Source organism: Sarcophilus harrisii, chromosome X, assembly GCF_902635505.1.
Source record: "Sarcophilus harrisii chromosome X, mSarHar1.11, whole genome shotgun sequence".
NCBI lineage: Eukaryota > Metazoa > Chordata > Mammalia > Dasyuromorphia > Dasyuridae > Sarcophilus > Sarcophilus harrisii.
This window is the reverse complement of record NC_045432.1, coordinates 34,004,185-34,270,476: the sequence shown is the minus strand read 5'-3', so window position 1 is coordinate 34,270,476 and position 266,292 is coordinate 34,004,185. Positions and strand designations below refer to the sequence as shown.

The window sequence follows — 266,292 nt, the reverse complement described above, 5'->3', positions numbered from 1 at the left end:
CGGAACCTCCCTGGGTCACCGCAGACCCCGCACAGGCCACCTCGGGGGCCAGTCCGGGGCTCCGAGGAGGTGGGGGGACCGCAAGCAACGCCGCTGGCGGCCCGAGAGCTTTACGTGCGCCTCTCCCCCGTTTTCTCCGGGAACCTGGGGGGGGGGGGCGGAGAGGGACGCTTAGAAGGTGGTATTCGGCCTGGCGTTCGGGAGCTGGGGGGGAAGCCCCCAGCCGAACGCCCCGCCCCGCGCCCCCCCTCCGGGCTCCCCGCACACCCACCCGAGACGGCCTCCGTGCGTGGCTCCGGCGTTGGGCACCGAGGACGCCCGCGGGCGCAGCCCCAGCCCCTGCGCTTAAGTGGGACAGGTGCTGGGGAAGGGAAAATGCCGGGGCTCGCCTCGCCTCGCCTCGCCTCGCCTCGCCTCTCCTCTCCACGCCTCGGCCCGGCCCACCCCTCGTGGAAGGCTGGCCCGCCGCTGAGCCCCTGGCGGGCCCTCCAAGTCAGGCTCGGGTCTTGGAGGGGGGGGGGGAGGGGGGAGGGGGCGAGGAGGAGGCGAGGGATGAAAGGTTGGTCTGGAAAGAGCTCGCCTGCCCTGATCTGTGGGCGAGGACAGCCCGGCTCCCAGTCCTCGGGCCCCTCCAGGCAGCCTCCGAATGCGCCAGTCTCCAGCCCCTCGCCCTAACTCCCCACCTCGAGAAATCCATTACATATGTGTTTATTATACAAACGCATCCCAGGGATTTCTGGCTTGCCAAGCTTTCGGGCCACGTTCAAACTCGGATGACTTTACAACTCGGAGAAGGAGAGCTCGAGAAGCTGGGAGCTGCCTGCTCCTCTTGCAGCCTTCTCTGCAGCTCCAACCTGCAAGGAACATCGGGGACTTCAAAGGCATCACCTCGGCCGGCTCGAGGGTGCTGGGGGAGGCTGGGAGCGCTTCCTGGAGCCTTCGACGCTCCGGCCCATGAAGAGCCCCCCCACTGGCACGAATGCCAGCCATATATGTGGCCAGAGAGACCCTGATGCGAGCATGTATACCTCCCGCCGACATAAACAAATCCGAGGCACATTCCCACTGGAAGCGCCAACCTTCCCTCTCTCTTCCCCCCCCCCCCCCCCCTTTCCTCTCCTGGACCCAGAGGATCCAGTCCCTAGCTAAGCATCTCTTCTAGTGAATGACGTGCATCCTGGTGAGCCTTCTCACCTCAGCAAGGACCAGGAGTGGGGTTTTTTGTGGGGGGCAAAGAGGGGGATGGGTCTTGGGGCACTCCCACAGCTAGGCCATTGGAAATAGATTGTCTTCCATCACGAGCTCTCCTTTGCTCTGGCCCAAAGCCTTAAGTCCCATCTCCCCCCACTCCCCGCTGCTAACTTTGCTCTCCCACACTCTCCAGCATACACCCCTTTGTAGAGTCTACATAAGGCTTGTTCTGTCTCCCCATCTTGATTTTTCCCTCTGGGGCCTGACCCAGATGAAGGTCATCCTCACCTTTTCAGCTTGGCCTCCCAACTTGGTCTACAGGGCACAAAACTGAAGTGGGGATTTGCAAATAACTGCCTTGCTGTGGCTAATAGAGGCAGCCAAACTGGTTTTAGAAATCAAATTGAAAGAATGCTTTGGGATCTGGCAAATCAAGCCCCCCCCACCTCAAATCACCCCGATTTAGACTGGCTGTCTCCACAGATTCGAATTAACTAGGTAATGACTGGGTTTCTACTCTGGTTACCATATTGGGGTGACCTCCAAATAGCTGCGCACCTGCTCACGTCTGCCCTGTATGTTCTGGCCAGTTCAAATTAATTTAATTTGGCATTCACCAGAAGGTTAGAACCGAGAGGTAGCATCTGATCCGATCCCCTTGATTTACAAAGGTGGAAACTGAGGCCTAGAGAGATTCGGGGGCTGGTCGCTTAATCGCCCGGTGACTAAGTTGGGCTTCCAAATCCCGGCACCCCGATTTCCAACCCTAGCGCTCTTGCCACCTGATTCCCGATTTGCCAGGTACTCACCCTGGGCAAACAGAGTCCACAATCTTATTGTTTTACAGCAGCCACGTGCCGGAGAAATGAGAGTTCAGACTATTTCACGACTGATGCTCTCTGGTCATAAAGAACCCCTTGCTTGGGGGTCCAGAGCTTCCCGATCCACAGGTGAAGGCAGCAAATCGGGAGCTAGGACTAGCTGCGTGCTCCATTTTGACATAAGTAGACAGTGGCGATTCCTCCCTCTGCAGGAACCCCGAGATGCCAAATGACTCCCTTGCAGATTGTTTTCTTAATTCTCTCTCCCACCAAGAAAATCTGACCTAGTCCTGGACTGTAGTCGACATAAGGATCATCAGCCAGTCTGGCTGTATAGAGGCCTAAGGATAAGAGTGGCCCAGAACCTGCCATCTGACAGCTTAGCTGAGAAAGCCCGAAACCAGGCAGTCCACGCACAATTGAGGCCCCAGCCCAATCTCAGCCTGAATTCGAAGGATAATTGCCTTAGTCCTCTGCTTTGTTCTGCAATCACAGGCCTTGCTGCTCTGATAAAATATACCAAGCTCCCCGATAAAATCCAGGAGAGCAGGGGGGCCTAAAGCTAGCATATAAAGCCAGCTCCAATCTTCTTGGAATTTCCTCACTCTCTCTCCCCCCCCCCCCATCATTAATAACAACTCGAATGCTTTAATGTTTACCAAGTACTTTCCCTCCCAGCCCTGCCTCCCCACCATGAAGTAGCTAGAATGCACAGTTATTTCCATTTTACAGAGAAGGAAACTGAGGCTCTGAGGAGAACCTAAGAGGGAAAAGGGGGGAAAAGGCAGTCAACTTTGCTATGCAATCCCAACCCTGGCACCCTGGGGCTGGAGCTAGCCCAGGGGTTAGAGACTCAGGCTAGAGTTATACGGAATTGGTATGTTTGGGGGGGATGGTATTTGACCCCTGCACTAAAAAGTCCCCGCTGTTTATGTACTTAATAGCCCTACTGCATGCAGAGCACAGTACTCAGGGCTGAGGTTACAGAGAACACAGAAGACCTGGTCCCCTGCTCTGCAAGGGCTCCCAGCCTACATGGGGAGGCCATACATGTGAGTAATTTAACTCTGTAAACAGCCTGCAACCTTTCTAGATTTTACAGTCAAAGGGGGGAAAATGGAAAGAAGGCCAAGAATAATATCGGAGACCTTTCTTTTTGGGCTAGGCCCCTTACAGCTGTCCTTTTGCTCCCGGCCCCACCCCCATCCTAGGACTGCTGGGGGCTTTCAGAAAAAGGCTTTTTTTTTTAAAGCAGGAAGGTACCTTAGAGAGCGGGGGTGCCCCGGGGTCTGCCTGGGAGGAAGGGGAAAGGAAGGAGTTTGAAGGGACCCCAAGAGTTGAAGCCCAAGTGAGTGAGGAGGGAGCAAAGTGGGAAGGGGCCTGGCACGAGCGGGTCCTAGAAAGGTACTGTAGGCCCATATCAACTTCTGTCTCCCCTTTTGCTCCTTTACCCCCCTTTCTCCCCCCCCCCATTAACCATCTACTGAGTTCACAGCACAGTATTAACCTCCGGAGGAGACACCAGATATAAGTAGAGCCTTAACTCTGCTCCTATGGTGGTCCCGGCCTCAAGTGGGGATCGGTCACCCACACGGAGCTCTGGATTACACAGTATGGCCAATAGTGAACCATTTCCACTCCTTTCACGAACCTCCACTCCCCACCCATAGCTCTTCCTCCAAATTCCCTCATCTTCTCCAACATCCAGGCTTAGAACCTTGTAGTCATTCTCAACTCTTCCCTTTCCCTCACTCCCCATATCTAATCAGCCCTCCACATCTCTCCCATCCCTTCCCTTCCATTGCTTTCAGGTCTGTCCCATTCCTTCCCTTCCCATCGCTTCCAGGTCTCCCCCCTCCCTTTCCACTACTTACAGGTCTCCCCCCTCCCTTTCCACTACTTACAGGTCTCCCCCCTCCCTTTCCACTACTTACAGGTCTCTCCCCTCCCTTCCCATTGCTTCCAAGTCTCTCCCTTCCCTTCTCATTGCTTCCAGGTCTCTCCCTTCCCTTCCCATAGCTTCCAGGTCTCCCCCCTCCCTTCCCATTGCTTCCAGGTCTCTCCCTTCCCTTCCCATAGCTTCCAGGTCTCTCCCCTCCCTTTCCATTACTTACAGGTCTCTCCCTTCCCTTCCCTTTCCATTACTTACAGGTCTCTCCCTTCCCTTCCCTTCCCATTGCTTCCAGGTCTCTCCCTTCCCTTCTCATTGCTTCCAGGTCTCCCTTCCCTTCCCATAGCTTCCAGGTCTCCCCCCTCCCTTCCCATAGCTTCCAGGTCTCCCCCCTCCCTTCCCATTGCTTCCAGGTCTCCCCCCTCCCTTTCCATAGCTTCCAGGTCTCTCCCTTCCCTCCCCATAGCTTCCAGGTCTCTCCCCTCCCTTTCCATTACTTACAGGTCTCTCCCTTCCCTTCCCTTCCCATTGCTTCCAGGTCTCTCCCTTCCCTTCTCATTGCTTCCAGGTCTCTCCCTTCCCTTCCCATAGCTTCCAGGTCTCCCCCCTCCCTTCCCTGGCTTCCAGGTCTCCCCCTCCTTCCCATTGCTTCCAGGTCTCCCCCCTCCCTTTCCATAGCTTCCAGGTCTCTCCCTTCCCTCCCCATAGCTTCCAGGTCTCTCCCCTCCCTTTCCATTCCTTCCGGTCTCTCCCTTCCCTTCCCTTCCCATTGCTTCCAGGTCTCTCCCTTCCCTTCTCATTGCTTCCAGGTCTCTCCCTTCCCTTCCCATAGCTTCCAGGTCTCCCCCCTCCCTTCCCATAGCTTCCAGGTCTCCCCCCTCCCTTCCCATTGCTTCCAGGTCTCCCCCCTCCCTTTCCCATAGCTTCCAGGTCTCTCCCTTCCCTCCCCATAGCTTCCAGGTCTCTCCCCTCCCTTTCCATTACTTACAGGTCTCTCCCTTCCCTTCCCTTCCCATTGCTTCCAGGTCTCTCCCTTCCCTTCCCATAGCTTCCAGGTCTCCCCCCTCCCTTCCCATTGCTTCCAGGTCTCCCCCCTCCCTTTCCATCGCTTCCAGGTCTCTCCCTTCCCTTCCCATAGCTTCCAGGTCTCTCCTTTCCCTTCCCAGCGCTTCCAGGTCTCTCCCTTCCCTTCCTTTCCCATTGCTTCCAGGTCTCTCCTTTCCCTTCCCAGCGCTTCCAGGTCTCTCCCTTCCCTTCCTTTCCCTTCCCATCACTTACAGGTCCTCCGACTGTTGTTCCTGATCGGTCTCCGAGCTTCTGCTCTTTCCTCTCCCCAAACAGTGTGAAAATAAATTCTAAAACCCTGCTCTGACCACGGCACTCCCTTATTCAGGAAACTTTGGTGGATCAAATGCAAGTTTCTCCAATGAACAGGCTGGGTCTTAAAGGCCTGTTTTGCAGGGGGACTGGGAGGAGTCAGAGGAGGACAAATCAGGGAAAGGTTCCAGGATACTGAAACATTGTATATATCCCTGGATAGTTTTTCAAGGGGTTGGAGTATTTTTTTTTCTGTGTTCTGCAAGAAAGTTGGTGTAGTGTCTGGCCAAGGTTAAAAAATGTAAAGGGTAAAAGTAAGTCAGGAGGACCCGAGTTGGGGGCCAGTGGTCTATCTAGCCGCCCCACCCTCTGCTTCTTAAAAAAGTATTGTGTGGGATGGCTCTCTGAGATGGTGGGGGGGGGGGGAAGATAAGAAATACAGGAAGAAATCTAAGGAATATCAAAACCAAAGCTATCCATAAAAGCCTCTCTTAAAATACAAACTCCTCTGTTTGACATGGAAGGCCCTGCCCCCTCTGGCACAGCTCCCTTTCCCCGGCTGATTTCATATTCCTCCCCATCAATAACTATACATAGTTGCCCATGCTGAACTTTGGCCTGGTTCTTGAGCTCAGCACTCTGTGCCACAGCCTCTCGACCCGGCCCGGGGCGCCCTCAACGACGACTGCACCCAATTGCATCCCAGAGGCCTCTGGGCATCCCAAGCTTCCAGCTCCAAAGGAAGGGCTCTGAGGGCCAGGGTGTCAGAGGAACCAGAACTCGGGCCTTGGGGCCTAGTGCAGGACCTTTTATAGAAATATTTTCCATAAATTCTGCTGAAAGGATGGATGGATGGATGGCTTTTAAAAGGAGGGATAGGTCAGAGAAGTGCAAACAAAACACCTGGTGAACCCTAAGGGGGGAGGCCGCCTTACACAGCCAGAAGAGCCATGTTGGAGTTGAACTTTAGCAGCTGAGGTGGTCATTCAGCGGGGTTAAAACGGAAAGGAGGGCGTGCCAGACAGGAGCGATATTTAGAATAAAGGCACGGGGGAGGGAGGGGTTGAGGAACTAATAGAGTATAAGGCTGGAGAGGCAGGGTGACCCCAAGCATATACTTTCTTTCTTTTTTCTTGGCTGAGGCAGTGGGGGTTAAGTAACTCTGTGCAGCTGGCAAATGTTACATTTTAAGTATCTGAGGTCAAGGCTTGAATTCAGGTCTACCATGATTTCAGGGCTGGTGCTTTATCCACTGAGTCACCTAGCTGCCCTCCCTCCCCCCCAGCATATACTTAATTATTATTATTATTATAGCTTTTTATTGACAAAGCATATGCGCGAGTAATTTTTCACCACTGACCCTTGCAAAACCTTGTATTCCACATTATCCCCTCCTTCCCCCACCCCCTCCCCTAGCTGGTAGGTAATCCCATATATGTTAAACATGTTAAAGTCTATGTTAAATCCAACATACGTATACACATTTGTACAGTGTCTTCCAGCATATACTTTCAACGGCAAGGAGCAGAAGCAATAGCGAGCCATTAAAGATTTTAGCCGTGGAATTACATGATGAGATTTCCCCATTAGGAAGATCAATTGAAGCCATGTTAATAGACTCACAAAAATCCTGCAGGTACAAGAGAGTAGAGTGGCCTTATATGGAGAGCTCGTTCCTCCTACGTGGGAAAAACAGTTAGCACCATTAAGGTGAACACCCAGTGAACGCAGGTCCCTTGCCCAGGCTTGGTCTTCTTGGGGTTTTTAATGGCCTAAGCCAAGATAGATTCTGACCTTTACATCCCTTCCACCTTTCAGAAATTTCAAGACTTATTCTTTTTTTCTTCCCCAAGACAATGGGGGGTAAGTGACTTGCCCAGGGTCACACAGCTAGGAAGTATGTGTGAACTTGGGTCCTCTTGTCTCTAGCTCCAATGCTCTATCCACTGGGCCATCTAGCTGCCCCCAGACTTATGTTTAAGACTTATTCTTTATAAGTTTACAACATACATTATCTCATTTGATTCTCACAACCCTGTGAAAGTAGGGAGCACAGATGCCCCTTTTACAGATGAGGAAATTGACACTCAGGGAAAAGGACCCGTTCAAGTTTCCAAAGCTAAGAGTTGGGGGTCAGAACGGGTAGTAGAAACCTAGGTGTCTAATGCTCTGCCCACCGCTGTTCTTGAACAACCTGGCTGCCACCTACCTCCACAGTTTTCTTTGACACTGCCCGCTTTCTTGTCCCCTTTCTTCTCGCAGCCTTCTCCCTTCCACCTCCTGGCTCCAGGTCTTTGGGCAGGTGGTCTCCTGTGTCACCTCTGTCTCCCAGAGTCCCTCCATTGCTTCTGAGCCAAGCCACCCCGTATCATGGAGCGGGAATATCAAAACCTGACCCACTTCTCACAGATGTTAATGCTCTCTCCCTTCTGGAATCACTCTGCACAAGCCCTGATCAGACATTATATGTACTTATCTGTGTACATCTTCCCCTTGTCCCCCCTCCGCAAGGAGCACGTAAGTTCCTTGCGGACAGGGCCTGTTTTGGGAATCGGTCCATTTTTGTGGGGGATGTCAACCAGTGGTTTCACTCCATAGGGAAAATCTGAGAGAAAGACTGATGCTCGCTCCACTGATACTGATGAGAAAGCCATCTTCCCCTTAGTCTTACAGAGTTGACTGGGCCACGGTTTTGTGTGACGCGTGAAAGGCCTCACACATAGCTGCTAAATAAACAATGTAAACTGAATTGAATTGAATTGAATTTCACCAGCCAGGACTGAGTTGTATTGGACAGGCCGGGCAGCTGTGTCTCTGGTAGGAGATCAGACAGCAAGGAGCCCCACGTTCTCCATGAAACCTTCACCTTCTCTGCCTCAAATTCCACTTCTTAAGTTCTCAAAGACCCCCTTTAAAATGCTAACATGATATTGGTCAACCTGCCATCCGGGGGAGGGAGGGGGGGGGGGAGGGGGGGAAAAATTGGAACAAAAGGTTTGGCCATCGTCAATGCTGAAAAATTACCTACGCATATAACTTGTAAATAAAAAGCTATAATAAATAAAAAATAAATAAAATAAAATGCTAACATGAATAGGTTTGGGAGAATGGCACGTGTTTAACCTATGTTAGATTACTTGCTGTCTAGCAAGGGGAGAGGTGGGGAGGGAGGGAGAAAAATAGGGAGCACAAGGTTTTGCAAAAGTGAATGCTGAAAACTATCTTTGCCTGTATTCTAAAAAATAAAAAGCTGTTTTTATTTAAAAAAAAAAAAGCTAACATGACTTACACAGAAATAATCATAATAATAATCCTGTTTTTAATAGGATCAATAATAATAATGTGAATTTCTCTGGGTTTTATATTGTTTAGGAAACGCTTTCCTCCTAAGAGTATGCTGAGACTCTGGATGCAAACATTATTATCCCCATTTTACAGATGAGGAAGTGAGGTTCAGAGAAGGATGCTGATTTGCCCTATTGGATACGTCCCACATTGGGTTAGTAGCAGAGCTGGGATTCAGCTGGTTTCAGGTCAGACAGAAGTTCCCAAGCACTCTTAAGTCTAATTGTTCAAGTATGTATGTATTTTAGCGGCAACGGGGGTTTCTAGACTGGGAAGTGACCTAATCCTGACAATCAGTCTTGTTTTGTGTCTTCAGATTCTAAACAACAGTAACCACACTGGGTTCCTCTGGTTCTAAACTGGTACTTCTTTTTCTTTCCTTTTAAAAAAAGTTTAGTCGATTCCCCCCCCCCTTTTTTTTAAACATGTCATTTCCTGGTATGAATTCACCCCATTCTACCTCCCAAATGAACCTTTTTTTCCCCCTAAGAAGTGTTGTGTCTAAGGCCAAATTTTAACTCTGGTCCTCCTGACTTCAAGGCAGGTGCTCTATCCATTGTGTCATCTAGCTGCCCTGAGCCTTTTCTTGTTAAAAAACAAACAAACAAATAAAAAAAAAACAGTTAATGTATGGACACATATACATATATTGTATTTAACTTATACTTTAACATATTTAAAAGGTATTGGTCAACCTGCCATCTGGGGGATGGAGTGGGGGGAAGGAAGGGAAAAATTGGAACAAAATTTGCAATTGTCAATGCTGAAAAATTACCCATGCATAGATCTTGTAAATAAAAAGCTATAATAATTTTAAAAAAAGAAAAGAAAAGAAAAGAAAAAACAGTTAAGCCAAACCACTGACAAACTGACCTGAGAGCAAATCCACCGTTCTGCTCCCATAGTGCCCTACTCCTTTACACAGAGGAAGGAAGTTCTGAGACAAAAATCTGTTCTCTGGGACAAAGATTGGCATCCGCAAGCAATCTGATTTGGGCTGCTTTGGGGGCTTCTTCTAATTTATATTATTGTCATTGTGGAGAGTTCTACTATCCTAGTCCTATTTACTAAACTCTATCAGTTCCTATAAAAATCCCTATATCTCTCTGAATGTCTTATACCTGTCACTTCTTCCAGCAAAATTAGTTCATCACATTCCCACACTCGTTTTCTCTGACATCGACGGATCAGCGGGTATCTGTTTCCAGTTTGTTGTTTTGGCTACCACAAAAATGCTAGTATATATGGGACGGTCCCCTCCTTCTTTCTCTCTTTGACTCTGTGGAACTTCTGTCCAGTAGTGAGGGGGCTGGGTCAAAGGGCACGATAATTTGGGGACTTCTCCTACATGATTTCAATCCCGAGCTCATTCCAACAAAGCAGCAAATCACTCAAAGGACTGAGAGATTGAAAGTCTTGGATACCTTTGGAAGTCAGCTAGATCTCCTTTTTAAAATTAAAGCTTTTTTCTTTTCAAAACATATGCATAGATCATTTTCAACATTCACCCTTGCAAAACCTTGTGTTCCAAATTTTTGGTCCCTCCCTTCCCCCTCCCAGACAGCAAGCAATCCAATATATGTTAAACAGGTACAATTCTTCTATCCATATTTCCATAATCGTGCTGCATGAGAAAAATCAGATCAAAAAGGGGAAAAATAAGAAAAAAAATGCAAGCAAACAGCAACAAAAAGAGTGAAAATACTATGTTGTGTGCATTGCATTTTATACATGAGGAATCTATAGCTCGGGCTGCTAGGTAGTGGATAGAGCACCTCAGTTCAAATCTGGGCTCAGACAATTACTAGCCGTGTGATCCTGAGCGAGTCACTTCACCCTGCTTGCCTCAGTTTCCTCATCTGTAAAATGAGCTAGAAAAGGAAACGGCAAACCGCTGCCGTATCTTTGCCAAGAAAATCCCAATTCGTGTCACCAAGAGTCAGACAGTGAAAGGATTCAACAAGAATAATGGCTTAAGAGTGGGGAGGATCTCCCACCCGGCTAGTAAATGATCAAACCGAGATTCAGAGATCCCCACACTCCTCATGCAGAGTTCTTTCCACTACATCATGCTGCCTTTCATATCCGTCAAAAAGTGTGGAGTCAGCCTCTAGCTGTGCTTCCTTATATAGCTCTGTCCAAATTCTTGCTTCTTGTACACTTCTTTCCATGTGTCTGTGTCACACCTGTTTTTGTGCATGTTTCAGCTGCGTGTGCCTCTTCTCCTTACCAGACAGTAACGGCCTCAAGGCCAGGGATTATATCTCCTATAACTCTCTATAACGTAGACACACTCCTATAACTCTCTATAACATAGACACTCCGATAACCAGAGCTCAGTTGCCTGCAAACCTCAATTAACCAGGACTTTGTGACAGAAAAAAGAAATGCTCATGGAAGCCAGTGAGATTTCATCTTTAAAACCGGTCGGGGCCAGGGTCTGAGCTCAGTACACGTTCAGAACAATCCTCTATGCCTTCTACTCCTCCAAGCTCTAGAAAATGAGACTAGTAGTTTGAAATCGGTGGTCCTGGGCCCTGGCGGGACTTTTAATCGGTAGGGGTTTGGTGCTGCTCACCATATTCTCCCTGTTAAGAGAAGGCTTTTAACGCCTTAGTAAGACTACAAGGGTTGAGACAAAGAGAAATCTCAGGCTGATCCTTTGTTTTGTGGGGAGGTTCTAGAGGCATCCCAAATAACGGAGATTTCAGTAAATGTATTATTTATTAATTGACTGATTACAGGAGACCTTTGGGTCAGATACTTTGGCAGTGGAACAAATCCGACCCACAGAGTTTACACCCCGAGCCAGACATGTTGGTTGAGACAGACTCCAAAAGGTTCCCAGAAACTAAGGTAAGAGCTGGATGTTGTTTAATGATTGTTGTGTAAAAAGGGATAGGAAAACTCCCTCCCAGAAAGGATCATGTGCTTTTTATTGCCCTTCTTTCACTGATATACATAAAAGAGCAACAAACAAAAAACCAGGGTTAGTTTTAGACTTCCATGCTACGAATTCTCAGTTTAAGGGAACCTCAAACAGGTATGTGAGGTGCTGAGCCGTCTTCTCATAAAGTATCACTCTGCACCCCATCCAGACCCCCCAGAGGCCGGATCCAGCCCCTCATCAAGCCCAGTCTTTCAAATCCTCATGGCAAAGTTCTCAGAGCCTGCATATCTCCCTCCTAAGTCCCTCGGGAGGGTTCACAGCTGGCCTGATTGTGCTGAGTTCAAGGCAGGAGTATATGATAGGACTAATCGATGACTCAATTAGCAAGCATTGCTTAAGTCTCTATTACATACCCAACACTCTCCCAGACACTAGGAGGTAAAAAGACAAAAATCCCCTCCGCTGAGGGACTTACATTTTATGCAAGAGACGATCTATACACAGATAAGTAGATTCAAAATATAGGAACACATCTACATCTAGCTCTAATTCTCTCTCTATATACATACACATGGATATAGCTACTTGATTGCTAAAAGCCTGTCTCTAGGCCTCCTTTGTTCAGCTACAGCTAGTTACAATTTAGAGACTGATACACTAAAATTCTTTTAACACTACACATATATTCATATAATATATATATAGATACTGTATTGTATGTATGTATACATATATATATAGAGATGCTGCATATGTATGTGTACATATATACATATATGAATACTGTGTTATATGTATATGTATACATATATAGATACTGTATTGTATGTGTATATATATAGATGCTGTATGTGTATATATACATATGGATACTGTGTATATATACATATATAGATATAGATATAGATATAGATATATATATAGATATATATACATGGGTGTATATATGCCTGGATAATTTCAAGGTAAACTGCCAACTGGGGAAATGACCAAAAACCTCACAGAAAAGGAAGAACTTAGAGCACCAGCCCTGAAGTCAGGAGGACCTGAGTTCAAATCTGGCCTCAGACACTTAACACTTCCTAGCTGTGTGACCCTGGGTAAATCATTTAACCCCAAATCTCTCAGCAAGCAAGAAAGAAAGAAAGAGAGAGAGAGAGAAAGAAAGAAAAGAAAGAAGGAAGCACTTGAACTGATTTAGAAGGAAATGTGGATTTTTAAGAAGCGGAGCTGAATGGAGAAGACACTCCAGGTATGGGAACATCCATCACAAAGACTCGGGAGGTAAGAGGAAGAACACATGGCAGAAAGCAATGTGTAAGAAGGCTTGGAGACAGAGCTCCAAGAGGCTTTGGATGTCACTTAATCCAATTTTCTCATTCAAAACAATACGAACCCAAATACGACGCAACAAAAACATACAGATGCTAGTGAGTAAGGGACTTTGCTCCGGTCCTGTACTTCCTAAGTCTCCGAGCCAATATTCAAAGCTGGGTCTTTCAATTCCAAATCCAGGGGCTTTCCCCACTACATGGCGCTTCCCTTGCTTGTAGGAATCTAAAGGATTATGAAAGCATTTGAGAGCAGAAAGGTAAAGCATTATCATTAATTCACATTATTGCCTCTGAATAACTTGAATGAGTTTCTAAGCTTGGTCTGTGACTGCCCAGGAGTCTCTACAAGCGCAACTGAATACACTCAGGAAGCAAACTTCTATGTATCCACAGTCCAAACAGCAGGCAGGCTCACATGAGCAGAATACGGGGAACCAATGACTGAAGACGGTAAAATTATAATTATTCTACGCAAAGCTGGTCCAGAGGCCCAAGCGAAAGGCCTCCGGGATCAGAGGGTCAAGGGCTCTGAGAACTGGGGACCGGAGGGGTCGTCAGAAACCATCAAGTCCACTCTCTTCATTTTACAGAAGTGGAAACTAAGGCAAGTGATTAAAGTCCAGTTTAGATAGCATATGCGCACCTCTCTCTCCCTGTCTACCTAGCATAGCATAATTCCAAGTTAACCACAACCCCAGGCCGCCTCCCGTTGCTCACGCTCAAAGCCGCCCCCGGTCTCGCTATGGGCCTTCCATGGGTCTGTCCACATACTTGCATAGAAACCGAGTCCCTCGGAGCCTGAGCAAAAGTGCAGTCGGGCTTTGGGTTTGGGGCAGAGGCTACTCAGTGACTTCAAAAGCCAGCCAAGGTCAGCAGCTAAGTGTCTGAGTCTCATGGTCAGCCCGAAGCTGCTGCTCGGAGAGAATTCCCTCCTCCCCTTTCCTAGGCGGCAGCTGCTGCCTACCAGCCAGGCTTTGGCCCTGGCGCCCCAAACCGAGTGTGTGCATTCCCAGGGGCCTCCTAGGGGGAATGGGGGCTAGGCCTGGATCCCTCAAAGCATGGTTGAGGAACCTTTGGCTACTTCCCAGCCAGCCTCGGGGAGATGTGTGTGTGTTTGCATGTGTGTGCATGTGTGCACATATATACCTATATAACCATATACATATATAGATGGATATATATTATATATTTACACAGCTATATGTCTGTGTTTCTCTGTAGCTACATCTCTATCTCTACCTGTCTGTCTATTTCTCCATCTTTCGGTCTAATCTCCAGGCTTGAACCAAGCATTCTTTAGTTCATCATGAGGACCTTGTGAGAATAAACAGGATTTTCATAAAGTGAGGAAACGAGGATCTAGAAGCTTAACCAGACAGCAAATGGCTGGGGGGAGGAGGTTTAAATCCACGGAGACCAGGGGAATGGGGATATATGGAATAATGAGACTAGCGAGAGATAAGGCATTGCCAGGGAAACTGAGGCTCTCTAGCAGAAGATTCTAGGAAGTTAGCCAAAGAGGCTAAGGATCCACCTATATCTTCCCAAACCCAAGGAAAAATTATATTCCTGGGCCTCCAGGTGTTTCGCCCTGCCTCCGTGCCTCATCCCCACGGAGCCTCCATTTCTTCATGGAATAGCCCTTTTCTTTCATTGTGTCCTGGATCCCCTTTGGTGAGCCCCCATATCCCCTACTGAGCCTCTTATCCCTTCCACTAACCCCCTCAATACCTCATGGGACCTACGCTACTCACCACACCCATACCCCTTCACTGAGCCTCCATTTCCCAACGCAACCCAACCAGATGTGAAGCAAGCAGCATTTATCGAGGGCACCTGTGCCAAGCACCGTAGTAGGCCCCACGCAGCTTCCGTCCCCCCTCACGGTACAAGGGAAACCATCACTTAAATCGTTAAGGTCCCTCCATTAACTGTGGCGAGTCCTCTTCCCCCCAACCCGGCCGTCCCCTCGGTCGTTTTGCCCCGGAAGTTACCTTGGCCTGCAGGGATCTCAGATGGGAAAGCCGGAGACTCCGAAGCAGAGGGACGCTGGTGAGGGGGACAGCTCTGTTCTGTGGGGACGCCGGCAGGAGCCAGAGGAGACTGTCTGGGAACAGAAGGGCATGGAGGCTCGCTTGGGAAGGGCCCTTCCGTAGAGAACGGGTGAGATGCAAAGGGCCGAGGACTGGGGAAAGGCCACGTTGGGGGTTGGGAGACGGGAATCCCGAGCAGCTCAGCCTTTGCTTTTGCTGGACTCCCCGGACCGAGCTCAGCATTCAGTGACACCGGGATTGGGACCAGTAGAATGTCAAAGCTGGAAAGGAGTGGACGAGAGAAATGTCAGAGACCAGAGGGCCGGGAGAACGGTGAATGTCGGGGCAGGGAGGGGCCTCCGAACAGTTCATCCTAGCACCGAGGGACCTTAGAACAATTGGAGAACATAAATCATTCGATGGGAGAGCAACTGGAGAATATAGATGATCAGAACTGCAGGGGATCTCAGAAAAGGTCAGAGCCGGAGAGGGGTTTAGAAGATGGGTTTAGAGGGATCTTAGAACACAGAACTTCTGAGCCGGAAGGGACAAGAACACAGATCTGTCAGAATTGCCCGAGATCTTAGAACACAGAAGGGCTGACCTGGGAGGAAACTTAGATCAGAGAATGTCACAGCAAAAAGAAACTTTAGAACAATCCAACATATGTCAGAACTGGGAGGGACCTCCCAGAATAGAATGGCAGAGATAGGACGGTGGAGCACACACAGTGGCAGAGTGGGGGAAAGCCTTAGAACCCGGGGCGTTCAAGCTGGGAAGGGCCTTTTAATTCAATTATTCCCTCTGCCCCTCTCGACTTGATGGGGGCTCTTGGTGCTATGAAGAAAGGCCTGGATCTGAAAGTAAGAAGTCTAAGTTCAAATCAGCTAAGTTCAAATCTTGCCCACCCGAGCCCTTGCTTTTTGTGCCTCAGTTTTCTTTTTCGGTAAAATGCTATAATAGTCCCAGAGCCAGCAGTCTCATGAGGCTTTTTTTTCTTTTAAGAACTGGAGACCACGGGGGGGGGGGGGGGGGTGGAAATGTTAGGGACCTATTTAGTTTTTCCCAAAAGGGAGGGGAAGCTGCCATTCCCGATCCTACCGGGCCCGATAGGCGATTTGGGGAGTCTCCTCTAGGTTAAGTAGGGGCCACCCTGTGGCATGGCGAGCCGGGAAACGTGCAGCAGTAACCACTTCCTGCCCCGGTTAGTCAGGGCTGGCCCCGCCCCTGGGGCTAGGGTGGGGGTGGGAGTGGGCGTTGAGGTGGGAGGGGGACCTAGACCTGGCCAGGTAGAGACGAGAGGGAGGGAGGGAGGGGGGGGCTGCGGAAGCGCTCCTCGCTCTACCGGCCCGCGGAGGCACACCGTCTCCTCAGACAGTGACCCCCAAAGGGTGGGCAGCCCACGCGGGCCCAAATCTAGGGGTTCTTTGCTCGGCACACGCTAAAAAGCCCGAGTTCGAATCCACCCATTAGAACTACTCCCGCGGTTTTCCGTCTCCGGACCTCGCTTACTTCCATAAACAAGGAGGACCGGCGTTAGACCCTGTCTGAGGTCCCCCCCCCCCCCCCCCCCCCGCAACTCTTCTTCACGGGCTTTGGGCGTGGCCCTCCTTTGTCTCCGGCCTGCCCACCCCCTCCTCCTGCGGGGGCTCGGGAAGGTGGGGCGCGGTCTCAAACGATTCCCTCCATCTTTTGCACCGTTAGTTGGCAAGTGCCTCGCCCTTCCTGGAACTTTTAGGAAACAGGCCGGGCGCCCCCAATTCTCTGTCCGTCGGGGGCGGGGAGCCTCGGGACTTGCGATCCCAGCCCCGGGGCTCGCTACTGAATGCCTTGGGGCGGGACTCTCCCTGTTCTCGGGGCCTCCTTTCCCTAACTATAAAATGGGTTATACCCTGGGGGGGGGGGGGGGGAGGAGGCGGTGTGTGTTGCAAAGCTAAAGAAATACTTCCCCTTTCTAGGGCACTTTACGGTCTAAGAAACTCTCGTGTTATCGTTCCCATTTTCCCTACAGGGAAACTGAGGCCCGGAAAGGAGGAAGGGGACTGGCCCAGGAGGCCCAGGGCAGGCATAGGCGAGGAGGGATTTGCGTGGCCCGCGACACTGAGCGAGCCCGGGCCCTTTCTGCTCCGCGGCCCCCTCCCCACGCTGCCCGCGGGCGGTGTGGACAGCGCGGACGCTCCCCGCCTAAGGAGAGCCGCCGCCGCGGCCGGAGCAGCGCCGAGCTTTCTCCTCCTTTCCCTCCATCCATCGCTCGCTCGCTGGCTCACGCGCCCCGCACAAGCGGGAGCCGGAGCCAGACAGCCGCGGGCGGCCGGCCGCCGCTCCCTCCCCCGGTCACCTTCCGGGAGCAGAGAGACGAGCGGCCCAATCCCCGGCGAGCTCTGGGGAGGCCGGGGCGCCGGCCGGCCGCTCGGCCATTCTAGCCCGGAGCTGCTCCGGCCCTGACGGGGCTGGGAGGCGCTCCTCCGCGAGCCGCGGCAGCCGGCCTTTGCCTTCCTCCACGTGGGGCCGGGAGCCCGACTCCCTGGCCCTGCGTGCGTGCGCGGGTGTCAGCCCTGCACACGCGTGTGTGAGTGTGTATGTGTATGAGTGTGTGTGTGTGTGTGTGTGTGCCCCCCCCCCCCGGGGCCGTGCAGGTGTCCAGGAGCATGTATGTGCCTGTAGGTGCATCTATTGTGAACCGTGGGACCGGGGAGCGCGTGCAGCTCCTGCACGTGTGCTTCTGGGACTGCCCGGATCCCTCCAGGTGGCTCTTCTGCGTGTGCCGCTCCCTGCATCTGGCCGCCTCACACACGTGTCCCTCCGCGCTGGCCTGCCCGCTGCTCCTCCGGACAACCGGATTTGTGTCACGGCCCCGAGCTCCGAGGGGCCCGGGCAGCCCGGGGGAGCCTCTTTGGCTCCACCGAGGAAGGAGTACAAGGCCCAGGGGCTGGCCCCAGCCTCCTCGGAGGCTTTCCGGGCGGATCCCCACGCGCGGACACGTGCAGGTGGCCACGGCCAGGGAGCAGATCCGTGGATAAAAAGTTGCCGGGAAAACGAAATTAAACTAAATTAAAAATGGTAAAAAGTCTCTGTTGCCCAACACACATGCTTCTGACTTGCGCACATCCGTGTGCATCTTTGTCAGTGGCTCTTGTGCCCTGCATTTCTCTGGGTGGCTGTTTGTGAAAAGAATTAGTTCAATGAAATCAGATTATCCCTTCAGTTACAACAGTGAAATCAGAGGCAGTGAAAGTCTATTACCAGCAAGAGTGGAGGATTCTGGTTAGGAAGCCTTTTCTCAAACCCTTTCTAGCTTTGCCACCCTGGGCTAGCCAGTTACGTCCTCGGGGCCTCAGTTTCTCCATCTGTAAAAGAGGAGAGGGGATTTCCAAGGTGCCTTCCGGTTCTGACATTCTGAGCTCATCGAATGGGAAAGTGCTCCGGAGCTTTTGTGTCTGTGTATTTAGGAGATGTCACCATGGCATTATGAGTGAGTCCCTCCTCCCAGGTTCCAGGTGGAGTCACCAGCAGGCTGGATTGGGGAGTTTGGGGCAGAGGCCCCCGGGGCCTGGACTGGGGGGGGGGGGAGGAGAGCAGAAGGGAAGGGAGCCAGCTGGCTGCCCCTGTTAGGGTCTCCTGGAGCTGGTGTGTGTTGGAGGGAGGGGGAAAGCAGGGTGGGGGAGAGGAAGGGGAGAAAGGGGGAGGGGAACTTCAGGCCTCCTCCTAGGGGGCTCCATTGTGAAAGGGAGCTGACCCTGGGCTCTAGAAATTGATGCTAGTTAAATACAGAGTCTGGATGGTCCTTCAAGGCTTCCAATTTGGCAGCCTAGTTACTCCAGGGCTCGCTTGGTTGTGAGTGTGTGTGTGTGTGTGTGTGTGTGTGTGTGTGTGCAAAATTTGTCCCTCTCAGCAGCAATGGAAAACCAGCTACCAAGGCAAGGAAGCATCTCTGTGAGGGTGGGCTCATGCCATCATCCAGGAGCGGAGGGCTTCACCTGTCCGCAGGTGTCGCCTTCTATAGAGAGGCCACATGGACCAAAAGGAAGGGCCTTACGGGCAAGATATCCCAGGGCAAATGGGTGATCTCGGGCAGGTAAGGGCCCCTTCTCTGAGCCTCAGTTTACTTCTCTGTAAAATGGGGCTAAACGGTACACCATTTAGCTCACAGCTCCATTGACAGGAAAGTGTAAACCATAAAGAACCAGAGAATTGTTTATTAAGATTTTGATCTGGGGGCAGGAGGGTGAAGTCAGGGGAGAGACCGAGACTGGGGAAAGGCTGACCCTTTCATCAAGGTGGGTCCAAGACAAGGAGCATTTGGTGGGATGGGAACAAGAAGACCTCTGGCCTCCAGGGCTGGGATCCCGGACTGGCAGAGCTGGAAGAAACTGAGGGAGCTTCTAATCCAGTATTCAGACAGTGCCCCTGCAAATTCCAGAGAGTGGGGAAACGAAGCCCAAATATGGAAAGGGACTCGTCCAGGGTCACACAAAATCCCAGGACAGCAGAGCCAGAAAGGACCTTAGAACACACACCGTCAGGGCTGGGAGGAACCTTAGAACAAAGAACAGAGAATTGCAGAGCTGGGAGGGACCTTAGAACAAAGAACAGAGAATGTCAGAGCTGGGAGGGACTTTGGAGGAAAGAGAATTCCGAGCAGAAAGGGACCTTAGAACTCAGAATGGCAGCACTAAAAGATTATCTAGTGCAACTCGGTCCCCTATTTTATACAGGAGGAAATTGACTTGTCCAGGATCACACGGTAAAGTGATTAGTAGAGAAAACTATAGAATTCTAGGTTTTGAAGCTGAAAGGAGCGTTGGAAGCCATCTTCATTTTGGCACTTAGTGAGCCCCTATTATATATATACTTGGCCACTCTTGTGCCTGGCATATACAGCAGCAGCTTAATAAATGCTTGTTCAATCGAACTCCTTTGCAGGGTTCTGGAGAGGAGCTATCAGGCAAGCACTTAATAAGCACCTACTCCATACCTGGCCACTCTTGTGCCTGGCATATACGACAGCAGTTCAATAAGTGCTCGTTAATGCTTTGCAGGATTCTGGAGAGAATATGTCACTTGAGCACTTATTAAGCACCTATTTATACCAGTCAAGTCTTAAGCAGCACTCTAAGACTGGAACTAGAAGTTCCAGAGCAGGTTCCAACCTATATTTTGTTGCAAGCTTTTTTACCCCAGAGTTCCCCGCACTAATAAATCCCAGATCAGGTAGGGGATTCTATACATAGGGATATCAGTGAAAAACACTAAGTATGTGGCAAGCAGTGGGGCCAGTCTCTGCCCTCAAGGAGTTTATAGTCCATCACCGGGAGAGCTGGGCTGTTTTCCACATCCCTCTCACCCCCAGACTAGGTCACCTAGCTGAAGATCTCCTTGGCTTAACTGGGATTGTGCTGCTTGATTAAGTGTATGTTAAACTAGGACAGAGGAGCTGGAGTAGGATTCCACCTGCTAGAAACCGTGTATGTCTATCTGCTCTCTCCATCTCCCCCCCCCCTCCCCAGCCCCGGTAGGGATTATGTCAGCTATGGACTCAGAAGTCCTATTGGGTGTTACCCGAGGGATTTATGCTCTCCCATTCCCCACTTTTAACAAGGGACGTCCAATGCCGAGACCAAGGGACGTCCAATGCCGAGACCAAGGGACGTCCAATGCCGAGACCAAGGGGTCCTTCTGCTCGTTTAGTTTGGGCTTCTGGCTCTGTCGCACTTCGGGAGACTTTGGTCAATGACCTTCCCCTCATGGGATTCTAAAGCTAGAGCTGATAGGGTCTTGGAAAGCCATCTAGTCTCACCGCTTCATTTTACAGAGGAGGAAACTGAGGGCCAGAGAAATGAAATGCTCAAGGTCACAGAGTCAGAATGGGAACTCGAGTTTCCTGACTCCAAATTAACACTCTTACTCCTGATCCCTTTGTAAATGTAAAGCCCCTGCAGAAATGAGATATTCTTATCATATGAAGGGGAGCTCTTGTTGATATTATTAAGCAGTCAGTGTCTGGGGAAAGAATGAAGCCGGCTCCTGACTCCCAGCTTTCCCCGTGTGATCATGTCCCTTCTGGGTGGGCCTCAGTTTCCTCTTCTGTTAAACGAGAAGGTTTGACTCTAAGGCTCCCAAAGGCGCTGGATGGGGATGTCCGGTTGGAGTCACCAGCAGGCTGGACTGGGGAGCTCGGGGCAGAGGCCCCCCGGGGCCTGGGCTGGAGGGGAGGGAACAGAAGGGAAGGGAGGTGTGTGCGGGGAAGAGGCCAGTTGGCTGCCCCCGTAGGCTCTCCTGGAGCTAGTGTGTGTGGGAGGGAGGGGGAATGCAGGGCGGGGGAGAGGAAGAGGAGAAAGGGGGAGCGGAGACTTCAGGCCCCGGGCCCCCGGCCCCCAGGCCCTATTAGGGCGGCCCCAACTTCCTGTTTGTACCCGGCCGCCGCCGCCGGGGCCGCTGCTCGGAGGTGGCTCGGGGCCTGGCAGTGCATGCTGGGTGGCGGACGCCGGACCGCGGAGGCTGGGCTGGGACGGCCGGGTCGGGCCCCCGCACCCTGCCCGGCGGCGAGGGGGCGGGGGCGGGGCGGGGGGCGGCGCCCGGGGCCGCCGGGGCCGGGGGCGGAGGGGAGGAGGGAGGGCTTTCCACCTGCCCGCCCGGCCCCCCGGAGCCCGGCCCCGGCCCCGGCCCGGCTCCCGCTCTGCATGTGGGCTGGGCTCGGCGGGCAGGTGGCAGGGAGGCAGGCCCCCCGCGCTGCAGGTTCCGGGGGCTCGGGGCGGGAGGAGGGGCGAGGGGAGAGGGAGGGGGAAGGGGGGACGGGACAAAGGGGAAGGAGGAGGGGGGGTCGGAGGGGGACTGGCCGAGGCCCGCGGCGGGCCCGGCAGGAAGGGACGGGCGGCCGCCACTTGGACGTTGCGGCCCGTTAAAGCCCCGCTGACTTTGCTGGGAGCCGGCCGAGCACGAAAAGCAGCCCTGAAGGCGCAAAGGAGGAGCCAAAGCCTCGGGAGGCCCCCTCCTCCCCCCCCTTTTTTTTTTCCCTCCCCCACCTTTGCTAGCAGGGGCTCCTTGGTCCGGAGCCCACCTGGAGGCTCTTCACCCGGGGCTGAGGGGGGGGGAAGGGAGGCTCGGGGCCCCTGGGGGAGTGGAAGGCAGCACCCCCCTCTCTCTGCTACCCGCGTTTGTCCCACAGTGCTTAGCCCCATCTCCCCTCTGCCCGCGGCGTTGCTTCTTGGCCTCCCCCCTTTGGACTCCCCGAGGGCAGGCTCAGCCTGAGGAGTTTGGCGTCCCCTGGCAGCCCCGCGGACCGGGCCCACAAATAAACCTCCAGTAATAATATTTGTTTGGTGACCCATATTTGTGGAATTTAATTGTCCCTGGGGTAATCCCCCCCCAACACACACACACACACACACACACACATTCTCTCTCTCTCTCTCTCTCTGAGCTCAGTTCCCAACTGCATTCAGCTGTTCTGAGATCAGCAGTCTTGCCTAATGGCTACAACCCTGTCCTTGGAGTCAGGATGGCCAATCCCGACTGACTGGCCACACACAATAGGCTGTATGAAGTTGCTCCTCTCAGTGGTCCTCATCTTTGGACCTCGGTTTCTCACCAGCCACAGTCAGTCAGTGGGAACCTCTCAAAGCCTCAGTTTCCTCAACTTTAACACAGGAATAATAACACACCTGCCTCCCAGGGTTATGAGAATTGGAGGAGATGATGTTTGGGAAGTAGCTTGCAAACTTAAATTGCTATAGAAATACTAATAATTATCTCATTTGATTCTTATAACAACCCTGGGAGGTAGGTGCCCATTCTCCAGTGGAGATAACTGAGGCAGGGAGAAATTGTTCTTAGGCATGTGACACTGAGCAAAGCACTTGCCAGTCAGAGCCTCAATTGCTCCCCCGGTGACTACAATCCTGGTCTTTCCTGTTTCTCAGGATTATGAAGAACGTTCTTTGTAAAACTTTAAGGTCTTAAAACTATGAGGTCCCACTACACTCCTCTCATATCAGCTAAGATGGCGGGAAAAGATAATGACCAATGTTGGAGGGGATGTGGGGAAACTGGGACACTGATGCATTAGTGGTGGAATTGTGAATACATCCAGCCATTCTGGAGAGCAATTTGGAAGTATGCTCAAAGGGGCTATCGGACTGTGTATACCCTTTGATCCAGCAGTGTTTCTACTGGGCCTGTATCCCAAAAACATCTTAAAGAAGGGAAGGGACCCATTTTATGCAAAAATATCTGTAGCAGCCCTTTGTGTAGAGGCAAGAAACTGGACACTGAGTGGCTACCCATCAGCTGGGGGTCGGCTGAGTAAGTTATGGTATAGCAATGTAATGGGATATTATTGTTCTGTAAAAAATGACCAGCAGGAGGATTTTAGAAAAGCCTGGAGAGACTGACATGAACTGAAGCTGAGGGAAACGAGCAGAACCAGATCATTAAACGAGGCAACAGCAAGATTATGCGCTGATCACTTCTGATCAGTTTTCAATAATGAGGTGATTTAGGCCATTTCCAATGATCTTGTGATAAAGAAGGGCATCCGCACCCAGAGAGAAGCCCGTGGGCACCGAGTGTGGACCACAACATAGCATTTTCACATCTTTTGTTGTTGTTTGCTTGCATTTATTTTCTTTCCCCCTTTTTTTTCCCTTTTGGATCTGATTTTTCTTGTTGCAAGCAAGAGAATTGTGTAAATATGATGCATATATTGGATTTAACATATATTTTTACCATGTTTAACATATTTCGGATTACTTGCCATCTAGTGGAGGGGGGAGAGGGGGAATTGGAACACCAAGTTTTGCAAGGGTTAATGTTGAAAAATTATCCATGCATATGTTTTGAAAACAAAAACCTTTACTAAAATAACCCTTTAAGGTCTTAGAGAAGTATGAACTATTATTATTAAAAAGTGTTAGCGTTTAGGGAGAGCCCTCCATCTTAGTCAGGGAGTAGAGGAGCAGGAGGGAAGATTTGACTAATTCCCATTTAAGATCTGGATATATCAGAAGGAATTCCCCCTGTCTTGTGGCAGGGTGTCCTCCTCTGGGCCTTGGAGCCAGGCAAAGGGCAGAGGGACTGGATCGTCTGTATTTGTGGACACATGGTGGAGCATCTATAAAGACACAAGTTAACATCAAGTAAGGATTCGAGAAGGTTTCCCTATGAGGAAAGGAGTGGGCGTGGCACCGAAGGAAAACACAACAGCTCCCAGTCAGTTCAGACATGTAACTGGGACACCTGGTTAGTTTCCAGAGAGAAGAGAAAAGGTTTCCTCAGGAGGAAGTGGGTTTCCTCCCACTGGTAGGGGCTGGGTGCCATCTTGTTGGGGGCACGGCGACTCCCTGACAAAGGGGAATGGGGAGGTTGGGCCGAGATCCCTTTCTGAGGTAAGGTCCTGCGAAACGAGCAGTGGTCACTGCTGTCTCTCTGACTTACCCAAGCAGAAAGAGGATGCAAAGGGTTTCTTTTAAAAGGGAGCGGGCACTGGATCGATGTACTACACCCTCCTTCTGATACGGGTATTGCACACAGAGCACGCAGGTTTTTGTAAAATGGGATATAAATGAGCCATGAGCACCCAGAACGTTTGAATGTTTTTTTTTTAATTAACCCGACTGTCTCACCATTTGGATTGTGCCCAGGTCATGTATGCCTGCCCAAAGGGCCTTGGGGACTCCTGCCCAGTGCTCTGGGCCATTGAGGACAGCGAGAAGTAGTGTCTGCCCACCCTCCCCATTGTCCCTCCCCACCCAGGATTTCCAGTAGTCCAAACCACATGAAATCCATGGCCTTGGGGACTTTTTAGGGCAGGAGTCAACCAAGGGGTCCTTGGAAGGGGGGGTGGGCATCACACAGCCTTGAGTCATTACTCTAATGCCCTCTGGGAGGTTTTGGAATCAATGGGCCTATTTGTTCTCCCATGTTGAGGGGGGACTGGAGTGTAGAGCCAAGCTCTAACTTCTGATTCCCCCCCTCAGCATACCCCTTAGTGATTTGGAACCTTCCTCATGCCAGCTCCTTCTCCCTCTCTCCAAGGAGTCCAGGGACCCTGGAGTAAAGCCAGAAGCAGGAAATGAGGTGATTTCTTCTGGGAGGGGCAGGCAAAGCCCAGCCCCTGGATTTGAGCCTATGTATGATTTTAGCTTTCTATTCCAGGATCCCAGGATTCTAAGCTACGGTTCTCCTCTGTGATTCCAGCTTCCTATTCCAGGAATTCAGCTGAAGACTCCATGATTCTATTCTAGGGTGCTAGGCTATGATGGATCCCATGTAATCTGAGATTAAATGACAATGCACGTGGAAGGATTCTGCAGGATTATAGAGACAGAAATGGAGTTTTTTCTAGTCTATGATTCTACTCTATCAGCCTGCGTTCTAGTCAGTGATTCAGGGTTTGGTCACCTCCACCTTACCCGGTGTCTGGGTTTAGGTCATTGGTATTATCTACCACACAGATAAATGGTAAAATATACAACCAGCTTCTGCCTCCTCCCTGACCCCCCCCCAAAAAAAAAGAATGTCCAGTGGCACCCATCTTATTTCCCTCGGGCAGAATTCCAGGAGTACAGAACTGAGATGTCAGTTCATCTGGACCACGCCCACGATATCCCAGTTTACCTCTCTCTTTATTCCCAAGGACCCTGAAAATACTGGATTAAGCCCCAGTGTTAAGCCAAGTGAGTTTCGAACCGTCTCGCCAGTCATGGATGTACAGGAGGGTAGCAAACCGCTTTGCCGGGGTGCTAGAGTACAGCTGAAGGCATTTGATGGTATCCGGTTTAAAAATAGTTAGATGGTGGCCTGGAACTGGAACTAGAAGAGCAATTCAGGAAAACTGTCTGTCTCTGTTTCCATAGAACTCCCTGCAAATGAGTGCAGAGTGTTATAGGGGAAAGACTGCCCCGCTGGGAGCCAGGAGCCCTCGGTTCTAACCCCCGTCTGCTGCTATCTGGCCAAAAGACCCCATACAGTTATAATAATTAGCTCATCTTTAACCAAAAGGGTAATTGCCCCTACGGTCCACTAGGTTCCCTCCTCTTTGTCCTTAGTGAGTTTATTTTAGATGAAAATTTAGAATTTAGTCGCAATCACTCCAAGCTTCGGGTTAGGAAAATTCCTAACACCTCGGAGAGGTTGAATTCTCTGTCTCACCTTACGGTTATATTGATCTCTAGGTTCCTCCTGGCCTCTGGAGTTGAGGTAAAATTCCCAGTCACTGGACATGCTTGGGTAACGAAAGAGAAGGTTTAATGTGTCAATAGAAGGATAGCAGGAAGGGAAAGTTGGGAAAAGAGTTGATTTTTTCTTGGGACTTCCAAGCCTGGATCCTCCTCTATGAAATGCCTGTTCAAGCGACGACTCTCCTCACTCTCTCTCTGTAGTGTCATGACTTAGTCATCCTTTTGTTCTAGCCTCCCAGAATGCCTTTTTCCTCCATTCCAATTTAGCTTCTCTCTTGCTAAAGGCATGACTCTCACACAATGGTTTTGATTAATTCCAAGAGGTTTACGGGCCCTGTTCATACCCTGTATTGATTGTTGATTCTATTTTTAAAAAGTCTTCTTCTCTGGTCAGGGGACCAGAGCCAAAAGGGGCTCCGTCTATACAATTGAATTCTAGGCTAGGAGGCTATCTAGTCTGACCCTCTTATTTTACAGATAAGGAAACTGAGGCCCATGAGGGTCAAACCAAGCTCCCATAGGTAAGTAGCTGAGAAGGGACTTGAACTCAAGTCTTCTGACTCCAGAATCAATGATTTTTCTACTGTATTATTCTGCCTCTTCAACACAGGCACCTAAAGTCTCCAGTTTTCACTTCTGTATTGTAAAATCTGCACACGATCCTTCTAGGTCCCTTCTAGGGATTTTGCAGTCTATGCTCTATGATCCAGCTTCAAGTCTTGGTCCTTCCTCCAGTAACTTCCAGCTATTCTTGAAGATGGAGAACTATAAATTAAATAATAATCCAGGCAGACAGATTCAAAACTGGATGTAATGAGCTATCGGTCCCAAGTCAACTTGGTCTCTAGTGAAGTGCCCCAGGGCTCTGTGCTTGGCCCTGTGTTCTCTGACATTTTAATTAATGGCTGAGTCTAATAAAGCTAACTTTAATAGGGATAGATGTCAAGCCTTACCCTTGGGTTTCCAAAATCGATTTCCCAAGAACAAGTTGACAGAGACGTAACTGGGAAGGGGGTGATGTGAAAAGGATCTTTAGTGATACACACTCAATGACTCAATAGGGTAATATGGGCAGCGCACATTTTAAGCTATATTAAGAGAGGCCTACTGTCTCCAAGATTAGAGAGAGCATATTCCCACTGTATTTTGTCCTGGTCAGACCATATCTGAAGTATCCTGTTTGATTAGAATCTGCCATTTTACTTATTTAGATGAATGATTTTTCAAATCTTTTGTTTTCACATCACCCTCATTTTTAAATCAATCCCTGCACCCCAACACCCTCCTCTGAGAGCCATCTCTTGTAACAAGGAATTAAAGAGAGAGAGAGAGAGAGAGAGAGAGAGAGAGAGAGAGAGAGAGAGAGAGAGAAAAGAATCAGCTTTGCAAAACTGGCCAATTGATCGAATGAATCTGATAGTCCATGCAATATTCCACTGGGAAGTCCCTTTTAGAAAAGATAATTGATAAGCTGAACAGTGTCCAGAGGAGGAAGAGGGAGAATGGTGAAAGGCTCTGAGACGACTATATTCCAAGTATTTGGAGGGTTATCCCATGGAAGAGAATCTTCCTGTACTTGGCCCAGAAGCCAGAATGAGGAGTAAAAGTGCCTGATCTGCTTGATCTAAGTAAAACTTTCCTAACAAACAGTGAGAGTTCACTCAAAATTTAGTAAGCAGCCTTGAATTCCTCCTTAGTGGTGGTTTTCAAGAAAAGCTTACTTGACTACTGGTGTGGGATGATGCAGAGAGGATTCTGGGTAGGATACATTTTGCTGTTTGTGGCGTTGGAGTATCTTCTGACTGAATTCCTGTGATCTTAACTTGATGTTTTACCCTGGGCAATTCACTTCCATATTTCATATGAAGGGATTAATAGGGTTTGCACTATATACCTCACAGGGCTACTATGAGAAAATAATTTTGTAGCCTGCCAGAGAAATCATTTAAACAACTAGTTCTCTAAGAGAGAAAAAAAAGTACACGGGGCAAACTGAATTTTATTAACATTTATTATTAACATCTTTTAGCACTGTTAACATGTCCTTTATCCCTTTCTTAAATCCAAAGAACATAAACAATACATCGTGCCCTGATCTGTACCTCTGGTCATTTCAGAGGTGTAAATACTCACAGTGAAAATTTAACAATCTGTTTTAAGAAGGTTCCAGCTGATCTCTTCCTCCAGTTCACTTGGCTTCCTTCAAAACGCAGCTCAGATCCCACCTTCTGCAAGAAGTCGTTCCCGATTTTCCCAGTTGTCAATGTCTTCTCCTTCCAGATAAGCCTCCTGTACTCATGTACGCGTCTACTTATTTAGTTGGTGTCTCCTCAATTTGAACATCAGCTCCTTCAGGGCAGTGACTGAGTTTTACCTTTCTTTGTATCCCTAGTGCTCAGCACAATGCCCGACAGATAGTCGTGGCTTAATAGAACCGGGAATCGTTATCATCACTGTCAGGGCCACGCTCAGGATATGGTCCTATGATTGTGACGATGGGTTAATGTGATAGTGAGGGGCTAACTCTAAGACGGGGCTGGTGATGGGGAGCTTCGAAAAGATATGTGCAAAGAACTATGAATAACTATGTGAGAATATTCCTCCAAATCAGTAATATTAAGAGAAATTCAAAACAAAAACAATCCTGAGTTTTCACCTCACATCCAGAAAAATGGCAAAGAAGGGAATAATCAATGTGAGAGGAACTGTGGAAGGACAGGCATATTAATACACTCCACTAATTGTGGAGCCATCAATCTGTCCAGTCATTCCAGAAAGCAATTTGGAGTTATTTGAAGAAAATCATTCCCTTTGTTCCAGAGATCTCGGGGCTAGGTGTATAGCCCAAGGAGATTCAAAATAGAAAGAAATGTCCCATATATGTCAAAACTTTGATGGCAGCACTTTTAGTGGTACCAAACATTTGGAGACAAAATAGGCTTCCATCAGTTGAGGAAAATAAACAAGTTGTGGGGCACGAATGTAGTGAGAGGTCGGTTGGCCGGAAGAAACGATAAAACAAAGAAATCAGAGAAGCCCGGGAAGACATGTGAACTGATGCAGAATGAAGTAAGTAGAGCCAAGAAGCCAATGTATTTAATGAAAACCACAGTGTGAAGGGAAAGAACCAAAGAAGGAAAATGAATGCTGGGTGATTCTAATGATCAGGCTTGGCCCCAGACAAGATGAGAATAAACTTCCCTCCCTTCATTACAGAGGTGATGGACTATAGGCATGGAATGTAGCATATCCTGTTAAACGTGGTCAATATGTTTGCATTTGTTTAACTGTTTTCCCCCTTTTAAATCTTTGTTACAAGGGAGGGTTCTTTGGATGGAAGAGGAGGGTGAGAGAGGAACCGATCAGGAATTGTCTCCACTCCAAAATACCTCGGATGGGTGTAGTGCAGTAGTGTCAAACTCAAATAGAGACCGGGAATATAAAACCTTATATGGATCCCTGTGGGCTACATATTGACTTAGAAAACCACATATTAATATCATCTACATACTATGATATGTATTTCCCAATTACATTATAAATCTGGGAGGGGGGGGGGTGACGCACAAGCTGAGTGTTTAATACTTCTGGGAGTGGATCCAGACCTAAACCAGGAAGATCCAAGTTCAAATCCTGCCTTTGACACAGATTGACTGTGCAAGTCATTTAACCCCCTCAACTCCAGAAGGAATAGAACTGGTGTGGATTTTAGTCAGTAGGGAGAATTTCCTTATTCTGGAGTTCTCCAGACCAAAGCTTCTTAAACTGTGGGTCCTAACTTCATATGGAGTCTGGTAACTGGGAGTTGAGAAATTATGATTTATTATCAGTAAATGTTTGATTTGTATACCTATATACCTGCGGTCACATGATTTCTTGGGCGAAAAGGGGTCTCAAAGGGAAAAAGTTTAAAAAGCCTGGCTCTAGACCAGAAATGTCAAAACCCAGCAGTATGGGGGCCCCCTAAAACACTCAAAAGTGTCCAGAACCAGATTAAAAATGTAATTAGGAAATATTTAACCAAATAAATAAAATGTATAATACTACATTTTAAAAACTAAGTCAATATATAATAATGTGGCCTACATGGATGCTTAATTAGTGCACCCCCTCTGAGTCTGACATCACATCAATGAAATCACAGATAATCCTATGTATTTATTTTGTGTATACTTAAGTGTTTTTGTATCCCTTGGCACAAAGCCCGTCTCCCACACAGCGGGTGCTAAATTAATGCTTACCCACTTCTCAATCCCCAATCTTGGCCCCTTAGCGAATCCATTTGGCTCTGTGTTATCTTCTATGATGGAACTTTGCCCTCTCATCGCTACACTTTGCCCACCTAAAATCCCGGATTGTTCCCACTATCCAGCACATTGGTTGTTTCAAATTTTCTCTTTTCTTCTCTGACTTCTCAAGGACCCCTCTCCCCATCCTTCTTCTTCCATCCCCTTTAGTACAGGATTTTGTCATATAAATATAAATATATATATATATATATATATATATACATACACACATCATATAACATATATCTATATATATTTTGCTAAGGCAATTGGGGTTAAGTGACTTGCCCAGGGTCACCCAGCTAGGAAGTGTTAAGTGTCTGAGGTCACATTTGAACTCGGGTCCTCCTGACTTCAGGGCTGGTGCTCTAGCCACTGAGCTTTTGTCTCATATTTTAATGAGAAAACCGAAACCATTTGCCTCAAGCTCCCACTTTTCCCATTCTCCTTATCTCACATCTTCCTGACACCATCCCCAACCAATTTCCTCCCCAACCCTCGGATCCAGAGGTGGCCTGGTTTTTTTTTTTTTTGTTTGTTTTTGTTTTTGGCAAGTAACATTCTTTTTTTTTTTTTTTTTTAAGTTTATTCCGAACTTAACAAACACCAAGTAAAGGGAGCACTTGCATGTACACAGTAGAACAGAGAGGATTGTACATGAAACCGAATCTCTCTTATGACGTGGCCCTTTCTTTGTTAAGCATATTGTAAATTCAACATGTAACTTTCAAAGCTGTCCTACTTGCTGGTGATTTCCTCCGGCCCTGCTTCTGTTCCCTTTTGTGCATGTAAAGAACTGTCTCAGTGATCCTCTTTTCTTTCTGGAAGTGGCCCTTCTCAGTAAGGCCGAGCCCGGACCTGTATCCTGGATCCCATTCCCCTCCCATCTTCTCCAGCAGATTGTCCCCCCTCCCCAGTCATCCCCACCCCCTACTCTTTAATCTCTATCTCCTGACTCCTTCCCTGCTGCCTCCAAACACAGTCCAATCTTCCCCAGGCTCCCTAGTTCCTTCCCTGATAGCCTGCTGGCTATCATCTTACATATCTCCTCCCCTTCTCAGCTAATCTCCTTGAAAAAGTCATCTACCCTTGGTGCTCTACTTCCTTCCCTCCCATTCTCTTCTAAACCCTCTGCAGGCTGGTTTCCGACTTCACCATTCAACTGAAACTACTCTCTCCCAAATTCCCAGGGAGCTCTTAATCCACAAACCCAACAGCCTCTTCTCAGTCTTCTTGCCACTTGACTGTTGACCATCTTCTCCTCCTGGATCTTCTCTCTCTCCCCTCTCAATGTTCGGGGCACTGCTCCCCCTGGTTTTCTTCCTCCCCGTTTGACCACTTTTTCTCGCTTGCCTTTGCTAGATCTTCTTCCAGATCACACCCACTGCCCGTGGGTGCCACCAAGGCTCCGTCTTGGGCCCTGTGCTCCTAGTGATCTCATCAGCTCTCTATGTGGATTATTCCCTGCTCTCACCATCCAGCCCCTTGCACGATTTGTTGGAAGTGTACATTCGCCGTCCCGAAGCCATCTTCATAGCAAGTCGTCCAAAGCCGAACTGGTGTTCCCTGGCCCTTCCGAATGCCCTTATTATTGTAGGGGGTGCCCTCCGAATCCTCCCAATCCCCCTGCCTTGCAACTTCCACCTCCTTACTGATTTCTGGGTCCCCCTCAGCGTTTGTCACCAAATCTTCTCTCTCCCTTCCCGGCTTCTCTCTGATCTGTGCCCTTCTCCCCATTTCCCCAGTAAGCACCTTAGTTCTGGCTTCCCTCACCTCTTGCCTCGATTATCCTCATGGCTCTCTAATTGGTGTCCCTGGCTCAGGCCTTTCCCCACTCACTCCATGTGCCACTTAGCTTCCAAAGGGATTTTCTCCGAGCCCGGCTCTGCCCATGTCACCTCCTGCTTACTGAACTCCCCTGCCTCCCTATTATCTCTGGGATCAAACCGAAATTCCTCTGTTTGACTCTTCAGAAGCCGGGCCCTGGGTCCCACTCTTCCCATCTGCTACATTCCTCCTCTGCACACACTCCCTGGGCCAGACGTGGAGCCGCCGTTCCCACATGACCCTCTTCTCCACCTGTGGGCCTCGGAAGCCGGCCCTCCTCGTTTCTACCTCAGTTTCTGTGCCTCCTCCAAAGCAGGGTTTTTAAATCCCTCCCTTCTGCTGGAGGGATCTCCTTCTAAGAGTACTTTGTATCTCGTCCCTATATATCTCTTATGTACCTATTTATATACATGTTATCTCCCCATTAAAATGTAAATTCCTCGGGGCAGGGACTGTTTTGTGTTTTTTTTTTTTTTAACTATTTTTTTTTTTTTATCCCTAGCACAGTACATAGCACATGGTGTCATTTGTAAATGCTTTCAGCTGATGGATTTAAAAAAAAAAAAAAGACGCCAATAAAAAGATCAATTTTAAGAATTAAATGCTCAGATATGTCTGATCTTAGATTCAGGGTCGGAAGCCATTTTAAGGCCCATCTAGACTAACCTCCAAATTTTACAGCTGAGGAAACCGGAGGCCAGACAGAGAGAGGTACGTGGCCAAGGTCACCGAGATAGTTATCGGAGCCAGAATGCCAGGGTTTGGAGGGCCCTTAGAATATAGAACAGATACTGTCAGAGGGAGGGATCTTGTTTCTTTTTTTAGTTCAGTTATGTGATTCGATCTTTGTAGGGAACTCCAACTAAGGAAATTCTCGGTACCAATGAGCTGGAACTTACCGGCCTGGGGAAGACGTGGGTTAAGTGACTTGCCCAAAGTCACGGTTCACGCAGACGCCTTCCCCATGAGGGGGCCGGCTCCTATTCCCTCTCTGCGTCATAGGCCCCTTAGGAAGGGAGCTTAGAACTGAGGATGGCAGAGGTGGAAGGGTCTTCATGTGGACTCCCAGAGCTGGTGGAGAGGCCCACAAGAACAGCTGACGTGTATGTGGATACAGCATCTTACGGAGATGGTTTCATGTGCTTTTCGGAACCATCCTATGGGTTATGGGCTCAGATCGGGGCCGTTTTTTTAACAAAGGAGGAAACATTTCAAGAGAGGCAGTGGTAGAAGTGGGAATGAGAACCCCGTGGTCGCGGCCCTGCCTTTGTTTAACTGTCGCTGCCCCGGGTCCTACCTCTCCGGCCTTGGGAAGAAGGGCACACTGTGGGGGGGGGAGAGGGGGGAGAGGGACGGGAGGCACCTGAGCCCAGTCGGAGCTCCTTTCCAAACCGGACCTTATTTGTGCGATCGGAACAAGTCCCTTCCCCTCTCCGGGCCTCAGTTTCCTTATCTAGAAACTAAGGCGCCTCCGAGCTTCCGATCTGGGCTCTCGGGTGGAACTTTGGACGAGTGACGAAGCACCAGAGTGGGACCTCGGGTTCCTGAGCTCCGGAGGTTCTGGCGGGGCCGCGGCTCCCAGTCCCCGAAGCAAGCTGGGAGCGCGGGAGGAAGGAGACAGCTGCAGCCCTCCGAAGGCCAGGACGGAGTCACCAAAAACCTCCGCGGGGGGGGAGGGGGGAGGGGAGAGCAGGGCAGGCCAGGGGAAGGAAGGGGGGGGGCTCCCCCCCCCCTCCGTGTTCCCATCGGCGAGGGGCTCCTGTTACCAACTGAAGGTGCCGCCTCAGGAAGAGGTGAACGAACCGAACGGAGCCGTTGAGGGCTGGCGATCACGTGGACCGGGGAGAGCAGGCGAGAGAGAGGACAGGCTGGAGGGCGAACGAGACGGAGACGGAGCGGGGCGGGGGAGAGAGGAGGGGCGGCAGGGGAGGGGAGGGGAGGCCTGGCTCCGCCCCCTCCCCACCCCCCACCTCGCTTCCTCTCTCCGCGTTCCCGGCTTTCGCGGCGCAGGTGCCCGCGGGATCGCGGTCCGGCGGAGCCGGGAGAGGACTCCGACCCGAGCCGGCCCGGTCGCTCCATTCATCGAATGGCTGCAGGGGCACGCCGGGGCCCCGGAGGGAAAGGGACCCGGCCAAGGTCACCCGGCTGGCGGAGCCGGCACGGGAAGCCCCTCCGACTCCAGAGCCGGTGCTCTTTGGACTTCCTAGGCCGGAGCTCGGGCTATGGAGGGGGCGGGGGCGGCTCCCAAAGCTTCCCCGCCAGAAGCCGGGAGCCCTGACCCACGCCATTCACGTGCTCTACCCTAGATTGGAGCCCACGCGGATGCCAGGACCCAGCCCGAAGTAACCCCCGCCCCCAGCCAGAAACTGTCAAAGCCTGGCAGTCCAGGAGGGGCAGGAGCCGAGCCGCTGATTGGCTGGCCGGGGCCCTTTGAGCCTTCCACGGGCCACTAGGACTCACTACTTCTCTCTCGTTTGCTTCTCGAAACGGGCGCTCCGCTTTTGCCCACTTTGTAAATGAGAAAAGCGAGCCGCAGAGAGAGAGCTGCCCGGGGAGAGCTCAAAGGCACCTTCGAGGCCATTTTACAGATGAGGAAAGCGAGGCAAACAGGCGAAGCGACTAGACTGGAGCTAGGAAATGTCCAGTGGGAGATTTGAACCAGCTTCCTGGCTCCGGGTCTGGACGCTGTCCCCTGTGCCATCCCGACTTGCCAAGATGGCCAACCCGCACCCTTTGCTCCATACGATCCTTCCCTCCCGGAACCCGCTCCCCGGCCTTTGGGCCCCCGACTTTTCCCTCCCGGCTTATTTTCTTTGTCTCGTCTCTCGCCAACTAAATGGCAAGCTCCCTGAGGGCGGGGGTGCTCCTTCTCCCGGCTGGGAACGCACTGAGAACCCCAGTTGCCATTTCTTTGGCCCTTTGGTATTTGCCACATATTTTCCCTCACGACTCCATAAAGGAGACTGAAAATAGCATCATCTCCCAGCTAGACAAGAAGGAAGAAACGGTTAGAGAGAAAAGTGACCCGTCCAAGGTCTCACGACTCGGGATCAGTGGCAGAGCACAGTCCACCCCAGTGCTCCAGTCCAATCCCAGTGCATTCTCGGTAGCAGGCTGGTTGAAAGAATAGAATGACTAATCTTTCCTGGTTCTGGCTCATCCGAGAATGTCAGAGCGAGCAGAGCGCTCGAAGGCCACAAAGCCCAGCTCATGCCTGAACAAGAGTCTCCTCAACAACATCCCCAACAGGCGGTCGATCAGCTTTTGCGAGACTCGTGATGTGGAACCAGTCCCACTTTTGGACAGTGCTCACAGACCAAGCCCTAGTTCTATTCTCTTGGGGCCAAGCAGAACAAAGCTGATCCCTCTTTTTCACGACAGCCTTTCTTTAAGACAATTATCATGTACCCCTGAATCTCCTCTTCAGGCTAAATGTTCCTAGTTTCTCTAACCGATCTCTTATGTATGAACTCAAATATCCTTCCTAAAATATGGTGCCTAGAATGGAAGTTATTGTTATATGTATGGCCACCCCGGGACACAGTGCATGGGAACGATCGCCTTGCTGGGCCTCTAGACCCAGATACTTGAATCTGTGATCAAATCTGATGGTTTAACAACAGCATTCACAAGCCTACCTCGTATGGCTCGAGCCGATGATCTCTCCCCCGCCCCAGTTCCTCCACTGTAGGATGTCCACTATAAGGTGTCCTGGTGTCCTTCCCCTCTTTCTCCCGACATCTCAAGGATCCCACGGAGCCTGCAGGCTGTCCACCTGGGCCCCCTAGACACCAGGCCTCTCTCAGAGCATAGGAACTTGATTTGGCTGCTTGCTGTACTCAGATGGAGTTTATAGTCCACTAAGAATAGCCTAGTGACTTGACCTAGTGATACTAGAGCATAAGATTTCCCCCTTCTGAGTCAGAGCAAAAGTCACAAGATTGCTGTGAAGGGGGTATGCCATATCTTCTTGGAGGGCTCACTTCCCTTCATTAGGCCCCATTCCCCACTCCTGTGCCCTCTGCAATCTCTGACTGGGCTCCCTTTTCCCACTGACTGAAACCCCATTCCTCTCACTGAAATCCTCACCCAGCATCTGCCCCCAAACTTCTCTCACTGAGGCCTTTTCATTGAACTCCCATCTCCTTGCTAAGTCTCCATGCCTTTCCTGAGCCCTCATCCACTCAGTGTCCTCTCACTGAGCCTTCATCTTTTCATTGAGACTTTTATCCCTCTCGCTGTACCCCCATCCCCCTTATGGAGCCCATGCCTGGTCAGGGAAACCATGCCCTTGGTCCATCTTCTTTCCTGAATTCCAGACTAGGTACCCTTTTCTTTTTATTATTATTATTATTTATTAAAGCTTTTTATTTACCAAACATATGCATGGATAATTTTTCAACATTGACCCTTGCAAAACCTTCTTTTCCACATTACCCCTCCTTCCCCCCACCCCCTCCCCTAGGTGGCAGGTACTCCCATGCATCTTAAATATGTTAAAGTATATGTTAAATCCAGTATGTGTATACATATTTATACAATTATCCTGCTGCACAAGAAAATCAGATCAAGAAAGGAAAAAAACTGGGAAAGAAAACAAAATGAGAGCAAACAACAACAGAGAGTGCAAATGCTATGTTGTAGTCCATACTCTGTTCCCACAGTTCTCACTCTAGGTGCAGATGGTTCTTTTCATCACTGAACAATTGGAACTGGTTTGAATTATCTCATTGTTGAAGAGAGCCACGTCTAGGTACATTTTCAACTGTCTTCTAGTGTATGTTGGAGAATATAGAAACAATTTCCTCCTATTCTTTAAAAAATTCCATTTAATTTTTTGTGCATTTTTAATTCCAAACGGTCTCCCTCCCTTCCCACTTCTATACTAAAGAAGACCACCATCTCACACACGTATCCATACATACACATATTATATATATATATACATATATGTAAAACCATCCTATGCATACTTCATTTGTCAGTTCTTTTGCTGCAGGTGGACGGCATCTTCCTTCCTACATCCTTTGTAGTTGATTTGAGTTGATTGTAATACTCAGAATAACTTAGTGATTCACAGTTCCTCTTTGAACAATATTGCTGTTACTTTGCACAACGATCTCTTGGTTTTGCTCATTTTACTCTTCATTATTTCATGCAGCTCTTTCCATGGTTTTTCTAAAATCAACCTGCTCATGATTTCTTGCAGCACAGTAGTATTCCACCAGGATCAGATACCCTAACTTGTTTGGCCATTTCCCAATCGATGGCATCCCAACTTCCCCTTACTCCTTAACAATTCCAGATGTGACCTCATCAGGGCGGAGTTCATGGGACCTCCTTAGTCCCTCAAGGAAATATTCAAGTGGATTTGTGATCATCTTCATTTGGGTGATTCTTCCAAGTCAAATCAAAATCATTTATGACTTCCTGAGAACAGCCCATTTTCCTCCTTTCCACCTTTTTTTTTTTGTACTTAGCCCATAGCCAAAGACACCCTACCTTTCAGAAGAGCCTTGCTGCAGACACCACTCACAAAACTAATCTTCCATTGCTTCCATATGCTCTACCAGCTATCTTGTCCTGCCCCTCCCATCCCCAGTAGATCACATGGTTAACCAAGTCTCTAACGCTTCTTCAGACCCTGTGCTATGAGGAAATGCCAGCAGGATATGTCAGCAAATGGGTGGGATTAACGCAAGAGAGCTGGGTTCAAATCCCGGCTTTCCCATTTGCTAGCTGTATGACCTGGGACAATTTACAATTCATTTTAGAACTTCAAGTTCTTTGTGTGCAAAATGTACCTTATAACATTTAACTTCAAAAGGGCGCTGTCGGGAAAGGAGCATCTAGCCTTTAACCTAAGCGTCATTGACGGGAGCATCCAGTCCCATTAGAATTTAGCACTGTGGTAGTGGCAAGAAACTGGAATCTGAGTGGCTGCCCATCAGGTGGGGAATAGCTGAACAAGCTGTGGCATGTGGATGTGATGGAATATTATTGTTCTATAGAAACAACCAGCAGGAGGATTTCAGAGAGGCCTGGAGAGACTTATAGGAACTGATGCTGAGGGAAATGAGCAGAACCAGGACATCATTATATACGGCAACAACAAGATTATACAATGATCAATTCTGATGAACCTGGCTCTTTCCAACATTGAAGTCAGTTCCAATGATCTTGTGATGAAGAGAGCCATCTATACCCAGAGAGGACTGTGGGAACTGAGTTTGGATCACAATACGGCGTTTTCACTCTTTTTGTTATTGTTTGCTTGCATTTTTTCCCTCATTTTTCTTCCCTTTTCGTCTGACTTTTCTTGTACAGCAAGATAATTGTAGGAATATGTATAGAAGAATGGAACGTGCTTAACGTATATTGGATTACTTGCTATTTAGGGTAAATAAATGTGGGGGAAGGGGGGAAATTTGGAGCACAATGTTTTGCAAGGGTCAATATTGAAAAATTATCCCTACACATGTTTCGAAAAATAAAAAGCTTTAATTAAAAAAAAAAAAAAAGAATTTAGCACTTGTATTAGACGATTATTCCCTGCCTGAACTCTTCTACTGGGGCAGCTCAGCACTGATTTCGCTCTATCCCCCTCAGCCCACCTTCAGGCTGAGTCCAGGACCTGGATCTCCAAGGATCCTGGAGCTAAAAGTGAAAGGGATCTTTGAAGTCATTGAAGTCAACCCATTTATTATAATGAAGGGAAATAAGGTGTAGTGAAGGACTGGACCAGAGTCATGCAGTTCCTAACCCTGAGCCTTCCCCCTCCAAGTCCCTGTAAATACTCCTTTGCCAAGCTTTCTAGCAATCGTAGCCGCTCCGACGTCGCCATTCTCCTCGAGCATATCCTGTTAGTGGCCGGCCGGGCGATCCGGGACCCGTCCTTTCCCTCTCTGAGCAGGTTGGGCTCGGGATCTCGAAGGACTGTTCCGAGTCCCGGAAGTCCGTTGTCTCTTTCTCCCCAACTCGTCCCGGCTCCCGGGATGTGGGCACGGGCCCCGCGCCTCCCCGGGGGGTCGCGTCGGGGTCCCTCCCAGCCGGAGACAGGGCCTCTTCCACTCTGCAAACCCAGTTTCGCCGTGGCCAGGAAAGTAGGCCAGGAAGCAGCCAGTTGCCGGCCCCAGGAGGGCTGCCTGCGCCCGTATGTCTGGAGGAAGGCGGGTGCATTAATAGAACTTCTTCTCTCTGGAGTATTGCCACATGTGAGCCGAGAATTACATAACCGGAGAGCCGGGCTGGCGGCCGGGGGCAGGAGTCCGCTGGCCTGGGGCGATTTTGCCCGAGCGGACGGGGGACGGCGACTCCCGAGAGCGGATCCGCCTGGCAGAATGGGCTTCCGTCCTGCCAAGGGAGGGATCTCGGAAGCCCCCCCCCCTCCGCCCCCCGCCCCTCAGGAGGAAAGCCAAGCGTCATCCGGCGTGGGCTCGGGGGCGAGATGGAGGCTCGGAGAGCGGGGAGCGGAAGGAGAGCTCGGAGCGAGCGGGACGCTCGGCCCAGCGGCCGGGACTCGGGCGGCGCAGGATTCCCGGAGAGCAAAGCGGGACGCGCGCTGCTGCAGCCACAATCATGGCAGCGCGGCTGGGGGCTGCCCTTCCCCTGACAAACGGGCTGAGCCCGAGCCCGCAGGCGAGGCGCCGGACATCCCCCCCCCCCCCCCCCCCCCCCCCGCCAGGCGGTTTGACATAAGCCGAGAGAGCGAGGGCTTTAGGAACCCAGGCACCTGTACTCCAGTCCCGCGTCCGGGGCGTTTGAGCTCCCGCCTTTCCCCTTTGGAAGTTGGGGACGCCGGGTCAACCCGGCACTTGCAGACCTCACGGGCCAGGCGAGGTCCCGAGCGTGTCTCTGTGGTGCCAACTTATTGAGAAGAAGGCGCTCGATAAATGCTTTCTGCGCTCTGGGTTTTGAGGCAGTCTTTTGTTTCTTCCGACTACGTTAGGCTAGTTGGTGACATTCCCTTTCCCTTTCTTTTCAAAACACAGTCGGAGAGAGTTTGCAACATTCACCCTTGCAAAACCTTGCGTTCCAAATTGTTTTTTCTCCCTCCCTTCCCCTTCCCCCTCCCCTAGAAGGCAAGTAATCACATTTTTGTTAAACATGTGCAATTCTTCTAGACAGTTATCTCGCCGCACAAGAAAAATCAGATCAAAAAAGAGGGGGAAAGACAAAGAAAACAAACAACAACAAAAAATGAAAATGCTATGTTGTGTTCCACAGTCATTCCCCACAATCCTCTGGGCGCAGATGGCTCGCTCCACCACAAGATCATTGGAACCGGCCCGAATCATCTCGCTGTTGAAAAGAGCCAAGGCCATGGTATAATCTTCTTGTTGCCGTGTACAATGATCTCCTGGTCCTGCTCATTTCCCTCAGCATCAGTTCGTGTCAGTCTCTCCAGGCCTTTCTGAAATCCTCCTGTTGGTCATTTCTTACAGAACAATCATATTCCCTAACATTCATAGACCACAATTTATTCAGCCATTCCCCAACTGCTGGCAGCCACTCAGTTTCCAGTTTCTGGCCACTACAAACAGGGCTGCCACAAACATGTTTGCCCACGTGGGTGCCTTTCCCTTTTTTAAGATCTCTTTGGGACACAGGCCCAGGAGAGACACTGCTGCCGATATAGGTTATACATGTGCAATCATGTATTGAATTTGACAGTCCTAGGAAGTAGGGGCTCTTATTATCATCCCATTTTGCAGATGCACAAAGTGAGGCTCAGGGTTCCAAGGCGGGATTTGAATAGTTCTTATTCTAGCAGGATATCCATTTCGCTATCTTCCCTCTCCACCTTAAACCTTAGAGGAACATGAGTCATTATCATAGCCACGGACAAGTGGACCGGGAAGGACCTAAGCAATCATTTTCCCCCCTGATCCCATTGTTTTGGAGAAGAGAATGATGAAGTTCAAAGAAGCAGAAACTCTTGTTCAATGTCCCACAGCGAGGTGAGGGACAGAGCAGGTATCCCCCCTTTTGCTTTAACATTCAAACAGATTTGAATCGGGTCCATGTGGACACTTTAATAGTATCCCCTGGCTGCGCTTTCTCATCCTGTGTATGCTGTATGCTCTTCCTTTCACCAGTCCTGCACTGGAGGCCTTCTGGATGGCATCTTTTCCACCATTTCTTGTATGTGTCCCATGTAGCTGAAACTTCCTTCTGTCTTCTGGTTTCATTTAGAGTGAATCTCTCTCTCTCTCTCTCTCTCTCTCTCTCTCTCTCTCTCTGTGTGTGTGTGTGTGTGTGTGTGTGTGTGTGTGTGTAACCAGGGTCACACAGCTAAGAAGTGTTAAGTGTCTGAGGTCACATTTGAACTCAGGTCCTCCTGACTTCAGTACTGCTGCTCTATCCACTCCACCACCTAGCTGCCCCTATAATGAAAATCTCAACTTGGATGCAACTCAGTTCTTTCAACATATAGTGCATCAAATAGTCGGTCATCGGTCAAGGATCTCCCATGGATTGTGGTGGCCAAGAGTTCATTGCTGAGAAGCTGGCTGACTGGTGCTGAGCTTTTCCGGCCTTCAGAGCTCTGGCTGAATCTATTGCTGGGTTGGTTCTCAAAGTCTTCACATCATGGAAAGACCTGCTAGAGCTTGGACTCCACATGGACTCCCTTAAGAGCCCAAAGTCACCCCCAAGCCATTTCCAAGGGATTTTTTTGGCTTGAACTCCATTGTGCAGATGGGGAAACCAAGTTCCAAACCTCCTTATTGTATAGGGGAAAAGACCTTCGGCCCACAGCTGGAAAGTCCCTTGGAGCCCATCTAGTTAAATTACTTTCATTCGTTTGGTTTAGTTCACTTAGTTAAATTACTTGCAGAGTAACAGCAAAACCAGAACCTCCAACTCCCGACATTCAATTCAATTCACTTCAATTCACCAGCCGTTTTTCAGGTTCCTTCCACGTTCAAGGCACTGTGCTAAATGCTAGGAATTATTTTTTGAGGGCGGAGGCAGAAATCCAGACCCGTAATTTAGTTGGTGCAGGCCCTGAGTATACAAAAATAAACACTATATTCTACATATGCTCTTTCTTTTTTTTTCTTTTTTAATTTTTAAAAATAATTATAACTTTTTTATTGCCAGAACCCATGCCGGGGTAATTTTTTACAACGTTATCCCTTGCCCTCACTTCTGTTCCGACTTTTCTCCTCCCTCCCTCCACCCCCTCCCCCAGATGGCAAGCAGTCCTATATATGTTGAATATGTCGCAGTATATCCTAGATACAATCTATGTGTGCAGAACCGACCAGTTCTCTTGTTGCACAGGGAGAATTGGATTCAGAAGGTAAATATGCTCTTTCAAATAAGCCAGAGTATTAAAAATATTTTATAGTTTTTTTTTCCTTTTCACATCAACGTGGCTCCCTCTGTCCCCCAACAGAGCCCTCCGTTGTAACAATAAAGTACAATTAAGCAAAAGAAAAAATTAACACGTTGGCCATGTCTGAAAATGTACGCCCTATTCTCCATCTACACGCAGTTCCCCACTTCTCCATGGAGAGACAAAAACATAGAACCGTATTCTCATAGATCTAGAGCTAGAAGCAATCTCAGAGGCCATCTAGTCCAACTTCCTTATTTCACAGAGGAGGAAACAGAGGTCCAGGGAGGGAAAATAGCTTGCTTCATTGTCAGTTTCCTGAAGTCATGATCCATCGGAGACCTCTTTCAATACTGCTTTCCTTTATGTTATTAGTCATCAATTAGCAGATTGTTCTGGTTCTGCTCATTGGGATGGGATACTTCCTTTTTTAATTTTTTGGGAGGCAATGGCTCCATATGACTTGCCCGTGTTCACACAGCTAGTAAGTGTCTGAGTCTGGATTAGAACTCAAATCCCTCAGGGATCATTGCTCCATCCACTGTGCCACCTGGCCGCCTCCAAGCTACTTTTTTTTTTTTTAAAGGAGGGATCCCTGTCAAAGCTGTGGTAGAGCAGAGAGATCTCTGGCTTTTTACTCCTTCTCCAGATCCGGAAGGATTCTCTTCCTTGGTTCAGCCAAAGTCTTTCCTGATGGCGAATCAAGTCCGGTTCCGGGACTCGGGTCCCGATGCCTTCCGGCTGACAAGAAGAGGAACTGACTTCTAACTGTCCCTCCTCCCCAACCCAAATTGAGCCCTAACCCTGAGCAGACACATCTCACAAGTTCACGCCATGGTTCACAAGGAATTCAGGTGAGAGAGTGTGGATGACTCAGTGCAAACCCATTCCCACCATGTAGCACCTTGGTGTATTCCAAGATCATAGGCTCTGTGCTCTTGAGCTGAAGGTGCTTCAGAAGCCATCCAGTTCAATCTTCTCATTGTTTAGAGGGGAAACTGAGGCCCCTGGGAGGGAAGTGAATTGTCCAAGATCACAGGGGAGTAGGTGGGATTTGAACCCAGGCTCTCTGATTCCAGAGACTTGACTTTTTCTATTGTCCCAAGCTGATCAAATCAGATTAGGGATGCAAAGCACTTTACAACCCTTAAAGTGATTATAATGATTTTTTTCCCCGTTATTCTCATATAAAGACAAGTTTATTATTTTTATTTTTATTATTATTATTATTATCCACCATTATGCTCACTAGAGAGAGTACCTTCCATTTATCCCAGGGAAGGACTTGGGAATGGAGAAGACCAGAATTCTAGTTTTTAGGCAGAGGCCGGCAGCTAGATGAGAGAGGATTGGAAGAGGTGAGAAGGCCCTGAAGGGTCATGGAGCCCAACCCCCTTGTTTGACAAAAAAGGCAAATGAGCCCTAGAGGAGTGAAGTCTCTGGGATACTGAGGAGCTGGGCTAGAATTCCAGCCCAGGTCTCCTTACTGGGAATCCAAGGAGCACGCCACCAGAGCACAGCTGGGACTCCAGTTGTCATCCGGTCCCAACAACTTCCAGCAGGGCTCCCAGATCGGTGCCATGAGCCAAAGGGTGGCCAGGCAGCTGGTTCGGAGGCAGCCCGAGCATTTGAGAGGCTGGAATTTCAGGGCCCCAGGCTTGGAACTGAAGGACTATGGGAGAGAGCAGGGAAGAGGGGAGAGGGAGCTACTTGTGGAGTTCCATTTATTTTGATTTTATTTTAGTTTTGCTTTGTTTTAATATTTAAATCTTTATTTATTTACTTTTTGTGGAGTTCCATTTAAAGGAAGGGGAGGGAGATGGTCAATCCATCCAAACGATGTGTCCCTTGGCTCTGCCTCTTTGTGAGCAGGAGATCTCAATGAGCTGCTCAATATTAACCCCTCGGCAGACCAGAGGCTTCTCCCCTCAAACCCAAGATTCCCTGAAGATCGGGGCCCATGTCTCTCCCCTGACACAAAGGATCTTCTTCCGTCATTCTGGGCTTCCTAAAGGACAGGGACCGAGTCTGCCCTTGATCTTCTGACAATTAAAAAAAAAAGCACTGAAGTTCTTGTGTGAAATGTGGATCAGTGCTATCAGTTCTTTGTTTCTCGGTTTCCTTGTCTGTGAGAAAGGGAAGCAATAACCTTTCATGACTCTCTCTCCCTAGGAGAGTATGCCAGTGCATCAGGTAGAATGCTATTGTGAAGGGCTTAAAGCTGCCCGTACCAGGAGTCTCTAGTTCCTGCCCCACTAAAAAGAAAGGCCTCAGGAGGACCTGCATTCAAATCTGGCCTCAGACACCTAACACCTCTTAGCTGTGTGATCCTGGGCAAGTCATTTAACCCCAATTCCCTCAGCAAAAAAAAAAAAAAAAAAAAGAAAGAAAGAAAGAAAGAAAGGCCTGTAGGCCTCCAATAATAATCATAACTATAATAAAGGCAATGATCTCCACTGCCATCTCTGTATCACTTTAAGGCTCACTACTGTAACTATCCAGGAGACTGGGTAGGGCAAGGCTTGTTATTCCCATTTTCCAGGTGAGGCAACTGAGATCCATGGAGGCTTAAACAACTTGCTTGATGTCATAGGCAGTAAAGTATCTGATTTCAGCGATGTAGACCCCAGCTCCAAGCCCATGGAATCATTCTAGCCTCCCCATTGCTTCAGAGAATAATCACAATTTCTCACAGAGCAAATAATGAAACTGGGCGCATTTCCTTCTCTGCTTGGGAGCAGTGGATCATGGAAAGCAGAATGCTGCATATTGTGTCAGCTCTGGTCATTGTATTCAGAGGCTTTGTTTCAAGAGAGAGTCTGGTTTCAAGGTAGGGTAGACAGGGGCGATTTCCAAAAATGAATGTAGCCTGGCTGCTATGCTTGGCTCCATGTGCCTGTTGTCATTCCCCCAAGATGTAAGCTCCCTGAGGGCAAGAAGTCTTGTTCTTGGATTTTTAGGACCCCCTACCTCCAGAGCATGGAAAGGTGGTACAGCGGATAGGGTGCCTGGCTCGAAGTCAGGAAGACCTGGAGTCAGGAAGAGTTCGAATCCAGCTTCATGTACTTCCTAGCTGTGTGACCCTAAGCAAGTCACTTTTCCCCGTCTGCCTCCGTTTCCTCATCTGTCAAATGAGCTGGAGAAAGGAAATGGCAAACCACTCCTATATCTTTGCCAAGAAAACCCCAAGTGGGGACAAGAAGAGTCAGGAACAACTTAACAAGAAGAAGCGTGTCATAATCGATTTTTCATCCATCCGTTTGGTAAGGTTAAAACAAATGTGTCGATCTTGTTGGGTTACACTTTAAAGATAGAAACTCACATTTATATATTGCCCTGTGAGGGGAGAGACATTGTTGGAGAGTCTGGTACCCAGTTATCCAGGAAAGCTTGGATGCAGATTCTTCTCTGGACACAAACAGGCTGAGTAGGCAACTGATTATTTGCACTGGTAAAGGGAGATTCCCCATAGGCCCCAAATGTAGGTCCAGTCCTTAATGTTCTAAGTCAGGAGTTCTTAACTTTGGCTCTCCCCTGGACCCCTTTGACAATCTGGCTGCTGAAGCCTCTGGTTCTTTTCTCAGAATAAAGTTTTTAAATGCATAAAACAATGCAAAAAGCTACAAAAGGAATCAATTATATAGAAATATAGCACTCAAATATTTTTTCAAAGTCCACGGACTCTAAGTTAAGAATCCCTGTTTCAAGGCTTTTCAAGGGTCAATGTTGAAAAATTATCCTTGCATATGTTTTGAAAATAATAATAATAAAAAAAAAACTTCAAGAAATGAAGAAAAAGAAATAAAAAAGAAGGAAAAAAAAATAGCCCCTCTTTAAGGTTTACAAAGTGCTTTCCCTCGAGGCAACCCCATGAGGTAAAAAGTGCAAGTATTAGGTGAAGAAGGTGTCCAGGCTCAGAAAAGGGAGCAAACTTGTTACACAGCTAGTCCATGACAGAGCAGGGCCAAACCCAGCTCTAGGCCACTCTTTCCCCAACCCATACTCCCTGAGCCAAACTCTTTAGCGCCTTCTTAACTGGCAATTCCATTGTTGACAGGACCACGGAGTGATCCCTTAGAAATCATTTAATCCAACCCCTTTGTTTTAAGGATGGGAAAACCGAGGCCCACTGAGGGGAAGGAGCTGGCCTAGAGATGAGGGCTCTGCCTTTGATACTGATTCTATAGCCAGATCCCCTCCCCCTCCCGATGTTCCCCAAATTAGGGTGGTTCTCCAAGGCTCAGCCTTTTTTTGACAAATAGGAAGAATTCTTTTGGTGGCTCAAGGTGGCTGATCCCATTTTAGATTGGGAGGAAGGAACATTAGCTTCCTGGCTCCTCCCCAAAGGAGCCTGTTTCCTTCTTCTTTAATGGGGCAGGGGGCTAGATAAGAAGGTCAGGAAGGACTAGGAGGCTGTCCGACAGGGCCTAGATGTGTCTGTCCAATGGGTTTCTTTTCCTTCCATGACCTTCCATGAGCAGCAGAGAAAGCCACGGGGCCAAAGAGAAATTGCTTAGAGATTAGCTGCTGTTTGGGTTAATCCAAGGCTCTAACAGCTTGGCTAAATAATTGGGGCAGTTCCCATTTTGATAGAATGGTACAGTTTACAGAGCACTTTTCTCCTAAACCTGAGGTGGGTGCAGAGTGTGTGTGTGTGCATGTGTGTGTGTGTGTGTGTGTGTGTGTGTGTGAGAGAGAGAGAGAGAGAGAGAGAGAGAATAGTAGAAACAAACACAGACACAGAGAGAAACAGAGACAGAGACAGAGAAACATAGACACAGGGGGAGACAAAGAAATAGAAATAGAGAGACAGAGATAGCCAGACAGAAAGACACATACACAGGGAGAGACAGAAACACAGAGAGAGAGACACACACACACAGAGAAAGAGACAAATAAATAGAAACAGAGAGACAAAGAGAGAGTGCACTAGTCTTTTTACAGAGTAGAAAGCAGATCTCTGAGGACTTTGGGAGACCCAGTGGATTATTGCTCAAGTCAGAATGAGAGCCGGGGTCCCCTGCCTCCCAGTTCAATGCTCCTTTCACTCCCTCTTCCTCACCACCTCAATTTCAGAGCCCAAAGGGACCTCAGAGATTCTCCATTCTAATGTCCTATTATAAATGAGGAAACAAGGCCCTGTGGGATCCATGAGCTACCCTACTGCACCCAGTAGCAGAGCCTTGTTTCAACTCTTCAATAACCATTTTTACACAGTGTCTCTGTAAGATCCTAGGCCTAGAGCCAGAAAAACCTCAGAGGTGTTGCTTGTTCACTTTACAGATGAGGAAACTGAGGCCCAGGGAGGTTAAGTATTTTGTCCAAGATCATCCATAGGATCACAGATTTGGAGCTAGAAGAAACTTCAGAAGCCAGCTAGTCTAACCTTCTCGTTTTTTATTGCTTGCTTAATTTTTCTGGTTATACATATACATTAATTTTTTAAATAGACATTTCTTTGTGAATTACATTGGGACAGAAAAATCAGAACAAAAGGGAAAAACCATGAGAGGAAAGAAAAAACCAGAAGAAAAAGAAAAAAAAGTGGACCTAGCATGTGTAGATTTACATTTATTCTTCATAGTTTTCTCGCTGGATGTAGATGGCATTTTTTATCCCAAGTCTATTGGGATTGCCTCAGATCACTGAACCACTGAGAAGAACCCAGGCTTTCATAGTTGGTCATTGAAACATTCTTACTGTTTTTGTGTACAATGTATTCCTGGTTCTGCTCGTTTCGCTCAGCATCAGTTCATATAAATCTTTCCAGGCCTTTTAAAATCAGTTTGTTCATCATTTTTATTTATTTATTAAATTTTTGTAGCTTTTTTATTTACAAGTTATATGCATGGATAATTTTACAGCATCGACAGATGTCAAACCTTTTGTTCCAATTTTTCCCCTCCTTCCCCCCATCCCCTTCCCTAGATGGCAGGATGACCAATACATGTTAAATATATTAGAGTATAAATTAAATACAAAATAAGTATACATGACCAAACCGTTATTTTGCTGTACAAAAAGAATCAGACTCTCAAATAGTGTACAATTAGCCTGTGAAGTTGTTCATCATTTTTTATAGAACAATAATATTCGATTGCCCTCATGTACCACGACTTGTTCAGCCTTTCCCCAATTTTAATAAATTACTTAATTAAATTAATTAATTAATAAAACTGAGGTCCAGAGGGAAGCACTTGGCTTGCCTAAGTGGGCATCTATTCACTTTCCAATTGTTTGTTACCACAAAAAGAGCTGCTACAAATATTTTTGCACATGTGGGTGCTTTTCCCTCCTTGAATCATCAATTGGGCTATAAATGAGTCAAAGGGTAAGTACAGTTTTTTAGCTCTTCGGGCATAGTTCCAAGTTGCTCTCCAAAATGGTTGGATCATTTCACAACTCGGCCAACAAAGCATCAGTGTCCCAGTTTTCCCACATCCCCTCCAACAATTATCATTATTTTTTCCTGTCATCTTAGCCAATCTGAGAGGTGTGTAGTGGTACCTCAGAGTTGTCTTAATTTGCATTTCTCTACTTGATAGTGATTTAGAGCATCTTTTCATATGAACATAGTTGGCTTTAATTTCATCATCTGAAAATTGCCTATTTATATCCTTTGATCATTTATCAATTGGAGGATGGCTTGAATTTTTATAAATTTGAGTCAGTTCTTTCTATATTTTAGAAATGGGACCTTTATCAGAAACACTGGCTGTAAAGATGTTTTTCCAACTTTGTAGTTGCCTTTTAATCCTGTTTGTGTTGGTTTTGTTTGTACAGAAAGTTTTAAATTTAATGTAATCAAAGTTGTCCATTTTGCCTTTCATGGTGTTCTCTAGTTCTTCTGTGGTCATAAATTCCTCCCTTCTCCAAAGATCTGATAGGTAAACTATCCCTTGCTCTCCTAGGTTGCTTGTGGTATCCCTCTTTACAGCCAAATCATGTACCCGCTTTGACCTCATTTTGGTATGGGGTGTGAGATGTAGGTCTATGTTGAGTTTCTGACATATTATTTTCCAGTTTCCCCAGCAATTTTTGTGAAATAGTGACTTCTTATCCCAGAAGCTGGAGTTTGGGGGTTTATCAAATACTAGATTATCATTGAACTTCTCATTTTAAAAGAATCCATATTTATTTCCAGTTCCTAATTTTCTCCCTCTCACCGAGAAAAACAAAAGCAGTTACAATCATTGCAAATTTCCATATTGACCATGTCCCCTTCATCCCTTTCCCCCCAAACCCTAATCTTTTCCCTGAGTCCATCAGTGCTCTATCATGAGGTGGATTGCACGTTTCATCACGAGTCCTCTAGAATTGTCCAAACCCCAATTTTTTAAATAGGGCTTTATTTTTTCCAATTACATCTAAAGACAATTTTTAATATTCATTTAAAATTTTTGAGTTCTAATTTTTCTTCCTCCTTCTCGTTCCTCCCCTTCTTAAAACAGCAAACAATTTGCTATATCAACCCCCAATTTTAATAAATTAGTTAATTAAGTCAATTAATAAAACTGAGGTCCAGAGGGAAGCCCTTGGCTTGCCTAAAGTCCTGGAAGTATGAGCAAATCTAAAAGGATTTGTGCTTGAAGATACTTGTCTCTGTCCTATTGACAGGATTTACAATTCTGCAAAGTAGGTAATACAAAGATTATCTCCATAGTACAGAAGATAAAATTCAGACTCAGAGACAAGTGACTTGTCTATGGTCACACAGTTAGGAAAAGGCAGAATCAGAATTTGAACCCTGGGTTCCTGCCATCAAGATCAGTCCATCTTCTGCTCTACAGTGCTGCCTTAGAAAGAAAGAGAATTGCACAATGTTTTAGGGTAACCAAACAAAAGCGGGGAGGTGGCGGGTTGGGGAACGATGGAAAGAAACTAAAGGCACCGACAAAACCTTTCAAAAAATGATGACGATGACAACAGCCACCACTACCACCACCTCTTCCTCCTCCTCCTTCTCCTCCTCCTCCTTCTCTTCCATCTCCTTCCACTTCTAGAGCTCTGTAAAATTCATAGGTTATGAGATCTAGAGTTGGAGGGGACTTCAGACCATTTAGTCCAACCCTTTCATTTTATAGATGAAGATACTGAGGTCCAGAATTGTCCAGTGTCCATGATCATAGGATTGGAGATTTCAAGGTAGAGAGGTCCCCAATAGTCATCTAGTCCAATTACCTCATTTTACAGAAAGAAAAACAAGTCCCTGGTTAAGTGACTCATTCCATGTCAGACAGGTACTTCGCAAAGCACTTTGTATACATTATCTCATTTGAACCTCAAAATAACCCTATGAGGCAATTGTTACAGATATTAGTATCTTCACTTTTACAGATGAAGAAACTGAGTCTCAGAGAGGTGACATGATTTATCTATAGTTATATAGCCTTCTCAGAGATGAGATTTGAATAACCGCAGGCAATCAGAAAAGGAGCCACTCCAGTCCATCAGTCCATAGATCTCCCTGAGCCTCCCACTGGGGACAGCGGGGCCCCAATCCTAGGATGCTTGCTTAATGGCTAACTTCATGTGTCCAGGTCCATCTGGATCGTGAGGGGAGAGAGAACAGACCTGTTCTGCTTGGCCCCGGAGAGCAGAATGAGGAACAAGGAGTGGAAAGTGCTGAAAGACAGATTTAGGATTGAGGTCAGGAGAAAAAACTAAACAAAAGGACAACTTTCTACCAATGAGAACTCTCCCAAACTGGATTGGGCTGACTCTGAATGAGTCCCCTTACTGGAGGCCTTCCAAGAAAGGTGTGTTCTGTTGAGAAGATTCTTGGTCAGGAATGGTTTGAGTTAAATGGCCCCTGAGGTCCTGTCCAACTTGGACATTCTGTGATCCTGTGAACGATACGAAAAAGACAGGGATCTTCAAAGAATTTGCCATCTCTGGGGGGGGAGGAGAATGATTCCCAAGATTTAGAGATGGAAGGGCCCTTAGGGAAGACCTACTCCAACTGTCTCACTTTGCCAAGGAAGATACTGAAGGCCAGAGAGGGAAAGAGAGATACTTGTCTAAAGTCACATGGACGGCGTCACCCTACATCTCCCAGTACGTTCTGTGTCCTTGTCCCAAGACATGCAAATATGAAAGATACCATATAAAAACTGCATGGAATCAAGTGGGAGATTATGAGGGACAGACTGTTCAGGCCAGGGGTGGTCAGAGAAGACTTGAGAGAAGTTTCTTATGGGAGATAAGACTTATCTAAAAATGGGAAGGAACAGTTAGAGCTCCAAATTGGAGATCAGAAAGGAAAAGATTTGCCCAAGATGACAAGAGTTAATAATAAGATAAAGTTTCTTTCTTCCTTTTTTAAAGGGTCAATGGGGAAAAAATCTTTGTGTCAGATTTCTGTGACAAGATTTTGCTAAGCAAAAGAGACAGACGACAAAAACAAATAGTGCGAAAAGTCACTCTCGATAGATAAATCAAAGTATATGAACATATAGTTCTCAAAAGAATTACAAACTATTAATAACCATCTGAAAGAATGCTCTAAATAACTGATAATAAGATAAACGAAAACTAAAACAACTTTGAGTTTTCACCTTACACCCAGCAAATTATAAAAATACCACAAGAAAGGAATAGTCAGTGTTGGAGGAGCTGTGAAAAGATAGATACACTATTATATTGTTGGTGGAGATAGATACACTATTATATTGTTGGACTTAAAACCACTGTGCAAAGCAAATTGAAGCTATTGTAGGTAAAATGGCTAGAATGTCCATACCCTTTGATCCAGAGATTCTCCTGCTAGGTATATACTTCCAAGGAAGTATAGGAAAGCTTTCATCGATGGCCACCTAGGTATATACTTCCAAAGTGGCCATCGATGAAAGCCTTCCTATACCCCAAAGCTTCTCAAATTGTGGGTTGTGTAATTGAATGGGGGGGGTTCAGACAAAATTTGGCAACAAACAAAGGTTTCTGAACGTGCAATGGCTAAAAATAAATTAAAAATCAAACGTGACGGATCCGAGGTGTTTATGGGAGTGCTCGTCTGCGTTGCTTTGAGCACCTTCACTGGAGTTTTGGTTCTGAAAACACAGCATGTGCACTTTGCACTGGATAAGTATGAACATGGCCAGAATTACCTCAGCTCAGATTGGAGACAGAATCACATACAAATTTCTCAGGCAAAAAGGGATCACAAGTGGAAAAAGTTTCAGAAGTCCAAATATTTTTAGTTGCATGTATGGGACTACCTGCCATCTAGGGGAGGGGGTGGGGGGAAGGAGGGGAAAAGTTGGAACAGAAGGTTTTGCAAGGGTCAATGTTGAAAAATTACCCGTGCATATGTTCTGTCAATCAAAAGCTATAATAAAAAAAGAAAAATATCAAGTGCTCATGGGTAGGCTGAGTGAATATAATAAAAATGACAATACTATCTAAATATATATATATATATATATATATATATATATATAAGTAGTATTGCCATTAATTTGGCAATGATTGAACAAGGTACAATTAAAAAAAGACAAATATGAATGCAGAAAAGCATAGAGAGAATTACACGAAGTCATGCAAAGTGAAGTAAGCAGAGCCAATAAAAGAATGTACACAATGACCGTAACAGTGTAAATGGAAAGATAAGTTACAAAATAACCAAAAAAAGAATGTAAAATGGCCCCAAACCAGCATGGCCGTCTATGTGAGATCTGAGAGAAGACACCTCTCTTTACTCCTTTACGGAAGTGGAAGATTCATGGGTATGGAACATGTATTGGTATATTTCATTGTCAGATTTTTTTGCATATATTAATAGATTTTGATGCTTTTTTTTCCTTTTTCTTCTTTTCTCAAAGAAATTCTTTGTTATATAACATGGTTTTCTGGTAGGGGAGGGAAATGGAGAGATTTAGCCAATATAAAACCAAAAATGATCACTTTATCCCCAAAAGTTCATTTTTAGAAAAAGAAAATGAATATTGCAGTTAGAATAAGTTTAGTCTCAAAGACTAAACTAAACCTAAAACTAAATCTCAAGATTCAAAGACTGAACTCAAAAGAAATCTCAAAGAAGAGATATGAGAAAATATTTCCAACCAACTCCTTTGGAGAAGTGGGAAGTCCATGGGTGGGAAATACTGTATAGTGTCAGATTCTTCTTCTTCTTCTTCTTCTTTTTTTTTTTTTTTTTTTGATATATTATTGATTGGATTTAGTGCTTTTTCCTCTTACTTTTCTCTTAAAAGTGTTTTTTATAATAAGAAATGGCTCTATGGGAGAGAGAAGAAGAAGGAAATAAGAGAAAATTTAGGTGATATTCAAATTCATTAATTAAAAATTAAATGCTTAACAATTTTACTGTCATTTCCCAATGGCATGCCCTTCCTTTCCCAGTCTTCAAGAACACTCCCTTGGAACAAAGAAGGATAGTTTAGAAAAATAAATCAACATTTGTCCATGTCTGCCACAGGATGCCTCATTCCAATACCTTTTGTCCCCCATTTTTTTTGCCAAGAGCTAGGAGATCTTTGCTTCACTACCACTGAAGTCAGGACTACTCAATCCAATACTGTATGAACCACCCCCCTCTCCTTTTATCTTTTCTTTTTTCTTTTCCTTCTTTCCTTTTTCTGTCTCTTTTGTTTCTTTTCTGCCCATTTCTCTTTTCCTTCATTCCTTTATCCTTATTTTGTCCTTGTTCTTTGTCTCTGTCTTTTGTCTGATTCTTCTGTCTTTCTTTCACTTGTTCTTTCTTTCTTCTCTCTGTTTTTCTCTGTGTTCATGTCTGTTTCTATGTCCCTCCCTCCCTCCCTCCCTTCCTTCCTTCCTTCCTTCCTTCCTTCCTTCCTTCCTTCTTCCTGGCTTTGTTCTCACCACCCCTGTCTTACTTTCTGTGTTTACCTTCTCTGTTTTTCTCTCTGTCTCTGTATCTCTCTCTCTCTCTCTCTCTCTCTCTCTCTCTCTCTCTCTCTCTCTCTCTCGTTTCTTTTTAAGGCAATTGGAGTTAAGTGACTTGCCCAGATCCCACAGCTAGTCAGTGTTAAGTGTCTTGAGTCTACATTTGAACTCAGGGCCTCCTGACGTCAGAGCCGGTGCTCTATCCACTGTAGTGCCAGCTGCTCCCCTTCTTTCTTCCAAAAAGAGGAGGGAAAAATTTCCCCTGGGTTATTAGGTTTTATTGGTTTCTAATTCTATATCAGGGTCCTTCCTGGATTTGCTCCTTACCTCTCCCACAATTCTCTAAACGTGAACTTGAAACTTCCCATGTTACAAAGAAAAAGAACACATCCAAGTACTTTATCTGACACCAAATGCATCATTTTGCCCTTGTAGTCCCTTGCCCCCCCCCCCCCAGTGTCTCTCTGTCTTTGTCTCTGTGTGTCTCTGTCTCTCTCCCTCCCTCCTTCCCTCCTCCCTCTCTATGTGTCTCTCTGTCTCTCTCTTCCTCTCTCTAACACACACACACACTCTCTCTTTTTCCTCTCTGTACACACACACTCTCTCTCTGTTTCTCTGTGTCTCTCTTTCTCTCTGTCTCTCTCTCTCTTTTTCTCTCTGTCTCTGTCTCTCTCAGAGTGCCTGTCTCCTCTCCCGGACCTCCTCCACACACCCCTGGAATGTCCTTCCCTTAGGCCCTCCCTAAGGGAGAGGTAAGGAGCCAAGGCAGTCTGGGTAGGAAGAAGAGTCCTAAGGGTGGCTGGGGAGGGCCAGGGCCAGGCCTGCTTCCTTGTGAAGAGCCCCTGCTCCCTCCCCCTCACATGACGTCTTCTACTTGGTCTCTCCTCAGAAAAAGGGCTTTCCGGTTTGGAGGGGCCTTCATTCTGCAGCAGGTTGCCTGAGCTCCAGACAAACCCTTTTCTCCACCCACCCACTCACCCACTCGGTGCCTTGCCCTTTGCTGGAAGTTTCCATACTAGCTACTTCATGCCAGAAACTTCCAGACTTCATTCCTGGCGGTCAGAGGCCTTGCTAGTTAACTTGCCAGCACCTCCCCGCCTGCTTCATCACAGGAGGGAAACTGATCACAAGATCAGAGACCGTGAGAGCTAGAAGGGACTCAGAGGGGTAGGGGTGGGCCTCTCCTATTTCAATTTGCAGATTAGGGCAGCAAAAATTACCCTTTCCCCCAGGTACTCTCTCCTCGCTTTGCCCCCATTGCTCTCTCCTACCTGTCTGACCACTCCTCAGTTTTTTTTGCTGGATCTTTACCCAGAACACCCACTAATTCTGGCTGTCTCCCAAGGCTCTGCCCTGGGCTTTCTACTTTTCTCCTACAATCTGTCTCGAAAATCTCCTTAGCAATCTCCATGAGAGCATGGATTTCATGATCATCTCTTTGTCGATAATTCTCAGATATATTTATCCAGCCCTGACCTCTCTCTTGGCTGCTAACCAACTGCTTGTTGGACTGGAAGCTCTGCTGACATTTTTTTTAATTTTAAAAATTTTTTTCTGCTGAGGCAGTTGGGGTTAAGTGACTTGCCCGGAGTCACACAGCTAGGAAGTGTTAAGTGTCTGAGATCAGATTTGAACTCAGGTCCTCCTAACTTCAAGGCTGGCACTCTACCCACTGGGCCACCTAGCTGCTCCTCTCTGTTGACATTTTAAAACTGACTATATGCCAAACTGAACTTATTTTCTTTTCTCTAAAACCCTCCCCTCTTCTTACTTTCCTTATTAATATTGAGGCTCCCTCCATCTTCTCCGCGTCACCCTGAGCTCCTTCCTCCCTCCCACTCCACCCCATCTCAAATTTGTTTTCCCCTTCCTGACAGCTTGTAGCATTTGAGATTGCTTCCCATTTACATCATCTATCTCTTACACTGTACGTAACCATACACGAGCCGTGTCATTGCCTATGGCACGTATGACCGTGGCACATAATCAGGCCCTTAATAAATGCTTCTTGAGGGACTGCCCGCCTGAGAGCCACTGAGGTAACGTGGTCTGCTTAAGGCCGCAGGAAGTGGCCAAGCTGGGGTTTGAACCTAGGGCCTGTGACCCAGCCTTCCATCGGAGACCAGCCTCCGACTGGCCTGCCACTCACAGCCTTCCCCCTTCTCGAAGACCCCTTTTCAGGTGGTCTTACAGCCTGTGGTGGTGGTGGTAGTGGGGGGCTCCCAGGATGTCTCAGGTGAGAACTTAGGTCTCATCTTGTGTATTAACATGTACCAGAAAAATGCGCTCGTTAGTTCAGCCAGTCGTCAGTCTGTTCTTGGGGAGACTCCTTAGGTCTCCAAAGGACTAGAACAGCCTAAGGTAACCCCCAGTCACAATGCCCCCAGCATCAAAGCCTCCATATAGTCTGGGTGGAGACAGCACATGAAATCCTTGTCAGCTAACACATGGAGGGTGGGGCTGGCCTGTCAGACTGTGGGAGATTTCCAACCCAGGAAAACTAGCAAAGCAGCAATGGCCTCACCTGTTCAAATGGGGCCCTTGGAGAGAAACTCTGAGGTCAGTACCAAAAGAGAGCACTAAAAGTGGAGGGGGCAGGGCCCCTGGCAATCTGACCCGTAACCTCCGTCCGACCCACAAGCACCTTCCGAGTCCTCCTGCCACCATGTCACCCCCTCTCGTTTTTGCTTTTATCCTTCAAAGACAAAGTGGGAGAGTCGAGCTGGGAGAGTGGGGAAAGTGGTTTGGGAGTCAGAGGAGATGAATTCAAATCTCAACTCTGCTGAGCATGTAACTTTCCCCTGCGAGCCTTTGTTCCCTCAAATATAAAATGAGGACCTATATGATTTATACATAATTTATAAATAAATAGAAATAAATTTGTAAATAATTTATAACTCTATAAATACTTTATAAATATAGATTTATAAATAAAATAAACCTATATGATTTATAAACTAAATTTATATATTTTATAAGTAGATTTATAAATAAATCTATATGATTTATAAACTAAAGTTATATGTTTTATACATTATTTATATATTTCATATATAGATTTATAAATAAAATAAACCCATGTGATTTATAAAATTATTTCAAGCTCTAAATCTAGGATCCTATGATCCTACCTCCAGGCAGGTCATGTTGCTATCAAGATCATGTAGATGCGTGTTAGTAAATGTTTAACCAGCTCCGTGCGTGTGTGTGTCCCCAGATGCAATTTTCAGTTTAATTTGCATCTTTTTTGTGGCTCTTTTTTTATTTTATTTTTTGTAAGTCCGGGTCACAGCTAGTAAGTGTCAAGTATCTGAGGCTGCATTTGAGCTCAGATCCTTCTGACTGCTCTGGAGTCAGGGGCCTTTAGCCTTAATTTGCATTTTTCAACATTTTCTCTATCACTTTCTTAAGTCTAGACACTCAACAAAACAATCATTTGCCAATTCCTAGGGTGTAAACTCTCACATCCAATATTCACCTATCAGCTTTCCAGCTGGCTTTCCTGGACCCCTGGGATCATGCAACTTTTAGCTAATGAAGTTAGAAAGTTTTCCTTTGCTGTCCACAACAAATTTGCTTCTTTGCAGTTATCATTGCTGCTAGTTTTACCAGCTGGGGTCAAGTGCAAAAAGTCAAAACCTTATTCCCTTGAAAATCCCCTCGCTCTTGAAACACTTGAAGACAGTTATTATTTTGCACCCCCCCCCCCCAATGCTCCTGGATCTTTTTTTTAGGTGCAAATAATTTCTAGTTCGTCTCGGTGATTGCCATTTCACATGATTCAAGAGGGCCTTCCAAAGCATCCTCATTGGCTTCCTCTGGGTGTTTCACAGTTTGTTAATGTCCTCGTTGGAACATGGCACCTAGAACGAACACAGTAGTCCAAATGGAGTCTGGCCAGGGCAAAGGACAGCGGGCCTGGCGCCTTCCTAGTTCCCCAAATGGTACTTCTCTTATTGTAGTTGAAGGTTGCACCCTTTGGATTTCTACTGAACTTATCATCCACTCAAGCTGCAGAGCCCTTTCCTAGCTCCAGTTCCTCGCTCTTATACTATAGAAGCTGATTCTTTGAACCCAAGTGTAAAGATGGATCTCTCTCTTTCTCTGTCTCTTTCTATTCCTTATCTCTCTTTCCTTCTCCCCCATGTACATCCTTGCACACGATTGGTTGGTTGTTGTCCTTTGTTCTGGAAGAAGACCGAAAGGATATCACTATGGTAAAGTTAGTTATATGTTCACACACACACACACACACACACACACACACACTATTCTTTATACTTCAAGCTTTTTGGTCTCAAGGCTCCTTTGTATTCCATTTTTAAAAGTACGTTTTTATTGATGTCTTTTGTTTTTTTACATCAGCAGAGTTTTCCCCAATATCCCTCCCCTTCTCTTTCCCCAAGAGCCATCCCACAAAATAAATAGAATTTTTAAAAAGAAAGTAAAAAGAAAAAGAGGGAAAAAAATCAGCACAACTGAACAATACATTGAAAAAGTCGGAAAATATGTGCAACATGTATCCCCTTTTACACTCTTGAAAATTACCAAGGCCCCCTCTAAAGACCTTTTGTTTCCATGGGTTATATCGCTATTGACATTTGCTAAATTCGAAATTAAAACAACTTTGTGCGATTATGAAAAAAAAAAGTACTGACCTCTGAGACCCACTAAAAGGATCTCAGGGCCTTCCAGGAGTCCCCTGGAGAGCCACTTGTCTAGCCTATCAGGATCTTTCTGTGCCCCGGTTCTGGCTCAATGGGTCAGCTCTCCCTCCCAGCTCTTGTCCTCTGCAGATTTGGGGAGTGGGCCATCTGCTATTTCATCAGAATAATTGATAGAAATGGGAAGGAGACATCCAAGTTGCTGTTGAGTTTTTAAGTCCAGTGATTAAATTAGTCCCAAATTCACTTAACCGTATCATGATTTAGCTTATATCTCTCCGTCGCGTCTGTAAGAATACCAAGACCATGGAAAGTCTTCACGTTGAGTTTTATAGGGAGGGAGATTCTACTGCAGAACCGAGTTCAGTTGAGATCACTTCCAATCCTGATGGTCTGTGAACAAAGGAATACATCAGTGGTTCTCAATGTATGGTCTAGAGAATCCTGGGGATCTCTGAAATCCTTTGAGAGGGTCTACAAATTCAAAAGTAGTTTTTATTTCCAATATGGTAAATGTCTATAAATATAATCAAGATAAACAAAACCGCTTTGGAGAGATCCTCAATCATTTTTAATGGGATAAAGATACTGAAAACAAAAGTTTGAGAACCACTGGAATACATGATAATGGACTTTTGGTCTGGACCAGGAGGATGCGTGATTGACCTAAATGTTGTTGGAATATCTCTCAAATTTTGTGATATCGAGTCAACTCAGAAGCGTAAAAGAGAACATAAGATTCAATATTCAGTTCCCAGTAAATGGAGCCATCACAAGACTTATTTGATAAGTGTGAGGAGCTATCACAATAGGGATCAAGCTAGAAAGTCTTACTTTGTCACTAGAATGTGCAGCCAACAGTTCTGTTTCAGAAAAGCTTCCAAGGCAATGAAAGACTATTGTGTTTCTCACCACTTCGAAAGAAATCACATTTTTTCCCCCAGGTAACTCTAGAGCAAGAAAGGTGTTTGATTCTGAAGGGAAGATCTCAAATAAATAAAATCGACACATTCGAAAGGAAAAAAAGAATAAAGAGATTTTGTCAAATGCTTTGCTGAAATCTAGGGATAGTAAGCATTAACCTAAACAGGCTAGAAAACTTGTCAAAAAGAGAATGTTAGGTCAGTGTGGAAAGGGTTTTGGTGAAATCTTGCCATCTTTCCTTGATCACTGCATCGGTAACCATTGTTTTAATCATACATTTTATGTTTTTTCCAGAAATCCAAGTCAAGCTAACTGAGTCACAGTTTCAAGGTTTTAATTCTCTTCCCTTTAAAAATCTGGAACAATATTTGTCCTCCTCCAGCCCGATGGTTCTTCACCAAGTCTCCTCAGGTTGTCGAAGATCTCTGGCACAATGACTCAGACTCCCACTGACAGTGGCCTCATCTGCCACTTCTTTCCGAGTGGATATTTGCATGTGCCTGGTGACTTGGACTCAAGAATAGTTAAGTACTCTCTTACCTTCCCTCTATTTGTCTTCGTTTTCAACTACCCAGTAGGTATTTTTGTCCTCTCCTTTCCTTTCCAAGGATCATTATCCTTTACAGAGACAAGAAAAACCAAGTAAGAGGGACAGGAGCTTTCTTTCCATATTTTTTCATCCTTCCATCCATTCCATGAAGGGATCTTAACGCTTTCTATGACCTTCCTTTCCCCCCCAACAGAACGAAATCCTTTGAGGAGCCCTTAACATTCCCAGACAACTTTAGTCCATTCTGACCCTATTCTTACAGAACCACTTTTAGTTTCATCTCTTGACATGCATTTATAATCTTCCCTCCCAGCGGTCCCCTTGACTTTGAATAAAACAAAACAAAACCAAAAAAAAAAAAAAAGAGAAAGTCCTCATCATCAACAACAAAACCCAGCAAAACAAATCCCTACACTGACCATGTTGGAAAATAAATCTCTCTCTCTTTGCATTTAAGTTCCCTGGCAGGAGGTGAGTTGTTGAGGTTTATTTTCTGTCTTTTGGATTTGTGGTTTAGCATTGCCTTGATTAGAGTTTGAAAGACTTTCCGAATTGTTGTTTTTTTCCCTCTAATGTAGTTGCCATTATATAAAATTATTCTACTTTTGCTCACTTGGCTCTGCATTAGTTCAAAAAGGTCAACACAATTTTCCCTGGAAGTGTCCACTTCATCATTTCTTACGGTACACAAATATTCCATTACAGTCATATGCTATCATTTGTTTAGCCATTCTCTAATAGGAGGACCGCTTCTCAATTTTCAATTTTTGGCTACGATGAAAAGAGGTGATGTAAAAACTGTATTTTGTACCTGTAGTTCCTTTCTCCCTCTCCTTGGTCTCTGGGCTATAGGCATATCAGTGGCTACGTGACTTTGGGGGCATGGCTGCAGATTGCTTTGCAGAACGGCTAGACCAATTCATAGTTCCACAATCAAGTGCACCAGTGTGCCAATTTCCCCGTAGTGCCCCCAGCATCTGTCCCTTTTGTCCTCACCTCCTCCAACATTTCCGCCTTTTGTCATCTTTGCCATTTCAATAGGTGTGAGGGAGGACGTCAAAGTGCTTTAATATGCATTTAGCTAATTAGTAATGATTTAGAACTCTTTTTTCACATGGCTGCTGAGAGCTTCTATTTCTTTCTTTGAAAACTGTTTGGCTGTGCATTTTCTTTGACCCAGCAGTGTTTCTACTGGGCTTGTACCCCCAAAAGATCTTAAAGGAGGAAAAGGGACCCACATGGGCAAAAATGTTTGTGGCAGCCCTCTTTGGAGTGGCCAGAAACTGGAAACTGAGTGGCTGCCCAGCAGTTGGAGAATGGCTGAATAAGTTATTATGGTATATGAATGTTATGGAATATTATTGTTCTGTAAGAAATGATCAGCAGGATGAATACAGAGAGGCCTGGAGAGACTGACATGAACTGATGCTGAGTGAAGTGAATGGAACCGGGAGATCATTGTACACGGTAACCGCAAGATTAGGTGATGATCAATTCTGATGGATGCGACTCTCTTCAACAATGAGATGATTGAGGCTAGCTCCAATTGTTCAGTGATGAAGAGACCATCTACACAGAGAGAGGCCTGTGGGAGCTGAGTGTGGATCACAACACAGCATTCTCACTCTTTTTGTTGTTGCTTGCTTGCATTTTCTTCTTTTTTTAAAAATTGGTTTGATTAGATTTTTCTTTTACAACAAGATAATTGTATAAATATGCATGCATATATTGGATTTAACATATAATTCTACCATGTTTAACATATATTGGAATACTTGCCATATAGGGGAGGGCGTGGGGGAAGGGGGGAATTGGAACACAAGGTTTTGCAAGGGCTAATGTTGAAGAACTGTCCATGCATATGTTTTGAAAAATAAAAAACCTTAAGTTAAAAAAAAAAGAAAGCTAGTTATATCCTTTGATCATTTATCTACTGGGAAATTCTTAGTTCTATACATCTCAATTAGTTCCTTATATATCTTGGTTATTGTTGTTTAATCATTTCAGTTGATCCAGCTCTTTGTTACCCCATTCAGGATTCTCTTGGCAAAGATAGTGAAGTGATTTGCTGTTTCCTTCTCTGGCTTATTTTACAGATGAGGAAACTGAGGCAAAAAGAGTAAAGGGGCTCGCCCAGGATCACAAATCCAGTCAGGGTCATATTTGAATTCAGGAAGCTGAGTCTTCCTGACTCCGGGACCAGCACTCTATCCACGGTACCACCTAACTGGATACGAGTTCTTTATCTCGGAAATTTGCTGCAACCTACATTAGATTTGTTTGCATCAAAAAAAATTCATTTCATATAATTAAAAGTGCCGATTTTAGCTTGTATGATCCTCTCTAGCTCCTTTAGTCATGAAACCCTTCCCTTATCCCTAGATTTGAAAAGAGATTTCTTCCTTGTTCCTCTAATTTGTTTATGATGTGACCTTTTATAACTAGGTCATGTATTCATTTGGAGCTTATCTTGGTACACGGTATGAGGTTTTAGTCTGTACCTAATTTCTGCCAGACCACTTAGTGCTCTCCAGAAGGTTTTAGTCACATAGTTCTGCCTCTAGTAACTAGGGTATTTGATTTTATTGAACACCATGCTACTGTGTTAGTTTGCTTCACTGATGCTCTGTTTCACGTTTTAATCAGTACTAAGTCATTTTAACGATTATTGCTTTGGAATAGAGTTTGAGATCGGGTTCTGATAGAACTCTTTCTTTTCTGCTCTCTTTCATTCCTTACTGTTGAGAGTCTTGACTTTTTGTTCCTACATATAAATTTGGTTATCACTTTTTCTAGTTCTATAAAACATTCCTTGGGTAGCTCCATTGGTACACCAATTAATTTACATAGCACTGTTCTTTTTATTCTACCCACAAGCAATTAATGTGTCTCCATTTATTTAGGTCTGTCTTTATTTCTGCAGAGTGCTTTATAGTTAGTTTCACACAGTTTCTAGATGCATCTTGGTAGATATATCCCCAATATTTTATAGCTTCTGTAATTATTTTGCATGAAACTTCTCCTTCTAGCTCTTCCTCTTGGGTTTTGTGGGTGACACGAGTGCTGCTGATTTATGGGGAGTTCCTGCAAATTTGCCGAACTTATTAATTGTTTAATTAATTTCTTGGCCGACGGGGTTTTTCTAAGCAAATCATCATGTCCTCTGGAGAAAGTGATCATTTTGCTTCCTCTTTGCTTAAACCTATTCCCTCAGTTTCTCTTTCTCATCTTATTGCTACAGCTAGTATTTCTAGCACTTTGTTTAATCCTGGTAATGGTAGTGATAATAATGGGCATCCTTTCTTTACTCCGATCTTATTAAGAAAGCCTTTAGCTTTTATCTATTACATAGAGTGTCTGTTCTTGGATTTAGATGGGTATTATTTATTATATTAAGGTGAGGTCCATTTACTTCTTTGCTTTCTAGAACTTTTAGTGGAAATGGATCCTGCATTTTGTCAAAAGTCTTTTCGGGATCTATTGATGTAGTTTTATTATTTATATTATTAACACAATTTATTACATTTATAGTCTTCCTTAGGTCGAAACAACTCTTCAGTCCTTGTCTAAGTCCAACATAATGTATGCTATTTCTTTTTGTTGTTGTGAAAATTTTATATATTTTTTTTCAAATTACATGTAAAAACAATGTTAACTTTTATTATTTAAAATTTTGATTTTCAAATTCTCTCCCTTTCTGCTGCCCTACCCCCTCTCTTAGACAACAAGAAATTTGATAAAAAAAATTAGCATTTAATCTTTTTAACGTTGTTGTAACCCACATGGTCATATTTTATAGAAACTTTTTGTATTAATGTTCATTAGGGAACTTGGTCTGTAGTTTTCTTTCTCTGCTCTGTTCCTATCTGGTTTAGACAGAAATACCATAATTGCATCATAGAAAGAAATCGGAAGGCTGCTTTCTTTTTTTATTGTTGCAAATAGTTTGTTTTATTGGTATCCATGGCTTTTTGAAATCAAAATCAGTTGATAAATTCTTTGTGCATCTACACAAGTCTCTTTCCATCTTGTCTGAATTGTTTCTCTTGCACAAAGAAAATTTCACTGAGAATTTCATGATTTTATGAGAGCTTACAAGGTTTCTTGGGCTGACTTCCACCACAGAATTTTAGGCCTGTGAGATCATACTTTGCATGATCCTGGCTCTGCCAGCAATTATTATTTTGAGGTTGCCAGAGGGGAACTGACTTGCCTAAGGTCACACCGCTAGTAAATATCAGATTGGGGAATTCAAATTTAGATCTTCTAATTTTAGGGTGTTGTTCAAGTTCCATGTTTGCTTTTGTACCCTTTCCGAGTTTTACTTTTGCCATTTTATTATTCTGAGTCTTCTATAGATCTGGACTCTCTCTGATGTGGCTACTCCCTGTAAAACTGCAAGTCAAAAGCCTTCTACTCCTTTTCATCCTATGTACCTCTTGACAACATTCTGAAAATCTTTCACAGAGGATACATCCGATGTCAGCTGGGCAGGCTTCCTCTGCCATGAATTTTTTTTTTTTGGGGGGGGGGTTAAGTGACTTGCCCAGGGTCACACAGCTAGGAAGTGTTAAGTGTCTGAGGCCAGATTTGAACTCAAGTTCTCCTGACTTCAGGGCTGGTGCTCCACCACCTAGCTGCCCCTCTGTCAAGAATTCTTAACCTATTGTTGGAGGGGATGTGGGAAAACTGGGACATTGATGCATTGTTGGTGGAGTTGTGAACGAATCCCACCATTTTGGAGAGTAGTTTGGAACTATGCTCAAAAAGTTATCAAACTGTGCATACCCTTTGATCCAGCAGTGTTACTACTGGGCTTATATCCCAAAGAGATTATAAAGAAGGGAAAGGGACCTGTATGTGCACGAATGTTTGTGGCAGCCCTTTTTGTAGTGGCTAGAAACTGGAAACTGAATGGATGCCCATCAGTTGGAGAATGGCTGAATTAATTGTGGTATATGAATATTATGGAATATTACTGTTCTGTAAGAAATGACCAACAGGATGATTTCAGAAAGGCCTGGAGAGACTTACACGAACTGATGCTGAGTGAAATGAGCAGGACCAGGAGATCATTATATACTTCAACAACAATATTATATGATGACCAGTTCTGATGGACCTGGCCATCCTCAGCAACGAGATCAACCAAATCATTTCTAATGGAGCAGTAATGAACTGAACTAGCTATACAGAGAAAGAACTCTGGGAGATGACTAAAAACCATTACATTGAATTCCCAATCCCTATATTTATGCCCACCTGCATTTTTGATTTCCTTCACAGGCTAATTGTACAATATTTCAAAGTCTGATTCTTTTTGTACAACAAAATAACGGTTTGGTCATGTATACTTATTGTGTATCTAATTTATATTTTAATGTATTTAACATCTACTGGTCATCCTGCCATCTAGGGGAAGGGGTGTGGGGGGGGGTAAGAGGTGAAAAATTGGAACAAGAGGTTTGGCAATTATCAATGCTGTAAAGTTACCCATGCATAGAACCTGTAAATAAAAGGCTATTAAATTAAAAAAAAAAAAAAAAGAATTCTTAACCTAGAGTTTGTGAACTTTTTTGGAAAACACTTAAATGGTTTTCTTCTTAATCGTATGTATTTTATGTATGTTACAATATTATTCTGAGAAGCAGTCTTTTGTTCTTCCTTCATTTCTGAAGAGGACCAGTGACATCCTGGAGAAATGTCATGACTTGTCCATGAATCGGATTTAAATGAGGTACAGTTGCACAAAGTTGAAAGCCTCTCTCTTCCACAGTTATCTAAGACTAGCGGCAAGACAAAAGTCGGGATGACTGGCAATGACCCCAGGATACCATGGCACCTTCCATGACCGACCAAGCCCTGAGTGCTCCATGGCACCTGCTGCAGCCACTCTCGTGGCCATCGGGACAAATTATCCTCGTCCACCCGTGCTGCTGGGGGACCATCTTCTCATGCTTGTGCTAGACGTCCCCCTAACTCCCAGATGGCTTTGAGGCCTGTTGGTTACCCCCAACCTGGTTTAGCCTGTCTGCCAAGACGGTCTTACTGGGGCGTGGCTGTTGCACACGTTACAGCTTCTTGGCGCCAGAGTAGGGTGACTGGTTGGACACTAAAGGTGGATGAGCTTCCCTGAAAAGGGCTTGGCAAGAGCTCACACCAGAGGTGCTGTCAAAGGGGTCCGTCACACACACACACATACACACACACACACATACACACACACACACACACACACACACACACAAATATCTCTATCGCCGTGTGCTGGTCATATATATTTCCACCCACACATATATACAATATATGCTCTGGCCCTCCTGATGGCATATGGATACCAATATGAGCTTCTAATGAATCGTTTTTATTATAAATTTAATAAATCTCCATTACGAAAAAATAACTGAATAAACATAGGAAATAGGGAGTGAGATCTTCCATACAGAATTATAAGTGGGAATCCTTGGAATTGGGGCAAATTCAGAAGAGGAAGATAAATTCCAGGGTGATGACACAGATGACAGCTTGTCCTGAGCACAGTATTAGCGGGAAAGGAGTTGCCTCTTGCTCTAGAGAATGTGCTTAAAAGAAAGGATGACTGACATCCATTGACTCTTTTTTGGGGGGGGCAGTTGGGATTAAGTGGCTTGCCCTGGAGTCACATAGCTAGGAAGTGTTAATTGTCTGAGGTCATATTTGAACTTGGGTCCTCCTTACTTCAGGGCTGTCTACGGCAGCACCCATCCATGCACTCTTAATCCCTAGGAGGAGAGAGAGGAGGTGTCATCTCTATGGGCCTCAGTTTTTAGAAAAATGATAGGATTGCACTAATAGACCTCGGAGGTCCCTTCCAGCTTGAAAGTATAACTGTTGGAAGTTGCAAATACTGGCAAGAACATGAAGTCTTCTGGTACCTCTACGACTGGGTAGTAGACCTGGTGGTGGCTAAAGGGGTCCCATGGATACTAATGCATTGTTGGTGGAGTTGTGAAGCAACCCAGCCATTCTGGAGAGCAATTTGAAACTATGCTCAAAGGGCTATCACACTGTATATATACCCTTTGATCCAGCAGTGTCACTACTGGGCCTGTATCCCAAAGAAATCATAAAGGTGGGAAAAGGACCCCCTTGTGCAAAAATGTTTGTAGCAGCCCTTTTTTGTGAGAGCAAAGAATTGGAAAAGGAGTGGATGCTCCTCAGTTGGGGAATGGCCGAACAAGTTGTGATACATGAAGGTGAGGGAATATTATTGTTCTGTAAAAATGGTGAAAAAACTGATTTACATGAACTGATCCTGAGCGAAACAAGCAGAACCAGGAATACATTGTACATAGCGACAGCAGGATTGTGCGATGATCAACTATGAAAGATTTGGTTCTTCTCGGTGATCCAGTGATCCAAAGCAATCCTAATAGATTTAGGACAGAAAATACCATCAGCATTCAGAAAAAGAACTATGGAGATTGAATGTAAATCAGCACATGCTCTGTTCACTTCTTTTTTCTGTTTTTTTTTTCTCTCCCATGGTTTTTCCCTTTTGTTCTGATTTTTCTCTCCCAACATGATTCATAAAGCAATGGGTATTAAAAATAAATAAATAACATTAAAAAAAAATAACAAAGGGGTCCTATGGAAATGGGAATAAGAAGGGCCGGTGAGGTGACCTTTGCAGGGAGGAAGTGTTTGTGACACATCTCTACGCTCCCTGGGACAAAGACCCAGTTGCCTCATATCAGTTATGCTTCTGCTTACATAAACCCTTAGCATTTAGCAAAGCAAAACCATAGAATTAACAAAATAGTAAACAAATGATATGTTTGCTCTGTGTCCCTTTTTGACTCTGAAGTTTTGATACCTTTGGCTTAGTTTTTAAAAATATGTACTCCCACTCAATGTGTATACAAGCCTAGTTTTGCTGACCTCTCTTTGTATCAATTCATATAAGATCAATGCCCTCTTCCCTGTGTCACGTGATCACTTACTAGCTATGGGACATTAATTCAATCATTTCTCCTCTCTGGGTTTTGGTGTGCTCTCCTGTAAAATGCATGGGTTCAACCGGTTGGTCTCCAAATTTTCTTGTACAATTGTAAGGTCACTTATCTCCACTATTCTACCCTGCTTGTCACACTGGCTTAAGGAACGGGAATATTTCTGGAGTGAACTGTCATGTTTTCAAGATTAATGACTCTCGAGCATAAACCAAATCGCAGGTCCTTTTGCTGACCTTTCTAGACCTTTTTATTTAACTGATGGTGGCTGTCTTTTCATTAGGGAGAGGTCACCTGTTCCTTGAATTGTCAAAGTACGTATTGCGCTTCTTCCATCCTGAATATTAATCGTTGGGGTTAAAGTCCTCCCGTGACAATAAGAGTTGACATTCACGTTCCTTTGCTTTACATCTATGATTTCATTTGAGTCTCATTTATAACAACTGGGCCAAGAAAGCATTAAAGGGATTATTATCCCTATTTTACAGATAAGGAAACTGAGGTGCAGAGCTGGTGAGTGCCAGAGGGGAGATCTGGACCCAACTCTTCCTAGTTCCAGGTCCTGTCTTCTTGTTGGCCATACCAAGTTGTCTCTCTGCTCCTATATCTTAGCCTGGAGGTGGCCTTGGGTTCTGCAAATGCTATGTTAAGAGAACACAAGCCCTGGCAGGTTCCTACCAAGCTAAAGTGGCTGGTGACAGACGTCACGTCTGTCATCCTGACAACCCAGCCTAAGTCAGTCTGGAGAGAGGTTCCCACACCGTTGGCCCCAGCAGGTGGAACGCTTCAGCCAAGGAGACTCAACAAGAGCGAATCCTCATTTTCCATTGCCTTTGGTGGAGGGAACATCTATCTTTAGGAATTTGAATCTAAGGTTTCTAGACGATAAACTTGTTTCTCCTTTACAGACTCCTCCTTAGCCTCTTGACTCTACTCTCTGGGCCTCCATTTTCAGAAAAATGATAGGATTGAACTAAAAGACTTCCGAGGTTCCTTCCAGCTTGAAACCTACGATTGTTGGAAGTTGTAAATATTAGCAAGAACGCTGGCACTCAGAGCTGTGTGATCTTGGCATGCCACTGCATTTAATCCCATTAGATTGTAAATTCCCTTGAGGACAGGCCATTTGGGGCCTCTTTTTGTACCCTAAGAACTTAATAGCACAGTACCTGGTGCACAGTAGGTGCTTAATAAAACGTTTATTGATTGACCTCTTTGAGCTTCCGCTTTCTCCTGTGTAAAATGAGGACAGGGGTGTTTACACTAGACATTACTAGGTCATTCTAACGAAGGATTTTTAAAGCTTCTAGCCCCATGGACATGTGAGCAATTTAATTTAATTTCAATTTATTTATTTGTTCTGAAGCTCTGATGGTATCAGTCTCGGGACCTGCACTCTGTAGTAGGTCTTACTGTGTTTATTGTTTGTGGATAAAGCAAAAAGTAACTCTCGTGGATTCTACCCGATTTCTCCAAAAGTTTAATAGCAACAGAGATAACCTCTTTTGATTAATAGGGATTGTTAATATTAAGTAAGAATTAAAACAGAGTTCGTTGTATGCTTAACACTATCAATGGAGAACATCTAGTACAGAGTTGAAAAGCCTCCTAAATATAATCTGGGAGTACTCACAATACTTTGACTTAACTGTCCATATGGGAAAAACAGAGTGGTTGAGAGGAGTTTGGGGTCAGGTTATGAGATATACTTGGATGGACAATCTCAACAGTTTATCCATCAGGGTGTATATGTATATCTATAGAGGTTTAGATACTTTCGGAGTTGATCCAAGATACTTCCTGCATGTATGCATTTATGTGTGTCTATGTAATAGGGATGAGGAGGTCAGAGTAGGAAGTCCCTTGGAAGGGATCCGGGTATATGTCCAGCTCCTTTATCCTCGTTACAAACACACACACAGACACACCTATATGTACGTGTAAGTATTTCAGGCAAAATTCTGCAAATGGACAATGATCTGGGCCCAGAATCAATACACAGAAAAAAGGGGACTGCACCACCTTGGGGTCATGGCAAAATTCTCTCATCTATTCTAAGCTTCTCCTTGAAAAATGGGCCATCTTTCTATCCCCAGTTTCTTCTAGATTTCTGATATTCTATGGCTGTGAATCATGGAACACTACAGCCTCTGAAGAATTGAAGTCGAGGATTACCCAAAAGGCAAAAGAGAGGCAAAGGGTGACCATGAGCAGATTGCAACACATCACAAATCGAGACTAACGCAAGAGAAGTGTTGGAAAGGGTCATTAAAGAAACATATGAACAAAAGTAATGCAGCTAGGATAAGAAAGAAAACCTTTGGTTGGGAAAATGACCCAATCAAATAGCTCTGAGAAGGGTTGTATCCAAGATACACGCATGTAACACATACACACACACACAATCCTTGTGTATATGTATATTTGTATTTGCATAATATAGACATAGACATACATATGGAATCCACAGATACTTAGAACCAGAAGCCATTTCCCATTAGGCAAGGGGTCAAAAGACATCTACAAACATTTCTCAAAAGAAGACTCGCAAACTAGTAACAACAATGATTACTCCAAATCACGAATAATGGGAGAAGTGCAAATTAAATCAACTCTGAGATTTCACCTCACACCCAGCAAATTTTAGAAGACAAAAGTAATTATTGGAGGGGCAGACTCATCCACTTGGTGGAATTGCAAAATTCCCGGTCCAACTATTATGGAAAACAATTTGGAATTCTGTTTTTAAAAACGGACTAAAGTGTCCATATCCTTTGAGCTAGAGAGCCCACTGCCAGACACGTATACTGAAGGGGTTAATGTGAGAAAGAAAGACCCTACAGACACCAAAATGATCTCTGCAGCACTTTGGGAGCTGGCAAAGAATGAGCAATAAAGCAAATTGCCGACAGTTGAGAGGTGGCTAAAGCAATTCTGGTAAATGAATGCAATGGAACAGGAGAGCTTCCTAAGAAACAATGAAGATCGAGAGAAGCATGGGAAGACATAGGAAATGATGCAAAGTGAAGGAAGTGGCTAGAACTAGAGAAACAACGCAAACCACAACAATGTAACCAGAACGACCAATAAAATGAAAAACAACAGGCCAGAGAAGAGTTAAGAATTCCTTTTCCTGCCTTCATCGCAGAGATGGGAGAATATGGGTGTGAGACACTATCCGTGTTTCTAGCCGGAGTTAACATACTGGTTAGTTTTGTTTAGTTTTCTTAAACTGTTTTGTTTCTCCTTTTCAATTTTTTGATAGAAGGGATAAAGCTCTGGGGAGGAGAAGGGATACATTTTAGAAAGGAGTGTGATGAAAAACATAAATGAGGCCATGGCAATTCTATTTGCAAAATTTAAAACAAACAACCTATCAGCATGTGTACGGCAACTGAGTCTTAGGGAGTTAACCGAAACACAGAGTTATTAAATGACTTATCCATGGGAAAATATTATATGCATCCAAAGCAGGTCTTGCCTCCAGATTTTCCTAACTCCAAGACTATCCTGACGTCTAAGAAATCACATTGTTGCTCTCACCGAATGAACTGTTACCATAGAATGCCAGAGATGGAAAGGGTCATCAAAGCCATGTTAACTCCCTAGATTTACAGATGGGAAAACTGAGGCCCAGAGCCATCCTGAGCACTAAAGCCATTTTGTAAGCTCTGTATCTGCCGGATAGAGATTTTTGTGGCACGATGATACTCATCTCGACTTCTTCTATTACCACAGTTCTGACAATTTTATTCCATTCTAAGCCTAGGGAGCTGAAGGAAGAATCCACGGCAATTGGTGGCTGGTGGGAGAATTCCATTTCTAAAGTCAACTTCACACAGGCCAGCCGAAATCCGGAAATAATTTTAGAGGCCAAGAAACGCAGCTCGAATAATTTCACAACATACGGGGGTTGGAGGCTTACAGAAAAATCAAAAATTAAAAAAAAAATGAAAGACCTTAGCTTCAAAAAGCCAAGACCTCCCACTGCATCCAGGGCCATCTCCAGTTGTCTTGACCTATCTCTTGCACTAGACCCAGATGGTTCTGGAAGGGAAAGTGAGGCTGGTGACTTTATAAGGCCCACTCTCACTTCAATCCAATTCATTTGCACGCCACAGCATCCCCTTCCCATGTCATGGCCTTCTTTGAGGCCGAAGGACACGTTAGAACCACCACCAGCAAAGTTCTACAGGTAGTAAGAAGTGGAACTGGGATTCAAACTCACGTCCCCTGGTTCTGACTTCCTTATCTGTAAAATGGGCAGAATCCTATTTTTGCTCCTTACTTGACAATGCTGCCTGAAGGAAGACGTTGTATAAATCTGACTTATTCTCTAAATGTTTCCCTTTTGGATATGCTAACAGTCCCTAAGGGAGGGCTAAGCATCCCATTGGTGTTTTCAAAGAGCCAAAGTCTGGAAGGGTTTTCTGAAGACTCCCATTTGAGAAGATTCATTTTTTGAATAGGATATATTCGGAAATGACAGGTGTAAAAAACAAATGGTTTCAATAAAACTTAAAAAATAAAAATAAGACCTCCTCCCTTTGATATGCTAAGTCCCTAAATGGGGACTCTAGACATACAGTATCATCAAAGGAAAGGACTTCTCAAAAAAGGAGGATTTCCCAGTCCTGGATTTGAAACAGGCACGTTTAGGGTCCTGGTCACATGTCCTAACTGTGTGATGATCTTGGCCAAGTCATTTGCCGTTTCAGGCCGCTACCAGTTAGACAATATCTATACATATTAGAGGGGTGTGTGTGTGTGTGTGTGTGTGTGTGTGTGTGTGTAATTTGTTTTAGTCATGAGGGAAAAAAGACAGAGAGAGGCAGGAGGAAAAGAAGGTGGAAGGAAGAAAATAAGATAAGGACTCCAGAGAGAGAGATCAGGGGGTGCAGGGGTACAGTATGCCATTTCATAGGTGGCGAGGTTCCCAAGATCCCTCTTCTCTCTACCTCCCCAGCCTCACCCCTTCTTCCTCTCCTCGGTCCCTGAGGGAATCTGGCACGTCTTTCCAGGACAAAGAGAAAATCTGTGCCAGAGGCAGAGGAGGCTGGGACCCGGGGGCATCTTTGCCCCAGCAAGTCCCTGACACTGCCTAATTGTTACCTTTTCACTTTGACTTTTTGGGATTGTTGAACGTGCTCAGCTGGAGCAAAAAGGCTAGGGGGGGGGATCCAGGGGCCCTGTCCCCTTTCTAGCCTTCCCAGTTGGCATCCCACTGAAATTCAAGTCCATTTGAGGAGGGACCTAAGGGAGAGAGTACACAGTGGCAAAGAGAGAAAGGCCACGGGCACGAGTTCTCCCCAAGGGCTAAAAAGCTGGAGGAGCTCCGTTCCCTGCCTCCAACCGAGTCCTCCCTCACAGCCAGTTCTCTCAACGAACACCTGTCCTGGATCACAAAGGGGGTCAAAAGAGAGAACGTGGACAGCTCAGTGTTCAATCTTCTCTCCTCCTGGTAGCACAAGTTGGAGTAAGCGTCCTGGGTGGGGTGGACAATATGAAGAGTACCTTGCCTGTCTTTGTACCGGAAGGTATGACCTGTTTGGTCAAAACGATGACCTGTTTGGGGGCATTTTAGATTGGAGACAAAGCAAGACAATCCATAGAGCATCCTTAATCTACCCCCCGGTAAGCCCTAGAAGTGGGAGGGGGCTCCCAGCGTAAGAAGGCAGGGTGGGTGCATTGACCTCCTAAGAACGAGGTAACTGTGGTGCAGTGGTTAGAAAGATAGACTTTTCAGGAAGGGAGTTTGAAACTTGCTCCTGACCCTTACTCCATGTATGATCCTGGGAAAATGACTCACCTCTTGGCCACTGTTTCTCCCTCACCTATGAGGGTCTTTAATTCTAGTAAAAAACAAAAAAAAAACTTTAATAAAAAAAATGGAGGGGGACCAGTTACAGGTGCAGGATTGACACATCCATCAATTAAGAAGCATTTATTGAACTAGCTTCGGGACATTAGTGAAAGTTCCTGCCCTCGGGGACTTTGTGTTCTTATTTTCACATTTGGTCATTCCCCACCCTTCAGGTTCCTCCTCCCCCCTCAGGAGACCCTTGAGAAGGAATAACCCCACCCGGGACACTAGCTCTCGCTGTAATGGCACCCTGCAGTGATGGGGGGGGGGGCTGCAGGCAGGCCTTCGTTGGGTGCCCGATCTCCAGGCCCTCACCGGGGTCTCATTCTCCTCCAACCCCCCCGGACTGGGAAGCTGCGGAGCCCCCTTTGCAGCCCTCATACAGCTTTTGCCCATATCCAGTAATTACTGGATAAGATTGCTGCTGGGTCTTGGGGCAGGGGAACAGCAGCAGCAGCAGCATTTGTGTCCATTCGCAGAGGGCCGAGTGCTGGACGGAGGTTAGTTAGCCCAGGGAAGGCTGGGTAGCAGGAGTTAGGGATTTGGAGGAAAGCTGGGACTGAGCCCTGCTTCCTCCGTCCCCGCCTCCCCCTTTCCCCCTGCTGATCAGATGCTCTTGAATAAGTCACCTAATTTCTCAATCTGTTATCTTTTCAGAGCGATTTCGCTCTGCTAAAAAATCATTCCCTCCCTCCCTTCCTGTCTGGTCTGGAGGGAAGAAACTACTTGGGCGATCTTTTAGGTAGTAACCAGAGAAACGTTCACTCCAGGGGCTTTTAATCTTTGAATGACAATGCCAATTATGTCACCGAGAGAGACCTGGAGAAAGTTGGTCCTTGTAGGCGGACCGGGCTGGGCTATGGTTTGGGGTCCCGCGAGCGCTCCGAAAACACGGAGCCGGGCTCTACCATTTCCTGGCGGGGTTATCTCGGCCAAGTTATCGTTCCCTCAGTTTCCTCCTCTGTAAAACGAGGAACAGGACGTCAGAGCTGGAAGGGACCATCCGTAGTGTTCAGAGTCCAAACCTCTCATGGCAGAGGGGGAAACTGAGGCTGGAGCCGGTGATCGGCGAGGCTGCTTCCAGCTTTTCGCTGTGACCTCCGTTACCGGGCTGCTGATGGACCGGCCTTCCCCGAATTCCCGTAGGCGCGATGGGGACGCGCCGAACGTCCGGGGCTAACCCTCCCCATCTCGAGAGAAAGCCTCAAGCCGCTTAAGACATCGGACGCTTTGCCGATGCCCGGTCTGGGTCGGGGGTGGGGGAGCGGGGATGCCGAGGGCAACGGGAGGTTGCCCCCCAAGACACTTCCGACGGGCTTCGGGGGTCTCCCGAGCTCCGGCTTTAGGGCGGAGGGCCGGGCTTTGCACGTTTCCTGATGGGGGCCGCAGGGAGAGAGAGGGGGAGGGAAGCCGAGAGAAGTCGGGAGCGCCGAGGGAGGGAACAGGGGAGAGAGGCCGGCCGGGTGGCCGGAGGAGGAGGGGCCCCGGGAGGGAGGGGGACGGTGGGGTGCGGCTGGAGGAGGGGCAGGGCCGCGGAGATCCGAGCGAGACCAGAAGGGAAGGGAGGACTTGGAGACCGAGGAAGAGACAAAAGGACGGGATGGGGGGGGGGGGGGCCTGGAGCCTCACCGGGGTACACCGGGAGGCGGGGCCTGGAGGACACTAGGGTGACCCCTGGGGGGAGGGGCGTGGATGGGGAGGCGGCCCCGGAGTGTTAACAGACTGAGGCTTTAGGGAATGGAGACGCCCGAAGTGGGGACCCCACGTGGATATGGACTGTCCGCAAGGAGCGAGGCCTGCGGCGCCGGGGTGCGCCAGGGGTCAGGCTTAGAGCACCGAGCAGGGTCCCGGCCCGAGGGGCCGGAGAGGCTGCAGGAGATCAGATGGACTCGCGGGGAGGGACTTGGAGCTGCGCGTGGGTGGGGAATCCAAAGGCCACGGAAGGGAGACTCTGATGGGGCAGCCCGCGACGGGGCGGGCCGGGCCGGGCCCGGCTGGGTGACAGCGAGGGCAGGAAGCGAGCAGTTCACGGGTGGAGGGGCGCCGGGACCCTCGGAGGAAGAGGAGGGCCGGCTGGGGCGGCCCCAGCTCGGCAGGAAGGCGCCACCACCGTCGCCCTCCCCTAGTCCCTAGCGCGCCCCGCCCCGCCCCGTCCGGGGGCCCTAAGGGCAGCGGTCTGGGCCGTAGGGGAGCCGAGCTCGGACGGTACCATTCAGCGCAAAGGTGGGGGGGGGCCGGAGAGAGAGCGAGCGAAAGAAGGGAGGAGTCAGGGGTCAGAGCCCTGTTGGGGGCGGGTGGGGGGGAGCCACACCCTGGGAAAAGGGCTTGGGCACATCCAGAACGGACCAATCAGCGAGCAAGGCCAGGGTGGCGTCAAGGGGCAGCTGCGGCCAATGGGAAGGAAGAACACTTCGGAGGTTCGGAGGAAGAAAAGGAAAAAAAAAAAAAAAGCCATACATCGGGGGGAAAAAAAAAAAAAAAAGACAACAAAAAAATCCCACCCAATTCCCCCCAAACCCATGAAAGACTCCGATCCGGAGCTGGGAAGTGTGGGCGTCCGTGTCTCGAATAACGAGGCTCGCTCGCTCATTTAGAGCGCGGGGCCATCGGCATCCCTCCTTGACCGCAGGGAGTCCCGGGAGCCGAGGAGGGTCCCGGGAAAGTCGATGGGATTGGCCACTCGCTGGGGGCTCTGGATCGGGCGCGTCGATAGGGTATGGGGCGGGAGGGGGCCAGGCCGGGTCGGTCCGGGGCCGGAGGAGTCAGGCGGCCGCAGCCCGCGTCCCTGTGCCGAAGGGCACCGGACGGAAGGAAGCCGCGGCGACCCCGCCCCAAACGCTCGAGTCCCCTTTCAGTGATCTGCCACGGCCAAGCCCGGGGCGGCGGCTCCACGGGGTGAGGGGAAGAATTTAAAAAAAAAAAAATCCCTAAGCATTTTGGCCCGCAGCACCGTACCCTCACCCACTCCCGTCCCCGCCCCTTCTTTCGGGCCTGGACCCCAACCCTTTCCCTTTGCCCATCCTAGCTCGTTTCCAGGCTGAGCTGCCAAGCCTGGTGAAGTAGGTCCCCATATTATTTTCTGATATTACATGGCTCTTTCGGATATAAAATCTAATCCCCCCTCCCAAGTGACTCCCTGTCTGCGTGTCCCCCCAGGCTCCCCCTGAGGGCGTCCACCCAAGGTGCTGAGGGCTTTCCTCCAACTAGCTTGACCTTGTGTCACGGCAAGGTGAAAAGGGTGTCTGTGCATTATCTCTCTCTCCTTCTCTTGGCCATCACCAGCCCACTTCACTTTGTGGTCGTGCGTCTTTCTGATAACTTTTCCGTAGCTGTTCCTTTCCCATTTCTTGGGGAGCGAGTTGCTCAGGTCCCCACCGGGTGGCTCCCCGTTATTATCTAGGGGATCCCCAAACAAGCAGAGGGAAAATGCCTCTTGTTTAGGCTACGATAGGCAATTGAGTGAAGCAAGTCCACACTACCCATGGACAGGATGAGTCAGGAACTAAAGACAAGAACAGGCCGAATTTGGTTGGGGGAAACTGCAGGGTGTTTAGCTGCCCTCCACATCCTTGCCCACCCACTCTGCTATCCTGAAGTAACTCAGCATCGATCATAAGATGTGAGAATTGGAAGGGACCTTAGAATGGGGAAGACTGTCAAGAACTGGGGAAATCCTTAGTGCAGAAAAAGTCAGAGCTGGAAGAAAATCTTCAAGCACAGTTAAAAAAAAAAACACAAAAAAACCCAGAGCAGAAAAGCACCTTAAAGGATCATTTATTCCAATCCCTCCGTTATACAAATCACAAAACTGAGATGTGGACTAGGAAAGTGACTCGCCCAGGATCACACAAGTAGTAAATACCAGAAATGGGATTCGAATGTGAGATCCCGACTTCATAACCACTTTCCTTGCCACTGTCCTGGGACATACTTCGTTAAGGGACAAACGAGGGCGGCATCACACAGCACTTGGAACAGACCGTGAAGTCACAAATGGATAAATGGAGATGCAGCAATCCTTATCGGAGGAGGGCTTTGAAAATCAGGAAGACGTGGGGTGAAGTCCTGGCTTTGATTATGTTGCGCCGTCATCTACTTCAGTGACCTAAGCCACTTTCAGATCAGGATTTGTAGAAGAGTTGTAATCGGCATCAGAGAAGTGGGTTTTCCTCGTGCTGATGGAATCGCAGATGTGGATCAAAGGAAAATGTAGACATCAACACCCACTGGACTAATGTAGGAGTCGTCTCTTTTGGGGGGAGGAGGCCAGATTGGTGGAAGAGACCAGAGAAAGTGGAGTTAGAGTGGCACAGACCAGTGGCTGAATACAAAGTTTGGAGCTGAATTTGCTGTTTTTTTCCGATGGATTCCCAGTGCTGGCACACAGTAAGTGCTTAATTAAGGTTGCTGGAGGGGAGGTAGGTACACTCAGTAGAAAGAGCCTTTTGGAGTAGACTATATGCAGCAATAATCTGTCCCACATCCTCTGGAGACAAGGTAGATTTTGCTGTTTAAAGTTGGCACCAGAAACTGTTTCCTCTGGTTTGGAACAGGTTTCACCTAGCAGACATTGTGAAACATTGTGCGACGTAGGAACTGTCCCCACCTCCCTTACTCGTATACCAGGGCTCCTCAACTATGAGGGACTCTTCATTTGCAGGAGACATAGCAAAAGGCCTGTGTGTACCCTTCAAGGCCATCCCTCAGTGGTCATTCATAAAAGAATTTATAGTAAGACACAAGTCTGCCCAGCTTCTCAGAAGCTCTGGTCCTCAACATAATTGTCAATCCCAAACCCAAGTATGGAAAGCAAGCATTCGTGTTAAGAAAGAGAGCTGCCTCGTTGAGAGTGGGGGACACCCCACTCTCAATAATGCCCCAGGGATAGAAAATATCATAAAATTCAGAGCGCTCCTCCGACAGGAAAGAGATCTGCAGAGGGTTGTTTCCTTTTGGAAGATCTAGAGAGAAGTGCTTCAGCGTCACAAGGTTCTAGGACTAGCCTCAGCCCTTGGGGGCATCCACTTCACACACCTCCAAGAGTTTAGACGAACCGGACGATAAAACCTGGAGTTCCTCTAAAACCGCACTGGAGAACTGAAGTGGAAACGGGAGGAACCGGTGCCAAGTTCGGGGCCGAGGTTTAGCCCTGACCGTGCCGCTTGGGGCAATTACCTTCCCCTGGGTCTGTTTCCGATTCCTAGAACATTAGGGTTCAGAGTCCTTAGGGCTCAGCTACTACCGGGGTGGACTTTTTGAGGTGTCATGAGCCCCATTAGCATTCCAATAAAGCCCGTGGATCCCTTCTCAGAACGTTTCCAGATGTACACAGGGAAACTGTCATATTGACATGCATTTCCCACCACATTCACGTACACCCCAGGTTAGGAACCCCTTCATTTTCCAATGCGGTACATGAAATTTAGAGAGAGGAAGGGAATTGCCCAAAGTTAGCCATGGCGTGAATAAGCTGTCTAGACTACGGGGGTGCTTTTACTGAAACCTCTCCCCCTCCTCTACTGAGTCAGAGAATGGCTATAAAAATGCTGTCAACAGTTCAATGCCGTCCAGATGGATGGAAGATATTATTAAATCTGCTTTGCGTTCTTGATTTTTCTTGCCCCACTTGGTCCCTATTCGGCCACCTGATGAGCTCCCGGTAGAGAGCAGGAGTTGGAAGACCTTGAGCAGATCTGTCTGATGGTAAAGGTAGAAGGGAGTTGACTGGAGAATGACGGGACACACTGAGCTCCAGTGAGTTGCAGGGTTTGTTTTATTTCCAGAAGGAGCTATCGTCACTATCCAGGGTACTGTTTCCAGAGTCCCAGGGAATGAGTACCAAGTTCTCCTGGGCTTGGGTCGAGCAGTAGGATTTAAGCATCTTTCACCGGCTCTCTCTTCAAATGGTTAAGGTACTGATGTCCTTTCTTCTGCAGATTTGGAAGATTGGAGTGGGAAGGAGAGGACTCAACATTACTCTCCTTAATGGGTTCGATGATGTGGCCCGGCTTGGTCACCACCTGGGGAGCAGTCAGCTTCTGGAAGGCCCTCTGTGTGTTCCATGTGGTTCCCACTGGCGTCTTGATGGTATGTTCAAACTCATTTGGGTGGGTGAACGGGAATGGAAGCACATTAACCTGCAGAAGAGGGGAAAGGAGGGAGCTCAGGCCCGGAGCTCTGCATGGCTCCACGTTGTGTCGGCAGGGTGTGAAACCAGAGAGGGAACAGTGGACATGTGGCCTTTTGGCAGCATCGTGGGTCGTGGAAGGTGTGTCCCAGAGGGGACGGCCTCACATGGGGATTCTATAGGAAGGAGGGAGTGTGGTGTAATGGAAAGAGCCTAGGCTTTAGAGACAAAGGACCTGGTTGAAATCCTAGCCTTATCGGCCTGCATGGTACGGACAGGCCTCTCTTTGGGTCTCAGTTCCTTCACCTATAAAAGGGAGGGGTTGGATTTTCAATCTATGATCTCTGGAGTGCCTGGTAAGCAGAACGCTACATTCAAAGTCAGAAACCCCGAATTCTGATCGTGGCTCTGACACTAGTTGTGGGTCTAACTCCAATGCAACTTTTTTTTTTTGGCTAAGGCAATTGGGGTTAAGCGACTTGCCTAGGGTCACACAGCCAGGAAGTATCTCAGTTTAGATTCGAACTCAGGTCCTCATGACTTTAGGGTTGGTAATCTCTCTACCCACTGCGCCACCTAGCTGCCCCCCAAAGCAATCTCTTTTAAGAAGCCTTCTCGGGGCCTTTCCTCTCTTAACCCTGTCACTGCACTGTTTAGCCATCTCTGAAGTGCTGCTAAAGGAAGACCAAACTAAGGGCGAGGCGGGAGAGAGGGAGGTGGGGAGAGAAGCCCGATCTATACTTTTTATGCAGGTCAAGATGTAAGACCCAATCCCAAAGTACACATGTACTTTCATACTCGAGGAGCCAGCAGGGACTTTTCACCTTGAAAAATAATTGATTGCTTTGAGAGGTTGCCTCTCAGGCTTATGAAAAAAAAGAAAATGATTTTCTTATTCTACTGATTAGTTAGAATCCTTAGGCTCGGGATGAGTCCCGCCAGAACGCAAGGTTTGTAAAGATTATTCTTCTGTGGATTCTCTCCATTCAGTCCGCGAACAGCTCCCATAATTTACAGAGCTAGAAGGGCCTTCCTGTGACCCTGCCATCCCCCACCCCACTCAATCCTCAGTATGGCCATCACAGCCTCTGGGCTTTTTCCAGGTCTCTTTTGCCCAGCCCCGTCGACTCTCCCTTTCTACCCGGCCACTCCATCTGCCCGAGGATTTGCCCTGTCTATGGCCCCTTCCCAGAATGCTCTCTTTCCTCATCTCACCTCCTGGTTTCCTTCGAGTCCTAGCTACAATTCCACCTTCTCTGTCCCCTTTAATCCTTGGGGCCTTCCCTCAGAGATTATCTGCACTCTCTCTTGTCCGTGCCTACCCACATGCAGCTGCTGGCATGCCATGAACTCCATTAGACTTTGAGCTCCACGCTTGAGGACAGGGACGACCGTCCTTGGTGTTTCTTTTTGAACCCCGGAACTAAGCATGGCTCCCGACCCACACACCCAGATACTCCACTCACAATCGCTAAAGCAAAATGCCAAGTATCAGAGAACTGAAGCGATCTGTGACAAGTCACACAGCTCCGATATGCCAGAAGCAGGGTCTGAACCCAGCTCTCTGCTCACTCCCGGTCCTACGTTCTTCTGACCAGCTGCTACTGGCTAAGCGGGCCCTCTATAACTTGCCCAGGAGCCTCAGACCCCGAGCCTGTCCCAAAGCCACCTCCCTACCTGGTGGGCTGCAGCATGGACGTTCCGCTTCTCGGTGATGACTACATTTGGCAAGGACTTGTCTTTTCTTGGAGAAGCTTTAGGGGCTTTGATGAGAAACCTGAGCGACAAAGAACAAGATAGCTGGTGTAAGCGACTGAGTCAGCACTGTTCAGGTAGGGCTCAGAGGCTCCTGAGAGGCAAGAAAGGGTTTGCATCCTTTTGGCTGGGAACCCTCTCCCCTCTGGGTCTCGGTATTCCTGCCTGGGAAATGGGCAGAAGAACAAGAAACTGTATTTCCTCTTTCCCTCCCTCCTGCAGTTACTGGGAGGAAGGCACTATATAGACTTCAAAGGGCTCTAGAAATGTAATCACGTGGGGCTTACCGGCGTCTCTTCCTGGCACTGATCGCCAGGCCCGCACCACCCCACTGTCCCCAGCCTGGCAGGCACAGGTCGATATCTTTTGGTTCGCTTGCTTTCTCGGCTTCTCGTTTCTCCCTCTGAAAGTCGGCGATGACATCGTCCCCAGCAAAGGCCTCCTTTATGAGCTGCTTTTGGATTATGTCCTCGTCACAGTCCTGGGAGGAGACAAGAGCAAGAAGCAGATGGGAGTGCAGGTTGCCAACAGCTAAGCAGCATGGGCTGCCTGGGGTGCCAGGCTGTGACACTTCAGCGCCCCCTGGGGGAAGCTGTGTGCAAACTGGGCGGAGGGAGGGCCTGGTTTACCAGCTCTGACCCTCCTAAAGGCTACCTCTTCTCCCAACTTTTTTTTTTTTTTTTTTTGCCTCAGGGAGGTTAAGTAGGGGCCAAGTGCAATGCCCTACATTCCAGGGGAGTCCTCCTGGTAGGACTCCACCCTGGCCTCCTGGTCCCGAGAAGAATCACAAGCTTGGAGCCGGCCTTGGGCTTCTAGGCCCATCCTCCAATGCACTCTGCATTGGAATCACTCTATTGTCTAAAGGAAGCTTTTGCAATCCGTTAACTCGGCCCAGAAATCGGAGGAATCCCAGCTTTCTAAGGATCCCACCGCCCATCGTCTCAAGCCTCCAACAATACTCAAACTTATCGATAAGTGGGCTTTGTAGGCGACGGCAGCATCCGGGCCAAACTCTTCCTTGGACACCCTGGCAAATCCTGAGGTCACACTGCAGGTACTAGAGCGAAGATACAAAGCTGGGAGGGTTTATTTAGCTAATGCTGGACCATGGTCGGGATTCCCAAAGATCTGGCCGGGCTAGACGGCTCAATGTGGCCCCAGCCTCCCTCCGCAGACTTACAAGCCAACCAAGTGGGCCCCATCTGCTATTTTCTGAATCCAGCGGTCCCGTTTCCCACCTCCGGGCCTTGGTGGTGGCGGGCCCCTAAGCCTGGAATGCTTCCTAGTCCTGGCCCCCCTCCCATCTTTCCTGCAGGGGGAACCTCACTTCCTCTTCCTCCAAAGACAGTACACACTTAGCTATTTGTATGTTCTATTCCCCTAGGGCAGGGGTCCTCAAACTTTTTAACTAGGGGGCCAGTTTACTGTCCCTCAGACTGTTGGAGAGCAGGACTATAGTAAAAACAAAAACTTTGTTTTGTGGGCCTTTAAATAAACTTCCTAGCCCTGGGTGAGGGGGATAATCGTCCTCAGCTGCTGCATTTGACCCTGCAGGCCGTAGTTTGAGGACCCCTGTGAGGTTCTAAGCCTTTTCTTTTGTTACAGACCTCTTGGGCAGTTTCATCAAGCCCAGGGATGGGCCTACCCAGAATGGTTTTTGCATTGCATAAAATAAGACAGATGGCAAAGGAAACCAATGACATCGAACCGATTATCAATATATTAGAAAAATAAAGAAGTCCAGCCTAAGAGCTCTTGGCTCTAGTAGAATGTAAGCCGCTCGAGGGTAGAGAGCCCGGTTTCTATATTGTCTTTAGATTCTTGGCACTTACAGGACAGGGAGCCTAGCATGGTGAAGCTTGCATCAGAACCCAGGTTTTGGAATCCGAGGGAACCCCCAGCGGACACCGTAGTGCTCAGCCCTCTGGTCTCCAATCACTGCTGCTGCTGCTCTGATTGATGAGGGGACCTGGGGATCAACCAGGCCTCTCTGAATGCCCCCCACGCCCAGTCCCCCAACAGCCGGGACAGGCCTAGAGCAACGCTAGGGGTGCAGTACTAAGGTCAGAGCACCTAGAGTGGAACCGGAGCTGTCACCTACAGCGCGGTTCCTCTGAAAAAGGACATTATACTTAGTTTAGACTCTGGGGGCCCTTCCAATTCCAAATTTCTGATTCAGTAATCGGCTTGGGTGACAGGCAATCAAGCCGTGGACCCCCTGTATTCGAACGAAGGGTTTGGGTCTCCAAACGTGGCTCCCCCGTGGCCAACCCCGAGCCTTAGGTAAGGCCGGGCGGCCAACAGGGCTTCTTCCAGCCACAAGGCCCGAGGCCCAGCCCCACTCACCTCCTGTTCTACAATGGTAGGGATTGATAAAAAGGAGTTTGCAATGTGAGGCTTCACACTGATGATGGTGTGCAGGTCAGTCACGGGCTCATTTGTCTTCTGAGGATTCTTTTGGTTAGAGTGCCTTTCCAGCACCGGCTTCCGGAGCTCGGGTTCTTGGCCAACTTCTTCAGCGTCCAAAGCCTCCAGGTCCTCCTCCACCATCCTGGCCGGCCTCTCGTTTAGCAAGGCCCGCTCTTCCCTCTGGACGCTTGGCTTACTGCGGGTGGCTGAAGGCGGGCTCTCAGGCTGTTCTCCATTTTGCCTTATCTTCTTGGCCTTCTGCTTTAGTTGCTTAGAGAGATCCCTCAGATGAACTAACAGCTCCTCATCTTCCTTTGTCTTCTCAGGCACTAGAAAAAGAAACAGCCATTAGGGAAGGGACAGAAAGGCGCCTCAACACTGAACTATTGCTATTCCCCTCCCTCACCCCCCCAGTGGGCGACAGACTTCAAAGACACTTCAGGGATACTGGGGGAGTTCCCAGGCGCTGGAGTTCTGGGACGGTGTGCTAACTACTGCCTGTCAAGTAGGAGGTAGAAGGCTTTAGTGCTAAAGGCCCGTAGCTTCCCCTGGATTCTATTCTCAGCATCACCAATGACTCACTGGATAATTAGGCTGGGAAATCTGCTGGCGTGGAGGAGCCAGGGGTCAAAAAAAAAAAAAAATAGGTGATCTCCAAAGAGCAGGTCATTTTCATTTATGCGCCATTGTTTACAAAGGCCAACAGAACAAATAGTGTTCACTTTGAAGTTGGAATCATTCCATATCATCAAGTGGCTCTTTATCATCCACTGGCTCATTCACGGAACCAGAGGCAAAAGTTTCTACAATGCATGCACACAGTTTACTCTGTCTAGTTACTAGTGACATCCAAGTTTCAGCAGTTTTAGAGCAGGAAGGGACCCCAGAGGGCCATCGAGTCCAACACCTCATGTTAGGGAAGATGGAAAGTGAGGGAGAGGGATTTGCCCAAAGTCCCCCAGGAGGGATGCAGACGGAGAGTTGGAAGGGACCATCTAGTCCAACTTTTGATTTTTGCTGATGACAAAACTGGGAGCTTCAGGCCTTGTTTTTTGAACATCCATGCATCTATCCATCCTTCTGTCCTTCCTTCCATCCATCTGTCCACCCACCCATCCATCTATCCATCCTTCCTTCCACCCATTCAGCCATTTATCCATCCATCTATCCATCCATCCTTCCATCCTTCCTTTTTTTCTTTTCTTTCATCCATCCATTGTTCAAACTGGTCACAAAGAACAATTAACTTTTCTTTATAATAATAAACATATAATATAATATAAATGTAATAATAACAGTGAGCATTTATCTGGCATTTTGAGGTTTGCAAAATAAGTGCTTAATATGTTATCTCATCTGATCTTTCCAACAACAACCTTGAGAAGTGGGTGCTATCATGATCTCCATTTTACAGATAAGGAAACTGAGATTGGGAAAGGTGAGTGACTTGCCCAAAGTCACAAAGCTGGGACATTTCAGAAGCAGTATTTCCTGCCCCCAAGTCGCTGCCTCAGAGGTAGAAGGAGCTCAGAGCCCATGTAGTGCACAAATGAGCATTCCTTCTACATCTGGACAAGCGGTTCCTCAGCCATTGCTGTCAGACCACTGGTAAAGTGTGACACCTCCTCAGGTCATCAGTCCCTTCCGCTCCACAGAGCTCCGTCTGTCTGTCAGGAAGCGAGCAGGTGCCCACTTTCTGAAGACCTGATCGTTAGTTTTTTGTCAGACACAATTCAAGTCCACAGCCCAAGTCTTTATCTCAGAACCTAAGACTCGACGTTCAGTTAGAGGAGAATGTTTTTTTAAATCAAGTTTTACAGATGCTTTTTAGCATCATAATCTTTTCTGATTAAATACGATCTAGCACCTCCACCAGAGCCTCTCCTTGCAACAAGAAAAAACAGAAAAGTGAAATCAACTGCCCGAGCACGGCTGTCTCACAGCAAAGCCAACATTCTGGGCCCACGATCCCCAGCCTGTTTCTTCCCCTCTGGGGCCAAGACCAATCAGTGCAGGAATGTCTTGTTCTGGGAGTGCAGTTTTTAAGAAGCCTCGGGAGAGGTGCCTGGGGTCACACATCAGGTTCCCTGTCATGCCAAACCTATAGCATCAATGCCTTCATTTTCCCTTAAAATCGTGTGGTTCGGCACAAGCCACCAGTCCCAGAAACCACAGAAGCAGATGACTGTGGCCGAGGGCCTTATGCCCAATGAAGGTCCTGCCACGCATCCCGAATGAGAGCTGATGCTTCTTCATTCATCAAATGGGTGGATGGACAACGCAACGTGACAGATCTGGGCTCTCCAAAGTCACAGTTGTCCCAACTGGAAGGGACTGGCTACCTCAGGATGCGGCAGGTTTCTCCTCCTGGGAAGGCTATTGGAGGGGCTGCTTCTGTTATATGACCCGTTTCATAAAGTCAGCACAGCACCCATTTTTAAAGGGCAAGCTTTACTGCTTCATTTTACAGAGGGGGATACCGAGAATTCCCAGGACAGCTTACCTGTCATCGTGGTCATGGTGTGGTTTTGCAACCCCTGTTCGACCTTTGAGCTCTTCCAAAAGGCCCGCCTCTCTTCCACTTCTCGCAGGAGCAGCTCGTCTTCTGCCGTGGCCTCTTCTTCCTCCTCGGACTCGGCTGCTTCGTTGGCAACAGGCTTCTTCTGGGTGGGAGAGTTCTTGACGTGATTCAGACGCTGCTTTTGCATCCAGGGGTTTGGTCCGTCGATGCTCAGCTGCACTTCGTTCACGATGGCGGGGATGAGCCCGGCGTCTTCCTCCTCGTCTTCATCGTGCTCACTCTCAGAAGGCACCTCGAGTTTCTGGGTCAGTTCTTTGTTCTTGGTCAACTGCTCCTGCATTGCCTTACGGGCCTGAAGGAGACACAGCAAGAGAAAGGACCTCAGTCCTAGGGTTCTCGGGCCCTTATGGATCCCTACTCAACTCCCCAGCCTCAGAAACCCAATTGTGCAAAGATATCATGGACCTGGGGGCAGGAAGCTCTGGGTTCAATTTCTGCCCCAGACTACAAGTTGTGGGACCGGGCAAATATCCCTTTGCCTCTGTCTGCCTCCGTTTCCTCACCCATAAACTGGAGATAAAAAGCCTGAGCGCCTGCCTCCTGGGAAAGCTCAGCTGAATGAGTTTAAGTAGGTAAAGCACTCTGCAAACTCTAAAGAGCTTACAGAAGGACCAGTTGTTAGGAGAGCTCCAAAAGGAGCAGCAGAAATAGTCTCTGCCTCTAACACAGTCACAGCTCCAGGGTAGGGAGGGACTTCAGAGGGCAGCTGATCTAGGCTGGGACAGACTTCAAGATGGCACCAGCTCTGGGATCAGAAGTTCACATCTGGGCTCAGAAACCACTTATTACTAGCTGTGTGACTCCAAACAAGTCACTTACTCCCAACTTTCTCTCCAAAAAAAGAAAAAAAAAAAGATGGTGAAGGATAGAAGGGCTACAGTCCACTGAGTCACATAGACAACTGAGTCACATAGACAATTGGGAGGGGAAGTGATTAGAATGCTAGAACTCTAGCATTCTAGCATTAGAACTCTAGAGCTGATGCGGCCTTCAGAGGCCAGCTAGTGCCAACCTCGTCCTCAGTTTCCAAGAAGTGAAATTAGGCGCCTCCTCTACTCCAACCTAAGATCCTTAGCGGCCACCCTACCTGCCACTCCTGATTCTGCTCTTGTCAGCCCCCTTGTACTCTGAGTCATCTTTCCTCATGACCATCACCCGTGGCACCCACACCGTCTTCCTGGGCCCTCCCCCCCAAATGCCTGCTTACCTCCAGGTCGTATTTGGCCATAATAGCCTTTGACTTGGCCCATTTGCCGCTGTTCTGGTGCTTGAGGGTCATTCGTTCCTGAGAGAAAGGACAGAGAGTGATGATGACATGGTTTGGGAAGTGTGCCAGGTCATGGGAGCAGGAGGCAAAGGAGGAGAAGAGGAGGAAAACGAACAGCAGGAGAGGAGACTACCTGTATTCTGGCGTTTTCGATTTTTTGCAGCTGTTCCAAGGCTGCAGTGGGATTGATCTTACGCAGTTCTTCAAACTGTTTCAGAACTTCTTTGTTTTTTTTTTTCTTTAGCATTTTGTGAAACCTGTGGGAGGACGGCCATAGAAGGGAAGAAACACATGACAGCAAAGCGGCGCCACATCCCAAGACTCAAATTTGGGGACTTTGGAAGAGGGCCCACCGCCAGCAGCCCTCAAAGCTCCAAGGATTGTCCTGGGGGAGAGATAGAACACAGGGGTGCCCAGAAACCAAGAAAGAGCTAACTCCTGGGGAGAAACCCTATTAGCCTAAAAAAAGGCTTTCTGACACAGGGCCAGCCCCTCCCTGGGGTTTTGGTAAGAGGAAGTCCCCAGGGCAAGGCTCCTGACATTTGACAAAGTAAAGAAGTCGCTATCCAGATGACACCCGAGAAGGTGCCTTTTAAACAGACCAAAGGATAATGATATTTGGTGTGGGCAGTTCAAGGGGAGTGTCTCTCCATGGCCCCTTCTACCACAGGACTCATACATAAAAGGACTTAAGAACTGGAGCTTCTAGGAGAAAAAACACTAGGCTCTGGACCCTAGGAGAATCTTAGGGTCATCTCTAGCTCGATTCCTAAGTGCCGCCCAATGGCACGCAGGTAGAAGGTGGCGGAAGCGAGGACCCCAAGGCAGGTCCCTTGCCTCCAAAACCAGTGCTGCTGCTGCTGCCACATGGTACTGCCTGTGTGTGGCCAGCTGTTCTGCTTTCCCTTAGGGATTTATAGCAAAGCATAAACCAGTTTTCCCCCAAACCCCGCAAACAGCCTGAGCTGCCGGGGACTTGTTACCTTTTGCTTTTGACTTTCTTCTCTCTTCGAGCCCTGGCCTCATAGTAGGATTGTAGGGCGCGGGCTTTTTGGAGCTCTGCTCGGCGCTGTTTGGCCTGTAATAAATGACAAGAATGGTGAGACCGGGGCCGTTGGGCAGCTCGGGGAAGAACGGGCACGCCGGAGATGGCTGCCAAGGAGAGGGGAAGGGAGGCGGGGCTGCGGCAGCCTGATACTCACCTCCTCCAGACTCATGGCTTTCAAGGAGGCCTTTTCCTCCGGTGTCAAGACAGTGTTGGTCACAGGCTGCTTGTTCTTGTGGAGGAGGCTAAAAATTTCCTTTTCCAGAGGAGTTGAAACCTTCACAATACAACAGAACACAGCAAAAACTGAGCAAGGTGCTCCCACCTTTCCTTCAATCCCCTACCTGTTCCGTGCCCCTAGAGATGAGCTAGGCTGGCTGCTCTGAGTCACACTGGAGCGGCAACATGGCAGCCTTATTCTTCAATGCCCTGGGGGCTTCATGTCAGCCTCGGGAGCCAGGGCAACTCAGGCCCACCATGAAACCACAGAGCCACCATCAAGGGGTGAATCTGGTCAACCGCCCCCAAAATCACACAACGCCTTGTAGTTCTAGAAAGCTTTAAGGTTTAGCCAAATGCTTTCCTTATAGCACAGAAGAGGGAAAAGGGTACTAAATTCAGCATTAAGAACATCTGGTTTCAAATCCAGATTCTGGACAAGTCACTGTTCTTTTGGCTTCCTTTGCCTTTCTGCTCTATTATAAAACAAGTGGGCTGCACTAGCTGCTCTCAAAGGGTCCTTTCCCAACTCTGAAACAGATGCCATAGGGAAATCTGCCCAAGAAGACTGAGGTTCAGATAGGTTGCTGGCTAGTTAGGTGTCAGAGGTGAAATCGAAGCTCCCCACTGCCACAGGTTCTATCAGATGGTTCCAGTCCACACTCCGGATGATCGTAAGCCTACTGGAAAGAGCTCTCTGTGGCTCAGAGCGAGACCTCCCCCCAACCTCCAAACTATTCTCTATGCTTCCAATCAGCTCTTCCCCTTTAAATTTACTTTCTAGAGGGATGGTAAGGTTAGATTTTAAGATCAGCAATCTTTACAGCTGATGGTAAAGCGGGGGGGGGGGGGGGGGGGGGGTAAATCTGGCTAACAGCTTCGAGGCAAAACCCATTAACAAAACTTCAGAAGAGCCAGCTGCTACCAATCATGTGGACGTATGTGCCGTGATGGGCTATTGTCACTTCTCAGCTCTGTATTGTTCACTTGTGATGGGATCAAACAGAAAAACAAGTCATTTTTAGGCACGCTCTCCTACTGCTGCGTTCTAGTGGGCTGTTTTTTTCTTTTTAAATTTCCTGAGCACAAAAGGACGCTGCCTGAACAAAAATATGACCTTCGTGTAATTAGCCCGTTTCCTGACAGTTCAAATTTAACCCTAGTCATTTCCTCACTTTGCCTGCCATTCCCTTAAACTCCATGGCCTATTTCCCACCACGACTCGATTCTGTATGTAGGAAACATATGGGCTGCAGTACCAGGAGACGGACGGGAATATCTCAAAGGTCTCTTCCAGCTCAAACTCCTCGGACTATCAGAAGCAATCCATCTGTTTTCTCTTGCAGCAGCAGCCAGAAAAGGTGGCCACCGTTTCACCGGACTTAAATCGGCCGGCCGGTCTCCAATCCTCAGATATATACACCCTCCTACCCCTTTTAATCACACTGCTTTCTTTAGCCACAAGAATAAAAACAAATTTGCAAACAAGGCTTGTTCATCATCTACCTAGGAAATGTAATTTTCTCAAGAGTAAAGGTGACCGCGATCACAATAAAAACAAATCTGCAAACAAGGCTTGCTCATCATCTACCTAGAAAATGTAATTTTCTCAAGAGTAAAGGAGCACCGATGTCAGGGCCCAATCTTCAATGTCAAAGCTCTCCAAACACGGCTCACCACCTGCTACCTCCGCCTACCTAGAAATGGCCTTTGTGAGTTACTGGGACCCAAAGAATCCCTCCCCCGTGGGCTAATCTTAGCAAGGCTGCCTCATTTCATGACACAGTTCATCTACTCGTCTCTGTGTGAGAGAATCTGTCAGGCCCTGTTTTGGGCCGGCGTGGCCAACAACAAATTTCTCAGACACCTCAGTGTGGTAGGGAGGGAAAAAGGCCAGATGTCAAGTGAGCCAACTTGGTCTCCCATCCCAGCTATCACTTACTATGTGTGACCTCAGTCAACCCACTTCACCTCCCTTGCCTCAGATCCTTTTCAGCTCTGAGGTGAAGGCTATAAGGATAAGGGTAAATACTTCTTGGGACTCAGTTTCTTCCTTGCAAAATATTAGAATGGATGGTCTCACATCCTTCCCAGCTTTATGAGTTACTCAAGGTCCCCTCCGTACCACTCGGGCTGTCGGAAAGCCATGAAGTCATAATTAAATTAAAAAGCTGCAAAAATGGTTTCTACCTATTATCTCCCTATCTTTTCAGCTCAAAAAGAAACAAGTAACTAAAACTCTAAGAACCAGGACTAAAGCCACAGCATATCATTTAAAAGATTCCCAGCTCTCTTGAGAACTGTTCTGTCAGCCTTGTGCCTTTTCCCTGACCAGCTCCAACAAAGGGATCAAGAAGTGTTCAAGTGTCTAAGAAAGGAAGCTCAGAGGCCATCCTATTTGGCCTAAACCAGTGAGGATAAACTCACTAAAGAACCAGGCGCCACTAACTTGCCCGTAGAGTTCCCCATGGGCCACGTATCGACTTAGTTTTAAGATGTCATGTTATTTATATCTGACTGGATTTTGATTTCATTTGTGGAGTATTTCCCCATTGCATTTTAATATAGTTTGACAGCCCTGGCACATATGCACTTGATACCTCTGGCTTAAACCATCCTGTGGCAAGTGTTTTAAGTTAAACAAAACAAAACAGATAAAAAGAAACACAAAACCAAACCAAACCCCAAACCTCCAAGCCCTATATGAATACCTATCATTCCCTTTTCTCTAAGGTCACAATTCCCCCTCCTAAAGACAAATTTTAAGGCATTAATGCTCTCATGTCCAGTACTCGGGCATCAGCTAAGTTTCTGGAGCCCACGTTGTAAGCATAGCAGCTTGTATGTGTTCCACAGACAGCCACCTTTAACTAATGTGTGAAATCTTCAGCCTCTTATTCAGAGCCTCCCTTCAGCCAAAGGAGGATCACAAACTGGCTTCGACACCAGCCGCCAAGGTTACTGTGATGAGCTGCTGTTCTATGTTTTCCTCTCTACGCCAAGCATCCAATGTACACTTCCGGATGCTCTAGGCCTAGTCCCCCCCTCAATCCCATGCCTCTGGTTGACTAAGAGTTGACTGCTGCAGTTCATCCCAGAACACAGTCTTAAAGAGCTACCTTGTCAGTTTTGGTCACTTTGGGGGTGGGGGCATTTCCATTCTTTCTTTCATTAGGGGCAGTATATTGCTTCTAACTCTCTCTAGCTGACGACATTCAACCTGTCTGAGCCTTAATAAGATGGGAACAGCAATGTCTCCAGTGCCTGCTTCTTGGGGTTGTTGGGAGACTCAAGAGACGATACCCACGAGGGGTTCTGCACACTAAAACCCTCTAGAAATGTTCGTTACTACAGTTACTTCGTGGCTGTTTTGCGAGCAAACTTTGGGCTGTTACAGACACGTCCCAGAGGCAGAATTCTGAATAAGGAATCCCTGCTTCCTGAGATTACTCCGGCTGGGACTGAATTTCTCTGAAAATCCTATCCCCGGTGACCAGAGGTGTCAAATCTGAGATCCAGACTACTGGGACCAGATTGAAATATCACAAAGTAGATAAAATACAACGCAATGGAGGTAATGTTAATTTGTGGTTCATGAAGATAATCTGCGGAGAAGAGCCTGGAAAAATGATGGGACGTGTATAGTAGGAATGGAAAGGCCAGCACTAGATCTTTCCCTGGTCTGGTCCAGACTCTATCTAACACAAAGAGGACTGCTCTAGACTCTTGCAGCTCTTAAAATCTCTCAAAACTGTCTTCAGTGGCTGTTGCACTAGAGACAGAACCCCACCTTCCTCACAGACATGATTGCATACACTAGAGCAGTGAGCTGACTGTGAGAGTGTGGGAAGGACCAGTTGAGGTAATGAACACAAAGCACTCTGCACATACTGGAAGAGTTTGAAAAACGGCAGTTGTTATTGTTACTTCTCCACAATTGGGCTTTGACCATGAGCACCTCCCGTTCCCATCTGGAGCCCCGGAACCTCCCTTCCTTATGGAAGCTTGGCTGCCCCTTGTGCCAAACGTACCTTCCAGCCTTCAATCACCTCCTCGATAGGAACATCTAGCACTCGCTCCTGCTCCAGAGGAAAGACTAGCTGTGCTGCTCCTCGGTTCTTCATGACTATTGGCTCCCACTTGTCCATGTCTTGGGAAATTTTGTTGTAGGCAGCTTCCCTGAGGACCTGAAAGAGGCAAAGCAGCCAAGTGCCCAGAGGTCAGTGTCAAAAGACCTTCTGCATCTCACCCAGAGACTCAAGGATATCATGTCACCAGGACTCCAACTTCCCCTGGGCTCCTGAATGTTCAGCATGTTGCCCATAAGCCAGAGGGATGCCTGAGCTCTAGAACACTTTTTTTTTTAAACCTAAATAGCTAGACTTTCCATGTAATGCACTGATGGTGCATAATGCTCTAATTAAGGATTCTGGGAATCCTAGGTGGATCCTTCATGAAAGATTTAGGGCAATCGCAAGAGAAGATGTGTATAGAATGAGGGGCCACAGATGAGCCGAGATCGGAACTGGCAGAATGTCCATACCAGCAAGCTCACCAAGCTACCGAATTACTATTGGCTCACTGAAATTCCAGGCTGGGTGAGCCACGTTTTCTGGGGGACGTGTCATTCTGGCTGGCTCTATGCAAGTATCTTCTTCCTCACGAAACCGCTGAAATGGCGGCCGAGAGCCACCACTCTCGGTTGTAGAAATAGAAATGGAGCTGGAATTGGGCTGTACCCAGTCTCCCCCACTAGGTGAGAGGCACCCAGCCTGTTTGGTAAAAGAATGCCCGATGATTCCTGTCAAAACTGATTCACCTTTATCAGGAGCCCCCTAACTGTGCACTTTGGTAAGGATCAAGTTGCCGAAACTGGCTTCTCTGAATGGCTTTTGTTTTTATTGGCCAACCCACCTATTTTTCAGTGGTTAAACTCTACTTCACCCTTTTAGTAATATAAAATCTAGGCAAATCTAGGCAAGCCTGCAAAGATTTCTGCTCACAGGCCCATTCAAGATGGAAAACAATAGGATGCCTCCGGCTTGGATTATGCTTGCCATTTTTTACTGCAAGGGGATTCTAAAAGGTTTGGCCATTTCTATTTCTCGGAGATCAGCTCAGCTTACTCTCCTGATTCTTTTCTTTCTCTTAGTGGGCTACTTTCCAGATCACTCACCCGTTCATTTTCCTCTTTGCTAAGGGGTAACTCCACAGTCTTCTTGTTTTTGACGTTCTTCAGCCGCTTCTTCACGCTGCCCAGTGAGGAGGAAACCTTGATGGGTGCCAGCAGTTCTGAGAGTTCCAGCTTCTCCCCTGTCCCTGTACAAGCACCAAATTTCTTAGTAGGATCAGAAGGGAAGGAGGGAGGAAGCAGGGGGTGAGGGAGACTGCTCCTGAGGCAGTGCATTCAGGGAGGCTGGGATGAATCCGCTTACTAGAAACTGGTGATCAGTTTCTAGTAAGTAAGATGGGGGATGCGTGTGTAAAGTGTTTAGTGCCTGACTCAATGACTTGAAAATCGAGAGATAATACACGTGAAAGGTTCTGCCAAGTAAAACCCTCTAGAAATGTCAGTTATTATTGTGACTTCTTGGCTGTTTTGTGAACCTGACATATACAATGACTTGAGACTCGAGATAATACACGTGAAGGGTTCTGCAAACTAAAACCCTCGTAAAAGGTATTCTTTACACCATAAATCCTAGCCAGACTTAAAGCACTGCTGTTCCAAATGCATGAAACAAACTGATACAAACACACTCGTATTTTAGCACCTAAGGTGTCCCGAGGCATTAGGCTTAACCTAATGAGGAAACAAAAAGCAAGATTGGCTATTACTCCCCTGGCTCAAATTGTTATTTCCTTTGGGTAAATAAATAGAAAGCTAGTAGAGAGGCAGGTCCAGCCACAAAGTGGGAGAAATATGGCGAAGAGGAGACTTCAACAAGTACCCCCCAATTCATTTTAAACTTGGAAACCAGACTTAGACTGCTGGGTAGCTGTCCAAGGTGGGAAAATCTCAGAGGGGATGAGTACAGATCTGAGACAGCTAGGTTGAGCAGTGCAGAGGGGCCTGGGCCGTGAGTCAGGAAGACTTGAGTTCAATCCTGCTCATAGACACTTACTAGCTGTGATCCTGAGCAAATCACTTCACCCATCTGTCTCAGTTTCCTCAACTCTAAGTGTGGATAATAACAACCCTTACTTCCAGGGTTGTTTTTGTGAGGATCAAATGAGGTAACACATTTGCAAGGTGCTCTGCAAACCTTACAATGTTGTAGAAATGCTGCAGATTATTATTATTCCCTGAAGCTATCTAATCTCTCTACACTAGTTCTGTCCCTCAATTTCCAGGCCTTCTCATCTTGCTGTCTGTCCTGTCCTTGTCCTCTCAAACCTTTGAAGGAAACTCTTGTCTTTAGCACAAGGTAGCCAGGGAAAAAGCAAGAATGTGAAAAAGCTTGTTGCCCACCTACACACTCTCGTATAAGGTTAACAGTGAATCAAAAATCGGATTTTCAAGCCCGAGGCTTGGCAGCCTGTGATTCTCTTTCTCCATGACTGCAGAGGCAGACGCACCTCCGGCTGTCCCGCTGACTTACCTTCAGTGCTGACGCTGAACTCCGACACCTGCAGACTGGCCTCTGACCGCTCGGCCAACTTCAGCCTGAAATCATATATAAGAACAGGAATGTGGAAATGAGTTCACAAACCCAACTAGGGCTCCCTTAGTTATAGAGCAGTTGAGCATTTACTAATCTTGACTTTTAGACCTGCCATCCTTGAAAGCTTTGCATAATGACCCAATATCCTAGGAAGGACTGGAGGAAACATCAAGCCTGTGAACACTGTTACATCCAAGGAAGGACTGGAAGAGCCTTAAGGAAGTGAGGTAAAGTGAAGAGTACGGAATTCATAGCTGAAGGCCCTGGCTCCAAATCCTGGCACCCATGACTTGCTTAAGCATAAGGACCTCCTCAGGTAAGTCCCTGACCCTGTCTGGCCTTCAGATTGTGCCTCCATAAACTGACAGGTTCAATCTGATGACTCCTAAGGTAGTCCTTCTAGCTCTAGGCTTAGGACTTTGTCAAGCTAGCAAAAATCCATCTAGTCTCAGCTGCACATTACCTCTTCCTTCCACCAAGGCCACAAATAACATTCAGGAGCTTTTGATGTTTCCTCTCATCATTGTTGTGGTCACCTTCGTCGTCAACTCCGTCCATTTCGCCGTCCATTTCGCCGTCCACTTCTCCATTAACTTCTCCGTCAATTTCGCCGTCCATTTCTCTGCCAATTTCACCGTTGTATTTGTTGCAGTTTTTGTTACCCTTTAATCAGAAAAGGACATAAAGAGTTAGACCCAGTCTAGTGACGCTTGAGCCAGTGTGGGGAAAGGGTATGTATGAGTGGGCCCTCAATCCGTGTCATGATTGGAAAGTTTGGGTGAGCAGACTGGAAAGTTTGGGTGAGCAGATGGGGAATGATGCGAAGGATCTCAACAAAAACAAAAAGATTCGCTTTTGAAACTGGGCAGAGAGAGAGCAATCGAGTAAGGTTGGTAGCAATTACTGACAAGCTATGATCCCAAAATAAGGAGAATGAATCCTCTGAGATCAGCTGGGATACTCCATGTCTCTGTTAGCTCGGCGTTGGGAGGAAAGGTGATATGTGGCTGTAAGGCACTATTATGTAAGAACACGTACTGGCACCCTGCCGAGTACTGTGAGTCACATAATTACTGCGGGTTAAACTTCCAGCCATCCTACTTACTGATGGTGACTTTGGACAAGTCCTCTCCCCTCTCGGACCCCCAGATTCCTCATCTGTCAAATCAGGATGATTTAAACTTAGAAACATGACCTCTAAGGTCCCCTCCAACTCTAAATCCTATGGTCTAAAATGGCCTGTCCTAGGAAAAGAAAACTATATCACCAATACAGCTGTTCTGTGACATTTCATTTTTTCCTGGCGGAAATGATTATGTCAATCATTTGCTTCAAAGTTAAGCACGGTAAGGGATTTTCAAAGAACAGTATCTGTTAGGGGTCCAGTAAGCACCCTCCTAGCCAGACGATCATGGCAATCTCTGCAGAAACTGAAGTTGAGGGAAAGGGCAAATTACGTCACGAGCAGGAATACTCATCTTGTTACATTCCCCGCAACGCGGCTCAACTTAACGTTCCTGAAGGCAAGGGGTTGGTCTTATCCTTCTTTATATTCTATATAGTGCCCAGTGTATATTAGGTCCTCCATAAACATTTCCTAATTTGATTCGATTAGACCAGGAACACAGGTTCTTTGCTTGACCATTTCTGGAATTTATTATTCAGCTTTAGGGAAGAATACAGAACCCCCTTTGGGGATTGGACAGGGTGGGTGGGCAACTATCAGTGCTATGGCTTCTGTGAGGAAAACTTGGCTTCCCATGAACAGAAAGAATAAGATCCCCTTTGGGGGACCTTTGGGAATTATGGGTAAGATTATCTCTCTATGGCCCCTTTGCATTGGGTTTTTCTTGAGTCTGGATTCAGTAGCAGTCACTTACCTCATCTTTCCTAGTACTCAGCTCGCAGTCTGTAAGTAAACCCAGCACTTCGTCCTCATGGTTCACTACCCGAAGTCTGCTAGAAGGCAACAGAGAAATGTCACTATCTGTAAGATCTCCTTCCTCAAACAAAGTCCCACCCAGCAAAACTGTGTCCTCATGTGAGCCCGGAAGACCGAACAAGCCTTCAGAGATCCATAAAACCAAACACCACCTCTAAGAGAGACCATCAAGCAGACGTATCACAGAATTGTACTTTTAGTTCCTTCCCACTGTCCTATATGCTTCCTAGTCCTCCTGGATCATCATCTCAGATTGCAGGCAAAAAGACAGAAAATGGGGGCTCAGTTTCATTAGTTATATGTGTGGTAAAGCTTAAGTATAGCAACAGACAGCAACTCTGCAGGGTTGGAAAGCTCTTTTCCCTCTGAATCTTTAAACAGTATACTCTAGGAATAGAGGTCGAGCAAAATATTGTCAAGTAACTAAGATTTCACGGGCTACTTCTGGGCAAAATAAGCAACAACGATGAACGGTGGTGATAAACCCTAATCTACAGCGTTTGGAAGAAGTAAAATAATAAGATCTTAATCCTCGAGGCGCATGCTGTAATAAAATGTCACTGGGATATATGGAGTATCCCAGCTGATCTCAGAGGATTCATTCTCCTAATTTTGGGATCATAGCTTGTCAGTAATTGCTACCAACCTTACTCCATAAAATGTCAATAGACTCGAGGTCTATTATGGCTGGTAGAAAAAGGAAATGGATCTGGAAATCGAAAGACCCGGGTTCAGTTGATACTTCTGCCACTTACAAGCTATTCCTCTCTCTCTGTGAGCCTCAGTTTCCTCATTTGTAAAATGAGGGGGTTGAACTGAAAGATCTCGAAGGTCCCTCCCGGTTCTAAGTCCCAGAACCTCACGAAAAAAGAACCACAAAGAGAAAACACGTGAACAAGGGCAAAATACTACTTTTCACAGAGTAAGGTGAGTAAGAGTTGTGGAGAGCCCGTGGGAATAAAGGACTGAGCAGGATCACGGAGCGCCAGCCTAGTGCCTGGCACAAGACAAAAATAAATGCTGCCGGACGTGGTCCCGGCGATCCGCGGGGCACTGTTGGGTTTACACCGCCAGAGGAGGGAGGGGAGAGCTGCGAAATTTAAATAAGCCAGAAGCGCGGCTCTCCCGGCACTCCCAGAAAAGCACGAGGTCAAGGCGAGAGCCGAACAAGGGAAATCCACAACTTTTGAAAGTGCCCCAGGCGAGTGAAGGCAAAGTGTTTCCCTGGGCGGAGGGAAGGGCCAGTCCTCGAGAAAGAAGCGATCCAAGAAGGCGGGCCGGAGGAGGGGGATGACGGGGCGGTGAGAAGAGCACGAGAGAAAGGAGTAGAGAGAAGAGTCCCAAAGCGATCGGTCTGGAGGGAAGGGGGCAAACCGGGCAAGGGAAAGCGAGCCGCGGCTACTGAAGTCCAGGGGGGGAACTAGAGAACGGAGCGCGTTCCGAACAAGTCGCGCCAAGTGGGGGGAGGAACGCCAGCGGAGTTTCACATCGCAGCGCCCGGCCGCCGGCGGCTCCCGCTCCCTGCCCACATGGGAAGTCCGCGCCCTCGTGGGGCGCAGAGCCGGACCCCTCGGTCCCTGCCGCCGCAGACTAAGCCCGAAGTCGACCTCACCTCTTTTCAGAAACCTTCATAATGGAAAGCAGGGGGTATCCTCACGTGGGCCCAGGATCGGAAGACAGAACTGCACGATTTCCGGACAAGGTTGCGAGCGCTTCCGCTTCCTGTCCCGCCCTTAGCTAACGTCACATCCACCGTGGGAGTTGGCGAAAGTGTGGCGGAGCTAGGCCCTCCCGGGAAGTGATGGAGTTCGGAGACTTTGGGATGTCCCGATCATTCCCTCCGACTCCCTCCGCCGACTCCTCTTCTTCCTCTGCTAATGTAGCTTGGAGCTCCTCCCGGTTCCTGGTTGCCGGGAGGGCGGGGCCAAGCGAGCTACTTACGTACTCGCTGATGACAGGGCATCCCCTTTGAGCTACATTTACGTGTCACGTCGACGTAGGGATCTGTCACGACTGAGAACTTGGGGGAAACCCGGAGACAACTTTCAGTCCGCCTAGGGATGCGAGGCACTCGGCGGCAGGGCGGCATCCGCGTTGGTGCGAGCCTCTGAAGTCCCTTCCGACTCCAGATCTCGTCCCTTCCCGACGCTGGCCCTCAGTTTCCTCCTCCTCTAAAATGAAGGAGTTGCACTAGATGAGTTCCCAGATCCCTTTGAACTCTAGATCTTTTTGATACCGTGTGTGATCCTACATAAGCCACTTCACATACAGGACTTCAGTTTCCTGATCTGTAACATGTTATGTTTGGGAATAGATAAGATCTGAAGTTCCAGGTCAAAACCTATAATCCTGTGTGTAAACCCTGAGCTAGTGAGTACACTTTGGACCTCAGTTTCCTTATCTTTACAAAGGAATTGAGCTAGAAAAGTGGGATTTCCTAGAAGCATTTATTAAGTGGCATAGTTTCATGTTGCTTAATAAATGCATAAATTACTAAGTTATCAATAATAAGAACTAATTGATGATGAATTAATCATTAATAAGTTAATAAATAAATAAGTGTCCATTAATGTGCTCATTGACACAGCTGTCTGTGTCCCTCTACTAGGACTATACATATATACACCCAAAGATCAAAGACAGAAGGGAAAAACCCATATACGCAAAAATATTACTAGTAGCTCTTTTTGTAATGGCAAAGATCTAGAAAGTCAAGGTGCTGCCGGTCCACTGGAGAATGAATGTGACAGAATACTATGGTGCCACAAAAAATAACTAACACGATGAATTCAGAGAACGTGTATGAACTGATACAGAGTGAAGTGAGCAGAACCAGGAGGTAAATTTCTACAATTCTGTAAAGACAATTTTGAGAGACTTATAACTTCTGACCAGGGTAACAACCTGTCATGATTTCAAGGGCTCACGATGAACTATGCTATGCTGTCTGACTTGACAGAGAGGTGATGGATTTGGAGTGCAGAATCAGGTGTAAATTTTTAGACATGGGAATTTATTTTGCCTGATTATGTATCTTTATTGCAAGGGTTTTATTTTTCTTTAATGTATGTTGGAGGATGGGAGGTTGGGAAAAAATATGTGTTAATTTAAAAATAAAATAAAAAAGAACTTACCGAGCTCCTTTGGTATGAAGAGCCCTAAACTGGGCATCGGATAATAAAAAGTTTAAGTAATAATTACAATTCTTGTCTTCCTATTGTTTATACCAGTGGGGTCGAACAAATAGAAATGGATCCCTGAAGGCCTCGTGTTGACTTAGAAACCACCAATTAACATTTGTGTTTTATTGTAATTTTTCTTTATTATTGCTTTTCCTAATTACATGTTCAGGAAATAGTGGGGAGGATCTGAGGTCTTCATGTTTGACCACTATGGGCTACACTCTAATAAGGAGATGCTAACACATTTAGCTGTGATACATTCCAAAATAAGTGCATTATAGACAGTTCTAAATGAAGAGAAAATATTGGGGCATATGGGAAATAGGAAAGGCTTCTAATTTAGAGAAGAAGGGACAAGATATATTTTTTTAATTAAAGTTTTTTGTTTTCAAAGCATTTAAATGGATAATTTTCAACATTCACCCCTGAAAAACCTTGTGTTCCAAATTTTTCCCTCCCTTCTCCCCCACCCCCCACTTCTCTCTGTGGCAAAAAAATCCAATCTATGTTAAACATGTGCAGTTCTTCTATACATATTTCCATAATTATCATGCTGCATAAAAAAGATGAGATCAAAAAGGAAAAAAAAAAAAGAAAACAAAATGCAACTAACAACAAAAAGAGTGAAAATACTACTATACTGTGATCCCTACTCAGTTCCCATGGTCCTCTCTCTGGGCATAGATGGCTCTCTCCATCACAAGACCATTGGAACTGGTCTCAAGCATCTCATTTTTTTTTTATTTGTAATGGCTGCTTTTATTTAGAAAGAAAGCACCCTAACTAAATATTGTTCTGCTGTGGTGATTTTTCTTTCTTTCTTTCTTTCTTTTCTTTTCTTTTTTTTTTAATAGCTTTTTATTTACAAGTTATATGTATGGGTAACTTTACAGCATTGACAACTGCCAAACCTTTTGTTCCAATTTTTCCCCTCCTTCCCCCCACGCCCTCCCCCAGATGGCAGGATGACCAGTAGATGTTAAATATATTAAAGTATAAATTAGATACACGATAAGTATACATGACCAAACCATTATTTTGCTGTACAAAAAGAGTCAGACTCTGCAATATTGTACAATTAGTCTGTGAAGGAAATCCAAAATGCAGGTGGGCATAAATATAGGGATTGGGAATTCAATGTAATGGTTCTTAGTCATCTCCCAGAGTTCTTTCACTGGGCGTAGCTGATTCAGTTCATTACTGCTCCATTGGAACTGATATGGTTCATCTCATTGTCAAAGAGAACCACGTCCATCAGAATTGATCATCATATAGTATTGTTGTTGAAGTATATAATGATCTCCTGGCTCTGCTCGTTTCACTCCGCATCAGTTCGTGTAAGTCTCTCCAGGCCTTTCTGAAATCATCCTGTTGGTCATTTCTTACCGAATAATAATATTCCATAATATTCATATGCCACAATTTATTCAGTCATTCTCCAATCTATGGGCATCTACTCAGTTTCTAGTTTCTAGCCACTACAAAGAGGGTTGCCACAAACATTCGTGCACATACAGGTCCCTTTCCCTTCTTTATGATCTCTTTGGGATATAAGCCCAGTATTAACACTGCTGGATCAAAGAGTGTGCACAGTTTGTCAATCATCTCATTGTTGAAAAAACCACATCCATCAGAATTGATCATCATAATGTTGCTGTTGTCATGTACAATGTTCTGGTTCTGCTTACTTCACTTAACATCAGTTCATGTATTGTGAACAGATCCAGCCATTCTGGAGAGCAATTTGGAAGTATGCCCAGAGTTATGAAACTGTGCATACCCTTTGACCCAGCAGTGTTTCTATTGAGCCTATATCCCAAAGAAGGTGTGCAAAAATGCTTGTGGCAGCCCTTTTCATAGTGGCACGAAACTGGAAACTGAGGGGAATGCTCATCAGTTGGAGGACAGCTGAATAAGTTATGGTATATGAATGTTATGGAATATCATGAATGCTTCTCAGTCTTATGAATTTTAATAAGTTCCTTATATGCCTTGGATAGGACACCTTTATCATTACTGCAAAGGCTTTTTCCTTATTTACTTGTTTCTCTTGTAATTTAAGCTATATTAGATGTGGAAGAAGTTTTTGATTTTATATGATCAAAATTGTCCACTTTATTTTGTGTGGTCCTTTCCATTACTTGTTTAGTCCAATATAATCTTTCTCAGGCACAGGTCTAACTGTCTTTCCTCTATTCAACAATCTTCAATAGCTTCATATTATTTCTGCGATAAAACAGACCTCAGTTTGGCATTTAAAACCCTTTACAATCCAATAAATTTTAAGATTTATTTCATATTACTTTTTTATGTTGTCTGTTTTCCATATCACTTGACCTACAAATGTCCCCAAACTCAATTTTCTTTCTTTCTTTTTTTTTTTTATAACAAAAGGTAATCTTACTTTATTTATCACTTAATCTGTCCTTGTATTTTGCCACTGACACCATTAAAACATGGTATGCAGCCCAAACTCAATTTTCCGTTTCCTACTTCTATGTGTACCTTTGCACAGGCTGTCGTCCTATAGCTTCAAGGCACTTCCTCCAAATTTGTGCTTCAGACCTGTTGTTATCCAGTTGTTTCAGTCAGGTCCAACTCTTTGTGCCTCCATTTGGGGTTTTCTTAGCAAAGATATTGGAGTGACTTGTCATTTCTTTCTACAGTTCTTTTTACAGATGAGGCAACTGAGGCAAACAGTAATAAGGGACTTGCCCAGGTTCACACAGCTTGTAAGTTTCTGAGGCCATCTTTAAACTCAGGGTGAGGAGTCTTGAAGACTCCTGCTCCTGTGCTCTATCCATTACAGTGGCACATAAGTGCCCTTAGACTCCTTAGCATTTACTTATGTGTGTCCTACAATAGAAAGTAAACTCATTGAGGATAGAGACTGGTTTTTCTTTTGTCTCTGGATCCTCATTCTCCATCCTTGTATAATAGGTGCTTAATAAATACTTGTTGATTTGACTACTATCCGGATCTAGATAGGTGACAATCCAGGGCTGCCCTCTGCCCTGGTCAGACCATATCGGGAATATTGGGTTTTGTTTTGGACACATCTTTGAGAATATGCCATAAGAAGGTCTATTGAAGGAGCATGGGATGTTTAGCCTGGAGAAGAGAAGACATGAAGGGAACGTGATAGCTGTCTCTGAGACTTTGGAGGACTCTCTCATGGGAATGATATCAGACTTGTTTTCCTTGGTCTGACTGTGCAGAACCAGAAACCAAAGAGGGAAACTTAGGCTTAATGTGAGGAAGCTAAGTGGAACCAAAGAGGAGATAGCCAATAAGGGGAAAACTTTCTAAATAGCCCTTAGTCATTGCATGGGTGTTGTCTGTGACAAACTGAGACTAGGAAGGACCTCAGTTTAAAAAGGCCAAGGTCACCCATTGCATCCTGGGCCATTGCCAGTCATCTTGATTTTTGTCTTGCCATTTGACTCTAATGACTCTGGCTGAGAGATTGAGGCTGATGACTTTGCACAGCTGTGCCTCACTTAAATCCAATTCACACACAAGTCAAGACAACACCCCATGATACCATTGATCCTCTTCAAGAATAAAGGCTGAACAACAACCTGGGGAATATAGCAAGATTCATCAGGCCCTCTTCATATTTCTTTGCATAGGGATATCTAAAGCCTGCCTAATTTTCATATAACAGAGATAGTACAATGTGACCTTCAAGGAATTCGTGTAAATATCAAGCTGTTTTTTATTTTACAATATTTACAATTTACAATAATTACAATTATTAAAATTATTCCTTAGGATTCTGTCTTTTCATCTGCTATCAAGACCAAACGTGTCAGCAACCTCAGAATGCTGCCTGAAACAATTAAAAATGTAAATGGAAAATATATAACAAAATAAAATAAAACAAACTTTTTTTTACTCTTTTTTGTGTTTTTCAAATTATGTTTTTACTTTATATTATAGTTTTTTATGTACAAAACATATGCATGGGTAATTTTTCAACACTGACCCTTGCAAAACCTTCTGTTCCAACTTTTCTCCTCCTTACCCCATCCCCTCCCCTAGATGGCAGGCAGTCCCATACATGTTAAATAAACATAAACATTTTAAATCTATTTGTATCCTGCAGGAATGCTCGTATGTGAATTAGTGGCCCATGTCTATTTAAATTTGATCCTACTGGTCAAACATTCAAGGAGTTTTTTTGAGTTCCAAATTCTCTCCCTCTCTTCCTCCTCTCCAAGAGGGTAAGCAATTTGATATCGCTTATACGTGTGCAATCATGCAAAACATCTTTCCATATTAGTCATGTTGTAAAAGAAAACAGACCCCAAAAAACCATTTAAAAAGTACAAAAAAAGCGTATACTTTGATTTGCACTCAGACTCTCTCAATTCTTTCTCTTGAGATGGATAGCATTTTTCCTTGTGAGTTCTTTGGAATTGTCTTAGGTCACTAAATAGCTAAGTCATATATATTGCATATAATTACAGTCATTCATCATACAGTATTGCTATGACTTTTTAAAATATTCTCCTGGTTCGATTCTACTTTGTATCAGTTCATGTAAATCTTTCCAGCTCTTCCCAGTTTTTTTTCAGAAACCATTTTGCTACATCCCCCAGGTTGTTGTTCAGCCTTCGTTCTCAAAGAGGATAAATAGTATCGTGGGATGTTATCTTGACTTGTGTGTGAATTGGATTTAAGTGAGGCAGAGCTGTGTAAAGTCATCAGCCTCAATCTTTTCGCCAGAGTCATTAGAATCAGATGGCAAGACAAAAGTCAAGATGACTGGCAGTGGCCTAGGATGCAATGGGTGACTTTGGCCTTTTAATTTCTTTATTTTATACATATATTTTATTAAAGCTTTTTATTTTTCAAAACATATGCATGGACAATTCTTCAACATTAGCCCTTGCAAAACCTTGTGTTCCAATTTTTCCTCCTTCCCCCCACACCTTCCCCTAGATGGCAAGTAGTCTAATATATGCTAAACATGGAAGAAATATATGTTAAATCCAATAGATGCATACATTTTAATACAATTATTGTGCCGCACAAGAAAAAAAAGAGAAGCAAAATAAAATGCAAGCACACAACAACAAAAAGAGTGAAAAATGCTACATTGTGATCCACACTCTGTTCCCACTGTTCTCTCTCTGGGGTAGATGGCTCTCTTCATCACTGAACAATTGGAACTGCTTTGAATCATCTCATTGTTAAAGAGAACCACGTCTATCAGAATTGTTCATTGTTTGATCTTGTTGTTGGACTTTGACTTTTTTAAATCGAGGTCCTTCCTAGTCTCAGTTTGTCTGAGACAACACCCATTCAATGAGTAAGGGCTATTTAGGAAAGAAAGGGACCCACATGTGCAAAAGTACTTGTGGCAGCCCTTTTTGTAGTGACTAGAAATTGGAAACTGGATGGATGCCCATCAGTTAGAGAATGGGTGAATAAGTTATGGTATATGAATGCTATGGAATATTATTGTTCTATAAGAAATGATCAGCAGGATGATTTCAGAAAATCCTAGAAAAACTTACATGAGTGAAAACTTACTAAGTGAAGTGAGTATAATGAAGTGAACATTGTACACAGGAAGAACAAGATGATGTGATGATCAATTGTGATGGACTTGGCTCTTTTTAACAATGAATTGATTCAAGGCAGTTCAAATAGACTTGTGATGGAGGGAGCCATCTGCATCCAGAGAGAGAGCTATGGAGACCAATATGGATCAAAGCATAGTATTTTCACCTTTTGTTGTTACTGTTGTTTGTTTTTCTTTCTTTCTCTTGTTTTTTCCCACTTTGGTCGGATTTTTCTTGCACCGCATGATAAATATGGAAATATGTTTAGAAGAAATGCATATTTAACTTATGTTGGATTGCTTGTTGTCAATGGGAGGGGAAAAAAACTTGGAACACAAAGCTTTGCAAAAGTGAATGTTGAAAGCTATCTTTGCATGTATTTGAAAAATTAAAAAGCTATTTTAAAAAAGAGTTATAAGTATCATCTTTCATCTTAGTTATATAAATATTTTAACCTTATTGAATCCTTTATGTTTTCTTTATTCTGTTTACCTTTTTAATACTTCTCTTGAATTTTGCATTTGAAAAAAAGATTTTCTGTTCATTTCTGATCTTTTCATCAGGAATGTTTGAAAGTCTTCTATTTCATTAAATATCCATTTCCTCCTGAAGGATTATATTGAGTTTTGCTGAGCAAAACGAGCAAAACCAGGAAAACATTGTACACAATAACAGCAAAAATGGGCGATGCTCAACTGTGAAAGATTTGGTTCTTCTCAGTGGTTCAGTGATCCGAAGCAAGCCCAATAGACTTTGGACAGAAAATGCCATCTTTATCAAAAAAAAAAAAAAAAAAAACTAAGGAGACTGAATGTAAATCCACACATGCTCTGTTCACTTCTTTTTTTGTTTTTGTTTTTTTAAAATCTCTCCTATGATTTTCCCCTTTTGTTCTGATTTTTTTCTCCCAACATGATTCATAAAGTAATGTGTATTAAAAATAAATAAATTTCCTGGAAAAAAAGATTAATAGGCAATACAGATAGGAGACTTATTATAACCAGAATTTTCTGGTATCTGATTATTCTTGATGTATAAATGAAGGATAAATGAAAAAAATTTCTTGAAATATGATGTCTAGGCTCTTTTTTATCATGGCTTTAAGGCATTCTAATAATTCTTGATTTATCTTTTCTTGATCTGTTTTCCAAGTGAGTTCCTTTTCCAATGAGATATTTCACATTTTCTTCTATTTTTTCTTTCTTCTGATTTTGTTTTATTGCTTCTCGATGTCTCATGGAGATGTCAGCTGCCATTTGCCTAATTCTAGTTTTTATGTAACTGTTTTTTTAAATTTTTAAAAATTTCGATAGTATTTTATTTTTCCAATTACATGTAAAGATAGGTTTCAACATTCATTTTTTGTAAGATTTTGAGTTCCAGATTTTTTTCAGTAATATCTTATTTTTCCAAATACATGCAGAGATAGTTTTCAACATTCACCTTTGCAAAACCTTGTGTTCTAAAATTTTCTCTATCCTTCCCTTATTTCCCTGTTCCCCAAGACAGCAAGCAATCTGATATTACCTTTCATTCTTTTTTTTTATTTTTATTGTAGCTTTTTATTTACAAGATATATGCATGGGCAAATTTTCAGCATTGACAATTGCCAAACCTTTTGTTCCAATTTTTTCCCTCCTTCCCCCCACCCCTCCCCAGATGGCAGGATGACCAATACATGTTAAATATGTTAAAGTATACATTAAATATTATGTATATATCCATACAGTTATTTTGTTGCCCAAGAAGAATCGGACTTTGAAATAGTGTACAATTAACCTGTGAAGGAAATAAAAAATGCAGGCGGATAAAAATAGAGGGATTGGGAATTCTATGTAGTGATTCACACTCATTTCCCTGAGTTCTTTTGCTGGGCGTAGCTGGTTCTCTTCATTATTGAACAAATGGAACTGATATGGTTCATCTCATTGCTGGAGAGGGCCACGTCCATCAGAATTGATCATCATGTAGTATTGTTGTTGAAGTATATAATGACCTCCTGGTCCTGCTCATTTCACTCAGCATCAGTTCCTATAAGTCTCTCCAGGTCTCTCTGAAACCATCCTGCTGGTCATTTCTTACAGAACAATAATATTCCATAACATTCATATACCACAACTTATTCAGCCATTCTCCAACTGATGGGCATCCATTCAGTTTCCAGTTTCTGGCCACTACAAAGAGGGCTGCCACAAACATTTTGGCACATATGAGACCCTTTCCCTTGGGATATAAGCCCAGTAGTAGTACTGCTGGATCAAAGGGTATGCACAGTTTGATAACTTTTTAAGCAAAGTTCTATATTACTCTCCAGAATGGCTGGATGTATTCACAATTCCACCAACAATGTTATCAGTGTCCCAATTTTCCCGCATTCCCTCCAACATTCCACATTATCTTTCCCTATCATTCTAGCCAATCTGACAGGTGTGTAGTGCTATCTCAGAGTTGTCTTAATTTGCATTTCTCTAATTAATAATGACTTGGAGCATCTTTTCACATGACTAGAAATAGTTTCAATTTCTTCATCTAAGAATTGTCTGTTTATATCCTTTGACCGTTTATCAATTGGAGAATGGCTTGATTTCTTATAAATTAGCGTCAATTCTCTATATATTTTGGAAATGAGGCCTTTATCAGAATCTTTGACTATAAAAATGTTTTCCCAGTTTTTTTTAGCTTTCATTCTTTAACAAATAATCAGAAAGCACATAAAGCTGTTTAGTGTAAGCCTCAAATCTAAGATGGTATAGTTTGTATAGTAGAAAAGACCCCAGGGCTTAACATCCAGACAACCAGGTTTGAGTGCTGACTTTGATACTTACTAGTTACGTGGCCTCACACCAGTGACTTGCCTTTGTGTGAACTTCTTTTTTTTTTAATCTATAAGAGGAAAAATTCACAGTCATAAATGATGTGAAAAAGGCACTTTGTCAATGTTAGAATGTTACAGAAGCAGAGATTTTTAAGGTGTAACAGTGCTCTAGGTGTTTATGTTTGTAACATCAATTATTTTATTTTATTAAGTTTTATTAAGTCAACAGCTTTATTTGGAAAAGGTAGAGTGTAATATTCAGGCTAGCTTTTTCAAAGATCTCTCTGGAGTCTGGAGTCTGGGATGGAGCCTGAGCACACTCTCACTCGAGTCTCTCTCTAGTCTAGAGAGATCCTTGAGAAAGCTAACCCGGACATTACAGTAGAAGATGCAACAGGGAAGCCAGAGAAACTCAGTTTTCATGCATCGCTAGAGTTGCTGCCTTCTGAAAACATAAATTCAAAGATAGCATTGATGCAGGCTGAAATAGGGATACGGTAAATGTGTGAATCAGGAAGCACTAACCAGTGGCAGCTAGGTGCATAGGGGCTAGAGCGTTGGGCTTCAATTCCAGAAGAACTGAGTCCAAGATCAGCCTCAGACATTTACTAGCTGTGGACAAATTACTTAGCCTCTATCTGCCTCAGTTTCCTCAACTGAAAAATGGGGATAATAATATCTGTCTCACAAGATTATTGTGAATATCAAATGAGATAAGACATTACAAATTATGCTAATATGTCATGCAAATGAAAACTCTGATGAAAAGAAGAGTTTCAGAGAAACATAGGAAGACTGGTATGAAGTGATGTAAAGTGAAGAGCAGAACCAGAAGAACAATTCATACGTTGTCAAAAATATAATAAAGACAAACAATTGTGAATGACTGAAGAGCTCTGATCAATTCAGTTACCAGCCATGATTGCAAAGTCCTGATGATGAACTATGCTACCAATCTCCTGATGTAGAGGTGTCCCAGCACTGATAAAGTTAGGCTCCAGAATGAAACATACATTTTTGAGACATGCATAATGTGGGAACTTGTTTTGTTTGACTATGAATATTTGTTGCAAAGTTTCATGTTTCTTCTTAAATTGGGGAGCGGTGGAAGAAGAAGATAATAGATTCTTTGTTAATTGAAAAAATAAGTTTAATTTAAAAAAGATTAAATTGTAAACAGCATTTTGTTTTTGTTTTATTTGCTGAGGCAATTGAGGTTAAATGACTTGGCCATTGTTAAGCGTAGGAGGCCATATTTGAACTCAGGTCCTTCTGACTTCGGGGTTGGTGTTCTATCAACTGCGCCACCTAGCTGCCCCCTGTAACAGCGTATGTTAAACTCACTATGCTATCCCATGGTAAATATTCTTAAAACTTTAAAAAATTTAACCTTAGTAACGTCAAGAAAAATCAATCAAATGACCATAGAAAATAAGGACTAAAATCTTATATAAAACCCTTAGCATTTAAAAAGCTAGAAACAAATGAACCAACAAACAAACCAACCAACAAGCAGAAAAAAATGTCTTTGTTCCTTCCAGATCTCAGATCTATCTAAAGTTATGCTATTTCTGACTTCCTTCCTTCCTTTCATCTCTTCTTCTTCTTCTCCTTCTCCTCCTCCTCCTTCTTCTCCTCCTTTTTCTTCTCTCTCTCTCTCTCTTTCTCTTTCTCTCTCTCCTTCTGCTGATCTTATTCCATAACATTTCAACTTCCTTTTCTTTATATGCTTTCAATTTATCCATTTTTGTGTTAATAGTATTCCATTATGGGGCGACTAGATAGTACATAGAGGACCATCCCTGGAGTCAAGAGGACCTGACTTCAAATCCCACCTCAGATATTTAACACTAGCTGTGTGACCCTGGGCAAGTCACTTAACACTAACTGCCTCATCAACCTCCCCCCCCCCAGTATTCTATTGCATATTTATGCATAATTTATTTAACTATTCTCTGATTGTTGTGTATAGAGGTTGTTTCTATTTTTTTTGCTATTATCAGTAGAATTATTATGAATAATTTGATACAGATATGTCCTTTTCCTCTTTTTTATGATGTTTTGTGGTCAGATGGCTGACAATGACCTCGGGTCAAAGGGATGATTGGTATTGTGGATTTTATTGCATATAGCCATATTGCTATCCAAAATATTTATGTCAGATTGTAGATCCACTAACAGTGTATTAGAGAGCTTGTTTCCCCATAGTCAACATTTTTAACATTGAATTTTGTCTTTATTTTTGGTTTTTAAAAAAATCCCATTCCAGTGAGTATAAAGTTAAGGTTGTTTGTTGTATATTTCTTTGATCGCTGGAGAATTTGAGCATCTTTTAATGTGGTTGATTACACTTTGTATTTCATCTTTCCAAAATTGTCCATTAGTATCTTCTGACTATTGCTCCCTAGGATAGTATGCGATATTGGTCTTCTAGAGATCCATCAGTTCTATATAGATTTGGAATGTCAGATTTTTACCTGAAATATTTATTACAGATATTTTTCCAATTTATTTTTGGTTTTTAATTTTTAGAGGTATTGCTTTTTATAGTGAAAAATCTTTAGCTGTAGTCATCAGAGAAATCCAAATCAAAATAGCCTTAAGATAGGACTCTCTGGTAAGGATAGACAAAAAAGTAAAAGTCTAAAATCCGACAGAATTTGCGATAAACAAGCTCTCTGAAATATCGTTAATGATACAGTAGTCTAGTGAAAACATTTTTTGACAGCAACATGGCAATAACGGTTAAAAAAATCATCATACTTTCTGATCCAGTGATTCTGTTTCTGGGACTTTTGTGCAGAAACATCATTTAAGAAAAGGAAAGAGGGCTTTTTTTCAACGATTCCCTCTGTGTTTGCATCCTCTTTTTTCTCTCCATAACGGAGATAAATCTTGTATTCCTTTTCCTTCTATGGTTTTTATTTTTTATATCTAGATCAATGATCTAGCTAGTTTATCGTGAAATATGATACGAGGTATGAATCCGAAAAATATTTTCGAACGTCTAGTTTGTAGTAATGCAGAGGAATTTTTTGGCAGGGGGCTGGTTTCTGTTCACTTTATCTCACAGATGGAGGTAATTTAGTTTAATTTAATTTTATAGGTATAGAATTTCTTTTCAGACACTAAAACAAAATTATCGATAGGTTTTATTCAGACACAAGAGACACTTCCCAACAAATACCAGAACAAAGCTTCCCACAAAGTAGATTCCTAAAACCAGTGAGTTTATTGATTGTTAACATAAAGAAAGGTTATTGATGGAGGGCATTTGAACAGATGTTCTGCTTGTGAAAAAACCAAATTCGCAGTACTCCTCTCTAACAGAAAGAATAAAACCCAGAGGCACTCTCCTGTTGCCAAGTAGCCTCAGCATTCGGGGATCCTCCCTGAACTTTTATTTTTTCCTTAAGTGCCCACGATATAAACATATGGCACCATTAAAAACCAAGCGATATTTTAGAACTCACATGAAAATTGAGAGAAAAAAGCTCTGTTTCAGTAGAAATGGAGAGCGAGCATTGTGTGAATTAAGCAGCCTTAGTAGGTCTGGACAGTTATCGATTTCCTTTTTGCAATCTTCAATGTGTTTTCGCTGCATTTGAGGACCAGTAAAGGACTCTTCTCTCTTCCTTTCGAACTACAAATTGCCCAAGGATAATAAACTAACCCAGTCCGTCACTTAGTGGTTAAAATGATTACAATCCATCCTTAAGCAAAAGACTAGGGGTAGGGGGCAAACCTCTGATTATTCTGGGGGGGGGGGGAATGAATGGAGGAGTCAGACAATGTGAAAGAATGACAGGATCCCAGAGGGCATTGGGTCCATTCCCCGTTCCCAATTTACAGATGAGCAAAATGAGGCTTTCTGTGATGAAGGGACTCCACCAGAGTCACTTAGCCATTCAGGTAGTGAGACGCCATTCCGATCAGGGTCTTCCCATTGCAAATTCAGGGCTCCGTGTCCCGCCCATGCCGGCCTCTCCCTGGCAAAGTGTGGCTATTAGAAGAGAAGTGGAAGGTGTGATTACCCTGTAACTAATGTCTCCATTTTGATAGATGGGGCTATTATCCCCTTTGGCTGTAAGGGGGCCCCTAGCCCAGCCCCCTCCGTCTCGCTCTCCAGATCTACCCACAACCCCCTACCAGCAGCCTCCCTCTCCGAGTGAATCGGCTTTATTCTCTCCCCAGCTTGTGAATGGTGATATGTTCAAACTATAGTATAGCGATGTTTCCATAGTAACTAATGCACATCCACAGGAGAAGGAGGAAAGCTTGAGAGAGAATAACATTCCCATAAAATAAGTGAGGGTGAAGGTGCTTTAGCGACGTTATTACCTCTTGTTTAGGAATATGAAGATATGAATCTCCTTAATAACAGGGCTGCAAAAAAGTTGCAACAATAAAACTTGCTGGTGGCCATTTCTGTTATATCTTTCTATATAATCATCACTGTCCAAAGGCTTTTAGTGCTTGTCTGCCCAGGGCTATTGCACGGAGTGAATGAAATGGCCGTGGACATGGCTGTTCTCCTGTGAGCCTGTGATCAGGGCTGGAGGCTGGTGGCAGCCCGCTGTTTATCCGGCCTGATTGCTGGGCATTTGGAGGAGGTTGGACCTTGAAGGTGGTCTGTTTTGCCAGAGGAAATCGAGATCTGCTTTGCACCACATGACTTATAGTACTTAGACTTTAAGGCCGTGCCTGTGTGTGTGTGTGTGTGTGTGTGTGTGTGTGTGTCTTGAGCCAATGAGTGACTGCGATTGGGAGGGGACTTCTCTTTGTCTTCCTTCTTTCCCTTCCCTTTCTACTCTTCCCTTTCAGAGGATTCAGTCTTGGAAGGAATCTTCCAGATCCTATTTCCAACCATTTAATTTTCCCGAGGAAGGAGCTAAGTCTCTGAGGGCTTAACGTTTTATGGCTAGTAATATCGCAGGATCGGGATTTGAACCCAGGTTTGGGGAGGGTCCAAATCCAGATGACTTTCCTTTATTTCATGCTGCCCATTCTCATTTTCCCTCTCTTTCCTCCTTCCCCAAATACATCCTTTCTTTCCTCCAACTACTTATTCTTCCCAGTCCAAATTACAGTATCATAGAAATGCCTGTTGAATAATTATCAGAATTGGGAAGACCTTAGAAGGGATCTGGTCCACCTTCTTCATTTTACAGAGCAAGACATCGGGCCCCCAGAATGAATCAACAGTCCATCAGCGGACATCTATTAAGCACCTACTATGTGTCAAGCATTGCAGATGAAGGAAATGCGAGGCAGTGTCTTCAAGAAACTGACAATTCTACTGTTGAGATATACCCTGTGCACAGATAAGAGAATACAAAAATGCATACAAGATAAATGCACGAGGATGAAGGGGGGCACTAATAACTGGGGGGGGTGTCCAAAAAAAGGCCTCTTGAAGCATTTGAACAGAACCTTGAAGAGTGATGGAGTTCCCAGAGGCAGAGATGAGTGAGGGGAAAGAACATGCTGGAAACAGGGGGCAGCTTGTGAAAAGGCATGAACATGAAGTAAGAGATGGAATAGCACACTTAGGAAGCATCATGTGGACCGATTTGGCTCGAATCTATAATGATTGCTGTGTCTATTGGGCTTCTCAGACCCCATGCAACTTCCTTCCATATGGGTTGCTTTTAACTGTCTGAGGCTGAATAGATCTTGATAGAAGGTAGAGGAAACTGCTCACTTCTACCTCTGCTTAACAAAGTAATTGTTTACCTGAGTCTTCAGCCTCCAAGGCAGCCATTGTGTCAGATAAAGAAACCCCCCTCCTGGGACAGTGAGTAATGTGTAATAAACCTGGAAAGATAACCTGGAACCAAACTGTGCAGGGCTTAAAGTGCCAAACAGCAGATTTTGTATTATAGACTGGAGTCAGCAGGGAACCACTGCAGCTTCTTGAGCAGAGGAGTGACATGGAGCTATATTTGAGGACTATCAATTGGCAGCTGTGTAAAGGATGAATTGGACAGGGAAGAAACCATTAAAAACACTACTGCCATAGTCAATAAAGAATGGTGGAGGCCTGAGCAAGGGAGTGGATGTGTGATTGGAGAGAAAGGGGCGGTTGTGAGAGAAGGTACGGACGAGACTTGGTGATTAATTGGACTGGGGGTGAGACAGAATGATGGAGCACAAGGCGCTAAGGGGTGTTGCAGGGGATAGAGCACCAGCTTTGGAGTCAGGAAGACCTGAGCTCAAATTGGGCCTCAAAATATTTATTAATTGTGTGACCCTGGACAAGTCACTTAACCCAGATTGCCTCAAAAAAAATGATGTGGCAGTTGGGAGGAGAGGTGGATTTAATGGGTAAGGTAACTTTGTTTTTACCTTGAGTTTGAAATCTTTCATCTTTCCCTCTCCCTCATTTCCTTAGTAACATCCAGTGCACCATCATGCTTCCACTTGTCCAGGCTCGGGGTCATCCCTGACTCCTTATTCTCTCTCACTATCCCATCCAATAAATTGACAAGTCTCATATTTTCTTCCTTCATAACGTCTCCTCTCTACCCCCTTCTCTTCCTGCTCAATCTTTCTACTGCATTCTGACTCTATCAAGTACAAGCCCTCTTCACCCCATAGCTGGGCTATTGGTAGCTTACTGGTTGGTATCTGCCTCAAGTCTCTCTTTTATTCCAATCTATAGAAATCATCTTCCGAGAAGGAAGGTCTGACCATGTCACTCTCCAATCAATAAAGTCCAGTGGCTCCCTGGAGCCTCCAGGATCAAATAGAATAGTCTCTGTTCGGCTTTCACAGTCCTTTATAATCTGTTCCCTTCCTATTTTCCAATCTTCTTGCACCTTATTCCCCTGACATATTTTTCAATCCATTGATTCTAAACTTCTTGCTGCTCCTCACTCAGGACATTCAATCTCCCTACTCCATTTCCCTTCCTTTCTCTCTCAATCTCTCTCTCTCTCTTTCTTTTTTTCTTCCTCCCCTTCTTCCTTCCTTCCCTCCCTCCCTCTCTCTTTCCTTCCTTCCTTCCTTCCTTCCTTCCTTCCTTCCTTCCTTCCTTCCTTCCTTCCTTCCTTCCTTCCTTCCTTCTTTCCTTGCCCAGGGTCACAGAGCTAGTCAGGTCCTCCTGGCTCCAGGACTGGTGCTCTATCCACTTCAATACTTCCTAGCTCCTTACTCCACTCATTTTCACCAATCGAGAATCTCTCTCTTTGATGCCCCCGGCTTACTTCAAGTCTCAGTTAAAGTCATGCCTTGTGCCAGAAGTCTTTCCCAGTTGCTACCTAGTCTTAATCACTGAATGAGTTTTGCCTCAGTTACCCTGAAATCTGTGGAAGATCTTAGCTTAAAAAGGCCAAGCTCTCCCATTTCATCCAGGGCCATTTCCAGTTGTCCTGCTCTGTATCTTGACACTGGACCCAGCTGGCTCTGGAGGGGAAAGTGAGACAAGTGACCACGCCCAGCCCTCCCATACAATTCCCTTGTAAGTCATGGCATCACCTTCTTGACATGATGGCCTTCTCCTAGAATGAATAACAAACAACAATCCAGTGCTCCTTGACGTTCCTGTTTTCCCTCTAAAATTCTCTCCAATTTATCCTGTATGTGTCTTATTTGTACATAGGCATTTGAATGTTGCTCCCCCATTGCACTGTGAGCTCTTTGGAAGCCAGGACTGTTTTGCTTTCCCATCTCCAGCACTTAGTTCAGTGTTGGGCAAATAGTAGGTATTTACTAAGTGTTGATGATTTAATTTGCAAATCCAGTTGGAGATGGCTAAAAGTCAGTTGGAGATGCAGACCTGAAGCTTAGGATAGCACTCAGGGATGATAATTGAATCCATGAGAATTCCCGAGGTCATCAAGAGAGACTGGAGAGAGACAGTCCAGGCAAGAAACTCTGTGGTGATCCAGACTCAAGGGACTGAACCCAGAGGATGATCCTGCAATGGAAGCCAAGAGAATTAAGAGGCAGCAATGTCAAGCAAGCCCAGGAAAGAGAGAGTGTGCAAGAGGAGAAAGTAGTCAGCAGCGGGAAAAGCCACAGAGAGCTTGGGATCACAGAAGCATCTTGGCCAAGTTAGGTGATGGGCAAGCAAGGGCTACAGTTAGGTTGGCTTCCTAGCCTTTTGTGCTTTTTATAACCTGCTCGCCTCTCCTTCTGGTCCATTGTGAAAAAGTATGTGTGTGTGTGTGTGTGTGTGTGTGTACATCCACTGTGTATACATAGATAGATGTGGGCATACATGCTAATTTATTAAAATAGAAAAAGGGCTATTTTTAGTGTTAAACCAACACATGCTCACCCAACTAGCTAATCTGCTGCCAAAGACGAATAGATTTTATGTTGGTTACTTGTGAGTCTAGAGGAGCTGAGATTTTTCTTGGGAATTAAGCTCATGCTGTCTCTCCAAAAGAAGGTAACTTGTCCCCCCAGAAGCAGAAATTAAGTGTGGAGGTGTGTGTTGTGCGCTGGGATCAAAGGGACATGAATAATTTCAGGTAGTATTGGCCGGGATCCGGTCTGGCCCGATGGCCTCACCGGACAGAGAAGGAAAGGAAGCCATACTCCTTATTTCGATGTGGCCACATCACCTTTGGGAAATTTGGCTTGGCTTTAACTTCACTATTAATGAATTCAGAAAGCAGCAATGAGATGTGGAGGCAGAGACAGAGACAGAGAAGAGACAGAGTCCTGAAGATGGAGGTTCAGTGATAGAAATGAAAGACTTCCTAGAGGGTCAAGGATCATACAGCTAGAGAAACATCTTACTTTTGGCTATGAGGGGCAAAGGGGTCTCGAACTGCAAGAATCCCCCAAATCAAGATGGTCCTCAAGAACAGATGTAAAAAGGGTATATCTTCAGACTAGAGGATCTGCTTGGAGAAAGACATTGTATTTTTCTTCATATACATATTGTTTAGCATGGAAGCAGCAGTGGATTTGGAGTCAGATGATCCCTGGAGTCAATTCCTGACTCTGATACTAGCCCTGGACTAACTCTGGAGAAATCACTTAATTTTTCTGAGACTCAATTTCCTAATCTGTAAAATGGGGAATTACTCGCACTCCTATATCTCAGGATTGTTAGGAAGAAAGGGCTTTGTAAATGATAAAGTACTAAGAAAGGGAGCCATTCTTATGACACCCTGGGGGTTAGGTAATATTTGTAGGACAGTTTTACTCAGTCTAGCATTCTTTGACCCCACGCTAGCTCAAGGGAATTGAGTCTATTGAATCTGACACAGAAATATAAGGTAGAAAAGTTCTGGAGTGGAGAAGTCTTCTGTCACCCTACCGTCAACCCCTCCTCTGAATCTTTAAATCTCCTGTTCAGTCAATAACTTCTACTATGACTTCCTGTCACCCAGGCTCACAACCTAGGGATCATCCTTGAAGTCTCACTCTTTTCATCCCTCATAGCCATTCTTCACCAAGTCTTGTCTCTTCTACCTTCATAGCATCTCTCATATACACTCCCTGTCGGTGAGAAGCAACCACCTCGGTACTGGCCTTTATCACCTCATCACCAATAGGCTGAACTGCTGAAATAGTCTTCTGCTCGGCTTCCCTCATTCAAGGCTCTTTCTACTTTAGTCCATCTTCAAGTCAGCTGCCAAAGTTATCTTCCTAAAGCTCATCTGGCCAAATCACACCCCCATCTCCACCCCAATTTAATAAACTCCAGTGGCTCTCTAGTATCTCCATGACCAAACAGGAAATTCTTGGTTTGGAATTTAAAGTCCTTTATAAATTGTTTCCTTGCCTTTCCAGGTTCTTACATTTTATTCCCTTCCACAATTGTTGGAGTTGGAAAAGACTACTATTTTTTCTTTCTTTTTCTTCCTGTCTTTTTCTTCTTCTCCTCTTCCTCCTCCTTCTTCCCTAGCTACTTCTCTCTACTTAGGATGTCATACTTTACAAGGGAGTGCTCTGTCACTTATATTTTGTAAAATATTTGGGGGCTTGGGACCTAGAATATTAAAAAAAATTCTGTTTATTTTTCTCAAAAAGCTGGGAGAATTTACTCTTCTTCTACACTGTTTTCATTTGTGAATTCTTGAAACATAGCTCTGAAAAATCAGGCTTAAAAAAAACTTGATTTATATTGGATTAGCTGCCATCTCGGGGAGGGAATGAGGGGGGAAGGGAGGGAAATTGGAACCCAAGGTTTTGTAAGGGTCAATGTTGAAAAATTATCCTTGCATGTGTTGTGAAAATTTGAAAATTTAATAATAATAATAAAAAAGCTTGATTAAGTCTTTAAACCCAAATCACCCCAGCTTTCATTGAATGGCCAACAATAGACCTCAGCCTAAGTCTCTATAGCCCATTGTTTAGTTTTAGAGTGAGTGCAAAATAGCAATTGTTTTCTGTTCTTGCCAGAAACTCTGAGGGTCTTCCCCACCCTGATTGATGCTTTTTGTGATGCTAAAGTAGGCCATCTTTTGTCTCAATTCCTACCTAGTCCTTAGTCATTGAATGGGTGTTGCCTCAGACAAACTGAGACCAGGGAAAGATCTTAATTTAGAAAGGCCAAGCTCACCCACTGCATGCTGGGTGATGCCAGTCATCTTGATTTTTGTCTCGACACTGGACTCTGATGACTCTGGCGACTTTGCACGGCTCTGCCTCATTTAAATCCAATTAACTTGCAGGTCATCACCGCCATGATATCATTGGTTCTCTTCAAAAATGAAGGCCAACTCATTTCTAAAATATATGGAAAACTGACTCAAATTTATAAGAATTCAAGACAATCTTCAATTAATAAATGATCAAAGGATATGAACAATTTTCAGATCAAATTGAAACCATTTTTAGTCATATGAAAAGGTGTTTCAAATCACCATTGATCAGAGAAATGCAAATTAAGACAACTCTGAGGTACCACTACACATCTCTCAGATTGGCTAAGATGACAGAAAAAAATAATGATGAATGTTGGGGGGATGTGGGAAAACTGGGACACTGATACATTGTTGGTGGAATTGTGAAGGGATCCAACTATTCTGGAGAGCAATTTGGAACTATGCCCAAAGGGTTATAAAACTGTGTATACCCTTTGACCCAGCAGTGTCACTACTGGACTTGTATCCCAAAGAGATCTTAAAGGAGGGAAAGGGACCCACATGTGCACGAATGTTTGTGGCAGCCCTCTTTGTAGTGGCCAGAAACCGGAACCTGAGTGGACGCTCCTCAGTTGGGGAATGGCTGAATAAATTGTGGTCTATGAATGTTATGCAATATTATTGTTCTGTAAGAAATGACCAGCAGGAGGATTTCAGAGAGGCCTGGAGAGACTTACATGAGTTGATGGTAAATGAAAGGAGCAGAACCAGGAGATCATTGTACAACAACAAGATTATTTGATGATCAATTCTAATGGATGTGACTCTCTTCAACAATGAGATGATTCAAATCAGTTCCAATGGTCTTGTGATAAAGAAAGCCATCCGCATCCAGAGAGAGTGATGGGTGTGCGTGTGTATGTGTGTGTGCCAGAAACTGTGTCCCCTTTAATCTGTAAAATAATCACTCTGCCCCTTTGATTCTTGGCCTCCCAGACTCCACAGAGTCTATGAGAGAGCATATTTCCCAGGCTGGGCTTTTCTAAGGCAAATCACCCCTCCCCCCCGTAATATTCTCTTCTCTAAAATATAATGTTCTCTGGGAACAGGTTTCTTGGGGGGCTTCTGGGAGCAGCCTTTGTTTCAGTTCAGTGTAATAATTACCTCAAATTCAGCCAGGGATTAAAGTCCAAATCCTTTATTGTTTCCTTTTAAGTCTTGTCTCCTTCCTTGGGCCCTGTTAGCTTTCTTAGAGGCCTATCTCTCTCCTTGGTTCCAAGAGCTCTTGCCGCCAATTCTTTGCCTCTGCCAGCTTCAGCCTCCAGCCAGCACAAAGGTGGAAAATGGAATGAATCTGACTCTGCCTCCGAGAGTGGGCTTGTGGGCTTCTGACTTGTGAATCTCCTGGACTGAATTCTGGTTGAGGCTCCTAGCTTATATACGCTCTCTTAAAGATGTGAATCTTGTGGAACTGTTGTAAATACTAAGTACATCTAGAGAACTGTGAAGCACCCTGCTAAACAACCATTGTCTCTATCAATTCCACCTTGTAAGAATCCTAACACCCCCCCCCATTGATCTTTTGGAAAGCGGGAGCCCCATTCGAAGCCTTCAAAGTAATTTTCATTCAATTGGGAGATCTGGATCTTATGTTGAGTGGCTTGAAACTCCAAGTATCTAGGCCTGGGGGCATTGGCTTTCTTTTCAACTGGGAGCTTTAGCCTTGGACTTCTACAAAGGGCCATTCTAAACTCCACATTTTTGCAGCAGTCCTAAGTAGTACACTTTGCTCCTTGGCATAGGTGCCTGCCAGGACTCCTGCCCACTGTGAAGAGACCCTCTTCTCAGTGCCAATAAATTTCCTTTTTTGCCATTAATATTTCAGGTTTGTGAATTCTTTCACATTGAACCTGCAGCGACTAGAAGGGGAATCCCACCTCAACTCTCTGCACTGCCACTGGAATAGCATCAAGAGGACTGTGGGAACTGAGTATGGTTTACAACATAGCATTTTCACTCTTAGTGTCGTTTGCTTGCATTTTATTTTATTTCTCATGTTTTTCCTTTTTGACCTGATTTTTCTTGTGCAGCAAGAGAATTGTATAAATCTGTATGCATATATTGGATTTCACACATATTTTTACCATGTTTAACATGGATTACTTGCCATCTAGGGGAGGGGATGGGGGGAAGGGGAGGAAAATTGGGACACAAGGTTTTGCAAGGGTCAATGTTGAAAAATCATCCATGCATATGTTCTGAAAATAGAAAGCTTTAATAAAGAAAAAGAAAAACAAAACAAAAAAAAAGAAAAGCTTGAAAAAAATGAAGGTCAAATAAGAACAACAGTACACATGCCCTTTAACCCTTTAATACACTGACCTCCTGACTCTTGCTTAATATTACATACTATCTCCCAGACTTTAGCATTTTCCCCATACCTGGAGTGCTCTCCCTCTTCACCTCTTCCTCCTGGCTTCCTTCAAGATTCAGCTTAAACCTTACCTTCTGCAGGAGGCTTGTATATTTTCCTCCACTTCAAGTGTCTTGCCTCTGAGATTGCCTTCTATCTATTCTATATGTATTAATGTATGTACTTAAATTTTTTTTTCCCACAAGGGTGGCTAGGTGATGCTGCAGTGGATGGAGTGCCTTGTCTGGAGTCAGGAAGGCTCCTCTTCCTAAATTCAAATCTGACCTCATACACTTACTAGCTGAGTGACCCGGGGCAAGTCACTTCACCCCATTTGCCTCAGTTTCCTCATCTGTAAAATGAGCTGGAAAAGAAAATGGCAAATCACGCCAGCATCTTAATAAAAAAAAAAACTAACTCAAATGGGGTCACAAAGAGTCAGACATAAAATGACTGAAGATTATTTTATATGTTATTTCTCCTTTCTCATTGGAAAGTGCACTCCTTGAAGTCAGGGACCCTGTTTTGCTTTTCTTTGTATCCCTAGCACTTAACTTAGTTCCTGGCACAAAGAAATCCCTTAACAAATGCTTCTTGACTGAATCCATTTATTTCTGTGTGTGCCCAACTCCTAAATATCTTCCTTCCCCTTTGTGTTTTTTGAGGTCAGTTGTGATAATCTATTCTACCATAAACCAAAGCGAATTAGGATTATATATTTCCTTGGTGTTGGGACCCCTAGTGAGAAAATTCTCTTCCAATACAGACAAGCAGCTACTCCGTAACTTGTCATGTTAGAGTTGCCCCTGACCCTAAGAAATGTAAATGACTTACTTGCCCAGGGTCATACAATCCATGTATCACAGACCAGACTCGATCCCTAAATCTGATGCTAGCTTTCCAGCCTCTTGTCATAAAGTTATTGTTCACGCCACCTTTTTTCCTTTTGAGGTAATAGGGGCTAAGTGATTTGGTCAGGATCACACAGCTAGTATCTGAAGTCGAGTTTGAATTCCTGACTCCAAGGGCCAGTGGTCTAGCCACTACACCATCTAGCTGCCCCCATATTTTGCGGGAATGAACTCCCGCACTCCATACATTAAAGAACAAGTCCCCCTCTGGATTGCAATTTCCTCTGCTGGAAAATGAAGGTTAGATTAGGTGAGTTCTGAGGTCCCTTTCATATCTAGCATCCTCTGTGTTTGATGTTCTCCTGAAAATGGATACTTTGATGAGACATGTAGGGATTGTGGGTTAAAACAATTTTTCCTCCTTTATTTCAATGCAATTTAGAATAAATCACATCAGTTGAGAGCGATATCACTAGAGAAATGGATTTCCCCTTACTTGAATATCTGGTTCATATTTGGAGTCCAACAAATTGCTAGTGTATCCTTCACACTTAATTTTGGAAACACATAAGCTACATTAAAACTGGGCCTATTTAGAGCTCGGTACAGGGTTGCTTTGAGAGACAGATGCTGTAATTCTATGCGGTACATGGTGTTCCAGCAGATTTGCCCCACTCTCAAGCAAATTGACCTTAGGTGGTAGCTATTGGCTTAATTAATTCATTCATTTGGTTGGCCTTCTACAGCTATGATTGCCTTTCTGGACAGGGCCGTTGGGAGATGATTGCTAGTGCTATCTTTGCTTTCCCCAAACTCCATTACCCCGGTAGGCAGGGCATCAGGTATTTGTCCAAAGCCTGATGGGTAGACTAATCCATTTATAACCGAAGAAAAGACAGCAGTAACACTGGCAGGGTGAGAAAGGCCATTCAGAAAACTAAGCAAACAGTGAACAGGCACAGTGATTGAATAAGTAAGTATTTACTCTGCTGCCAAGTGAAGAGGGAGGTGCAGTTTGGTGAAGACCACGGCCTGTTTACATAGGGTGGGATCAGTGGGCGTTTGTTCACTCTCCCAATTTAGGAAATGCTTCATGGAGGATGGAGCTTCCCAAGACTCTGCCCTGCGTGATTGATGGAAGGGAGACCCTTCCCTAATCCCATAAAGGCTGGCTAACGGGAAGTCTTGTTTTCAAGAAGTGCTGGAGTTGAAGCAGGATGAATAGAAAAGGGGTATTGAATGGGATTGTTGAGAAAGAGGGGAAGGGCTTGTGGGAGGGAACCAGAAGGGTGGAGTCGGACCCTCTGGGGACCTGGAGTTGCAAGGAACCTTAGAGACCTTAAAGTGCCATGAGATTTTTAACTGAGATCATTTGAAAAAATAATTAGATAGCTGTATTTCAAAATAATTATAATTCCCTGTGTTTTACTTTATATATTGAAAGACATCATTCCGAGAAGAGATCCTCAGTCTTCGGATTGCCAAGGAGGTACACGACACATAAAAGTGGAAAGAACCTCTGATTTTACTCCCCCCATAAAGCAGGGCTTCTTAAACTTTTTCTACTCGTGACTCATTTCACCCAAGAACCTTTTACGTGACCCCGAGTCTATAAAATAGGTTTACAAATCAAACATTTACCGATAAGAAATCGCAATTTCACAGCCTCCACATTTGTTCCCTGGCCCCACGTGGGGTCGCTACCCACAGTTTAAGAAGATCAGCCAGAAAGAACCCCCGATCTTACCCCACTGTAAACAACCCCTCATTTTAGGTAACAGACCCAGAGAAATGACTTGTCCAAGATCACACAGGGAGTAATTAACAGAGCCCAAATTCAAACCTGGGTCTTCTCCAATTAAGTCAATAAGCATTAAGTGCCTAATATATGCCAGGCATTAAACCCCACACTGGGAATACAAAGAAAGGCAAAAGCAGACGCACAAACAACTAGGTAAGAACAAGCTATATATAGAATACATTGTAAATCATCTCAAGGGGAAGGCAGCAGAATTCATGGGGATCCAAGAAGATGGGATTTTTGCTGAGACACCGAGGAAGCCGGGAAATGGATGGAGGTGGGAAGGGAGAGAACTCCAAGTGGGGGAGAAAGCCGGTGAAAATGTGAAACAACTGGTATAGCACCCAAGTAGTGCACCATCAGTACAGGGCAAGGCCGGGAAGGAACAATCAAGTGGAAATCCCAAGCATTTCTCTTTCAAAGTTCCCCCATGTCTGTTTGTAGAAGTTATCCCACAATTTTGCAGTGTTCTTTCCCCCTCTCACTCCTATCTCCAAAGTTGTAGCAAGCCCCCCAGGCCTCTCTAGTTTGGAGACTTGGCTTTTTTGTTGCTGGCGATCCTTGAGGCCGACCCTTCTCCCTTCTTTTTTCATTTGTGTTTGTTTTTGCCAGGCAATTGGGGTTAAGTGACTTGCCCAGGGTCACACAGCTAGTAAGTTTTAAGCATCCGAGTTCAGATTTGAACTCGGGTCCTCCTGACTCTGTGGCCGGTACTCTATCCATTGCACCATCTAGTGCCCACTTATTTTTTAAATTTATTTTATTCTGAACTTAAGAAACAAGCATTTTCATAATGTAGTAGAATAGAAAAAAACGATTGCATATGAAACTGCAAATCTCTTGTTTATAACTTGCTATCCTTTTTAAATCAATATTAAAGTTATCATGTAACTTTTTTCTTTCCCCCGTCCACCCGTGCAGATGCCCCCTTCTTCCTGTTTCCGACTCTTACCCTGCTCTCCTCCAGAGACAGCTGGTATCTTGTATACCTACAATACAATACCTACAACTGATTGGTTTCCCATCTCTGTTTTTATGAGCAGTCTGACAAGCACAGAGAAAGGAAACCGATCAACCCTCCCCTTCCCAGCAAGCCCCCGGCCCATTTTATTGCACAACCCACTTTTGGAGACGCTTTGACCCCAATTGGACACCATTTTGACCATGAGGAGTGTTGGAGAGCTGCCCGGCCTGACCTCTGATCTGAAGGCAGGGCCATTATCAATCCAATCCTTCTATCAACTATGGCTTAGAGGCCATTGTACTTGAGATCTGGTGGCCCTGCTCATGACTTGCCCTTTCGCACCTGTCTTTCTACCCCCAGATGTCCCCTCTTAGCTTAAACCTCCCTTTGAGGAAGGTTTTTACCTGTATGGTAAAAACAGGCCTTTCCCTGTAGGGAGGCATTAGGGTTGCCGAGATGCCTTATAGCCCTCAAATTCTGGGATTCTGTGATACTCTGCAAGTTCTGCTGACTGAGTAACCTCCTTTCCTAGGCCAGGGGTCACTCCTGCCCATTGTTCTGGCTCTTCTTCCTCTTTTTTGGGAGGCAATGAGAATTGTGACTTGCCCAGGGTCACAGAGCTAGTAAGGCTGGATTTGAACTCAGTCTTCTTGACTCCAGGATCAGCGCTGCCATCCCCTTCTCAAGCCCTATCTCCATTTAGGCCAGTTCTGTGCCTCTTCGACCCTGTATGCCCTCCTGAACCTTGTTCTCTTCCCACCAAATCCCCTCATGCCCTCTCTCACCTCCTTCACTCTAAAGGGACCTGGATTTCTACTAAGGGCACCACACCTGTCACGCCACGGAAAACCATTCTTCCCATTCCCTGTGACAACCCAAAAGGAAGAAGTGAGCCCCTGATCTCGTGGCGCCACTTCTAGCCCTTCGCCTCCATAACAGCCTCGTCCTTAGTTAAGAAACGCTCTTTTGATTTGAACTGAATTATTGAACGATGGAGAATGGGAGAAAACATCTTCCGACACAGCATAGCAACCCATGTCTCAGAGAAAACCAGATATTGGAGAGGGGAGGGAAACATGTGCTGAAGAGTGCCTGCTGGCTGGCTGTGAGAAAGGGGAGCCAGCCAGAGAGAGAGAAAGGAGAGAGACACACAGAGACAGAGACAGGAGGGAGAGAGAAAGGAGAAAGAGAGACAGACAGAGAAGAGACACAGAGACAGAGACAGGAGGGAGAGGGACAGAGACACAGAGACACACAAAGGCAGAGAGAGACAGAGAAGAGAAACAGACACAGAGACAGAGAGAGACAGAAAGGAGAGGGAGTCAGGGAGAGAGACAGAGACACTGACAGAAAAGAGAGAAGAAGAGACAGGGAGAGACAGAGGAGAGACACAGAGACAGAGAGAAACACACACAAACAGAAAGGAGAGAGGGGTGAGGAAAGAGACAGACAGGCAGAAAATAGAGACAAAGACAGAGAGAGGAAGAGACACAGAGACAGAAAGAGGAGAGAGACTAGAGGCAGAGACAAAGAGAAAGGAAAGACAGAGACACAGAGATAGAGACAGAGATAGACAGAAAGGAGAGACAGAGACACAGGGAAAACACACACACACAGACAGAAAGGTAAGACAGAGACACACAAAGAGAGACAGAAAGAGATATAGAGAGAAAGAAGAGAAGAGAAAAGGAGAGAGACAAAGTAAAGACAATCCCTTGTTCTTATGTAGCATTTTACATATTGTTAAAAGTTTCCTTTTTTAAAAAGAGATATTTTTGTTTTTTGTTTCCACATCATCTAGTTTTCTTCTCTAGCCTTTCTCCTCCCCCTCCCAGAGGCAACCCTTATAACGACAAATTTTTAAAAATAGAAAAAGAGGGAGAAAACATTCAGCAAAATTGATCCCCGTGCTGAACCTCCCCCCCATTATCTGCAAGGTTCCATACTCCTGGACCTCTGTAAAGAAATGGGAGGAGGGGCCAGCTATCTTTTCACATTTCTCGTTACCAAATTTGTCTTTTATAATTTGGCAACATTCAGTTGTGATTGTAGGGATGTTTGTTCTTTCCATTTATGGTGTAGTCATCATTAAGTTTATTGTTTTCCTGGCTTTGCTCGATTCATTTTTTTGAAAGCGTTTTCAATCAAGAGTTCAGAGGGAAATCTAGCCCAACCTGCTTATTTTAGAGATTAGGGGCTGGGGCCCCAACAGATGCATGACTTGCTGAAGATCACAACTGAACTTGAAGAGCTAGGAATCAAGAGGGGGGGGGGTTCTTTGAATCCCCACAGGTCACGGATCTATATTTGTGTGCGGCTAAGGGGTGTGCCTACCGTCGAGTTTGTGTCCGGTGGGCTATGGCGTAGGGGACACAGTCCGGGGAAGGCCCCCTGGATGAAGGGAGCCCAGCTATGACCTGCATGTCAGCGTCTCTTAGACTCTTGGTTCCTACCAACTGATCCTTAGAGGTAGTGAGTAACTCGTTGAATGATTCTGGCCAGAAGTGAGGAGACGGAACGGAGGCGATAAGATAAACGTCAACTAGTGAGGCGTAGGGCGACGAGAAATGGGCTCCAGATTCGTCCTCTATTGCTTGGATTCCCGTGACGCCGCCAGAGGCCGGGCTGTGGCGGATTGCTTTTAGAAGAAATGATTCCCTTCGTTTGACATCATAGTATAATTTCTGGCGATATTTTGTTACTTCCCTTCTTCCTGGTCACAGCATCAAGGTCTTTCTCAGTTATTTTTACAGTTGTTAAAAACAACAACAACAACAACAAAGAAACCCAAGCCCAGCTCACTTTGAGGAAAAAATACCAGGCCGGTGATCACGCGGGTGAGCTGGCACTACTTGAGTGTGGTAGTTTCCTTCTCTGTAAGGCCTCCTCTTGGGCACTGCCCTCAGAGCCCCGAAGAAAACCAGTCTTGTGTGACATTCCAGTCGCACCTCATTTTTCAGCTGGGCTCTTTCCAAAACTCCAATCAGCTCCCTGAGGGTGAATATTTCTGGAGATGAAGGGGATGAAAGTGTGCCAAAGACTCTGAAATATATGTGTGTGCGCACACATATAATATAGAAATAATTTTATGATTGTGTCAAAGGATGTGATTATGAAGAAGGAAGTGCCGCTCCATGCTTGCCAATTTAAATTTTATGTCATTTGAGTTGAGTGCTGGGCACAAATACTGAATGATGGGAATATACTAAGCCCCGTGCCCTGCATACAGAAATTTCAGAAGGGAACGTGGTCCAGAGACAAGCAGGTACCAAAAGAAGAGGAACCTCGCCCTTTTAGTCCCGGACCCCCTGGGTTCTCATATGGACAGATCTCTTCTTTAATAGCATGTCTAAAGATGAGAGACTTTTCCGGAACACTAGGGGAGAGGGGCGAGCATTTTTCCTTTTTCCTTGCTTCTCTATGATCTTAGTGTCATGCCACAGTTCTCTTTTGTTGTCCTGACTCAGTTTCCCAAATTATCCTGACCCAGTCCTGCCTCGGTTTCCCTAAGTGTTCCGTCTCAGTTTATAATTGTCGGCTCAGTCCTGCAAAACCTCCCCTTCCTCTTTATCAGAATATTTGATAAGGATAAAAGATCTTATGTTTTAGAATATCAGAATGGCTCTCCCCATCTCCACTGCCTCCCCTGATTATGTCATCTCATCTCTGGAGGCTCACCCCACTGTGGGGTGAGTCCAGTTCCCGCTCTCAGCACCCTGCCTCCGCCTCCGCCCCTGCCTCAGTCTACCCCCTGAGTCTGAGCTATGTGTAGATAGATCATCGAGAACTCACATTGTTTGCCGGATTCTTGGAGACCATAGTCTCATTCAGTCCTGGGACCAAACCATGGATCCATTTGGTCCCAGTAAATCTCTCCCTTTTAAATAAGTTATTAAATACTCTCTAATCTCTACCTTACCTCGGTTTCTCCAGCGTTACACCAGGAGCTGAATTTTGTAAACACTTATCAAGTGCCTCCCCTTTGCGGAGGATCCAATCCGATTGCTCATGAGACATGTAGAAAATTTCCTGGGGTAGGGTGAGGGAGCGCAGCTTACTTGTAGCCATCATTCTTGTTGTAGTGGCTGGTGGTCCTTCATTATCGAAGAGGAGCCATGTGGACAGGAGGGTGATGTCTTGATTTGCAAGTGAATTGGATTTCAGGGAGGCAGGGCTGGGCAAAGTCATCAGCCTCCCTCTCTCTCTCTCCTCCAGTTATCGGAGTCCAACGGCAAGACCCAGGTCAAGATGCCTGGCAATGGTCCAGGATGCAGGGGGAGACCTTGGCCTTTGAAATTAAGGTCTTTCCCAGGTCTCAATTCGCCCAAGGCAACCATTCAGTAATTAAACGCTAGGTTAGAACTGAGACAAAAGATGGCCTAGTTTGCCTGGAAACAATCTGGGAGGGGAAGACCCTTGGAGTTTCAGGCCAGAACAGAAAACAATTGCTATTTTGCACTTACTCAGAGCCATCAAAACCCAAACAATGGGCAACAGTGGCTTGGGCTGGGACCTATTATTGGCCAATCTGTGAAAGCCAGAGTGATTTGGGTTTAAAGGCATAGTCAAGTAGCTCTATTTGAATCACAATGGGCTTTTTCAAAGCCTATTTTTTTCCCCAGCTATATTTCAAGAAGTAATCAATGAAATATCAGGAGACAAAAGAGTTAATTGTCCCGGGTTTTTGGAAAAAAAAGTAATGATAGGAAAAATAAACAGGGAAAAAAACGATCTAGCCCTCAAATCCCAAAATGCCTTGCAAAGTATAAGGGAATCACAAATTAGATTCCTTGGCCAGAGCGCCCACATGGAAGGGTATGGCTGCATATGTGGACAGAACAACAGAAAGGGCAGGAGGAGGAAAAAGAAGGAAAAGGAGAAAGAAGAAGAGGAAGGAAGAGGAGGAGAAGGGGAAATAAGAATAATTATTATAGCAGCACCGGTCAATTCAAAGTGGGCAGTTGGGTCCCCGGGGGGCAGCTACTCCTCCTCACAGATCGTTGTTCATCCTTGGTTCGGTGAATTAGATTTGAGGCAAGGGTTATGCAAAGTCATCAGCTTCACTCTCTCCTCCGAGTCATCAGAGTCCAGTGGCAAGCTATAAATCTTGATGACTGGCAATGGCCTCGTATCTTAGCCACACAGAAATATAGATCCGTGACCTGGTGATGTGGTTTAGATTATAGGGACCATCTGAAGGGACTCCTTCATTTCACAGAGATCCAGAGAAGGTGTGGAGTGTCCAAGGGGTCATCCAGGTAGGAAATGGAAGAGCTCGAATTTTCACCAAGATCGTTGGACTTCCAGTTGAGTGTTTCTCCCCCACCTCCCCCACACCATTCCATTCCCCAACTACAATTTGTTCAACTTGTCTCCAGTTAATGGGTAGCCTTCTTGTTTTCAGAGTTTTTGCTACCACAAAACAAATTCTACCGTGAATATTTCGGTATATGGGAGACCTGTCTGCTCAAAAGATTTCTTTGATCTCCTTGGGGATTCATGTTCAGTAGCAGAACCAAAAGATCAAAGGCTATCAACTTTTTTCAAAGCCCAAATTATTTTCCCCAAGAGTAAGCCCAATTATATGGTTCCATCAGTAGTGTAGTGGTGCTTTTGTCTTCCTGCAGTCCCTCCGACACTGATTACTTTAGTCATTTTGCCAATTTGATTTGTAGGAGACGAAACCTCCAAATGGTTTTATTTCATATATCTTGTTATTAGAGATTTGAAGCATTTTTAACATGGTTGTTGATAGCATGTCTTTCTTCCTTTGAAAAATTGTCATATTTTTTGATCTCTTATCTATCCACAGGCCAGGGAGTTTCGGGAAGGCTTCTTAAAGGATGAGACTTTTCAGGTGGGCTCTAGAAATTTGGAAGAAATTCCTGGTGGGGGGGAATGGGGAGAGAAAGGCATTCCAACTGTTGGGAAGGACCTGGGCTGAGGCGTGTAATAAGGGAAGTAGGGCTTTTACCTGAGACTTCTGGGTAGAACTGCCCTGAAGAATAGTAGGGTGGGGCCTGAGGGAAATCTATTCTCCCATTCAGCAAAGGGTTGTTGTATCTTCCACTAGAAAGTGAGATCTGTACCCTTAAATAATACTGATCACAGAGAGAATAAACAGATAATTATAATCTGTAGGAGTTCCAAGAGGCATCAGACGTCAGTCGTCTAGCATGTATTCCACACTTACTATGTGCTGGGCACTGAGCTAAGGGCTGGAGAGAACAAAGAAAGGCAAAAAGCAGCTCCTGGTCTCTCGGAGTTTTGTGAAGTCTAATGGAGGAGACAATACACAGACAACTGCCTAGGCTATGGGCAGGACGAATTGGGGGTCATCTCAGCGGAAAGGCACCCAGCTTCGAGAGGGCTGGGAAAGGCTTCTCGCAGAAGGGGGGACTTTGGCCACCAGGAAGCCATCGAGTCCGGGAAGCAGGGATGAAGATGGAAAGCTTTCCAGGCTTGGGGGACAGCCCAGGAAACTCTTGCTTCCTAAATGCCGAACTTCTCCTTCTATAAAATAGGTCAGACCATCTTTTCACAGGAGACAGAGCTATCTAATAAGTCCTTTGTCTTTTGGAAATTCTTGAATGAAAGCTGTCACCAAGGAAGCAGATATAATTATCCTTATATGGCTCTTTGTCATCCCAGCTGAGATGAAAATACTATAAAGAAGAAAAAGGCAGCGTGGTTCAGCAGTAAGGGCCTTGGGCTTGGAGTCAGAAGCCGGAGAGACCCGAGTTCAAGTAATGGCCCTGCCTGGTCTGACTGACCTTAGCCAAGACACATCTCTCTTTCAGCCTCAGTTTCCTCTAGAGTGAAACTGGGGAATGGGACTAGTCGGTTTCTAAGTTTTCCTCAAACTCTATCGGTGAAATAATTCTCCAACTTGTCTAGAGTCCCCAGAGCAGCATGGGAGACTTCCTCAACTTGACCATTTATGAAGTGCCCAGATCTGCTCCCCTTGCTTGGGGGGAGGGGGGGGGCTACAATCTAATGGGGGAGGAAAAGAAAAAGAGGTAACTGATACATACTATTTCATGGTCCGTAGGTTAGACATCTGCCAGCCTGTATCACAGGAACATAAGGGCATTCATTCTAAGCCCTCTCCAATCTGGGGGATTCTTTTCATGGTTCCTCACCCCCCTTGCCCCCCAAGAGTTAGGAGCACAGGTATTCTTAGTCTCCTCATAGTGGGGGTGGGGCCGGGGTGGAAGAGCTGGATTTCAGACTGTCTCATCCCTTCTCCTTTGGCGATTTCTTGATGTTCAGTGCTTTATACAAGTGGCAGAAGGTGGGGTGCCTTTGAGCATCGTGCTGAAGAATCTTTCCGGCTAAACTTTGATTTTGATTACCTGCCCTTAAGCTTCTACCCTCTGAAAAACTTAGCTGGGAGCCTTGGCTTCGGCGGTGGTGATCATACACGTACTATACCGGGGACTCTTCCCTCCGGTGTCTTTCGGCAAGCTTTAGCTATAGAGAGGGGGAGGGCAGGTTGGAGAATGGGAAGTGGAGCCCAAGTCCCTTCTACACATAGGATCGAAGAAGTAGAACTGGGAAGGACTTTTGAGGTCGTTTAGTCTGGTATATGTTAAAGATGAGGAAACGGGGCAAATGACTGGGTCAAGGTCACACCGGCAGTGTTGGGAAGAACTGGGATGGATCCGGGTCCTCTTTGCTCTTTCCACCGCACACGGTGCTTTCCCGGTCCCTCCATTTTTCAGATACCGAAATTGGCGGACGAGGAGTGACTCGTTTAATGTCGTGCAGCCAGGGCGAAGGAGCAGGGACGTTGGGGCTGGGACCTCTCACTTCAGATTCGGGGCTGTTTTCTGCTGTTCTCTGGGGCTCCTCAAGGTTGAGGGAGCCTCGCTTGAGAAAGGGCTCGAGATGATTTCCTTATGTTTTGGAAAGTGAAATTCCTGGGGATCATTTTCCAAACAAGGAGGAGGCCTAGAAGTAGGGAGCAGGGAGGGGTAGAGGCCCGATGGGGGGGGGGGGGGGCTGGTCTTCAATGCTCCATTCACTGCTGACCCAGGGGCTTCCGCGCCCTTGGTGGTCCCGGTCCCGGCTTGCCCATCACCAGCACTTCCCCCCCACCGCGTGGGTTCCGTGACAAAGTGGCACTTCACGCCCATTGGCACTAGGACCCGAAGGGCAAACTGGCACTGGGATGGGGAAGGGGGCGGGGGGAGCGAGGAGGGGAGGAGGAGGCGCCGTCGAGTGGCATGCCTATTAACTAATAGGAATCCGGGGCAGGGGGGCGGGGGCGTAGGCGCCCGGAGGGGCCCGGCCAATGGCAGGCGGGCAGCCGCTGGAGCAGCCGGCTGACGTGCGGAGCTTTCCATTCCTCCAGCGGTGGACTGCTGCCGCAGCTGGCCGTGGCTCCCGACGGCAAAGGTCCATCCCCCCCCTCCCCCCCGGCCCCCTCCCGGAGGAGGAGGAGGCGGAGGCGGAGGCGGCGGCAGCCCGGGGCTCGGGGCGGGGCGGAGGAGCCACCACCTATCCCTCTGCCTGCTGCCGAGATCGTTCGCTCCCTTCCGGAGGAGGACGCCACCTTTCCCACCGCAGTCCCGGTCGCCAGGTAAGCAGGGGGTCGCGCCCGCCGTGGCAGCTCCCCGCGGCGCGGCTGCTTCCCGCTCCCCCCCGCCCCCCACCCCCGGAGGAGCGGCCGGTCGGCCGGCCGGCTTGGGACCCGACCCGCCTGTCCCGGATGCTCGGCGGCGGCTCCGCGGAGTCCGGGAGCCGGACTCGATGGGGGGGCTGTGGCGGTGGCGGTGGCCGTGACCGTGACCGTGGCTGTGGCGGCACGTGGCGGTGCGTCCCGGGGCGCGCGGCTGTGTGTGTGTGTGTGTGTGTGTGTGTGTGTTGTGTGTGCGTGCGTGCGCGCGTGTGTATATATATGTACGGATGTATATGCGAGTGCGTGTGGCCGCACGGCAGCCGGCTGGCAGGGGGGAGCGGGTGGGGGGTCGGGGGGCCGGGGGAGGGCTGCGCGGGCTCCGTGGTGCGCGCGCGCGCGCGCAGTTCGGGGGGCGTCCCCTCCTCGCCTCGCCTCGCACTCGAGGGGGCGCTCCGGCGGGTGGGGGTGCTGGGTGCGGGCGGAGGGCGGAGGGCGCTCGCGCCCGAGGCTGCTGGGCCTCGGGGGGCGGTCGGCCGCCGTCCGCTGTCCATTTCTTATCCGGCTTCGGAGCTTTGTTCTGCTCGACGCCACTGGGCGGCCGCCTGCTTGTCCGTGGTGCCCGGGGCCCCGGGGCCTCCGCCCGGCGGGGCCCGGGACCGCGTAGCCCGCGCGCCCCTCCTGCTCCCCCGGCCCCTCGGGCAGCGTCCCTTCGACCATGGCCTGGAGCTGTGAGCGCCTGCTGGAGCGGGGCCAGCCCCGCGGCGGCAGCGGAGGAGGAGGAGGAGGACGAGGAGGAGGAGGAGGAGGAGGACGAGGAGGAGGACGAGGAGGAGGAGGAGGAGGCCGCCTCCTGTGGGTTGTTTCTCCTCGGCAGCCCTCGCGCCCGCCCTCCTTCCCTGGCTCCTTCTTTGGCTCCTTCCCTGGTTCCCTCCCCGGCTCCCTCCCTCTCTTCCCAGCATGTGGCGGGGGTGGCGGCGGCGGCTGCGATGCTCCGTACCTCGGAGGAGCGGGGCTGGGGAGGGAGAGGGTGGTGAATGGGGGAGGGGGAGGTTCACATCGGGAGCGCGCTTAGGGCCCAGGGAATGGAGATGGGCCACTCCCGACTGTCCCACATAGCACCTTGCCCATTTCGTGGCTGCTGCTGCTGCTGCTGCTACTGCTGCTGCTACTGCTGCTGCTGCTGCTGCTGCTGCTGCTGCTGCTACTGCTACTGCTGCTGCTGCTGCCATCTTTGCTCCTTCCTACCTCCAAGCCCTCCCCCACCCTCTCCCTCTCCCACCTTAGTGAGTCAGTGCCCTCTACCTAGTGGTCCCCCATCTTCAGGAATGTGGTTTCATTCAGCTGCCGTAAAGGCTGGACGAGCTAGCAAGACTCTCGTAGTTTCCGGGACCCGGAGAGAGCTCAGACAGTGTTTGGTTAGGGCAAATCTGGTTTGTGCAAATACATTGTGTGTGCATCATGTGGCCGTGGCCAGAAATTCCTATCCATGCCAGAGGGTGACTTATCCCCTCAAGTGAGTCATGTTTGGTAGTAAATAGAAAGAAGGTGAAAGAACGGGGACTTGGGCCCTTGAAGGACAAACTCTAGGGTTATTTTCCCCGGGCTTTGGGTAGATGGTTATAAAACCGGATAGTCGGCTGCAAAGAAGCACCTGGGAGGCAGAAAACCCATGACTTTACAACTCAGTTCTTCCGTGAGTGGGCCAGGTCATTGAACCTCTAGGTCTCCCAGTTTCTTGTCTGAAATAAAGCTCCCTGTTTTCTAGTCTAACTGGGGCGCAGAGGGAGGAGGCAGAAGAATAATTCCTTCCGAGAGAGAATTCTCCAAAGTGTTTTCACATGGGATGTCAATTGAGCCAAACTGCTGTGGGGTGGGGTGGGGAACACAAGTATCATCCTCATCTTTATTTTGAAGAGCAGGAAAATAATCCTCAGAGAAGTTGCTGTGAAATTTGGACTTGGGGCCCTTTGACTCCAAAGCTAGCTTTCTACCAATTCCATGCTTGTAAGGCACTTCCCTCCCTCCCCCCTCTCCCCTCCCCCAAATGAACTAAAACCCTTCTGCTATCTTAGCAGATACAGATTGGGGATAAAACACTCCGGCTCTCCCCCTCACTTGGAAGCACCGCCTCCCGGAAAAGGATACTCTTAGCTCATTTTATGTTTTCTTTGTTTCTCTTTTTTTCCTAGGGTTGAAAGTCAGATTTTTGATGATGTCTGGCTGGACAGAAGCAGCAGCCACCGATGCCACCAGAGCTGTGGTTCTGAGCCTGGACTTGACCCAAATCCCATTTCTCCTGTGACTGAAGGCAAGCTTAGGAGGTGTATTGCAGCCATGTCTGTGATGGTGGTGAGGAAGAAGGTGACTCGAAAATGGGAGAAGCTCCCAGGCAGGAACACCTTCTGCTGCGATGGACGCGTTATGATGGCCCGGCAGAAGGGAATCTTCTACTTGACCCTCTTCCTCATTCTGGGGACCTGCACGCTGTTCTTTGCTTTTGAGTGAGTTCCCCTTAGGGCAGACTTGCCTGATTCTAACTCATATTACAGCATGGAGGTGTGGAGGGGTTTTCTGCTTTCTGGGGGCTTCACCATAGAGAATTACAATAGATGATTCCCTTGGTTTTTGGCCCTTGGAGGAGCCATGGCAATGGGGGGAGGGAAAGGAGGGGAGGATCTTGTTTTCTACTGCCTTTTTTGGTTAAAAAAAATACTAAGATACCAACTCCCATAGTGCCAGATCTGGGTTCGCCCTAGCACCTAAGTGATATGTAGCTTTTGACTTGGGCAACTGTTTTTGTTAAGCAATTCATTCCTTGTCTTTTGGTCCCTTTCCCAGATAGCTCTTGGCCTCCTGGTGGCATTTCTACCTCCCCACCCCAAGTTCTAGATTTTTCCTGCTTGCTCCTTTTTTTCTGGCCCTCTACAAAACACCAACCCTTTTCTCCCCCCCCCCATACCCTTTCTTTATCCTTACCTTTAAGTTCCAACTTAACTCCCAATCCTCTTCTAGATCCCCCCTAAAAATACCCTTTCCTTATCCTTGGCTTTAAGTAAGTTCCAACCCTCCTCTTCTCCCCCCCAAAATATTCTTTCTCTATCCTTTTAAGTCCCATACCTTTAAGTTCCAACTTAAATCCCAATCCTCCTCTTGTTCCCCCCAAAAATACCCTTTCCCTATCCTTCACTTTAAGTCCCAACTTGAGTCCCAATCCTTTTCTTCTTACCCCCCAAAATGCCCTTTCCCTATTCTTGGCTTTAAGTCCCAATCCTCCTCCCCCCCAAAATACCCTTTCCCTATCCTTGGCTTTAAGTAAGTCCCAATCCTCCTCTCCCACAAAATACCCTTTCCCTATCCTTGGCTTTAAGTCCCAATCCTCCTCTTCTCCCCCCCAGAATACCCTTCCCCTATCCTTACCTTTAAGTCCCATATCTTTTAAGTCTCACTTTGCTGTCAAGTTTGAAAAGCTTGCAAGTAGTGTGAACTAAAATGCAGAAAGTCCTTAATGGGTGACAGTGGATTAATGTTATCAGGATGTTTGCACTGGAATAGAATAAGCCTTTATTAAGCACCTACTAAGTACCAGGCATTGTGCTAAGTGTTTTAATCCTCATAGCAATCTTGGTTGTCACTTTTCATTTTAACAGTGTAAAAATCCTTAACAGAAGTAATCCATAAGGACCCTTGGCAGTCAGGAAGGGAAGATGTTTTGGGGAAAGGGAATTTTACTAGTTCCTTTCTCCAGAAGCACCCACCTCTTTCATCTATATCTGAGACCATACTGAGTAGATTCCCCCCCTCATTTAGGCAATAGTGGGTACTGGACTCCTTCAGGATGGTAGCTTATGTGATATAGCTGGGGCATCATGGACCTATCTTACTCTTGCTATGACTGCCGAGGCATTTGCGGGCCCACGAGAGCCTTTGGCTGTAGGCATGATGTCCAGGATGGGAGCCAGTTATGGCCACAGTGATGTTTTGGACTCATTTTTGCAGATAATTAAAACTGGTGTTCTCTTGGGTTCATTTTCTGGGTCTCCATCTTCCAAAACTCAGCACAGTTTCCCTCGGCACATTTGCGGGGACATTCAATGTCTGAGTCTGAGGCTTGTTTTTGTCAGTGACGAACATGAGCCCGAGGAACAGTATTGGATGAATCGGAGCTCCTTTCTAACTGAACTGGATGGGTGAAATCTTTGAGCCCTTTGTTAAAGGTTCCTTTGCTGCTGCTCGTAGAAACTGTTTAAAGTACTTGGGAAAGTAGCCTCTCAGGTAATGAGATTGCAGCCAGCTCCAACTGAATTTGGTGATTACTGAGCAGAAATATATACACTCACATTTTCTCTTCCCTCATCCCTTGTTATTGCTCTTTCTGTCTCTGGTTCTATTTATTCTGTCTCTACCTTGTCTCACTGTGTTACAACAGAGTAGAACTCTTCTGGATCCTGTCGAATTACCAGCTGGTGTGTGTGTGTGTGTGTGTGTGTGTGTGTGTGTACATTTCCTGTATTAAATGTTATGGTTAGAGCCATTTATGGAGGCTGTTTTCAGCCCCTGAATAAGCCGATAGTCCTTAGCCTCCTGAATCTCTGGTTTGATTGGTCAAGAGAACTAGTAACCCAGAATTCCAGCCCGAGCTTCTCAGCTTGACAGACTTTGGCCTATGTTGCAGAGCACCTTCCTACTTTGGTTCCCAAAGGCCTTTGGGCAGGGCTACAGCATATAATTAGCAAAGTTATTCTTTGACTGAGGCGGGTTGAGTGGAGTCCTTTGGTTCATGGAGATGACATTCTTTCCCCACCCCTTATCTCTTGGGATTAGGGCCCAGGTATGAAGATTAGGTTGTGCAGAAACCCTTCTGAGTTCCAGCTGGCTATGTCAATATTTTTCTTTTGGAGAGGAGGTTAGTACCTGAGGAGAAGGAAGTAAACACAGCAGCTGAGAAGGAGGATGGGGAAGTTAGGGCTCCAACAGGCAGAAGTCAAGCCTAGAGCCCTTCCTTAGGCTTTTTGTAGTCTGGGAGGGCAGTGGGGAGAGAAGTGAGGTCTCTGCTCCCCTTGCATGTTGGCCACGCTTGTAACCCGTGAGTGGTTTCTGCAGGACAGCTTCCATAGTCGTTTATAAAACTCTTTCTTCACAACAGTCCTGAGAAGTAGGCAGAATAGAACTTCTCATTTTGGGTAATTTTGGGTATTGGAAAAACAGTCTGAGGAGGGAAATATCGGATCTCCGTTGACATCTTTACTCTCTTACTAGCTGTGTGATTTTGGACTTTGGGCAAGGTAATTCTAAGTCTCAGTTCCCTCCCATATAGAATTCAGAGACGGTGATCTGAGATCCCTCCCAGCTCTATAAACTCGTCTCCGGGCACAGTGGTAAGGAACAGAACCAGGACTTGAATCCAAGATTTCTCACTCCGACTCCTTGTGAACCTCTTTCTGTGGTACCGTTTAATCCCCAATCTTTCATTTTCTGTGTTCTCTATAGAGTTCCTCTCCTTCCCCTGCCCCTTCAGATTCTGGTGGCGATGGGGTTTAGAGAACAGACTCTGTTGCTTCCTTAGCATGATAGAATTCTAGAACCGGACTGTGATAGCCTGGTTTTTCCACCTTCAGGGAGGTGAACATGTTTAAACTATATCAGATAATTGCCAGTTCTTATCTTCAGATTGTCTGGAAACAGGGACTCGGCATTCTGTGGGATATTCCATTTTTACCTCTTGGTTTTATGGAGTTTAACAATAGTCCTCTGTCTTTGGTGGCTGTTGAAGGGTGACTGTAAATGGCTTGAGTGACACTATCCTAGCTGTGTGTCAGTCCAAATGGACAAGACCACCCCGCGTGGCTCCTTGGCTTTACCGTTCACTGCCATGAAAAGGGGCAGCTTCCAAAGCGGTTCTGGAGTTCTCTGAGAACAGATCCTGAAGTTTCTGATGGACAGCTTGGATATGTCCTCTGTTCTTTCTGCCTCGAGAACTTCCAGGGTGTGTGCAAGAAAGTCTCCCCAACGGTCTTTTAAATTTAGAGGTGAAAAGCTTAGTAATGTTAAAAGAAGGGCATTTCCAAGTCTATTTGGGGGATGAACTGCTTGTGAATGTGTATATGTGTATACAATTCTAGTTTTGAATCCATAAGAACCTTTTCTTGTTGCTCTCTGCCCAGATTAGACTTTGGTGTTAATGTGCTATCAAGAACACGTGACCCCAGCCCAGATCTCAAAATCTGAGTTGGAAGGGACTTTACTATCCTAATCTATGTCTGAAAAAGAATCTCCCCATGATATCTTTAATAAGTAATTCAGCCTTCATTGAAAGACCCCAATAAGAGGGAATATATACTACTTCAGCCCTGTCCTTTTTCTCTTTGGGGGTGTGTGTGGGAGGTGGAGGTGGGGCAATCAGTGTTAAGTGACTTGCCCAGGGTCACACAGCTAGTAAGTGTCAAGTGTCTGAAGCTGTATTTGAACTCAGATTCTCCAGGGTAGTGCTCTGTCCATTGGGCTGCCTCAATATCCCACCCTGTCATTTTTCAATAGCACTGATCGATCAGTAGGGAGTTTTTCTCTATGTGGATAAGAAATTTGCCCTTTGCAACATCTTCTCGTTGCTTTTACTTCTGTGTTTTGAATAGAACAAGGCTAACTAACCCCTTTCAGGGTTCAGGTCAACTGGTTGCCTGTGAGCTGTCCAGCTCCTGAGTCATCATACTTGGGTACATTCAACCTTGAGCTGGCCTTGAAGATTGTCTGGTGAGCTCCCTTCTTTTGGAAATGGGCCCATAGAGGGAAAGGGAGTCTCCCTTCAAGGTCATCTAATGAGTCAGGACACAAAAAACCCGAGTTTTGAACTCGGGTCTTCTAACTCCAAATTCAATGTTCTTCTTACTCCCTAATTCCCTTCTCTTAGGAGATCATGGGATGTTAGATCATGAAATGTTAGAGGACTTGGCCAAGATCACGCTGCTGGCATAACTGAGAATAGAACCCAAATCTGATGCCAGTTTCTACTACATGAATATCTAGTCCTTGGGAAAAGAACTGTCATCTTGTTGACTTTGAGATTAGACTGTGGGGGAAAAAAAACCAAAAAAATTAAAAAATTGGGAACCTGAAGACTCCACAAATTTATTAAGAGGCATTAGAGGCGCGAATTGTCCTCCCTCAAACTGAAGCATTTGGCTGCTGTCAAGCATGGCTTTGCCCATGTGGTGGCAGAACCACACAGCAGCTGACATTGGGCTGGATGAAGCACCCTGACCGGCAATATCATGGGAGGACCTTTGAGCGCCACTAAGCATGGCGCTTGGGAACTTGGTGAGCTGTAGTCTTAGAAAGCTCTCGGTGATCATCTCAGTGTTGACTTGTGCCTCACTGAGGTAGAGTGAGACACTCCCTTTTTCCAAATCATGGTCCAGCTCCCATCCCTTCAGGAGCTCATCCTCTCTGTGTGAGAACACCTTCCTCTGAGCTTATTTAACTTACATTGCTGAGGCTTGTTTTGTCAAGGCCATCTTTTAAAGTGAAGGGGATATGTCTACTGGCATTGGTAGTCTCCTACCAAGGAAATCTGGGTCTCTTGAAGCATTTCTTTTCTTCTTTTTCCTCTTCCTCCTTCATTTCAACCCCTTCCCCCGCACTGAGAAGGCAAGTAATATATCAATTATCCATATGAAATCATGCAGAACATTTTCACATTAGTTATATTACAAATACAAAAAGAAAGTGAGAAAATTAGATTTCAATTTGCAATCACAGTTTATCAGTTCTCTTTCTCGAAGTGGGTAGCATTTTTTCATCACAGCCTTTGGAATTGTCTTTGGTCGGGATACTAATGAGAATAGCCAAATCATTCACAGTTAATCATCATTGCCACATTGCCGTTCTTGTGTACAATGATCTTCGGCTTCTCCTCCATTCACTTTGTATCAGTTCATATGGGTCTTGGCATGTTTTTTTTTTTTCAGAACCCCCCCTACTTATTTCTTTTATCACAATAGTCTTCCATCACAATCACGGCAACTTGTTCAGCCATTCCTCAGTCAATGACCATCTCTTGGATTTCCAATTTTTTGCCACCACAAAAAGAGCAGCTGTAAATATTTTTCCTTTTCCTTGGATCTAGTACAGACCTAATAGTGATATTGCTGGGTCAAAAAGCAGGTGCAGTTTTAGAGCCCTTTGGGTATAGTTCCAAATTATTCTACAAATGGTTAGACCAGTTCACTGCTCCACCAACAGGTCATTAGTGTCCCTCTTTTTCCCTCATCGCCTTAAGCATTTATCATTTCTGATAGGTGTGAGGTGAGTTTAAATTTTCCTTTCTCTAGGCAATAGTGATTTAGAGCTGTGATTTTTCCTGCCCTCCCCCTCCCCCCTTGAAAACAGCTTGTTTAGATCTTTTGTAAATTTGATTCAGTTTTATATTCAGTATATATTTTAGAAATGAGGCCTTCATCAGAGAAACTTCGCTGTAAAAAAGTTTTGATATTATTTCATTGTTTATGGTACCTTTTTAGTATAATGCAGTTTTTCTGGTTATCCCTTTTAATTAGTTTTCTTTTTACTTTTGCTTTGTTTGAGATGATTAATGCTACCCTTGCTTTTTTTGAAACTTTAGCTAAATCCAGCTCTTCATTTTAACACTGTGTGTCCTTCGGTTTCAAGTTTGTCTCTTATAAACAACATATTGCTGGATTTTTGTTTCTAATCCATTTTGCTATCTGCTTCTTTTATGAGTGAGCTCATCTCATTCACGTTGACAGTTATGATTATTAATTGTATTTTTCCATATCCCATTTTCTTCTGTTTCTTCTTTCTCAAAAGATTTTATACTTTCCATCCTCAAAAGTCTATTTTTCTTCTATCCACCTTAATCTGTCCTTCCTTTTATCATTTCCCTACCCCCTTGTCTTTTTTCTTATCCTTTCCCTTTCTATTTTCCAACTGGGTAATTATATTTCTATACACAACTGAGTGTGTGTGTGTGTGTGTGTGTGTGTGTTCTTCCTCTTTGAACCAGTTCTTTTGAGCATGAGGTTTAAGCATTGCTTGACACCCTCATTTCTCTCCATTGTAAAAGTTCTTCCTTACACACCTCTTTTATATGAGAACCTCTTTTATATGAGAAAAATTTCTCCTTTTTACCTCTTCCCCTTTTCCACCCCTTCATTTTTTGGCCACCATTCCAACATAATCAACTCACATCCATATTCTCTATGTAGACTTTTTCTAACTATCCTAATAGTGATATAAAGTTCTTTGGAGTTACATGTATCATCTTCTCATAGGAATGGAAACATCTTAACTTTCTTGAGACCCTTGTGATTACTCTTTCATGTTTCCTTTCTGTGCTTCTTTTGAGTCTTATATTTGTCCCTTTTTCTCTTCAATTATGGTCTTTTTATCAGGAATGCTTGAAAGTTCTTTATTTCATTAAATATCCATTTCCCCCCTGAAAGATTATATTCAGCTTTGCTAGATAGGTTATTCTTGGTTTGTAATCTTAGCTCCTTTACCTTCTAGGAATATCATATTCCGAGCTTCTTGCTCCTTTTAACATGGAAAAGCTGCTCAATCTTGTGTGATCTGGCTGTGGCGCTCTATAATATTTGAATTGGGTTTTTTTTGGCTGCTAAGAAATATTTTCTCTTTGACGTGGGAGATCTAGAATTTGGCCGTAATATTCTTGGGAGTTTTCATTTTGGGATCTCTTTCTGGAGGTGATTGGTGAATTCTTTCAATTTCTGTTTTACCCTCTGGATCTAAGCTATTGAGGCAGCTTTCCTTAATAATTTAATAGACTATTGAGGCTCTTTTTTTGATCATGACTTTCATTCTTAAATTACCTCCTTGATCTATTTTCCAAGTCTGCTGGTTTTCCAATGAGATATTTTACATTTTCTTGTTATATTTTCATTCTTTTGGCTTTGTTTTATTGTTTCTTGATGTCTCGTAGTGTCATTAGCTTTTACTTGCCCGATTATAATTTTTAAGGAGTTCATTTCTTCAGTGAGCTTTTGTGCTTCTTTGTCTATTTTGTCAATTTTTAAGGAGTTGCTTTATTCAATGAACTTCTGTACTATTATTACCATTAGGTCAATTCTGTTTTTAAGGTGTTTTCTTATTATAGCTTTTTATTTACAAGATATATGCATGGGTAATTTTTCAGCATTGACAGTTGCAAAACCTTTTGTTCCCAATTTTTTCCCCTCCTTACCCCCCCTCCCCAAGATGGCAGGTTGACCAATATGATGTTGAATATGTTAAAGTATAAGTTAAATACAATATATGTATACATGTCCACACAGTTATTTTGCTGTACAAAAAGAATGGGATTTTGAAATAGTGTACAATTAGCCTGTGAAGGAAATCAAAAATGCAGGTGGACAAACATAGAGGGATTGGGAATTCTATGTAGTGGTTCATAGTCATCTCCCAGAGTTCTTTCACTGGGTGTAGCTGGTTCAGTTCATTCCTGCTCGATTGGAACTGATTTGGTTCATCTCGCTGTTGAAGAGGGCCATGTCCATCAGAATTGATCATCATATAGTATTGTTGTTGAAATATATAATGATCTCCTGGTCCTGCTCATTTCACTCAGTATCAGTTCCTGTGAGTCTCTCCAGGCCTTTCTGAAATCATTTAAGGTATTTTCTTCAGTAATTTTTGTGCTTCTTAGCAAGTCAATTTTCTTTTCATAATTTGCTTATATCACTTTCATTTGTTTGCTCAAGTTTTCCTCTATTATTCTTATCCCTCTCTTTTAAGTCTCCTAGGAGTTCTTATTGGGTTTGAAAACTATTTGGTTTCAAAACTTTATTTGTAGCTATTTATCTGTTGTTGTCTTTTTCTGAATTTGTCATGGTCTTCTGCCACTCCAGTAGCTTTTTATGGTCAAATTCTTTTTGCTGTTGTTGTTTGCTCATTTTTCTAGCGTATTTTTTGAGTTTAAACTTTATCCTAAAGCTGGGTTCTGCTCTCTTGGGGGTGGGAGGGACTGTGCTTTCCTGCCACTGCTTTCAGAGCTAGTTCTAAGGGTCTGCAAGTTTTGGGTGGGGCTTCCAAGATGTGATCCTCAGAGAAGTATGGTCACTGCTTTCCTGTTCTGAGCTCTGGAATTTATCCAGGAAGTTCCCTGGTGCCCTGCAGCCATAGGTGATAGTGCTTCCCTTTGCCCCGAAACTACCACCAGTGCCATTAATCTCCTGTGACAGATCCCCAGCATTCCTCTCTGCTCTGCAAGTATGAGCCAGAACTGTGTATGGGAAATAGGATTGTCAGTGCCAGCTGTATCCAGTGCCATCAGAAGGTCCCCTGTGATCTCCTTCTGATCGTTTGTCTGACCACCTTTACCACCTCTGGGCTGAGAGCTCCTGAAGCTGTTGCTGTGGCCGCTGTTCCCCCTGCGTGTGTGGGCTCTGGACAGGCCTCCATTCCTGTCACAAATAAATTTTCCCTCATTCCTACCTCCTAAAATTTTCTTAGATTGAAAAAATATTTCACCCTGACCTTTTGTTGCCTCCGTTACTCCAAAATTTGACTTCAGAGATTATATTCAAGCTGTTTGGAAGGGAATGTTCAGCTGGGTTGCCTCTAATCTGTCATCTTGGCTCCACCCCCTCATCTATTCATTTAGGCAGTGGGGAGATAGCTGGCCTTTGGAATCTATCTGGAAATATTGTTAGTGAAGGGATAATCATGGGGCTAGCAGGCAGCTGGCACCCCCATGGGCACTGCTAGCTGGCACCCCCATGGGCACTGCTAGCTGGCACCCCCATGGGCACTGCTAGTTCTCCCCGGTAGGATTGGTTTGATGAGGATGACTTGGAGTAGTCAAGCAGTAATTCATTATTCCTCTGATTAACCCTGACTAACAGTGGTAGTCCATCATGACAGATGGACACATGCTTATTCGACCAAGCTCAGGTTGCCGAGTCCGAGGAGACACAACTGAGCTCTGATAATATTTCAAGGAGTTGTGCTTCCTCTGTATGAGAATTCCGTCACGTACCTCCGATCAGAACCCTTCTCTCTCTGAGTAAATGATCTTCGGAATTTGTTGGGGCCCAAACTGTCCATCAGTCCAGTCCTCTGGGAATGACTCTCTCTCTCTCTCTCTCTCTGCACCTGGGTAGGCCCGTCTCCAGGCAGCAGACACAGCCAGCCTATCCTTTGTCAGTGTAGACTCTGAGCTTGTTTTTTTTAAAGTACCATCTTGAAGAGCTCACAGTGAAGGAGCAGGGTGGTAGGGGGGAGAATACATCAGTGGAGGGGACCTTGAAATAGCTGAACTAAGAAGAAGAGAAACCTGAGGTCTCCGAAGGCCACTTGTTCTCAACGAATGCAAGTGGTGACGTGGAAGAGGACTGAATGGTTTTAGTAGTGATAAAAATAAGTTACTCCAAGATCTCAAAACTTGTGGTCTGTTCAAATTTAGGCTTTAGCCGGTCTAAGATTGTGTAATAGAGATATACTAAGGGACAACCTGAAGCCTTACACACATTAGGACCAACTGTCCTCCCCCCAATAGTTAATAGTTACCTGTTAATAGGACTGTCATCTGGATTTTTAAACTATTTTTAGCTTGTACTACCTGAGGGGCACATCAACTCCTAATTCCTATAGGCCCTGCCTTGTGTAAAATGCATTTTCCATAATGTGGAGACAGTTTCTAACAAGATGAGTAAGATGTTGTTTCTAGTCTCCAAAATAAGAAGGAGCTTTCTAACAGTTAAGCTGTACAACAGCTGAGTGGGCTGCCTGAGGAAGGTCTGTGTTCCACCTCCTTCCCGGGAAATACCTCCAGTGTCTAGCTTTTTTACCTTGCTTATAGTAGAAACTTAATAGATTTCAGGGATGCTAAAACATCTCCATGATGAGCAAAGCTTCTTAAATTGTGGGTTGTGAACCCCCTCTGGGGGTCTTGTAGCTGAACATGGGGGGCTTGAAATGATGATTTATTTGGTCATATTAAATGGTCTATTTGTAGATCTATTTTATATATCCATATACCTGGGGTATCAAGTATACATTTCTCTGGTGACAAGGGTTCTCAAGTGGAAAAAGTTGAAGGTCTGCTTTAGAGGAAGACCTTCCTCAATTGGATGGTGCCTTCTAAGGTTCTTTCTGACTCTTCTAAGTGCAGAGAGACTCGATTTTTGTGTAAGCCGGTCACAATGAAGAGAAACGCTGCGCTCCCCACCCCGTCCCTTCCCATCCTGCTAAGATGTTTAATCAGTGCACAGTAGTAGTGGCTGCTTGCATTTCTCACGTGAGGTACTGGGATGATAGTCTAGGGATTTCAAAGATACGACATTCCTAACCGAGAGTGAAGGGAGCCTCTCGTGCCTTTCTGTCCTTGGCAGGGGCCCAGTCAAAGCATTTGGGGCAGAGGGCTGCTTGACTTAGTCAATAGAGAGTTCCTGGAATCTAGAACGTGGCTTGAGGCTACAGTGTGGATCGCCAAGTATGAACTCAGCTTTTTGGTGGATCCAGATGTGCAGGAAGTGACTTAAAAACCTCCATATGCACTGTATTTGTTGGGCCTTATGAAACACTGGTCAGCAAGTATTGAAACGGTCTGAAATAGTATCGAACCAACTGCCGGATTCTGCAATTTAGACAGAAATAGAGGACTATGGATATTAACAGTCAAAAGGACTGATACCGACTGTATGAAAAAGCTCTTTGAAACTTCCGTTTTTTCCTCCCCATAGTTTTATTTCCAGGGATTTTCTTTTTAAAGCCATACTTTAGTTTGGGCGGGAACAATATATATAAATGGAAAAAATAAAGGTCATAGAAGGGAGAGGTAATGGTGGGTCAGAGAATACAGAATCTCAGAGCTGCTAACTGAACAGTAATCCCTTCTACATCACCGAGGAGTGGATGACCAACCTCCATTTAAAGATCTGTCAGGGAAGGGAGACTTTGTGCTGTACTGAGGTGGCCTTTGGAGAGGAAGATTGCTGCCCATATAAATCTAGCAAAGCTGGGGGGGGGGAGAGAATTCATTCTTTGGGGTTCCTCAGTGCTTCGTTTCTTCCTCCTCAGTCTCTGATGACTTGGCAGTGCGGAGGACGGGTCAGTCCCAGATTTCCCGGAGGGCCACCAGCACAGTAGGAAGGAATACTGGGCCTCGGGATTAGGAGGGCTGTTTTGCTCCAAGCTAGTACTAGCTCCTGCACTAATCTGGGACTGAATTTTCTCATCTGTGAAAGGGACCTAATAGTACTTGTAGTGCTGACCTCAAACAGGTGTTCTGAGGAAAGTACTTAGTGTTTAAACCTTCAGGGGCCACTGAAATGAGAGATAATGCTTTTAGTAATACAGCTGGAGGGCACCAGCTGATTCCCAGTGTTGGCAAGCCATGGAGGATTTATAAAAACAGCACACTGAGGCAGGCCTTTTAATGCAAAACAGAAAAAGATTGACTTCAGGCAGAAGGGGCTGCAGAACACGGGGAGTGCAGTGACATCTAACAGCACGTGTCGGCTGGGGACGCAAAGCCGCCGGGGGACGGGGTCGCTGTCTGTGTGATCATAACGGGGTTCGAGTGAGGAACTGAACTTGCTAGGATGGGGAGTGCCTTTGGCCTGCCTCGCCTGTGTGCCTGGGATTTTCTCCCCACCTTGTCCCTGGAGGATTTTTCACTTCCTTTTAAGGCTCAGTCTAGGTGCTACCTCCTTCTTACAGAAAACTATTCCTGATCCCCCTGGTTTGGGGTGCTTTTCTCCTTTCTGCTGAGAGACAGCTTGGCCTAGTCAGTCAGTCAGTCAACAGGCATCTATTAAGTAAGCACCTACTGTGTGTCATTCACTCTGGGGAATATAAAGAAAGGAAAAGATAATCCCTGCTCTCACAGTTTACTGGGAGGAGGTGGGGGAGATAACATGCAGATAACCATGTACAAGCAAGAAATAAACAGAATAATTGGAGATAATCAACAGAGGGAAGGCACTCCCATTCAAAGATTTGTAGCAGAAGGAGGGATTTTAGCTAGGACCTGCTACCTTGGTGGAAGGAAGTGGAGATGAGGAGGGAGAGTGGTTTAGGCAGGGACAGGTGGTGAAAAATACATAAAGAGATGGAATGACTTGTCAGAGGACCAGGCAGGGGGCCAGCTTTGTGGATCCCAGAGTACTTGTGGGGGAGAGTAAAGTATAAGAAAACCGGAAAGGTAGGAGGGGGAAGGTAGGAAGGCTTGGGTTACCAAATCCAGCATTCTGTGTGGTTATAGGGAGCCATTGGGGGACACGATCAGATCTGTTGGAGCAAGATGGCCGATAGCTGAGCGGAGATTGCGTTGGGCTGGACCCACTTGAGGCAGAGACCAACTAGCAGGTTGTCGGAACAGTTCGAGCCTGAGGTGATGAGGGTCTGTACCAGGCTGGGAGCAGAGAGGGAAACGGGGCGCATGAGTGAGATATTACACAGGTAGAATCTACAGACATGGCTGGGTCCAGATTGGGTCTGGGGGCAAGGATTGTTCCTGCATCGTGAGCCCCACTGCTTAGGAGGATGGGAGTACTATTGACAGTAATGGGGAAGTTAGGAAGCGGGGAGAGTTTGAGGGGAAATATGGCGAGGTAAGTTTTGGACATGTTGGACATGGACATGTTTGGACATGTTGAGTTAAGATGTGTATAAGGCTAGCTAGTCTGAGATGTACAGAAGGCAGATCTGGAGGTTAGAGAAGTTAGAGCCGATTAATTAATGAAGAGAATCTAAAAAATAGAGATGCTCAATTGAATCCATGGGAGCAGAAACACTACCGAGGGAGAGGAAGACCCAGGATAGAGTCCTGGGAAATACCATCAAGGCTGTTGGACATGACCTGAATGAAGAGCCAGCAACAAAGACTTAAAGGAGGAGAGGTCAGCCAGGTATAAGAGCAGTGTCATGTGATTGACAGCGGCAGGGCTGCAGAGAGGTCAAGAAGAACGGAAAGGCTTTAAGTTTGGCAATGGAGAGATTACTCTCAACTCAGGAGAGAGATGGCAGGTCTAAGTGGATAGACCCCGAGGTTCTGCTTCTGACCCCTACTGATCATGTGACCCCTCTCGTTCAAGCTCTAGTAGAAATGGAGACCTCTAAAGCATATAGAGAGATACCTGCAGGCCACACATTGACTTAATTTTCAAATGTGACATTGTTTCTGTTTGATTCTATTCTTTTTTTGTTAAATACTTCCCGATTACATTTTAATCTGGTTCCGGAGCACTCATGTCTGACGCTTGTGCTCTGGGCAATTCTCTGAGACCATAAATTGAAAAGAAGGTGCTGACCTGCCCTGGTCCAGGGACTTTTCTTCATCTGGGAGTCGCCTCTCCACAAGGGCTCAGATTTACTGCAAATGCGCTTGCTCCCCAATACCGGACAATCTCCCCTTGAGGCGAGCACTGCCGCCATTTTTTCTTTGTGTTTCTATTGCCCAGCCTAGTGTCTTGCAACTTCAGGACTCGAATATTTGAATGGAGCTGGGGAGTTGCACCCCAGCTCTGCTGCTTTCCAAGCTAGGTGACCTTGAATGGGTCCCTCCCAGGGAGGGCTGGAGTGGCTTCAAACTGCTCACAAGCCCATTGTTAAATGGTCTGGGTGAGCATTCAGTTCCTTGGAAATCAGCTACAATCAGATCAGAGTCATTGTTCTGTTGGTGGGCCAGACTTAAGAAAGTGATCGGAAAATGATAATCCATACTAAGCTTAAAAGGGTGTTCTCAGCAGGGTCCCCTCTTCCCCTCCCACCCACCCAGCCTGTGGTTAAAAATTGACTAGCCTCATTGTCCCTTCCCCTCTGCGCGCCTCAGTTTTCATTTACACAGCTGATAATAATTGAATTACCCAAGAAGTATTGAGAGGAAAAAGGCTTTAAATATACAGAAATGGGAACTATCGTTTTGATTAAATCGAGGCTGACGGATCCAGAATAGATTTTTCAGTTCAGTTTAACAAATGTTAAACACCTACTGTTTGCAGAACAATGTGCAAGGTTGAGAAGTCCATAGTTCAGCTCAAACCCCACTCCCTGCTAGATTATTTAGTCCAAAGCCTACTCCTTGCTACACTTTATTCAAACCCTATTCCCTTGCTACAATTTAGCTCAAATCCTACTTCCTGCTCTTCAACAAGGTTATTCTCTAGTTTGGGGGGGGGGAGGAGGTAAACTAACTTTTACAAAGTATTTTGTGGTTTACAAAGTAATAAAGATGAAGGCCAGCCCATGTAAAATGATACAAATGAAGTGCCCTGTGAAGTCTGAGGGAGAACATCATTTGTTGATGGTGGGTGGAGGGAAGAGCAGGGAAAGTTCCCTGGAGGAAGTGACATTTGATCTGGGTTTTTAAATCTTGGAAGGTTTTCAATAGGGGTGTGTGTGTGTGTATGTGTGTGTGAGATTTGCATGCATTGGGTGGGGGGCTGGGAGGAAAGTCATTCCTGTCATATTGACCGGTATGAACAACATTTTTTTTTTTTATTTTAGTTTTTTATTTCCGAAACGTCATATGCAAGGATGACTTTTCAACACTAACCCACTAACCCTTGCAGAGCCTTGTGTTCCAATTTTCCCTCCCTTCCTCCCACCCCTCCTCTAGATGGCAAATAATCCAATATATGTTAAACATGGTAAAATAGATGTTAAATCTTTTGTTTTATTATAGCTTTTTATTTACAAGACATAGGCATGGGTAATTTTTTAGCATTGACCCTTGAAAAACTTTCCATTCTAACTCCCTCTCCCCTAGATGGCAGGTAGCCCAATACATGTTAAATATGTTAAAGTATATGTTGAATGCAATAATATGCATGTATATTTATATATTTCTCTTGCTGAAAGAAAAATCAGATCAAAAGGGGAAAAATGAGAAGGAAAACAAAAAGCAAACGTAAAACAACAAAAAGATGAAAATATGCTGTGCTCCACGCTCAGTTCCCACAGTCCTGTCTCTGGGTGCAGATGGCTCTCTTCATCACAAGGCCATTGGAACTGGTCTGAATCATCTGCGAGCAAAAGTTTGAAGGGGCTATGAGTAATCTAGTAATAATCTAGTTGGAGTGCCCAGAAGGAAAGAGTCTGAGCTCTGAAGGATAACAAATGGTGGAGGGCTTTGAATGCCAAACACCTGCTCAGACACTGCCGTGGCATGAACTTGAGCTGGTGTGACCAGCTCTCTGGACAAGCTGTAAACCAGGCTTTTCAGGAAGGGTTAGCTTGGAGTTTAGTGTAATCCAACTACCTTTTTGCAGAGTTGGAAATTTAATATCAGAGCAGGAAAATGACTGTTCAGGTGACACAGAACCAGGTACTAGAGCTGAGATTTGAATTTTGACCTTCTGGTTTCAGGTTCAGTGCTTTTTCCTTTGTGTGGCCATTGTTTTTTTGGTTTTGATTTTTTTTAAACAGAGGCCTTAGGCCCTTCAGGAGGTCATGACCAGTTCCTTTGACCAGCTGTCAGGAATGTGGTTGTCTGGATTCCCGTTCAAGTGTGGACAAGACTAAATGGCTTCCAGGGTTCCCTTCTAGCTCGGGGGTTCTGTGATTCTCTGACAGAAGGGCTCCATCCGAAGTAGGGCTCAAGAGCCTTAGGAGGGGCCACATCTGTGTTTCTCAACCACACCCAATCATTGGCAAAACAACTGCCCGGCCAGCGGCCTCATCCCCCAAGACAATGGGCCTGTTGTGTGGCTGTTGCTACACGGAATGGATTGTTTTAGCAGGTGCAGGCGATGGCTTGAGCTGAAAGTAGGGTGAACCTCACTCACGTTCTTGCTGCCTCAGCACAAGCCAGAGCCAAGCTAGCTTTTTGTCTGGTCTGTGGGCAGGTGTTGGAATTGGATTTATTGGAATTCTGGTCCTCGTAGGCATAGGGGTAGCATCTGTTTCAGTTTTGTTCCTTTGTTGGCCTGTTGTGCTTTCTCTTTTCCTTTTTAATTGAAGTATAGGCTCCCTCCAGTGGCTAATCACATAGCTCTTATCCCAAGGGCCACTCTTCGGAGAAGACCTTGAGTTCAGAGGTACCCTAACAAGGCTGGGCATTTCTTGGGTGTTGCCCTTCTTGCTTACATCTGTAGCCCTTCTGACCTTTCCAAAGCAGAAGGAAATTATGGCAATATATTTTTAGGTACATATTATTTGGTTCAGTCACGGGCCAGAAGATGGTTTGTTTATTGGGTAGAATCTGTACCGAAGAACCGTGGCTGGAAGGGAAACCTGCCCAAGGTGGGGGCATGAGGGCAGACTGGGAGGGCAGGGCAGAATCAAGATCTGGCACTCAGAGGATGAAGCTTGGGGGAAGGGGACCCTGCCAATCTTACCTGCCCGGTGTCTTCTTGGGACTCCAGTTTCCCCCCATTGCTCTATCTCCTCCTCTTCCCTTTTCCTATTGCCTTTAGTGTCGTATCGTTAAAAAAAAAATACAGCGCAGGAGTCGGATCTGAATTTGAATCTTGATTTAGCCTTTGACTTGTGTGACTCTGAGCAAATTACCCTCCCTGAGCCCGAGCTTCCTTGTCTCTAAAATGAGGGCATTGAACTAATTGACGTTGAAGGGATCTTCCCAGCTCCTGGGCTTCGGTGACTAGGGTAGCACTCTGGCTTTTTTTAATTGATAAATTTTGTTTCAACACTGCTAAATATACTTTTGCAAAACAATCGCAAAACATGAGAGGGTTTTAAAACGATGGCTTTTGTCATTGAGCATTTGTAGAAAGGAAGGAAAGCTCTGAGCTTTTAAGCAGCTATTACCAGTGTTGAATTAGTGTCATTATTCTGGGGTTTGTCTTTTCACATCGTCTCCATTGATAGGGTTGTAGTCACCGTATGTGCTTTTGCCTTTGCTTTCCTTCCCACTCCGCACGTCTTCATAGTCCTCATTCCTCGGGTCCCAGGAATGCTTGCGCCACACCCCTGCATCACTTTGTTCAGCCACTTACTCATCGATCGACACATAGTTGGTTTCCAGTTTTTTCTCTGACGAATGGTGTTGCTATGGATGTTTTTTCTATGGTGGCCTTTTGTTACCGACCTCCTTGCGGCGCACGTCCAATAGTGGGTTAAAGGACGTGTACGATTTGATCTGTTCATTTATAACTTTTCTCCCGCATTTCCAAACTGTTGTCTCAAACAGTTGGGCTAATTAACAGCTTGATCAGAGGTAAATTAGCATATCTGTCTTCCCCAAATCCCTGCAACACTGCTAATTTGATGGGTGTGATGTGATACCTCAGTGTTGTTTTAATGTGCATTTCTCCATTAGTGATCTTGAACAGTTTTGCAGATAGCTGTTGATCATTTTTCTTTTGATAGATGATGAGGCTTCTTTGGGGATGGTGGTGGGTGGCGAAGCTCATTTGTGAAACTGGTTAACACGTTTCCTCATTCCCTTGAGTATCTGATAATCAAGAGGTGGTCACAGAAGAAAAATCGGCTTCTATTTGTCTGCCCTTGTGGCAGGTAGCACCAGTGAAGGGAAAAGGAGCTAATCTTCAGCTCGGTTACAGTAACGCATCTGGAGAACTAGACATTTGGAAAGCATTTTAGATACAATCTCACAATAGGCCTGTGAAGACCAGGCGAGTGCCGCTATTCCTGTTTTACAGATTGGTAAACTAAGACTCAAAGGGAGTGGTCGTGGGAGGGGAGGTCAGAGCTGGAACTTTCCCATCTCCTTGGAGTCTTACGGCTGCTTTATGAGGGTTGCCAAGGATTGTTTTTACAGGGACCAAGAGTCGGCAGAGGTTGAAGGAAAATCGTTGTAAACCCTCCATTTATTATTTGGTTTGGTTTTTGAGGCATTTGGGGTTAAGTGACTTGCCCAGGCTAGTAAGTCTGAGACTGGGTTTGAACTCAGATCCTCCTGACTCCAGACCCAGTACTGTGTATGCCACCTGGCTGCCTTCTTGGATTTACTTCTGGTTATATTTTTTTGGACTCATCTTTCAAGAGAAGGAAATAAAGTGGCCTGAAACCAACCTCTTTAAGAATGGAAAGAGCTCCAGATGTGAAGCAAAAGACTATTGTCGTTACCAATAGGGGAGATCTTGGAAGACTTCTCAGAGAAGGCGGCATTTGAGTCGGGCTTTTTAAGGGATCGGTGACAAATGATGAAGAAGGGGGGGAAAGATGTTGCAAGTACAGGAAACAGCCGAGCAGAGATTGAGAAAGGAGAGCATCTTGTGTGTTGGAGGCTGGGCGGAGGCTGCTTTGGCTCGAAGCATAGAGCGTGTGGCCCAGAGTAATATGAGCTGAGGTGGAAAGGGCCCTAACTCCAGGCAGGGGGAGGAGTTGCTCCACAGACAATAGGAATCACTGAATATTTTTTTATCGAAGTTTATTTTCAAAACATAGGCAAGGATCATTTTTTCAACCTTGACCCTTGAAAACTTCGTGTTCCATTTTTTTCCCCTTCCCCCCACCCTCTCCCCTAGATGGCATGTAATGCAATTTTTTAAAAACAGACCCATAAGCTGCCCATGTGCCCGCTTCGGCTTTTTTAGGTAGCATAACTCAATCTTTTGTTGACGACTCCGGGTCAGCGTTCTGAGCATCAACAATTATCATACTTGGCTCGATCACAATGTTGCCCTGGGAGGCTCTTGAGGTATGTAGGGCTCCACTTGCCCCCCGGACTGCATCGTCTCGGCCTGCTGGGCTATAACTGGCATTTCCCTCTGCTTTGTCAGGGCAATCTCTGTCCCCCGATGTTACTACTTTAGAGAAAATGCCTCCCCCACCCCCCGCCATTGAACCTTCCCTTGTAACAAAGAAAAGCAGTTCAAACAAATCCACCCAACCATGTCTGACAGCATATGCACATAACAACCAAGTCTGACGGTGTGTGCATGGCTCTGCATCCAGAGTCCTCTGCCTCCCTCCCGGGAGGAGGGACGCTTCTTTCATTATATCTCGGAGGGGGGATTCTCCTACATGTCCCACTTAAACTGGATGGCCTCCCAGTACCCGGATTCTCCAGTGGCGGTGTGAGCCGGGAGGAAGGGACAGATGACAGAGGCTGCAGAGGTACAATGGACAGCGCGTGGCTGTTTTGGATGATGGCGAGGGAAGGGCTAAAGCTAAACTGCCTAGTAATCTGCGCAGGCTGACCGTTGCTGATAGGCCCTGTGGGGGGGGGGGTAGGGGGTGACTCGAGGGCATAGAGCGGGGGCCATGGCTCGTATCAGAGTGGGAGAGGTACCGAAATCAAGAGAGGAGCGTGATGAGGAGCCGGGGATTCAGCTCCAGACTCTTTTTGTTGTGGATGGCCTACAGGATGCATTTGGCTGCCGTGAGGATTATGGAGAAATTAGCCTGTTTCCCCTATCTTGAGGATTATTCTCCGTAAGCCTTTCATCCTGATTCTTGCCTTTTCTGCTTTTCTTTTTCCTCTCTACATTTTTTGCATTAAGAACTATAGAATGATGGCTTTGTACCTGAAGGGATCTCGGAAGTCCTCATTTTACAGATAAGAAAACTGGGACTCGGAGAAAGCGATCTGCCCAGAATCATCCCCCATGTAGTAACTGGCCGAGATGGGATCTAAAAACCAGGCCTTGGGACTCTGAATCCAAGAGAGTCTCTGTTTTCATGTCACTGCTTTTCAGTCAACATTTTTTTATTTTATAGACAAGTGTATAAAGATGGTATTTTTTAAATATATCACCTTGTAAAGACTTTCCCTACTCCCCTTTGTAATGAGAATTAAAAAAAGAGGAAACAAAGGAAGTGGACAAAACCAACCTTCATGATGATGTTTTTTAAATGTTAAGCAGCTTGTTTGGGTAGCACACAAGGTACTAGAGAACAGAGCTCCAGAACCTCGGTGGAGCCTGGAGAAGCTCAGTGGCATTAGGGATAAGATTAGCGGCAGCACTGAGGCCGTTTTAGAGGAGTTTGCTTAGTGGGGTAGGTCCATCTGCTGCGTGGGATCTGCTGCATTTTCTAGCAGTAGGACCCTGGGCCAGGTATTTGACTGTTCATTCATGCCTTTGTCTGGAAAGCCAAGACAGTCCTGAGAGCACCTAGCTCCTGGCAGGGCTGGTGGGGGCGGAGTTGGGAGAGCTTCTGGGAAATCCAGTGCTCTTGTTAGGAACTGAAGCCAAGTCTTTAGAGTGCTGGTCTCCGAATCAGCAGGGTTAGGGGTCAGTTTCTATCTCAGACCCATCTGGGGAAGTCACTTTAACTCTGTGCCCTGAAACATCCCTCCATGAAATCCCAGGACTGGCCCAAGGTAATGATAACAATGGTGATGATGGTGATGATGATGATGTAGAAGGAAGTCTTTGCCCTTGAGCTTGAACTGTAGTTAGGGAGACAGGGCTAAATTCAATGAATCAACTTGCTCAAAGTCCCCTAAGTAGCAGAACTGAAATTTGAATTCAGAGCATCTTTCTCTTCTCCCACTATTTTTATTACTATCAGTTGCTTTAGAAACTTCTGGCTCCTTGTACTAAACTGACTCTTTGTGTGTGTGTGTGTGTGTGTGTGTGTGTGTGTGTGTGTGTATGTATGTTGTGTTTTCTTCAGCTCTGGCCTCCTCTTCCATTAGACTAGTTTCCATTGATTTGTGTTTGTGACCAACCATCAATTTCCCGCTAGCTGGGGCTAATTCCAGGGGAGAAGAGGCCTGGCTAAAGCGAAAGCGATGGGTAGCCCCAAATGTTTTTATTGGCTTTGAAATTCCTGAGTTAGCTCTGATTCTGACACTCCCATACGCTGGCTCATCCCTAGCACTGACCTCCACCCAGTTCAACTTCAGTGTTGTACTACCGGGGCCCAGCCCACCCAGGGAAACCGTGGGGTATTGAGTGGAAAGAATAGCGGATGGGAGGTTCCCAAGTTCAGATGTCTGTACTTCCTTATTGTCTGCGTGGCTTTGGACCAAAATTGCTGCTTTCTCCTCTCTGGACCTCAGTTTTCTCCTCTGTAAAATTGGATCGATAATCCCTGGATGGCCTAGCACCCAGAGCTGTAATCGAGAAAGCAGTCTTGGGAGACCTTTGCCCTGTTCTGGAAGAGGGTGTTGTCATGAGTTGAGGAGGGATGATGTCCCAGGTAAACTGCTCCCAGATAATGTAGTGTTAATTGTGTGGCCAGAGCCTAGCCATCCTTGAGAGTCCATGAAATGAATGCTTATGTGGGGTTAGAAACAGTACCCGACTCCCAGATGTTGTGCCCAGTTAAGTGGCCCAAGTGGTTCCATGTCTTTATCTCTTCCCGGTTTCTGAGGTGAAGAGACATGGTCTTCCCACAGCTTTATGGGTAGCTGGCCTCCGGGCCATCTTGAGGCACTTGTGAGAGGCGTCACTTGTGGTATCCCCACTTGCGGTGTCCCCAGTCCGCCACAGCCCCATTCTCTTGGAGCTTCCGGTCCGGCCGGGACATTGGGACCAGGGGAGGCAGATAAGCGAACGGAGGTGAAACGGCTTTGATTTTTTTTTTCTCCAGGTGCCGCTACTTGGCTGTTCAGCTGTCTCCTGCCATCCCCGTCTTTGCAGCCGTCCTTTTCCTCTTTTCCATGGCTACGCTGCTGCGGACGAGCTTCAGTGACCCCGGTGTGATTCCCCGGGCCCTGCCAGATGAAGCAGCTTTCATTGAAATGGAGATAGGTGAGCTGGGCTGGCCAAGAAGCCCCTGAGGGGGCGTAAGCTGCCAGCAGGACACTTGTCACCGTGCCCTGAATGATTGTGCAAGGATCATAACGGCTAGCATCATCCCTGGCCTTCTCTGTAGTCCATTTTCCTCCCGAGCCATTTCATGCCTATGTACTCATCCCATCTCTGCGCTATTCCCAGAAGGTGGATGTGGGCGGCTGTAGTAAAGCCTCAATCTTCCCCAGATTTGGTGGAACTCGAAATAGGAAAAGAGCATGGGGGTTGGAGCCGGGAGGCTTGGCTTTCCATCAGCATAGCCACTCATTAGCTCTAACGGCTTCCTCTTTCTGGGTCTCAGTTTCCTCCTCTGTAAAATGAGATGTAACAACACTAGCACTTCCAGCTTCACGGATGTCCTCTGGGAGGGCACCAAAGGAGACAGTGGATGGCGAGTATTTTGTCCACCCTAAAGCATCGTGTGGGTTGTTCCTGTCCCTGTCATGGCGTGTTCTGCCATTCTACTGGTGATGACAGTCACTCACATCTCAGTGAAAATGCACACTGCACTTTCCAAGAAGCTTTCCTCACATCCGCTGGGCATGGCACCGGGTGCCAGGGTTAATGTTGCCATCTTACAACTGAGGAAGGTTGTGTTATTTGCGGATGCTGGCAGAGCTGATGAGTGGCAAAGCTAGACCCCGAACCACATTGATGGCTCTGAGACCAGAGCTTTTTCCACTGTGCTGTACCATGTCCTACTAACTCTCATTCAACTTAGTGAATCATTTTTATTTTTCAACTCCCTGGCCTCAATCTTGTAGTGACTCTCTAGGATTGTCCTTTTCCATCCATTTTGCAGATGAAAAAACCGAGTAGGGTGGCAACAAGACTTGTTCCCTGGTCATAGTGGAATCTGTATCACAGTGACCTTTGAATTTAAATCCCAAGCTCTTATCTGACTTCACTCTGCTTTCCTTATAAAGTATAAGTACAGACGGTTCTCCCTTTATGGAGGTTTTTATTATGCAAATTTGACCTGTCTGCTGGCTCTTGCCCAGGTACTGGCAGCAGTACCACGCGGCCCCGTGCCAGGGGTCCTGCACTCCAGGTATTATAGTCGCTCCAGCTGGGGGTGGTGGTGGAGAGACCACAGAGCTGCAGCTGGAACAGGGTCGTGAGGAGCCCCACCAGGGAAGAGACAGAACAGGCCATATACTTTATGTATACGTCCTTATGTATAAGTCCTCTTAGGTTTCTCTGAACCCTTCCTTTAAATATAGTCCTCCATCACATTGATGGAACTAATTCAGTCATTTCCCCAGTTGATGAATACCCCCTTACTTTCAGGGTTTTTTTTTGCTATCACCGAAAGAGTTGCCATAAATGTTTATGTACGGAGAGGACTTTTTCCTTTTTATTTGCTCTCTGGGATGTAAGCTAGGCGTGGTATCACAGGGTGGCAATTATTTCTTAAATCATAGTAGATTAGCATGAATTGTTTCTGAGAATGTTTCAAGGATGTCCCCTGAGATCACTTGGCACAAATTCAAGGTGTTGAAAACCCAGGTTGAGAAATGCTGATTTTGGGGTTGGGGGACCGTGCCAGAGAAACTCCTCTCTCTTTTGAACAAACTTGGTAATTCCCGTCAGAAGGGTGTCGAGGACCACCGGGCCTCGTGAGTGTCGGCGACCTACAGTCTGGATCGGATCTTGTCTTTCAGAGGCGACCAACGGCACGGTGCCACAGGGTCAGCGTCCACCCCCTCGAATCAAGAATTTCCAGATCAACAACCAGATCGTGAAACTAAAGTATTGTTATACATGCAAGATCTTCAGGCCCCCCCGGGCCTCCCACTGCAGCATCTGTGACAATTGTGTGGGTAAGCGGCACATTTTGAGGGGTTACCCCGGCCAGCTTGATCCTAGGCGTGGGCGGGAGTGTTTGGGTGCCGAGAAGCAGCTCTTGGGAGGATCCATCAGCCTCACTTTACATAACAAGGGTGACAATTTTAGAGTCTAGAGAGATTTTAGAGACTGTCTAGTCCGGGAGTTCTTAACCTCTCTGTGTTTGGCATTCTGGTGAAGCCTCTGGACTCCTCAGAATGTTTTCAAAAATTCATAATTGAAAGAAATGCTCCATTTCAATTAGAGGTTAATAAAGAAGGGTCAGATTTTCCTCATCCAATTTCACAGAGTCCTTGGGAACTGGTGAGTCTCAGATTATTAATGCCCGGTCTAGTCTAACCTCATTTTAAGGAAACTGAGAAAGCCCAGATTGGGCAAGGGGCTTGGCCAAGGTCCCACGGCTAGCTTGTTGTGGAGCCAGAGATGAAACCCATATCTCTGGACTCCAAAGCCAGCCTCCTTGCACGCCACAGATATCCTGGTGAATGACGCTCCTGTGGGGTTTTTGGCTCCCCTAGCTGTGGCTGAGAAGAGGTATTGGGTTATGGGAATTCTTATGGAGAGGGGAGACTCTTCCCGATTTCCCAATTGTGTCAATCTGTACTTTTCCTTGAACTGAATTTGTTCAGAGAAGCAAGGGGGAAAAGAAAGCAGAAAATCCAAGGGATCAAAAAGGAAAAACGTGCTTACCACCAATGAAGAGGAAATTAAATCGATAATTAGGAGCTCTTTTGCCCAACTGGATGCCAGTAATTCTGATAATCTAAGTGAGATGGGTGAATATTCACAAAAATGGAGGTTGCCCAGATTAACAGAAGAGGAAATAAATGACTTAAAAGCAGTCCCGTTTTAGAAAAAGAAATTGAACAAGTTATCAGGGAACTCCCCAAAGAAGCCAGGGGGTATGAAAGCCTCTGTCCACTGGAGGGCAGTAATACCAGGCTTTACCAGACTGGTAACCGTGCATTGTATGTCTGCACCTGAGAAGTCCTTTGCCCACTGTGCCACGGCCGGCCCTGCAGCAGGTAGTGGCGGCAGTTCCAGGCCTCCCAGTTGGGTCATTGTCTAGAGGCACTTCCGTCGAGTCCCTTTTATGGCCCTGTGGCATCCCTGGGCATATGTCCTCTTCCTCCCAGGTGTGCACACTAAAGTTAGCTGGGCCAGAGGATCTTATTTGTTGTAGTACATGGGAAAAGTTGCATGGATACGGAATCCTAATTCAAAAGTTCTAGGAGGGACATCATTTAACAGAGGCCTATGTGGAATCCTTTTGGTAAAAGAGCCTTCCCCTGATCTATTTTTTGTATTCACCTAAACTTTCTGTACAGCGGGTTTACGTCAAGTTCAGAGTACACCTGTGATCCTTGTAGTATGGCAGAGTGCAAAGGCCAAAGGAATGTTGGGCAGCTCTGACACTTCCAGCTCTGTAACCTGGCTTGCTCAAGTCCCTTGTGTTTTCTGAGCCTTAGTTTGCTCATCTATAAAATGGAGATAACATTTGCATCATCTACTTTCTGATGAGGGGGCAAGGAGGGTCAGATAAGATAATGGATATGAGGCACTTGGTGAAGTGCTGGAAATGTAAACTGTTTTAATATTATAGGGTAGAGCCTGTTCCCTGTGCTGATGATACCCACCCTTCCTTGCCCTAACACAACAGCCTTATGAGAGAGTGAATAACTATTTTGGGGATTCAGACAAGGGAAGTGATTGGCCTGTGCAGCTCTTCAGTAGCAGAGGCAGGGTTAGGATGCAAGTGTTCTGGGTCTAAGACCCACGTTCCTTCCCCTGCAGCAAATGCTTTCCAAATTGCTTGATGTGATTTCTCCTGGACCCCCAAGATCAGAGGAAACTTGGGCAAGCCTCTTGCTCCTCTCTGTAAAATGAGTGTGGGAGTAGGTGATGTTGAAGGCCCCGTCCAGCTCCAAATCCCCTGGGCTTTAAGGCAGTTGTGCATGTGTGTTTTGCATGCTCATGTGCACATACATGGAGTATGGTATATTGGAGCACTATAGAAATGGGAGCTGCTTTTGTTACAAATTGTTGGTTGTGAGGTCATCCTCATTTCCCACTACACACACACACACTTTCTCGCTCTTATACAATGAGCTCTATTGTGGCCATTTGGTCAGATGAATGATCATTCTCATGACTACATTTTTAAGAGAATCATTTGAGATCTGCATAACTTGTAGATGCTATTTGGACTCTCCTCCCTTGAGTTTTTTCCTTGTAAGGAGGGATGAGATTATTCACCTTGCTTACCACCTTGAGCTGTTGTGAGGGTCAATTGACATGACAGTTTTTATAAAAATACAAAAGGGTTGTTTTTTGTTTGTTTGTGACTTGCCCAGAGTCCCACAGTTCAGGAAGTGTTAAATGTCTGAGGCCAGGTTTGAATTCAGATTCCAAGGCTGGTGCTCCATCCACTACACCTAGTCACTCTTGAAAGGTTTTATAAAATTATAAAGAACTTGCATGATTGACTGAAATTTTATTAAGTGATGACTTAGACAATGGAGTTTATTCTGTGAAAAGTGAACTCAAATAATGAGACTCTGCTAAGTTTGAGATAAATGTCAAGAAGGGGGGGGGGGCGGGAGAAGATAGTACCCTGAACTCCCTTTCCTTCTGCTCTTCCCAGAACGCTTTGACCATCATTGTCCCTGGGTCGGAAATTGCGTCGGCAAGAGGAACTACCGCTACTTCTACCTCTTCATCCTTTCTCTCTCCCTACTCACCATCTATGTCTTCACCTTCAACATAGTCTACGTGGCCCTCAGTGAGTAAAGAATGAGATGAACGTTTGGAATTTTGGGGGAGATGGTGCCAGCCCTGGGAATCTGGGACGGAGCGTCACCATGACTGGCTCTCTGAATTTGGTGGAGATGGGAATTGCTGGGAATGCTATGGGCCTTCTCACTTTATTTGCTTTAAGTCTTTGTCGAGGCTGACGATGGGGTCAGCCCAGTGTGGGGAAGGCTACGGGAGTAGCTTGGTGTATTAGAAAGAATCTGAGCGTGGAGTTAGAATATCAGGATGGCCTCTTCTGTTCCTTCTCACTTTAGACCTTATGATCAAGTTCAGATTTTTTCACTCTGCGGCCTATTGTTTTTACTCCCTGCATTAGTCTTACTGGCCGTCTGCAGGGAACATTTCTGAGGCCTGTTACGGTTCGGTTTCCATATGTCCCAAGTCTAGTCCTTTACACGTACGTATTACAGCAGTGGGGGTTCAACCTGGGGAGAGAAAAGGAAGATGGAGTGGAGGGTAGATTCCGATTCCGTGGCTGGGCCCAGTGGAAAGCCAAAAAAGCTACAGGAAGAGAAGGGAAACATTGACCCGTCGAGAGGCCGGAATAAAGGGGCCTCCACTCGTCAGAGCTGTGTCACCCAAGAAAGAAAAGGGTCCCCAGAAGACAGAGTAGGCTGCTTTTCTTAACCAAAGCACTAACTTTTCTCTACTTCTTTCTCATAGAATCCTTGAAAATCGGCTTCCTGGAGACATTGAAAGAAACTCCTGGCACATATCCTTGCTTTGACGAGACTTTTGCTTTGCGTTCCTTCCCACTTGGTTCCCCCTAATGCCTTATCTCTAAATTCCTCAGTCTCGGTCCCTTTTGGGAATTTCCAAGGCCAAATTACACGCCAAGGGTAGAAGTGATTAAAGCCACGAATGTCGGGACCGGGGGAAGTTTTAAGGTCTACATCAACCCCTCTGATTTTCTAGATGGTCAAAATGAGGCTTAGAGAAGGGGAGTGACTGGGTCCAAGTTGCGTAGCTAAGACCCATCAAAGCCAGAATTTGACCTTCTGGCTTCTGATCCCAAATTTAATGGCCTTTTCACCGCACTACTGCCTTGGTCTAAAAATGGATTCCGATGGGGACCAGCGACGCTGATCCATCCAGAGTGTAGGAAAGGAACAGGAAGGTCCCTGTAGGGAGAGGTGTTTGTTTTGTGCCCACTGGGGAGCCTTGGGGCTTTACCTTATTTCCGATTTTCTTTCTGATATCTTTTTGAAAATGTAGAGATGAAAGGTAGCAAGATATGATGGAAAGAGCTTTGGATTTGGAGTAAGAAATCTGGGATTGGTTCTTGGTTTCTTTTATCTACAATTTATTAAGAAATCATTTTGGGAGCAGGTCTCTAACCTTTTTGTCACTAGGCCTTTCTTAATCTACTCCATCCCCTGGCACGGTATCTAAGAAGGCCCGTGTTCAAATCCTGACTGTGCTGCTTCCTTTGTGACTTCTGACAGATCATTTTCGGTCTTTTGTGCCTTACATCCGCACGTTTAAAATGAGGGGGAGCTGGGCCGGCTCGGAGGGCCTTTTGAGCTCTACGGGCTTGGAACGAGATAACCTTTCGTGTCTCCTCCAGCTCGATTCAGTGAACTGCTGTGTTCCTTAACTTGGGCGCACTGTCCTGGAAGTGCTCATCTGCTTCTTCACTCTCTGGTCTGTGGTGGGCCTGACAGGATTCCATACTTTCCTAGTGGCCCTCAACCAGACAACGAATGAAGATGTGAGTTAAGGCGTCTCGGCTTCATCACGTACTTTTCCCTCTGCCTCACGGACTCTTTTCACTCAGTCCAACAGAAAAGTGGGACTTTCGAGCCCTCCGTATACATAGGTGGGCTCTAGAGAAACCCCAGCCATGGAGACAGGGAGACCCAGAAACCCTGAACCCTGCCGTACATGGCATTGTTGACTGTATTTGAAAGTATAGGCAGGTTCAAATCGGGGTGACGAGTAACGGTGGGGACCTGTTTTTGACCTGCAGAGTTGACCACAGGGAGACAGAAAAACGGTTCCCCATTAGAGATGATTTGGGCTTGAAAGATCATGGCTGGGGCTGACCTGGGCCCGCCGTTCAGATGACCTTATTCAATCCAGCAAACATTTGCTTAAGCCTCTTGTGTGCACAGGGCAATTAAGTCCTTCGGGCTGTCAGCACCAGAAACGGAGAGACCTCAGCAGTTGTAGGCAGTGGGAGGCACAGGCCCAAAAGCAATATGAGGGAGGAAGGGCCTTTCCTTCAAGGAGCTGATAATTCCGATTTGAAGAGAGCACCCCCACGGGAAAAGCCGTGTCTATATACAGAGAAACATGAAGCCGCATAACTGGAGGGAATTCCCGAAAGGGCAAAGCTAAAGGGCTGCGGCTAAACTGAGAGAAAGCTGAGTTCCGGAGAAGGGGGATGGGTGTGAATCGGTGGCCACCGGGAAGGAGGAGGGTGTTCCAGCTGCCTTAGGGAGTGTGTGAGACAGCATACAGCATATATATATATATATATGCTATATATAGTTATAATATAGTTAGGTATCATGTCCCCTCCAAAAACATGAGCTGCTCCATATAGCTGGGGATGTTGGGTAATCTGATCATCAAACACACATGCACAAGTACACATGACACACAGATGCACACGTGTTTGCATGAACACATGCACAGACACACATACAGACATGTACACATGTCTGTATATATCCCCAGCACCACGTTTAGTACTCCTGCACATAGTAGGTGTTTTAATTAACAGATTTCCAAAAAATTATCTAAACTTTTCTAGGTTTTAGGGCACAGAAAATGTTTGGTTATCCAGTTCAGTGAACATTTAGGCACCTACTATGTGCACCACAGTGCTCACTGTCGAGGGAAAAACGGTGCAAGAAATAAGTGTTTAAATAGATTTGTCGGATTTATTGCCAAAGCACATCAGGGTGGGTTCGAATCTACTGAAAGGGAGTGGGCAAAGGGTCGAGGGGAAATGAAGATGGAGAGAGTTTAAAAGATGGGACTTTGGGGAGGAGCTCAGCGAGACAGAAAGTCCTCCAGAGGCCGGTCTGGGTGTCTAGATTTAGCAGAATAAGCCTGTGCCCTTGTCTTGCAGATTAAAGGTTCCTGGACGGGGAAGAACCGAGTGCAGAACCCGTACAGTCATGGCAACATCCTAAAGAACTGCTGCGAGGTGCTGTGTGGCCCCTTGCCTCCCAGGTACGAGTGGGGCCGGTGGGAATGGACTCTATTTTCTTCTGGCCTCTTCTGAGGGTGGTGTCCGTCCTAAACCTCGGTCACGTTCTCACTGTGTGAGCCATGCTAGGTTGAGCGTAGATCGGCTCCCATTTCTGTAGCACTTTGAGGTTTTCCAAATCACTCTTCTTGAAATGAGGCTGGGAGGGAGGGAGAGCAGGTATTATTATCCCAGTGTACAGCTGGAGAAAGTGAAAATCAGGTGATTGACTTGTCTCAGGTTATACAGCCAAGTTGAAGTTTATAAGCACTGGAGTTTGCAGGCTGGGCAGCGCTGGCCCCCTTTGGCAGGCTGAGGCACTTGGGGTGAAGTGTCTTGCCCCGGGTCACCCAACCAGAAAGTGTTAAGTGTCTGAGGTCACATTTGAACTTGGGTCGTCCTGACTTCGGGGCTGGTGCTCTAGCCACTGCACTAATTAACTGTCCTGGCAAGCAGTCTTTTGAAAGCTGTGGGTGAGCTTTTTCAGAATCATGTTTGTAAATTGGAGAAAAATGCAGAAGATGCCAGAGGGAAAGTAGTTCTATTGAAGTGGAGTTATCCAGATGTACATTTTGGGGCAAGTTCAGCGATTGACCTTGTTTTGGTTGGGGAGAGACGGGGCCGCCGCTACCGGTGACTCGGTTTCAAATCCAGATTGGTCTGAACTAGATCCTCTGGGTGGAAAGGTTCAAAAGATAGAGGCTGAAATCAGGCCTCTCAGGGAGCTAAAAGCCGGGTGCCACAGACCCATGATGGATATTAGCGAAAAAAGGGATGCCCCAATTGGTGACTCTCCTGCTCTGAGCTTGCTGGCAGACGGCAGCCTGAGAGGCATTCGTGGCACAGCAGGTGCTGTAGGTGGACCTGGCTCTGTTGCTTCCCATATTGCTGTGGGGACTTGGGTAGATTTTTCCTTTCTTGGAGTTTTTCACCCTTTGTAAAGGGAGAATGTTGGAGTGGATGATCTCTGAGGTCAGTGTAAAGGTCTATGATCTTCGGAGCCCTGGCTACCTCTGAACCGATCCCTGGTGCTTGTGTCTAAGACTGGTTCGTGGGCGTTAAGGACCGTGACGCCGACTGGGTGGGAGGGAGGCTTTTGTTTTGGGGAGCCCCAGATTCAGTCAGAAAAATTAGGCTTGACTCCCAATGGTTATGTTACCTTAATTTTGCATAAAAAGAAGGGATGGCATAACTGAACAAAGAGGTCATGAAATTACGATTTCTTAGCATTAAATGCTTAATTTGGATACCTATTTCATATACTTAGATACCTGGAGTAAGGTTTCTTGGGCGAAAAGGGGTCTCAAAGGGAAAAAGTTGAAGAAGCCTTGACCTAGGTGACCCCTTCACCCGCCAGCGAATGCTTCATCCCCTCCTTACCCTACCAGGGTGCTGATGAAAGTGGAAAATATTTCAGAGCTTGCCTCAGGAGAGATTTCCAATCATGGGGAAAGAGGGGTCTTAAGGCAAGCTAGGACCTGTTTTGTTAGCCAAAGGCGGGGGAGGGGAGAGGAGAAGAGTTTCACCCTTGCCTCTCCTCCGCAGTGTGCTGGATCGACGGGGCATATTGCCACTGGAAGAAAGTGGAACTCGACCCTCAAGCACTCAAGAGCCCGGAAGCAGCCCATTTCCACAGAGCCCAGTAAGTGTTCTTCTGTCTTCCCCCTCACATAAAATAGCAGCTCCCATTTCCCAAGCACTTTGAAGGCTTGATGTGATATCGCAACCCAAGGAGGTGGTTAGTATGAGTTTATTTTTCCTTCAGAAAAAGATGGATCTTTATGTCAATGGGAGGGAAGAATGAATATTGGAGGTGACGATTCCTTTTGGGTCATCTCCTTTATGGCTTTAGGTTTTGACACCTGTAGCATCAACATTTATAATCACATAATTGCCTGAAAACCCAAGTATTATTTTCATTATACAAATGAGGAAACTGAGGTCCAAAGAGAGAGAAAGGAGTTCCAAAGGAGTTCACAAGTCACAACATCAGAGCTGGAAACTGAACTGAGTCCTGCTGCTTTTTAAGACTTGTTCTCCTTACACTTTTTTACTCTTTTTTATTGCCTTCTGTGGTACTGCCTCGTAGCTACCTCGGTGATGGCAGCTCTGGTAGAGATGAAATGGGTAGAGGGCAGACCTGGATTGATTTCTCCCCTTCTGATCTGAAGATCAGAAGTTGTCATTGGTACCCTCCCGAGTTCCTGTCCTGTATGCTGCCTGTTAACTGCTTTTGATTCGATGTCAAATTTTTACCATGTCAAAACAACTCATCTTTTTTCCCCAACCCCCCTCCCTTGCAAACTTCCCAATTTTTCTTGAGGACAGGCACCCAGATTTGAAACCTCGGGGTCATATCCCACTTAGCCAATAAGTTGCCAAGTCTTGTTGGTTCAACTTCCACATCATCCCTACCACTGCTGTTCCCACTTGGCTTCTCAGCAGGACTCTTGGCAATGGCTTCCCCATTGCTCTCCTTGCCCCCATTCTCTCTTCTCTAGTAGGTGTGCCAGACCCTCGCCCCGAGGGCCTGTCTGGGGCTCAGTTTCCTCCTCTGTAAAACGAGAGGCTTTGGTTTTGCTATAAAGGTTACAGTTACAGTAATAACGAAAGAAAATAAAGACACTGGACGCGGATGGTCTCTAAGGTGCCATGACCGTTAGGAAGTCAAGTGCGGTGGATCTAGAGTCAATCCCGATTCTGACTGTGGAGGAAACTTGTCTTTCAGCCTGTTATCTTTTCTCCCTCAGGTGGTCCCCACAGAGCCATTGAGCTCGAATGAGCTGCCCCTGAAAGCCCGTGTTCCCGAGGAGATGCAGTCCAGTGTTCTGACCCAGCAGGGTCCCGAGTCCCCGGAGACTCCCCAGGAGGCCTCTGAAGCCGACAAGTAGCTTCTCTGCGCAGCAGAGAGAGAGAGACCTGTGTTTTTCTTTAATGAGAGCGGAGAGTAATTGAGAGGGAGAAGACAACCTTGAGACAGAGGGCAAGTGAGCCATCCCTTTTGCCATTTTAATTTGGTCTCTGTTCACCCAATTCTGGATTGGAATATTCTCTATACGAGCTATTTTTTTCCTGGACTTCAGGAAGCAGCAGAGTGACGTCCATTACATATAGTAGTTTGAAACCTGGGTTTCGAGGCCCAGGGCCTCGGCGTTCCCTTCGGGTCACTTCTCTGGCTCCGCTGAGGGGACGGGAGGGAGAGTTGTTGACGTCCCGTTATTTGTCCCTGGACCAGAGGCATCCTCATGGGTTTCTGTCCATTGAATCCCTGAAGGGCCCAACCGGAAGCGATTTGAGCCCGATTTCCGCCCCAAGGAGGAGGAGAGGGATGGATGGGGACGGGGGCCGAGCTGTGACTGGCAGGCTTTTGGTGTCATCGGTGCCGTGCCAGTTCCTGCCTGTGGGGTGGGATCCTTCTATCCCGACACTTGTATTTATTAACGTAGTTTCCTTCTTCAGTCTCCCTCCCCATTCTCTACCTCTCTAACCCCCTTCTTTTGCAATTAGCTAGAAGTCAGTAGGAATAGTTAGTGAGTTAACAATTTGCAGTTTTCATAGCCCAACTCCCGACTTTGTAATGTCTGTGCCACCCTCAGTAAGAAATTGTGTGATGATGCCAATAGCTCCAGCCCCACCGTTCTCTCTGTCTCTCTCTCGAGCTCTGTCTCGCTCTTGATCTCTTTCTCTCTGACTCTTTCTTCTCCCTTTTCTAATCTCCTTTTCAGACTTTGCTCCGTTTGGGAGCAATAACAGTTAAAAAGTCTGCACTTTGGTGCCTCCTTTTCTGCAAGGGGTTTGCAAGTGTTCAGAAATGCTACCCCTTTTACCCCCCTCCCCAACTTCAAGTTCAGTCCATGAGGCCTCCGGTGGTCTCGAGTGCACAAATGAAAAAATTGAGGCACAAAGGAATGGCTTCAGAGCCGACGAGAAGGGGGAACCGGTTAACTCACCGGCCGTGGCCAGTGTTTCCTTCCTTCTCCCTCTTCCCTTAGGGCTAACTCTCATAGCACTTCTGCCGGTCTCTGTAAATGCAGAGGCCCAGGATGATCCCCCAGCCCTACCCCTCCTACCCCCCAGTGGTGGGCTGGGTCCCCCGTCCAGCATTTGGGGGACCGGTTTTCTCCAGCCCTCAGCTGCGCTTCAGGGATAAGGATTTGTGTATCAAATGCAGCTGTGTTTCTGAGAGAGTCTATGTTCTCCCCTCCCCTTCTAAATGGGGTCCTGTGGAGATGACTTTAATGGGGAGAGGGTTAACCAGGGCTTTTTATCTGTTTGAAGGTGATTAAACTGTGTTGATGCAAACTGCCTGCTTCCTTCCATTTTGAAACTACTTGGGGGTCGTGTGTGGTGGGCACAGGTGTTGGGGTGGGACCCAGGAGCTGCTTTCCCTCCACTCGCCTCAGGGTGCCATCACATGGGGGAAGAAAAACGGCCCACGTGCCGCAATTTAGGTAACCCACGGTCACAATGATGGTGGGCTGCTGGCAGAGTTGGGAGCGAGTTTCCCTTAACCGGGGCCTGAGAAGAAAGGACTTTAGACCTGGCCTGTTATGAGCACGAGCTGGCGGGGCCGCTGTTGAATGTCTAGGAGTAGAAATTGCTTCATTTCTGAGACTCTGGGGGAAAAATGGGGTGGGATTGGACTAGACTCTTGCAGCTCTCAGATGCTGTGGCTACATCTCCCAACACATGATCAAGGCTTCTGTGTGCAAGTGGAGGCTCCCAATGACAAGTGCTCTTAAAGACCTACTAAAATAGGTCTATCCGGGCTTTCCTTTGGGAACTGTAAGCAGTTCTCAAGAAGTAGAAACCTGCATTATCTCTATTTGAGACTTTGGAGCGTTCCCCCTCTCTCTCCAGCTGGGGAAAGTTAAGACCCAGGTCTTCCCAAGAGCTTGCCTCCAAGTTCTCCAAACCCAGTCTCTTTTTGTACATTACCGGAAGGCACGGCCTACTGGACTTTAGCCTGTTGCTCATGTTATTCCCTGCTCTGGACTCCGTTCACCAACTCCCATTCCCTTCCTGCTGTGAATAAGTGCTTTGGTCATCTCACAAATTGTGAGAGGAAGGGGAAGAGTGGGGAGTTACCTCGATCTAATGAAAAGAAAGAACCTCTTCCCCTATTTGGTTTCTGTTCTTCCATATTGGGCTGTTTCCACCCCAACCTCCAGCCTCCCCATCGGCCTTTCTCTTCCTTCTCGATTCTTTCATCTGTTTTTGAGCTAGCTCGTGCAGACTGCCCACTGGCTGGGATCTCAGGGGACATTGAAAGATTGATCTTTCCCACGGGAATAGGCCTAGAATTGTTTGGGTTTTTCAATAGCCGAGCCCTCTCTTCGGCTCCCTTCTACACACTCCCCCTCTCTACCTCATCCCCACCCCCTCACCCCCCGGGCAAGGCAACTCCCAAGTGTCCCACTTCCCTGTACTGGTTGGCAACGGTCCTAAAATCCCACAATATGGAGAGCTGCGGCTATTCTTGACTATTCTCTTCATGTCCAAATGGCCTTGGGATCCTTGATTCTGATCAAGATCACCACTTCTTTTGTTCTCCCGAGCTCTCCCCCCTCCAGCCGGGGCTTGCTGCGTCTGGACTGAATCCCACGCCTCTTAATCCCCACCTTCCTATTCCGACCAGATTTCTACTTGTTGCTAAATAAATTTGAAAAGTATTTTTCTTTTAAACATATGTGCCGATTTAATGTGGATTCTGCACTTTGGCGTGAATTAAGATATGTGTATTGATTCCTGTTCTACCTCTTGGCAATTCTTACTGAGGCAGGCTTGTTTTGGAAACCAATTAATGAGGCTTGAATTGGTCCGAGAAATTCATCGGGGTGTGTGTGTGTGTGTGTGTTTGTGCTTCTGCCTCATTTCTCTTCTTGTGTGTGGTTTGAGTGACCTCCCCCACCATCTGGGGGCATGGCCCCCTTCCTTTTGGGGTGAAGGGCTCTTTATGGGATTCCCCTTTGTGTCCCCTTGGATTGACTAAAGTGGTAACCTAGCAACTCTCCCACTTTTCCAGGCCTCGAACCTTTGTGAGTCAGTTTGTTCTAGTTTTAAGTGGTTTTGCTCTGCTCAGACCAGGACAATTAATTTCAGGATGATGCTTTTGAAAACCTGGGCCGGAGTCTGCAACGTTGACATTGCTTTACCGTACAAAGGGCTTACACATTTAGCTCTAACAACTCCGGGAAGGAGATGGGTACAGATGAGGAAACTGAGGCTCAGTGAGACACTGATTGAACCAGACTCGCAGCTAGTAAGTGACAGAGCTGCAATTCGAACTCCAGAGCACCCAGATTTTGAGAAGTTCTAAACTAGGAAGAGTACTTGAAGCTGGGATATGTGGGCCAGGAAGGAAAGGACTTTGGTAATCCTGACAGATGGATCTCGAGACTTTAGTACCCTGCATCAAGGGCCGGGGAGAATCACAGGTGTCAGTGGGGGAGCCAAGAGCCCCTGTGCATGGTCTAGAATGCAGAAACGGGGATTCTTCTGAGTTCCCTCTGCCCCCCAGAGCCTTGCTGCTGGGATGGACGGGACTCACTTTAAAGAAGGGGAAACTGAAATTTGTCCAAAATCACAGATGCTGAGTGGCAGACTCAGGGTTCAAACTTGGGCCTCTGCTTTCCAATTCAGGACTTTTTCTAGCACTGTAGACCCTTCTTCCTCCCTCCATCCTTCCCGAGTTGGGAAATCTCATTCTGAGTTTCTGGACTGGCATTTTCTTAGTCCCAAAGGATCCCAGATGGTTAGGAATGAAAGGACCCTTAGATATATCATTCAGCCCAACCTTCTCATGAGGAGGAGAGTGAAACTGAGGCTCAGAGAGATGGACGCTTTCCCCAGACCTATGCTTCCCCCACTTGCCCAACAAAGTGTGGCAGAAGGAGTCCCAGTTTGGCAGTCAGAGAGCTTGGGTTCAGAGCCAAATCCCACCATTCTCTGGGCTATCCTGGATCAGTCCTGTGCTATATGTATGTCTCCTTCATTTTGCTTCCTTCAGGGTTACATATCCCAACCCCATCTAGTTCTGCAGGTCTTCCAGCCAACTTGGTGACAAAGCAACCTCTACTTGCCTAAGTAGATTGGTTTATCTTCACTGGTAGAGCTTTCAAGAACCCGGTGGTCATCTCTACTGCTTCAGCCGAGGAAGCCAGTGCAAGGTCCTTGTTTTACAGAAGGGGAAACTGAGGCCTTTATTGAGGGCAATTCACCTTTGAGCTCTTGATAGCAGAGTGAAGTAGGACTTTCTAGACCCACATTGACCAGCTCCAGTGCATCGTTTTGAAAGCCTGCCATGAGCTGGGAATTCAGTGTCTGAGCCAAGAGAATCTCAACTGGAGATGCATTGGATAGAACCCTGGGCCTGGAATCGGGAAGGTCTATTTGCCTCATCTGTAAAATGGAAAAAATAACAGCAACTATCTCCCAACATTGCTGTGAGGATCAAATAAGATTTATAAAAATGTTTAGCCCAATACCTGACACTACATAAATGCTTATTCTCTTCCCTTCCCACCCCTACTCTCCAAGGGAGCTTGCAGCTCTTGAGAAGCTGTCTTCATCTTTAAGAGGTGTATCCCCTTGACTTTAGTGATAATAGTATGGTTGTATGGTTAATTATGTACCTAGAACATGGGTGTGTGTAGGTTCTGTTTTTAATAAATCTAGGCATAATATTGGCTCGACCCGTGTTTTTTTACAACAAAGTCACTAAGGTCAAATCGATCTTAGTATCATGAGATCCGGGAGTATCTTGGCTGAGGGAGAATCAATCTCAGAAAACAAGAGGCCTAAAGAGGAGAAAATACTTGTTGAAGGTTACACAGGTATTATGTGGAGGCAAGATTTGAACTCAAGATCTCTCTTTCCCCTTCTTTAAAAACGAGCTGGCTGTCTGGTGCCCCTCCCAGCTCTAAATTCTCTTCATTATATCGCTGCAAAAAAATCTTTCTAAATTCCCGACCTTAGGCCTGGAGTGACGGCTGCAGCTTTGCCTACACATAGAAAATCAGGAAGTTATCGGGTTCCCACAGATTGACCAGCCCCTTTGTGTGGGTCCATTGTCCTGGGGTCCAGATACTATATCTGGTGTGCTCCATCAACTGTGGCCATTGCCGTCCAGGGCAAGGTGAAATCCGCTCATGGAGTGGTCTAGAGTCTGTATTTAGGACTTTCCTGGAGGAGGAGACTTGATCTTGGTGTGTGTGTGTGTGTGTGTGTGTGTGTGTGTACGTACGTGTGGGTGGGTGGTGGGGGCAGTTCCTTCCCATTTGATTGTGTTATGGCCTGAATAGCCGTCACCATTGCCCACTGTTGTGTAACTGGGTAAGGTCTTTATCTCCTCCCAGCTGGGAAACCTCATTCTGAATTTCCTGAGTCCGGAATTTTCTTAGTCCCAGAGGACCATAGATTGTTAGCAATGGAAGGACCCTTAGATAGCTTCCAGTCCAAGCTTTTTATGAGGGAGGAGGAGGAGGAGGAGGAGGAAACTGAGACCCAGAGAGGCCAGAGCCAAGATTCAAACGCATGTCCTTTCCACTACGTTTCCATTGCTGTAGAACTAAGAATAGCTAATGCAGTTCCCTCTTTGAAAGAGCTAGGGCCCTACTATAAGGCAATCTAAACTCGGCCAGAGTCACAGGGCTAAGAACTGTTGGAGGTGGGATTCAAACCTGATCTGAGACGAGGTTCCTAGTCTGGTATAGGGGTACAGGCCTAGGGTGACGGCAGCAACCATTTGGTCATTGTAGCCTCTCTCTAAGGGGGGCTGCAGCCCCACAGAAGATTAGGCCGAGAGGATGAATAGTCACCGAGGAACAGAAGACTTTGGTAAAATGGGGGGCTGCTTCTCCACAGGGCCCCAGAGGAGCTGCCTCAACTTACCAGCTCAGTAATGACTGCTATGGACTCTTTGTTAGAACATTCTATGAGGCTGTGCAATTTGACCTTTTTTTTGGACCACTGTTAGAATAGTGAAAAGTCTCTAAAACTCCCCTCTGTCCTGGGTGGATCTTGGAGTGGGGGAAGAATGAGGCTAACAAGTGTAAATCCTCGAGCTGGGGATCCTTGGAGATCCCCCAGTCTAAATCTGTTGTTTTATGGAGACCAGAGAGACGAAAGAAAGGCTACACAGGTGGCAACTAGCAGATTTAGAATCGGGATCTGGGTCCTGGCATGTCCTTTCTTCTGTCACTTCACCACGATGGCTTCAGGCCCTAGTAACTTGAATTTATATAGTATTTTAAAGTTTACATCCCCCCAGGGTAGGGCCTAGTGGGTAAGAAGTGAGTACGGTAGCCAGCCTCCAAGAACCATAGGCAGAAGGCTAGCGTTCCCGAGATCACTTTCACAGGAATCCATCTAGGAGAATGTACGAGCTGGAAGGGACCTTTGAGACCATTTAATCCAACTTCTCCCCACCCTTTTCCACAGAAGGAACCTCAAGGCCCAGGGAGGGGAAGAGACTTGGCAGAAGTCATACAATTAGTCAGTGGGATAGGGCTGGGCCTTGAATGCAGCTCCCCTAGGCTTTGAGCACAGAGCTCTCTCCGCCACAACACATTGCCTCAGCCACCTGAGCAGATTCTAGAATACCTTTACATTAGTCTCCCAGGACCCACCGAGAGCTGCTTTCCTTTTTTCTTCTTATTTTGCTAATTTTTGAAAAGCTTTGTTTTTAAAATTAATTTTTAGTTCCAAATTCTCTCCCTCTTTCCACTCCCCCTGCTGTCCATTCAAAAGGCAAGAAATACGATACCCATTGTACATATGAAGTCATGCAAAATATATTTCCACATTAGCCATGTTATGGGGGAAAAAAAAAACCGAAGAAAAATAAAGTGGAAAAAAATACTCTTCGGTCTTCACCCATCAGTTCTCTGGAGGGGAATAGCATTTTTCATCATGAGTCTTTTTGAATTATCTTGAATCATTGTATTGATCAGAGAAGCGAAGTCTTTCACAGCTGATTATCTTTACAATATTGCTCTTCCTCTGCATGGGATTCTCGTTCTGCTCGCCTCTCTTGGTATAAGTCTTCCCAGGAAACCATTCCCTTCAATTGATTGCTGCCTTCTCGGTTTCCAATTCCAATTCCAATGCTGTAAGTATTTTGGTACATATGGGCTCTTTTCCTTTTTTTGATCTTCTTGAGAGAGAAATCTAGTAGTGACATTGCTGGGTCAAAGGGTATGTATGGCTTTATAGCCCTTTAGACTTCATTCCAAATTGTTCTCCAGAATGGTTGGACTAATTGACAGCTCCACCAACAGTGCATTAGTGGTGTTTATTTTTCCATGTCCCCTCCAACATTTGTCATTTTCCTTTCCTGTCGCCATCTTAGCCGATCTGATGGGTATAAGGTATCACCTCGAAGTTGTTTTAATTTGCATTTCTCTCATCATTCAAAGCATTTTTTCCTGACTATTGATAGCTTTGATTTCTTCTGAAAACTGCTTGTTCATGTCCCTTGACCATTAGCTCTAGCGAGTTCTTGCTCCATTTGCTCGGATCTTTGGGCTTATCCAACCCTAAGTTACTATGGTCATTTAGTTCTGTATACTGTGTATCTAATCGATTTCATTGATCAATCACTCTTTTTCTTACCCAGTACCAGATTGTTTTGATGTACTATTTCTTTGTAGTAGTTGGAGATCTGGCAGTGGAAGCTGCTTTCAAAGAGCTGTTGCATCAGGTCGCTACCCCTAGGGTCTTAGGCTGCTAGTCCTCATGGATTTACATAATAGGGGCTGCGGGCAGACATAGCTCTCAAGCAATTCTCTCTCATTCTTTGTGGACAAAGGCTCTGCTTTCCTAAGGTCCATGTTAAAATGTATTGTTACCTGGGAAGTGTAAAGCGAGCCCATTAATTTCGTTTTAATGCTTTTTTATGTCGCTCATTTCCAGACATACATTTCTTCTTCCCCCAGTCGAGCTCTTCTTTATTCTAGGTGAGTAAAACCGACCACTCTGGTCTTCCCATCTAATGGTATCGCAACATTCTATATTTGTAGGCCCGCATTACCCCACCAAGAGGAGTGGACATTTTTTTCTGAATTTTTGCACTGTCTTGCCTCATGTTCTTCAACCCTGGAATGGAAGTCACCATCCCCGGTGTATAAAGTACTTCTTTTCCTTCAAGTCCCATTTAATTCTGAGTGAGGGAAGCCGGGAAGAGCTCAGGTAAAGTCCTGTCTACCCTCTGCCATCTTGGCTCCCTCAAGTCCCTTTTCAGACACCACCTTTCTCATTAGTTCATTCCTGATCCATCTTACCCCAAGTGAAAGTCATCATCACTCCCTAAGACTTTTTACAGCCTTTTTCCTGGGCCTTTTTTATTGTCCTTAGCTGACTCTCCTGTCATAGTCTTGTGTTACCACTGGATTCTAATGTCTTCATTATGTCTTCAGTTACCATTGGATTACAAACTTGACAGCAGGGATGTGTGTGATTTTTGTTTCTGTATCCCCAGTACTGCGTACAAGGCAGATCTCGAATGTCCTCAGTACTTAAATGTCGAAGGAAATGGGCCCAGACAAAGGGAAGGGGAATATTCAGGGTCACATGAAGCAAGGATTCCCGATTTGCCTTTCCTTGGCATCTTTGATGGGCTGACTCTTATTCTCCCTTTTCTAGCCATTTTGTGGCGTAGCCTGGTCATTTGAATAATTTGAGCTGGCCACCCTGGGAGAAGGGAGGGGGGATTCCCAGGCCATTAGAAAGAATAGAACACTGTCACCATCCTCTGCACCCAGTGGGAGGCATCAACAAGGGTCAATGTTAACAGAGCTGGTCCCCTGTGAAGGCAACAAGTGCCATCTGCTGGAGGATGAGGAGAATAGCAGAACTTTTGAAGTCATTAGTGGGGCCAGAAAAAATGGGGGATCACCTGCTGGGAGAAGAGAAGGCCTTTGTGGAAGAAGGACCGCAGGAAGCTGGACTTTGAAAGAGCAATTAATTCAACAGAAAGAGTACTGGTTCTGGGATCAGAGGACTTAGGTTCAAATCTCCCTCTCCCCCTTTCCCCTCAATAATTACTGCTTGTGCAACCTTAAGCAAGTCATGGCAAGTCACTTCCTCTCCCTGGGCCTCAATTTCCTCTTCTGTAAGCTGAGGGGGTTGGGATTAGATGGACTTTCAGTTCTCTTCAGTTCTAGGGCTATGAACCTATTAGTAAGGGACAGTGGTGTAGTGATCACTGCCTGCTAGAAACTAAGGATTAGCTCAGAAAGGAAAGCTATAGGGGACAATGAAAAATGGCAACTGAGAGGCCTTTTCTGTTTTTCATGAACTCATAGGTAAAATTATAGGACCATAGCTTTGGAGCTGTAAGGGTCTTTAGAGTATTGAGTACAACCCTCCTCAATTTGTTTTGCAGACAATGAAACCGAGGCAGAGACCCAAGGGTCCCAGCTAGTAAGTCTCTAAGGTAGAACTTGAGGTTTTAACTGATTCCAGTGCTTCCTGTTATGAAGCTTGTGACTTCTGTGCTTTTAAGGGGAGCTGGGTGGCAACCTTTGGCAGGGGAGGAATATGTTAGATGCTGAAACTCCCAGGTTACCCAAAAACAAGATGGAGAGATCTGAAGTATACTGGACATTTGGGATGGGGAAGGAACACGGATTTTTTGTAGCTTTTTACTTCAGCTGGGGCTGGTCAGTGTGCTGCAGTACCATTTTGATGGGTAGGCACGGGACATCTCTAGATGAGGGGGAAGTGGAAAAGGCTTTCAGAGGCAACGTGGAAGACTTTGTAGTTAAGCCCGCAGCCTATACGAATGAAGCTTAGCCACCAACTTGAGAACAGACACTGGAAACAGTCAATAGGAAGTTTCTATTCACATACTTTATTGCAATCTAAACCTGCCCCATCCCTCCCCGCTCCCCAAGCCAGCTTTCACTAAAATCCCCAGGATTAGGTTGAGGGGTGGATCCAGTTTGGCCAAATCCGGGTGTCGCTGGGAACCCAGGGAGCAGGCTGATGCTGCGGACGGGCTCCTCTGGAGGCCTCTGTTTGCCTTGAGTGGAGTGCTGCTGGTCTGGAAGCTTTTCCCAGTCGGAAGCAGGATGGATTCCTTCCCCCGCCTTCCAGCAAGCAAGTTCCGTGCCCCACTTGCTTGGAGCGTCCCCTGTGGCTTTCTGAATGGGAAACCCCTAGGCTTGCTCTCTATCCTGAGAGAGTTGCCTTTTCCTCCCCTTAACTCCCAGGTGAGAGAGGAGGAGGGCGTTGTCTGGAAGCTCACGTTCTTGTAGGGCAAAGAAAGAAAGGGACAGCAAATTTCTAAGCCTTACAGAAGGGGACGTCGCAGGGGTGGGGGGAAGGAGCCTCGGCCTTCGGAGGTGGCCAAGAAAGCAGAAAAGAATGGAGGCAGGAGCAACTTGGTGGGCCTTTTCAGCAAGCCAGAGCGCCCGAAACGGCGTTTACAGGTAACAGGGAGAAATCCGGGGGGCCTCTTGGGCGGGAAGGGGCCTCCGAGAGCAGAGGTCGCCTGAGCCGGGGCCTTCTTTGACAGAGCAAACCGGGAAGGCCTTGCCCCGGGGCGGTGAAGGTTGGTGGCAGAGCCGGCCTCGATACCCCGCGCGGCTCCCCGAAGGCACTGCGACTGGGGGGGGGGGGGGCAGCTCCCCGCAGAGCGGGCGTCTGCCGTCAGCCGCCGGCCAGCTCCAGGCCGTTCGGGCCGCGCCGGTGTCGTCCTGCCTTCCAGGGGGCCGGTACAAAGGCTCAGAGTCCCTTTCGCACGAGAGTCCCGGGAAGCTAGTCCCAGAGGAGGTGCTCGGGGCCGCGCAGGCGCAGAGGGAGCCCGCGTGCCCCGGGAGGCGTGGGCGGGGCCCCCGGGCGGGCCCTCAAGGCTCCGGCTCCGCCCCTGGCCCCGCCCCCGCCTCCAGAGACAGTGCGCGCAGCTGCTCCTCGGCGCTGGCCAGCTCCCCCTCGTCTCGCCCGCTTTCCGAACCCTCGAAGCAGCCCGAGTCTCGGGGAATATCAGCCTTGGAGGTCGTCGTGTGCTCCTGCGCCGGCTCCACGTTCGTCTGTGGGCCTTCTTCCGCCTCGCTGCCGGCTGCCGGGGCGGAGGGGGGGGAGTTGTGAGGTCCTGCCCTTCCCCCTCCCCCCCCGCCCCCCCGCCCCCCGCCCCAGATCTCTCAGAACAGAGAACCCGAGGGGTGCGACCACAGCCGTCAGAGCTCAGAGGGACTGCTTTCCCTCCGAGAACACTGAGTGGCTGAGCTGGAAGAGATCTAGGGACTGAAGCAGTCAGAGCTGAAAGGGAGCTTAGAACTCAACCCAGAAGGCCAGCTCCTAGTGGGGGCCCGTGTGTACAAGCCCCGCCCTGGTCCCTCCGACAGGAAGCCAGCCTGGGTCCCCAACTCACTGTCGTAGTCTAAGAGCAGCTCTGCTGCCGTGAGCAGCTTGGCTCGGTGCTGGGGATCCACGATATTCAGCTCATTGAGATGGGTTTCCCGAAGCTCTTTGAAGTCTTCCAGGGTCTGGTAACCATTGAGTAACAAGGTAGACGCGTGCTCCTAGCAGGGACAGATCACAGGCTTGCTTTCAGTTTTTCCCCAGTCTGAAACTGGCTCCCTCCCCGCATTAGCCCCGTGTGGCCTTCAACAAGCCACGTCCCTTCCTCTTGGCCTCCGTTTTCTAGAAGATGCTAAGGGTGGACTAGAACAGTGGCTCTCCGACTGTTGTTCCCCATATCTTTATGCTATTAAAATTTATGGAGGATCTGTCCAAAGAGGATTTATGTGGGTTGTATTTATAGCTGCCATATTAGAAATCAAAACTGAGGCAGCTAAATGGTCCAGTAGATAGAGCACTGGCCTTGGAGTCAGGAGGATCTGAGTTGCTGTGTGACCTTCTGCAAGTCACTTAAACCCAACTGCCTCTCAAAAGAAAAACAAAAAGAAATAAAAACGAATTTAGAACCACTGGACTAGAAAATCTTTGAGCCTCCACTTCTCAATCTAAGACCCTCCCCCATCCAATTGTCCCTTTTCTCTCTTGGCCCAGAGGTTGGTCACCCAGTTCCAAGAAATGGCCACTTTATACAGTCGTCGTGTTTCTGAAAACATGTATTCATTGAATTTTGGTCAAATTGGACTGACGGTGTCGGTGTCCAATATGACGGGCAATTTGTCATGTGAAGGAACCTTGTGGTGAATCCTTTGGTGAGTGAAGAGTCAAACTTCCTTAACAGACTTGTGTAGGAGTGGCCCAGGCTGGTGACAGCCCTGGAGACCACGTCATGGGGTGGATCATATGAAGGAAATGAGAATGTTGAACCTGGACAATAGCTGACTCAGGGAGGGACAGCAGAGCTGTCATCAAAGGTTTGAAGTGCTGGGCAAAGGGGATTAGGTGTCTTCTACGAAAGGACAGGGTTAAGAGTAATGGGGAGAAATGGCTAACACTCAGATTTAGGAGCGATGGAAGGAAAAACTCCCTGACCTCTAGCGCTGTCCCAAAATAGCCTGGCTACCTTGGGTGGGAGGGAATTTTTCCCTTCCCTTGAAGCCATTTGTTAGGTATGTTGTTTAGATACTGGTTGGAGGACGTGGCCCTTGAGGTCCCTTCCAGTTCTGCTTTCCTTGAGGCTTTTTAAGGAGCAGGTTAAGCTTGTTCCCAGCATCCTTTCCCCCCCAACTCTTCAATTACTGACCTCCAGGCCAATTCGCTCCAGCAGCTCGTGTAGGGTCTTGGGTTTCGGCCTCTTGCCCTTGCTCGGACGTTGGCGGCCTCTCCGGGCAGGCCCCACGGCCTCCTCGGGCAGCACGTCCACATAGATGAACTTGAAGGAGCCCAGCTTGCCATTAAGCAGCCCAAGCCACGTGCCCACTGGTGGCTTCTCCACAATCTGGATCACATCTCCCTTCTGGGAGGTTGGGGGGGAGGGGTGTGTGAAAAGGGACCTGAACTTGGTCGGTCCACCTGGGGGACAAGATCTCCCATCCAGGTCCCTCCAAGCTGCAGTTCACAGAATGAAGGATGATGCCCATTTTGGTTCCCCTTCATCGTCCCATCTTGTCCCTCACTGGCCTCAGGAGTCGTAAGATATGGGTTCTCAACTTGATTCCACTACATATGACTTTGGAAAAGCCCCTCTCCCCTCTGGGCGCTTCTGTTTCTTCAGCTGTCCTATCTAGGACTATTCACTTCTGCCCTCCTCCCCCACCCAGACCTCTTTCCCAAGGCTCCCCAGGAGGGTCCATGGGGGTACCCTCACCTGGAGTTTCAGCGAGTCCCTGTCGTAGGGACTGGGAGTGAAGTCGGTGTGGACCCGGGCCCTGCCACAGAAGGGGCCTGTGTACATCGGGGCCATCAGCTCCTCCACCCTCAGGCTGGTCTGCCCGCAGCCCACGGTGCCAGGGCCTGGGCTGCCCAGCTCACTGCCTGCGGGGGGATGGACAACGTGGGGAGAGGGCTTTACCTTTGTCCCTGCCTCGGCCTGGCTCCTAATACAGACTTTGTTAGGATTGGGAGGGGAGAAGGGCCCTAGAGTGGTTAAATGGAAAATCCCCTTTGGGGAGAGGCAAGACCCCCACTTTAAAAGGGGAGATCCACATTCGTCAAATGCCTTCTTTCTGCCTGATGGGGAGGAAGATGCCAGGGAACTGTACGGAGTCTCCTCCTTCCTGGACGAAGATAGTAGGGAGTAGAAGTGTGATCCCACTTCTTTGTGAACCCTCCTTCCCTTATAGGAATGACCGTCCTACTTCTCCCACTCGGGGGGAGGAGGGACACATAACACAAAAGAAAGGCCCCCTGCCCCTTCCTGGCTTTTCCCCTACCCCCATCCCCCTGCCCACTCCCTCCATCCCGTTACTCACTAGTGGACGTTTGGCGACTGAGGACCAGGTGTCCATCATCATCCTGGTCAGTAAAGGCCAGAGGTATATTATCTGAAGCCAAGCCCTCCAGGAGGCAGTCTGGGGAGGTTGGGGAGGCCGAGCCTTCTTCCAGAGTATCTCCCTGAGGGTGAATCGGGAGATAGCTTTAGAATGGGGAGACTCCAATCTTAGCTCACTTAGCAGGTTAGGAGTTGGGTGACTCTGGGCCAATCACTCCCCTTCTCTGGGGAGACCGAGAGCCGACATCTCCGTCACGCTTTAAGATCGACACGGCACCCGCCTTTCCAAGACCAGGGCGGCAGCTGCACGGGTGCTATTGGAGTCTTAGGCTGCTGCCTTTTCATGGTGTGAAGGTGTAATGCTGCTTAGATAATCATAGAAAAGGACCTCAGAAGTCATGGGGACTCAAGCCCTCATTCCACAGACAGGGAGACAGAAGCCTTAAGAAGCTAAAAGATGTGCCCAAGGCTACATAGAGAGTAGTAAGTAGCAGTCAGGATCGGCCCCCAGATCCTTGGCCTTCAGATCCCGGGCCCTTTCCATTGTGTGGCATTGCCTCCCATTTCATCAGAACAGACATTTGGAACAAGGAAAGGATCTTCCAAGGTCATCCAGTCTGACCCTCTTATTCTACACATGGAGAACTTAGTTTAAGTGTCTCACCCAGGGTCACACAGCTAGTAAAGTGCCAAACTTAGGTTTCCCTGCCTCCAAAGTCAGTGCTTTGTCCACAATAACATGTTTCTCTATTAGTTTAGAGGCAGTATGCCTTTTTTATTATTTATCTATTTTTTATATTTTAATTTAAATTTATTAATAATCTAGATTTAAATTAAATTAAATTAAATTAAATTAATTATTTATATCAATAAAGGGCTATTCTCGGAGTCCAAATTATCTGGATTCAAGTAGTACTTCTCACATAAACTAGCTATATGACTCTGGACAAGTCACTTAATTTCTCAGTGTCCCAGGCTACTTCTCTGGTAAAGGAAGGAGTAAGAGATCAAAAAGGAAAAAATGAGAAAAAACAAAAAACACTGAAAATAAAAAGCTATTATTAGAAAAAAAAATCACAGATCAAGATTCTTCTCCCTTCTTTCCTCCCCTCCCTTCCCCAAACCCTCCCCTAATACCTTGAGTGTAATGAAAGCCTTTTCTCACTTAAGGCAGGTAGTACAAAGGTTACCATTCCCATTTCAGAGAGGCAAAAAGGAAGATTACCTGTTAGTGAGTCTTTCCAGTCCTTTGTAGCTCTAAGCTTTGAGGAATCTTTGTAATTATTAGAGAGGAGGGGGGTCACATCATTAAAGTGACTCCCCTGGCTCACCAGCCCTTGGTCCTCATCCACATGCTTCCTGCCCTGGCTCCCAGCAAGACCAGCTCCAGAAAGAAGTTTGCCATTGACTTGGCTGGCCCTCCATCCCCAAGCTCAGGGTTTAGAGCTGGAAGGGAGCCAGTCCAAGTCCACCGTCTTACAGAGGAGGAAACAGACCCGAACGAAGGCAGATGGCTTGTCCAGGTCACACGGGTTATAAAAGACAGAGTGGACCTGGCATCCAGTGCTCTTTTCTCCGTGTGCCTTTGGGCAGGCTGGCACTTCATTTGCCTAGGGTGTAGGCCCTCTGCCTGTGCCATGAGCTGGCCCTGCTCTCCCTTTCAGCTCTAAATCTCTTGTCCTCCACCCTCCCTTTTTGGTCTCGGGTCTCACCATCCCCTCTGACAGGGCCTTCACCATCGTCTTGCCCATCTTCCTGTTCATGGTACGGGAAATCACCGATCTCCATTTCTTTCCTAGCTTCTTTGCACTCTTCCCAGGATCCTCTGTGGTGGGGCCTCCTGTGTCATCCTCTGGGATCTAGGAGAAGAAAAGAGAAAGCTTTACAGCCCGGGACCTCCAGAGTCCTTTTGAGCCATCTTCCATGGCCAGCTCTGAGTTCCAAATGTGCCCTTTGTTCCCCTCCCCATCTCTGCCATGTGACATTCTATTCCTCCTTTAAGGCTGAGCCCAAGTTCCATCTTGGGAAGGTGAGCCCCCTGGTCAGAAGGGATATTTTCCCTTTCCAGAACCCCCCCCCCCAACCCTTGATTTTTTCTTCCCATTGTATTTCCCTGTAGTGCATGTCCTCCAGTGCCATGGGTCTTGTCCTTTTACTATATCCGAAGGTCCCAGAGAGCATGGCCAGTGTCGGGATTTTTTTTAATCTCTCCCACAGCAAATCCCAGAACATAATGATACTCCCCATGTGTGTGTGTGTGTGTGTGTGTGTGTGTGTGTGTGTGTAAGGAACACTAAGTCATTTTTCTGTCCCCTTGAACCTGCTCCTCCTTCTGACATCACCATTTACCCTGTCTCTCCTTCTCAACCTTGGAGGTGTCTTTGCCCCTTCCCTCTCTCTGAATTTCCCAGCAGCACTGCATGCTGTCTCCAGTGTCTCTCCAATCTGCTCCCTCTTGATTATTTCCAAGGCTACCTCCCTCACGCTAGCTCACCCACCTGGGACAGTTCCCTAACACCTTTCCTTTCTCCCTCCTCAAATCAGTTCTTCATAGCCATGACAAATTTATTTTCCCTCCTCGTATTGGTCCTGCAGTCATGTTATTCCTCTGTGTAGAAATCTTCAGGGCTCCCTATTACCCGAGACTTTCCCCAATCAGACACCACCCTGTTTTTCCAGACTTTTGACATTATCCACCTCTTTGTACCCTATTCTCTGATTGAACTAGAAGACTCGCTCTCTCCCACCCAAACCTTGTCTCCAGCCCCACTCCCAACTTCCATCATCCCATGTTCTTGTTTTGACTCAGCTGTTCCTAAAGCCTGGAATATCCCTCCTTTCCCTCTTCTTCTGGTGAATTCCAGTTCCCAAAGCCTAGCTCCCAGGTCAATGGCAATCTCCCCAGTGAGACTTAAAACAGCTGGCTTGTGGTGGTGTCTCATCTCCTATTGGATTGTGGGTTCCATGAAGGCAGGAACCCTGTCTTATTTAAGCTTCACATCCCTCCTACTACCCAGTGCCATTAGGCCCTACATACGTCAGGTGCCTAGTAAATATCGGTTGAAACATGGGGATGGGAAGAAGGGAGAGAGGAGGCTGGTGGGAAGGACTTGGGGAAAGATCAGGTGAGCAAGATTGGCAGGAAGTAGGGGGGCCATAGGCTTATGGGAGCAGAGATGCAGAGCTGGGTGGGATCTCAGAGACCGTCTAGACATGGGACATGCCGTGCTCTCTGGAAGGAGTTGGGTCGATTTTGTAAACAAAAAAGACTAGACGGCATCCAGGATTGAAACTTCTGTTGCTCGTTTACGAATAGTGCAAGGAGTAAGGCAAAGGCTATTAAAAATAGAATGTATTGAGGGAAGGGATTGTTTGATTTTTTCCTTTGCATTCTGGTGACTGGCACATAAGGAGGTTTTGGCCCTGGGATGCCACTGGTAGAGGTAATTTCCAGATGACGACATTTTCTCCGCCATTGTGGGTTGGTGCTTTCCCTTCAACTTAGTCTTAGATAATTATATAAAACACTGAGAAGTTAAGTGACTTGCTCAGTCGTCCAGTGAAGAGTCTAAGGCAGAACTGGAACCCAACTTTTCTCGGTTCCCAGGTCAGCTCTGACCTACTCCAGAAACAGAACAAGTGCTTTTGATAAATGCTCGTTGATTATTTGTGCCATGAAATTAGTAGTAGTGGAAAGGACCACATGCGTGTTAGATTCGGACGGCAATCCTGGGGTCTTGCTCCCTCATTGAGGCCCTTCAGCTCCGTACTCACATTGTCCTCTAGATTAAATTCCTTCTCGCTCACTACGGGAGAGCTGGGCTTCGACTTGGCAAAGTCCTTGAAACTGCTGGATCGCTGTAGCGAGAGCTGGAAGAAACAAGACAAAGTCAGCACAGTTCCATGGGCCATAAGAAGGTCACCAGGTCATCTTTGCAGCCCCACCGCTCAGTGTGGCGAGCTGAGCCCTAATGAAGCCCCAGGTCTAATAATCCTGCAGGCCAGAGGATCCCTCTTTGTCCCCTATTCTGAGGTTATTCCGAGCTCTTAGGCTCAGACTTGAGTTCCCTGACTCAGGCCCCAAACCCAGCACTGCCCTGGCCACAGACTAAGATGAAGAACTGGCTGACCTCAACATTTGGGAAGTCATAAGTGTTGATCAGCTTTAAGGTTTGCAAAATGTTTTATATATATTATCTCACTGGATCCTCATGACAATCCTGGGAGATAAGGTGTTGCCTTTGACACATGTTGGTTGTGTGTCCCTAGTCAAATCACTTAACCTCTCAGAAGTCTAAGCAACTCTCCGGCTGACAGAGAAGGAGCTGTCCCTGCCTTGGTAGAAGGGGTTTTGTCCCGTGGGAGTGCCCTGAACCTCATATCCAACTCATTTGCATGTCGCAGTCATCTAATCCCTATTGCTGTCCCTTAAACTTCCTAATCTGTCTCCAAAGAGTATTTCCAGGTCTTCCTCATTAAAATCTAAGCTTCTTGTGGGCAGAGATTGTGATTCTGCCTTTTTTTGTATCCCCAGTACTTAGCACACGACTGGGCACAAATAAATGTTTGTTGACTGAATATACCTCTCTCTCCCTCATATACTCTATATTCCCAACCAAACTGACTCAGTTGCTGTTCTCTATATATACTATTGATCCTGTTTCCCGTTTCCCAGCCGTAGCCTAGGCTTGGAATCTTTTCCCTCCTAACCTCTGCTTCCTGGAACCCTTAAAATCTCAAGACTCAAGCGCTGACTCGTACCCCTCCCCTTCCAAGTACTTTGTGTTTCTCCGTATTCTGTACTTCCTCATCTGCTTACATGTTCTTTCCCGCAAGAGAAAAAATAAGCTCCTGGAGGGCAGGGCCCGTCCGATCATCAGCTTTGTGCCCTTGGCTCATAAACTCTCTTGCAGAAAATGTTGGTCGGCTGAAGAACACCGATTATGTTACCGGGAAATTGTCACTCTGGCTGCCGTCAACACCAGCGAGGTAACTCTAACTACGGTCAGCGTTAGCCGAGTAACTCTACCTACGGTCAGCTCGACTACTGTCGGCATTAGCTGGGTAATCGTAGCTCTGGCCAGCTAAGTCAGGTTGTGAAAATGTGCTCATTATCCTTCCTAAAGAACAACTGTAGGTTTGTGATAGATGTGGAACTCACAGGTTTGAAATGCTTATGGTTTCTGGTCATAGAATCCTACACCAACAGGCCTGGAGGAAGAGGCCCAGGAAAAGGAAAAGACTTTCCCAAGAACATTCTGCCATTGGGTAGCAGAGCTGGGATGTGAATCCATGTTCTCTGACTTTAAGCCCAGTATTCTTTTTTTAAAATTAATTTTATTAAAGCTTGAACATATGCATGGGTAATTTTTCAACATTGATCCTTGCAAAACTTTCTTTTCCAAATTTTTCCCTCCTGGGGCAGCTAGGTGGCGCAGTGGATAGAGCAAAAGCCTGAACTCGGGAGGACCCGAGTTCAAATTTGACCTCAGACACTTAACACTTCCTAGCTGTATAACCCAGGGTGAGTCACTTAACCCCAATTGCCTCAGCCAAAACAAACAAACAAACAAAAAAAGAAATAAAATATACAAAGTCAAATGTTCATGAAGCTTCATTTAAAACATTGATAGACGATATATATTGCTCTAGATCAACAAACACTTAGGTTTTTCCAAACACTTTCCTATTGCATTTCCCAGCACTTACAGAATGAATCAGCTGTGAACATATAGGGAGTTTCATAGAGCTTCTCTGCTGGTGGCGCTGCAGGAGATGGAGCGCTGGGTCCGGAATGAGGAAAACCTGAGCTCAAATTCAGCCTTAGACACCTACTAACTGGATGATCCTGGGCAAGTCGCTCTACCTCTGTTTGCCTTAATGCATTGAAGAAGGAAATGACAAACTGCTCTGGGATCTTTGCCAAGAAATCTCAACGGCTGGTATTGACGTGCTACTATCCAGGATTATGAATAATGAGGATTCTGCCGTCGTAGGTCCCGGGGAGACAAAGACCAAAGCGAAACAGGCTCTGCCCTCAAGGAGCTTCTGTGCTCCTGATGGGAAACAACAGACACTGAGAAGTCAGCACCAAGTATATAGAAAAGAGACCTGAAGCTCAGGAGGGAGCTCTAGTGACCTAAGGAGTCTACTGGTGGAGGTGGAGAGTGAGAACAGGGACCCAGAGGGACAGATGTGTATGGAGAGGGGGTGACGTATGTGTGTATGTTGTGTGGAGGAGCATACAGTGTGTGTGTGTGTGTGTGTGTGTGTATGTGTGTGTGTGTGTGTGTGTGTGTGTGTGTGTGTATTGTTTGGAGAAAGGTATGTGTGTATGATGTGTGTGTGTGTGTGTGTGTGTGTGTGTGTGTGTGTGGAGAAGAGAAGGATGTGTGATCCATCTGCCAAAGCAAGTTCGAGCCGGTTTGGGAAAGGCTTAAACACAAGATGAAGAGTTTGTATTCTGCTCCCCGGTTCAAAGAAAGCCACTGAAGCTTCGCCGCCGGGGAGTGGTGCACTTGGACCCATGCTTGGGAGTAGTGCTTTGGCAGCTGTTTGGAGGCTGGATTGCAGAAGAGAGAGGTGGGATTCAGAGTGACCAAGAAGGAAACTGTTGCGATAGTCCAGGCAAGAGGTGATGATGACCCGAACTGGGGTGGTTGTGGTGTGAGTGGAGAGATGGGGAAAATGTGGAGGTGCAATTGAGAAGACTTGTCCACCGAGTGCAGGGGGTGGGGTGGAGAGGGTAAGGAGTTGGGCATGAGGCTCAGATTTCAAACCTAGTTGACTGGAAGAATGGTGGTGGTAAGAGAAGTAGGGAAGTGAGGAGAGGTCTTGGGGGAAGTCTAACGAGTCCTGCTTTGGACATGTTGACTTTGAAATGCCTGGGTCAGCTAGGTGGTGGAGTGGTTAGAGTACTAGGCCTGAACTCCACCTGAGTCCAAATCCAAAGTGTATATATGGGAGATGTCGTGGACATAGAAATGACACTCTTTGGCAGCTGGTTGGTTATGAGAAGCCAGGGAAGAGAGTATTCCTTGACTCATCCTCTCTATCCAGTGTTTGACTTGGACACCTCCTAGTTGTGTGACCCTGGGTAAGTCATTTAGCCCCTACCTGCCCAAGTTTCCTTATTTGCAAAATAGGAGCAATCACAGTACCTATCTCCTAGAGATGTTGTGAAGATCAAAGAAGAGAATATTTGTAAGGCAATCAGCACAGTGCCTAGCACATAGTAGGTGCTATATCAATGCTTGTTCCTTTCCCTTCCCCCATGGGATGCCCGGATGAAGCTGTCTAGGGGGCAATTGGGGTTCAGAAGCAAGGCTGGATCTGGGAATCCTCTGCATAGAGCCGAGTGCATTAAATGCATGGGAGCTGATGAGATCACGAAGACAAAGCGTGAAAGAAGAAGAGATAGAGCCTTAGGATACGTCCCCTTGTGGCGGGTCTGATGTGGGTGACAATAAAACAACAAGAACGGAGAAGTGGAAAGACAGGCAGGAGGAAAACCAGGTGAGAATGGCATCCTGCCTAGAGAGGAGAGAATATTGAGGAATAAGGGCTGACCAGCGGTGTCAAAGGTTGCAGAGAGGTCAAGGTCAGGAGGGATGACGACTGAGAATAGGCTAGGGGAAAGAGGGAAAGAAGGGGTGGTCTGGCTGGCTGGAGTCCAGGGAGGGGGGCTCCCTGAGGAAGGCCTGAGCTGCCTGAATGGAAGACTTGCTATTTATAGGTAGAGGGGGCCTATTGTGGTCTCCCCGGCCTCCCTGTCCCCTTTGTGAGCCCTGTTCAGCAGTGCTGAGAACACGCCAAGCAGGCTAGAGAGATGGCAGCGAGCCAGGAGTGGCCTTTGTTGGGTGACTAGTAACCTCACCTCCCGGCTTAGGCCTCTAATCATTTCCCTTCCCTCCACCTCTTCCTGTCATTAATCTGCTGTCTCCTGGGACTTTGGGGTCCGTGGGAGGATTCAGGGGAGGGGGGACAGAGAGAGACCAGTTCCCAGACTGAGGTACCCACAACCGGGCGCACCAGTATAAGGTCACTAGATGCGTGCCTCACCCTTCCTCCAGAGGAGGTGGGGCTTCACCAGTTTTGTCCCTGTCTCTCCAAAGTTGGGGCATCTCCAGAAAAGAGGCTTAGTCTCTTGCCCTGAACTCTTTCCCAGTCAGGGGCCAGCCTTTACTTCACAGATAGGATCTCATTGGAGCCTCACAACAAGCCTGGTCTTTTATTATTCTCATTTTTCAGATGAGGAAACTGAGGCAGAAAGGTTGAGTGATTTGCCTAGATAGGACTCAGCTAGTAAGTATGTATGACAGGATTGGAACTCTGTTCTCAACTCCAGGAGGAGAGAAAAGATCATCAGATGGAGGTATTAAGAAACTATGGTGGATAGTAATATCAGGCAGCTGGTGAGATGGCAACGGGCATTGAAAGGGGCTTTCTGGATTCCCTTCCCTGTTGCCAGTTTGAGTCTGTGAGCGGTGCCGGCGGGCTGCTACTGCCGGCCAGTCTTCTACCCCCCTTCTCCACCCCCATTTAAGAAGTCCCCCTGAAAGATCTCCTCCTCATCATCCTTTCCCCGCTTTCCCTCTCATCCCAAAGCACTGAGTGCTCTCCCAACGTGCTCCGTGCCTTTTAAATCATGGTCAGTTTCATCAAAGAGGCCGGAGTTCAACTCCCTCGTTCAGTAACTGAGGAGGAAACTGAAGCACAGGAAGGAGAAGGGACCTACATCACAACGTTCACAACATTCAAGGTCACAGCGTTAGTAAGCGACACAGCCCAGATGGCCTTCTGGGAGATTGTGCCTCACTTGGTCCTAACTGTGGATGGATCACCAGCCCCCTGTGCTCCTCCCTGCCAATCCATGTTCTGTTACTTCTTCAAGACCATCTTCTTTAAGTGGTCCAAAATCCTCCTCCTCTAGGAAGCCTCAACTTCACTTTTGGGTCTCTGTCATTGCCGCCTGCCTCCTTGGCCCACACATGCTTACTTCGTACCATTTTTCTTGATTGTGCTTTTGCTGCCTTTTATTTATTCCCATTCTATTATAGCTTTTTATTCACAAAGCATACGCATGGGTAATTTTTCAACACTGACCCTTGAAAAACCTGTTCCGAATTCCCCCAGCCCCCGCTTCCTTAGATGGCAGGTAGTCCAATACATATTAAATATGTTAAAATATAGGTTAAATCCAATATATGGGTACATAGATATACAGTGAGCTTGCTGCACAAAAAAAAACTGGATCAAGAAGGGAAAAAAACTGAGAAAGGAAACAATTTTGCTGCCTTTTAAATGTTCCTGACTCTCATGGGACCAAAGGATCAAGTGATCAATCAGTGAGCATTTATTAAGTGCCTAGTGTATGCCCCCAACTTTATAAACTTCTGAATGTAAAGGAAGAGGAACATTTTTCCTTCTCGGTAAGCTTATGTTCTGATGGAGGAGCTAGAAATAGAGATGAGAGAGATCTTGATATATACATATATTATATACATGATACATGTATGTACACATAGACTCACATACATGTTTACATACATGTATACACATAGACACTGCCTATATGCATACACACACACACACACACATATATATATATCTATATATGTGTATATATAAAACCAGATCCACCTTTGGAACATGGAGAATAGATGGAAGGTAACATTAAAGAGAGGCTGGGCCGGGGAAGAATGACCATAACAGGCCTTTTGAAGAAGGCAGTCGTTGAGCTAAGTCTCTAAGGAAGGTAGGAATTCTGGGAGATGAAAGTGAGGAGAGAGAGCATTCCAGGATTGGAGGACAATGAATGCACACGTGGGAGAGGTGTGTACAGAATGGCAAAGGGCCCAATATGACTGGAGCATGTGGAGGGGAGTAATATGTAAGAAGATCAGACAGGAAAGGAATGAGTTGTAAGGAGATTTTGATGCTAAACAAGAGAGTTAATATTTGATCCTAGAGGTAATAGGGAGCCATTCGAGAGTATTGAGCGGGGAGGTGACCTGGTCAGATCGGTACTTTAGGAAGATCACCTTAGTGGCTATGGAAGATGGATCGAGGTGGAGAAACTCATTAAGAAACTACTGGAATAGTCTAGGCAAGAAGAGATGAGGGCCCATGAGAATGGAGAGAAAGGGCTATGTCCCAGAGATGCCGTGGCCATAGAAATGATGCTCTTTGGCACCTGGTTGGTTATGAGGAGTGGAGAGTTTTCCTTGACTCATCCTCTCCATCCAGTCTTTGATTCTCCTCATTTCTCCTCAAATCACGTTAAAAGCCCCATGTTCACCGCCCCCTTTTTTGGAGGCCTCAGGCTTCTGTATGGCGCCATGTTTGGGGCAGCCTGTGCTCCTGGCTCTTGATGCCATTTTCTCCATGTGCTCTTTCAAAACCGATACCGGTTGCTAGGTTCTCCCCGCAGACACACGGCTGTCTTCGCAGATCCTCATTGGATTTAAGGTAGACGTGATTTAGTGCCACGTGGGTAAGGGCCAGCTTGGGCAGTGGGGAGATTGTTTCTGACACATACTAAACATGTGGCCAGGAGCAAGCTACCATATCTCCTCCTGCCCGGGGTCGCCATCCACATTCCTAAGCCGATCTTTGCATACAGGGAATTCCCCACATTGGTGAAATCGCAAATCGGGACAAATCACTGCCAACAAAACTTTTCAGGAAAGGCCAGGCTCGTCCTCCCAAGCGAGCCCCCGCCTTCCATTACCCTCGGGGAATGGATGGGAGAGAAATGCTTCTGCTGCCTAAGATCAACATCAGCTCTGAAGGGCCCACGGTCCCAGAGGACCAGGGGTGGGTTTGGGCGGGAATCGGGAGCCGCTCTCGGCTTCTAAAGGGCCCCAAGAATGCCTGGGCTTCCCCTGCAGGGTTCCACACCAGCACATGCCCATCTATCATTCTTCATTCTACCCTTGTCTTCATAGGGGAACAGGGTCTCAGAAAAAAGGAAGTGATTCACCTAGAGGCCCAGAGGAGGCTGGGGCAGCAGGGAGCTGGAAGAAGGGCCTCCGGCCTTCTGGCCCATCATAACATTTCTTTCTTGGGAGAGCAGTCTGGGTAGGAGTAGAGGAAAGAGGAGTGGAAGTAAAGGATCCTCTGGCCCCAGAGGCCCCAGAAACCATGGCCCAGTTTGGAAGTGGGCTCCAATCGGCCAACTGGCCTCCAGAACCCTGGAGGCTAAGGGAGGGAGCCAGGTATCCCCTGTACACAGAGCCTGCAAGTACGCTACAATGGAGCAAACTCGGGTCTCACCCAGGCATGAACAACAGCTCTGAGACAACCAGTGTGTCATCACGGCCATGTCCCTCTCGCCTCTTTTTCCTCATCAATAAAACGAGACAATTGTACTAGATGATCTTTAAGGCCCCCATGACGTTGTCATATAAGGACTTGGACGTTTGGTTTCTAGGATTTTTCTCCTTTCTATGATCCCTCTAGTTCTCTGAGCTTCAGTTTTAGCATCTTTAAAACAGGACGAAAAACTAAAACAGGCCAGAGTTGAGGATGCAAAGCAATAAACTAAAGGGCAGACAGCTCTGCCGGTGCTGGGGAGGGCCTTGGCTGCCTTCAGTTAGCTGTTTCCCACCCTTTGTCTTCTGGGGGGGGGGGCCAGGCCCAGGTGTGACTCAAGTAGCCTCGGTTTCTCCTCTCCCCGAGGGAGCGAGCTAGGGGAAGTGGTGGCTTCGGACGGGGAGGCAGCCAATGGCAACTCTACTGGGTCTGGCACCTGGGATGAGAATACCAAGTCCCCCTCACCCCCTTGCCATCCGGTGTGGCGGAACCAGAGGAAGAAATGCCGGCTGATGACGAGTTTTCAAGTCAGAAAACATCAAGCTCCCTTGCTCTGTGGGCCTGAGGACCTCCCCCTAACACACACTCACACTCACACTCACACAGACACCCGCCCACACATATACCTACACCCCAAGCAGGATTCACACCCCAACGACCAGGAGCAGGTGGGCCCGGTCGGCAGCACAGCCTTTCTAATGCCCCCAGATCCCAACAAGCTTTCAGCAAAGACTCCACTTCTCTCCTAGAAATAGAGGGTCCTGAGAATCAAGTTGTGGAAGCGTGGGATTTCAGAAACCGGCAAAGAACACAGACGTGGAAGTTTATAATAACAAAGAATAAGGTCAGGGAATCCCAGATTCCTATAACAGAATCCTAGGCCCTAACCTTCCATCCTGGAGTGGGTGACCTCAGGCCAGTCCCTTTCCTCTCTGGGGCCTCAGTTTTCTACTCTGTTAAAGGGGAGAAGTGGACTTGATGGCTTCTGAGGCCCCTTCTGATGTTGACCTTCTCTGATCTGAGGCTCCTTCCCCTCTCTAGGCCGCAGTTTCTTGGAAAATGAGAGGGTTAGACTTGGATGAGCCCTTCCTGCTCTGCCCATTCTGGGACCCCGAATCTCTTCCATTCTCTAGACCTCAGTTTCCTTCTCTGTAAAATGAGGCCATTGGGTTAAATGACCTCTGTGAGCTCTTTTGCCTCTGACGTTTCTGTGGTTCCACAAATAGATCATCTGGTCCAGGCTTCTGATTTCAGGAAGATGAATGTGTAAGCTATTTAAGGCAGGAGCTCATTCTCCTGACCTTCAAAATGCTCCCTCACTGTATCGCACATACACGTGCGTGCACACACGTATACACACACACACACACACACACACACACACACACACTCACACTCACACTCCCAAACATCTTTCCTAATTCTCTCTAAATCTCATTTTCCATTCCTCTCAAACTCATATCCATCCATCAATCAACAAGCATTTATTAAGCACCAACTATTTACCAGCCACCGTGCTAAGCACCGGGGATAAAAATAAAGGGAAACCCAGAAGCTGTCCTTAAAGCTCTCCTCCTGTAATGGATCCTTACTTAAGCTTCCTGGTACCCAGCATCCCAATGTTCTAGCATCTCTGCTCCCCTATGTCTATATATTTTTATCCCCCCCGAAAAGTCTTGTCCTAGTTTCACGGAATCTGAAGTTGAGATAGAACCTCAAATGTGGTGAAAACGTGTGTGTGTGTGTGTGTGTGTGTGTGTGTGTGCCGGAGGCAGGGCCAATGAGAGGGTGTCCTTGGAGAATCATGGTATCCTTAAAGTGGACATCAAGTAGGTGAGCTCAGATAGGATGGAAGTGGGCACTGTTAGGAAAGGGATAGAGTCCCGGAGAGGCCAGGGGGAAGAGGTTACGGGAGCACCCAGGCGGTAGAGGCAAAGTACTAGACAAAGCCCTAGGATTCAAGGCTAGAAGGCAAAAGGTTTCTTCTAGAGCTCTTAAAGTCTATTCTAGAATTCAATATTTGTTTTTCAGGGCTTAAAGTCTCCTCTAGAACGCTGGAGGTCTTTTCTAAGGTTCTACTCATCAATTTTAGGAGTCTGGGCTTCTTTTCTAGGGTTCTAAGCATTTAGATGAGGATTCCAGCATTCTCTTCAGGATTCTATGAATCTATGCCAGAATTCTAGGTGTCTTTTCTATGTTCTAGGAGTCAATCTGAAACCTTGAAGGTTCTCTTCTAGGGTTTTAAGAGCTGGTTCCGAACTGCCAGGCTTTTCTTTTAGGGTTCTATGTGTCTATGCCAGAATTGTAAGATTTTCTTTTAGGATTCTAGTAGGCCCTGGCCATCTCACTTCTTGGCTCTAAACAATGAATGCCCTCTGGCCCTTTCTACTCATCTTGGTCATGAGGAGCCATAGGGAACAAGAGACGGTGTTGTTCCTCACCTTCTTCTTCTGGGTGGGCTCCTTCTCACTGGCGTTGGAGGGTTTGCGGCGCAGCATGGTGCCTCGTCCTGACCGGGAGTCTGCCTTTTGTCCTCCAGGGGCTCGGTTTCCACGGTCCTGCCCGGTGGGCACAGCATGGAGTAAGCCCGCCGGCTACTATGGGCTCTGGGTCTCAGACACCCAGCGGGCGGGTGGCAGGCGGGCAGGAAACTCAACCACGTGATCTGCTCTTACAGCAATCGCAGCCCCTGGGGAGGAAGGAAGTCCCGCTTCAGTCTCCAGAGACTCGACTGAAGTTAGCTTTGGGGTTGAATGAGCAGAGCAAAGTCCCAATGCTGCCCGGGCCTCCGGTCTCCAGCCCCCAAGCCTCTGCCTCCTAGCAAGTGCGCGGCCCCTCCAGCATCTCGAGGCCTTCCTTCATGGCCCACCATCCGAGGACCAGAAACTAGGAGCACGTCGGTGCTCTTGGCCATCATCATTGCCCCATTTACAAAACAGAGTTAACTGTTAGTTATCTCCAAGTCTGAGGGATCTCCCTTGTCTTAAATCCCGAGGTTGTCTGAATCTTGACTGCCTTTCCTAGCTGGGAGGCCTTCCCTGGGCATCGTATATAAAACAAAGGTCCTTTCCAGCTCCAAGATTCTGAGATTCCCTTTCCCCACCACGATGGTACCAGGTTCCTTCCCCTGCCAATGTGGGCGCGAGCTTGGGGAAAGGATGGCAGCATTGACGTTAGCATAAGCAGAGACACGTGGCAAACAGCACTGGGGACCAGGGCCCGGCTCTTGGTTCTGCTGCTTCCTTGCTGTGTGACCTTGGGGCCCAGATTTCCCCTCTCTGAAGGGAATATACCTCCCCTATAAAATCGGAATAATAGTACTTGTATTGATTACCCCACAGGCTTGTTGTATAGCGAGGGCTTTATAGGCCTTAAGGATCTAGAGAGATGAGAGCTCTTATGGTTTATTAGATTGTAAACTCCTTGAGGGCAAGGTTGTGCCTTAACTTACTTGGGTATGCCCCCCACTGCCCAGCACAAGGCTCTGTACACAGTTGATGGTTCAGAGCTGTTTCTGGGATTGAATTGAATGGGGCTGGTTCTGGACAGATGCGGAATGGGTGGCCACCTACTTAGCATGATGGGAAGGGGGCTAAAAAGTCAGTTTGCAGAAAGAGATGTTCCCCACCGGCCAACTGGCCTACCCATCTGGCATTTGGATTAATGGAGTAGAAAGGAGTAGGTGATGATGGAGTGCAGAAGAATATGGGGAACTTAGGACAGTAGGTCTGTGTGAGGGCCTTGGCTCAAAGAACGGGGCCCTGGCTCAAAGAACGGGACCCTGGCTCAAAGGACGGGACCCTGGCTCAAAGGACGGGGCCCTGGCTCAAAGGACGGGGCCCTGGCTCAAAGGACGGGGCCCTGGCTCAAAGGACGGGACTCTGGCTCAAAGGACGGGGCCCTGGCTCAAAGGACGGGACCCTGGCTCAAAGGATGGGGCCCTGGCTCAAAGAACGGGACCCTGGCTTTGCCATCTTGCCTGGCTTCAGTTCTGTGCACTGCATGCGGGATATGTATGGCTTCCTGTTTGCTCAGCCAAGGCAGCAGCAGCAAAGCTCACAGGGAAACCACAGCGGCTTCAAAGGGGCCAGAGAGGGAGGCTGCAGGGCTGGGGCCCAAACCACCCTGGGAAAGAAGGGGGAGAAACAGAGCCCAGAGCTAGGCCTTGAAGAAAGCTTACAGAGTAAGCCCACCTTGGCCCATGCTTGCCCATTCCCCATCGGTGGAAATCCAGCCCTCCTTCCCTGATGGGACATTTGTCTCAATTAGTCCCTGTCCTACTCTTTCTCGGGACTTCCTGGTACAGAGCACTCAGTTCTGGGCTTTCTTGCCATCTTCCCTCTCACCTCCTAATCAAAGCCCCCTCCATTGCCAAGTCTTCTCCCTCCCCAGCCATTTTTAAAACTTCTATCTTTTCCCCCTTTACCCTGAATTCAACAAATGCCGAATAAAATGAACAATTCCCTACACATATGAAGTTGTGACTGGATAGGAAACTGCTCATCTGCATTTGTGTTCAGCTGGCTTTTCTGGTTAGTAGGTATATAAGAAATTGAACACGTAGCTTTTAAAGCTGTCCCGCTGTCTGTAATTGCTTCTGACCTTCCTTCTGTTTCCTTCGATTTTTTGGGGGGGGGGTGGAGACCGTATTCTTAACTCCCCTCTCTTCAACTCTCCTCCCACTAAAAAAGAAAGGGCAAATATACAGTCAAGTGAAACAGATGTCCACACCGGCCATGTCCAAAAATATATGTCATATTCTGTGTCTTGAGTTGATCAGCTCTCTCTCCGTCAAGAACCTCAGCAGTCATTTCCACAGGAGTCTTCTGGAGACGGTGTCCCCACCTTGGTCATCCTACCGCTCGGTGGTTTTTACCAGGAGAATCTCAAGGGAAGGGATCTTGGGCTGATGGAGTTTCCTTGTCTCTCACTGTGTGGGCATCCATTCCCCATCAGTGGAAATCTAGCCCTCCCTCCCTGATGGGACTTTCGTCCCCACCCTGTCTGCATTTCCTGGTCCAGAGCACTCAGCTCGCTCCTCAAACCACAAGCTGGGTACTACTGGTGCTTACACAGTCACCCTATCGCTTTGCCACCCAAGAGCTGCCAAGGACTGGGCAGAACCCAGGCTTAGCCTAGCGGACAGGGCCAGTGGTTGCTGACCCCGGGACACTGCCTTTTAGAGACCAGAAAGCTATTCATGTACCACATGTCCTCCTTCAGAAGGCCCTGTAGTTGCTAGGTCCCCCTCCCAATCAACTGCATTTATCTTAATTACTTCTTGTGTTACTGAATATACTTCCTGTATTCTTCAGTGAGAAAGGCATGGCGTAATGGATCAAGAGCCGGTCTCAGTCGGACCAGCGTCACTTAAGTGGCCCCGTGACACCAGCCAATCAGTGTGTCCCCGGCCAATTTTTAAGGCCGTTCTAGGGCCATTTGCATTGATGAGAGAGTTTCTCATGTAGAACTCCCCACGCAGATCAGACCAGCCAGCTGGTTAATTTGTTTTTCTGAATTTTCACATCACCAATTGTCGGCAAGTTTAAGGCACTTCTGACTCTCTGTGACCCGTCTGGGGTTTTCTGGGCAAAGAGACTGGAGTGGTTTGCCATTTCCTTCTCCAGCTCATTTGACAGATAAGGAAACTAAGGCCGGTAGGGGTTACACAGCTAGTGATCGCCTAAGGTCAAATTTGAAGTCAGGTCAGTCTTCCTGACTCTGGCCAGACCCAGGACTCTGTCCGCTATAGCGCCACCTAGCTGCCCCCTCATCATGGATTACAAAGTTAATTTTAGGGCCCATTTCCTGCTACTGTTCCCGGCACCAACACTGTGGCTTAGGCCTCTGGTCCCAGGTAGAGGATTCTTAGGGGGAAAAATGACTGGGACGATAGGTACAGGGGATTAGGGAAACAAAATGATCTCTGATGATTGCCCCCCAGCTGCAGCCCTTCCTCCACAGACACAAAACGCAAAGGTGAAGTGGTTACAGCCGGTCGCTCAGAGGGGAGAGGAGGAGTCAGCCACAGATAAAAATCTGGTGAGGCTGCTCGAGAAACCCAAGCTCCTCTGACGGCACCTTCTTACCAATTTCACGGCAGGGGAGCAACAGTATAAGGGCTGTGGAACCAGAGAGGGCTAGAGTTTACCTACAGGTGGCCTCATTTGGCCCTCCAACAACCCTTAGAGGAAGGAGAGACGGGACGCCACAGCAGAGAGATGATTGAGGCTGGAATAGGCAACCTGCATTCGATTTTGCCTTTGCTACTTGTTGGCTGTGGGACCTCGGGCATCACCCTGCCCTCCCCAAGGCCTCAGTTTCTTTCTCTGTAAAATGAGAGGGGTCAACTCAATGACTTCTTTCCAGCTCTAAATCATCCAATAAGCACTTATTAAGTGCTTACTGTGTATGCCAAGCACCTACTTGGTACATGTACTAAACACTGGAGATACAAAGAAACAGCAAAAACAAGGAGCTCCCGCCTTCGAGGAGTTCACATTCTAATGGAACATAAATTCTAATTCTAATCTATGGGCATTATTTCCCACTTGACAGATGGGGAAACTGAGGTCCATTGAGATTGAGAGACTTGTCTGAGGTCTCATGGGAAGTAGAGGCATTAGGAAGGATTTGAACTCAGGTCCTCTCAGTCCAGATGCAGAGAGGCCTATCAAGGTAGCAGTTTGTCTGGAGAAGATTGGGGGATGGGAGAAAGGGGACCAGGAAGGTGGTGGTTATTGTGCTGCCACGGTGGGAATGCAAAGCACACATGGCCTTCCGAGAATGTAATATTTGGCTTCAGGGAGAAGGGCCCGGCTTCCAGCAGGTGACCTAGGCTCTGTCAGAACACATCAGAACCACTGTGCTCTCTTCTGGGCCCCGCTCTCCATTAGAGAGAGTCCAGAGAAGGATCAACAGGAGGCTGGAGGAGCCTGGGATTCTGTGGAGGGAGGATCATTGGAAGGAAATGGGTAATATAATAATAATAATAACATAATTAATATAATATAACATAACATAATACAAATAAATAGAATAACATAAATGGGAAAATAAAGGAGAGCGGACCCAGAGGAGATGGGCAAGCTGTCTTTAAGCATCTGAAAGCCAGTCATGTGAAAGAGGGATTTGCCTCATTTCTGCTTGGCTCCGGAGGGCAGAGCCAGGAAGGATGAGTGGGAACTGAAAAGAGGCAGAGTTAGACTCACTTTCAGGAAAACCTTGCTAATGCTTAGCCCAGTTCCTGGCACATGGTTGGCACTATCGCAAAGCGTAGCATAGCATGATGGCCGCTGGCCACACGTGGAGGAAGTGGTGTTGCCATCCGTAGCAGGTTTTTTTTTAATTAAAGCTTTTTATTTTCAAAACACATGCATAGATAATTTTCAACATTCACCCCTGCAAAACCTTGTGTTCCAATTTTTTTCCCCTCCCTCCTCCCCTAGACGGCAAGTGATCCAATATATGTTAAACATGTGCAATTCTTCTATAAATATTTACACAATTATTTTATTGCTCAAGAAAATCAGATCAAAAAGAAAGAAAAAATGAAAAAGAAAATAAAATTCAAGTAAACAACAACAAAAAGAGTGAGAATGCTATGTTGTGAATCATGCTCAGTTCCCACAGGCCTCTCTCTGGGTGCAGACGGCTCTCTCCATCACAAGATTCTTGAAACTGGCCTGAATCATTTTATTGTTGAAAAGACTCACGTCCATCAGAATTGATCATTGTATAGTCTTGCTGTTGCCGTGTACTCCTGGTTCTGCTCACTTCACGTAGGCCTCGCCAAGCCTCTCTGAAACCCTCCTGCCGATTGTTTCTTATCGAATAATATTCCATAACATTCATATACCACAGTTTATTCAGCCATTCTCCAACTGATGGGCATCCACTCAGTTTCTAGTTTCTTGCCACTGAAAACAGGGCTGCCACAAACTTTTGCACATGTGGGTCCCTTTCCCTCCTTTATCCTCTCTTTGGGACATAGGCCCAGAAGAGACACTGCTGGGTCAAAGGGTATGTACAGTTTGATCATCCTTTGGGCATGGTTCATGGCAGGTTTTGAAGCAGAGGCCGGATGCCTGAATAAAAGGAGGTTTTGGGGCCTCCCTCTTCAGGTACCGGCCTCTCTCCCAGCTCTTATGGCATTCTGGGTCACTTGCACGGAAGCATAACACCTTTTCCTACTTCTTTTCACCTGCCAAGTGAAGGGCAGTCTCTGGGTCTGCCCCCGTGGTCAGGACTTCCTTGGGGCTCAGTCACCCCACCCTAGCCAGCAGAGGGTTCCTGTTTCACACAGAAACAGGGAAGTGAAGAGACCTGGCCCGGCCAGGGGAGCCCCTCCCTCTCCCAGCTGCACCAGGCCAGCCCCCATTAGGGGAGGAAACAGTTGCTGTTACATTTTCTCCATTTCTGACTTGGTTTTTGGCACCAAGTGCCCGGCTTGTGATTTAAGGAAGTGCCTGATGAGTTAATAAAATTCCCGGGGCCCTGCTTGTTGGGGAGGAACGGGCAGCAGCTTTGGGATTTGCTCCATCCCTCCCTACTCCCCCCTCTGCTGAACCTTCCTTGCCTTCCATCTCGGCCCTGGCACCAGAGAATGATGGGACTGGAAGGCACCCTGGATGCCAGTTAGAGTCCAAACTCCTGCTTTTGCAGATGCAGAAATTAAACGGCCGATTCCCAGAATCTTGAAGTTGGAAGGAACTTCCGAGGCCATCTGGTCCGTCTTGGATCTGAGCAGGGAACTCCTACGCTATTCCTGAATCATTTGGCATCTGTAGCATGGTATCTTGGAGAGGCCCTGGATTTGGGGTCGGAGGCCTTGCCACTGTCACTTGTTATATCGGCGTGACTTTAGTCGTTTCAGCTCCAGGCCCCTTCTGTAAAATGAAGTAGTTGAGCCCTTGGGGGTCTCTTGGGTCCCTTCCAGCTCCAGATCCAAAGTCTCTTTGAAGATTTATAACTAGGGGAAGCTAGCCAGCTTGTGAGGCAGCCCATGTCATTTTGGGACAGTCTGAATTATCAGGAAATTCTTTTCCAGATGTGATCCAAACCCGCCTCTCCGCTCCTTCCAACCGTCGCTCCTCGTTCTGTCCTTTGGGGCCAAGCGGGACAAATAGACTTTCCCTCTCTTGCCCCATCATGGCAACGGTGGAGAAAGCCTGTGATTTTGTTGGGGCGGGACTTCCCTCTACCAAGTCTGGAGGTAACCCAGCAATAACTTCTGGCCCCAGAGAGATGTCTGACACCCCCAGAGGTTCTATGAGTGGCCTGTGGGGACCGAACTGATAAGCGCAGAGAAGGGATGTGAAGCTGGAGCTTTCTGATGCCAGATCTAATAGTCTGTCCCTCCTTGGGCACACTAGATGCCACAAGGAGACATCCCAGCAAAGGCGTGTCCAGTGTCTGTGCAGCTGTCCTTCTGTACCACCTTGGGACCTCTCCTGCCCCCTGCCACTATTTGGTAATGAGAAGGCCATGCCAGAATCCCTTTCTTGGAGGCTTTCTGCTCCTCAGAGGCGGGAGTAAGGATGGAAGGCCCCCTCTGTTCTCCAACTTCATTTACTCATCCATGTGCTTTTTCCTGGCCTTGGTAGCACGGAAGCCTCCCGGGGTCAGGGATGGCTTGGGTTTATCTGTGCTCTCTATGCCAAGCATAGCGCCTGACACATAGTAGGCAGTTTTCACATCTTAGCTCACCCTTCCACTCTCAATCTCTCTTTTTCAGGCTAGCCAGAGCCCTGAAACTTTTCTTCTGGGCAGACTCCAACTTGTCGGTGTCTTTCCCGATCTGGGGCCTACACACCCGGGGGAGGACAGCGGGACAGTTATACCCTGTCTGGTGATTGTTCCACTTCTGAGATCTCGGCTTTTTCTGGTTTGGGTTGGGGCTGCCGGGTCACGCTGCTGACTCATATAGAGAGCTTACGAACTTCTGAAACCCCGAAGGTCCGTTGTGTAGACCTGCCGTGGGGCCCACTTCCCCTGTTTTGGCCTCCTTAGGCTGGGTTTTTTGAGTCCGTTCTGAGGACCCGAACCAGGCAACCCTCCTGCTGGGTGACATCGGACAGCCACGTGGCTTCTCCAGCTCCCCCAAGACGGGATTGTTGGTGGATCACAGAATGTCAGTGTCAGAATCTACTTCGGAGGCCGTTTAGTCCCCTTGGCTCTCGTTGGGCCCTCCTAGAGAAGCAGTCCAGAATTAGGGACCAGGTGCACCGTGAACAAAAGCCAGCCCTCCTAGGACCCCTCTATCACATCCAAAATCCAACCAAGTCTAGCCAGCTGGCAAGTGACAGAGGTGATATTCGAACCCAGCTCCTTCCAGCCAGTGTTCTTCCCACGATCCTGTGTTTTTTCTGCTTGATCTTTCCAGCCTTCACTTAAAGACCCCCTGGTTCTAGGGAACCCACTTTCCCCCAGGGGCATTTGGGACAGCTCTCGTGGGTGGGAGGTTTTTCCTAATCTCAAAACGAAATCTGCCTCCAGACTACTTCTACCTCTTGTAGGGTAAGTTCTAGGAAGTTCTGCCTTCCTGGGCATGGTCTCAAGGCGCTTCTACATCCTGGCTCCTTCTCAAATGCCCTCTGGTTGGTTGGGGTCCGTGCGAATTCTGAAGCTTTGGGTGAGAGGTACCCAGTCGAGGGCGGCACGGGGACTACTAGCTCAAGGGATCAGGGAGGGCCTGATGCCAATGGGGCCAGGAGCACAAGTTTTCTTCAGGTTGGCGAACTCAGTTCTGATCCTCAGCGCCAGAATGAGCTTCTGATTCCGGCTCAGCACCCCCGGGCACACCGATACACCCACTTGGGCACCTACCACAAAAGCCACAGGCCCCAGTAAGCAGACTCGAAGGGCTCACGGCTCTCTTTGTCAGAGCCTTCATCAGTGAGCAGTACAGGATATGGGCACAGGTGTGAACTAGGGGAGAGTAAACCCTCCTAGAAAGGGGGGTTTGGAGGAGAGGAGAAGGTTGGAGGCGGGAGTTTTTCTTCTTTTTCTGAGACCGAGTTCCCCTTCCCAGTTTAGCAGGTGTCTTAGGGAGGGCCTGAACCTGAGTGGTTTCTACTCCAAAGAGGACAATCCTGCTGTTTCCAACTAATGAACCAATGGAGAGCTTGTGACCCTCCTTTGAAAGGTTGGATATTTATAGCAGCTCTTTTTGTGGTGGTAAAGAACTGGAAACTGAGGGACGCCCATTGGCTGGAGAGAACAAATTGTGGCGTCTGATTATGATGGAGTGCTCGTGGGCTATGAGAAATGACGAGCAGGATGCTCTCAGAAAAGCCCGGGAAGACTTCCATGAACTGATGCAAAGTGAAATGAAAGAACAGTTATTACAACAATGACAACACGCTAAAGACAAACAACTGGGAAAGACTAGAGCTCTGATTGACCAATGGCCGGCCACGATTCCGGGGGCCTTGTGGTTAAACATGCTGCCTATCTCCAGAGAGACGGGCTCAGCCTGCAGAGTGAAATCTATCTGGGCTGGAGTGGGCGTGGGACATGGCCAAGGTGGGACTTCATTTTGCTTGATTATACGTGTTTGAAATGGGAAAAAAAGTTGTGAGAATGTTGGTTAGTTTTGCTGAAATGTTCTCTTTAAAAAAAAAAAATCTTTGTCATAAGGGATGGCTTAGCAAAGTTCGTAAGCTCTCTATATGAGTCAGCAGCGTGACCCGGCAGCCCCAACCCAAACCAATAAAAAGCCGAGATCTCAGAAGTGGAACCATCACCAGGGAGGGTTCTATTTTCTAAGGTCCCTTTTGGCTCTGACACTTGTGTTCTACGCTTCATCCTAGCCCTGAAATTCCATGTTCTGAGGCCTCTCCCAGCTCAGCCATTCTCTTTTCTCAACTCCTTCCAAGTCCCAGCATTCTCTGGTCTAGGGTCTTTCCCATCTCTGGTGTTCTTAGTTCTTTGACATTTTTTTTTCTTTTTTTGCTGAGGCAATTGGGGTTCAGTGACTTGCCCAGGGTCACACAGCTAGGGCGTGTTAAGTGTTTCAGGTCAGATTTGAACTCAGGTGCTCCTGACTTCAGGGCTAGGGCTCTATCCACTGTACCACCCAGCTGCCCCAGGTGTTCTTAGTTCTAAGCTACCTTCAGCTCTGCAGTTCTCTGGTCATATTCCCACACATCGTAGAACTCCCCGGCCTCTTCTCTGCTCCACCACTCCTTTCTCCTCCCCCTCCGCGGCTTCCCCCCAGCCTCATTTCCCCTTCAGACTCCTCTCCCCAACCTTAAACGGTTCCTGGGTTGCAATTAGCTCCCGGGAGAGGCAAAGGTCAGGGCTGGGGAGGGAGCCACGCGGCACCTGGGAAAGCTGAAGAGGGCCTGGGAGCTGGGGCCAGAAACCCCAGTAGGAGATGAGCGCTGCTCTGAGCTGGACCCAGACCATTCTCCTCTCCTTCCTGCTGTGCTGGGAAATGGGGAGGAGCCCTCCAGCTACCAAAGACTGAGGCAGCCTTCGCTGGGAGCCCAAAGGCTTACAAATCAGCTGAGGAAGAAGCAGCTGAGGTCAGAGGAAACCGGTGTGGGCAGCTAGTGGCTATAGTAGATTAGTCTCTGGGCCAACCGTCTCCCCCCAAGGGCCCAAGATTAGATTTTTAGAATCTGTATTTAGATCCTAAATCCGGAGCTGGAAGGGTCTCCAGAAGCCATCTTGTCCAATCCTCTCATTTTTTAAAAAAATAATTATTTTTTTTCTGAGGCTAGTTGGGGTTAAGTGACTTGCCCAGAGTCACAGAGCCAGGAAGTGTTAAGTGTCTGAGACCAGATGTGAACTCAGGTCCTCCTGATTTCAGGGCTGGTGCTCTACCAACTGCACCACCTAGCTGCCCCCAACCCCCTCATTTTGAGAAAACCCGGGGAGGAGAACTGACCTATCCAAAGTCACATAGGTTAGTAAGTCTCAGAGGCAGCTCACCCGGCTCCAGAACTAGCGGGTATCCTATCATACCACCATGTGTACAAATAGTGAGGAATCGGAAGGAAAGGGGGTACGTGTTGGCCGAGGACCGTCTAAGGAAACTGTGGTGAACAAATGCCATGTGATTGCGCCGGAAGAGACGCTAAATGTATGGAATTCAGAGACACTTGGGACTTGTCTGAGCTGATGCTGAAGCAGGGAGCGAGCAGAAGCCAGAAAACAGTTGGCAGGCTGCCCATGATAGCGGAAAGGTGGACAACGATGGCGAACTCTGGAAGCGGTCGATGCAGCGGGCTCCGGACCGGTAAGGCTTGTGGTGCAATGTGCTTCCTGGCTCTTGGCAGAGAGCCGGCCCACTACTGGCGTGGAACGAATGGGGTAGACTTGGGCACCCGTGGCTAACACTTGATTTGTTTTGCATAAATTGTTATGAGGGAGGGTTTGGGGGAGGGGAGACCATAGGAGCATAGATTTGGAACCAGGAGGAGATCATTGAGGTCATCTAGTTCAACCTTCAGATGATTTCACAAAACTGAGACCCAGAGAGGTTGTGACAGACTTAAGGTCTCCTAGTAGAGCCGGCATTTGAATCCAAGCCCTTTGACCCCAGACAAAGACCTCTGACTCTTTCATTGAAAAACGAGAGAATATGTTTCTTAAAAATCTTTTTTTAAAGTAAACTTTAAAGTAGACTCCTGGCCCAGAGGCCTTGACTACTGGGAACTGTCTGGATTCCCTTGGGCAGGACTCCTGGCCCGGGATCAGGGGCAGCAAGTCCAGGATGGGAAGGCCTTGGACTTAGTTGGGGAGAGAGAGGGGAAACATGTTTCATTCCGAAAGTTTCTTCCCTGAAAGGTGCAAATTTAAGATTTGGAGACAGTGGCCTTGAACTTTCAGCCTCGGGCAGGGATGAGGGGAGCCCCAGGAGGTCTCCTCACTATAGGTTCTGGCCCAGGGCCAGCACCAGGGTGGCTGCCGCCAGGATGGTCAGCGACGCAGGCTGGTGGGCCCGACTGGAGCTGTGGCCCAGGGGCTCCGTGTTCTTCAGGAGCCACTGGTACTCTTCCTCCAGCTTCCGTTTCTGTAGCTCGGGACCGATTTTCTCCTGGATTGTCTTATGGTATTGGTTCAGGTACTCGAGCTGTCAAGGAAAAGGCAGAGTGGCTCGAGCCAGGGTGTTCAAAGTCAAATGTCACGAGGGGGAGGGGAGGAAGCCTCCACCAGGCCTCTCCTGCTGTCCTCTCGGCTCGTGGGCCCGCCATTGGGCCACGTTACTGAGTTATTGAGTGGGCCCCGGAACCATCCTTCTACCCACGTTCAAGCAACCTGGGCGTTTTCCCAAAGGCCTCTTTGAGATGGTATTTCCTCCTCCCCAACAGGTAAGCCCGCAGTGACTTCCGCTGACCGTGGCACCCCAGGATCCTGGGCTCTGAGCTAAAGGGGGTGTTGGAGGCCAGCTAATCCAAGTGCCTTTTACAAAAGAGGCAAATGAGGTCCCAGGAGTGGAAGGGCCTTGCCCGGGCCTACGCAGATAGTATATGTATGGCCCAAGGGGGAACTGAAGCTACTCCCTCTACTTCCCAAACCAGTGCTCTAGAGAGGACAAGGGGCCCGACTAAGCTCACCTACCAGGCAGAACTCAAACCCAGGTCCGGCCCAGCCCCCTGTGACCCTCACTGCCTGTGGGGAGGTCGGTCCTGGACAAAGGGTCCGAGGCCTCCAGGATGGGGCTTTTACCTGTTCAGGCAGTAGCAGGTGAGTATCGATGAGGTTCCGGCTGTAGGGTACCAGGGACACCACCTCGAAGGTCAGGTAGGACGTGCCGTACTGGGGGACAGAAGAGAAGGCAGGAGAGTAAGGAGGTAAAAGCCAAAGTTAGGTGAGGGCTAGCAAGGCCTCTGCCCAAAGCAACCCCAGGACTCATATATGTGTGTGTGTGTGTGTGTGTGTGTGTGTGTGTACGTGTTAGGAAATGCCATTAGTTCATGGACCTTCTGGCCATTTAGTTCCCTACCACCAATTTATAGTAACAGCAAACATGGAAACAACAACATATTAGATTTCATAAAAGGTTTTCCCCATGAGGTAATGAGTGCAAATTCTCATTATGCCCATTTCACAGATGAAGAAACAGTCTTAGAGAAGGACAGTGATTTGCCCTCTATTAAGTATCTGAGGAGGGCCTTCTGATGCTCAATCCAATACATTTTCAGAATAACAGGCTGTCATTCATAGCTCTCCAAATTTTAGTGCCTCCTTACTGCCACCCCCAAAGAGCTTCTTCCTTCCTTCCTTCCTTCCTTCCTTCCTTCCTTCCTTCCTTCCTTCCTTCCTTCCTTCCTTCCTTCCTTCCTTCCTTCCTTCCTTCCTTCCTTCCCTCCTTCCTTCCTTCCTTCCCTCCCTCTTTCCCTCCCTCCCTTCCCTCCCTTCCTTCCTTCTTCCCCGTCTTCCTTCCTTCCTCCCCGTCTTCCTTCCTTCCTTCTCTCCCCGCCCACCCACTTGGTCCATGACCATCCCTTCACTTGGCTGTATTCTTGGCACAGCCCCAGTGCTAAGTTACCTTGGTCTTAGCTTCCACCACCAGGGCCACGTCTTCAAGGCGGATCCCAAATGCTCCATCCTGGTAGTAACCGGGTTCTGGAAGCAGAGAAATCATGGGATCATGCAGGGTAGTGGGGTTTAGGGAAGAGAGGGAGGGAGAGGCCTGAGATGCTATGGGCTTGGCCTGGCCCTCTGGCCCTAAGAATGCCACCCTAGCGTGACAGGCTCCCAATTTTAGAGATTTTCTTGCTCTTGCCTTCATTGATTTTTTTGAGTGCAGGAAAGATGTATTTTACATTTCTTGCAAGAATGGGTGTCTAGGTGAGCAGATACACCTTTGAAACTCTAAAGGCAGCATTTTATTTCCTATCTTGAGTCCCTCACCTCCCTCGTCGTTTGGATATTGCAGAAATTATGGGACATGATCTCCACCGCCACATGATCTCCCTACCCTAAAAGGAGCTTCCATTTTTTTTTTTTTTTGCTGAGGCAATTGGGGTTAAGTGACTTGCCCAGGGTCACCCAGCTAGTAAGTGTCAAGTGTCTGAGGCCAGATTTGAACTCAGGTCCTCCTGATTTCTGGGTTGGCGCTTTATCCACTGTACCACCTGGCTGCCCCAGAGCTTTTTATTTTCAAAACATATGCAAGGATAATTTTTCACCATTGACCCTTGCAAAACCTTGTGTTCTAATTTCCCCACCTTCTCCCCCTAGATGGCAAATAATCCAATATATGTTAAATCCTCCATTATTTTTAAAAGAATAAACTGAGACTCAGAGAGGACATGAAGTGAGTAGCTTATGTTTAAACCCAGCTCTTCTCTTTCCAAGTCCGTTCTCTCTCCTCTATGCTCAGAGGGAAAACTAAGGCTGTACCACTTGAGCTTTGTCCCAAGGCCCAGACTACCTGCCACCATGTAGAAGGGTCCGGGTTTAACCCCGGCGCCCTCCCTCAGCGGCTAAGAAGTTGGTATACTAGCCAACGCCCCTCCCGTTGTTGGTCTGTATAGTCAAAGCCATGGTTTTTCCAGTCGGTTTTTCCACGGCTGCGAGAGCTGGACTTCAAACCGAACGCCACAGAATCGATGCTATAAAATTGTGGTGCCGGAGAAGACTTCTGAGAGTCCCTCGGACAGCAAGGAGGTCAAATCAGTCGATACTTAAAAGAATTAATTGAGGCTATTCACTGGAAGGTTGAATACTGAAGCCGAAGCTTAGTGTGCCAACATGACTGAAACAGTACCATCAACCGCTGCTCCTGCCGCTAAGAAGCCCTGATAGTAAGAAATTCCCCTCCTACTCAACTGATTTTGTCTTAATTACTCATATTATTGTCACATAATGAATTACAAAGTTGATTAGAAGGGTGTTTCTTGCTGCTTGCCCCGGGGCCCAACTGGCTCATTATAATTCTGCCTACCACACTAGGGGAAGGCCAATTCTCTGGGCTCTACCCAGCGGAGGAGACTTGTCCCATAGGCCACCGTTGGGGGAGCTGGGGGCCTTACCTATGGATGTGAACATGCCTTTGGTCATAGCGATGTTATTGGATTGGAATCCCACGGGCCCTGGAGGGGAAGAGAGAATGTTACCAGACTAGCTTTGTGGGCCCAGAGCATTGTGGGAGGGAGGCTCAGCGCTGGGAATGGCGGCTCAGAGAGGGCTGGTGATGGAGGGTGGAGGCGGGGTTCTCAGTGAAGGGGGGGGGGGGGGGGGGGGGGAGGGGGGGGGGGGGGGGGGACAAGTAGAGGAGGGGAACAGTGTTAGAAATGATGGCCTAGCAAGAGGGTTAGGGGCTTGGTGAGGGCAACAAGAGTTTACTGAAGAAATAAACTCAGTCTAGTTGAAGGGCATGGGGTTCCACATTAGCCTAGGCCATGAGAGTGGCAGCTCAGGGTCAGGATTGGGGGCCGAGTGACGCAGATGGAGGCGTCTGGTAGCCTGAGACCTGGAGAGATTTCTCAATAAATTATAGCATTTTGAAGCCGGAAGGTCACTCACTCCCATGCTGCCCTGGACCCCCGGGGATTCCTAGCACAAATGGGGCTGGGAGTGAGTGAGGCGGGCAGATAGGGCCCTGCCTGGTTCCTGGCCAGACTAGGTGCGAGGAAGGTTGGGCGTGTGGTACTGGGGGATTGATGGGGAGCAGCAAAGCACAGGCTCATAGTTCTAGAGCAGAAAGGGGCTCTCGTTTTGCAGATGAGGAAAGTGAGTTGCCCAAGATCACAGGGCTAGGGAACGCTGATCTAGCACTCAGAGCCCCTCCTCCCAGGTGCCCGCCAGGTCACCTACATTCATGCACGGAGAGGAAGTTGCCAATGCCGTGACCCGTGCCATGCCCATAATTGAGACCAGCTTTCCACAGGGCTCTTCGAGCAAAGGCCTCTACCACTCTCCCTGGAAAAGAAGAAAACAAACGGTACTGAGTTAGGGACACCTAGGTGTGGCTGGGGCCCGTTGCTGCCTTGGTTCAAGGCCCACCTTTGAGCTGGTTTGGACTTATCAGAGAGGAGCAAACTAAAGCTGGGGCCGGAAGCACCGAGGATGGCGGTGCTGTTGGGGAAAGGGCAAGGGGACAGTGGGCAGTGAAGCCTGGCATTCGAGGGTTGCCCCGGTTAGCTCTTTCTGGGCCTCTTCCCCCTTCCTTGCCCTTGCTCCGGCAACGCTGACTTGTACCCCGGCCCCTCTACCCGCCCCTAGCCTTCTGCTGCCCTCGCTCAGGCTCAGGCCCTCCCTCCTCTCCCAGGCCTCCTACCTCGCCTGACCTCCCAGCTCCCTCTAGGAAGGACTGCTCCCACCCACAGATTGGCTCTCCTTCCTCTGCCTTTCAGAACAATCTAGCACTTATTAAAAAGTGTTATTTTCTATCATCTTCTCATTACTCATGGGCTCCCAGATCGAGAGCTGGCGGCAGCTTCACAGGTCATCTAGCTCACCGCTCGTTATTTCACAGAGGGGGAGGTCGGGGAGGGGAAGGTCATCCAGGGGACAAGTGACAGAGCCTGGCCTTGAGCCCGGCCAGAGGTGGTTGAATTTGGGGTCCCAATTTTGGGCCCGGATGGCTTTCAAGTGTCAGGTGATGGGACAGCAGGGAGCCCGAAGGTGGGTGCCCGGTAGATGGCACATCACAGTCTCTGATCTCGACTGTCCTGAGATCGAATCCGTGTGTCCGAGACCCACCTGATGTGGACGTGGGGAAGACAAGTCTAGACAGGTCGATGTTTCCCATCAGCACCCTGGTGTAGGCTTCCTAGAAGGGGATAGGACCCAAAAGCATACGGGAGATCAGTGGCAGAAGCGGGACAGCGGGCCCTTGGAGTTGGGGGGCCCGCGATAGCAACAAGGTGACAGCACACACTCGTGGGGAAAGAGGAGACCACTGGAAGTGGGAAGGCCCTTACGCATCGTTGAGCCCAACCTTCTCATTTAACAGCAGAGGAAATTGAGTCCCAGAAAGAGAAAAGAATCTGCCCAGAGTCATACAGCTAGTGAGTGCCAGATTTCAAGATTTGAACCCAGGTGTCCTGAATTCCAGCAAATATTCTCTTCACAATACTGTATACATCCTCCCAGATCTGCCGTTAGCTAAATATGAGAACATGGATGGGCACTTTAGCCTCTCTGGCCTCAGTTTCCTCCTCTGTTAAAACATTCGCATGACCCTAGGCGAGAAACACCAGTTGCTCACGAGAGCAGTAAGAACTCCATTCTGGGAGTCCAGAGTCCTTGCTCAGCCCAATAACTTGTTCTGTGACTGTGAGCCTCAGTTTCCTCATCTGTAAGAGGAGGGAGTCAGACTAATCCCCTTTTTTCCTCATTACTAAAGCTTTTTCTTTTCAAAATACATGCATGGATAATGTGACCACATTGACCCTTGCATAGTCTTGTGTTTCCCCTAACTGGCAAGCAATCCACTATATGTTATACGTGTTAAAATATGGGTTAAATCCGATATGTGTAAACATATTTATATAATTCTCTTGCCGCACGAGAAAGATCAGATCAAAAAGGAAAGAAAATGAATAAAAAAAGAATGCAAGCGAACGACAACAAAGAGTGAGAATGTTATGTTGTGATCCCCACTCAGTTCCCACAGTCCTTTCTCTGGGTTAGACTAGATAATCTCTAAAGAAGGGTCCTTGCAGCTAGGGCAGGTCCCTCCCCCGCTCTGGGTCTCAATTTCCTCATCTGTAAGATGGGGAGATTAGGCTAAGGCTCCCAAGGTCCCTTCCAACTCTTGAGCCATACCTATACTCCAAGGCACTATGTCTTCTCCAGATAGAATGGGGCCTTGAATGACAGACTGAGAAGTTAGGATGTGCTCTGATAGGCTGTGATTTCAACATCTCTCCATGTTTGTCAGGTCTGATGGAAGGCTGGTGACTCTGGGTCCCCGGACAACAGGACGAGATCTGTGTGGTCTTTTTTAGGCACCCCCTAACAGATGTTACCAGAGAGGGCTTTGTGGGAGATAATTTTAAATGAGGGTGATGGCAATGGTTGGGTCTCGCCTCTGCCACTGAGATGCTAATGTCCTCAATCAGGCCTTGACCCAGAGTCAGAGGGTCATCGCCATTTATTCTTGTGATAGGGACTTCCATAGAAGGCCCCTCTTATATCCCTTCTCTGCACAGCCCAGCAGATCCCAGCTCCTCATCTGGCATTCAGAGCTGGCTCCCCCACATGGATCCAATATGAGCTCCCACAGCTCCCCTATATGACCCCCACGGCTCTCCTGTGTGAACCCCCCATGGCTCTTGACCCCTCACCGCTCCCCTATGTGACCCCCCATGGCTCTCCTACATGACCCCCCACGGCTCCTGACCCCCCACGGCTCCCCTATGTGACCCCCACAGCTCCCCTCCATGACCCCCCAGGCTCCCCTATGTGACCCCTCTCTTGTCTCCATATGGTTTCCTGACTCTTTTCAGCCCCTGCCTCTTAAGCTTATATCATTCCTGGCCCCTGGAGTCTCTCATTCTCTCATCCTTCCATGCCTGACTCACTTATTTTCCAAATTGCAGATCATAATTTCCAAATGAGAAAGCTCCACTACCTCCAGGAAGATTTTCAGTAGCCCTACAGTTCACAGGCTGTCCTCTCCATAGTCCCGGAGAACGGAAGATTCCGGACCACCAAGCCGTGTGGCCGAGCTCTGGCTGTTTTGGTTCAACGGCTCATCTGGAGCCGGAAGGGACCTCGGAGACCGTTTAGTACAACCTCTGGGAAACTGAGGTCCGGGGAGGGGCAGGGCCCAAGGTCATATACTGAGGCAGGCTCAGCTGTAGGATTAGAACCCAGCTCCTCTGACTCCAGAAGCACAGTACCTCCTTGTGAAGGATGAGGCAGAATCAATAGCCAAAGTTGGACAAGTAGTGGGGTGGCTGTATGTGTGTGGGGGTATGATATGCGCACATTGTGGGTGTATATAATACATGTGTGTACATGCATGTAATATGTATCCACACCTATATATTACATGTATGTTTATAAGTGAGTGCTATGTACGCCGTGCATGTATAGGCGTATATAGACATGTGATATATGCTCATATATGTCCATATGTGTATGTATATAAACATGATGTATACATGCATATATGTACAGGGATTTGACTGTGGTGTATGTATACATGTGTTCGTGCATTGTGTGTGTGTGTATGCATGTATACATGCGGTATATGTTGTGTGCATGTAGGGTGACCTGAAGCTTTACTTGATTTCCACACTTTGACTAGCCTATGAGCTACCACCATATGTCTACACTCGACCAGGAGGAGCAAGTGCTCAGGACACAGGGCATGGGTGGGGTGGGGCTGGAATGGCTGGGGTCTAAAAGCTTGATCTTAGGTCGCCCATCGGGCTCTAGTTAAATCACATGATTAAGAGGTTTCCTCAAGCTCACGTGTTTTATGTAGAGGAGTGCCAGCCAGGGGGATTGTGGGTGGTGATCACCCCATCAACTGCATAAAGAGTAGACGACAGCCATTTGAGCAGCCATGTTGGCCACAGAATGCGGAAGGCTTTCCGGGGTACACCGAGGTGCCATGGGAACCTACTGATTCTCTGGCGACTGTGTGGGAGATGGGATGGAGAGGGGGGTGGAGCCTGAGACAGGTAGCATGTTATTACGGTGGCCCAGGGGAGGAACGATGAGGGGTTGGACCGGGGGAGCGGGCTGTGTGAGCGTGGAGAAGGGGACGGACACAAGAGACGCACAGAGGTTGAACCCACTCGATCTAGAAGATGATAGGAAGTAGGTTTCCAGCCTAGGTAATTGGAGGGGAGGGCGGTGCCTTGGACAGAAGATGGGAAGTCTAGAAGAAGGACGGGCTTAGGGAAGAAGATGCTTTGGGCACCCTACCTTTGAGATGTCAATACTACATCCAAGTAGAGCTGTCTAGCGGGCAGGAGGTGATGTGGAAACGAATGTGAGAGGTGAGATATGGACTTATCTGCAGAGAGCTGAGCAGGGGATGGAGAAGGAAAAGAGAAGGGGGCCCAAGGAAGAGCTTTTTTGGGTGCAATCCTTAACAGACGGGAGATGATGGGGGACAGAACGGCAGAAGGAACAGTGACAGAAATAGGAGGAACACCAGGAGTTTGGCTTGCGAAGAAGAGATGGAGAGTTACACACCTCCTGATGGACTAGTCATGGCATCATCAGGCCCAACGAGACACACGTTTTAGGACCTGGCCGATATGAGACTATTTTATATGATTGTGTATTTGTTGCAAGGACTTTTTTTCCCCCCTGAGGCAATTGGGGTTAAGTGACTTGCTCAGGGTCACACAGCTAGGAAGTGTTAAGTGTCTGAGGTCAGATTTGAACTCGGGTCCTCCTGACTTCAGGGTTGGTGGCAAGGACTTTTCCCCAGTGAATGGGAGGTAGAAAGGAGAGAAAATTAATGTTTGGTTGAAATATATTCATGAAAAAAAAAGGAGGGGGAAGGAAGAAGGGAGGGAGAGAATGAGGCTAGGATAAAAGGGGTAAGGTCCCAGAGGGGCTGGAATGAGATAAAAAGCCCAAATGGAGTTTTCATTCTCCCCGCTCCGGGAGCATCAGGCTCCAAAGCTGGGAGCAGAAAGTCTTTGTAGGGGGAAAGGGGCCAAAATGCTCTGATCTGCTTTGTACCTTTTGGAAAGAAGAAGGGATCCCCCAGTGGACTGTCCTGGTGATGTCCGTTGTTCCATCCCTGCAGGAAAAAGAAAAACCTGGTCACATCCGAACCTGAGTTTGGTGGCGCTGGGAAGCCATGCAGGGGAAGGAGAGAGGTCTGGTCCTGGACCTCTGTTGCCTAGAGGGGCTTGATCCGCCTCCCTTGGCAAAAAAGGGGGGCTACATGGGGAGAGAGCCGAAAGATCAAGATAAACCACCATAACGTATAACCTTACATTTGTCCAGAGGCAGAGTCTTGCTTGCTTGATATAATGTATAGGAAGAGGAACTGGGGCTGGATTTGTGATATTCCTGGGTGAAGAAATCACCTCTAGCAATGCAGGTTGGCACCTCGGCAATTTACACTCTTTTTTGTTGTTGTTTTGCTGAGGCAGTTGGGGTTAAGTGACTTGCCCAGGGTCACACAGCTAGGAAGTATTGTCGGAGGCTGTATTTGAACTCGGGTCCTCCTGACTTCAGGGTGGTACTTATCTACTCTAGCATCATCTAGCTGTCCCCCTTTTTTGGTGTTAGTTTTATTTTTGTTTGCAATTTATACACTTAAAAAATTGGGGGCGGTTAGATGCCACAGTGGATAGAACACAGGACTTGGGTTCAAATCTGGCCTCAGACACTTAACACTTCTCAGCTGTGTGACCTTGGACAAGCCAATTGTGTTAATCCCAATTGCGTCAAAAAACACAACAAAACAAATAAAGAATTGGACTGAGAAGTGCACTGTCTCATGCAGGGCCAGATAACCAGGACGTGCTCCAGAATCACTGGATGTAAGATGAATTGTAATTTGAATCCTGTTTGAGAATCAATAAAGTCATTGAATGTCAAAGTTGGAAGGCCCCTTGGGAACATAAAGTGTCAGACCTGGAAGGACCTTAGAGATCATTTAGCCCCATACCTTATGATTTTACAGAAGAGGAAACTGAGGCCTGGAAAAATCAAATGACTGGTTCAAGTTACACAGCTGGTAAGTGGAAGAGCTGGATTTCCTGATTTCCAGTCCACTGGCGTGGACTAACTCGACTTGATTTGTAGCTATAGACAAAGGTCATCAAGACAAATTCCTCAGTTCTGGGAACTCTCCCTGCCTCATTCCCCCCTCGAGGAGTTTAGGAATCCTGGCTTCCCAGGAATCAGGTCATTGCGGGGGGAGGGGGGGCTCTCATTCTGACAAAGGCAAGAAGAGGAAGAAAGATGAACGTGAACTAATTCAGCCTCTCCCTGAATTGAGTAAGTCTGAAACTCCAAGCGGCTCCCCCTCTACTCATCACTCCCACAGCTTCCCTTCCCTTTTACTAGGACGCTTTCCAAGGTTTCGACACCCATTGATGGATGAACATGGTTGATTCATCTCTCTGGGGCCACATCGTGCTCTTGCTTGTGTGCTCTGCTTAGGGGCCACCTCCTCCACGGAGCTCACCCCGAGGAACCCGGCGACCAACGTTCGTTTGCTTCTCACATTTCCTTGAGCTCTCCTTGGCCTCGAACACGCTCGCTCCCCCCGCCTTCCTTGCTTCAGACTTATTTGGGTGACTGCTGTATCCCTCCTACTTACTCTTCCCTATCCTCAATCTTCATTTTTTACTCTTTTTCACCATGTCCTTGGCAAAAAATCAGCGGAAACGAACAGTTCCACATAAGAGGAACAGAAACAAATCGATACTATCAATTTCTTATGTATACTTTGGGTTTTGGCAATTTCCACATAGGAAGGACAAGGGAAAAAATGGACACTATCAATGGGTTTTTACAACTATGTATTTTAACTAACAGTGACAACACTTCAACTCACAGTGGCAACATTATGCCCCTTTGAACTTCCTTCTGCTCTCTGTATTTTGTCAGAACGTTTCTTTGACAATCTTTTTTTTTTTTTTGACATCATTACTCGTCAAATCACCACTATGACTATAAAGTTTGTAAGCGCTTAGATCTAGAGGCAGAACCTCCTCATTTTACATATCAGGAAACTGAGGCACAAGGAGAGGAAAGTATTTGCCAAAAGTCATACAAGATAGTATCAGAGGTGACATTTGAACCCAGATCCTCCGATTCCAGTGGCACAGTGGATAGAGTGCTGGCTCTGCAATCGGGAGGACCTGATTTCAAGTCCTGCCTCGGACACTAGCTGTGTGAGTTTGGGCAAGTCACTTAACCCCATTCGCCTCAGTTTCCTCATCTGGTAAAAGAAATGGTAAACCGCTCTAGTATCGCTGCCAAGAAAAAGTCAGATACAATTGAATAGTGACTGAGCAGCAACGACCTTTGACTCCAATCACTGCTGCTTCTATATTTACTTTTATTCATATATCTTGTCTTTCTACCCCTAACAGAATTGAAGCTCCTTGAGAACAGGGCCTGGTTTGTTCTTTGTGTTTCTTTCCCCAGCACCTGGCACACAGTAGATGCTTTTTAATTTTTTTTTGGTAATACATGTCCAAACAGTTATTTTGCTGCACAAAAAGAGTCGGACTTTGAAATAGTGTACAATTAACCTGTGAAGGAAATAAAACATGGAGACGGACAAAAATAGAGGGATAGGGAATTCTACGTAGTGGTTCCTAGTCATCTCCCAGAGTTCTCTCACTGGGTGTGTGCTTTTTAAATCTTGTTAAGTCGCTATGACTTCTGCAGTTGTCCAGGCTGGCAAACTGTAGCCTGAGGTGGAAGGCTTGGATTTGGAAAAGATCTAGAACGAGCTGTCTTTGAAGATTTTCCAAGAAATCCAGCTTTGAAAGCTTTCTAGACTTGGAGGCAGGTAGTTCTAGGTTCAAATTCTTGCTTGGCTACTCACTAGCTACTGTGATCTCGAGGATCTTCGTGGACTATCTGGGAGCCGGGCTGAGAAGGAGGGAAAGTAAGCACTGATGACTTTTTTCTAGGTGTCTGCTAGTGGGACAGGGAGAAGAGCTATAATGGGATGATAGTTGGGTCAATTGAAGGGATTTTTCCTTTTCTTTTTAATTTTTAAGACAGAGGGAGATATGACCACATTTGGAGGCACCAGAGAGGGAAGCTGGACAGAGGACAAGTTTGAAAGATGACACAGAGAGGAGGAAATATTGATGGGACAGGCTCCTAAAAGGAGGGACTACATTAGAACACAGTCATAGAGTGGTAGAGCCAGGGGCAGTCTTAAACCAGAGAATGTTAGAGCCGGAGAAGACCTGAGAGACCATTAAATCTAACCTACTCATTTTACAAATGGGGAAACTGAGATCGGGAAAGGGAGGTGAGTAGCTCCAGGCCATTTTTTTTGGATTCGATCCAGAATTTCATTGATATAGAGAACTTCCAGTGGGGAAACTCCCTCTATCAGAACTCCCAGTAGGGAAACCCCCTCCACCAATGTATATTGATGAGTGTTCAGCAACTTACAGAGATTGGCTTCAAGTCATACAGTGAATCAGTGGCAAAGCCAGGACCAGAACCCAGGACCCTAGCGCCCAGGCCAGGGCTCTTTCCACTATCGTGGGGGTTCTTAATCTTGTCCATGACTAGGTTTCATGGGTCCACAGGACTTGGATGGAGAAAAAACTGCATCTTTATTTCAATATAATTTGTTTCCTTTGTGGCCCCATGTGTTTTATTTTCTCATTTAAAGACATTGTTCTGAATAAGGGGGTCCACAGAGTGCCAAAGAGATCGTTGGCCCACAAAAACAGTAAGATGCCTCGTGCTACGCCCCTTTGCATCTTGGGATATCTGTTTTGTCCCGGATGCTCCCTGAGGGTAGGGAGTGAAGTGCTAGAGTTCTCTTGAGTCCCTTCACGGGTCTGAGGCAGAGGGGAAGGGAAGAAAAGAGTACCCATGTGAGCTGGACAGACTTGAGAAGGGGGCTGACTTACCAGTATTGCCCTCCAGAATCCAGCAGGTACATCTCATTTTGGGACAGATTGCGGTGGATCTCCTTGGTCGGACTGAAAACAAAGATGGGACCTAGTGAAAGAGCAGTTTGTACCTGTTCCCTCGCCCTTTCTTCATGTAGTCCCAGCACCGTGCTATCTCTCTAGGGCTGGACTTATGCATGGAAAGACTATATGGCCACCCATGTGATGGGAAGATGGCCAACAGGAATCCCTTGGGTGGAGTCAAGATGGCTGATTGGGGCAACCATCCAGCGGGACTCTCTTAACACCCTTCTCCAAACAGCTTTAAAATAACACCTCAAATTGAATTTTGGAGTGACAGAGCCAAGAGAAGGTCAGGATAGACATTTTTCTGGCTTAAGAAAATATAAGAGTTCAGAAGGAGATGTCTGTGACACTGGCATGGAGGCCCACACATGGGGCGGCAGCAACAGCAGCAGCAACTTTGGGAGCTCTGAGCCCAGACATGATAAGGGGGTCCAACAACTGGTCAGAAAGAGGTTCCAGGGGACCCTTCGCTGGCACTGGGTAGAGCTTTTGCAGACTCATATGCAGTTCTGGGTCACAGTTCCAGGGAAGAGAGGAGCTCTGAGCGTCAGTCATAAGGGAACAGGGGTCCTGATTGCAGTTCCAAAGCAAAGAGGGATTGCTAGCATCTGTGTCTGCAGGGGACCGAGAGTTTTTCCTGAGTTAAGACTAGAGCACAGACCAACAGAACAGTGATCATGCTTCTCCCAGATCATACCAATTTGAAAATACAAAAATTTGTAGATCTCCAGAAATGGCTCTGAAAACAGCAACATGGAGCTTCCTCCCCACCCCCAGGTGAGTAGAGCCCATCTTTAACATCAATTCAAAATCAAGAAATAGACTGAAAAATTGAGCAAACCTCCCAAAAAAGAACTTGATCATAATAAGCTACTAAATAGCAAGACCAAAACATAAACTCAGAAAAAGACAATAATGTGAAAACAGCTACAACAGAAGCTCAAAGAAAAATGTGAATTAGACCCAAACTTAATAAGAACTCCTGGAAGGATTAAAGAAAGAGAGAAGAATGGTAGAGAAAAAAATTGGGGGAAAAACAAGAGCGATGCAAAAAATTATGAAATGAGAATTAACATCTTGGTAAAAGAGGTGCAAAAAATACCGAATAAAAGAACACTTTGAAAAACTAAATTGGCCTAATGTCAAATAGGCACAAAAATCCACTGAAAAATACAACTCCTTAAAAAGCAGAATAGGTCAAATGGAGAAAGAGGCACAAAAATTCCCTGAAGAAAAGAACTCCTTAAAAAGCAAAATTGGTTAAATGGAAAAAGAGGTAAGGCAGTTTTCAGAAGAAGAAACCAAAGATATCTATGGCATATAAAAACCTCAAAATCACTAATGATTAGAGAAATGGAGGTTGAAAACAACTTTGAGATATCATCTCACACCTATCGAATATGACAAAGGGTGGAGCGGATGAGGGGAAAATAGGGATGCTAATGTACTGTTGGTGGAATAATGAACTGGTCCAACCATTCTGGGGAATAATTTGTAACTATGCCCAAAGGGTTATAGAACTGGTCCTACCCCTTGACTTAGAAATACAGTGATTAGAACTGTATCCCAAAGAGATAAAAAAGTACTTATGTGTACAAAAATATTTATAGCAGCTCTTTTGATGATGGCAAAGAATTAGAAATGAAGAGGATGTTCATCAATTGGGGAATGGCTGAACAAGTTGTGGTATATGATTGTGATGGAATACTAGTGCGCTATAAGAAATGATGAAGAGGGTGTTTTCCAAAAAAAGAAAAAAAAATGACAGGACCTATATGAACTGATGGAAAGTGAAGTGAGAAGAATCAGGAAGTCATTGTGCATGGATGGGAACAGCAATGTTGTAATGATGAATAACTGTGAAAGACTTGGCGACTCTGATCGGTATAAAGACCGAGATTGAAGTCAATTCCAAAGGATTAATGATGAAAAATGCCATCTACCTCCAGAAAGAAAACTGATGAATTCTGAGTGCAAAATTGAAGTGTAATTTTCTCTTTATTTTTATTTTTTGCTTTTTAAAAATATGGTTAACGTGGGAATGTTTTGCATGATTTCACATATGGAATTAATATATTTCTTTCCTTTTCAGTGGGTGGGGGAGAGGATGGAAGGAGGGGGAGAATTGGGCACTCAAAATGTAAGAAAAGAATGTTAAATAAATAAATAAGGAATTAAGTGTGGTCAGGGGCACAACTTGTCCAAAGTTACAGATCTAGAGTGGGTGTGAGGTCTGGAAAAGAACTTACTGGTAGCCTAGTCCAACCTCATCGTTTTTTTTCCCAGCAGGAACGTGACTTGGTCAGTGTTAGGCAGGGGCAACAGCAGAGCTGGGACTAGAACCCAGGATTTGGAATTCCCCCCTCTCCCCCAAGATCAAAGGTTGAAGTGGAGGGTTATGGAGTATATATATGTCTGTGTGTAAGGGCTTGTGTAAGGATCTCCAGAGATAAATCTGATCCACATCATCACTTGATTCAGGGCTGACCTGATTGGGGGCAAAGGTCAGGAGGCATTCAAAAATCTCCACAATGGGAAGCTTGTCCGGTGGCAAGAAAGAGACTTGCTTGACACAACCCCAGGCCAGGCCTTGGAGGGTTCGTGGGGAGACTCCAACCAACGCCTCCCTACAGCTCAGCACAAGTCCTGCCAAGTTGCAGTTCTTGGGCTTGGTGACCGACTGTAGGTGTCAGGAACCCCCTCCCCCCCATCTCTGGACTAGCCTGGCTAAGGGAAGGGAGACTCATCACCAGATTGGCTGAAGGTGTGTGTGTGTGTGTGTGTGTGTGTGTGTGTGTGTTTCTGCCCTAACTCATATAGACCATCTCCCAGGGCGGGCACGAGCTAGGGATGTCTGCAGAGGGAGGATCCCCTTCCTCCACCTTCCCCAATTAGGTCACAGGCACAGGGTTGACGGCAAGGAATTGGGAGTCGGGACCAGCTCAGCCACTTAGCACGGGGCCAGAGATTTAGTGCTGGTGGGGCCCTGAGAACAGAAATTCACAACTGGCAGGGCCCTTCCAATAGAATCCAAGCTGGGAGGGAATACAACAGAGAATCTCAGAATGCAGAGGAGTCCTAGAATGGAGAATATAGAGTACCAGCACTGGGGAGGGGGGGGGGCTGGATTTTAGCATCCAGAATGTTAGAATTTGGAGAGAACTTTATAGAGTTTAGAACAGAAAATACCAGGACCTTAAAGATCATGTTATCCACTTATTTTATGGGAAACTGGGGTGGGGGTGGGGTTGTCCAAGGTCACGCCAGTAGGAAGCAGCAGAACCAGGTTCTCTGCTTCCCGATTACTGGTTACGTGACTGTGGGCAGAGCCCTGATCCACTTTGAGTCACAGTTTCCCAGTCTGTGTAATGGAAGCACTAGAGCAGCTCATGTGTGAGGTCCGGCTTCCAGCTTGAAGATTCTCAGTCGCTGAGATTCCCTGGCTGTGTTTATGTGACGTTGCGAGCCATCTGGTCGACCTCACCAAAGAATTCGGCCCAGCCTCCAGATGTTTGGTCTAGAAGGTGCCAAACATCTGTTTTGCCCACCCCCTTGGACCTGATCTCATTCGGCTCGGGCCGGACTGACGGGAAGCTTTTGTGGCCACTTTCCACACCCGTGTTCCCACAGGTTATTTAAACGGTATAAACAATGGGGGGAAAAAAAACTGTCCATGGCTTGGGAGCCATGTCCCATTCCCTCAGTTGCTCAGTGCTGGGATTGTCACTCAGGTCCAGCCTGAGCTGCCTGGCCTCCCAGCCTTTCCCCCTGAGAGGCTCCTCAAGGTCCTCACAGCCCACAGTGCCCAAAGCCCCCGAGTTCTAACCCATAAATGGGCCTCCCGAGTCATTTCGCCGGCCTACCTGTAGTGGGCCAACGCAGCGTTCAGGCCGCTGGCTGAGATGGTTTCAAAACTGGGTCCTGCTGAGAACGCTTCTTCTCTGAATGGAATAAGAAGAGAGTGGGTTTGGGGCTTGCCTGGGAGAGCTGGGGGGTGAGGGGTGCTGGGATCGGGAAGCCCAAGGGGTCATAATGAGGGCTCACGTGAGCTGCTCTCTGGGGCCAGATCGTTTTTCGAGGACCCTTCCCAGACAGCCCTGAGAGGGAAAAAAGGCCTGGATTTTAAATCAGAAACCTAGAAATCCCAGCTGGCTGCCTACCTGGCTTTGGGCTAATTGTTTAATCATTTCTGAGACTCAGTTTCCCTGCTTAGAAAATCAGTGCACCATCGACAAGCAGTCAGTAGATGTCTACTCTGTGCCTACAAAAATAAGATGATTCCTGCCCTTGGGAGGCTTTTTTCCCTCTTGAGGGGGATTGATTAGATGACTCGGTGGAACTTTTCTGCTCAACTGTCTTATGCTCTACACAGCCCTTCCTCCCTTCCATCCCCTCTTCACCCTCTTGAAACAAGCCTTTCCTCACTATCCCCACTACCAACACCCGAGTGAATGCTCCAAACAGCCTCCTAAGAGGTCGTCTGGCCTCCACTGTCTCTCCACTTCCACCCTTCCTCCGTAGGCCTGCCAGTGTGGCTTGTGGCAAATGAAGATCCGATCACGCCATGCCGCCCACAGTCTTCAGGGGCTCCCTATTGTCTGCTGGTTCGATTGCTGGCATTCAAGGCCTTCTGTGATTCAACAAGACCCGACCTTTCCACGACCTTATCTCATAGCATTCCCTTCCATCAAACTGGATTGCTCCCTGGGCTCTCTTTACTCCCCCATCTGTTTCCTAACACACCCTGAGCCTTCCCAGCTCTCGATCCTGGCTCATTTCTAGTGTCTCCCGCCCCGCTCCAATCCAATCCCCTACTTGGTAGCAACCTCCCGCCTTGGGCTTCGTGCAGCACTTGGTTTGTTGCTCGCTACGCAGCTATGGAGGAGTTATGGAGGCTAGCTGTATGAGGGAGGCATGTGGAGGCTAGCTGTATAAGGGAGCAATCCATATAGACCTAGCTGTGTCAATGTTAAATAACCCTCCTAGACTTGGAGCCTTGAGGGCAGAGTCCAGGTTTAGTCTACACCTGTAGTATTCCCTTCTATCTCCCCTTGCCCTGGGCTATGTATAGAGCTGCCACTTTATTTTTTTTTGCTGAGGCAGTTGGGGTTAAGTGACTTGCCCAGGATCACACAGCCAGGAAGTGTTAAGTGTCTGAGGCCACATTTGAACTCAGGTCCTCCTGACTTCAGGGCTGGTGCTTTATCCACCGTGCCACCTAGCTGCCTCCACTCAAATTCTTAAGGCAGGTATTAGCCAAACGAGGGCTCACTTTTTTCTCCTTCCCAGCCCCCCCCCCCACTTGTACCTGGTCTCTAGCCTTAGGTGGGCCTGGAACTAGGCAGGTGTGTCCCCACTACAGGAGGCTCGTCCCCTGTCCCACCGCCTAGAGGCCATGCTAAATGTGCTGAACAGGGCAAGGTGAGCCAGAGCTACCGAAAGGTGGGCCACTTCACCACCATTTCCCAAAGCAGCCACCAGGTGTCACTGCGACTCTGGGAAGCCTGGGGACACCTAAGGGGTTGGGGCCCAGATGGGGTCGCGGACTTACCTCCTGAACTTGTCCACCTGTTCCGCCCCTGAGAATTCATTCACGCTGCCGCGGGGCACGTTCTTCTCCAGCCACACCAGGTACCTGATGACAGCCACGGCATCCCGCACCTGGAGAGGGAGAGGCTAATGGCTGCAGGGCTGGGACCACGGCGGGACGGACCCTGCAGACCCAGCCACGAGCCCCTGGGGGAAGAAGGGCTTGGGAAACACGGAGGCGCACCCTGAAAACCCAAGTTCTAAACACCTCGGTGGCAAGACCCAAATCAATGGATGGGAGCCAACTGAGAGGCCCGGGGACTATTGGGCTCCGGTTCTGGCTAGACCCTAGAAAGTCTCTTCTTCCTTTTCTTTTCAAAAACCAAATCTTGTTCAGTGTGGGTTGGTTACTTCAACTGAATTTCTTCCAGTGTCCCTCCCACTTCCCAGGGAGACAATCTCTTCGAACTTAGACCTTTCCTTGGTGGATTTCTCCAAGATGTCCGCCCAGGGCCTCCCCTGGGCGTGGACCGCACGCTAACACTTACGTGTGCAGCCTTGAGCAGCTCCTGCTCCTTCTCGTTCTTCACTGATTTGGCCACCATCACCGGAGAGTAGGAGTCCTCCACGAGCTTCTCCTGCCCAGGGAACAGAGAGCGGTAAAGAGAGGAAAGGGTCTCGGGGGACACCCCCGAGCCACTGACTCCTTGCCCGATAAAGGCAAAGGGCAATCTGGGGACCCCCCTCCCCTTCCACGCCTTGCCCTCGGCTCAGCGCCTCCCCACGTGCTCCTCCTTCCAGACCCAGATCAAAAATACTGCCTCCAAGAAACCTTCCCTGATTGACCCCTCAAACTGGGATCACTTCTCTCCTCCACCTCAGCCCACTTGGTACCCATCCCCACCCCTGTACATATTCCCAAACCTTTTCACGTATGTGTATTTGCTCTCTAGCTCTGTGAATTCCTCAGTGGTAGGGATTCACCTTCCTCTTTCTTGCCCCTAATTGCCCAGCTGTGTGATCCTGGGCAAGTCACTTAAGCTTGGTCTCAAATCTTTATCTGTAAAATACGATCTATAGAACAACCTTAAGGGGCCGATCCAGTGTTATGTAGTGATGGAGTGGCCAAAACCCAAACGGAACCCAACTTTGTCTAATTTCAAGCCCCGAGGAAATTTCCAGTAGCTTTCCTAATCTGGGGACCTGCTCAAGGCGTGATGGCTTCAGCACCAGGGACAGAGGCAAGGTGAGTTGGAGGAGTGGACCTGGGAACTGGTATCCTCACCTTGGGTATGACCCCATAGAGCCCGTAGGTGGTATATTCAGTGCCGAGCCAGACCCGCACGTCTCCCTTGACGTACTCCGTGACGTGTTTTTGGATTTGATTGTAGTCTTCAATTTGCACGCACATCGGACCCGTGCAGTCTGAGCTCAGGTACCGTCGGACGTCGTCGCCCAGCCGGCTCGCGTTCACAAATAGCCTGCCAGTGATGGGGGTAAATATCAGGAGGGCTCCGGCTGGAGTGCTGAGAGAGCAGGAGGTAAAGGGCCGCTCTCCCCAACCCGAGCCGAGAAAAAGTCCCTTGTGGGGCTGGGCTATGTGGCAACTTGTGGCAAGAGGAGGCCAGGTCTGCCTGTCTGACAGGTGGAGTCTGACCCTCACCCAGATTTTCATCCCTTGAGAAGGGAATGCTATGGTGGGTGGCTCTAGGTCTCCAAGACACACTTGCTGGGGCGGTAGAGGCAGGAAAAAGTCTGGCGACCGGGCCTTTAGTTCTCCCAGAAATGCACCAGAATCTCAGAATCACAGTCTCCGAATTAGAAGGGAGCTGAGAGGAATTGTAATCCAACTTGTATCTGAATGGGAATTCCCATGACACACTTGTCAAGCACAGGGGCAGCTCACTGCCTCCAGAGAGCCCATTCCACTTTGGAATAGCACTCTGATTTGTTTGTTTATTTTTTATTATAGCTTTTTAATTACAGAACATATGTGTGGGTAATTTCTCACCATTGACCCTCGCAAAACCTTCTGTTCCAACTTTTCCCCTCCTTCCCCCCACCCCCTCCCCCAGATAGCAGGTACTTCAATCCATGTTAAATATGTTAAAATATATGTTAAATGCAATATATATATATATCATACATATTTATGCAGTTATCTCACCAGCACTCATTATTAAGAAAGTTTTCCTGACATCAAACCTAGATCCCACCCACCATTCCTCAACAAGCCCCATGGAGTGGAGCCAGGAAATGGCAAACATGAGAGACCACAAGGACTCGGGATCGTTGCCCTAGAGCTGGTAGGGACGTCAGGGGTCATCTGGCCCAACCCCCACATTTTGTAGAAGAAATCGAGGCCCAGTGAGAGCCCAAGGTCATATAGGAAGGAATGATAGAGCCAAGAATCTGAGCTTTGACTCTAGAGCTCTTTTCTGCCTTATCAGGGTGGGAATGTGGTATAAGGGAAGCCTACTGACTTGGTTTGAATCCTGCTTCAGATGCTTAAGTATATGAACTTAGGCAGGCTACTTGACTTGCTTGGGTCTCAGTTTCCTTTTCTTTCCCATGTCTTCATGGGACATGGTTGGGCTAGACGGCCCCTGAGGTCCCTTCTGTCTCTAGATCTATGGTTCTATTGAGTAGAGGCAGCACCAAAGAGCATTGACTCCAGAGTCTAGTTCGAAGACCTGAGATTGACTGTTGCCTTGGACGCTTAATATCTATGTGATCTTTGGCGAGCCGTTTCCCTTCTTTAGGCCTTACCTATAAATAAGGGCATCGGACCAGTTGGTCTTTAAGGGCCCTCAGAGGAATTGCTCGGGGACACTAGGGGCACGGCCTTGGGTGAATGAGAGAAACAGAATATTATGCCCTATAAGCGATGGAAAACACGTAGCTCGATGAGATAGTAGAGCCAGGTCAGGGTTAAACAAAGGGGCATCTAGTGGATGGCGTCCCAAGGCACGCCAGTGCTAAAGGTCAAAGCAAGTACAGAGTGGCCATCCTTTAGTTCAGGGCAGACCTTGACAAAGAATGGGAAGAAAATGGTACCTGATGGAGGAGTTGGTCAGGAGAGTGTAGGAGTAGAAGAAGGGGTTGTAGGGAATATCATTGCTTCGAAGATTGAAGAGCCCTAGGGGAAAAAAATTGAGAGCGGTCTTGTTATGGTGTGAAGGTGCCGGCAATGGTCATTTCTTAACCCCACTGTTGGCTCTGCTCCCTAAATAATGATCTCTAATTCTTCCATCCCCTCTTACCCAAATGCTTGTGATATCTGTCTTTATCAACAAGATAAATTGTTATTATCGGATAGCTAGGTGACGCTGAGGTGGATAGAGCACCAGATCTAGAGTCAGGAAAGTCTTCCTGACTCTAGACTTTTCTTTGTGAGTTCAAATATGGTCTCAGACTTCTGCTAGCTGTGTGACTCTGGACAAGTCACTTGACCCCGTTTGCCTCAGTTTCCTCATCTGTAAAATGAGCTGGAGAAGGTAATGGCAGACCGCTCCAGTATCTTTGCCAAGAAAATCCCAAATGGACTCACCAAGAGTCTACCATAACTGAAAAATGACTGAACAACAATTATGATGATGCCGATGAATGTTTTCGAGAGCTAGCCTCAAGGTGGCTTGGGGAATAGAGCGATGGGCCAGGAGTCAGGAACGCCCGAATTCAAATCTGCCCTCAGATACTTTTTAGCTCTAGGATCCTGGGTAGTCGCTTCCCTTTTGTTTGTCTTAATCCACTGGAGAAGGAAATGGAGAATCACCCAGTAGCCTCACCGAGAGAACTCCATGGACAGTATGGTCTACAGAGTCACGAGGAGTCAGATGTGACCGAACAATGAATAACGACAAGATTTGTAAAGTGCTTTGCACGTATTGTCTCATTTTAACCTAAAAAAGACAGTCTGGACCAGGCGACATAGAACAACTTGGACTGAATAGTCTAGAGGAGCTCGGACTATAGGAGGGTGCTAGACTGGGGTAGAGGATGGAAAATTCTAGAGGGGGGCTTGGATGGATAGATACCTTGATTTTGTAGAATACAGAGAATCTAGGTCGGATGTCAGAGGGCATCAGATGGGATCCTTTAGATTCCCTAGAGTAGGTGTTATAGAATGGACCCAAGGATGTAGAGGGTGTAGATACCCAATCTACAGTGGTCTTCATCTTATAAAGATTGGGCAATGGAAGAAGGGTTCACATTGGGTGTCCTAGGTATTAGATTGGATATTAGAAAGTGGGCATAGACTAGAAACCATCGAATGGATAACCATTTTGTGCTTCAGTTTCCTCCTCAGTAAAATAAAGTGATTGAACTTAATCACCTCAGAGGTCCCTTTTGGTTCTACATCTAGGAGACTTTCTGTACCTCAGTTTCCTCCTCTGACCCTGAGCAAGTTATTGATCCTTCTTGGGACTCAGTTTCCTCATCTGTAAGACGAAAGGAGACCCCAGAGGCCAAAGTCTCTCCTAGCTCTAGACTTTTAAGCTCTGCTGTGGGTCTGTAAAATGAGAAGGCTGGTTCTCTTCCATCTCAACATTTATGGTCCTCCGACTAGACTGTGATCAGGACTAGGACCGGGTGATTGGGTGTCACGGTGGCAGGGGAGGGGTCGATTCGGCATTACCGAATGGGGCCGAAGCGCGTGTTGGCGTAGATTCCCTAGCGGGGGAGTCAGAGAAGGGACTAGGCCATAGAGGAGGGCCAGAGACCAGAGGCTTTTAAAGGAAGCGAGCTGGTTTTGCAGGCAAAATCTTAATTTTACAAACTGGCAAAGTCTGATCTACGAGCTAGCCAGTGGAGAGACTTTTGTTTCCAATCATCCCGTGACTAAGACAGGAAAGGTGTTCGGCTACAGATCTGGGGGGTGGTCACGGCCGCGGCCTGGGAAGTCCTCCTGGTTTCCTTCCTTTGGGGCTTTTTTAGCTCCTCTGTGCCGGGGGACTTCCTGCGAGAATGGCTTTGTGGTGCCATAATCCCCTTCCCCTTCCTAGTCATTCTATCCATGATGACAAATCGAGAAGTCGTTGACATTTGGAGAGAAGCAGTGGCTCTGTATGAGCAGGAGGATAGGATATTTTTGGGAGAAGTCCGAGTGGCCCAAGTCAAATGCATTTTGAAAAGGGGAACGAGGCAGAAGCGTAACTGGGGCAGGGCAACTGGGCCTTTGCCTCAGTGCATGGGATTTAGAAGGCACTGTCCTCCCTTTGTAGTCTTTTGGTGTGTCCCACTACCTGCCACCCTAAAAGCAGCCACCCCCAGTAGTAATCTTTTGCCGTGTCTTTGTCTCTGCTCACTATGATATGATGTCCCACGCCCCTTCCTCAACTAAGGGTGCTTTTCAAATTCTTTGCCCCAAGTGTGACATTCCCCCTGAGTCCCCCTCAGTGTTAGCCCTATACTTACAAGCGGTCTCATCCAGTGCAGACAGAAGGACGGCTGTCGGGGCTTTAGCGTGCTTTTGCATCTGGTTTCGAATTCCTGTGACTTTATCCTGCCATGTGCTCCCTGAAATCGGAGAATGCGAAGAATACATAAGGGCTCACTAACCCGCACCCAGCTCTCCCGATTAGGCCTCCAGTACACTGGCTAGATTCTCTTTGGAAGATCCATGGACAAGAATCACATAGGGTGACAGGGCAGAGATGAGTTGATGGTCCATCTGTACCACTGGAGGAAGTGCCCCCATTGAGATCACTGAAATGTTCAAGTATTAGCATGGAGATGCTGATGTCACTCCCCTGCTCAAAAATCTTCCATGGCTCCCTGTTGTCTTCTGAACACATTTCAAATAGCCCAGCCTCCAAGGTCTTCCAGAATCTGACCTCAGCCTGTCTTTTCCAGATTTGTAATTCCTTCTCTCCAATCTACATAGCAGTCAAACTGGAGTCTTCTCTGTCTTCAAAATATGGCCTGTGATCTCCTGCCTTTGGTTTTGGGGATGTCGTTCCCTATTCCTGGAACTCTCTCCTTTCTCATCTTCCTCTACTGAATTCCCAACTGGTAAAACCCAATCCAAATGCCACCTTCTTTTTGAATCCTTCCTGGTCCTCTACATCCCCCCCATCTTTTATTTTTCCCCCCATCTTAAAGATCCTTTTTTTGGCCGAGGCAGCTGGGGTCAGTGACTTGCCCAGGGTCACATATCTAGGAAGTGTTAAGTGTCTGAGACCAGATTTGAAGTCAGATCTTCCTGACTCCAGGGCCAGTGCTCCCCCACACCATCTTTTAGAGAAACTTGGTATCTCTCCAAGAACCAAGAACAGGGCTTTAAAAATCCTTAATGTTTATTGAATGACCCAATAACCCAATAACAGCTTTGCAGAGCTCTGTATTAATTGTCTGCGACAGTTTTATGCTGTCGACACTGAAGGCCAAATTTTCCCCCTTTAGTAACTGGCCCTGCTATACATGCATGCTGTCACTAGGTGGTAGTGGAGAGTCGCAGTCATAAAGACTCAAGCATAAAGATGTCCAGTCTCTGGGATTTCTCTAGGCAAATATGAACACCCACACACCCAATAGAATTTGTATTTTTGGCCTGAGCTTGGGATTTTAAACCGTGAATGGATCTCCTGTTATGGAAACTCCCTCCACTGATGCAGATCAGAGTTTCAGGCCTGACAGGTTAAGGGACTTGCCCACAGTCACACAGTCAGGGGCAGGACTGACTCCGAAGCCAACAAATTTTTACCTTCTTCGGTTCTGTGGCATATTTATTTATACACATGTACTTGTGGTTTATGTTCGTGGAGGGTTATTCTCACCCTGGAAATTCTCCACAGCAGATGAAGTAAATCACAGTATTATTCATGTATTCCCAGGAGTCTATATCTGGGCTGTACTTGCGAGCTCGCTATGTGGGGAGCTCCCTTGTGAGAGAACTCTTGGGAGACCGAGGCAGTTAGCGCCTTGCGGGGGACGGAGAGCGGGCCTGGAGTAGGGAGACCTGCCTTCAAATCTGCCTCTGACACATCCTGGCTGTGTATTTTGGGGCAAGTCACTCACTGTGGCAGCGTTCCCGGTAATTCTCTACGTGATCTGTATTCGCTATTAAAACTATTCAGAAGTGAGACTCAAAACAGAAATGGTTAGAGGAAGTGAATATAATAAAAATGAATGGCTTAGTATAGTGCCTGTCACATTGTGAGTTTTTAATAAATATTCCTCATTTTACTTGTCTATTTATCTATTCTGTCTGCCTATATATCTATTCATCTATCTATGCATTCCATTTTTCTATTCTGTCTTTCTACTTTGTCTTTTTAATTTGTCGATCTAGTTATCTATTTTCTATTCTATCCTATTATGTTTCTCTATTCTTACTATTCTATTCATCTATCTATTCTCTATTTTGTCTATCTAATTGTCTATTTTCCATTCTATCTCTATCTTTCTATTGTCTGTTCTATTTCTCTCTCAATTCTGTCTATCTTTCTACTCTATTTTGTCTATTTTCTATTGTATTCTATCTATTCTGTTTATTCTGTCTATTCTGTCTTTGTATTTTATTTATCTCTTTTTTTCTGTTTTCTATTCTATCCGTGTATAATGTTTGTCTATCCTATCTTTCTACTCTATTTTGTCTATCTAGTTATTTTCTATTCTCTCTCTCTTTCTGTTCTGTCTATTCTCTCTTTCTACTCTATTTTGTCTAGTTATCTATTTTCTATTCTACCCTATCTATTTATTTATCTATTCTGCCTTTGTATTCTGTCTAGCCTATCTTTCTACTCTGTTTTGTCTATCTAGTTGTCTATTTTCTATTCTATCTCTTCTTTCTATTCTATCTGTTCTATTTCTCCATCTATTCTATCTATCTTGCCTATCTTTCTATCCTATTTTGTCTATCTTGTTATCTATTTTCTATTCCATCTTTCTATTCTGTCAGTTCTATTTCTCTATCTATTCTATCTATCTTGCCTATCTTTCTACCCCATTTTGTCTACCTAGTTATCTGTTTTCTGTTCTATTCTAGCTATTCTGTTTATTCTATCGATTCTATTTCTCTTTTTGTCCATTTCTATTCTGTCTGTCTACCCCATCTTTCTATCCTATTTTGTCTATCTTGTTATCTATTTTCTATTCCATCTTTCTATTCTGTCAGTTCTATTTCTCTATCTATTCTATCTATCTTGCCTATCTTTCTACCCCATTTTGTCTACCTAGTTATCTGTTTTCTGTTCTATTCTAGCTATTCTGTTTATTCTATCGATTCTATTTCTCTTTTTGTCCATTTTCTATTGTCTGTCTATCCTATCTGTACTCTAGCTCATTATCTATTTTCTATTCTGTCAGTTCTATTTCTCTATCTGTTCTATCTATCCTGCTTATCTTTCTGCCTTATTTTGTCTATCTAGTCATCTATTTTCTATTCTACCCTATCATTCTGTTTTTCTATTCTATTTCACTATCTCATCTGTCTATTCTATTTATCTCTCTCTCTATTGTGTCTCCCTTTGCATTCTGCCCGTCCATCCTGCCTATTTTTCTACTGCATTTTGTCTAGCTAGTTATCTATTTTCTCTTCTTTCTTTCTCTTCTGTCTATTTATGTAACTATATATCAAGCTATCTATCCCAGGTAGCTTCCCTACATAGAACTTCCTTTTCTTTTAACCCTGCAGATGATTCCCTCTTCCTAACTTTGGTTCATCCCCAAGTTAGCTCTATTAGAAAACCGCAAGCGGCCGCCCTAAAAGGCCTTCCTTCTCTGGGAGTTCTTCCCTAGGCCGGTCCCAAAGGCTTCCCCCTCCGTATCCCTCTCCCCTTGCCGCCAGCGTGCAAGCCCTGACTCCATTTGGCTCGATCCCCCCAGGAGGGAGATGAAGGAAGCCCTTGCCCGGCTAGCTCCAGATTCCACAGCCATTGGGGTTCACTTCCGCTTTATCAGCTGCTGCCTGGCGGGCTTTCTCTGGAAAACTATTTTAAGATGCAGAAAGAAGAAGTTTTCAAGTTGCGGAATCCAATTTCTAACAGATCAAAAGCTGGAAGGTGTGAACTTGTTACATCACACCTGGTATTTTGAAATCTGTCCCCGCCCCCTTCTTTGACTCTCACCTACTCAGGAGACTTGTGATATTCCTCACATCCAAGCAGGCCCAAGATTATCGGAGGAGCCTGCTGGGATGGCACTCCCTTGGTGAGTCAGTTAGAGCTCTAGTGCAGGCTGGGACACAGTCATTTATAACTGGGAGCCTGGCTCCGTTCCTGCTTAGTGTCATCACTTAGAGGAGTTAAAAGGCATGACATGTTAAAAATTACTCCCATGGGGCCATTTCCCAGTCACAGGCTGACCCCGGAGCCAGGGCCCTAGATGGAGCCCTGACCCTGGTCACCCTAAGCCCGGGCCGAGACGCTTACCTCCACCGGTTTGCCCGGGAAAGGCGGGGGAATTTGGATGCTTCGGTGCCAGCCTGTCTCCGTGGCTAGGAGAAAGCTCGGAGTAAGTACTCACTGTGGGCAACCAGAGCATTGCTCTTTAATTCTTTGCCAGTGACGTGAGACAATTAGGCCACAAGTTTTCTCCCTTACAAGGATGATTTGGATCGCAGAGTGGCTCATAATCTCCCAGGGGCGACACAGGTCAAGACGGAGCTTTGCCCCTTCCTGTCTCCCCGCAGAGATCCCTGATTCAAATGGCCTTCCATTTCCGCCTGTGCTTCATGAGACTGGGGGGGGGGTCAGAGTGGTCAAAGGGAGATTTCATGAGAGGACAACTGGCTGTGGAGAAAGGGAGCCCTGATAAGAGAGGTTCTGGCTTAGCCAGGACTGGAGCCTGGAAGCCAAACTAAGGGGAGAGAGATAGGAAGACATAACCAAGAGCTTGAGCCACATGGACCTAGGACTGGGGGAAGTACCATAAAGACTCTGCAGCTGGCAGAGAAGTCAGCCCCAACCTCTCCCTACAGCCGTGCCCTGTTCAGAAAAATTCTGTGAGTCATAGGGACTGTGTAGGACCTGAAAAGGGAAGCACCACCAGGAACAGAGGAGTGTCTCGTTTGACTCTCTCTGGATTCAGGTATTACTCGATTCTCTGTTCTTTCTTATACAAGTCGCAAGTTTTCTGTTTGGTGTCTTGTTAGCCTGAGCGCTTGTAAGGGAGCCAATGGCCACCTTTCGGGGGAAACACCAACTCACTTAAGGATCACTGGGGGTAAGGGCAAAATAGGGTCAGATGAGCCAGAAAGAAATGAGAGAATCTCGAGATGACCCATGCCCTTTGTGGGTGAGAGAGAGGGAGCCTCTGACACAAGGATTAACCTTCAGTTCAATAAGCGTTTCAACGATTGCTCTTTCTGAACTTCCATTTTCTCCGTGATATTTCTTCAGCTATTTTCACTGTGATTTAATGCTTTTTATAGATGGCATGGCCCTCTTCAAGAAAGAAGGACAAGGGGCAGTTAGATAGTGCAGCAGATGGAGTGGGGGAGAGAGAGAGAGAGAGAGAGAGAGAGAGAGAGAGAGAGAGAGAGAGAGAGAGAGAGAGAGAGAAACTAAGAATACCTGTGAAATTCTCCTGGAGGTAGTAAATTGGCTGACTGGGAAGAGGAGGCCTCTCCGTCCCCCAAACCTGGTCTACAAGATTGTCTGTGATGGGCACCAGGCTTCTGTTGGAACCTTGAAGGTGAAGTTCAAAACTCTTCCATGTGTCTGAGGAGAGAAAGGAGGAAGTTATGTCCTGCCTGGTGCCCTTCTTTCCACTCCTTTCCCTGCCCAGGCTCCCTTATACCTAGAGCTGGACTTAGGGAAAAGAATGAAGCTAGTGAAGAACCGTAAAATCATCTTTTACATAAATTAGCTTTATAGGTTAGAAAACATGTTGACATACGTTATCCAATGGGATCCTCTAGCAACCCCAAGAATCTGGCTATTGGGGCATTATTATAGTGTACCCACTTTACAGATGAGGAAACTGATGTTTATAGAGGGAATGGGACTGATCCCATGGGGAAGGCCAAAGACAGCACCAGGACTCAGACCTAGGAGTTCCCAAAGGAAAGATATTCTTCTTTCCCCTCTCCCCCCTAATTTATCTACCTTGTAAAATCCCTATGGCAGACAAGGGGACTAATGGCGGAGACAGAAACTATCCATAGTTGATGGCAGAAGAGGGATCACTTCTGTAAAGCACTTAATGTTCTATATAGTATATAACATTCTACGTAATATATAATGTTTCATATGCTCTCTAAGGTTCAGGATTTTACATATATATATATCTGAAGCCAGATTTGAACTCAGGTCCTTCTGACTTCAGGGCAGGTGTTATATCTACTGCTCCACCCAGCTACCCCAGCTAGATCATTCTCACATAAGACAGATAGAGAGATATGGGTAGATAAATAAGGTTAGAGCAATTATTAAGCACTTACTATATTCCAGGCTAAATGCTGAGGAGAAAAATACAAACAAGCAAGATAACCCCCTTCCTCCAGCTTACATTCTAATGGACAATACAAGATATAAAAGTCTGTGTGGGGGGATAGAGATGGTAAAAAGAGGTTCTGAACTTTTTTCTCCAAATAAAAGCCCAGGGACCATTCAGCTCCTTCAGTGGCAACTAAATTTTTTTTTTGTTTTTGTTTTTGTTTTTTACTGTTTTACAAAAAATTATATATCTATATATAAGGTTTTTTTTTCAGCTCAGGTCTGTGAACTTTAAGAAAAAAATATTCATTATAACTGCATTTTACCACAACTGGTTAACTTTATAATTCTATGTATTCTATGTGCTTAAAAACCCCTACTGAGAAGGGATCTATAGGCTTTCCCAGACTGCTAAAGGGATTCAGGAGAGGATTCTGGGAAGATGGCTTTTTCTGGGAAGATGGCTTTTAGGCAAAAACTTACTTGAGTATCCCAAATTCACTCTCCCCCCCAAAAAAAAACAATTTTAAAGTGCTTTAAGGTTCACTTTAGTGTGGCAGAAATAATTAAAAGTTGGGGATAAAGCAGTCAGTTAGTCTAAGACAACTCAGGAGAATATTTAGGAAAGACACGATCTTCCAATTGGTGGTTTGGTCTGACTGAAGTGAAGATACACTGAGGGCTGAATCAGCAAACAGTAAGTCCTGGGGATAGCTGTACGGCTGCCCCCTGGAGAGTGTGAGGCCTGGGCAGCTGATCAGGGGAAGATTGTGTATGTGTGTGTGTGGGGAGTTCCTCCACTGACGCTAGCCATGGGGCCCAGGTGACCGACCAGACAGTTCCAGGCTTTGGCTGTGGCTAAGAGGAGTGAGCATGTGCTGTGGGTGTGGTGGCAGAGGGGCCTCGCTGGCTGTGGGCACTCCCGGGAGAGCAGAGTATTTGATTTTGGTTCTGGGGCAGAGGTGGCGAGTTGGTGCTTGCAGCCACTCAGAGACCACAGAGACTAAGAGCACTGGCAGTGCAGCAGTGCTGGAGACCTGGCTGTGGCTCAGAGATGGAGAAGAGTGCCTGAGGTCACTTAGAGATCAAGGTGTGAGCCCCAGGAGCAGAGGCAGCACCTGTGCTTGGAAGAACCAAGAGGTCAAAGGCTCCCAGATAGAACTGGGAAAACAACAGCCTGAAAAACCTGAAGCCTGAGGCATTATCCCCCACACCCAGGTTGCACAGCTGGACTCTAACATAAAGTTAACAGCCAGTAAATAAGTCACTAAAAAAATTAGTCAACAGAAGAGAAAGAACTTGACTAGGTAGCCATAGATGGCTACTATGGTGATAAAGAAGATCTGGGTTCAAATTCAGGAGAAGACAATGAAATCAAAACAGCCACTTCTATTTCTTTCTTTCTTTCTTTCTTTGTTGAGGCAATCGGGGTTAAGTGACTTGCTCAGGGTCACACAACTAAGAAGTCTTAAGTGTCTGAGGTCAGATTTGAACTCAGGTCCTCCTGACTTCAGGGCTTACAAAAGATAGTAATCGATTCCTTATTTAAGATAACTATTGAATGAATAAAACACCTGGGAGTATATCTGCCAAGACAAACTAGAAAGTAATTATAAAACACTTTGTGGTAGTGAAGTATGATGCTTAAAAAGTTAGAGAATTCCAATAGACTTGGGATGGAAAATGCCAGCGCATCCCTAGAGAGAACTATGGAGACTGAATGTGGATGGAAGCAATGGATTTTCACCTTTTTGTTGTTGTTTATTTGTTTGTTTTTCTTTCTCCCATTTTCTATTTTCCCTTTTGATCTGATTTTTCTTGTGCAGCGTGACAAATATGGAAATATGTTTAGAATTGCATGTTTAGCCCATATTGGCTAAGGGAGGGAGGAGGGAGTAAGGAGGAGAGAAAAATTGGAACACAAGATTTGCAAAGATGAATGTTGTAAACTACCTTTGCATGTAGTTGGAAAAATTAAAAGCTATTATTTGGAAAATTAAAAGTTTGAGAGTTTCTGGATAATTTAATCATTTTATTAGTAAGGCTAACATATTTATTAATAAAAAGAAGTAAGTGACACTTTTGAATGCCAAAGACCCAGCAAGGCGATAGCCTTAGAGTTAATATGCCGTTGAAAGAACAGTTGTTCCTGAGGGTGGCAAGTCTGATGGGTTAACAATTAATGAGATGGGGCAGCTAGGTGGCACAATGGATAGAGCACCAGGCCTGAAATCAGGAGGATTTGAGTTCAAATCTGATCTCAGACACTTAACACTTCCTAGCTGTGTGATCCTGGGCAAGTCACTTAACCCTCAACTGCCTCAGCCAAAAAAAAGAAAAGAAAATCCAACAACAATTAATGAGAGAATGCCCAATGAGGGTCTTGGGGATATGTGACTTGGATCACCCAAATCTTGATCAAAGAGATATCAGTTTCCATATCACCTGTCTGACAAATGGGAAAACCCACATTTCCCCAGATCTGTTTGAGTAACCACAATGAGCAGGAATCCTCCCATTAGCCCAAACTTAGAATTTCTTTTACTGTCTGATTAGATCTTGGCCTGGGCAAATCCTTGAGAAAGATTTCCCACACTGGTCGATTTCTGGATGAGGAAAAGGGGAAAAACCTTTAATTAGTTATTAATGCCAGAGAGAAACAATCATTTCTCTTAAAAGAACTGGAAATTGAGGGGCTGCTCATCAATTGGAAAATGGTTAAATGAGTTGCGGTATGTGGTTGTGATGGAATACCACCGTGCCGTAAGAAATAATGAGGTGTTTGGTTTTAGGAAAACATGCAAATAATGAAAAGTAAAATGAGCAGAACCAAGAGAACGTTGGATGTAGTTAACAGTTCTGAGTAGCTGTGAATGACCAAATTATTCTCAGTATTATAAATACTAATCAACTACAAAGGACCTACGAAAGAAGGTGCTCTCTACCTCCTGAGAAAGAACTGATAACCTAGAAGTCTGCACAACATGAGTTTGTACTTTAGTGCCCGTAATCCTTGGGGATTTTCAATAAAAACTTAACTCTCTGGCCAACAGAAAGTGGCCAGCAATCACTTTAGCCAGCCTTCCTTTTCAAAGCCACACCCAAAGCTTCTTACAGGCTGTACTCTGCCCACACAACATGGCAGCGGGCATTGTGCCTTCTCACGGTATCCACAGAACACTTATTTGTCTAGACATGCTGGGGCTCCCTTAATCTTCTGCTCAGACTCAAACTAACTGTCCTCCCTGTATGGCGGTACCTGTAGTGAAGGTGAGATTTTCTCCAGAAATCAAGATCTAACTGTATCCCAAGTAGATTGGTCATAGGAGTGATGAGTTTTGGGAAGGGGGCCATACATCCAACTCACTAAACTCATCTCTTTTTTTTTTTTTTTCAAAAAGATGGAAATAAACAAAACTCTCTCCTTTGCTGTCCTCTATTTGGCTGAAGGGGGAATTTAGGTAAATTTCTGGAGCTAAATATGCAGACCTCCCCATTTTATCTACCTAAAAAGTGATAAAGAGCAATCTCAATATGGGGTTTCCAGTTGACTGAAATGATTTTCTAAGATCAAATCACCTGCAAATGGTCCAATTTGAGGGAGTTCTGCACTTGAAAAATTCTCTAAAAACACCAGTGTTGGAAACTGAGGATTCCAAATTGGGAAGGTTACACGGGACCGGGATCCATTTCAGGGATCTGGGACCAGTGCTTCAAATGGCTATCAGGATTCCTCATCAGCCCATCCCTAGCATCTCTGATTAGCTTCATACATTCCAGCTGGTGGGCGTCACCTACTTGAAAGGCAACGTGATGTTAGGAGACCCAGCCTGGAATCGGGAAGAACTGTGTTTTGGTACCTCTTAGGATACTTAGTAACTGTGTAAAAAGTAAAACTTTGAATCCAGCCTCTGACACTTTACTGTCTGTGAAGCCATGGGCCTGTTGTTTAACCTCTCAGAGTACTACTACTAACTAATATTTATATAGCACTTACTATGTGCCAGGCACTGTACTAAGCACTTTATAGTTATTAGTCATCTGTAAAATGGGAATAATAACGGTACCTACCTCTCAGGGAAGCTCTGAGGCTTAAATGAGGTAATGGATGTAAAATACTTTGGTTTCCTGGGGCTTAATGCAATTAGCACAAGCACCTACTATGTGCCAGGCACTGTGCTAGGTGGTGGGGGGTGGAAAGACAAAAGTGAAAAGTCAGCTCTGCCCTCAAGCTTATAATCTAATTGCATATATAAGCATATATATGATAGTTACACAGAAGGAGGAAGGAAAGTGCTAGTACCCAGAGGACCTCACATCTGGGAATGGACTTTGCTAAAGAACCCTAGGGAGTATGTATTTTCCCTTTTTACCAGATGTTAAGGACTGGAAGGTTCTCTTGCATGATCTTGACATAGGCGGGGGAGATAGCTCGGTGGAAGCCTGTAAGGGACATTTTGTTCCCCCGGGGCAGATATGTTTTGTTTTGTTGCTCGAGTCTTTTTCGATAGTCGACACAAAAGACACACTGGAGGACCTGGTATTCTCCATTGTTTTTCTAGGTAGATCTATGATGGGACATCTGTATTCCTCAAGGATCTGAGAGCTTAGAAGCCCCAGTATCACACCCACTGTGTGGGCTGTCACCCAGATCACCCTAGATATTCCCAATCATTGCTAATCGGGATTTTGTATCTTGGAAACCCCCCTGCTACCATCAGTGCCCGGAGCAAAGCTAAGTACGTACCGATGGAGAAGAGGAAGGGGTCAAAGCCAATTTGGCCTCCAGCTGGAACCTCTGCCAGGATCCATGTTGCCATGGGTAAAGTGCCAACTGTCAAAGCCAATGGGAAACAAACACCCTTTAGATAAGCGTGATTGCTCTGCAGGCCATCCACCCCCCTCCCTCCTGGACCTCGAGGTCTTTCTAACCCAGGATTCTGTTATTCAACAAGCATCTCTTAATGTGTTCTAGGTTCTTGGCGGGTGCTGGATCTGCAAAGGCAAAGTGAGGTAGTCTCTACCCTAGAGCAACTTATACTCTCCTAGCTCTCTGGGGAAGAGCGAGGAGTGTTCGTTTTCTTGGGGTCGATCCCAAAGTTTAGGGCCTCTTCCAAACACCCTGAGCTTCTTGGAAATAACCTGTAGAGCCTTGGCACCCAAGGGTTCAAAGGTCTCCTGGATCTCCGCATATCAGTACTGGGACACCCAGTCAGAAGGGACATGTGGATGCCGTTCCTTGAGTACATCAGGCCACAGGGGGTTGGCTTGAAAATCTCTGCCTTTGGGGGCCCCTCCCGCCTCTTCTCCATACCTTGCTTATGCAGCTCCCAGTTGCAGTCCATCTGCCGTTCGGCCTGAATCCAGTAGCGGCTGTCGGTCCACAGAGCTGCCTTCCCCTTGGACACCACTGCGTTTCCTGGAGCAGAAGGGAAAGCAAAAATCATGTCTACAGCTGAAAGGGTCCTCAAAGACCACCAGATCCAACCCATTTATTTTATAGATGGGAAAAATGAGTCCCAGGGAGGGAAAGAGACTTCAAAGACTATCTGGTCCAACCACCTCATTTTTCAGATGAGGAAACTGAGGCTCAAGGTACCAGGGTGATAACTTAAGATCTTGACAGAAAGCCTCTCTTCTTTGTGGGCAATCATCTGGGAGCGCCAACCTTCTTACCAAGCCACAGTGGTCCCTCCCTGAGAGTACTCATGGCCCTACCTGGTTTTAATTGCTTTTCTATCTATGTCTTTGCCCCTTCCTAGTTTGTGAGCGTCATGAGGGCGGGCGACAGGCCTTGCTCGTCTCCGTGGACCCATAGCACCCGGCGTATAATACGACTCAGTCCACTAAACACGTCAGTTCATTGCCTACTGTGTGTAAGGTCCTGCAGTCAGCAGAGTTCATATTAGGAATATTTCACCAGGAACCAAAAGAGCTGGGGAGGGGACAGGGAAGTGGGGACATGGAAGAGGATGGAGTCATGGGTCAGGGGTCAGGGCCTAAGAGAGAGAGGGTGAAGGACAGGACTTTGGAGGTGGTGGCCGGAACCTGGCAAGGGAGTTGGGGCCAGACCACATAGAGCAGGCTGGAAGAGGGCCATGAGCTATAGGGAGAAATTGTAGCCTCTCATGTCTAGTCTCTGGAAAATTTCCTGATGAAATTTCCCATCCTAGGTAAGGACCTGGTGGCCCATGTTAGCCCTGAAGAGGCTTGGATTTCCTCAATGTGCCAAGTGAATGATTTATGTTTAAAATAGCATTTAGTACAAAATAATCAGAGCTGCATTATTTGTAGGAGGCAGAATATGCAGCGGAAAGCACGTGAGCTCTAAAGGCAGAGAATCTCGCTTTAAATCCCATCCCTGCTGCTATCCGTGTGACCCCGGACAAGGCTGAGCCAGGGGCGTCAGGGGCTCGAGGGCCTGGACGCTGGCCCGAGAGATGTGCCCCACTGGCCAGGAAGGATTCTGGGGGAGGCGAGGATGAAGGCATCACCTGCAGAGCCACTGAAGCCGGAGATCCACCAGCGTCTCTCATCGTGCTTGGCAATATACTCACTCTGAAAAAGCAACCGGACACTTTCATGTATTTTCCGCCTACTGAGTCATCCTTTTCCCTCCCTTCTTCTCTACCCTCCCATCACAGCCTCCTCCACGAAGCCTTCCTTGACGTGGTGCTGCAGAAGGCTTGTTAAGACTAGGTACCAGGAGATCTGGATTCAGTTCTCGGCTCTGATGACTTTTTAGCTGGGTAGTCCTGGGTAGGGTAGTTCATCTGTCTGAGCCTCAGCTTCCACATCTGTAAGATGAGCCTAATAATCCTCACTATCAACCTGAAGATAGGGATGGGCTCCCTCTCTCATTTCTGGGACATCACACCGGCTGCCCCCAGAACCTCAGAATACTCTTTCCTTAACCTCTCTGAATTATCTGGTTTCCTTCAGACTTCCCCTCCAATCCCACCTTTTCCAGGAGGCTCTTTCTCCCATACCCATCTGACCCTTCCCCTCTCTACATGTGTTGCGTATGCCTTTGATGGCCATGAAGTCTTCTCTACTAGAATGGAAGCTGCTTGAGGGCAGGGGCTATTTTCTACTTTTCTTTATATCTCCAGTGCCTAGCACAGTGTGTAGTATACAGCAAGCACTTAACAAATGCTTGTTGGTTGACCTAGAGCTGAGACTACTCTCAATTCCCCATTTGTCCCCAATTTCCCTGTCTCTACTCGACCTGCCTACCAGTCTGGCAGAGAAAGTCATCCTCCTCAGCATCGTCACCCATAAACCCTTGCAGTATTGCTCTACTAAGCACTGGGAATAAAGAAAGGCAAAAACGCCAGATCTCAAGGAGGCCACATCTAATGGAAGCGATCACAGCAACAACCATGGATGTATACATAAGCTGTGGATGGAAGGTAATTTTAGGGAGGGGGACTGGGAAAGGCTTCTTACAGAAGCCGAGACTAGAAGGAAACTAGGGGAATGGAAAAGTAAAAGAGAGGAGTGAGAACATTCAGCCAGAACAAAGGCACAGAGTCAGAGGATGAGACAAGAAGAGCAGCGATAGTCAAGTCATTAGAAGACTGAAAAGTACAAAGGGGCCGGGTTATGGAGAGTTTTTAAATGCCAAACTGGATTTTACATGCAATCCTGCAAGTAATAGGGAGCCACTGATATTTAGTAAGTAAGGGGGTGATAGGTTCAGACCTGAGCTTTAAGAAGATGACTCGATGACCCAGGAAAGAATATTTTTGAGACCAAAGGTCTTGGCTGTGTCAGATGGCTCAGCATCAGAAACCCTAAAGATTGGGGGGGCCCTTTCTGTCTTACTTCTTTTTTTTTTTTCCAGAGGCAATTGGAAAAGTTAAATGACTTGCCCAGGGTCACCCAGCTAGGAAGTGTTAAGTGTCTGAGACTAAATTTGAACTCAGGTCCTCCTGACTTCAGGGCTGGTGCTCTATCCACTAGAGTGCCAACTAGCTGCCCCATTTTCCTTCTCTCTTGCAGCTGAAAATTTCTTTTTTTAAAAAAAATATGAATTCAGATTTATTATACAAAAATATTGTTTAGGAAATGTAAAATGAAGTAATAATAATAATAAACCACTTAAAGCAGGGCTTTTGTACAAGGGAACCTCTCAAAAGCATGCAAAGTGTTCACGGGGACAAGGCTTAACAGTGAAAGAGCGCAGGCCGGCAGCAGCTGAAAATGGCGACGAGGGTTCTCTCTCTCGTTGGGGCGTGGGCTTCTTGAGAACGGGGGCGGCCGGCTTTTCTATTTGTATGTAGGACTTAACACAGTGCTTTGCACATAGCAAACGCTCAATGAATGCTTCATTCATTCATTCGCTCATTTATTCATTCATGAAGGTAACTTTCCAGCCTCCTTGGGGTTCAATCAGCAAACCCGGGCCCCCGTGGCCTGCCTTCCATGACCTTCCTCACCCTCTTGAGTCTTCTCTGGGGGACAAACGTTGGACGGGGAGAGGGGCGGCCACTCACCATGTGGGCGTCCGTGTCGGGGACGATGTAGGCATCGAGAAGCTTAGATGCCATCTGCTGCCGAAGGTTCTTGAGCCGGGCCGTGGTGTTGACAGCTGTGACTGGAAGATACTGACACCCCCACCCCCCACAGTCCCGGGGAGAGAGATGGAAACAGGGTTTTGGGTGAGCTAGAGCTTGGGCCCTAACATGGATCCATGTGCCTTTAACCTCGGGCCCCAGGGCAGGGGGGGGGGCGGGCGGGGAACTGGCTACAGAAAAAGGCCCTGGGAAGGCCTGAGTATGTGCTCATCCTCCCTAACCTCTGTACAGCCTTTGCTAATGTTGACGGCCCTCTCCTCCCCGACCTCCCTCCCTGGCACCAGTTTGTGCTACTGGCCCCTCATCCTGCCAGCCTGGCCCTCCCTCTTTCACCGGGTTATGGGCCGTATTATGCCCCCTAATCGAGTCATCTCCCAGGGCCTTATCCCGGATTATCCGTGGAGGGAAAAGAGCCCATACAGATGCTCTTTGGGGGGAGGGGGGAGGAGAGAGCAGTCTGAACATCTGGATACTGGCCCATGGCCCGGATGCCTGGGGTCGGTTTGAGAAAGACTCCATTAATTTTCCAATCTCCATAACGAGAACGCTCCTCCCCTCCCCTCCTCTACTGACCCTAATCCCCAGACAACTGATGATGTTCAAACAAATGAGTGTTGATCAAGAGCTTTCTCTCTGCCCGCTGCTGCTGGGCACTTAGAACCAGGAGAGACATGGGGGGTTGGGCGGGGCGGGGCCATATGGCAGACCTCAGCCCTGGTCTGGTGCCTGTGGAGCACCTTGAGGCCTTGCAGGCACTGAGGGATTCTTCCCCTTACTCTTCCTCTGCTAGTTTTCAGCTCTCTCCTTTCAACTCTAGGCTTCCCTCCATTCTTCTCTCTCCTTCCTTCTTTCCCTATTTTTCTTCTCTCCCAGTCTCCCTCCGTCTTCCTGTCTCTCTTTCCCTCCTGTCCTTTGTCTCTTTATCCTTCTTTGCCATCTCTCTCTCCTCCTCTTTCCCCCTCCCTCCTTTCTCTTCTTCTTCTCTCCCTCCTCCTTCTCCCTCTCCTTCCCTTTGTCCCTTCCCTCTCTTCCTCCCTCCCTCCCTCCCTCCTTCTTTCCCCAATTGTCTCTCTCTTTTTCTCTTTCCCTTTGTCTCTTCCCCCTTCCCTCCTTCCTTCCCTCCATCTCTCCCTCTCTTTCTCTCCCTCTTCCTCTCCTTTCCCTTGTCCCTTTCTCCCTTTCTCTTTCCCTTCTTCCCTGCTTCTGTCTGTTTCTGTCTCTTTGTCTCTCTCTGTCTCTGTCTCTCTTTCTCTCTCTCTCTCTCCTCTTCCCTTTGCCTCTCCCCCTTCCCTTCTCCCTCCATCTCCCTCTCTTTCCCTCTTCCTCTCCTTCCCTTTGCCCCTTCCCCCTCTCCCCCTCTCTCTCTTCTTCCTTCCCCCACCCCATCCCCTTTATTTTTTTCTCCTCCCCCCATAGCCTCTCCTCGGCTTGAGCTTTGCAAATGGCCCCCGTGGCATCTCCCCCCGCCCCCGTCCCAGGGTGCCTTTGGAGGTGGGATATTGATGGAGCCAGAGAGTTCTAGGGAGTAATGACTGATTCTCCAGCAGTTAATCAGAAACAGAGCCCCTGAGCCAGGAAACCAGGAGCAAGTCTGGTGGAAAGGGGAGAGTCTGGGAGCTGAGAGAATTCTCTTGGAAAGGGAGGCATTGAGTACAGGGGCCAACGAAAGCCACGTGGTGAGAGGGGCCCTGCTTTGGGAAGGGGGTCAGCCTCACCGGTGGGGTCACGGAACAGTTTCTCATATCCTCTCCTCCAGATGTTGTTTGCTTTGGGTGGCCTAGGACACAGGCTAGAAAACAGCCAGAGAAACAGTCACTCGCGGCCCCTCGGCCGGGTCTTTCTCGTTTTTTAATCTGGGAACTGTGTGGACGGAGCTGTTCTAGAGCTAGAGTCAGAAGATCTGAGTTCAGATTATGGTTCCGACACACTGGCTGTGGGAACTCAGGCAAAGCACTGCCTTTCTCTGGGGCTGTTTCCTCCGTAAGAGTGGGGAGAGATCCCTGCTGCAGATAATCTCTGATTATATGATCTCTTCCAGATACAAATCTCTGTTTCTCTTTCTCCCACCCGGAGAAATCTCAAGAATGAGATTTACCCAGAAGGCATTGGGGGGAGGGGAAGAGCCTGTCCTTTTCAGACTCTGGAGATGGGCTGAACAAGTTGGCCAGCTGTCTCAGGGGGAGGTGGGGAAGGGTGTTCCCCACTGTGATCAAAGCTCAAGGGATAGATGAGGCCTATATCACTGGAGAGGTGGAGGTTTTATTTTTTTTTAATGAGCAACCTTTTAAAACAGGGCAAAGGTTAAAAAACATCCCAGCCCAAGATTTCAAGGTAAGAAGGTCTCCTGATAAAATAACAGGGTAGATCATAAAGATATCTTCCCCTATCTAATGGATCTGTACTATCCCTTGAAGCTTCAAAGTCAACTGGATAAAGGGCCGCCCAGATGAGACCGAGTCAGTGCGTGAGTGGGGCGGGCCAGCTGTGAATCCCACCAAAGTGGGTTCCCCACTTTGTGGTTCGGTCCTGTCTGACTCTCTGTGACCCCTTTTTGGGGGGGTTTCTTGGCAAAGACACTAGAGTGGTTTCCCATTTCCCTCTCTGGCTCATTTTACAGATGAGGAAACTGAGGCAGACAGGGTGAAATGACTTACCCCTAGGGTCACACAGCGAATTAAGTGTCTGAGGCTACATCTGAACTTAGATCTTCCCGACTCCGAGCCTGGTGCCACCTTCAACACTGTCTAGCTGTCCCAATCCCCCCAATCCCCTCCTCCCTTTGGGACCTAGCTGTCCCGATTTCCCTCTACTAGCCAGAGTCATCCTATTAACACAAGCCTCCCTCCCCCCACAAGAGCCTCAACCACAAATGCTTTGGAACAGATTTGTCTATGAGAGCACAAATTAGGGGTGTGGCCAGTATGAGTTTAAACAGGTGACAACTTGGGGAGACCTCCATTGCCCTAGTGCTTCAAGGTTTCCACATATGAAGAGCCTTCTTTTCCCGGTGATGGGCACCAGGTAGGAACTCATATTCTGGGAGCTTCACTGTGAACGGGTGCCCCAAAGCTCAGCTGGTCATTTATACAATCATTCCAAGCGCTCCAGGGAGTCAGTAATGTGCCATCGCCACATACTGACAAGATCTGGATCCGCTTATTCCGAGCCCCGGTGCCGGGACACTGTCCGGGCTAAACATACCCATCCAGGAAATGGGACCGGCCCAAGAAAAACAGGAACAATAATAAAAACGCAGATTTCTCTAACACCTTTCATTTAGAAAGCACTTTCTCCACCCAACGCCTAGAAGCGAGCCGCCAAGTACGATTATTTTCATTTTACAGATGAGGAAACTGAGACAGAGAGAAGTAGGATATGGTAGAATCAAAGATTTCAAGCTCACCTTGGGTACTATTCAGCCCAACTCTCTGATTTTGCAGTGGGAGAAATGTTGAGAGATTTACTGTCTTAGTAAATATCCAAGTTAGGATTTGAACTCGAGTCTCTTGACTACAAGTTCAGTCCTCTTTCTCTTATACCAAAGCTTCCTGTTTAGGGTATTAAGTGCCAGTCGGTACGGCTGGCACAGAAAGGAAAAAAGGTTTCTTCATCATTCTACTTTCTAGACCTCGGCCTCCCCATTTGTAAAATGAGAGCGCTGGGCAAGTTGTCTTCCAAGGGACCAACTAGCTCTAAGACTTCTATGATCAGTTTTCCCCAAGTGGAGCAGTTTTCTCGAGAAAGATGGAGGAGTAGAGAAAGGAGTGGAAATAGGTAGGGAACCATAGGCCACCCAACTCCCGGATCCTTCCCCACTCAGTCTGCTTGCCCCTGAATGGAAGAAAGAGGAAGTCATCCACATACCACACAGAAGGACGGCCCAGAGGCCAGCCAGGACCATCATGCCTCCGTGGCTGAGGCCGGACCAAGCCAGGCGCGACCTTTCTCCCTGTAGGACTTCCTCCGGGTCTCCCCAGGTCAGAAGGGCTGGGCTGGGGCCGCTGAAAGGAGCGGGGGACCTACAGACGGTCCAGTCCTCACTGGCGCTCCTGGCTCCAAGGGCCCTTCTAGATTACTGGGAGCCTAAACTGACTTTGCTGGCTCCACAGAAACAGGACCAGGGTATACCGGAGCTAGGGGCAAAGTGCAAAGGTCCCCAAGGGTGGACAAGCCACAGCTGTCTTGAATCAGCAACCACACCCCCAACCTCTTTCTGTTTTAGCTTCCAATGGGGCAGGGCCCAGACCTGATCTGCAAATCAGGCTTTCCCTCTGCCACAAGCTGTTTTCTATCACTCTGGCTGTAGCTTCACGCCGGTCTCCGGATGGACGTGTTTTCTCTTTCCATTGTCCCGCTTGGCTTCTCTTGGACTAACAAAGTCTGGCCTCTCTCCTTCCTGGGGGCCTGGGAAACCACATTAGACCCCTTTGGAAACCTCCCCAAAGTTGGAAGGTTTGGCAGGTCTCTGTCGAGGAACACAAGGCACAGTTCATTTGGAATCAGAGGACCTGGCTTTCGATCTTTGGACCAATTTCTTCCCATTTCAGAGCCATTTCTTCCTCTATAAAATTAGTTTTAGAAAAAAATTTCTATTTATTTACTCGTTCGTTTTATTTTTCTACATACATGCAAAGGTAGATTTTTTTTAAAACATTCACCTTTTTCAAAACCTTGTGTTCCACCTTTTTCTCCCTCTCTCTCCTTCTCAAGACAGCAAGCAATCTGATATGGGTTACATATGTGTAGCCCTTTTCAACACATTTCCATTATTTGTCACGTCGTGTAAGAAAAATCAGACCGACAGGGAAAAAAAAAACATGGGAAAGAAAACAAACAAATAAAAAGGTGAAAATCCTCTGCTTCGATTCTCACTCAGTTCCCACGGTCCTCTCTCTGGAAGTGGATGGCTCTCTCCATCCCAAGTCTATTGGAATTGTCTCGAAGCTCCTCATTGCTGAGAAGAGTCAAGTCCATCCCAGTTGATCATCATATAATCTTGTTGCCGTGTCCGACGTTCTCTTGGTTCTGTTCATTTCACTCAGCGTCAGTTCATGTGAGTCTTTCTAGGCTTTTCTGAAATCAGTCCGCTCGTCAAACTGAGGGGTTTGAAATAAATGGTGCTTAAGGTCGCTTGCTTCCCCCAAACCCTTCCCATCATGCTCCTTTTCAGGAGGTTGGTGCCCGAAATCCCACCATTAGTGCTTAATTAAGGCTTGAGATCTTTTTAACTACCCTGGAAGGGTTGGTGATGTAATAGCAGGTCCTATACGTATAGTAGAGGTAAGCCCAGTGGGGGCAGTGTTTTTCACTGTGTCCTTGGTGTCTGCTGTTTGACACACCATCTCCCACCTCTGTACCTTTGCATGCCTGGCGAAGCACTTGATTTCTTAATGACTCTTCAAGGCTCAAGTCAAGTCATTCCTCATATAGGATCCTTTCCTGACCTTCCTAGAGAACTGGGAAGCAAGTTTTCCAAGATCCCATGGGTAGTAAGCAGCAGAGGCCAGATTTAAATCCAGATCCCTTGACTCCAAATCCAGTGTTCTTGCCACGATAGCATAGTCTTTAGGGGTAAAGAGTATCCAGGTGGTGCTCCAGTGGAGAGAATATCTGGAGCTCTGCAGTTAGGAACATTTGAGACACTAGCTGTGTGACCCTGAGTCAGTCACTTCACCCTGTTTGCCTCAGTTTTCTCATCCATAAAATGAGCTGGAGAAGGAAATAGCAAACCACTCTAGTATCTCTGCCAAGAAAACCCCAGATGGGGTCACAAAGAGTCAGGCAAGACTAAAAAATGACTGAACAACAATAGCGACAACAGCAAAGATCCTGGGTTCAAATTCCAGTTCTGCCGTGGTAACACGTCTGACCTTGGATAAATCGGTTGCCTTCTCTAAGCCTCAGTTTCTTTTTCTGTAAAATGAAGGGGTTGGTCTAAATAACCCCTGACACCCTTTCCCGCTCTGAGTTTATGATCTTAGGAAGGTCCTTAAAGGCGGCCTCCCCCCCTCCCAGTCCATAATCTCTCCCCCACCTGATGGCCACATTTTACCACTACCCGGGTCCTACTAAATTAGCACGTTCATGCTCATTACGCTTTAGCAGGGCTAAGTTTCCCAGGTTATTTTCAAGGGGGGCAGAGGAGACGGGAGCCTGGGAGAGCTAAGTTTGGAAAGGATGGGGCATGGGCAGCAGCCTTGGGGGAAGGGAGGCCTGGCAGGGGAGGCTTAGACAGGAGGCAGCCTGGAATGGGAGTCTGGGAAAAGAGCTGGAGTCAGAGACGATGAGACCTACACGACTTAGCTTCCATCTTGTCGTACCCTTATCTACCCGGAAATGTTGGATCGTGGGTCTGAGCACCGGGATTATATGAGTTTACAAGGCCACGAGCTGGCCCGGGCGAGCCGGTAAGCCTTGTCTGTCGCCAGGATTGGCCGTCGGTCCCTTACGGTCTGGACTCTGCACTCTGGACGTGCTATTAATTCTGCAAGGCGCCATCCGACCCGGGGCTCTCCGGTATCCTGGCAACGGTCCCCTGATGATGTGGATGGCGGCTGGGTCTGCCTCTCCTCCTCTCCTCCCCTCTCTTCTTATCTCTTATCTTCCCTATCACTCTACTCTTAGCTCATTGGTTTCCGGAATGGAGGCCTGGTGGACACCTGGTTTCTGTCAGAGAAATGACCTGGGCAGTGGATACAGCTGAGGCCCGGACTTCTTGGGGTTCACTTCGTTCCAGGGCCAAGTTACCGGATGGGCGAGGGCATTCAGTGGCTCTCCTCTTCTCCCGACTCCTCACAGTTGTGGGGAAAGCAGGGCCTTGACTAGCCGGGGATGGGGGCGCAGCTTTTCCCGCTCGCCTTGTTCCCCAGCTTCCACCCTCCCCTCAGCACTTGAACCCCAATTCGAAACCAGGATGTGATAGAGTTCCAACCTGTGCTATTGGGGAGGAGAGAAGGGGGAGAGAGGATGAGCTAGCTCACCCCCCAAATGTAACCCTGAGTATAATCTAGGTGTCATTGGTCAGATGGGGATGCATGGGATGGGGTGGGCCATCCCACCCTGCCCCAATCTTTCCTACGGCCAGTCCCTAATTCGCCAGCATGGCCCATTAGAGGTTCTAGCTCGTGGTACCCCAGAAGCTCAGAATGGAAAGGGACTGCAGTGGCCATCTAATCCAGAACTCTGTCCAGGAACCCCTTCTACAATGGCCAGCCTTCATTTAAAGACCTCCCACAGTGGAGAAGCCATTGGCTCAGAGGCAGTCTATTTTCTCATGAGGGGCCCTAATTATTGAGAAGTGCTTTCTGCCATCAAGGCTTTGGGCTTTTTGTAGCTTCCTCACTGGGCCTGATTCTGCCCTGTGGGGCTAAACAGAAGAGGCTGAAACCGGCCTCCATAGGAGGAGCCCGCCTCTCCTGGAAAACAGCACTCATGAGGCCTCTGTCCGCCCCACACCTGCCCCACAGCCCAGATTCCCCCAGTCCCCTAGGAAGAAAGTCATCTGCAGCAGCTACTTGAACTCATCAAAGGCAGCTAGTTAATCTCTTCTTATCTCCTTCCTTATCTTTTGCATAAACTCTCCCTCAGCCACTTTTGCTCTGACCTTTCCAGTGCAAAGGTCAGTCTCAACTTAAAGAGAAAACAAGCCAGATGAGTGAGTACTGGGTCACTCTGCTTTTTCTCGGCTGTCCATTATCACTGATCCATCCGGCTCTAGCAGTGGCCCTAGTGCTTTAAAAGAGATAGAATGGGCTCAGTGGCTAGAGCACCAGCCCTGGAGTCAGGAGGATCTGAGTTCAAATCTGGCCTCAGACACTTAATACTTCCTAGCTGTGCGACCCTGGGCAAGTCACTTAACCCCAATTGCCTCAGGGGAAAAAAAAAAGAAAGAAAGAAAGAAAGAAAGAAAAGAAAAGAAAAGAAAAGAAAAGAAAAGAAAAGAAAAGAAAAGAAAAGAAAAAGAAAAGATCTCTTGCTCTGCCTCAATGATTAGGGTTGGGTGGGCACATTTAAGCCAAGAGATCTGGGCTGGAGGATGGACTCTACTCTTTAACACTACCTTAAGCCCTTCCCCTCTCTGGGCCTCACTTTTCTTTTCTGCAAAATGACAGGCCTGGAGTAGAGGGTCCTCTCCCTTCTGGCTCAACCAGTCCATGGGTCTGATTCTCTGCTTCGATGGGCTCTATAGCCTCTGCCTTGCTCAGCTCCCAGAGGGCAGAGGCCTGGCTCCTACAACTCTGTTCCCCCCAAGCCTTCATGTTTTTCCTTTCCTCCAGGGTCTAAGGTAAGGTCAGGAACCCAGCAAAGGTACCCAAAGGCCTGCTTTCCTGGTTCCAGAGTCATACAGGGAGCTTCTAGAGCAGCTCAGAAAACTGGCTACCCATTCTGCCCTCTGACTTCAAACTCAACACTCATTCTGCTTTACCGTGTCCTGATGGAAAGGAAGGATAATCTGACTCCTGAGACCTTAAGAATACAGGACTTAAGAGATGAAAGGGACTTGGCCCAAAGTGGGCATTGGGTCAATGCCCACTTTTTAGAGAATGGGAAACCAAGGTTTAGAAAAAGAAAATGAGTTGCCAAGATCACACTGCAAACAAGCAGTAAGATTGTAATCCTGGTCCTGATTCTAAAGCCAATGCTCTTTCCAGCATGCTACCATGCCACCCATCCCCTTGAGCTCCCAGGTTGTAAACTAAGGCACTGGTTCTCCCTGGGAGTAACTAAGATATCGCGGAACCCCATGCCAGGCTCCCTACAGAAGTGCCACTCTAGAGTCCCAGCTTCGTTTCCTGTCACCAAGGTGATTTTTGGATTATATCAGGTGGCGATGGCCGATGAATCATTCTGTATTCTCCTATTTATTTTCCTTCGCTTCCCCGGCCTTCAAGAGTTGTTTTTTCCCCTCGGTGTTTATTCTGTCTTATTCCACTTGCGTTGGTTTCTGTGTCTGACAGAAAAGGAAAGGAAGTGACAGGATTCCAAAAGCATTCGTCCTTCCCCGAGGAGCTCCGCGCTTGCTGCACCTGCCGCGTGGCTGGGCTAAGTCGTCAGCGAGATCTCGTTAAAGGCAACTCCACTTCGTTCCCAAACAAAATGTCTGAGCCGTCTTCACAACACCGCCTCCCGTGCTACTCAGAGAAATGAGTGAAGGAACGGCCCCATGAATGGGAATTGCTTGAAAGGGCTACAAAGAAAGGATCTGGCCAAACCTCCTCATTTCAGAAATGAGGAAACTGAGGCCCAAAGGGGCTGAAGCTCCAATACCACCTTAGGCACTTACTAGCTCTGAGACCCTGGCCAAGTCACTTAACCCCATTATTTGTCTCAGTTTCTTCATCTGTAAAACAAGAAGGTTCAACTGAATGCCCTCAAGGGCCCCTTCTTTCTCTAAACCTATCACCTGATGATTTACCCAGAATCATATGCTTGTATGCAAGGATAGATGCAGATTCAGGTCCCTTGACTCCAAACCTCTAGAATACTTTAAAGGCCTCTAGAGTAGGTCACACAGGTAGAAAAAGGTAGAACCGGTATTCAAACCCAGGACCTCTGACTTCAAATTCAATTCTCATTCTGCTTTACTGTGCCCTGATGGGGAGAAAGAAGGGGTTTTCTGGCCTCTGAGAACTTGGGAATATGGCACTTAGAAATGAAAGGGACTGAGACACTATCTAGCCCAGCTCCCTCTTTTTAGAAAGTAGGAAAAACCCACGGCAGAAGTGTCCGATACACAGTCCTCACACTGGCCCACAATGCCCACTGAGCAGGAACCAGATTAAAATGGAATTGAGAAATGTTTGATAAAGGGCCTGAAGTCAGGAGGACCTGAGTTCAAATCTGGTCTCAGACACAACACTTCCTAGCTGTGTGACTCTGGGCAAGTCACTTAACCCCATTACCTCAGGAGAGAGAGAGAGAGAGAGAGAGAGAAAGATTTGATAAAAACAAACAATCAGGTACAGTTAATTTGAGGTTTTCAAAGTCAGCCAGCAGGGATCTTTCTACATAGTTTAGTAGCCCTCCTCTCTAACATCACTGGTTTCTAAGTCTCCCAGCACCCCTTGAGAATGTGTAAAGGTTATTACTCCCATTATATTGATGAGGAAATGGCCTCTAGAAGGAGAATTGACTTCCAGGCAAGGAGGTATCAGGCTGAGGTTCCAGGCCAGCTCCTCTGCCTCCCAAGCAGGTCCTTTTTCTACTCTCCCCTGATGTTAGTGAGCACATGTTCAGCCAAGTGTGTCTCCTCCAGTATGCTATCTCAAGTAACTGGAAATCATTTTAAGGTATAGAAGTACTCTAGAATGCAGTGTTCCACACATCCAGTCCCGCTCTCTCCCCACCCCTTTTATTCTGAGTTAGGGGGACTGGGGGTGTGCCAGATGATTTCCTTTTTTACAATCCCCACAATCTCAGCAGGAAGTTGCAGGGGCAGATCAGTCCCTTCCCCAGAGCATGAGAACTTTAGCACCGAGCGGCCTTCTTTGTTCACTAGCAACAAAACTTCTATTCTGACTCATGTCTCCGAATAGTGGGGATGGGCTCCTACTGAACCATCCCCACCCTCTCATTCTGGTGATTCGGTGAGTCTGGGGTTATAGATGAACCCGTGGCTGATACCAGACTCCTTTGCTGCAGCTAGCTAGCTGTGTGATTTTGGAGAAGTCACTCCTCCTCTGTACAAAGATGAAGGTGGATTTGATAGTTTTGAAGGTCCAGTTCGAGCAGCTAAGTGGTGGAGTGAATAGAGTGTCAAGCCTGGTCAGGATCATCAGACACATACTAGCTGTGTGACCCTGAGTAAGTCACTTAACCCTATTTGCCTCAGTTTCCTCATCTGTAAAATGAACTAGAGAAGGAAATGGCAAACCACCTTAGTATTTCTGCCAAGAAAACCCCAAATGCCCAAAAGAGTTGGACATGACTCAAATGACTAAATAACAATCAGAAAAAGGTCCAGTTCATTTATAAGATTTTAGCTTTTTATGACCAATCTGGGGACAACAAGGTCTAGGGGCCCATCTAGGGCCTGAGATAATGGTACAGTTGGGGGCCCATGGAGGAAGTATTGGCTCTCCAACCATGGTACCCTGTCCGCAGGGACAGGACCAGGCTCTGTCCGGAGAAGCTAGATACCTCCAAACGCCAAGAACAATACGTCCGGCATTTTAAGGTTTGCAGAATGATTTGTGGCAAGTCGGAACCTCACAACCACCCCGTGAAGTAGGTTGTGCAGGTTTCATTATCCCCATTGGATAGCTGAAGAAATGGGCTGAGTAAGGAGTGAGCGGAGAACTTACCCAGAAGTCAGTGGCTCTCAATTCCCTACCCACTGCACCTCCCTGCCCGTCTAGCGTGGCCCACATGACTACATCAGGGTTATATGCCTGGAAGCTTCACGAGCTCGCGGGGACTGTGTCTGCCTAGCATGAGGCTCAGGATGCATTTAGACCTTAAGAAATCCTCAGGATTAAGGGGTGTGATAGCCCCTCATAAGTCTAGAGTCCAGAAGGATCTCTGAAGTCGTTTAGCCCAACTCTCTCATTTTACAGATGAGGAAACCGAGATTCAGGGAGCGGAGGTGATCCAAAGTCAGCCAGACAGCTGAAGATCTGAAACAGTATTTGGACTCTGACAAGGCTCTTTTGGCTCTGCCATCCTTCTTGCCACCGTTGTTACCTGAATGAATGAATGAAGGAGTGGGCCGGCTTTTGCCCCTGACTCGGAAATCCTTTGTCCCACTGCAGAATTTTGTTAAGCTAGAATCTGACTCCTTATGGAGAGCAGACTGGAGGAGGAGCAGAGGGCACTGCTTTGACAGAGTCCATCTCCGAAGCCGGGTCATTGGGACCGTTTATAGACTGCAGCCCCCTTGCCGCCATTATTCCCAGGAGCCCAGGGAACACTGGTCAGCTTTGAGCGCACCTCTCTAAGCAGGGAGGCCTTTAAGTCTAGTCCTGGTACCAGCCAGGGGACGGATTCTCCCAACTGTTGCATGGCCCATGAAACAGAGCAGATCTCACATCTTCAGCCCCCCCCCCCCAACCCATGGGGGCAACGAGTGTGAGGATTCTGGTCCCTATTTTACAGGGAAAGAAACCGGGGCTCGGAAAGGTGAGGACGGTTGTTCAAGGTCACGCGGTTTGGCGAGCGGGGACTCGGCCCGGGGTCTCCTGATGTCAAGTTCAATGTTCTTGCCATGATCTCCCCGCCCCTCCTCCACCCCGGGAGGAAATGGAAGGCTCAGGAGCCAGAATAACTCCCCAAGAGGGAGAGAACACAATAAAGACGAGGAAACGCTCCCCGAACAGATGGACTCAACCTTCCAGCTCTGCCGGAGCAAGGAATTTGCTGACTTCTCAGGAATCAGCCTTGGCAGAGGCTCCGCTCTGGACAAAGGGGAAATGAGCTGATCGGGGGGGGGGTCCGCAGGGGTCGCTGGCAAGTCATTTAGGAAGGGGAGAGGCCAGGGAGGATGGGGGGGGGGCGGGAGGCCCAGCCTGCTCCGGCACCGCCAGGTGAAGCAGGCACGCACGACTTGGGGCTGGGGGGGAGAGATGATGGAATGGAGTCAGGACCTTGGAATGGGGGTGGGGGAGGGGGAAACAGAGCTGCAGCCATCTGGCCGGCAGAAGGGCCCCATACCCTGTTCGGTGTGCACCGCTTGGGGTGGGCTCCGTTCCAAAGCCCCCCTCGCCTCCCCGGGACGCCGGGCCACTTCTTGTAGTCCCGAGGGTGACGTCCCCGGCGGGTGGAGATTCATGGGCAATTCTGGTTTGGTGGTATGGGCCTCAGCTTCCTCATCCGTGAAATGGGGAGAATACTACCACCACTATCTCTGTCCCAAAGTGACTGTATGTGAGGAATGCTTGGTGAAACAAAATACTGGAGAAATGGACACCCTTAGGACTGGGATTTTTTTTAACTTTCTGTGAGCCAGCTGGGGTTACATGACTTGTTCAGGGTCAAACAGCTAGGAAGTGTAGAGAGCCTTCAACTTAGGGCCCCCTGACTCTAGGGCCAGTGTTCTGTCCATTGTGCCTTTCTTAGGATCTTTAAGGGAGGAAGGATGGTATAATGCATATAACACCGGACTTGAACTTCAGTCAAAAGGCCTTATGTTTTCCTATCCTACCTGAACAAGTCATGTCCCTTCTGCGGACCTCAGTTTCCCTTTCTGTAAAAGACTAGAATAGGGTGGGATGACCCTTGAGGATCTTTCCAGCCTTAGATCTAAGATCCCATGGTGCTAAGTTCCAGGGGCAACTGAGCTAGAGTTCCCATCTATCCCCTTGAAGTGCAAACACATTCATGGAGTCTGATGGTGAGCTGAGAGTCTGGGGTCATGGGGGATGGGGAATGGAGAAGCTGGGGAAGAAATTGGAAACTATTGTGAGGCTCCGTCTGCACCACCTTCCAGCACAGACCATCCCATAACCCCCTAAAACATTCAATTTAAAACAGCAATCCCCTCCCCCTTCCAAGTGGGCCTCCGGCCCCCAGCTGGCTGGCTCTGGTTTGAATGCACTTATGAAGGCCCCCCCTGGAGGAGTGGTGGGCCGCCAGTGGGCTATAAAGAGGTAATACGCCCTCCTGGGTGGCAGAAAATCTGGGTTCTAGGTTCTGTTTTCCTATGTGCTATATGACTTCGGGCTAGTTTTCCCCTTCTCTGAGAGTCCTCCCCTCTAGCCCTCATGTCAGAGGGGGCAAAATTCCTGACTTAACCTCTGCCCTTCCTAGAGTCTGTGACCTCCGACCCTCCTAGTTCCCATGCTGCCGTTCTGACTTCAGGGGCCCCCTTAAACACTGCATTTCTACAGTGGCCAAAGCACTTTTCCCGCAACAGCCCCATTAGGCAAATGGTAGAAGCGTCATGGAGATCCCAAGGAAGAAAGGAGGAAATCAAAGGGGACAGAGACAGTGATTTCGCCGGTTTAGAGTCAGCGCTGGGATTTGGAGTCAGGTCTCACAACTCGGGGCCCCATGCAATTTCTCCACAGCCCTGCGGCCTCGTTCTCAGTTTGAGGCCTTCCCTTCCTGTCCCAATGCCCTGGGCTGTCCGGTCGGCGCCGACCCCTTATCGTTCATTGTCTTTGCCCTAATTCCCTCTGTGGAAAGCTCATTCCTTCCCCCAACTCGCATCTCCTTTCCATCTAAGTTGGGAATCAGCAGAGAGGGAAATAAACTTCCCAGGGTCCTTGGTATAGAGCCGGGAGGAGCCTTGGAGACCATCTAGGACAGTTCTGACCCCGGGCCTAGATGAACTTGCTTTCTTTAATATTTCAACAATCGCATTTCCATATAGTTATCCCTTCCACATCTCGGAGGGTTAAGGGCTCGCCCCCCCCCCCCCCCCCCCCCCCCCCCCCCCCCCCCCCCCCCCCCCCCCCCCCCCCCCCTGCATAAAGTTTTTGGGCCCTTCCTTTGTACCAGAGAAGTCTGGATTATTCTTGTATTAAAAGATAAAATGTGCTGATATGAAACAATAATATATAAATGTATTTTCTGCATTTCTGCGTTAGAAAATTTCTCCTTTGTCATCTGCTAGGCTTCCACAAAACTCCCCAAATATTCCCGTTTAATTTCTTCTGCCAATCCGTGAGATACTGAAACGGAGCTAGGGAAAGTCAAGATGGGGAAGGGATAACTGTAATTGCTTTCCCGCGTCAGCCCGTGAATTTTATTTTATGCCTTTTAAAACCTTATGCTGAGAAGGGCTTCACCAGACGTTACCCCAGAGGGCCACGCTCAACAAAGGCCTTGAACCCCTGGTGGAGTCCAGCCCCCTCATGTTATAAAAGAAGAAACGGGGGCCCAGAAAAGTGGTTATTTGTCTGTCACACAGGGAGTAAGTAGCGAGGATTTGAACCCAGGTTCTCTGTACCCAATAATTCCTCCTCGTCCCCAACTATGCTGTGCTGCCTCTGCTGGTGTCACCAAAGGGAGAAGGCTAAAAAACTTCCCTTCTTTCCTAAGTAATTTTTTAAAATAATAGTGGGCCTTCTGGAGACAACGCCCTCCTTTGTGTTGCTGGACCCAAAAGAAAGAGTAGTTTTAGGTCCAAAAGGGAGAAAACCCTGGATGAGAGAGTTGGGACAGGATTCTCTTCACGGTATTTAAGCCAGCTCCCCACTGTGCCTAAGTGTGTGCTAGCTTCCCTTCCCCAGCACACTGTGAGTCAAGCTTTTATGGAAAAAGGCCTAAATCCATCACAGTTGTCTTGTGACCGGCATTTAATGGCAGGGATGCACAGATACTTCTGATACAAATGCTTTCAGGGACTAACGTGTTCTTGGGTTGCGCCAAGAGAGAAGCCTCAGTGAGCCGGGCTCTCCTTGGGCCTGGCTAAGCCATCCGGAGAACTATAGCTGGGTCTTGGTGGCACGTTTAAGAAGGACATGGATCAGATTGGGAACTTCCTCCAGGAGGGCAGGCAGGATGGTCCCCAATTCAGACCACGTGTGGATCTGTTAAAGAGGGAGAAAGGAAGGAGAGCGTTGAGTCAAAGTTTAGTTTCCTGTAGCATGGGCTGCTGCCTTATGTCCCTTCTGGAAGGCTAGATGACAGTGTCCACTAATGGGCCTTTGTGGCTATTCTCAAAAAAGGCAAAGGCTACTTTCCAAGCTGGAAGGTCCCAGAGACCACTGAGTCCAACTCCACCATTTGAATTCACGCATTTTCCCCCACCCCTCTCCTTTTATAGAAAGGGAAGGAGAAGGGACTCGCCCAGAGGTACCAGTGCCGGGCAACATGAGCTCACCGGCCACCATGGTGGCGGGAAATCCCAACCGGGAGGCCATCCTGACATTACTGACTTCACAGTTTTGTTTGATATAATCCCTCCTCACCACAGCCTTACCACCAAGCCTGAGTCCTGGGAGTATTAAAAAAAAAAAAAAAGAAAGAAAAGGAAGGGGTGGGGGTTGGGGGGAAGAAAGAAAACACAAAGACATAATAGAAATGGAAACAGTTGAGAAACCCCAAAGGAAGAGCCAACCTCAACTGTATTATTTTGAAGGCGACGGCAGCAGCTGCCTCTGTCTGGGGTCGGCCCTGGTATCTGGGCTTCGCCCTGGGCTGGGCAGCCGTGCCCTGTGGCCTGGCCCTGCTCCAGGCCGTCCTCCTCCCCTCACCCCCTAGAGCTTGGGAAGCTAGGCCAGGGCTTCTCCCAGCAGCTAACCACAGTTTGGGGGGGAGGCCCGGCAAACAGGAGTGGGAATTGGGGAGGGAGACTGGAGAAGCCCGGGACAGAAGACGCAGTGTGGTCCAGACAGTGGAAAAATACCAAGTTGAGGGGCAAGAGGCCTGTGTTGGAATCCAGGCTCTGCCACCATGCTCTCCCTTGTATCCTTGAACCAATCATGCCTTCACTTTTCTAGGCCTTGAGTCTATATCTACAAACTTTTCTCATGACATCTTCCCCCACGAGAATGGGGGAAAGGCAAAAACCCAATGGTGGGGGGGAGGGAAGGGCAAGGACAGAGAATCCGTGGGATGCTGGGCAAGTCTTGCCAGATCCTACCTCGCCAAAACTTCTCACAACTCCTCTAGCCCAAGGCCGTCCCCCTGCCCGATCTGCCACGGCCTTCCAGCTTGACCCTACATATTATGCTATAGTCCTTGTGAATTCTGTCATATAATAATGAGATCGCACTTCTATATCACTTTAAGGTTGGCAGGGAATCTTAAGGCACTGTCTCATTTGATCTTCACAGTAATCCTGTAGGAGGAGGTATTATTTTTTCTGTAGAATGGGCGCTGAATCGATCAGTATACAGTTGATTCATTTTAATGAAAAGGCTCAGAAAGCAGGCTTAGAGCTAAATAAATGTCACCCCCTTTGTTATTAAGGCAGGATTCAGAGCCAGCTATTTCTAGCACGCTAGCCCAGGTCTCTTATTTGTCCAGCTACACCATCAACTCCTGCAGAGGGAGACTAGATGGTTTTATCCAGGGCAACTCCACTATTGGATGGGCACACACCTCAAGTCCAGGACCTCAGAATGCCCTCTGGGAGTAAGGGACTCCGACTCTGAAGCTTTCTGGGCACCGGGGATTTGTGGGAGTTGAACATAAAGATCTGCTAGAGAATGTCTCTCGGTAGCGATCTCCCGGGAGCCCCCCAGAACAGGATTTGATTCACCAAAGTTTAATCTGCCCGTAAGATCTCAGGCATGTGGCTTGTGTGTCAGATAAGGAACAAGTGGGTCCGGCTCGGGAAGTCAAGCGCGCTCAGATTTGGAGAAAGTGAGCCATCGGACGATTGCTGTCGTTTCAGGAGATGGCCGAGGCCCGACCGGTCCGGCCCGGGAGTCGCTGCTTCCCAATGGCAAGACTGAGTCAGAGGCTCCCCTCTGACTCAGCTTGCGTACCTCAGTGACTGTTCCATCCTGCCAGTTGACACCCCAGGACCCCGGGCTGCTGTCCTAATGCTTGTCCCAATCAAGTTTCCACTGGACTGGCATTTGGAGGGTCCAAGTTCAAAGGCCACCTTGACTCTTACTATGTATGGCCTTGGAGAAATGCCTTCTCCTTTCTAGATCTCAGTTTATCTCATTCGTCTTCAAGATCTGAATCTTCTGATTTTGGGGTGGGGAAGCAGGCCCTGAAACGTGTTTGTGTGAGGGGGGAGTGGGGAGTAGAGCCTTGAGTCATGCTCATGGCCCGCGCAGGTGGTGGAAAGGCTAATTATAGGCCACAAAGGGAGGATGCCGCCACTTCCCTCCTTGTCCCTCTCCGGCCACTTGGAGGCCGACCTGGAAACTGGCCTCCTCCCCTCTGCCTTCTAGGAAACCCCAGCCCCACCAAGAGCCCGGTCCCCCCCTCCCTCCCTCTTCTCTGGCTGGGCTTCTTCCCAATGAGTTTTGTCCTGTTTACCGAGGTCCTTGTTTGTTTGGGGGGATGAGAAGGAGAGGCAGGTGCCCGGGGCACTGGGGAAAAAGGAGGAAGGGCAGATTTTCCAAGGGAGCTCAAAGGGAGACTAGAGAGGAGGTTTTTTAAAGCACTCATTTTCTGGGTCTTGTGCCCAGGCTGCCCATCACCAGGTTGCTACGCTTCTATGAGGGACCTTTCTACACCGAGCTGGGCCGGCCCTCAGAGACCCGCTTCACCTCCCGACACCTGTGCCCTAGCAGAACTTGTGCTCGACGCTGCCGCTCATATTCTAGTGCCTCCTGGGTCACCCGAGATCCCAGGGATTCCTGATCTACGGCCCCATGAGAACACTAGCGCCAGTTGGTTGCCTTTGAGGCTAATGGAGTGAGCCTCTAAACTGAGGAGATCGTGGCCCCCTGGAAGGTTATTCCATCCCATATGGATGGCTCTGCTCTTCCCCAATGCCCCCCCAAGGGCAGTTAGAGTCAAGTGGTGTGGTTTTTTTTCTTACTCATTTACTTTCTTTTTTTTTTCTTCTGATTTCTCTTGTGCAGCAAGAGAATTGTGTATTTCTACACATGGGATTT

General features: G+C 47.0%; 4 protein-coding genes across 5 annotated transcripts; 1 reads left to right on the top strand and 3 right to left on the bottom strand.

Moving 5' to 3' along the window:
- Positions 1-78,069: 78,069 nt before the first annotated feature.
- UTP14A (UTP14A small subunit processome component) lies at positions 78,070-100,239 on the bottom strand. Of its 2 annotated transcripts, none has more exons than XM_012553245.3 (15): positions 99,934-100,239; positions 98,260-98,338; positions 96,843-97,042; positions 96,317-96,381; positions 94,891-95,033; positions 93,746-93,901; positions 89,653-89,772; positions 89,434-89,528; positions 88,584-88,707; positions 88,391-88,468; positions 87,106-87,475; positions 84,540-84,931; positions 82,481-82,674; positions 82,116-82,215; positions 78,070-80,448 (listed from the first exon to the last, which is right to left on the bottom strand). In XM_012553245.3, the coding sequence occupies exons 1-15, from the start codon at positions 99,951-99,953 to the stop codon at positions 80,185-80,187; spliced, it is 2,400 nt and encodes a 799-aa protein (XP_012408699.1). In that variant the 5' UTR covers positions 99,954-100,239; the 3' UTR covers positions 78,070-80,184. The 2 variants fall into 2 exon arrangements, with proteins under 2 accessions (XP_012408699.1, XP_023362702.1); XM_023506934.2 differs by having other exon boundaries at positions 98,260-98,335.
- A 34,561-nt stretch (positions 100,240-134,800) lies between these two features.
- On the top strand, positions 134,801-171,897 carry ZDHHC9 (zinc finger DHHC-type palmitoyltransferase 9). Its single transcript, XM_031945242.1, has 10 exons — positions 134,801-135,054; positions 137,283-137,594; positions 159,532-159,692; positions 161,399-161,557; positions 164,227-164,364; positions 165,060-165,108; positions 166,005-166,107; positions 167,476-167,579; positions 169,141-169,237; positions 170,346-171,897. Exons 2-10 carry the CDS (start codon positions 137,428-137,430, stop codon positions 170,484-170,486), a joined length of 1,119 nt encoding a protein of 372 aa, XP_031801102.1. The 5' UTR covers positions 134,801-135,054; positions 137,283-137,427; the 3' UTR covers positions 170,487-171,897.
- Positions 171,898-180,428: 8,531 nt separating this feature from the next.
- Positions 180,429-198,428, bottom strand: SASH3 (SAM and SH3 domain containing 3). The gene is given in 11 exon segments (XM_031944371.1): positions 180,429-181,309; positions 181,311-181,407; positions 181,409-181,466; positions 181,469-181,657; positions 181,970-182,120; positions 183,260-183,472; positions 183,824-183,990; positions 184,428-184,569; positions 186,160-186,306; positions 188,222-188,317; positions 198,205-198,428. Coding segments are annotated over 11 exon segments (1,737 nt in total). The 5' UTR covers positions 198,262-198,428; the 3' UTR covers positions 180,429-180,889.
- A 10,901-nt stretch (positions 198,429-209,329) lies between these two features.
- XPNPEP2 (X-prolyl aminopeptidase 2) lies at positions 209,330-252,002 on the bottom strand. Its single transcript, XM_012553241.3, has 21 exons — positions 251,693-252,002; positions 249,544-249,617; positions 247,748-247,858; positions 245,744-245,807; positions 244,564-244,668; positions 243,997-244,083; positions 238,386-238,532; positions 233,287-233,388; positions 230,926-231,007; positions 229,154-229,349; positions 228,417-228,506; positions 227,891-228,000; positions 226,203-226,280; positions 222,271-222,342; positions 218,381-218,441; positions 214,427-214,496; positions 213,539-213,643; positions 212,755-212,814; positions 211,266-211,342; positions 210,443-210,532; positions 209,330-209,846 (listed from the first exon to the last, which is right to left on the bottom strand). Exons 1-21 carry the CDS (start codon positions 251,730-251,732, stop codon positions 209,643-209,645), a joined length of 2,025 nt encoding a protein of 674 aa, XP_012408695.1. The 5' UTR covers positions 251,733-252,002; the 3' UTR covers positions 209,330-209,642.
- Positions 252,003-266,292: the final 14,290 nt, after the last annotated feature.

What these genes read in the sequence shown, in the direction of transcription:
- UTP14A (XM_012553245.3), bottom strand. Translation starts at nt 99,953, where the DNA reads ATGAAGGTTTCTGAAAAGAG. An exon ending in GCAAAGAGGAAAATGAACGG is followed by an intron (nt 93,902 to 94,890) that starts GTGAGTGATCTG and finishes TGCCTCTTTCAG; the next exon opens with GTCCTCAGGGAAGCTGCCTA. An exon ending in CACCATGACCACGATGACAG is followed by an intron (nt 84,932 to 87,105) that starts GTAAGCTGTCCT and finishes TTCTTTTTCTAG; the next exon opens with TGCCTGAGAAGACAAAGGAA.
- ZDHHC9 (XM_031945242.1), top strand. Translation starts at nt 137,428, where the DNA reads ATGTCTGTGATGGTGGTGAGGAAGAAGGTGACTCGAAAATGGGAGAAG. An exon ending in ACGCTGTTCTTTGCTTTTGA is followed by an intron (nt 137,595 to 159,531) that starts GTGAGTTCCCCT and finishes TTTTTTCTCCAG; the next exon opens with GTGCCGCTACTTGGCTGTTC. An exon ending in ACCAGACAACGAATGAAGAT is followed by an intron (nt 166,108 to 167,475) that starts GTGAGTTAAGGC and finishes CTTGTCTTGCAG; the next exon opens with ATTAAAGGTTCCTGGACGGG.
- XPNPEP2 (XM_012553241.3), bottom strand. Translation starts at nt 251,732, where the DNA reads ATGATGGTCCTGGCTGGCCTCTGGGCCGTCCTTCTGTGTG. An exon ending in ACTGTTCCGTGACCCCACCG is followed by an intron (nt 247,859 to 249,543) that starts GTGAGGCTGACC and finishes TGGGGGTGTCAG; the next exon opens with TATCTTCCAGTCACAGCTGT. An exon ending in CGGCTTCAGTGGCTCTGCAG is followed by an intron (nt 244,669 to 245,743) that starts GTGATGCCTTCA and finishes CTTCTGCTCCAG; the next exon opens with GAAACGCAGTGGTGTCCAAG.